General features: G+C 46.0%; 1 protein-coding gene across 1 annotated transcript; it reads left to right on the top strand.

Annotated features, from left to right (window-relative positions):
* The first annotated feature begins 60,001 nt into the window (after positions 1-60,001).
* Positions 60,002-240,205, top strand: FCHSD1 (FCH and double SH3 domains 1). The gene is made up of 20 exons (XM_073649733.1): positions 60,002-60,132; positions 62,943-63,040; positions 136,125-136,170; positions 149,366-149,439; positions 154,302-154,446; positions 158,679-158,815; positions 163,857-163,920; positions 166,186-166,314; positions 192,493-192,615; positions 206,024-206,119; positions 209,176-209,295; positions 216,889-216,993; positions 218,357-218,518; positions 221,414-221,542; positions 223,369-223,452; positions 225,082-225,241; positions 227,211-227,416; positions 232,851-232,935; positions 237,378-237,445; positions 239,168-240,205. Exons 1-20 carry the CDS (start codon positions 60,112-60,114, stop codon positions 239,225-239,227), a joined length of 2,112 nt encoding a protein of 703 aa, XP_073505834.1. The 5' UTR covers positions 60,002-60,111; the 3' UTR covers positions 239,228-240,205.
* The last annotated feature ends 48,153 nt before the right edge of the window (positions 240,206-288,358 follow it).

Genomic DNA, 288,358 nt, shown 5'->3' with positions numbered 1-288,358 from the left:
ATTCCTTGCTTTTTAAGAGTGACCCCAGGGTACGGCCCTGGGAGCCGGCCACCGCGACATCCCCCAAAACTAAACAGCAAGGCCCGGGCGCCGAGTCGGCCCCATCCCCTGGGCGCGTCATGTGCATGGCTAAGGGACCTTTGCCAGGCCTGTTAAGGGCTGAGGGGCCTATTCCTGACCTGTGCAGGGCTGGGGGAAATGTGCCGGGCCTGTGCAGGGCTGGGGGACCTGTGCGGACCTGTGCTGGGCTGGGGGCCTGTGCTGGGCCTCTACAGGGCTGGGGGGCCTGTGCTGGGCCTGTACAGGGCTGAGGGGACATTTTCTGGGCCTGTGCATGGCTAAGAAACCTGTGCCAGGCTGGGGGGCCTATGCCGGGCCTGTGCAGGGCTAGGGGGCCTTGGCCGGGCCTGTGCAGGGCCGGGGCTGTGGCTTGTGCTGGGCTGTGAGCGGCATTGGGCGGTGAAGCAGAGCGGCCTACTTGGGTTTCCGGTGGCCGCGGCCATCTTCCTAAAGCTGTGATCTACAGTAAAATGGCCACAGGAGCTACCGGTCTGTGCATGCTCCTGCTCGGGCGGCCATTTTCCTGTAGATCGCAGCCTCAGTAAGACACCGGCACACCTGAAAGCTGCACAGACAGCTCTGCTTCACCGCCCGACGCAGCTGACAGCCTGACACCGGCCCCAGCCGCTCTGCCTCACCGCCGCCACCTCGTTCCCGAAGGAGGGAGGGCACCCTCGCTCCACCACCACCGCAAGTATCCATAACATTCGAGCCATAAGACGCACCCCCCATTCTCCTCCCAATTTTGGGGGAAAAAAAGTGCGTCTTATGGTCCGAAAAATACGGTATATCACCAGGGTGACCGTGATGCAACACCCACATAATTTTTTTTAAGGGTGTTTGTGATGCGGAAATTTTTTTAGAGGCCTACCTCTAACATTCTGTATGTTACACAGTATTTTCATGTATACCCCCAGGGGTAAATATTTTTCAGCCCATGCACTTAGTGCATGGGCATTACCAGTAAAGGAGAACCACTCCTTAACAATGGTAACAATTTTTTTAATGAGGACCTCCTCTAAGTCTCTTCAAAGGGGTATTAGATTGCGTGCCATTTTTGGGCAGCCCTTCCAGTCACCACATGGGCATTATCAGTATAGGAGACCCTCTCCTTAATAATGGGAACATTTTTTTAAATGAGGCCCTCCTCTATGTGTCTTCAAAGGGGTATTGGGGTTTTTCCAAATATTGGGCAGGCCTTGTAGTCACTGCATACTCAATAACAGTATAGTAGACCCATTCCTTTATAATGGGAACATTTTTTTAACTGAGGCTTTCCTCTATGTCTCTTCAAATGTGTGTTTGTGTTTTTCCAAATTTTGGGCAGGCTTTGCAGTTACTACATATGCAATAGCAGTATAGGAGACACGCTCCTTTATAATGGGAACATTTTTTATACCATGGCCCTCCTCTATGTCTCTTCAAAGGTGTATTGGGGATTTTGCAAATTTTGGGCAGGCCTTGCAGTCACTGCATATGCAATAACAGTATAGGAAACCCACTCCTTAATAATGGGAACAACAAAGCATAGCCAGCTGATGGCCCTCTAACAATAGTGAGGGCCGACTGCTGGCCCTTTAACAATAGTAAGGGTCGCCTGATGGCCCTATAAAAATAGGCTTTGTGACTTTCACAGTCCCTCCTTCATAAATGAAATAGGATGTGTCTGATCATGTCTCACACACCACATGGGCAGATAAGATAGTAAAATGTTAAAATTACATTTACCGGTGAATCTATTTTTCACCGTTGACCGCAATGCAAAAATGCATCAAAATTGCTACGTGTGAACATAGCCCAAGGTGTGGAGGAGCATATTTTTGGGGGATTATTTATGTTGCCTTATATCCAATATAAGTTTCTCAATTGGTGCATATTAAAGATAATATTTATATTGCTCAATGGCTAGCACCTAATGGTGGAAATGTAGGTTAAGTCGCTCAACATAGATAAATACTTGAAGAAAGAAATATGACCATATCAACCCAAAATAATCATAAAAATTAACTTTTATTCATAAATAGCATAAAAAGTTTACTCCATAATCAGTATCAGGCACAGTACAAAAATACAGAAAAGCACATATCATGTAGGATGACCATCTCACTGAAAGGACGATCCGGTCCACATGTTATAGGGTCCGAGGCACCACAGCAAAAAAGTATATATATAGTCCTTCATATGACAGACCAATAAGGAGGATTACCAAATGACCACGGTACAATACCCATAGTAATACCCATATGGTAATGCATATAACCAGTATATATATAATATGAAATACTTGATAATGCCTCATAGGGAACTCATAACCTATACTGTCAAAGTGCCATATATCAGCAGCTAGGATATACATTCATCATATCAAATGCCACGTAAGGGACACTAGTAATAGCCACTATAGCACTAGTATAGTCAAAGTATGACAGCTAGGAGGGTTCAACTAAGAGAGCTATATTGACAGAATGTGTTCCAGGTAAGGTGATGGGGGTGGACCCGTAGTAACGCGCGTAGCGTCCCCGCTACCAAGCAACCGGTGGCGCGGGCGTCATGCAAGGCATCACGTGATGGTCACATGGACCCACGTGATTCAGGTCCTTGCATAAAGACGCCAGGCGACACGGGGCACTCAGAAAGCGGCGACACTCGCGCGTAAGGTCCTTAAACCTCCCATAAGCAGAAACTATAACAAGAGGTGTAAGCTCAATTAGGCGATGTATCTACTCCCACTACCACCACATAGATATATAGATAAATCATATGATAAAGACAATATCCCAACCAAGTGGATTAACAATATGGCAATCCGCATACAATATATTATCACATCAAGTAGTGTATATAAAAAGTATAACAAAGTACCCATACAGATCATGTTCAATCCCATATATATATAAAGGAATGCGGAAAAGCCATATTTCCTTATATGTTAATTTGTTTAAGTGGAAGGTATATCTGGGAAATTCGCTACCCTTACATAAGACATTGTTCTTCTTGATTTAATCAAGATGATATATAGCAGAGGTCCCCAACCTTTTTTGCACCAGGGACCGGCTTTAAGCAAGACCAGTTTTCCATGGCCCGGTGGGGGTGGGGGCGGGGCTTTGGTCATATGGGGGTGGGGTTATGGAGGGGTGGAGCTGTATGGGGAGGATGCTGGCGGGACCTCGGTGTACAGCACTGCTAAGTAGCAGCATTGTACATTGAGCGTCAGTGTATACAGCGCTGCTGCTTAGCAGCGCTACACACTGAACACCGGAACCGGGAGCCGCGTCACTGAAGCCAGTCTGCTGCCCCAGCACGCCTCACATAACATGTTCTGCCGGGGGCGTGTCAGTGAGGAGAGCCTGCCGCCCCACCCCGTCAGGAACACACCATGCTGTGCAGGAGGGCCGCGTCACTAAGACCCGCCCCGTGACGTACAACAGGTACCATGCTGTGCTGTGGAGGGCTGCGTCACTAAGACCCGCCCGACGCCCCACCCCGTCCTGCATAATGTTCTCTGCCGGGAGCTGCGAGCTGTCACGGCTATGGCAGAAAACATTATAAATCCACACAGAGCGAGTTCTGACCAGGCGCAGGGCCGCGGAGCTAGCTGTCAGCGGCAGGGCCGGCTCCAGGTTTTTCTGGGCCCCGGGCGAAAGAGTCTCAGTGGGCCCCTTTAACACATACCACGATTCATGATGCAGAGATACGGCGGAGAAATATATATATATAGTACAATGCAAAGATTTCACTTCATGAGTGATATCTATTGTAAATTCTACAATAGCTCAGAAACCGGTGAATCGCTCCACACAGAATAGTGGCCCCCATATAAGGCTCCATACGGAATACTGGTCCCCATATAACGTCCATACGGAATACTGGCCCCCATATAACGCTTCATACGGAATACTGGCCCCCATATAAGGCCCCATACGGAATACTTTCCCCCATATAAGGCCCCATACGGAATACTTGCCCCCATATAAGGCCCCATACGGAATACTTGCCCCCATATAAGGCCCCATACGGAATACTGGCCCCCATATAAGACCCCATACGGAATACTGGCCCCCATATAAGGCTCCATACAGAATACTGGCCCCCATATAACGCTCCATACAGGATACTGGCCCCCATATAACGCTCCATACAGGATACCGGTCCCCATATAATGCTGCATGCAGGCTGTTACCCCCCACATAATGCCCCATACAGGCTGTCCCCCCCTTATAATGCTCCATGCAGGCTGTTACCCCCCACATAATGCCCCATACAGGCCCCTCCCTTTTAATGCTCCATGCATGCTGTTACCCCCACATAATGCCCCATACAGGCTGCCCCCCCCCCTTATAATGCTCCATGCAGGCTGTTCCCCCCCACATAATGCCCCATACAGGCCCCCCCCTTTTAATGCTCCATGCAGGCTGTTACCCCCCACATAATGCCCCATACAGGCTGCCCCCCCTCTTTATAATGCCCCATGCAGGCTGTCACCCCTCCTCTTTATACTGCCCCATGCAGGCTGTCACCCCTCCTCTTTATACTGCCCCATGCAGGCTGTCACCCCCCCTCTTTATAATGCCCCATGCAGGCTGTCACCCCTCCTCTTTATAATGCTCCATGCAGGCTGTCACCCCTCCTCTTTATAATGCTCCATGCAGGCTGTCACCCCTCCTCTTTATAATGCTCCATGCAGGCTGTCACCCCTCCTCTTTATACTGCCCCATGCAGGCTGTCACCCCTCCTCTTTATACTGCCCCATGCAGGCTGTCACCCCTCCTCTTTATACTGCCCCATGCAGGATGTCCCCCCCTCTCTTTATAATGCCCCGTGCAGGCTGTTCCCCACCTTATAATGCCCCATGCAGGCTGGTCCCCACCTTATAATGCCCCATGCAGGCTGTCACCCATCCTCATTATAATGCCCCAAGCAGGAATCCCCCCCTCTTTATAATGCCCCATGCAGGCTGGTCCCCACCTTATAATGCCCCATGCAGGCTGTCACCCCTCCTCATTATAATGCCCCAAGCAGGAATCCCCCCCTCTTTATAATGCCCCATGCAGGCTGTTCCCCACCTTATAATGCCCCATGCAGGCTGTCACCCCTCCTCTTTATAATGCCCCAAGCAGGATGCCCTTCCTCCCCTCTTTATACTGCCCCATGCCTCCATACATTAAAAAAAAAAAAAAAATCAAATACTCACCTCCCTTCTCCTCACCTGCTACCTGCTGCCCGCCGCTCGCTGCTGGGCTCCGAACTCCAGCGTTGTCGTTTCTTCCCGCTCAGCGCTCCCTGTGACGGCTCAGGGGAGGGCGCGGTGTAAAGACGTCACCGCGCCCTCTGACCTGAGACGTCACAGGGAGCGCAGAGCAGGAAGACAGCTGATCTGCGGAGGCACGGGGAGAGGTAAGTATCGGGCTGCCGGGGCCCTGAGCAAGCGGCGGAGAAGGGCGGGCGCTGACACCGCTCTCCTCCGCCCATAGCCCAGCGGGGTGCGCGACCGCTAGTGGGCCCCTCTGCCTGCTCAGAGCCCCGGCATTTGCCCGGGTGCTGACGCCGGCCCTGGTCAGCGGCGCCGCGGACCGGCTGAAAAACCCCAACGGCCCGGTCCTGGTCCGCGGACCGGCGGTTGGGGACCTCTGATATATAGGATGTTATCTTTTGATATCCCACCTACTATATATTATTGCTAGGACAATATGGCTTTTCCGCATTCCTTTATACAGTGCTGGCCAAAAGTATTGGCACCCCTGCAATTCTGTCAGATAATACTCAGTTTCTTCCTGAAAATGATTGCAATCACAAATTCTTTGGTATTATTATCTTCATTTAATTTGTCTTCAATGAAAAAAATACAAAAAGAATTGTCCTAAAGCCAAATTGGATATAATTCCACACCAAACCTAAAAAAGGGGGTGGACAAAAGTATTGGCACTAGAGATGAGCGTTGTTCTACTCGAACTGTTCGCCAATCTCAAATTCGAGCTGTTTTGGGCGGTGTTCGAGCCGTTCGGCGAACACGAACAATTTGAGAAAAATTCGGCTGTTCGAGGTTATGTTCGATAACTGTTCGTGCACCAAAATCATAACTGGATTTTTTCTCAGTAATGATGAAAATTAATGTTAATACGCAGTTTGAGTGTACAGCGGGGTGGGGGGAGGGGCAGGGGATGGATCTCTGCAGGAACAATGAAGATCTCCATTTTTTTTTCTCTTTCCCGCATTTACAGTGGGGAGGTGCAATCTGTCAGCCTATCAGCAGTGCACACACGGAGCGAAGTGCTTTTTTTCACACAAGCAAGGGCATGTGTCATTGGCAGTGTATGTCACATGTCCTTGCCCTATAAGACCAAGCCATTTTCCCCGTCGCCACCATTTTCTCACTGCTGCAGCTGCGTGTTAGACGGCACCGCTGTTGCTGTGTGCGCTATACCTTGTTAATTTCAAGCCAATTTTCGCACAAATATACAGATAGCTTGGGAGTAGGGAATAGTTGTGATTGCAGTCCTTTTAAGGACTAGGTTACAGCATTTCCTACGACTTTTATCAGGCAGGTCTGTGCTCTTAAATAGATAGGTTGTGGGAGTAAAGACTAATTGTAATTGGAGTCCTTTTCAGGACTAGGTTACATCAGTTCCTATCAGTTTTTGCCAGGCAGGTCTGTGCCAGTGCTGTGCAAGTTTTTTTCACAGCATTTGGCTGAATCTAGCAAAGCTAATCCTTTTTGGCCTATTGCAGAGTGTGTTAGTCAGTGGAGTAGCCTATCTGTGTTGCAAGATATACCACCTGTGTATAGAATACCAATTTTTTTACTGCACCTAGTGAAGTAAAATCTTTTGGGCATAGCATCATTCTATTAGTCCATCTATACTGACCTCCATCAGGTTGCAAACTGAATCTAATTTTTTTCTGCATCTAGCTCTGAAAAAATATTGGGCTTCTAGCTGTGTGTGGGTCTTGTTCTATTAATCCATCTATACTGACCTCCATCAGGTTGCAAACTGAATATAATTTTTTTCTGCATCTAGCTCTGAAAAAATATTGGGCTTCTAGCTGTGTGTGGGTCTTGTTCTATTAATCCATCTATACTGACCTCCATCAGGTTGCAAACTGAATATAATTTTTTTCTGCATCTACCTCTGAAAAAATATTGGGCTTCTAGCTGTGTGTGGGTCTTGTTCTATTAATCCATCTATACTGACCTCCATCAGGTTGCAAACTGAATATAATTTTTTTCTGCATCTAGCTCTGAAAAAATATTTGGCCTTCTAGCAGTGTGTGGGACTTGTTCTATTAGTCCACCTATACTGACCTCCATCAGGTTGCAAACTGAATATATTTTTTTCTGCATCTACCTCTGAAAAAATATTGGGCTTCTAGCTGTGTGTGGGACTTGTTGTATTAGTCCATCTATACTGACCTCCATCAGGTTGCAAACTGAATATATTTTTTTCTGCATCTACCTCTGAAAAAATATTGGGCTTCTAGCTGTGTGTGGGACTTGTTGTATTAGTCCATCTATACTGACCTCCATCAGGTTGCAAACTGAATATATTTTTTTCTGCATCTACCTCTGAAAAAATATTGGGCTTCTAGCTGTGTGTGGGTCTTGTTCTATTAATCCATCTATACTGACCTCCATCAGGTTGCAAACTGAATATAATTTTTTTCTGCATCTAGCTCTGAAAAAATATTTGGCCTTCTAGTAGTGTGTCGGACTTTCTCTATTAGTCCATCTATACTGACCTCCATCAGGTTGCAAATTAAAAATAATTTTTATCTGCATCTACAGTACCTCTGAAAAAATATTTGGGCTTCTAGCTGTGTGTGGGACTTGTTGTATTAGTCCATCTATACTGACCTCCATCAGGTTGCAAACTGAATATATTTTTTTCTGCATCTACCTCTGAAAAAATATTGGGCTTCTAGCTGTGTGTGGGACTTGTTGTATTAGTCCATCTATACTGACCTCCATCAGGTTGCAAACTGAATATATTTTTTTCTGCATCTACCTCTGAAAAAATATTGGGCTTCTAGCTGTGTGTGGGACTTGTTGTATTAGTCCATCTATACTGACCTCCATCAGGTTGCAAACTGAATATATTCTTTTCTGCATCTACCTCTGAAAAAATATTGGGCTTCTAGCTGTGTGTGGGTCTTGTTCTATTAATCCATCTATACTGACCTCCATCAGGTTGCAAACTGAATATAATTTTTTTCTGCATCTACCTCTGAAAAAATATTGGGCTTCTAGCTGTGTGTGGGTCTTGTTCTATTAATCCATCTATACTGACCTCCATCAGGTTGCAAACTGAATATAATTTTTTTCTGCATCTAGCTCTGAAAAAATATTTGGCCTTCTAGCAGTGTGTGGGACTTGTTCTATTAGTCCACCTATACTGACCTCCATCAGGTTGCAAACTGAATATATTTTTTTCTGCATCTACCTCTGAAAAAATATTGGGCTTCTAGCTGTGTGTGGGACTTGTTGTATTAGTCCATCTATACTGACCTCCATCAGGTTGCAAACTGAATATATTTTTTTCTGCATCTACCTCTGAAAAAATATTGGGCTTCTAGCTGTGTGTGGGTCTTGTTCTATTAATCCATCTATACAGACCTCCATCAGGTTGCAAACTGAATATAATTTTTTTCTGCATCTAGCTCTGAAAAAATATTTGGCCTTCTAGTAGTGTGTCGGACTTTCTCTATTAGTCCATCTATACTGACCTCCATCAGGTTGCAAATTAAAAATAATTTTTATCTGCATCTACAGTACCTCTGAAAAAATATTTGGGCTTCTAGCTGTGTGTGGGACTTGTTGTATTAGTCCATCTATACTGACCTCCATCAGGTTGCAAACTGAATATATTTTTTTCTGCATCTACCTCTGAAAAAATATTGGGCTTCTAGCTGTGTGTGGGACTTGTTGTATTAGTCCATCTATACTGACCTCCATCAGGTTGCAAACTGAATATATTTTTTTCTGCATCTACCTCTGAAAAAATATTGGGCTTCTAGCTGTGTGTGGGTCTTGTTCTATTAATCCATCTATACAGACCTCCATCAGGTTGCAAACTGAATATAATTTTTTTCTGCATCTAGCTCTGAAAAAATATTTGGCCTTCTAGTAGTGTGTCGGACTTTCTCTATTAGTCCATCTATACTGACCTCCATCAGGTTGCAAATTAAAAATAATTTTTATCTGCATCTACAGTACCTCTGAAAAAATATTTGGGCTTCTAGCTGTGTGTGGGACTTGTTGTATTAGTCCATCTATACTGACCTCCATCAGGTTGCAAACTGAATATATTTTTTTCTGCATCTACCTCTGAAAAAATATTGGGCTTCTAGCTGTGTGTGGGACTTGTTGTATTAGTCCATCTATACTGACCTCCATCAGGTTGCAAATTGAATATAATTTTTTTCTGCATCTAACCCAGCCAATAGTTTTGGCCTAATACCACAGTTTGGCCACTCAGCTCTGCTCGGTTACCATCCATTGTTTTTTTGTGCAAACAACTCCAGAGTTGTGAATTAGTTAACCACCAAAATGAGTGGAAAAAGGCCTGCTGCTGGTGGAAAGGGGAATAGGCGTGTTGGGAAGGGGAAAAAAGGTTGTGTCCGTGGGGTAGGTGTTAAAGCAACAGTAACATCTGCAGAAGAAAGACCATCTTCCAGCCAAACTAAAATGTCTACTTCTTTTAGCGGACAATGTGATAAGATCCCTTTCTTACGGCCACGCCAATCGCTACAAATTCCAGATGAGGCACAAAAACAGCAGGTGCTTCAACGGATATCAAGTGCTCCTTTAAGTGGGCTCTCCTCCACATCAACTTCAACATCACAAATACTCCAGTCCTCAAAGGTGTCACCCAAATCGCACTTGCTTCCTCACAGCTCCCAAATCTCCAGCTGCCCGTCTGAGTATGAGGTAGAACAGATGGTTGAGTCTGCAGAGCTGTTTACTCATACTATAGCCTGGGAATCAGAGGTCGACTCCAGCGCTTCTGTGAATCCAGACGAGGAAATGATCTGCACTGATGCCCAGAATCTTTATGAGTCGGATCCAGGACCAGACGCAGAAGGTTCTGACCATAATGTAGACCCTCATTCCCAAACTGTAACTCCTGTTGGTGGAGACAATGAGGAAGACGATGATAAGACTCAAATACCTGATTGGAGCGACAACTTTAGTTTTTTGTCAGGGCAGGAACAGGTTGGCTCTGAGGACGACGGGTGTGATAACACACAGGGTGATGATGATGAGGTTGGAGATCCCACTTACTGTCAACCCACAGTCAGCCAAGAGATGAGGTCAGCAGAGGAGGTGGAGGAAGATGCTAGTGACGACGAGGTCAGGTTGCGCCTTCCTGGACAGAGACGTAGTACTGGAAGCACGTCAACAACTGCATCCTCAAACACAACTCTGCCTCTCACCACAAGTCGTGGTGGCTCTTCAGGTCGCATGGGTGCTAAGCCTTGCATAGCCTGGGCATTTTTTCAGATCGATAAAGATGACCCAACTCGTGTTATCTGTAACATTTGTCAGCAAAAGCTAAGTAGAGGCCAAAAAATACATAGTTTGAGTACTTCATGCATGAACCGGCACATGGACATGAAGCATAAGTTGCAGTGGGAAGCTCAGTGTGCTACAATGCGGCCTAGCCGGCCGGGCCAACCACCGTCTGCCATATCTTGTGCATCCGCGGCCTCTTCATCCTCTGTGACTGGGGGGACAGCAGTCACACCTGTTTTGGGGCGCAGGCCTGCCACCTTTTTACCCGCAACAGCCAGCGTGATTGGCAGGTCATCATTTTCTTTGGAGGTGGGAACACCAGCTGGTGTTGAGCGCTGTCCGACATCGATAGCACCACCTTTGGATCAAGGCAACCTAACATGTCCGCCTGCATCTTCCTCACAGACCGGCAGTTTGCCGGGGACACCCTTATCAACCCCGTCTAAGCACAATAGCCAGCCCTCGGTCCCTCAGATGTGGACAAGTAAAAGACCATTTCCTCCTAGCCATGAGAAAGCTAAGAGATTGAATTTCACCATCTGCAAGCTCTTGGCTACAGAAATGCTGCCTTTCCGCCTGGTGGACACAGAGGATTTTCGAGACCTTATGTCCGTCGCAGTGCCCCAGTACCAGATGCCCAGTCGGCACTACTTCTCAAAGAAAGGTGTGCCTGCGCTCCACCAGCATGTCGCACACAACATCACCGCTTCTTTGAGAAACTCTGTGTGTGACAGGGTGCATTTCACCACAGACACTTGGACGAGTAGGCATGGACAGGGGCGTTACATGTCGCTGACTGGGCACTGGGTAACTATGGTGACAGCAGGACAAGGGGCTGCTGTCCAAGTCTTGCCGTCCCCACGAGTTGTGCGTCAATCCTCTTTATGTCAAAGTTCCTCCACTGCTTCTGCCTCCTCAACCTCCTCTCGGTCTTCCACCTGCACCCAAAGCCTGTCTGGTCATGCCACAAGCTTTCTAACTGCGCAGAAGGGATCCTGCACACCTCCTTACTATGCTGGCAGTAGGGCTCAACGTCATCAGGCGGTTTTTACATTGAAATGTCTGGGAAATGTGAGTCACACAGCTGAGGAGTTGTGGTCAGCTCTGGAGAACCAATTTCATGAATGGTTGTCTCCACTGGACTTGAAACCAGGGAAGGCCGTGTGCGACAATGCTGCAAACCTGGGTGCGGCCCTTCGCCGGGGCAATGTCACACACGTGCCTTGTATGGCTCACGTGTTGAACCTGGTTGTCCAGCAATTTTTAGCCCACTATCCCAGACTAGATGGCCTTCTGCAGAGGGCACGGTCGCTGTGTGCTCACTTCCGCCGTTCGCATCCCGCAGCTCATCGACTTACATCTCTACAGAAGTCGTTGGGCCTGCCACTTCACCGGCTAAAATGCGATGTGCCTACCCGGTGGAATTCCACTCTGCACATGTTGCAGTGACTGTGGCAGCACCGACAAGCCCTGGTGCAATACGTTCTGACGTATAGCCTGGGCCAACGAGATTCAGAGGTGGGGCAAATCACGCTGGAGGAGTGGTCTCAGATCAGGGACCTATGCACCCTTCTGCACAGTTTTGAAATGGCGACGAAGATGTTTAGTGCTGACGATGCCATTATCAGCATGACTATTCCGGTGATTTACATGCTGGAGCACATGTTAAACAGAATTCGGAGTCAGGTGGTGGCACAAGAGGAGGTGGAGGAAGTAGAGGAGGAGGAGTTGTATGTGGAAGGGCTAACATCTGCAAGGTCCAGACGGTCGGCAGCACCAAGGCGGCAGGCATGTGAGGGTGGGGGAGATGGTTTTACCAGGGCGCATGGTAGCAGCCAAACTAGTGAGGAAGGTGCAGGAGCCCAGGAAGAAGTGGAGGACGAACTGATGTAAGACTCATCAGATGAGGGAGACCTTGATCACATTTCTGTTGTGCGAGGTTGGGGGGAGAGGCAGAGGAAGGAAGCATGATTGTTACCTCGCCACCAACACAACAGGGACTTGGTGCTCCTGGATGCGCAACACACATGAGTGCCTTCTTGCTGCACTACCTGCAACATGACCCTCGAATTGTGAGAATTAGAAATAATCCTGACTACTGGGTTGCCACACTGTTAGATCCCCGGTACAAAAGTAAATTTGCAGAAATTATTCCTGCCATAGAAAGGGATGCACGCATGCAGGAGTATCAGCAGAGACTGTTGCAGAATCTTACATGTGCTTTTCCACAAAATACCAGTGGTGCACGTAGTGAATCTCACAGTTCCAACTTGCCAACCGTGGGACCGTCAAGTGTTCAGCTCTCAAACCGTAACAGAACCACAGTATCTGCTGGTAACATCAATTTTGCGGAATCATTTCACCACTTTTTTAGCCCATCCTTTGCAAGGCCACAGGAGACAAGAAGTCTGACACATAGTCAACGCCTAGAGACGATGGTACAGGAGTATCTCCAAGTAAACATTGAAGCCACGACTGTGTCACTGGACCCTTGCTCTTTTTGGGCTTCCAATCTGGATAAATGGCCGGAGCTAGCCACTTACGCCTTGGAGATCTTGTCATGCCCCGCAGCCAGCGTTCTGTCTGAACGTGTGTTCAGCGCTGCTGGTGGTGTGCTGACAGATAAGCGCACGCGGCTCTCCACTGATAATGTAGACAGACTCACGTTCATAAAGATGAACAAATCATGGATCCGAAATGACTTTTCTACCCCTGTGTCATCCTGGGGAGAGTAAAAGCTTGATGATTGGTTAAAATCACCCTACCAACCATTTTAAGCTTTCAAATTACTAATCATGTTTATCTGTATCTTGACTGGAAAATAATTTGGGCTTTGTAGCAGTGTGCAGCACTGATCCTATTAGGCCATCTATACTAAAGCTTCACCAGATTTAAAATTAAAAATAATTTTTAGCTGCATCTAGCCCGGAAAATAATTTTGGGGCTCCGAGATGCGCAAGACACATAAGTGCCTTCTTGCTGCACTACCTGCAGCATGACCCTCATATTGTCAGAATTCGAAGTAATCATGACTACTGGGTTGCCACACTCTTAGATCCCCCAAACTTTTCGATCAACCTTTTCATTTTAATAAAGACCAAAAAAATGGTCATTTTTAAAATTATAAGCATTAGCAGGTTGTTAGAAACTGAAATCAAACAGTACAGTTTTCAACTCAAAACTTTATTCTAGGTGATGTTACATTTTCACATAGGACCCCTTTTTCGAAAGGAGCTTCTGAACTCTCTCGTCCATTGAATTTGTCAGGTTTTGGATGGTTTCTGCTTCAATTGTTTTGCATGAGGACAGAATACCCTCCCAGAGCTGTTGCTTAGATGTGAACTGCCTCCCGCCATCATAGACACTCCTTTTAATGATGCTCCAAAGGTTCTGAATGGGGTAGAGGTCAGGGGAGCATGGGGGTCACACCATAAGTTTGTCCCCTTTTATGCCCATATCAGCCAGAGATGCAGATGTTTTATGTGCAGGATGAGATGGTGCATTATCATGCAGAAAAATGATCTTGCTGTGAAATACACGGTTCTTCTTCTTGAACCATGGCAGGAAGTGCTGTTTGAGAAAATCCACATACATTATGGAGTTCATCTTTACGCCTTCAGGGATCCTAAAGGGGCCGACAATCTCTCTCCCCATGATTCCAGCCCAAAACATTACTCCACCTCCTCCTTGTTGGCGCTGTAGCCGTGTTTGCGTGGGGTGTCCATCAACCAGCCATCCTCCACTCCATCCATCTGGACCATCGAGCGCTGCACGGCACTCATCCGTGAACAAAACTGTTTTGAAATCAGTCTTCATGTAATGTTTGGCCCACTGGAGCCGTTTCTGCTTGTGTGAAGTGGATAGAGGAGGTCGACAGGATGGCGTATGCACAGCTGCAAACCTCTGAAGGACCCTGCATCTTATTGTTCGGGGGACGTTGGAGGCACAAGCAGCTTCAAAAACTTGTCTGCTGCTATGACAAGGCTTTTTTGCCGCTGCTCTTTCAACCTGACGTAATTGCCTGTAGGAAAGAGTCCTCAATTTGCCCTTATCAGCACGCACACGTGTGTACTGTGAATCAGCTACATACTTCTTGATTGCCAAGACACTTCATCCTGATCATCGCACAATGTTGATTGTAGTCATGCCTTGACCTAAACACTCCACAATTTGTTGCTTCTCAGCAGCCGACACATCCTTTTTCTTTCCCATTTTGGCAGAAAATGTAGGCTGCTTAATAATGTGAGAGAGCCTTCTTAAGTAGTCTTGCCTTTCATTGGACACACCTGCCAAACTAATTAGCACAGGTGTCTGCAATTGCTTACAGTGATATAAAGAGCCCTGACACACATCACCATCAATGAGTTTAACTGACAAACAAACAAATTCTTCCCTTATCACTCCTAAACACTTTTTGCATAATAATTTGGAACGCAGTGTACATGTGCTTTTCCACAAAACACCAGTGGTTCACGTAGTGAATCTTACAGTTCTAACTTGCCAACCGTGGTCTGTATGGAGTCGTTCAATAAAGGGCCCAAAATTAAGATAACATAGATGGGAGAGGTCTCTATGAATAGGAATTCCTAAGTATTTGATACCCTGTGAGGGACAGGCAAAGGGAAAGTTGGACTGGATGGAATCCTATATGGATTTGGGGAGGGAGACATCGAGGGCCTCAGACTTCGCTGCATTGATTTTAAAATTTGACCATGTAACAAAGTGATCTATTTCAGCCATAACAGCAGGGATGGATATATGTGATTGAGTGATATATACTAGGACATCATCAGCAAATAGAGAGCACTTGTACTCGGTGCCTCCCACCTCAATCCACCTAATATTGGGGTTATGGCGAATTGATGAGAGCAGGTGCTCCGTCACTAGGATGTATAAGAGAGGGGACAGAGGACATCCCTGCCTTGTCCCATTGGTGATTGTGAAAGGTGATGAAAATGTTCTGACGCACCCCCTGGGCCTTGGGACACCCGGAGCCGGACCCTTTTTGGTGGATGCTGGTGGTTGTAGTCTTCGTGGCGGCGACCCGGTTCCGTGGCTCAGGGCGGTCAAACCAGTGGCGGAACTACTTATGTGGTTTTGATGTTTAAATGTCCGACTACGCCACCCGTGGATTGCGGTCAGAGTGAACCGGTGCTACAGGGCAGACCGCTGAGGCTGGTGTTGTGGGTGCAGCAGAGCGTAGCATAACTCCCCACGGGAGGAGTATAGCCTCAGGGCAGTGTATGCGGAGGATGGGGGTGATGGTGCAGGGCAGCAGCAGTAACGACACGGAGTCAGTGATGCAGTCCAGGGCCTTTACTCACAGTTCTTATTATCCAGACCACGTCTGCAGGTAACGGCTGCCCACGTCGTACTGTGCTCACCAGGTGAGGGGCTCAGACAACTCCCAGATAACTTTGGAGCACTTCACAGGACCCCCTTTGTGTGTCCTTTGTCTGGCCTTTCTTACCAACACTTCTGTCCGGCTGCCTCGGGCCTCCTCTTGGTAAACTTGGCGCCAGTTTCCCTGACCCTATGTGGTGCCTTCCTAGCGGGTGTAGCGAGGGGCTGCGCCACATAAAATGTCAGAGCCTCCGGTTTCTAGCTGAGGGTCGTTTCCTGCCTCCACTAGTTCGGGGACCGGTCTCCCCCTTTGGCCTGACCCCCTCCACGCAGGTGGATTCGGGCGTGCGGTGGCGACTCGCCCGTCCGCACCCCTGGGATCCCTTCATTCCTCGTTCCTGGAGCCTTCTCTGCTCCTCTTCCTTCCTTCTCCCTCTTCCAGGCCTGGGCCTCTGTTACTAGGCCCGCCTCCGGAGCAGAGCTCATGCAGAGCCCCTGCTCCCTGCCACTTCTGCTCAGACTTCTCTGCACTGAACTAAGATGGTGCCCACCTTTTATACTCCCTTCTCAATGCACCCAGGAACTGCTTCCTCCCTGCTCCTGCACTACAGGGTTTCCCTTCCTCAGTGTTCCCTCCCCCCACTCCAGCCAGGGACAGGGACTGTCGTGCCCATCTCAGGGGCATATTGGTCGCCCTGCCCCACGGCAATGTGGTGTAATGCATGCAGGTGTCGGGTCCTGATCCACACTCCATCCTTACCTGAGAGTGAGATATCACACCTCTGGGTGAGGTGCAATACGTCTGTAGCAACCGAGCCCTCAGGGTGCTACAGTTCCATTTATCTTCAGCCTAGGTGACGTATTGCGATACAGGGCCGTGATTTTGGCTATAAAAGGGTCCCCTAGACCCCTACCCCAAGCTTTTTAAGAGAATCATATATGGCGTGCCAGGAGACTCTATGGAATGCTTTCTCAGCATCCAACGAGAGTATCTAATTACAAATTTTTAACTGCATCTAGCCCAGGAAATACTTTGTGCCTAGTAGCAGTGTCTGCTAGTCAGCGGATTATCCCGGCTGTTAAGCAAGCTACACCACCTGTAGTTTAGACACTTAATTTTTTCAAAGGAAATGATTCGGGACCATGGGATACTTAGTGAAGAGCATCAGGAGGCACCCCAAGGCATAGGGGCTGGGACTGGCAGTAGGATGCCTTGCGGTGGACAGCCGAGCTCGATCCTTATAAAAGCTTTTTAACTGCAGCAGCTTTAGTGGACGCTACTGGAGCTGGAATTACGCGGCTGCTGGCATGAGACTTGCCCTCCAATAGATCCTTGTAAATGGATTTAAAGTGTATTCATTCAAATTAGAGAGACAATTTAAATTAAAAAGCTTAGAGCTGCCTCCACCACAGGGGGGCTCGCTCGACCCACCAGCGGACAGGCACCAGTATTGGGAGAGGGGGGCTGGCCGTCAGGGTTCACCGCGGCTCTGGCACAAATCCGGCGACACGGAGGTGGCACGGGCAGGAGCGGACTGGCCGTGTCGGCTTCTCACTTTTTGGATTTTAGAAGGGCATGACATGCCTATATCTGTGTCTCCCCCTCCTTTTACTCCTCCACCTCTTTTATTTTCGCATGACTATATGTACTTGTCACTTTTCCATGTGTTAGTTATGTCTTCTGAGCAGTTTGTCAGCTTTTGGACACCTTTGAAGGTGTTTTCTATGTGTTTCTATGTGTTTTTGTTTGCCTGCCATTGGTTTTAACGGTGTTCGAAGGTGTTCGACGAACAGTTTGACGAACAGTTCGGCGAACACACGGGTGTTCGACGAACCGAACCGAACTCGAACACTACGGGGGTGGCTCAACACTTATTGGCACCCTTTGAAAAATCATGTGATGCTTCTCTAATTCGTGTAATTAGCAGCACATGAAACTTACCTGTGGCACCTAACAGGTGTTGGCAATAACTAAATCACACTTGCAGCCAGTTAACATGGATTAAAGTTGACTCAACCTCTGTCCTTTGTCCTTGTGTGTACCACATTGAGCATGGAGAAAAGAAAGAAGACCAAAGAACTGTCTGAGGACTTGAGAAACCAAATTGTGAGGAAGCATGAGCAATCTCAAGGCTACAAGTCCATCTCCAAAGACCTGAATGTTCCTGTGTCTTCCGTGCGCAGTGTCATCAAGAAGTTTAAAGCCCATGGCACTGTGGCTAACCTCCCTAGATGTGGACGGAAAAGAAAAATTGACGAAAGATTTCAACGCAAGATTCTGCGGATGGTGGATAAAGAACCTCGACTAACATCCAAACAAGTTCAAGCTGCCCTGCAGTCCGAGGGTACAACAGTGTCAACCCGTACTATCCGTCGACGTCTGAATGAAAAGGGACTGTATGGTAGGATACCCAGGAAGACCCCACTTCTTACCCCGAGACCTAAAAAAGCCAGGCTGGAGTTTGCCAAAACTTACCTGAGAAAGCCTAAAACGTTTTGGAAGAATGTTCTCTGGTCAGATGAGACAAAAGTAGAGCTTTTTGGGAAAAAGCATCAACATAGAGTGTACAGGAAAAAAAAAGAGGCATTCAAAGTAAAGAACACGGTCCCTACAGTCAAACATGGTGGAGGTTCCCTGATGTTTTGGGGTTGCTTTGCTGCCTCTGGCACTGGACTGCTTGACCGTGTGCATGGCATTATGAAGTCTGAAGACTACCAACAAATTTTGCAGCATAATGTATGGCCCAGTGTGAGAAAGCTGGGTCTCCCTCAGAGGTCATGGGTCTTCCAGCAGGACAATGACCCAAAACACACTTCCAAAAGCACTATAAAATGGTTTGAGAGAAAGCACTGGAGACTTCTAAGGTGGCCAGCAATGAGTCCAGACCTGAATCCCATAGAACACCTGTGGAGAGATCTCAAAATGGCAGTTTGGAGAAGGCACCCTTCAAATATCAGGGACCTGGAGCAGTTTGCCAAAGAAGAATGGTCTACAATTCCAGCAGAGCATTGTAAGAAACTCATTGATGGTTACCGGAAGCGGTTGTTCGCAGTTATTTTGGCTAAAGGTTGTGCAACCAAGTATTAGGCTGAGGGTGCCAATACTTTTGTCCAGCCCTTTTTTGGAGTTTTGTGTGAAATGATCAATGATTTGATTTTTGCTTCATTCTCTTTTGTGTTTTTTCCTTGCAAGCGAATTAAATGAAGAGAATAATACCAAAGAAGTTGCGATTGCAATCATTTTCAAGAAGAAACTGAGTATTATCTGACAGAATTGCAGGGGTGCCAATACTTTTGGCCAGCACTGTATGCGCTGTGTGTGCGCTGTGTATATATATATGTGTGTGATGTGTATGTACTCTGTGTATACATATATATTTATGTATGTTCTCTGCATACATGTATATGTATGTGCTCTGTGTATACATATATGTGGGTATGTGCTCTGTGTATACATGCATGTGTTCTATGTATGGGTATACATATGTGTGTGTAACATACAGTGTTTGTGTTACATACTGTGTGTGTAAGTAGCATCCATTTATAAATCTCGGTTGCACAGACAAGAGTTCATAGGTGTAAACATGTAAATTGCCCAACGAACGAGCAAAATGCTGCAATCATTGGGTGATTGGATTGTTAAAGCATTGGTTTTAGGGTCACCTCACCCGGTGCAAACTACAGATGTGATGCTGATAATAACATGATTATGGGGACAGATTGATCTGCTAGTGATTGTTCTGTGACCATCATTCTTCCTCAGCCGGTTTTCCGGAAAACAAGCGCCGAATGACTTCAATATTGTCAATATTGCTTGTTTAACAGTCTGAACTCATTGCATGTAAATGCAACCTAAATGTTTCTGTACGATGGTGCAATATGTTAGTATTAAGGGTCCGACTTTTGCCGAGGGCCCCAATTTGTCTAAAACTGGCCTTGAACGCTGCAGACACAGCGCCGACAAAGCTGGAACGGCTCCGGTGCAGTAGAAGAGTATAGGGTATTTTAGTTTACAAGGGGGAATACTTATTTTAAAAAGGAGTTGCACAGGTGACTCGCCCAGGGGGGATGTATGGGGGAAACTCGGTACCCGGGCCTTTACCTCCTTGGGATGTCGCGGCAGTCGACTCCCGGGCCCGTTCTCTGGGTCACTCTTTAAAAGGGGTTTTAGTGTTTTTGTTAACAGTTTGTCTCGTGACGCCACCTGTGGTTTCTGGTAATAGTTACCAGCGCTGCTGCAGACCTCCGGGGGGGTGATGGGATCGTAGCTGGGATGTTTCTGCTCCCCACAGGCGGAGCGGGCCCCCAGGGAAGGGTTGATAGATGGGATGCAGGTGAGAGATGGCCCGGTCGGGTCAGGGGGAATGACGGACACGCACACAGGGGATTCGCTTCAGTACCTTTACTGGTGTAACGGCAGGTATGGTCCGGGGTATTTGCTAGGAAGGGTGGACTTCAGCACTCTCCCCAGTGAGCGGGTATAAGGCCGCCTGATCCGTTTCTTCCCCTCTCTAAGCTTCTGGCCCGCCTGGAACTTGGCCTAGCTTCTACGTTGTGTTGCTGTCTCACCTGACCGCTTGGTAGTAGGACTTTTCCTTGGCAACCACTATCCCTGGACGCCGGGGCCTTCATGGTTCCTAGTCCTGTTACTGATGGTAGCTTCAGGATGACCAGGGGTCTGGAAGCCTCCTGGTATGCCGGTTGTCCCTACTGGGTGTAGAGAACCCTGTAGGCGCGGACCCAGTGTCCAGATTGTGTCTTGGGGTGAGCCTGTGATGCTCCTCTGCCCCCTCAACTCCTCTCTCCTCTTGCCTCGGCCACACTCGGGGCCCTCAACACACACAGCAGCTCACGTGCTGCTCTCAGACTGCTCTCTGACTAAAAACTCACTGCCTAACTCCACCCTCCATATATATATCCCTAACTGGGCTCCCTCTGGTGGTCTGAGGTGGAAGGGTGGAGGTGTCTGCATGTAGTGAGGGCCTCTTGTGGAGAAGTCCATCCGTGCACTCTTTTGGGTCCTGTGGTACCTGTAGTAGCAGGGTGCCACACATGTAATGGACAACCCCTTTAAATAATAATAATAATTGTTATTTATATAGCGCCAACATATTCCGCAGCACTTTACAATTAAGCGGGGACATGTACAGACAATAAATTCAATACAAGGTAAGACAGTTTAAACAGTTACATTAGGAGTGAGGTCCCTGCTCGCAAGCTTACAATCTACAAGGAAATGGGGGGGGAGACAATAGGTGAAAAGTGCTTCTTATTTCATGTATAGCAATTATAATAGGGATTTTCATATAAGGCTGCATGATCTGGTCATCAGTCGGTATGTTTAACCCCTAAAAATACAGCCTCACAGGTATGCTTCTCCTTCTCCCATACCTTCTTGTTCCCTACTACCCTTTCCCTTTTACTGTTTTTTTTTTTCTCTCCCTCTTGTTTTTTCTCCCTCCCTTTGTCTCCTTTTATTATCTAAAATATATTTTTTTCTATGTTATAAAATATTATTAGGAGAGCTTCCTCAGAGCCCTATGGCTCCTTGTCCTGTAATATGAGCTCCAGATGGAGCCATCTACTTTGCATTATATCCATGTATGTTTTTTTGCATTTTTTCATGACCACAATGTACTTATGATTTTTTCTGGTTCTATTGTTATAGCGTGTACTGATGAAGGTCCATGGGACTGAAACGTCTGCTGTGTAAACACTCTCTTTATGGCTTTTAAATTTTGAAACTACTGTACATTCTGAGTGCCGAGTTCTTGCATTATGTAAATAACATAGACAATTTTTAATAACAATTTTTTTTTGCAAAGTGCTTGTTTTTACAACTTTACAATTGTAACCATTTATGATTATGAGAATAACCCTTTTAAATGTAGCGTGACTTTTAGAATTTCCTAATATATTTCTGACTCTGGATGAAACCACACAGAAATTGCACTGCAGACTAAACAGAGGTCAAACATAAAGAAAACATTTACAACATGGAGTAATAAAATATTGCATTTTTGTATATGAGAACAACCTACACCCCATCACCGTCATCATCATAGACCACAGTTCATTAACTATACACAACAGTTGTAAAATCTGTAGGAAAAGAGAGGGTCAGATTGCAAATACTTCAATCACATGGTCTGAATGAAATATCAAGAGACCATGATAAAATCCAAAGGACGGTAGGAGATGGTGTCCCAATATGCTTACAGAATTGGGGTATACAGATTTTTAGTGCAAAAAACCCAAAGTATATTTTTATAGTATTTTCTCTGTTCTAAATATTTTAATTTTCTCTGTATAATCATTATTATTTTCCAGTGGAGCATTATATGGCTTATAAGTCTCCTCATGCCGACATGGCGCTAACCACATTGAATAAATTAACCCATTAGATTCTCTATTATAATTTCATCATTAGATAATTCTGCTGTGAAAAAAACACCGCCCTCTGATATAAAAAATAAATGTGATATTATTGTATCTTTTCATGACATTCTTTTTACTTGCTCTTCTGTGGATTGGATCCCAAGGTTAAACAACCCTCATCTTACATCATAAGATGATCTTAAAAGAACATGAGAGGAAAATATAAAGGAGAACCACAATTTACTATAAATGACACAGAGACACCTTGTGGTTATAGTCAGTAATTGCAAGGCACTGCTGTGTTCTTGAAGTACATGCACTGACTGGATGTCTAGTATACAGCGTTCATTTTAGGACATGATCAGATATCAAAATCAAACATCAGAATGATGTCAGTTTGAGGCTAAATACCCTGTCTGACAAGTGATCCTGACAATGGTAAGTGTGCTGACTGCAAAATATATGCTTTTGGGTTCAAGTCCCAGTAGGGACACTCAACTTTTTATTATTACTAATAGTGTATTATTATTATTACTATTATTATTATCCTTTCAAACCAAAACTATGTGACACAGATGCCTTACCATTAAACTGTAGGTTCGTTATTTGATTATTTAGGTAGTGATATATAATACCTAAAATGGACACTGTACTAGTAGTTCATCACTACTGTTGAAGAAGAACTTTCTCACACAAGACATACAGTACAGACCAAAAGTTTGGACACACCTTTTCATTTAAAGATGATTTTTCTGTATTTTCATGTCTATGAAAATTGTACATTCACACTGAAGGCATCAAAACTATGTGTTAACACATGTGGAATTATATACTTAACAAAAAAGTGTGAAACAACTGAAAATATGTCTTATATTCTAGGTTCTACAAAGTAGCCACCTTTTGCTTTGATGACTGCTTTGCACACTCTTGGCATTCTCTTGATGAGCTTCAAGAGGTAGTCACCGGAAATGGTCTTCCAACAATCTTGAAGGAGTTCCCAGAGATGCTTAGCACTTGTTGGCCCTTTTGCCTTCACTCTGCGGTCCAGCTCACCCCAAACCATCTCGATTGGGTTCAGGTCTGGTGACTGTGGAGGCCAGGTCATCTAGCGTAGCACCCCATCACTCTCCTTCTTGGTCAAATAGCCCTTACACAGCCTGGAGGTGTGTTTGGGGTCATTGTCCTGTTGAAAAATAAGTGATGGTCCAACTAAACGCAAACCGGATGGAATAGCTTGTTGCTGCAAGATGCTGTGGTAGCCATGCTGGTTCAGTATGCCTTCAATTTTGAATAAATCCCCAACAGTGTCACCAGCAAAGCACCCCCACACCATCACACCTCCTCCTCCATGCTTCACGGTGGGAACCAGGCATGTAGAGTCCATCCGTTCACCTTTTCTGTGTCGCACAAAGACACGGTGGTTGGAACCAAAGATCTCAAATTTGGACTCCTCAGACCAAAGCACAGATTTCCACTGGTCTAATGTCCATTCCTTGTGTTCTTTAGCCCAAACAAGTCTCTTCTGCTTGTTGCCTGTCCTTAGCAGTGGTTTCCTAGCAGCTATTTTACCATGAAGGCCTGCTGCACAAAGTCTCCTCTTAACAGTTGTTGAAGAGATGTGTCTGCTGCTAGAACTCTGTGTGGCATTGATCTGGTCTCTAATCTGAGCTGCTGTTAACCTGCGATTTCTGAGGCTGGTGACTCGGATAAACTTATCGTCAGAAGCAGAAGTGACTCTTGGTCTTCCTTTCCTGGGGCGGTCCTCATGTGAGCCAGTTTCTTTGTAGCGCTTGATGGTTTTTGCAACTGCACTTGGGGACACATTCAAAGTTTGCTCAATTTTTCAGACTGACTGACCTTCATTTCTTAAAGTAATGATGGCCACTCGTTTTTCTTTACTTAGCTGCTTTTTTCTTGCCATAATACAAATTCTAGCAGTCTATTCAGTAGGACTATCAGCTGCGTATCCACCAGACTTCTGCACAACACAACTGATGGTCCCAACCCCATTTATAAGGCAAGAAATCCCACTTATTAAACCTGACAGGGCACACCTGTGAAGAGAAAACCATTTCTGGTGACTACCTCTTGAAGCTCATCAAGAGAATGCCAAGAGTGTGCAAAGCAGTCATCAAAGCAAAAGGTGGCTACTTTGAAGAACCTAGAATATAAGACATATTTTCAGTTGTTTCACACTTTTTTGTTAATTATAATTCCACATGTGTTAATTCATAGTTTTGATGCCTTCGGTGTGAATGTACAATTTTCAAAGTCATGAAAATACAGAAAAATCTGTGTCCAAACTTTTGGTCTGTACTGTATAGCCATCGGGGTAATCACAAAACATAAAGATATGTTTTGTGCTTATCCCTATGGCTGTATATCTTGTGTGAATAAGTACTTCAACAGTCTGATGTATAGCCATTCCTCACTAAATATGCATACCATGGTGCAGTCATATTGATATTGTACTAGCATATAACAATTTAATTGCTAGGGCACCTTTGTTTGGCTGAAAGTTTGTTTTGCTAGCTCCTCACGACTGTACGGTCCCGTACTACATGTCCTAGACTGCTCTTTACCAGTGCCAGGACGATCTGCCCTTTTGGACACTAGATGAGGGTGGCTTCATTTTATTTTTCTGATGCACTGTGCACACCTCCATACTGTCCCAGATCCAGCGGGACTATCCCGCATTTAGGGAGCTGTTTCGTTGTCCCGGAAGGTCAGGGAGATGCCACAACTTTAGCTGCCTCCTAACAGCACACTGAGAAGACTAGGTGGGGCGCAGGCTGCTTCAGCAGCATCAATAACTATCTGTCCTCTATTTTACAGAAGATAATTATTGTGTCCAGTAATCGGCAGCACAGCTACGCTGCTCTTGCTAGCGTTATAACACATGCTGTGGTCAGTAGTGAGACTATTATTCCGCCCTGTCATGGAGGAGAGAGGAGGAGGGGAAGAATGAAGAGTCCTCCTTCCCTCTTTTCATCCCAGCTGCCATTATAAATGGACTCCTCTGTGAGACTGGGCTGACTCCACAGGTCAGTTGCTTTGTTTCTCTAGTAACTTTACAAGGAGGTCATGGAGCTGTTCAGGTAGATGCTTCAATGGAATGAGGTTTTCAGTGGCCCCAACCGCACTCAAAGGCTCCAGCTGCCCAGTGTGACCCTCTTATCCCTACAAAAAGATCTGCTGCCACCCCATGTTCTCCTCTAATTCCCACAAAGTGCATCTGCCACCTAGTGTCCCCCACTGATCCCCACCTAGAACAGCCGATAGCTAGTAACCCGCTAGACAAACCTCTGCCATCCCTATCTAATATGCACCAAGATCCCTTGCCACCCAGCATCACCCTTTAATCCACACCAATACGCCATGCCACCCAGTATCCCCCACTAATCCCTTCCAAAAGCCCCTAACACTCAGTGTCCCCCTCTAATCCTCACCAAGAGCCCCTGTCACCCCATATCCCCCTCTAATCCCTAAGAAGCCCTGCCACTCAGTGTCCCCCTCTAATTGCCACTAAAAGCCAATGCCACCTGATATCCCCCTCTAATCCTTGCCAAAAGCCCCTGCTACCCAGTGTCCCCCGCTAATCTTCACCAAGAGCCCCTGTCACCCAGTATACCACTCTATTTCCCAAGAGCCTCTGCGACTCGATGTCATCCTCTAATTCCTATCAAGCGCTTCTGCCACCCAGTGAGCTCCTGTAATCTCCACGAAGAGCCCCTGCTACCCACCCATTGTCTCCCTATAATCCCACCAAAAGCCCCTTCCCCTCAGTGTCCCCCTCTAGTCCCCATCAAGAGCCAGTGCCATCCAGTATCCCCCTCTAATCACCACCAAGAGTCTCTGCCACCTTGTGTTCTCCGTTAATCCCGACCCAAAAGCCTCTGCCACAAAGTGTACCCTTCTAACCCTCACCAAGATTCCCTGCTACCCATATCCCACCCTAATCCCCAAAAGCCCCTGCCACCCAATATCCCCATCTAATCCCAATCAAGAGCCTCTGCCACTCAATGAGCCCCTGTATCCCCCACAAAGAGCCCCTGCAACACATTGTCTCCGTCTAATCTTCACCAAAAAACCCATATACAGTGCTGCTCACCATTATTGGAAGCCCCTCATTTTTTTCATAGACTGTACAACATCTTCACAAATAATTGGAAATGTACCAAAGTTATTAGATTTTTTAATACATTTTTTAAATAATTCAAAGTAATACAACAATAAAACATTGTTTTTCAACTTCCATGTTGCACAGAACATTTTCCCCGAAGGATTGTGGTTTGTCAAGGTTCTCTTTGGCAAAGATCAGTCGTTCCTTTTTATGTCTTTTCTTCAGCAATGGTTTCTTCCTTGGCCTTTGCACATAAAGCTCTGCTTGGTTTAGTTTGCGGCATATGGTATTTGTTGAAACCATGACCCCAGACTGTTCCTGGTTGGCCTTCAGGTCTTTGGGTGTTTGATGTGTTTTTTTTTCCACCTTTCGCACCATCCTTTCAAGACATCTCTTGTCAATTTTCCTCTTTCCCCCACATCCAGGGAGGTTCTTGACAGTTCCATGTTTGGCAAACTTCTTAATAACACTGCGCACTGTTGAAATTGGGATACCAAGGTCTTTGGAGATGGCCTTATACCCTTTGGAAGTCTTGTGTTTGCTAATAATAGCAGTTCTGATGTCCTCAGACACCTTCTTTGTTTTCACCATTGCGACAAAGGAACAGGGCCTACCATGTGGCTTTTTAAAACACTGAAGTCATCATTCATAGGCTAATTCACATCACATGGGCACCGACAATTAATCACAGGTGAATCTCTTTTGTGATTTACCACAGGCGAGTAAAAATGTGTTTCCATACTAAATTAATGTAAAGGGTGCCGATACCAGTGACACAGCAAGCTTTAGTTTTTTTATTTTTCCCTCCCATTGTTTTTTTGTTTTAAATTATTGTTTATCATTTGCTCTTTTGTATTTAACACGAGTCTCTATGCAAAAAACTGTTTCACTTGATAAATTTTTTTCAAGAGATATTCCACATTTCATACTTAACCCCTTTACTACCCAAGGTGGTTTGCACGTTAATAACCAGGCCAATTTTTACAATTCTGACCATTGTCACTTTATAAGGTAATTACTCTGGAACGCTTCAACGGATCCCTCTGATTCTGAGACTGTTTTATTCATGACATATTGTACTTCATGATAGTGGTAAAATTTCTTCGATATCACTTGCGTTTATTTGTGAAAAAAATGGAAATTTGGCGAAAATTTTGAAAATGTAGCAATTTTCAAAATGTTAATTTTTATGCCCTTAAATCAGAGAGATATGTCTCACAAAATAGTTAATAAATAACATTTCCCACATGTCTACTTTACATAATCACAATTTTGGAACCAAATTTTTTTTTTATTAGGGAGCTATAAGGGTTAAAAGTCGACCAGTGATTTCTCATTTTTCCAACAAAATTTACAAAACCATTTTTTTTAGGGAACACATCACATTTGAAGTCACTTTGAGGGGTCTTTATGACAAAATATACCCAAAAGTGACACCATTCTAAAAACTGCACCCCTCAAGGTGCTCAAAACCACATTCAAGAAGTTTATTAACCCTTCACGTGCTTCACAGGAATTTTGGGAATGTGGAAGAAAAAAATTAACATTTAACTTTTTTCACAAAAATGTTATTTTAGACCCAATTTTTTTTATTTTTGCAGGGGTAACAGGAAAAAATGGACCACAAAATTTGTTGTGCAATTTCCCCTGAGCATGCAGATACCCCATATCTGGGGGAAAACCACTTTTTGGGCGCACGGCAGGGTTCAGAAGGGAAGGAGCACCATTTGACTTTTTGAATGTAAAATTGCTTGAATAATTAGAGGACACCATGTAGCGTTTGGGGAGCCCCTGATGCACCTAAACAGTGGAAACTCCCCACAAGTGACACCATTTTGGAAACTATACCCCTCAGGGAACTTATCTAGATATGTAGTGAGCACCTTGAACCCCGAAGTGCTTCACAGAAGTTTATAACATTGAGGCGTAAAAATAAAATTTTCACATTTTTCCCACAAAAATGTTTTTCAGCCCCCAATTTTGCATTTTGATAAGGGTAACAGGAGAAATTGCACCATGCAATTTGTTGTGCAATTTCTCCTGAGTAAGCCGATACCCCATATGTGGGGGAAAACCATTGTTTGGGCGCACGGCAGAGTTCGGAAGGGAAGGAGCGCCATTTGACTTTTTGAATGTAAAATTTGCTTGAATAATTAGCGGACGCCATGTTGCGTTTGGGGAGCCCCTGATGTGCCTAAGCAGTGTAAACCCCCCACAAGTGACACCATTTTGGAAACTAGATCCCTCAGGGAACTTATCTAGATGTGTGGTGAGCACCTTGAACCCCCAGGTTGTTCACAGAAGTTTATAACACTGAGCCGTAAAAATAAAATGTTCACATTTTTCCCACAAAAATGTTTTTCAGCCCCCAATATTGCATTTTCATAAGGGTAACAGGAGAAATTGCACCATGCAGTTTGTTGCGCAATTTCTCCTGGGTAAGCCGATACCCCATATGTGGGGGAAAACCACTGTTTGGGTGCACGGCAGGGTTCGGAAGGGAAGGAGTGCCATTTGACATTATGAACGCAAAATTTGCTTGAATAATTAGCGGACACCATGTTGCATTTGGGGAACCCCTGATGCGCCTAAACAGTGGAATCTCCCCAGAAGTTACACCATTTTGGAAACTAGACCCCTCAGGGAACTTATCTAGATGTGTGGTGAGCACCCTGAACCCCCAAGGGCTTTACAAAAGTTTATAACATGGAGCCGTGAAAATAAAAAAATCTAACTTTTCCCACAAAAATGATGTTTTAGCCCCAATTTTTTTATTTTCACAAGGGTAAGAGGAGAAAATGGACCCCAAAAACTGTTGTGCAATTTCTTCTGAGTACGCTAATACCCCATATGTGGGGAAAATACAGTGTTTGGGTGCACGTCAGAGTTCAGAAAGGAAGGAGGATAGGGCACAGCTACAGGAGGATTTAGATAAATTGGGGAGTTGACCCAAAAAATGGCAAATGGGGTTCAATGCCGATAAATGTAAGGTCATGCACATGGGAAAGAAAAACAGCAGTCACCCATACATATTAAATGGGAAACCGTTGGGGAAATCTGACATGGAGAAGGACCTGGGCGTCTTGGTTAACAGCAAATTAAATTGGAGTGCCCAGTGTCAGGCAGCAGCTGCAAAGGCAAATAGAGTCATGGCATGCATCAGAAGAGGAATAGGGGCATATGATGAGAACATTGTTCTTCCTCTGTCACAAAAACACTGAACTTCAGGAGGGCAAAGTTTGATCAGCTAAGAGATGCCCTTCACCTTATAGACTGGGATAGTATCTTCAGTAATAGGAGCACGGATAGAAAATGGGAAATTTTCAAAATAGTCCTACATAGTCACTGTAGAAGGTACATACCTTATGGGAATAAAAGGGCTAGGAATAGGAGGAAGCCAATGTGGCTAAATAAGGAAGTCAAGAGGGCAATGAAAAACAAAAAAAGGGCTTTCGGTAAACTTAAACAAGAAGGCAGCGAGGAAGCGCTAATATCTTATAGGGAAAAAAACAAAATCTGTAAGAAACAAATAAGAATAGCAAAAGAGGAGACAGAGAGACTAATTGCCAAGGAAAGTAAAACGAATCCCAAACTGTTCTTTAACTATATAAACAGTAAAAGGATTAAAACTGATGGAGTTGGCCCATTGAAAAATAACCTAGGTAAAATCATAGAGGGCGATGAGGGTAAAGCAAACCTACTCAATAGCTTCTTCTCCACTGTTTTCACAAAAGAAAACAATTTATCGGAGGAAATGCAGAGTGATAAAGTAAACCCTCCGCTAAATATCACCCACCTAACCCAGGAGGAAGTTCAGAAACGCCTAAATAATATCAAAATAGACAAGTCACCAGGCCCAGATGACATACACCCCCGAGTACTAAAAGAATGAAGTAATGTGATAGACAGGCCGCTGTATCTTATATTCAAGCACTCTTTATGGACAGGGACTGTCCCACTAGACTGGCACCAAGCAAATGTGGTACCAATATTCAAAAAGGGGTCTAAAAGTGACCCTGGGAACTACAGACCAGTAAGCTTAACGTCTGTTGTGGGTAAATTGTTTGAAGGATTTCTTAGAGATTCTATTGTAGAATATCTTAATGATAATAACTGTCTAACTCCATATCAACATGGATTCATGAGGGATCGCTCCTGCCAAACAAACCTGATCGCCTTCTACGAGGAGGTGAGCTCACAGCTGGACTGGGGAGAGTCAGTGGATGTTGTATACCTTGACTTCTCCAAAGCGTTTGATACCGTGCCACACAAAAGGTTGGTATATAAAATGAGAATGCTTGGTCTGGGGGATAATGTGTGCAAGTGGGTAAATAGCTGGCTGAGTGATAGAAAGCAGAGGTTGGTAATCAATGGAGTAAGCTCAGGGGGTGTCAGGGTTACTAGCGGGGGGCCTCAAGGGTCTGTCTTGGGCCCTATATTATTTAATATATTTATTAATGATCTAGTGGAAGGGTTTCATAGTAAAATAGCAATATTTGCAGATGATACTAAACTTTGTAAAGTAGTTAATACAGATGAGGATAGGGCACAGCTACAGGAGGATTTAGATAAATTGGGGAGTTGGCCCAAAAAATGGCAGATGTGGTTCAATGCCGATAAATGTAAGGTCATGCACATGGGAAAGAAAAACAGCAGTCACCCATACATATTAAATGGGAAACCGTTGGGGAAATCTGACATGGAGAAGGACCTGGGCGTCTTGGTTAACAGCAAATTAAATTGGAGTGCCCAGTGTCAGGCAGCAGCTGCGAAGGCAAATAGAGTCATGGCATGCATCAGAAGAGGAATAGGGGCATATGATGAGAACATTGTTCTTCCTCTGTATAAAGCGCTGGTAAGGCCGCACTTAGAATATTGTGCACAGTTCTGGGCTCCGGTGCTCAGGAAAGACTTATTGGAGCTAGAGAGGGTACAAAGGAGGGCGACTAAGGTAATATAGGGAATGGAGGGACTAGAATACCCAGAGAGGTTGTCAAAATTAGGCCTATTTACGTTGGAAAAGAGAAGGCTTAGACGAAACCTCATAAACATGTATAAATACATCAGGGGGCAGTACAGAGATCTCTCCCATGACCTGTTTATACCAAGGATGGTGACAAAGACGAGGGGGCACACTATGCGTCTGGAGGAAAGGAGGTTCCTGCACCAGCATAGAAGGGGATTCTTTACAGTCAGAGCCGTGAGACTCTGGAACTCTCTGGGAGAGGAAGTGGTGATGTCCAACTCACTTAATGAGTATTGTTTCTTGAGAACAATAAAATTACATCTTATGCTTAGTGATAGTTAATTAATCCAGGGATTTAATCTGACTGCCAGATTGGAGTCGGGAAGTGAATTTTTCCTCAATGATGTAAATTGGCCTATACCGCATGGTTTTTTTTTGCCTTCCCCTGGATCAACGCTGCGGAATAGCTGCAGTGCACAAGAAATAGGCTGAACTGGATGGATGCTTGTCTTTTTTCGGCCTTATAAACTATGTAACTATGTAACTATGTAAGGAGTGTAAGGAGCACTGTGTGACTTTTTAAACGCAAAATTGGCTGGAATAGAGAGCGGACGCCATGTCGCGTTTGGATAACCCCTGATGTGCCTAAATAGTGGAAACTCCCTACAAGTGACCCCATTTTGGAAACTAAACCCCTCAAGGATTTTATCAAGGGGTATAATGAGCTTTTTGAACCCATTGGTACGACACAAAAATTGATAACATTAGGACATCATATTGAATAAGTTATCATTAGTCTTGAGCGCAAGTGCTCGCTGCTTGAGTTTGCATCGGGTACTCAGGTATGCACCATGTATCGCGCGTGGTCGTGTGACATGCTTGAGTCCCCGCCCGCATGTTTCATGGTTATTAGACACCCAAAAAAAACATGCGGGGATCGCTCGTGCATGGCAGGCAATCCCAGCGAGTTTTTTTGGGCCGCGAAGCATATGAGGCGGAGACTCGAGCATGTCACTCGAGCACCTGCGATACTCAGTGCATAGTAGCGAGCACTTGCACTCAACACTAGTCGCCATATCTTCATCATTTTTTTTTGTTACTTTTGAAAAAATCCCAACCCTAGCACAACCCCAACCCTAACCCTAGCAAACCCCACCCTAACCCTAGCACAACCCTAACCCTAGAGTTTATTTTTTACGCCATTCCTTGTGCGGTATAAGTGATTAGACAACTTTATTCTTCGGGTCGGTGCGATTACAGTGATACCAGATTTATAGCGGGTTTTTATTATTGACAGCTCTCACACACTAAAAGACGCATTTTTTAACCCTAGCACAACCCTAATCCTAGCACAATTATAACCCTAGCACAACCCTAACCCTAGTACAACTCTAACCCTAGTACAACCCTAACTCTAGTACAACCCTAACCCTAGCACAAACCTAATCCTAGCACAACCCTAACCCTAGAGTTTATTTTTCCTTGTGTGGTATAAGTGATTAGATGACTTTATTCTTCAGGTTGGTGCGATTACAGCGGTGCCAGATTCATATGGGGTTTTTATGATTGACAGCTGTCACACACTAAAAGACGCTTTTTTTGCAAAGATTAGTTTTTGCATCGCCATATTTTGAGAGCTATAATTTTTCCATATTTCGACCGACAGAGTCATGTGATGGCTTGTTTTTTGCCATGACGTTTTTATTGGTACAATTTTCAGGCACGTGACATTTTTTGATCACTTTCTATTCCGATTTTTGGGAGGCAGAATAAACAAAAAACAACAATTCAGGAATTTTATTTTTATTTTATTTTTTTATGCCGTATCGCGTGTGGTAAAATTGATAAGGTAGCTTTATTCTTCGGGTCAGTACGTTTACAGCGGTACCACATTTATATTATTTTTCTATGTTTTGGTGCTTTTACACAATAAAAGCTATTTTATAGAAAAAAAAATTTTTTTGCATCGCTTTATTCTGAGAGCTGTAATTTTTTTATTTTTCGGTTGATAGAGCTATATGGCAGCTTGTTTTTTTGCGGAACAAGATGACATTTTCAGCGGTACCATTTTTATTTATATTTAACTTTTTAATCGCGTCTTATTCCATTTTTTGTTTGGCGGTATGATGATAAAGCATCGTTTTTTGCTTTGTTTTTTATTTATTTTTTTACTGTGTTCACTAAAGGGGTTAACTAGTGGGACTGTTTTATAGGTCAGGTCGTTCTGGACGTGGCAATACTAAATGTGTGTACTTTTATTGTTTTTTTGTTTTTTTTTCATAATAATATTTAATGATGGGTATATTATATTTTTATTTTTGCGGGATTATTTTTACTTTTTTTTAATATATTTTTACAATTTTTTATTTAATTTATTTTTTCATTTTTTAACACTTTTTTTACTTTTATACTTTGTCCCACTATGGGACTTTCACTTTTTTTACTCTGATCGCCTGTATAGCATAGGAATGGAGCACCATCCCTGTACTATACAGGCTGTCAGCGCTGCAGAGGCAGAAGATACTTTGGTCATGCACTGCGCATGACCAAAGTATCTTCCTGCTGTCTGGTGACCTGGATGTTGTCATGACAACATCCGGGTCACCATGACAACCACGGAACTCGGCCACAGACAGCGTGGGACGGCGGGGAAGAGGTGAGTATGCAGTTCTTACCTCCGCAATGCTGCGATCAACTTCGAGCACAGCATTGCGGTGGTTAATGTGCCAGAAGCAGTGCGGGACCACTCCCTGCACATAGCAATGGGTGTCAGCTGTGACAATCAGCTGACACCCGGCGGCGATCGCGTCCGCACAGCGTGTGTGCGGGCAAAATCAACAGGGCGTGCTAATACGTACCTGGCTCTTAAAGCCCAGGGCGCAGGTACGTATTAGTACGCCCTGGGCTATAAAGGGTTTAAACTTCATGGGTGCCAATAACGATGAGCAGGACTGTAAAGGACTGGGTCTGGTTAAGTTACTGACCTAATGTAAAATAAAAATTACTGCTGTGCAAAAGCCCCTACCACCAAAATTCTCTGCCATTCAGTGTCCATCTGTAATCTTCACCAAGATTCCCTGCTACCCAGTGTCTCACTCTAATCCCCAAGAACCCCTGACATCATGTGTCCTCCTCTAATCCCCAAGATCCCCTGTGACAAAGTGTCACATAAAATAATATTTTAAACATTAGAAAATACGTACTACTGCCACTTTAAAAAAACTTACAAATATAGGTGGTACAATCATATTATGAGGGACAAATACTTGAAAAGAAGAACCCTTTTCACAATAGACATTAAATAAAATAAAAAAATGAGTTTTGTTTAAAGTCATATAACATAATATAACACCTCTAGACCTAACTACTATAAATACACTAAATGGATAAAAAAAATCAAAAATAACTTTACAAACAATCAAAATAGCACAAAAAAAATATTGATACAGGATCGCAAATGGTACAGGAAAACTGAGATGCTCCTGGACTGGCAATATGAATAAGCAAAAGATTACTTGCTTGCAAGAGAGCGCAAGTAACGACACTTGCAGGGTGGTACTGGTCTCTGATTGTGGATTCTCTCCTTACCATGCGCACTGACAGTGCGCTCTCTTGCTGGCTCGTCACTTCTCATCAGAGCCGGTGAGGGAGCGCATTGTCACTGTGCACTGAGAAGAATATTGCACAGTGACAAGATCCTACTGAGCATAAGTCTCAATAGACAACCAACGCATGGTCAGTAGACCAGGCCCCTGAAACAGAGATCACTGATTGACGCTTCATTAAAGGGTGGGTGCAGAGACTGCAGCAGTGACCGCAGCCTCTGCCCCCGATGATGACTTGTTTGAATATTCCAGCATTCACTGGAATGCTCAAACTAAGTCTCATCACAGACGAAGACGTTAAAAAAAATGAATTTAGTGTAGAAACGATAGGGGCATTTGAATTAAATTATATTATAAAAGAGATCAGATTATGATGACTTTAAATAGACAGACATTTCGGATTAAAATAAATTCTAGTTTTTGACCACACCTTTAATGATAGGCAAATGATTTAAAAATGGAAACAAAATTTTGAAAACATTTCGATTTATTCCGTATCGAGTATGAGCACTACGTCCAGAAAAACCCAAGCTTTCTCACCTTGTAATAAAGGAGGTTATTATGGTTGTTTTACTAATGTTCTGCCACACTGAATGCACTGGCAGCGTCCTTTTTAATTGCTGACCAATGACGTCCCAGATGTAAATGATGTGAGACAAGTCCACAGTCGCTGCAGGCAGTGGTGTAACCACAGTCTGATGGGCCCCGGTGCAAGATTTGGACCAGGCCCCCCCATCCTGAATAAATGTATATATATACTGTATATACATTTGAAACCAGAAGTTTACATACACTATATAAAAAGACACATATGCATGTTTTTCTCAATATCTGACATGAAATCAGAATAAACCTTTCCCGTTTTAGGTCAATTAGGATTACCATAATTTTTAATATTTGCCAAATGCCAGAATAATGAGAGAGAGAATGTTTTAAGGCATTTTTATTACTTACTGAAAGGTCAAAAGTTTACATACATTTCATTAGTATTTGATGCCCTTAAACTCAATGACTTGGGTCAAACGTTTGGGATATCCTTCCACAAGCTTCTCACAATAGTTGGTTGGAATTTGAGCACATTCTTCCTGACAAAACTGGTGTAACTGATCCAGGTTTGTAGGTCGTCTTGCTCGCACCTGCCTTTTCAGCTTTTCCCATAAATTTTCAATAGGATTGAGATCAGGGCTTTGTGATGGCCACTCCAAAACATTGACTTTGTTAGCCTTAAGCCACTTTGTTACCATTTTAGCAGTATTCTGCCAGTCATTGTCCATTTGGAAGACCCATTTCTGCCCAAGCTTTAACTTCTTTGCTGATGTTTTGAGATGTTGCTTCAGTATTGCCACATAATATTCTTTTCTTATGATGCCATCTATTTTGTGAAGTGCACCAGTCCCTACTGCAGTAAAACAACCCCACATCATGATGCTGCCACCCCCGTGTTTCACAGTTGGGATGGTGTTCTTAGGCTTCCAAGCTTCTCCCTTTTTCCCCCAAGCGTAACGATGGTCATTATGTCCAAAAAGTTCAATTTTAGTTTCATCAGAACACAGGACATGTCTCCAAAAATTAAGGTCTTTTTTCCTGTGTGCATTTGCACACATTAATCTGCCTTTTTTATGTTTCTTTTGGAGTAATGGCTTCTTTCTGCCAGAGTGGCCTTTCAGCCCATGGTGATACAGTACTCATTTCATTGTGCATATTAACACAATCTTACCAGCTTCCGCCGTCATCTTCACAAGGTCTTTTGTTTTTGTCCTTGGGTTTATATGCACTTGTCGGACCAAAGCACGTTGATCTCTGCGACACAGAACCTTCCTGAACAGTATGATGGCTGGACATTCCCATCTTGTTTGTACTTGCGTATAATTGTTTGTACAGATGAATGAGGCACCTTCAGGTATTTTGAAATTGTACCCAAGGATGACCCAGACTTGTGCAAGTCCACAATTCTCTTCCCGATTTCTTGGCTGATTTCTTTAGACTTTCCCATGATGCTACACAAACAGCAGTGTGTTTCAGGTGGGCATTAAAATTCTCTAGTCTCTAATTAACTCTGATGTTGTAAAAAAAACTATCAGAAACTTCCAAACACATGACATCATCATATGGGCAGTCCAGAATTGTTTAAAGGCATAGTAATCTTAGTGTATGTAAACTTTTTACTTTGCAGTAAGTAATAAAAATGTCTTAAAACATTAACTCTCTCTCTCTCTCATTATTCTGGCAAATCTTAAAAATTATGGTAATCCTAATAGACCTAAAACGGTTTCATGTCAAATATTGAGAAAAACATGCATATGTGTCATTTTATATAGTGTTGTCAAGGTAAAATATGTATTATAGAAAATCAATTAGTGTCTTCTAATAGATTACCTAATCAGTGTGAATCAATATAGCGATGATGGAATAATCTATGTGTATGTATGTATGCAAATGTGTATATGCACATGGATTATGTTAATAGTTAATGAATATATAACTAACAGCTTCTGTTCTAATTTGTAGACACAAATAACTAAATGATTTCCTGGGAATGACGTATGCATGTGCACGGCTGATAACAGAAAGATTCATGTCGAGTTGGCAAAGATGGCGCTGAGGGGCGAACTTACCCCCTCCATCGGAATTCCTAAGGCGTCACTCAAACCAAGAGATACATAGATGGACAAATTCCAGCGTGCTGAGTTATCAGAAAAGAGCAATAAATTTTACTAATCCCACCTAGAAGGAGAATGCTATTTAACCCCATGTCTACATAATAAAGTATGCCATTTTGTGTGGTTCAGTTTCTGAGTGAAGTTTTTCAACCAGATTAGCAGATTTGGTTAATTAGCTTCTCTGCATGCACTCAGACATCTTTAATTTGGAGGAGAGCAGTTACCTAGTGTATCTTAAATTGGTGTAACCTTCACAGTGTATGTAAACTCGTGGTTTCAACTGTATTTGACCTCCTTCCTAGTCTTTATGCGCCCCCCCCATCCTGGTATATATGTCGCTCATCCTGGTATATATGTCCCCAGACTGGTATATATGTCCCCCATTCTTGTATTTACAGTATGTCCCTCATCCTGGTATACATGTCCCTCATCCTGTCCCCATCCTGGTATTTATATCGCCCATTCAGGTATATGACCTTTATCTTGGGTCCAATCCTGGTATATATATCCTCCATCCTGGTATATGTCCCCCGTTCTGCCACTGTTCTTTAATGTATAGAAAAAAATAAACCATTATGCTCACTAGGGGCATACAGTGAAGTCATGGGGCTTCATAGCATAAGTATAAAGCACTCCCCATAGTCCTTCATATAGTTTAATGCATCCCATAGTCATCCATATAATATACTGAACAGCCTATACTCATTCATGTAGTATAATGCACAACCCATAGTAGTCCATATTAGTATAATGCACAGCCCATATTCTTCATATATTATAATGTACAGCCCATAGTCACCCATGCAGTATAATGCACCGCTCATAGTCCATCTTAAAGTATATTGCACGGCCCATAGTCATCAATAAAGTATAATGCACCCTCATAGTCATCCATAAAGTATAATGCACCCCCATAGTCATCTATAAAGTATAATGGACCCCATAATCATCCATAAAGTATAATGCACCTCATAGCCATCCATAAAATATGATGCACAGCTCACAGTCATCCATAAAGTATAATGTATTCTCATAGTCATCCATAAAGTGTAATGTACCCCCATAGTCATCCATAAAGTATACTGCACACCCATAGTCATCCATAAAGTATAATGCACAGCTCATAGTCATCCGTAAAGTATAGTGCACCTCCATAGTCATCCATAAAGTATAATGCACTCCCATAGTCATCCATAAAGTATAATGCACCCCTCCATAGTCATCCATAAAGTATAATGCACCCCCAATAGTCATCCATTAGGTATAATGCCCCCCACCCATAGTCATCCATAAAGTATAATGCATCTCTCATAGTCATCCATAAAGTGTAATAAACCTCATAGTCATCCAGAAAGTATAATCCACAGCCCATAGTCATCCAGAAAGTATAATGCACCCTCATAATCATCCATAAAGTATAATGCACGGCTCATAGTCATCCATTAAGTATAATGCACCCCCATAGTAATCCATTAAGTATAATGCACCCCCATAGTCATGCATAAAGTATAATGCACCCCCATAGGCAACCATAAAGTATAATGCACTGCACCCAATAGTAATCCATTAAGTATAATGAACTTTACCCAATAGGCATCCATAAAGTATAATGCACTGCACCCCATAGTCATCCATAAAGTATAATACACTGCACCCCATAGTCATCCATAAAGTATAATGCACTGCACCCCATAGTCATCCATGTACTAGTATGGCCATTGATTAAAAAATAAATAAATAAATACACGTTCCCTTCATTCCCCACGGGGCGGCATCCTTCTGTTAAGCCGTCAGCTGATTTACTTTGTCAGCTGCTGGCCTCTGATTGGCCGGCAGCGTGTATTGTCATGCATGGGCCTGATGTGTCTGTGCATGACAATACACTTCCAAGGACGCACAATGTCATTATAATGACTCTGAATGAAAATATCTGCCTTATACTGAGCCCCTGAATAATTCTGCATCACTGTGCTTCATGCACAAAATATGACCCCCATACCGTCCCCCTTATGGAACATGTCCCCACACAGTCCTCACCTATAAAATACTGCCTTTTCACTGTTCACACTTATGAACTTTAACCACCACTGTACATCCTTATTAGTTATAACCTCCACACTGTCTGCCTTTATTAGTTATAACCATCTCACTGTCCACCCTGATTAGCTATAAACATCACACTGTCCCTATCTTAAGTGTCTCCCATCATGCTGCTCCCTTTCCATATTGGGCAGCCTCTTCACACTGTCCCCCCTTATACTGCCCAGTCTCTATACTGTGCCCCCTCCTAACACTCCTCCCATTGTATACTGTCCCCTCCCACTGTCACCCCACACTGTCCCATCTCTATTCTTCTCTCCCCACACTACCCAGTCTCTATACTGTGTCCCCTCACACGTCCCCCATACTGTCACCTCACACATTTCACCCCCATACTGTCCCCTCACACATTTCTCCCCCATGCTGTCCCCTCACACATTTCTCCCAACATACAGGACCCTCAAATCTTTCTCCCCATACTATACCCTCATACTTTTCTCCCCTCATACTGTCTCCTCACACTTTTCTCAATCATACATTACCATTACACATTTTATACATACTGTTCTCTCACACACTTTCCCCCATATGGTCCCCTCAAACTCAACCTCATACTATCCCTCACACTCACCCCCTACTGTCCCCCCACATGTTTTTATACTCTAACTCGTTCCTTCTCATACTGCCTCTCACAATATTTTCCTCCCATACTATCTCCTCACACTTTTCTCCCCCATATAGTCCCATCACACATTTCTCCCCCATTTTGTTATCTCACATTTGCCCCCATACTGTTCCCTTACACTCAACCTCATACTATCCCCTAACATTATTCTCCTCCATTATGTCACCTCACACTAATCCCCCCATAGTGTTCCCTGACCCTCCTCCCCCCATACAGTGCCTTCAAAACTTCAAACCCCCACACTGTCCCCTACCACATTTTTCCCCCCATAATGTCTCCTCAAACTTCCCAACCCCATAATATTCCCTCACACTCACACCATACTGTCTCTTCACATTATTCACCCCCTAATGTCTCCTCACACTCTTCCCCCATAATGTTTCGTGACATTCCCCTCATACTGTTCCCTCACACTTTTCTCCCGCTATATAGTCCCCTGACACTTCCCACCCCCATATCGTATCCTCACATTATTTCCTCCATATTGTTTCCTCAGAATCCCACCCATACTTACTCCTAACACTATTCTCTCTTATAATGTCACCTCACACCTCCCCCATACTGTTCCTAACAATTTTTTTCTCCCATACTCTCCCCTCACACTTTCACCATACTGACCCTTCACGATCCCCCCAACTGTTCCCTCAAACTTTACTCCCCTGAACTGTACCATCACGCTTTTCTCTTCCCATACAGTTTCCATCACACATTTCTCCTCCATCCAGTCCTCTCACAATCACCCCCATACTGTCCCCTCACACTTTTCTCCCCATATTGTCCCCTCACGCTTCCCACCACCATACTTTCCTTTCACTCCCATCCATATTGTCGCCTCACAATATTCTCCCCATAGTGTCCCCTCACACTCAACCCCATTCTGTTCCCTTACACTTCTCTCCCCCAAACTGTCCCATCACACTTCCCCCATATTGTACTGACATGCTAACCCCATTACTGTCTCCTCACATTTGTCTCCCCCCATACTGTCTCTTCATACTTTTCTCCTCCAAACAGTCCCATCACACATTTCTCCCCCATGCTGTACCCTCACAAATTTTCTCTCATACTGTCACCTCACACTCATCCCCCCTTCTATTCCCTCAAACTTGCCTCCCTTATATTGTCCTAAACTAGAAGCAAAGCCAGAATAAGAAGAATTAAAATTCCCCCCAAATTCAAGAAAAAACACCAAAAAGGGCAGCAGTGTTTACCAGCCCAGGTCTCAGAACTAATGCACTACCAGGATGCAGCAAACCCATATACTAAAGATGGCAGAAACACAGGTGCAAAATACTGATGAGGCAATTACTCACAGCCTACCATTTCATGGAGGGGGTGATTGCTTAGCATTAGAATTGCACACAAAAAGCTTGTATAGGGTGCTGTTCACACCTGGGTAGTGCACAGAATCTGGCTTACAGCCTATTAGTTACGCCAATACTATTAGATTAGACAGGCTGCCCAGTACTATCTGAGTGCACCCCATGAGAAAAGACACCCTTATATTGTCCCCTCACACTACCCACCCCCCCATACTCTCTCCTCTCGTTACTACTCCTCTCATACTACCGCACCCAGGGCCGACGTTAGGGGCAGGCAAACAAGGCATTTTCCCCACTCCCTCAGGAGCACTCAGCCAGTGGTGTGCCGATACAGTTGAAAACAATGATAGAGCAGAAAGTGTCAGGTGATGCTCCCTCTCTGATAATTCCCCCTCTGCGTATTACACAGTGGGCCTGATGACATCACTTCATCGAGCGCTACGCTGCTGAGGCGACACTCTGCAGTGGGGGAATGGGGAGAGGTGAGTATTGTTTTTATTTTTTTTAAATCAGTGAGTACATTGTGATGGCTCTAATACTGGAGGACTATGGGGCTGCATTGTACTATATGTACTCTATGGTGCTGCATTGTACTCTATGGGGCTGCATTGTACTATATGTATTCTATGGGGCTGCATTATACTCTATGGGACTGCATTATACTGTATGTACTCTATGGCACTGCATTATACTCTATGGGGCTGCATTGTACTCTATGGAGCTGCATTGTACTCTATGGGGCTGCATTGTACTCTATGGACTGTATTGTACTCTACGGGGCTGCATTATACTCTATGGGGCCACATTATGCTCTATGGGGCTGAATTATACTCTGTGGGGCCGCATTATACTCTGTGAGGGTTGCATTATACTCTATGGGGCCGCATTATACTCTATGGAGCTGCATTATACTCTATGGGGCTGCATTATACTCTATGGGGCTGCATTATACTCTATGGGTCTGCATTGTACTCTATGAGGCGGTATTATACTCTATGGGGCTGCATTATACTCTATGGGGCTGCATTGTACTATATGTTCTCTATGGGGCTGCATCATACTCTATGGGGCTGCATTGTACTATATGTACTCTATGGGCTGCATGCTACTCTATGGGGCTGCATTATACTCTATGGAGGCCGCATAATACTTTATAGGGCTGTATTATACTCTATGGGGCTGCATTATACTCTATGGAGCTGCATTATTCTCCATGAGGCTGCATTATACTCTATGGGGCCACAATATACTCTGTGGGGTTGCATTGTACTCTATGGGGCCACATTATACTCTATGGGGCTGCATTATGCTCTGTGTGGCTGCATTATACTCTTTGGGGCTGCATTATACTCTTCGCAGCTGCATTATACTCTTTGGGGCCGCATTGTACTCTATGGGGCTGTATTATAATTTATGTAGCCGCATTATACTCTATGGGGTCGCATTATACTCTGTGGGACTGCATGATACTTTATGGAGCTGCATTGTACTCTATGGGGCCTCATTGTACTCTATGACGCTGCATTGTACTCTCTGGGGCCGCATTATACTCTATGGGGCCGCATTATACTCTATGGGGCCGCATTATACTCTATGGGGCCGCAATGTACTCTATGGGGCCACAATGTACTCTATGGGGCCACATTGTACTCTTTTGGGCTGCATTGTACTCTATGGGGCTGTATTGTACTCTATGGGGCCGCATTGTACTCTATGGGGCTGCATTGTACTCTATGGGGCTGCATTGTACTCTCTGGGGCAGCATTGTACTATATGGGGCAGCATTGTACTATATGGGGCAGCATTGTACTATATGGGGCTGCATTATGCTCTATGGGGCAGCACTATACTCTATGGGGCTGCATTATACTCTATGGGGCTGCATTATACTATACAGTGTTGGCCAAAAGTATTGGCACCCCTGCAATTCTGTCAGATAATACTCAGTTTCTCCCTGAAAATGATTGCAATCACAAATTCTTTGGTATTATTCTCTTCATTTAATTTGTCTTCAATGAAAACAACACAAAAAGAATTGTCCTAAAGCCAAATTGGATATAATTCCACACCAAACCTAAAAAAGGGGTGGACAAAAGTATTGGCACCATTTGAAAAATCATGTGATGGTTCTCTAGTTCGTGTAATTAACAGCACCTGTAACTTACCTGTGGCACCTAACAGGTGTTGGCAATAACTAAATCATACTTGCAGCCAGTTAGCATGGATTAAAGTTGACTCAACCTCTGTCCTGTGTCCTTGTGTGTACCACATTGAGCACGGAGAAAAGAAAGAAGACCAAAGAACTGTCTGAGGACTTGAGAAACCAAATTGTGAGGAAGCATGAGCAATCTCAAGGCTACAAGTCCATCTCCAAAGACCTGAATGTTCCTGTGTCTTCCGTGCGCAGTGTCATCAAGAAGTTTAAAGCCCATGGCACTGTGGCTAACCTCCCTAGATGTGGACAGAAAACAAAAATTGATGAGAAATTTCAACGCAAGATTGTGCGGATGGTGGATAAAGAACCTCGACTAACATCCAAACAAGTTCAAGCTGCCCTGCAGTCCGAGGGTACAACAATGTCAAACCGTACTATCCGTCGGCGTCTGAATGAAAAGGGACTGTATGGTAGGATACCCAGGAAGACCCCACTTCTTACCCCTAGACATAAAAAAGCCAGGCTGGAGTTTGCCAAAACTTACCTGAGAAAGCATAAAACGTTTTGAAAGAATGTTCTTGTAACATACCTGGCGGCGTCCTTGCATAGTGGTCATCTCCCACTGTGCAAGAGCGCGCACTTGATCTCCAGTCCAGTCTGCTAGCCTGGCTTCCCTCCATGCTGTCTGCTTGCCTCTGTTTCTTCTGCTTAAGGGCGGCGCCCGATCACTTCCTGCTTCTTGTAGCTGCTGCAGGCACACCCCTTGTGCGTCTTCAGCCTATTGCTGTCTGTCACCTGGTATTTAACCCAGCTCCTCCCTGGAATCCATGCCTGAGCATTGTGGTCTGTCAGTTGGCTTCCTGTCACTGATGTGCCAGGTCCTGTCTATGCTTCCTGCCTTGCGGTATCAGTTCCCATGTCTGAACTGTGTCCTGTCTGAACTATCTTCTAGTCTGTTGTCTTCTGCCTATCCTGGAGGCTGTATTTCCAGGCCAGTGTGAACACACTCCTAGCTTGTTCTTTCCGCCTTGTAGGGGCCGCATACCTAGACCCGTTCCTATATCTTGCCTGTTCCTGTCTGAACACGCTCCTAGACTTTTCGTTCCGCCTTCTAGGGGCCGCATACCTAGACCCGCTCCTGTATCTTGCTGCTGTGTCTGTTCTTGTCTGAATACTCTCCTAGCCTGTTACCTGTTTTTCTCTATGTCCGTACCTTCCCTTTTCCTGCAGAATCTGATCCCGTACCTAACTCCTACTCGTTGTCCCTGTACTCCCGTTTGTGAGTTTAGAGTCCACTCGCTACTTCATTGCAAGTATCCTGTGTGTACCTGGTTCTGCCTTTCCCTTCCAGTCTGTTCCATGTGAACAGAGCCCTGTCCCCTCTGCTCTGCCTTGCTCGCTGCTCCGGCAGTCTCGCTCTGCTCTGACCCTTTGCTCGCTGCTCCGGCAGTCTCGCTCTGCTCTGACCCTTTGCTCGCTGCTCCGGCAGTCTCGCTCTGCTCTGACCCTTTGCTCGCTGCTCCGGCAGTCTCGCTCTGCTCTGACCCTTTGCTCGCTGCTCCGGCAGTCTCGCTCTGCTCTGACCCTTTGCTCGCTGCTCCGGCAGTCTCGCTCTGCTCTGACCCTTTGCTCGCTGCTCCGGCAGTCTCGCTCTGCTCTGACCCTTTGCTCGCTGCTCCAGCAGTCTCGCTCTGCTCTGACCCTTTGCTCGCTGCTTCGGCAGTCTCGCTCTGCTCTGATCCTTTGCTCGCTGCTCCAGCAGTCTCGCTCTGCTCTGACCCTTTGCTCGCTGCTTCGGCAGTCTCGTCCTGCTCCTCTCTCGCTCACCGCTCCAGGCGGCCTTGTCCTGCTCTTCTCTCGCTCACCGCTCCAGGCGGTCTCGTCTTGTTCTGCTCTTGCTCGCCGCTCTGGGCGGCCTCACTCTGCTGTTTGTCCACCGCATCTGCGGTTCTGTTCCTGAGTCCCAGTCTGTACTGGGTCCTATCCACTCGGTGCTCCAACCTGTCGTACCTGCCAGTACCTCCCTGCCTGCATACCAGTCGTGCTTACCAGCATCTACCAGTCTGCATACCAGCCGTGTCTGCCTATACCCAGCAGACTGTATGCCAGCCTAACCTGCCTGTTCCTGTATTCCCCTCTGTGGGTCAACAGCCGTGTCCAGGGTCTGTCCTGGAGTAGCACCTGGTCCCTCTGCTCGGTTCCTCCTTGGTGCACTGGCGTCGTATGCCGTCGTGCGACCCTGGTCGGATCGGGTTGATACTTAGTTACGCCCCTCCAGGTATTCACTCTCCGGCACGGTCCAGTGGAATCACTACATACACATGCACACGCCACTCAGTCCGGGCGTGTGCACTACAGTTCTCTGGTCAGATGAGACAAAAGTAGAGCTTTTTGGGAAAAAGCATCAACATAGAGTGTACAGGAAAAAAAAAGAGGCATTCAAAGAAAAGAACACGGTCCCTACAGTCAAACATGGCGGAGATTCCCTGATGTTTTGGGGCTGCTTTGCTGCCTCTGGCACTGAACTGCTTGACCGTGTGCATGGCATTATGAAGCCTGAAGACTACCAACAAATTTTGCAGCATAATGTAGGGCCCAGTGTGAGAAAGCTGGGTCTCCCTCAGAGGTCATGGGTCTTCCAGCAGGACAATGACCCAAAACACACTTCCAAAAGCACTATAAAATGGTTTGAGAGAAAGCACTGGAGACTTCTAAGGTGGCCAGCAATGAGTCCAGACCTGAATCCCATAGAACACCTGTGGAGAGATCTCAAAATGGCAGTTTGGAGAAGGCACCCTTCAAATATCAGGGACCTGGAGCAGTTTGCCAAAGAAGAATGGTCAACAATTCCAGCAGAGCATTGTAAGAAACTCATGGATGGTTACCGCAAGCGGTTGTTCGCAGTTATTTTGGCTAAAGGTTGTGCAACCAAGTATTAGGCTGAGGGTGCCAATACTTTTGTCCGGCCCTTTTTTGGACTTTTGTTTGAAATGATCAATGATTTGATTTTTGCTTCATTCTCTTTTGTGTTTTTTCCTTGCAAGCAAATTAAATGAAGAGAATAATACCAAAGAATTTGTGATTGCAATCATTTTCAGGAAGAAACTGAGTATTATCTGACAGAATTGCAGGGGTGCCAATACTTTTGGCCAGCACTGTATGTACACTATGGGGCTGCATTATTCTCTATGGGGCCGCATTATACTTTAAGGGAATGCATTAACTCTATGGGACCACATTGTACTCTATCGGGCTACATTATATTCTATAGGGACTACATTATACTCTATGGGGCTGCATTATACTATATGTACTCTATGAGGATGCATTGCACTCTATGGGGCTACATTATTCTCTATGGGACCACATTATACTCTATGGGGGGCTGAATGATACTCTATGGAGCTGCATTATACTCTATGGAGCTGCATTATACTCTATGGATCTGCATTATACTTTATGAAGGACTATTGAGTGCATTATACAATATGGAGGACTATGGGAGCATTATACTATATTGAGGACTATCAGGTGCATTATAATGTATGGAGGACTATTGGGTGAATTATATTATATAGAGGACTATGGGGTGCATTATGCTATGTTGAAGACTATGGGATGCATTATACTAAACAAGCAAAATGCTGCCTATTTATCGGTTGATTGGACTGCTCATGCCGGAACAAAAATCACTGTTCTCAGAATACATCGCCCGGTGTAAACTACAGATATGCTGCTGATAACATGATACTGTATGGGGACAGACTGATGTACTACTGATGTTGTTACACGCACGTCGCTAGGTTCAGATAGGGCCGAGACAGGTTACATGAATTCTTTGAAGTCCTGGGGGAACCGTTACTCAGGGCGACCATAGACCATGTGCTGCAGCTTCTCTCAGGCACACAGGGGTTTTGACCCTCAGGCACAGACACGTAGGTTGTTTCACTTGCTGATCAGACACACTTGACAAGAGTCCTCATAAACGGTAGAACAGTAGCATTTAATATGAAGCCGCACAGCCAGTGCAATTAAGTCTTATCAGCAACAGGATTCAGTGACAAACAGTACAGTTTCCTTAGCAGCACAGCAGTTCACAGTCTTCCTGGTAGTACAGGACAGCACAGTTCTAATGCAAAGGCACATTAATGAACACAGCATTCTTTACAGCACAGTGAGATGGAGGAGGGGGTTTTCTGAGGGAGATGATCCCTGTGACACCATTTCTTCCAGTCCTTATCTTTCTGCCTGACAATACTCTGCACTGCTAGTTCAGGAACTCTACCTGACCTGTGCTTAGCTTCACTCCTGACTTGAATCCTTTTCACTTGCAAGGGAGCTTCTGTGAGATACAGAACACACACCACCTTTCTCTTCGGCTCCAGCCAGACATTAAACGACTTCCCCATAATCCCCCTGGGGCTCTGCTAAAACACTCCCCTTCTCCTGTGACTGTGTTAACGCTGTTATGATCTGCAACAAGAACTAAGGAAAGATAGGGGAAAGCTGTCCCTACAGTAAGACTAAGCTGAATCCCTACGATGTAGCGGGCTGCCTGTTCCTTGTGAACAGACCCGCCTTAGTCCTCGGCTAGTCTGAACGAAGACCTATAGAGTTAAGGGAGGGGTCCCAAAAGAACTAAGGACTGGGACAAAATTGGGACACCTCCTAAACAGAAGTAGATGCAGAGCACAAAAGACAAACAGACAAAACGTACTAGAGGTCCCAGAGGACCAAGAACTGACAGAGATAGGCACCGAAGCACCTGGCTAGAGAGACAGTCAAACAACACTGAAGTCCAGCAAAGCCAGAAGGACGGAGCTGGAATATATAGGCAGCTGGTCACGTAACCGCAAAACACAAGATAGAAAAAACTAACAGGAGGGTTCTATCAAACGCCTCTAGTTGCTGGATGCTTCTGGAGCACAACACTTCCTGTCTCCTGTGCTTGTGTTACTTCTAATAGTTGCTGAATGCTTTTAAAGCAACAGCACTACTTCTGCATGTCGCACTGTCCCCATCATTCTTCCTCAGCCGGTGTAAAGAGGCCGGGAAACTAGTGCTGAATGACTTTAATATTGTTGATCATTTAGCGGCCTAAGCTCAGCGTATGTAAATACAGCCTAAATGTTTCTGTGTGATGGTACAATATGTTAGCATTTGGGGCCCCACATTTGCCCAGAGCCCCACTTTGTCTAAAACCAGGCCTTCCCCCACTCATACTGTCTCTTCACACTATTTCCTCTATAGTATCCTTTCACACTTCCAACCCCCATACTAACTGCTCACACTATCACCCTCCATACTATCTCTTCACACTATCACCCTTTATACTGTCCATATAAGTCTCTTCACACTATTCCCTCCCCCATGCAGTTTCCTCACACTTTTGTCCCTTCACAAGATTCACCTCACCCAATAAAACACCTGTTATTTCATGCGCTTACTTTATTGCTGACCTCAGTATTGTGATCAGGTGTCCTGGTTTTGGTGGTAACGTTGCCGCGGCTGGACAAGCCCTTTAAGCCGGGAGATAGATTTTTGGCTGCTGTTGGCTTGAGCCAAAATGTCTGATCCGTTTTCTAAGATAATTATTGATAATGTACGATAATATTATAAAAGCTCTGCGACGCATTGTCTCCTGTATTTTATGCAAGGTGACTGGTAATAAGATGGTCGTGGATCCCTAACCTCCGTTATACAGAACTCGCTGAGCTAGAGCCTGGTTCTGTAGGGTCGTCTTCACACCATGGGTTCAGAACAGGGATGCACTGGGAGTGGGACTGAAATTCAGCCTTATAAAAGCACACCACCCCATGCTGTCCCAGCCCCGAGCCCCAGATGGAGATATCTATTACTTATATTACCCTCCCTGAAGGAAATTAAGATTTTCAATAGACGAAAAATATATATATAGAATTATATATAAACCTGCGCTAGTCTCAAAGTTTGTAACGTATAAGTGCTTAATTCTAAAGAATAAAAGAGGAGATGTTGGCTGTATAAAATACGAATTTATTTAGAACAATAATAATCGGCTAAAAAATATTTTGATAAGAGCAAAGGATAAATAGAGTTATAGGCAAATCCTGATGATTCTAAGTAAAGTGCGTTGTGCTACTTAGTTTTGTAGTGGTTGGTTCCACATGGAGATAATATCCTATGGGAGGAAAGAAAGATATAATAAATAAAGTTCCTGACCCTCCTAGACTCCCGTACTGGTAACAGACACGTGACGTCACGCAGGTCCTGAACATCCGCCGTGTGTACAGCGCAGGTCCTGAACATCCGCTGTGTGTACAGCGCAGGTCCTGAACATCCGCTGTGTGTACAGCGCAGGTCCTGAACATCCGCCGTGTGTACAGCGCAGGTCCTGAACATCCGCTGTGTGTACAGCGCAGGTCCTGAACATCCGCTGTGTGTACAGCGCAGGTCCTTGCGCACCACAGAACACAGGCACGGAGCAGCGGTTTCCGGCCAGGACCCTGCTCCTCCCCTCTCCCCACCAAGAACTTACCTCTGCCACAGGAGTAATCTCTCCTCTCTCCAGACCATGACAATCTGCAGACCTAGCACAGGTTTATATATAATTCTATATATATATTGTCCTATCTATATGTCATTATTACTAAAGTGATGTACTGTCTTTTAATATTTATACAGTAAAGTTTTTCTATGCCATTCTACTCAGCTGTTCTCCCAATTTCTATAATACTATATACCGTATATTCCGGCGTATAAGACGACCTGGTGTATAAGACGACCCCCCTACTTTCCTGTTAAAATATAGAGTTTAGGATATATTCACCGTATAAGACTACCCCTTTTCCAACGCATACCAAACACCGGTAAAAATTAAAAAAAAAACAGATTTGAATTTAACATGGTCCTTTTTTAATTTAAATTCTTATGACATGCAGGTATATAGCAGGAAAACTGTCACTCATAAACATATTAAAATAGGGGGGACCCCACATCATTTTTTGGGGGGGTCCCCCATTCTAATAGCTAGTAAAGGCTAGGTATTCAGCTGGGGGCTGATATTAGTAGCCTGGGAAGCTCCGTGGGTATTACCCCCTTCCCAGGCTTCAAACATCTGCCCCAGCTGTCTGCTTAACCTCCGCTAGAGCCTAAAATTAAGGGGAACCCCACGCCAATTTTTTTTTAAATAAATCCTTTATTTTAACACTAGATGACAAGTACAGTAACCAACACTATCACTGTACTTCATATATATGTGACTGACATGTTTCTATCTATCTAATCTATGTGTGAAGCTCTATTCTGTCTGTTATAAATTGTCGGGTACCGCTGCTGAATTGCCGGCCGGCTTTTTTAAAGAGACAGTGCATGAAAACACTATTATTTGTTTTAATAAATCCTTTACACTAAATGACAAGTACAGTAAGCAATACTGTCACTGTACTTCATATATATGTGACTGACATGTTTCTATCTATCTAATCTATGTGTGAAGCTCTATTCTTTCTATTCTAAATTGTCGGGTGCCGGCTTATGCCGCTGCTGAATTGCCGGCTTTTCATATATTGTCACAGAAGCGATGCGAACTTCCCAGCTCCGGACACAGCGCACCGCTTCTGTGACAAGTGAAAGCTGTCGGCACAGAAGCCCTGCGCTGTGTCCGGAGCTGGGAATACGCAGCGATGTGTCAGTTTCAGCACAGAAGCGCTGACTGTCTGGACCTACCGCCGCCGTATTTTAACTCCCTCCACCTTATATTAACTCCGACATGGCAGGGATACGGCCACGGCAGCTTATTAACACCCCCAGAGTATCCCCGCATGTCAATTTCTGAAAGTTCAAAAGCATTACCGGCGTATAAGACGACCCCAGACTAGACAGAAGATTTTTCAGTCTTCAAAAGTCGTCTTATACGCCGGAATATACGGTATATATTTTTTGTCTGTTATTTACCCACTAGACAACTGTGGTAGTTGTCTCCCTTGCAGCAGATCAAAGTTCTACCTATTAGCGCCACCACTCCCCTTTTCTCCCAAGATTTTCAATATGTCTAGTAATACCGCTATATAAAATTTAATAATAATAACAATATTGCAATATAACAGACAAATACCAACAAACCAAATATTACCCGTATATACAGTACTGATAATACCACCATACTGATTGTTAAAGGGGTTGTCCAGGCTTGGTGTTAAAGTCTATGTGACTTCAGACTTCTGAATCCTCAAGCACGCACTGTCAGGATTCTCTGGTGCCAGCGTTGGGAGAGGCGGTCATGTGACCACAAGTATGGGATTTCCACACCTCCGGCCACATTCCAACTAAACGTACTCTGCTTTGCTAAATTCACTTGTATTGAGAGAGGCCGTGCACGTCTAGTCAGCACGTGATCGCATGAATTCAAACCATACTTGTGGTCACATGACCGGCCGCTCCCGACACCGGAGAATCCTCACAGCATGCGATGCACACACTATGAGGATTCAGAAATCTGCAGTCATACAGAGTCACTGCAGACTTTAACATTAAACCTGGACAACCCCTTTAATTAAAACCACTGCACTAGGACTGATATCACGACCATACAGTGACCATATAATGGTAATGTCAGGTCTACACCAGTGCTCTGCAGACCATATATGTGTGTACTGTACAGATTCTCACCAGTGCTGTTCTCTCTGGTTGGTGTCATTCGTTTTCCCTCATCTTTTTAATTCGAACCCAGACCGTCATGACCACTTCTTCCGATCATAATTCGTCCTTATAAAATATAACAGAGCCATCCTCTCATTCTACCACCTCTACACAAACCACAACTTGTGCTACCTTATAATAATTCCCCTGTGACCCCTTATAATAGTAACCATGCACCTAGTTATAATAATACAAACAGCTACTTTGCTTTCTTATAATAATAATAACAATAATAATAATGCCTCCTTGCTTCCCCATAATGACAACGACCCCCCCATTGGGCCTCCCAAGGGGAGTACATAGAAATAACAGGTCCCATACAAAAAGTCCTATCACGTCAAAGAATGGCATATCTCCCAACTTTCTAAGAAACGGAGGATATGTATTGAAGCACTTACATTTATTTTCCCTCTACTAAAGCCCCTAAGTGGTCTCACCCACTATGATACTCCTTTCGTGACCCTCATAGAGTATTATGCCCCACATGGTATGATGACCCCACAAACCCTATACAAAGTATGATGCAGCACAGCACCCACATATTATGATGGTCACCACAGCCCCCCATACATTATGGTATTCAGCACAGCCCCTAATATACAGTATGAGGTGCACAATAGACCCCTATATAAAGCATGATGCCCCTCATAACCACCTCATTAAATTTGATGTCCCCCTTAATCACCCCATACAGTATGAAGGTCACCACAGCCCACCACATAGTATAATGTACCCCATAGACCTCCACACAGTATAATGTCCACCACTGTCCCCACACAAGATGAAGATCCCCCACAGACCCCTATATAGTATGATGGTTGCCCCAAACAGCCCGCCACTGACTATGATGATCCCCCACAAACAGCCCCCATATAGTATGATGGTTCCCCACAAACAGCCACCATGTAATATGATGGTCCTCCACAAACAGCCCCCCATATAGCAGGATGATCCCCCACAAAAAGCCCCCATGTAGTATGATGGTCCCCCACAAACAGCCTCCATGTAGTATTATGGTCCCCCACAAACAGCCCCCAAATAGCAGGATGATCCTCCACAAACAGCCCCCATGTAGTATGATGGTCCCCTACAAACAGCCCCCATATAGCAGGATGATCACCCACAAACAGCCCCCATATAGCAGGATGATCCCCTACAAACAGCCCCCATAAATCATGACGGGCCCCCACAAACAGCCCCCATATAGCAAGATGATCCCCACAAACAGCCCCCATATATTATTATGGTCCCCCACAAACATCCCCCATATTGCAGGATGATCCCCCTCAACGAGCCCCCATATAGCAGGATGATCCCCCACAAACAGACTCCATATAGCAGGATGATCCCCCACAAACAGCCCCCATATAGCAGGATGATCCCCCTCAACGAGCCCCCATATAGCAGGATGATCCCCCCACAAACAGCCTCCATATAGCAGGATGATCCCCCACAAACAGCCTCCATATAGCAGGATGATCCCCCACAAACAGCCCCCATATAGCAGGATGATCCCCCTCAACGAGACCCCATATAGCAGGATGATCCCCCCACAAACAGCCTCCATATAGCAGGATGATCCCCCACAAAGAGCCCCCATATAGCAGGATGATCCCCCTCAATGAGCCCCCATATAGCAGGATGATCCCCCCACAAACATCCCCCATATAGCAGGATGATCCCCCTCAACGAGCCCCCATATAGCAGGATGATCCCCCCACAAACAGCCCCCATATAGTATGATGATCTTCCACAAACAGCTCCCATATAGCAGGATGATCCCCCACAAACAGCCCCAATATAGCAGGATGATCCCCCTCAACGAGCCCCCATATAGCAGGATGATCCCCCCACAAACATCCCCTATATAGCAGGATGATCCCCCCACAAACAGCCCCCATATAGTAAGATGATCTTCCACAAATAGCCCCCATATAGTATGATGATCCCCCACAAACAGCCCCCATATATTATTATGGTCCCCCACAAACATCCCCCATATAGCAGGATGATCTCCCTCAACGAGCCCCCATATAGCAGGATGATCCCCCCACAAACAGCCCCCATATATTATTATGGTCCCCCACAAACATCCCCCATATAGCAGGATGATCTCCCTCAACGAGCCCCCATATAGCAGGATAATGTTTATACTCACCTCATCCTGTCTCCTCGTCCTCCTCAGCGTCCATCACCTCTTCTGTCCCGTCTCTCAGTGGACGCTGGCGGTGCGATGCAGTGACGTCATTGACAGCCAACGTCACCTGCATGCGACAGCCTCCAGCAAGCCCCCGGCTGAAGGGATGCCCGCGGTCCGCCTGCGCAAGTGACCTGCGCTGCGTGTGAAGGGATGCCCGCGGTCCGCCTGCGCAAGTGACCTGCGCTGCGTGTGAAGGGATGCCCGTGGTCCGCCTGCGCAAGTGACCTGCGCTGCGTGTTAAGGGATGCCCGCGGTCCGCCTGCGCAAGTGACCTGCGCTGCGTGTGAAGGGATGCCCGCGGCCCGCCTGCTCTAGTGACCTGCGCTGCGAGTGAAGGGATGCCCGCGGCCCGCATGCTCTAGTGACCTGCGCTGCGTGTGAAGGGATGCCCGCGGCCCGCATGCTCTAGTGACCTGCACAACGTGTGAAGGGATGCCCGCGGCCCGCCTGCTCTAGTGACCTGCACTGCGAGTGAAGGGATGCCCGCGGCCCGCATGCTCTAGTGACCTGCGCTGCGTGTGAAGGGATGCCCGCGGTCCGCCTGCGCAAGTGACCTGCGCTGCGTGTGAAGGGATGCCCGCGGCCCGCCTGCTCTAGTGACCTGCGCTGCGAGTGAAGGGATGCCCGCGGCCCGCATGCTCTAGTGACCTGCGCTGCGTGTGAAGGGATGCCCGCGGCCCGCATGCTCTAGTGACCTGCACTGCGTGTGAAGGGATGCCCGCGGCCCGCATGCTCTAGTGACCTGCACTGCGTGTGAAGGGATGCCCGCGGCCCGCCTGCTCTAGTGACCTGCACTGCGTGTGAAGGGATGCCCGCGGCCCGCATGCTCTAGTGACTTGCGCTGCGTGTGAAGGGATGCCCGCGGCCCGCATGCTCTAGTGACCTGCACTGCGTGTCAAGGGATGCCCGCGGCCCGCCTGCTCTAGTGACCTGCACTGCGTGTGAAGGGATGCCCGCGGCCCGCATGCTCTAGTGACCTGCACTGCGTGTGAAGGGATGCCCGCGGCCCGCCTGCTCTAGTGACCTGCGCTGCGAATGAAGGGATGCCCGCGGCCCGCATGCTCTAGTGACCTGCGCTGCGAGTGAAGGGATGCCCGCGGCCCGCATGCTCTAGTGACCTGCGCTGCGTGTGAAGGGATGCCCGCGGCCCGCATGCTCTAGTGACCTGCACTGCGTGTGAAGGGATGCCCGCGGCCCGCATGCTCTAGTGACCTGCACTGCGTGTGAAGGGATGCCCGCCGCCCGCCTGCTCTAGTAACCTGCGCTGCGAGTGAAGGGATGCCCGCGGTCCGCCTGCACAAGTGACCTGCGCTGCGTGTGAAGGGATGCCCGCGGCCCGCATGCTCTAGTGACCTGCACTGCGTGTGAAGGGATGCCCGCGGCCCGCATGCTCTAGTGACCTGCACTGCGTGTGAAGGGATGCCCGCGGCCCGCCTGCTCTAGTGACCTGCGCTGCGAGTGAAGGGATGCCCGCGGTCCGCCTGCGCAAGTGACCTGCGCTGCGTGTGAAGGGATGCCCGCGGCCCGCATGCTCTAGTGACCTGCACTGCGTGTGAAGGGATGCCCGCGGCCCGCATGCTCTAGTGACCTGCACTGCGTGTGAAGGGATGCCCGCGGCCCGCCTGCTCTAGTGACCTGCGCTGCGTGTGAAGGGATGCCCGCGGCCCGCATGCTCTAGTGACCTGCGCTGCGTGTGAAGGGATGCCCACGGTCCGCCTGCGCAAGTGACCTGCGCTGCGTGTGAAGGGATGCCCGCGGCCCGCCTGCTCTAGTGACCTGCGCTGCGTGTGAAGGGATGCCCGCGGCCCGCATGCTCTAGTGACCTGCGCTGCGTGTGAAGGGATGCCCGCGGCCCGCATGCTCTAGTGACCTGCGCTGCGTGTGAAGGGATGCCCGCGGCCCGCCTGCTCTAGTGACCTGCGCTGCGTGTGAAGGGATGCCCGCGGCCCGCATGCTCTAGTGACCTGCGCTGCGTGTGAAGGGATGCCCGCGGCCCGCCTGCTCTAGTGACCTGCACTGCGTGTGAAGGGATGCCCGCGGCCCGCATGCTCTAGTGACCTGCACTGCGTGTGAAGGGATGCCTGCGGCCCGCCTGCTCTAGTGACCTGCGCTGCGAGTGAAGGGATGCCCGCGGCCCGCATGCTCTAGTGACCTGCGCTGCGAGTGAAGGGATGCCCGCGGCCCGCATGCTCTAGTGACCTGCGCTGCGTGTGAAGGGATGCCCGCGGCCCGCATGCTCTAGTGACCTGCGCTGCGTGTGAAGGGATGCCCGCGGCCCGCATGCTCTAGTGACCTGCACTGCGTGTGAAGGGATGCCCGTGGCCCACCTGCTCTAGTGACCTGCGCTGCGAGTGAAGGGATGCCCGCGGTTCGCCTGCGCAAGTGACCTGCGCTGCGTGTGAAGGGATGCCCGCGGCTCGCATGCTCTAGTGACCTGCACTGCATGTGAAGGGATGCCCGCGGCCCGCATGCTCTAGTGACCTGCACTGCGTGTGAAGGGATGCCCGCGGCCCGCCTGCTCTAGTGACCTGCGCTGCGAGTGAAGGGATGCCCGCGGTCCGCCTGCGCAAGTGACCTGCGCTGCGTGTGAAGGGATGCCCGCGGCCCGCATGCTCTAGTGACCTGCACTGCGTGTGAAGGGATGCCCGCGGCCCGCATGCTCTAGTGACCTGCACTGCGTGTGAAGGGATGCCCGTGGCCCGCCTGCTCTAGTGACCTGCGCTGCGAGTGAAGGGATGCCCGCGGCCCGCATGCTCTAGTGACCTGCGCTGCATGTGAAGGGATGCCCGCGGCCCGCATGCTCTAGTGACCTGCACTGCGTGTGAAGGGATGCCCGTGGCCCGCCTGCTCTAGTGACCTGCACTGCGTGTGAAGGGATGCCCGCGGCCCGCATGCTCTAGTGAACTGCACTGCGTGTGAAGGGATGCCCGCGGCCCGCATGCTCTAGTGACCTGCGCTGCGAGTGAAGGGATGCCCGCGGCCCGCATGCTCTAGTGACCTGCGCTGCGTGTGAAGGGATGCCCGCGGCCCGCATGCTCTAGTGACCTGCACTGCGTGTGAAGGGATGCCCGCGGCCCGCATGCTCTAGTGACCTGCACTGCGTGTGAAGGGATGCCCGTGGCCCGCCTGCTCTAGTGACCTGCGCTGCGAGTGAAGGGATGCCCGCGGTCCGCCTGCGCAAGTGACCTGCGCTGCGTGTGAAGGGATGCCCGCGGCCCGCATGCTCTAGTGACCTGCGCTGCGTGTGAAGGGATGCCCGCGGCCCGCATGCTCTAGTGACCTGCACTGCGTGTGAAGGGATGCCCGCGGCCCGCCTGCTCCAGTGACCTGCGCTGCGTGTGAAGGGATGCCCGCGGCCCGCATGCTCTAGTGACCTGCACTGCGTGTGAAGGGATGCCCGCGGCCCGCCTGCTCTAGTGACCTGCGCTGCGTGTGAAGGGATGCCCGCGGCCCGCCTGCTCTAGTGACCTGCGCTGCGTGTGAAGGGATGCCCGCGGCCCGCCTGCTCTAGTGACCTGCGCTGCGTGTGAAGGGATGCCCGCGGCCCGCATGCTCTAGTGACCTGCACTGCGTGTGAAGGGATGCCCGCGGCCCGCCTGCTCTAGTGACCTGCGCTGCGTGTGAAGGGATGCCCGCGGCCCGCATGCTCTAGTGACCTGCACTGCGTGTGAAGGGATGCCCGCGGCCCGCCTGCTCTAGTGACCTGCGCTGCGTGTGAAGGGATGCCCGCGGCCTGCCTGCTCTAGTGACCTGCACTGCGTGTGAAGGGATGCCCGCGGCTCGCCTGCTCTAGTGACCTGCGCTGCGTGTGAAGGGATGCCCGCGGCCCGCCTGCTCTAGTGACCTGCGCTGCGTGTGAAGGGATGCCCGCGGCCCGCATGCTCTAGTGACCTGCACTGCGTGTGAAGGGATGCCCGCGGCCCGCCTGCTCTAGTGACCTGCGCTGCGTGTGAAGGGATGCCCGCGGCCCACCTGCTCTAGTGACCTGCGCTGCGTGTGAAGGGATGCCCGCGGCCCGCCTGCTCTAGTGACCTGCGCTGCGTGTGAAGGGATGCCCGCGGCCCGCCTGCTCTAGTGACCTGCGCTGCGTGTGAAGGGATGCCCGCGGCCCGCATGCTCTAGTGACCTGCACTGCGTGTGAAGGGATGCCCGCGGCCCGCCTGCTCTAGTGACCTGCGCTGCGTGTGAAGGGATGCCCGCGGCCCGCCTGCTCTAGTGACCTGCGCTGCGTGTGAAGGGATGCCCGCGGCCCGCCTGCTCTAGTGACCTGCGCTGCGTGTGAAGGGATGCCCGCGGCCCGCATGCTCTAGTGACCTGCACTGCGTGTGAAGGGATGCCCGCGGCCCGCCTGCTCTAGTGACCTGCGCTGCGTGTGAAGTGATGCCCGCGGCCCGCATGCTCTAGTGACCTGCACTGCGTGTGAAGGGATGCCCGCGGCCCGCCTGCTCTAGTGACCTGCGCTGCGTGTGAAGGGATGCCCGCGGCCTGCCTGCTCTAGTGACCTGCACTGCGTGTGAAGGGATGCCCGCGGCTCGCCTGCTCTAGTGACCTGCGCTGCGTGTGAAGGGATGCCCGCGGCCCGCATGCTCTAGTGACCTGCACTGCGTGTGAAGGGATGCCCGCGGCCCGCCTGCTCTAGTGACCTGCGCTGCGTGTGAAGGGATGCCCGCGGCCCGCCTGCTCTAGTGACCTGCGCTGCGTGTGAAGGGATGCCCGCCGCCTGCCTGAGTAAGTGACGGAGCCTTCGGCTCTGTGCTCTGTCACAATTGCTAATAGCAGGTAATGCGGCCCACGGCCGGACCGGCCCATCTGGCATTTGCCAGAACTGCCAGATGGCCAGTCCGGCCCTGGTTCAGAATATGATGCTTCACTGATTTTACTGCGTTTTCTGAAGATACCACAGGGGTGACTAGTCCGTTCATGACATTTCTTCTCTCCTAAATAGTCCAAGCTGTGAGTAGTCTTCACTTCCATAAAGTGCGCGGTCCCTATGTTGCGTTCTTTGAACATTTTTATAATGTCACTACAGGAATTCTCACTGACTGCAGATCAGCTGTCTACCACCAGGTGGTGCTGTATGTTAGTAAATACAAGGTACTGACTGAGGAGACGGGAGCCACACGCCAAGCCGCTTGATTAAATAAGGGGGCGTAGAAACGTGGCTTGATTATAATAAAGGGGCGTGGTATATTGTAAGGTTTTTACAGATACACGGTGCAGGGCGGGGATTAATAATGTGGGCGGGGCGTGGTTGACTGGTGCGATACATGGTAATGGGCGTGTCTTAGACTCAGTGACAGACAGTATGGGCGGGGCGCTGGCGGAGGTGAGCGGAGTTCCGGGCTACCTTGTCTTGTCAGCACCGGAGAGTCTGGAGCCGCCGTCAGGATGCAGCCTCCTCCGAGGAAAGTGAGTATGAGCGGCCGGGGTCAGCCCTGTGAGCCCTCCCTGTGTGCCCTGCAGGGGGGGCTGTCACCTGTGCTCACATGGGGCGCACAGCGCTACCTGCTCCTTGTGTACATGAGACAAGCCAGGAAATCCTGGACGAAGGCTTAACTGGCGCTTCCAGAACTTGTGATGTCGCATCCTGACACTTGCATTATTCATTTTGATGGACTATGTGGGCAAACACCACTGCTGTGTTACCTGGCGGCTGTGCAGACACTGGCGGTGATAGGAGCTGGATCCCCCATCTGATGACGGCCAAGTGTGAACACAGCTTTAAAGTCCAGCCCCACTCTTCCATCAAAAGTAACAGCACATCACAGTGTATCATATCCTGAGAACAGCGCAGGGATGGCGTCACAGCAGCGCAGGGATGGCGTCACAGCAGCGCAGGGATGGCGTCACAGCAGTGCAGGGATGGCGTCACGGCTGCGCAGGGATGGCGTCACGGCTGAGCAGGGATGGCGTCACAGCTACACAGGGATGGCGTCACGGCTGCACAGGGATGGCGTCACGGCCGCACAGGGATGGCTGCACGACTGCGCAGGGATGGCGTCACAGCTACACAGGGATGGCGTCACGGCTGCACAGGGATGGCTGCACGACAGCGCAGGGATGGCGTCACAGCTACACAGGGATGGCGTCACGGCTGCACAGGGATGGCTGCACGACTGCGCAGGGATGGCCTCACAGCTACACAGGGATGGCGTCACATCAGCGCAGGGATGGCGTCACAGCAGAGCAGGGATGGCGTCACGGCTGCGCAGGGATGGCGTCACGGCTGCGCAGGGATGGCGTCACGGCAGCGCGGGGATGGCTGCACCACTGCGCAGGGATGGCGTCACAGCTACACAGGGATGGCTGCACGACTGCGCAGGGATGGCGTCACAGCTACACAGGGATGGCGTCACGGCTGCACAGGGATGGCTGCACGACTGCGCAGGGATGGCGTCACAGCTACACAGGGATGGCTGCACGACTGCGCAGGGATGGCGTCACAGCTACACAGGGATGGCGTCACAGCAGCGCAGGGATGGCTGCACGACTGCGCAGGGATGGCGTCACAGCTACACAGGGATGGCGTCACAGCAGCGCAGGGATGGCGTCACGGCTGAGCAGGGATGGCGTCACAGCAGCGCAGGGATGGCGTCACAGCAGCGCAGGGATGGCGTCACGGCTGCGCAGGGATGGCGTCACGGCAGCGCAGGGATGGCTGCACGACTGCGCAGGGATGGCGTCACAGCTACACAGGGATGGCGTCACGGCTGAGCAGGGATGGCGTCACGGCGGCGCAGGGATGGCGTCACGGCTGCGCAGGGATGGCGTCACGGCTGCGCAGGGATGGCGTCACGGCTACGCAGGGATGGCGTCACGGCTGCGCAGGAATGGCGTCACGACTGCGCATTGATGGCGTCACGACTGCGCAGAGATGGCTGCATGGCTAACGGGTTTACACAAGAGCTGATTTCCTTTATGACATCAGATCCCTTCAGAAATGTGTCAGGAGTTTAATTTGCTGCAAAGGTATATATATATATATATATATATATATATATATAAAAAAGCCTAAACATGTAGGACTTTTTCTTTGTCAGGTCGGACTAGTGATGTAGCAGCATTTTGTAATTGAGTCAAACTCATGTTTGTCACAAACTGCACCATATTTGTAGCCAGAAGTTCTCCATAATGTCCGAGAAGCCGTTCTAGAACACAGCAATCCCAGGCCGCATATAGCTCATGCTGCTGTAAGCACCCGCACATACTGAACGTGTTACCATGGCCTGCAGAGTCTCCAGACAGCATTGGTCAGCAATTGCAAAGGCAGTTGCCAGCAGAGGAGCTTGATGATTTATGTGCACAAATGCATTGAGTGTGGCAGATTATTCCTCAGACAACTCTTATACATACACGAGTATATCAGTAATAATCATATTGTTCTAGTGGTGATGGAAAGTCTGTTCCCTCCTCTCCCGTGTCCTCCCCGCGGCCTCTCCCGTGTCCTCCCCGCGGCCTCTCCCGTGTCCTCCCCGCGGCCTCTCCCGTGTCCTCCCTGCGGCCTCCGCCTCTCTCACCGTTCTCTGCCTTTCCTGCATTCTCCTCCTCCTCTCCCACGTTCTCGCTGTCCTCCTCCTCTCCCTCGTCCTCCTCCTCTCCTTCGTTCTCTTCTGTCCCTGTCCCTTATACTAGATATCTTCATGCTGCTCAACACCCCTTAGTTAAAAACGTCTCTGAGTAACATTTGTTATTACTAATTACGATGTTGAACCTTTTAAGTATCATAGTACATAGCAGATTGCAGAATGAGCAAACAGTGAATCTATCAGTGAGCTCATCTCACAACGGGATTAATAACTCTTCTCTCTCTCTACTCTTGAACAATCCTCTAAGTTGATTTATATCTTGGGGTTGTTACTTTGGCTCACTGACTCTACAGCTCCATTAGTGAGCGAGGCTGCGGAAACATAATGTTCCCTGCTGGATTTGTTACTGAAGAATTAAAGACTTTAAATCCCCACTATGTACAATGCTGCTAAACTCTTCTGGAGGAATGGGGTGGTAAATTGGATAGTAAAATTATTTTTTGGGCCCTGATTATTAAAAAAAACAACTTTGCACCTAGTTGTCAGACCCTCCTCCTGTCCTACATTAGATATAGCAGAGGATGTATCATTAATGTAAAATTTATTGCAATATTTGTACTTTGTAGCTTTCTGGGTTAGTACATATTCTAAACTGAAGTCAGTGGGTAAATTACTTTTATTGTGGATTTGTAGGTGAAGGTCACACAGGAGGTGAAGGTTCGGTTTGTGGAGCAGTTATCAAGTCTGCAGAACAAGCAGCAGCAAGACACCGAACTCCTGGAAGACATCAGGTAAGGAGAGGGAAAGTCTTCCTATTGGATTCAATGGTTTGAGGGCGTTATGTGTTCTGCAATACTAATGCCTGATGCTTGATATAAATAACCTGGGTTCCTTTTTGCATTTTTTTTATGTAAATTCATGTTTTTTCTGTTTAAAATCATTTTTGTAACAGGTTTAAAATGTTGGCCCATTTGGCTTCTACAGCCTCTATGTATCACAGTACATAGCAGATTGTGGTAAGAGTAAATCCACAAGCGAGTTTATCCGACAACATTGTCTCTAACCCGTATTTCTATTCTCCTGAACTTTTCCAAGCTGATATTTCACAGAATGAAAGTTCAGCTTTCAACTGTTCTGAGGATTGTTCAGGAGGGGAGAGATAAGAGTTATGGAGTCTTGTCTCACAATCTCACTGAAGGATTATCCTGTTATCTCATTCTGTCAAGTGATAAGCCAAGCTCACTAACACATTAAGGCTATGTGCCCACGATGCAGAAATGCTCAGGATTTTTTCCTGAGCTTTTCTGCATCTCCCTGGCAGAAAAAAACGCATGCGGATTGTACATGTGGATTGTGCATGCGGATTGTACATGCGTTTTCCTGCCAGGGACATGCGGATGTGAAGCGTTCTTCACATGCATTTCCGCATGCGGGTTCACAAGCGCTTTCCAAGCGATTTTAGCATCACCTGGAAAGTGCTTGTCAACTTGGTCACACTATATAAATCCATCCAACCGGCATGTATTTATATACTTTGACCCGAGAGAATGTCAAAAAATAAAAAAATAAATATATACTTACCCTCCGATGGCCCGCGCTGGCTTGCTTCACCGTCCCGGCAGCGGTAGACTGAAGGACCTGCCGATGTCAGCGCAGGTCCTTCATTCCATCACGAACTGCAGCCCAGCAAGGAGGAGCGCACCGCGGGCTGCCAGAAGGAGAGTATATATTTATTTTTTATTTTATTCTTTTTTTTTTTAACAGTTTTCAATGGTACCCAGGTCCGGAGGAGAGTCTCCTCTCCTCTAGACCTGGGTACCATCCGCACATTGGAACGTGTGGATTGCGCATCTACATATACAGTGATGCGTAATCCATGCGATCTAATGTAAGTCAATGGCGGCGAAAACGCAGCACTTCCGCAAAATAATTGGTAGTGCTGCGTTTTTTTCCGCAATGATAATACGCAGCGGAAATTTCCACAGCATGTGCACAGCACATGCGGATTATCATTGGGGAACATGGCAGGCCTTCTACCATGCGTTTTTTAAGCGTTTCTGCAGCGTTTTTGCCGCTGCGGAAACGCTTAAAAAACGCATCGTGGGCACACAGCCTAAGAAGAGCTTTCTGGCTGTGTGCCAACGATGTGCCTCCGGACCTGGGTACCATTGAAAACTGTAAAAAAATAAATATATACTTACCTTCTGGCGGCCCGCGGTGCGCTCCTCCTTGCTTGGCTGCAGTTCGCGATGGAATGAAGGACCTGCGCTGACGTCAGAGTCATGTGACGGGTCACGCGACGCTGACGTCGGCAGGTCCTTCAGTCTACCGCTGCCGGCAGCCGGGACGGTGAAGCAAGCCAGCGCGGGCCATCGGAGGGTAAGTATAGATTTATTTTTTTATTTTTAACCACTCTCTCGGGTCACACTATATAAATCCATGCCGGTTGCATGGATTTATATAGTGTGACCAAGTTGACAAGCACTTTCCAAGTGATGCTAAAATCGCTTGGAAAGCGCTTGTCAACCCGCATGCGGAAATGCAAGTGAAGAACTCTTCACATCCGCATGTCCCTGGCAGGAAAACGCATGTACAATCCGCATGCGTTTTTTTCTGCCAGGGAGATGCAGAAACGCTCAGGAAAAAATCCGGAGCATTTCTGCATCGTGGTCACATAGCCTCTGACAGATTAGGCTGTTAACTCATTCTACAGCCATGTATGTACTGTGTTACATAGAGGCTGAAGAAGCTAAAAGGATCAAAATGAATCCTTATCGTAATGGTGTTTTCTTTTTAAAACCATAAATATGTTTAAGTAAAAATATATGTCACAAAGTAAATTTCCTTTAAAGACGCAGACAGACGGCCGTGTTTCTAGTGCGAGGATTGCACCGCAGTGCACAGACTGGCCGGTACCTCTCCTGACCTGAGCGTGACGGCATGATGTGTTTCTATGCAGCTGTCACACTCATATCTGGAGATCCGACGGTCAGTCCGAGGATTGCAATGTTATCCTCGCATGAGAAATATGGCCGTCTGTCTGCGCCCTAAAGGTGTTGCTTGGTGAAATAATATAGATTTATCTATGTCAGATCAGTGGGGGTCAGACAACCAATCAGCTGTTTTTAGCCTTCAAGGCGGCTGTATGTAAATTGCTCTACCGAGCTACATTTAGTGTGTAGTAGTGTTGAGCGAGTATGTTCTGTCCGAGTATGCTCGGGCCGAGCTCCGAGTATTTATAGCTGCTCGGTGATATGGCTGAATCACTCCCGTGCTCATGATTTGTGACTGTTTGACAGTTTTATTACATGGGAGGAATGTCTATTTCTTACACATTCCTCACATGTAATAAAGCTGCCAAACAGTCGCAAATCATGCACACGGGAGCGATTCAACCATATCACCGAGCAGCTATAAATACTCGGAGCTCGGCCCGAGCATACTCGGACAGAACATACTCGCTCAACACTAGTGTGTAGCATCCGCTTCCAAGTGCTGTAGATCAGCTCCAATTCAAGAGAATACGAGCTGATCTGCAGTCCTGAGCTGCGTTTTGCTGTTGTGCTGCTCTTTAGGATACTATAGTTAATCGTCTTTTGAAGAATATGGGAGAAAAATGGGTGAACTGAGAGAAGAGACCAGGAGCTGCTCTGCAGTACCTGGCAGTGGTCACTACACATTAAATGTAGCTGTGCAGTGCATGTTCACATTGGGTTACCGCCGGAGCTAATGGATGCGGTTGTCTGGTGTCGGACCCCCACTGATCCAGTATGGATGACCTATTCTGAGGATAGGTCATCAGTATAATGTTCCCAGAGCTTGAGCTCGTTGGAGAGCAGACTTGTCCCCATATTATGCAGCGTTACATAGGGTAGAATATTCAGGTGGCAGATCTGCTCTAAAAGAAGTGAAATGCTCAATGATTGTATCTAATAGCTGCTGAAATATCAGATATATTTCATTATTAGTCACAAAAATCTGGATCATTGGATTCCGGAATAAAGACATGTTACTGGCATTGTTATCTTCTTTTTAGTGGTATTAGGGAATTTGGTGAAGTCTTCTCCTCCTTAGCACGAGTTTCTTGTGTTCATCAAACAACTTGCGCCTTTTTCAAGTTGTCTTTTCTGTTTCTTTTATGTCCTTGTGGCTTTTCCAAGTGTATTAGATGATTCATGAAATGCCACTTTGAAATGTCACAAAATTTGGCGCATCACTACTCCAGTACTTTTAGTATTTTGGTGTATTTTTTTGTGACATTTTGCAAAATGTGCGACCTTTTCCGCTAGGGAGTTGCAAAACCAGTTGAAGATGGGGGGGGGGGGGAGACAATTTTTGGCGTTAAGAAAAATTCATGACTCACATGCGCAAGTTTGATGAATTTGGTGCAAAAAAAAAAAGTCAGTGAAAACCACAAATCCCCCAAAAGTGACACCAAATGTTGAATTGGGCCCTAGGTGTTTGGCTGTGGTTAAGCTCCGTACTCTCCTCCACCCTCCCTTCACTCTGCAGCAGATGGGTAACCCTTATATTCTTAAATTAGCAGTTTTGAAAAGACATAATATCACTTGAATTGGAGGAAGCGGCAGAGATCCAGCTCTGTAACTCTCCATGGAGCATACTTTAGCCGTGCATTCACTTCCTTTCAGTGGGAAGTTAAGTAAACTTTGTAAAAGTTAGTTGTTTTTTTCTTATGGAGTGGGTGGATAGCAGCACATTACGGCAGTATTCCCACTTTTAAATTGATTTGACACCACATTGAATACTCTGAAAACTGAGAGTTTAGAGCAGGGGTCTCAAACACGCGGCCCGCGGGCCGCATGCGGCCCCTGAGGCTGCTTTATGCGGCCCGCAAGCACAGACCCCTTGATGATCCTGACCAGGTCCAGGAGGAGCCGCCGACAGCAGCGCTGAATTGCCACACAGAGACTGTTTCCCAGCACAGCATTTCCAATGACAGCCGCTGACCAATCAGAGGCCAGCAGCTGATATCTGTGTGTCGGCGCAGTGAGTATGACGTCATTGCCGTACGCTGATGTCAGCTGCTGGCCTCTGATTGGCCGGTGGCTGGCATTGGAAATGCTGTGCTGGGAGACAGTCTCTGTGCGGCAATGCAGCGCTGCTGTCGGCGGCTCCTCCTGGACCAGGTCGGGATCGTCAAGGGGTCTGACTCTGTGGTGCCTGCGGGCCACATCTGCAGGAAGGACGCCGAGGGAACGGAGGACAGGTGAGAATCATCTTTTTTTTTTTTTTTATGTGTGTGAAGAACAGCACAGGGGGCACATAGCCACAAGAGGGGACCTGGATGGGGCACATAGCCAAAAGATGGGGACCTGGATGGGGCACATAGCCACAAGAGGGGACCTGGATGGGGCACATAGCCAAAAGATGGGGACCTGGATGGGGCACATAGCCACAAGATGGGGACCTGGATGGGGCACATAGCCTCAAGATGTGGACCTGGATGGGGCACAGAGCCACTAGATGGGGACCTGGATGTGGCACATAGCCACAATATGGGGACCTGGATGGGGCACATAGCCAAAGATGGGGACCTGGATGGGGCACATAGCCACAAGATGGAGACCTGGATGGGGAACATAGCCACAGGATGGGGACCTGGATGGGGCACATAGCCACAAGATGGAGACCTGGATGGGACACAGAGCCACTAGATGGGGACCTGGATGTGGCACATAGCCACAAGATGGGGACTTGGATGAGGCACATAGCCACTAGATGGGGACCTGGATGGGGCACATAGCCACAAGATGGGGACCTGGATGGGGAACATAGCCACAGGATGGGGACCTGGATGTGGCACATAGCCACAAGATGGAGACCTGGATGGGACACATTGCCACAGGATGGGGACCTGGATGGGGCACATAGCCACAAGATGGAGACCTGGATGGGACACATTGCCACAGGATGGGGACCTAGATGGGGCACATAGCCACAGGATGGGGACCTGGATGGGGCACATAGCCACAGGATGGGGACCTGGTTGGGGCACATTAGTACAAGATGGGGACATTACTACAAGATGTTTGCCATTATTACTATATGATGCTAATTGTAAGACAATTTTACTGTATGTGGCCAATTGGGGGAAACAAAATTGTAAAAATCAAAAAAATAAAAATAAAGCATGAAAAAATATTGGGCGCTAAAAATGCTGTTTTATATGTAAACTAAAGTAAACACAAAAAAGTACACGTTTATTATCGCCACATCCATAAGGACCCAAGCTATAAAAAAATAAACACGGCAAAAATGTTCAAAAGGTGTATACAAAAAAAAATGGTATCACTAAAAATGTCACATTGAACAAAAAATGCGGCCCCCCAAATTCAAATTTTTTTCCATTTGCGGCCCATATACCCAGCCAAGTTTGAGACCCCTGGTTTAGAGGGTAACATTTTTGTTGATCTATTGTAGATGAAAGTGTAAGAAATTGCTTAAGTTGTAATTGCAATGTATAAAAAAAGTGTAGCCTGCAGTTAAAAAAAGAAGAAGCTGAGAATCTGGTAAAGATGGTGTCAGCGATAACACTAGCGAGATCACGCAGACCCCACCACTGTCACCAGCTTGTCGGAGGACGCAACTCTTCTGCCCCCAATCGTCAGGATGATTTTGCAATTGGCTGACGAGTGATGGACAAGGCCGCGGCTGTTTCTATTACTAGGCCAGTTATTGGGCAACTCACAGTGAGTGTAGGGTATACACACCTCCAATTCCAATGTATGGAATATGAACATATATAATATACCCCAGTACGGTCACTGGCAACTTCACAATAAAAAAGGAACTACTAGCTGCCACTACCAATCGTCTATACAGGCCGATTGGATAGCCGTTACAGATAGCATATGGCTTCAGGGGTGCGGTTTACAGAGCAAAAGGAACAGAGCTATTAAAGTTTATATATTCATTCTGGAAAGGTAGGAAGTTACATAGTGTTTAAAAGATATACAAAGATGATGCAAAATGTGAACAAAACAATTCATTATATACAATTACAAGAAATAAAAGGGATAACAAAAGAAAAGTACTAAACGTGATGTCACAGAAATGACTCAGAGCTTAGCAGAGAGAGGTACTCCTTAGCAAAACGGACAGAACTACAACTAGCTGTACCTTCCAGGACTGACAAATGACCAAAACCCAAACTCTGATTTTTTATTAGATCAATGTTACTTCCACATACCTCATCTTGGTGAGCTCATATGGGGGCTGTTTATAGGATCGGCTAGGTCCTTTAGAAGTTTGAGATTCCCAACTTTCAGGAAATCTTCGCCCCTGGAGGTCCCAGGCGGGAGATATCGTTGTCATGTTTCCTAGCACGATTTTACCTTTCTATAGAGATGAAACTTGGCATGGATAGCATCATCCATTTTTTTCAATATTAAGTTGGATGTGTTCGGCCGGCATTACGGTGATGTGAGTGAATGCGTTATGTTCATCCCTTCACTACGACGCCGAAAATATATTTCCTACAAGTATTGGATCGATGCAAGCCTCAATATTCTTCACTGACTACTTACTCTAGAGCTTCTGAGACAAATCCTTTGAACAGAGGAAGCTGATTCATTTGAACAGAGGAAGCCCCTGTACTTTTCTGCCTCTGAGTACACGAATCCTACGCTTGTTGGCTGGTTCTCATCACATCCCCTGTGGTAATTACCTGTTCACGGCAGGAGGTCCAACTTCATTGGAGGTTGAAGTGTCAGCTCTTTCTCAGTTCCCCAGTTATAATTAATCCCATATGTTGAGTGTGAGAGTGATATGTTCCCTCACCGTAGATATCTTTATGCAATTTTTTTCTACGACAGATGGCAAAAGGTCACCACAATCAAGACAGTCCATCTTCCCCAGTGGCAAGATTTGACACACCAAGTTTTAGGAAATGAGAACTGCCATAATTTTATGATCAATTTGATTAATGTGCCATATGATCACTAGGGACAGTATCAGTGGCTGGCACTCATCACTTTTTCTGTGATGTGTGTAAAATTAAAGGGAATCTGTCACCAGGGTTTTGCTCTCCATCTGAAAGCAGCATGATGTATGGTTAGAGAACCTGATTGCAGCAATACATCACTTACTGGGCTGCTTGCTGTGATTTTGATTAAAACTGTTTTTTCTGCTGCAGATCTAGCAGTTCACTGAATGCTGAGCTCTGTATAGCCCCGCCCACACCACTGTTTGGCAGCTTCCTGTGTGCACTGCATAGGCAGAAAGCTGGCAATCTGTGGTGGGGGTGTGGTTGGACTACATGGCAGCAAGTTTACTAATCCTCTAGGGATAATCTCCTGCTGATAAAACTGTGATTCTATCAGAGGTGAAGCAAGCAGCCCAGTAAGTGACACATCTCTGGAATCAGGGTCTCTGTCTCTACGTTATGCTGCTTTCAGATTAGGTGGCGAAAACCTGGTGACAGATTCCCTTTAAGCAGCAGCAGTCTTCCCTCTACACAGTAACTCACCAGTATATATGTGATGTCATAGATTTAAAGCCCCGGATCGTCTTTTTAAAAATCTATTGGGTAAAAAGCAAAAAACCATGCTTCATGTTCCCTTTTTAATTTAAAGACTTATTTCTGGAACCTGGGTCCCCTGCTACTGTTTTACCAGTCACCAGACCACTGTCTTTAAAGTCGATCAGCCTTTATATTATGCTGTCCTATGAATTGCAAGCTAGTGTGCAAACAGATCCGCTCCGATATAGGCCAAAATGTCACTAAAAACATGGTCTCTCTTGGCTAATGGAAGCGATAAGAGAATCCATCGGTGTATTCATGGTGAGAGCACTCGCCCCCTCTTACCACATTCACCTGAACCTCAGGTTTGTGATTGATGTGTAATTGCTGCCTGTCAATCACGGTGAGAGGCAGGAGAGACATGGGGCTCGTGTAGACAACCGTATAACTCGGACAAGTGCTATTTGTGGTTTTGACGGGGAGCATTTGTCCCCTTGTTATTCTATGGGGCCGTGCACATGTCCAATTATTTTTTTTCACAATTTGCCTCCAAGACTCTGATGGTACTCGTTCAAACCCTATGGGTCCATGGGAAAAGTCACTACTAGAGAAAGTGGAGAATTTTTTTTTCTCTCCACCTCCAAGAAAATCAGATCACACTCTGATCAGAGTGATCAGAGTTTAGCATAATTGGTCCAATTTTGTCGGATGTGGAGTGCCGATGATTCGTCTGCTGAGTGCCGAAATCTGCAATAGTCCTGACCGAAACTAACAGCCTTTAAAATGAGACTGTGATTTGGGTTTAGGAGCCCCATGGCTCGTCCAGGCTTTGTGATCTGTACATAGATCCTGCTTTAGCCCAAACCTGCATGTATCACTCCACATTAGGGAATCAAATAATTATCTTTATTGTCTGTTTGTAAATTTTAAGCCTAAATTGAACAGCGCTCAGGATCAGACTCCTTCTCCCATGATCACTTCTGCTTTGTAAGCTCTTCATTATAGTTTATGAGATAACCACAACCGCACGTACATTTAGAGTCGTTCTCTGCTGATTTGCAATGAGAAGCGCAGTTATGGCTTCACCATAAAATATAATTAATTCTGTATACTGGCGGTGATCTCAGAGGTATTATCGCGCTAACAGAACATGATCATGCAGTTAAGGTATAAAAAAATGATGCTGAGAAAACGGGAGATTTCCATAATCTCCTAAGTGCCCGGTGTGACGGGTGCAGCAGACGTCTCTGCTGTAAGGTGGATTAGGTGTCACGTCAGCCAGGAGTCACCGGTCACTGTTAGTTGTACTGACCGTGAAGGTAAAGAGGAAATATCCCGGCTGCATGAATCATTTATATATACAGTAATACTGCCAATTATATTCTATTGTGTCTGGGCTCAGACTGAGATCCAGACACAGACATCCAGTCACCTGGATCTCACTCACAGACGCAATTTTAATTCTAATACGCCGTGAGCAGAGCACACGGACCGTATACTGGTGACACACTGATGGTAAAAATGGACATACGGACCGTACACTGATGACGTGATGCATGTTAGCCTGTATACTACCAGTGTGTATTGGCCTGTGTGCTCTATGCCCCACTATCAATGTGATGCATGTTAGCCTGTATACTGCCAGTGTGTATTGGCCTGTGTGCTCTATGCCCCACTATCAATGTGATGCATGTTAGCCCGTATACTACCAGTGTGTATTGGCCTGTGTGCTCTATGCCCCACTATCAATGTGATACACATTAGCCCGTATACTACCAGTGTGTATTAGCCTGTATGCTCTACGCCCCACTATCAATGTGATGCATGTTAGCCTGTATACTACCAGTGTGTATTAGCCTGTATGCTCCATGCCCCACTATCAATGTGATGCATGTTAGCCTGTATACTGCCAGTGTGTATTAGCCTGTATGCTCTATGCCCCACTATCAATGTGATGCATGTTAGCCTGTATACTACCAGTGTGTATTAGCCTGTATGCTCCATGCCCCACTATCAATGTGATACACATTAGCCTGTATACTGCCAGTGTGTATTAGCCTGTGTGCTCTACGCCCCACTGTCAATGTGATGCATGTTAGCCTGTATACTGCCAGTGTGTATTAGCCTGTGTGCTCTATGCCCCACTATCAATGTGATACACATTAGCCTGTATACTGCCAGTGTGTATTGACCTGTGTGCTCTATGCCCCACTGTCAATGTGATGCATGTTAGCCTGTATACTGCCAGTGTGTATTGGCCTGTATGCTCTATGCCCCACTGTCAATGTGATGCATGTTAGCCTGTATACTGCCAGTGTGTATTGGCCTGTATGCTCTATGCCCCACTATCAATGTGATACACATTAGCCTGTATACTGCCAGTGTGTATTGGCCTGTATGCTCTATGCCCCACTGTCAATGTGATGCATGTTAGCCTGTATACTACCAGTGTGTATTAGCCTGTATGCTCTATGTCCCACTATCAATGTGATACACATTAGCCTGTATACTGCCAGTGTGTATTGGCCTGTATGCTCTATGCCCCACTGTCAATGTGATGCATGTTAGCCTGTATACTGCCAGTGTGTATTGGCCTGTGTGCTCTATGCCCCACTATCAATGTGATACACATTAGCCTGTATACTACCAGTGTGTATTAGCCTGTATGCTCTACGCCCCACTATCAATGTGATGCATGTTAGCCTGTATACTGCCAGTGTGTATTAGCCTGTGTGCTCTATGCCCCACTATCAATGTGATGCATGTTAGCCTGTATACTACCAGTGTGTATTGGCCTGTATGCTCCATGCCCCACTATCAATGTGATGCATGTTAGCCTGTATACTGCCAGTGTGTATTGGCCTGTATGCTCTATGCCCCACTGTCAATGTGATGCATGTTAGCCTGTATACTGCCAGTGTGTATTGGCCTGTATGCTCTACGCCCCACTATCAATGTGATGCATGTTAGCCTGTATACTGCCAGTGTGTATTAGCCTGTGTGCTCTATGCCCCACTATCAATGTGATGCATGTTAGCCTGTATACTGCCAGTGTGTATTGGCCTGTATGCTCTACGCCCCACTATCAATGTGATGCATGTTAGCCTGTATACTGCCAGTGTGTATTGGCCTGTGTGCTCTATGCCCCACTATCAATGTGATACACATTAGCCTGTATACTGCCAGTGTGTATTAGCCTGTGTGCTCTATGCCCCACTATCAATGTGATGCATGTTAGCCTGTATACTACCAGTGTGTAATGGCCTGTATGCTCTATGCCCCACTATCAATGTGATGCATGTTAGCCTGTATACTACCAGTGTGTATTAGCCTGTGTGCTCTATGCCCCACTGTCAATGTGATGCATGTTAGCCTGTATACTACCAGTGTGTATTAGCCTGTGTGCTCTATGCCCCACTATCAATGTGATGCATGTTAGCCTGTATACTGCCAGTGTGTATTGGCCTGTGTGCTCTATGCCCCACTATCAATGTGATGCATGTTAGCCTGTATACTACCAGTGTGTATTAGCCTGTATGCTCTATGCCCCACTATCAATGTGATGCATGTTAGCCTGTATACTACCAGTGTGTATTAGCCTGTGTGCTCTATGCCCCACTGTCAATGTGATGCATGTTAGCCTGTATACTACCAGTGTGTATTAGCCTGTGTGCTCTATGCCCCACTATCAATGTGATGCATGTTAGCCTGTATACTACCAGTGTGTATTAGCCTGTGTGCTCTATGCCCCACTATCAATGTGATGCATGTTAGCCTGTATACTGCCAGTGTGTATTGGCCTGTGTGCTCTATGCCCCACTATCAATGTGATGCATGTTAGCCTGTATACTGCCAGTGTGTATTAGCCTGTGTGCTCTATGCCCCACTATCAATGTGATGCATGTTAGCCTGTATACTACCAGTGTGTATTAGCCTGTGTGCTCTATGCCCCACTATCAATGTGATGCATGTTAGCCTGTATACTACCAGTGTGTATTGGCCTGTATGCTCTATGCCCCACTATCAATGTGATGCATGTTAGCCTGTATACTACCAGTGTGTATTAGCCTGTGTGCTCTATGCCCCACTATCAATGTGATACACATTAGCCTGTATACTGCCAGTGTGTATTAGCCTGTATGCTCTATGCCCCAATATCAATGTGATACACATTAGCCTGTATACTGCCAGTGTGTATTGGCCTGTATGCCCTATACCCCACTATCAATGTGATGCATGTTAGCCTGTATACTGCCAGTGTGTATTAGCCTGTATGCTCTATGCCCCACTATCAATGTGATACACATTAGCCTGTATACTACCAGTGTGTATTGGCCTGTATGCTCTATGCCCCACTATCAATGTGATGCATGTTAGCCTGTATACTACCAGTGTGTATTAGCCTGTGTGCTCTATGCCCCACTGTCAATGTGATGCATGTTAGCCTGTATACTGCCAGTGTGTATTAGCCTGTGTGCTCTATGCCCCACTATCAATGTGATGCATGTTAGCCTGTATACTACCAGTGTGTATTAGCCTGTGTGCTCTATGCCCCACTATCAATGTGATGCATGTTAGCCTGTATACTGCCAGTGTGTATTAGCCTGTGTGCCCTATGCCCCACTATCAATGTGATGCATGTTAGCCTGTATACTGCCAGTGTGTATTAGCCTGTGTGCTCTATGCCCCACTATCAATGTGATGCATGTTAGCCTGTATACTACCAGTGTGTATTAGCCTGTATGCTCTATGCCCCACTATCAATGTGATGCATGTTAGCCTGTATACTACCAGTGTGTATTAGCCTGTATGCTCTACGCCCCACTATCAATGTGATGCATGTTAGCCTGTATACTACCAGTGTGTATTAGCCTGTGTGCTCTATGCCCCACTATCAATGTGATGCATGTTATCCTGTATACTACCAGTGTGTATTGGCCTGTATGCTCTATGCCCCACTATCAATGTGATGCATGTTAGCCTGTATACTACCAGTGTGTATTAGCCTGTGTGCTCTATGCCCCACTATCAATGTGATGCATGTTATCCTGTATACTACCAGTGTGTATTAGCCTGTATGCTCTATGCCCCACTATCAATGTGATGCATGTTAGCCTGTATACTACCAGTGTGTATTAGCCTGTATGCTCTATGCCCCACTATCAATGTGATGCATGTTAGCCTGTATACTACCAGTGTGTATTAGCCTGTGTGCTCTATGCCCCACTATCAATGTGATGCATGTTAGCCTGTATACTACCAGTGTGTATTAGCCTGTGTGCTCTATGCCCCACTATCAATGTGATGCATGTTAGCCTGTATACTACCAGTGTGTATTAGCCTGTATGCTCTATGCCCCACTATCAATGTGATGCATGTTAGCCTGTATACTACCAGTGTGTATTAGCCTGTGTGCTCTATGCCCCACTATCAATGTGATGCATGTTAGCCTGTATACTACCAGTGTGTATTAGCCTGTGTGCTCTATGCCCCACTATCAATGTGATGCATGTTAGCCTGTATACTGCAGTGTGTATTGGCCTGTGTGCTCTATGCCCCACTATCAATGTGATGCATGTTAGCCTGTATACTACCAGTGTGTATTAGCCTGTGTGCTCTATGCCCCACTATCAATGTGATGCATGTTAGCCTGTATACTACCAGTGTGTATTGGCCTGTATGCTCTATGCCCCACTATCAATGTGATACATGTTAGCCTGTATACTGCCAGTGTGTATTAGCCTGTGTGCTCTATGCCCCACTATCAATGTGATGCATGTTAGCCTGTATACTACCAGTGTGTATTAGCCTGTGTGCTCTATGCCCCACTGTCAATGTGATGCATGTTAGCCTGTATACTGCCAGTGTGTATTAGCCTGTGTGCTCTATGCCCCACTGTCAATGTGATGCATGTTAGCCTGTATACTGCCAGTGTGTATTAGCCTGTGTGCTCTATGCCCCACTATCAATGTGATACACTTTAGCCTGTATACTGCCAGTGTGTATTAGCCTGTGTGCTCTATGCCCCACTATCAATGTGATGCATGTTAGCCTGTATACTACCAGTGTGTATTAGCCTGTATGCTCTATGCCCCACTATCAATGTGATGCATGTTAGCCTGTATACTACCAGTGTGTATTAGCCTGTATGCTCTACGCCCCACTATCAATGTGATGCATGTTAGCCTGTATACTACCAGTGTGTATTAGCCTGTGTGCTCTACGCCCCACTATCAATGTGATGCATGTTATCCTGTATACTACCAGTGTGTATTGGCCTGTGTGCTCTATGCCCCACTATCAATGTGATGCATGTTAGCCTGTATACTACCAGTGTGTATTAGCCTGTGTGCTCTATGCCCCACTATCAATGTGATGCATGTTAGCCTGTATACTACCAGTGTGTATTAGCCTGTATGCTCTATGCCCCACTATCAATGTGATGCATGTTAGCCTGTATACTACCAGTGTGTATTAGCCTGTATGCTCTACGCCCCACTATCAATGTGATGCATGTTAGCCTGTATACTACCAGTGTGTATTAGCCTGTGTGCTCTACGCCCCACTATCAATGTGATGCATGTTAGCCTGTATACTACCAGTGTGTATTAGCCTGTGTGCTCTATGCCCCACTATCAATGTGATGCATGTTATCCTGTATACTACCAGTGTGTATTGGCCTGTATGCTCTATGCCCCACTATCAATGTGATGCATGTTAGCCTGTATACTACCAGTGTGTATTAGCCTGTGTGCTCTATGCCCCACTATCAATGTGATGCATGTTATCCTGTATACTACCAGTGTGTATTAGCCTGTATGCTCTATGCCCCACTATCAATGTGATGCATGTTAGCCTGTATACTACCAGTGTGTATTAGCCTGTATGCTCTATGCCCCACTATCAATGTGATGCATGTTAGCCTGTATACTACCAGTGTGTATTAGCCTGTGTGCTCTATGCCCCACTATCAATGTGATGCATGTTAGCCTGTATACTACCAGTGTGTATTAGCCTGTGTGCTCTATGCCCCACTATCAATGTGATGCATGTTAGCCTGTATACTACCAGTGTGTATTAGCCTGTGTGCTCTATGCCCCACTATCAATGTGATGCATGTTAGCCTGTATACTACCAGTGTGTATTAGCCTGTGTGCTCTATGCCCCACTATCAATGTGATGCATGTTAGCCTGTATACTGCAGTGTGTATTGGCCTGTGTGCTCTATGCCCCACTATCAATGTGATGCATGTTAGCCTGTATACTACCAGTGTGTATTAGCCTGTGTGCTCTATGCCCCACTATCAATGTGATACATGTTAGCCTGTATACTGCCAGTGTGTATTAGCCTGTGTGCTCTATGCCCCACTATCAATGTGATGCATGTTAGCCCGTATACTACCAGTGTGTATTAGCCTGTGTGCTCTATGCCCCACTGTCAATGTGATGCATGTTAGCCTGTATACTGCCAGTGTGTATTAGCCTGTGTGCTCTATGCCCCACTGTCAATGTGATGCATGTTAGCCTGTATACTGCCAGTGTGTATTAGCCTGTGTGCTCTATGCCCCACTGTCAATGTGATGCATGTTAGCCTGTATACTGCCAGTGTGTATTAGCCTGTGTGCTCTATGCCCCACTATCAATGTGATACACTTTAGCCTGTATACTGCCAGTGTGTATTAGCCTGTGTGCTCTATGCCCCACTATCAATGTGATGCATGTTAGCCTGTATACTACCAGTGTGTATTAGCCTGTGTGTTCTATGCCCCACTGTCAATGTGATGCATGTTAGCCTGTATACTGCCAGTGTGTATTAGCCTGTGTGCTCTATGCCCCACTATCAATGTGATGCATGTTAGCCTGTATACTGCCAGTGTGTATTAGCCTGTGTGCTCTATGCCCCACTGTCAATGTGATGCATGTTAGCCTGTATACTGCCAGTGTGTATTAGCCTGTGTGCTCTATGCCCCACTGTCAATGTGATGCATGTTAGCCTGTATACTACCAGTGTGTATTAGCCTGTATGCTCTATGCCCCACTATCAATGTGATGCATGTTAGCCTGTATACTGCCAGTGTGTATTAGCCTGTGTGCTCTATGCCCCACTGTCAATGTGATGCATGTTAGCCTGTATACTACCAGTGTGTATTAGCCTGTGTGCTCTATGCCCCACTATCAATGTGATGCATGTTAGCCTGTATACTACCAGTGTGTATTAGCCTGTGTGCTCTATGCCCCACTATCAATGTGATGCATGTTAGCCTGTATACTACCAGTGTGTATTAGCCTGTGTGCTCTATGCCCCACTATCAATGTGATGCATGTTAGCCTGTATACTACCAGTGTGTATTAGCCTGTATGCTCTATGCCCCACTATCAATGTGATGCATGTTAGCCTGTATACTGCCAGTGTGTATTCTCCTGTGTGCTCTATGCCCCACTATCAATGTGCTGCATGTTAGCCTGTATACTGCCAGTGTGTATTAGCCTGTGTGCTCTATGCCCCACTATCAATGTGATGCATGTTAGCCTGTATACTACCAGTGTGTATTAGCCTGTGTGCTCTATACCCTACTATCAATGTGATGCATGTTAGCCTGTATACTGCCAGTGTGTATTGGCCTGTGTGCTCTATGCCCCACTATCAATGTGATGCATGTTAGCCTGTATACTGCCAGTGTGTATTGGCCTGTGTGCTCTATGCCCCACTATCAATGTGATGCATGTTAGCCTGTATACTACCAGTGTGTATTAGCCTGTATGCTCTATGCCCCACTATCAATGTGATGCATGTTAGCCTGTATACTACCAGTGTGTATTGGCCTGTGTGCTCTATGCCCCACTGTCAATGTGATGCATGTTAGCCTGTATACTACCAGTGTGTATTAGCCTGTATGCTCTATGCCCCACTATCAATGTGATGCATGTTAGCCCGTATACTACCAGTGTGTAATGGCCTGTGTGCTCTATGCCCCACTGTCAATGTGATGCGTATTAGCCTGTGTGCTCTATGCCCCACTATCAATGTGATGCATGTTAGCCTGTATACTGCCAGTGTGTATTGGCCTGTGTGCTCTATGCCCCACTATCAATGTGATGCATGTTAGCCTGTATACTGCCAGTGTGTATTAGCCTGTGTGCTCTATGCCCCACTGTCAATGTGATGCATGTTAGCCTGTATACTGCCAGTGTGTATTGGCCTGTATGCTCTATGCCCCACTGTCAATGTGATGCATGTTAGCCTGTATACTGCCAGTATGTATTGGCCTGTGTGCTCTATGCCCCACTATCAATGTTATGCATGTTAGCCTGTATACTGCCAGTGTGTATTAGCCTGTGTGCTCTATGCCCCACTATCAATGTGATGCATGTTAGCCTGTATACTGCCAGTGTGTATTGGCCTGTGTGCTCTATGCCCCACTGTCAATGTGATGCATGTTAGCCTGTATACTGCCAGTGTGTATTGGCCTGTGTGCTCTATGCCCTACTATCAATGTGATGCATGTTAGCCTGTATACTGCCAGTGTGTATTAGCCTGTATGCTCTATGCCCCACTATCAATGTGATGCATGTTAGCCTGTATACTGCCAGTGTGTATTGGCCTGTGTGCTCTATGCCCCACTATCAATGTGATGCATGTTAGCCTGTATACTGCCAGTGTGTATTGGCCTGTGTGCTCTATGCCCTACTATCAATGTGATGCATGTTAGCCTGTATACTGCCAGTGTGTATTAGCCTCTATGCCCCACTATCAATGTGATGCATGTTAGCCTGTATACTGCCAGTGTGTATTAGCCTGTGTGCTCTATGCCCCACTATCAATGTGATGCATGTTAGCCTGTATACTGCCAGTGTGTATTGGCCTGTGTGCTCTATGCCCCACTATCAATGTACTGCATGTTAGCCTGTATACTGCCAGTGTGTATTGGCCTGTATGCTCTATGCCCCACTATCAATGTGATGCATGTTAGCCTGTATACTGCCAGTGTGTATTGGCCTGTGTGCTCTATGCCCCACTATCAATGTGATGCATGTTAGCCTGTATACTGCCAGTGTGTATTGGCCTGTATGCTCTATGCCCCACTGTCAATGTGATGCATGTTAGCCTGTATACTGCCAGTGTGTATTGGCCTGTGTGCTCTATGCCCCAATGTCAATGTTATGCATGTTAGCCTGTATACTGCCAGTGTGTATTGGCCTGTATGCTCTATGCCCCACTATCAATGTGATGCATGTTAGCCTGTATACTGCCAGTGTGTATTAGCCTCTGTGCTCTATGCCCCACTGTCGATGTGATGCATGTTAGCCTGTATACTGCCAGTGTGTATTGGCCTGTGTGCTCTATGTCCCACTATCAATGTGATGCATGTTAGCCTGTATACTGCCAGTGTGTATTGGCCTGTGTGCTCTATGCCCCACTATCAATGTGATGCATGTTAGCCTGTATACTACCAGTGTGTATTGGCCTGTGTGCTCTATGCCCCACTATCAATGTGATGCATGTTAGCCTGTATACTACCAGTGTGTATTGGCCTGTGTGCTCTATGCCCCACTATCAATGTGATGCATGTTAGCCTGTATACTGCCAGTGTGTATTGGCCTGTGTGCTCTATGCCCCAATGTCAGTGTTATGCATGTTAGCCTGTATACTGCCAGTGTGTATTAGCCTGTGTGCTCTATGCCCCACTGTCAATGTGATGCATGTTAGCCTGTATACTGCCAGTGTGTATTAGCCTGTGTGCTCTATGCCCCACTTTCAATGTGATGCATGTTAGCCTGTATACTGCCAGTGTGTATTGGCCTGTGTGCTCTATGCCCCACTGTCAATGTGATGCATGTTAGCCTGTATACTGCCAGTGTGTATTAGCCTGTATGCTCTATGCCCCACTGTCAATGTGATGCATGTTAGCCTGTATACTGCCAGTGTGTATTGGCCTGTATGCTCTATGCCCCACTGTCAATGTGATGCATGTTAGCCTGTATACTGCCAGTGTGTATTGGCCTGTGTGCTCTATGCCCCACTGTCAATGTGATGCATGTTAGCCTGTATACTGCCAGTGTGTATTGGCCTGTGTGCTCTATGCCCCACTGTCAATGTGATGCATGTTAGCCTGTATACTGCCAGTGTGTATTGGCCTGTGTGCTCTATGCCCTACTATCAATGTGATGCATGTTAGCCTGTATACTACCAGTGTGTATTAGCCTCTATGCCCCACTATCAATGTGATGCATGTTGGCCTGTATACTGCCAGTGTGTATTAGCCTGTATGCTCTATGCCCCACTATCAATGTGATGCATGTTAGCCTGTATACTGCCAGTGTGTATTAGCCTGTGTGCTCTATGCCCCACTATCAATGTGATGCATGTTAGCCTGTATACTGCCAGTGTGTATTGGCCTGTGTGCTCTATGCCCCACTATCAATGTGATGCATGTTAGCCTGTATACTGCCAGTGTGTATTGGCCTGTGTGCTCTATGCCCCACTGTCAATGTGATGCATGTTAGTCTGTATACTACCAGTGTGTATTAGCCTCTATGCCCCACTATCAATGTGATGCATGTTAGCCTGTATACTGCCAGTGTGTATTAGCCTGTATGCTCTATGCCCCACTATCAATGTGATGCATGTTAGCCTGTATACTACCAGTGTGTATTGGCCTGTGTGCTCTATGCCCCACTATCAATGTGATGCATGTTAGCCTGTATACTGCCAGTGTGTATTGGCCTGTGTGCTCTATGCCCCACTATCAATGTGATGCATGTTAGCCTGTATACTGCCAGTGTGTATTGGCCTGTGTGCTCTATGCCCCACTATCAATGTGATGCATGTTAGCCTGTATACTGCCAGTGTGTATTAGCCTGTGTGCTCTATGCCCCACTATCAATGTGATGCATGTTAGCCTGTATACTACCAGTGTGTATTAGCCTGTATGCTCTATGCCCCACTATCAATGTGATGCATGTTAGCCTGTATACTACCAGTGTGTATTGGCCTGTGTGCTCTATGCCCCACTGTCAATGTGATGCATGTTAGCCTGTATACTACCAGTGTGTATTAGCCTGTATGCTCTATGCCCCACTATCAATGTGATGCATGTTAGCCCGTATACTACCAGTGTGTAATGGCCTGTGTGCTCTATGCCCCACTGTCAATGTGATGCGTATTAGCCTGTGTGCTCTATGCCCCACTATCAATGTGATGCATGTTAGCCTGTATACTGCCAGTGTGTATTGGCCTGTGTGCTCTATGCCCCACTATCAATGTGATGCATGTTAGCCTGTATACTGCCAGTGTGTATTAGCCTGTGTGCTCTATGCCCCACTTTCAATGTGATGCATGTTAGCCTGTATACTGCCAGTGTGTATTAGCCTGTGTGCTCTATGCCCCACTATCAATGTGATGCATGTTAGCCTGTATACTGCCAGTGTGTATTGGCCTGTGTGCTCTATGCCCCACTGTCAATGTGATGCATGTTAGCCTGTATACTGCCAGTGTGTATTGGCCTGTGTGCTCTATGCCCTACTATCAATGTGATGCATGTTAGCCTGTATACTGCCAGTGTGTATTAGCCTGTATGCTCTATGCCCCACTATCAATGTGATGCATGTTAGCCTGTATACTGCCAGTGTGTATTGGCCTGTGTGCTCTATGCCCTACTATCAATGTGATGCATGTTAGCCTGTATACTGCCAGTGTGTATTAGCCTCTTTGCCCCACTATCAATGTGATGCATGTTAGCCTGTATACTGCCAGTGTGTATTAGCCTGTATGCTCTATGCCCCACTATCAATGTGATACATGTTAGCCTGTGTACTGCTAGTGTGTATTAGCCTGTGTGCTCTATGCCCCACTATCAATGTGATGCATGTTAGCCTGTATACTGCCAGTGTGTATTAGCCTGTGTGCTCTATGCCCCACTATCAATGTGATACATGTTAGCCTGTATACTGCCAGTGTGTATTAGCCTGTGTGCTCTATGCCCCACTATCAATGTGATGCATGTTAGCCTGTATACTGCCAGTGTGTATTAGCCTGTGTGCTCTATGCCCCACTATCAATGTGATGCATGTTAGCCTGTATACTGCCAGTGTGTATTAGCCTGTATGCTCCATGCCCCACTATCAATGTGATGCATGTTAGCCTGTATACTGCCAGTGTGTATTAGTGGGGCATAGAGCATACAGGCTAATACACACTGGTAGTATACAGGCTAACATGCATCACATTGATAGTGGGGCATAGAGCACACAGGCCAATACACACTGGTAGTATACGGGCTAACATGCATCACATTGATAGTGGGGCATAGAGCACACAGGCTAATACACACTGGTAGTATACAGGCTAACATACATCACATTGATAGTGGGGCATAGAGCATACAGGCTAATACACACTGGCAGTACACAGGCTAACATGCATCACATTGACAGTGGGGCATAGAGCACACAGGCTAATACACACTGGCAGTATACAGGCTAAAATGCATCAAATTGATAGTGGGGCATAGAGCACACAGGCCAATACACACTGGTAGTATACAGGCTAACATGCATCACATTGATAGTTGGGCATAGAGCACACAGGCTAATACACACTGGTAGTATACAGGCTAACATGCATCACATTGATAGTGGGGCATAGAGCACACAGGCCAATACACACTGGCAGTATACAGGCTAACATGCATCACATTGACAGTGGGGCAAAGAGCACACAGGCTAATACACACTGGCAGTATACAGGCTAACATGCATCACATTGATAGTAGGGCATAGAGCACACAGGCCAATACACACTGGTAGTATACGGGCTAACATGCATCACATTGATAGTAGGGCATAGAGCACACAGGCTAATACACACTGGTAGTATACAGGCTAACATGCATCACATTGATAGTGGGGCATAGAGCACACAGGCCAATACACACTGGTAGTATACGGGCTAACATGCATCACATTGATAGTGGGGCATAGAGCACACAGGCTAATACACACTGGCAGTATACAGGCTAACATGCATCACATTGATAGTGGGGCATGGAGAATACAGGCCAATACACACTGGCAGTATACAGGCTAACATGCATCACATTGATAGTGGGGCATGGAGCATACAGGCTAATACACACTGGCAGTATACAGGCTAACATGCATCACATTGATAGTGGGGCATGGAGCATACAGGCCAATACACACTGGCAGTATACAGGCTAACATGCATCACATTGATAGTGGGGCATGGAGCATACAGGCTAATACACACTAGCAGTACACAGGCTAACATGTATCACATTGATAGTGGGGCATAGAGCATACAGGCTATCAATGTGATACATGTTAGCCTGTGTACTGCTAGTGTGTATTAGCCTGTATGCTCCATGCCCCACTATCAATGTGATGCATGTTAGCCTGTATACTGCCAGTGTGTATTGGCCTGTATGCTCCATGCCCCACTATCAATGTGATGCATGTTAGCCTGTATACTGCCAGTGTGTATTAGCCTGTATGCTCCATGCCCCACTATCAATGTGATGCATGTTAGCCTGTATACTGCCAGTGTGTATTGGCCTGTATTCTCCATGCCCCACTATCAATGTGATGCATGTTAGCCTGTATACTGCCAGTGTGTATTAGCCTGTGTGCTCTATGCCCCACTATCAATGTGATGCATGTTAGCCCGTATACTACCAGTGTGTATTGGCCTGTGTGCTCTATGCCCCACTATCAATGTGATGCATGTTAGCCTGTATACTACCAGTGTGTATTAGCCTGTGTGCTCTATGCCCTACTATCAATGTGATGCATGTTAGCCCGTATACTACCAGTGTGTATTGGCCTGTGTGCTCTATGCCCTACTATCAATGTGATGCATGTTAGCCTGTATACTGCCAGTGTGTATTAGCCTGTGTGCTCTTTGCCCCACTGTCAATGTGATGCATGTTAGCCTGTATACTGCCAGTGTGTATTGGCCTGTGTGCTCTATGCCCCACTATCAATGTGATGCATGTTAGCCTGTATACTGCCAGTGTGTATTGGCCTGTGTGCTCTATGCCCCACTATCAATGTGATGTATGTTAGCCTGTATACTGCCAGTGTGTATTGGCCTGTGTGCTCTATGCCCCACTATCAATGTGATGCATGTTAGCCTGTATACTGCCAGTGTGTATTAGCCTGTATGCTCTATGCCCCACTATCAATGTGATGCATGTTAGCCTGTGTACTGCCAGTGTGTATTAGCCTGTGTGCTCTATGCCCCACTGTCAATGTGATGCATGTTAGCCTGTTTACTACCAGTGTGTATTAGCCTGTGTGCTCTATGCCCAACTATCAATGTGATGCATGTTAGCCTGTATACTACCAGTGTGTATTGGCCTGTGTGCTCTATGCCCCACTATCAATTTGATGCATTTTAGCCTGTATACTGCCAGTGTGTATTAGCCTGTGTGCTCTATGCCCCACTGTCAATGTGATGCATGTTAGCCTGTGTACTGCCAGTGTGTATTAGCCTGTATGCTCTATGCCCCACTATCAATGTGATGTATGTTAGCCTGTATACTACCAGTGTGTATTAGCCTGTATGCTCTATGCCCCACTATCAATGTGATGCATGTTAGCCCGTATACTACCAGTGTGTATTGGCCTGTGTGCTCTATGCCCCACTGTCAATGTGATGCATGTTAGCCTGTATACTGCCAGTGTGTATTGGCCTGTGTGCTCTATGCCCCACTATCAATGTGATGCATGTTAGCCTGTATACTGCCAGTGTGTATTGGCCTGTGTGCTCTATGCCCCACTATCAATGTGATGCGTGTTAGCCTGTATACTGCCAGTGTGTATTGTCCTGTGTGCTCTATGCCCCACTATCAATGTGATGCATGTTAGCCTGTATACTGCCAGTGTGTATTGGCCTGTGTGCTCTATGCCCCACTATCAATGTGATGCATGTTAGCCTGTATACTACCAGTGTGTATTAGCCTCTATGCCCCACTATCAATGTGATGCATGTTAGCCTGTTTACTGCCAGTGTGTATTAGCCTGTGTGCTCTATGCCCCACTGTCAATGTGATGCATGTTAGCCTGTATACTGCCAGTGTATATTGGCCTGTATGCTCTATGCCCCACTGTCAATGTGATGCATGTTAGCCTGTATACTGCCAGTATGTATTGGCCTGTGTGCTCTATGCCCCACTATCAATGTGATGCATGTTAGCCTGTATACTACCAGTGTGTATTAGCCTCTATGCCCCACTATCAATGTGATGCATGTTAGCCTGTATACTGCCAGTGTGTATTAGCCTGTGTGCTCTATGCCCCACTATCAATGTTTGCATGTTAGCCTGTATACTGCCAGTGTGTATTAGCCTGTATGCTCTATGCCCCACTATCAATGTTATGCATGTTAGCCTGTATACTGCCAGTGTGTATTAGCCTGTGTGCTCTATGCCCCACTATCAATGTTATGCATGTTAGCCTGTATACTGCCAGTGTGTATTAGCCTGTATGCTCTATGCCCCACTATCAATGTTATGCATGTTAGCCTGTATACTATCAGTGTGTATTAGCCTGTGTGCTCTATGCCCCACTATCAATGTGATGCATGTTAGCCTGTATACTACCAGTGTGTATTAGCCTCTATGCCCCACTATCAATGTGATGCATGTTAGCCTGTTTACTGCCAGTGTGTATTAGCCTGTGTGCTCTATGCCCCACTGTCAATGTGATGCATGTTAGCCTGTATACTGCCAGTGTATATTGGCCTGTATGCTCTATGCCCCACTGTCAATGTGATGCATGTTAGCCTGTATACTGCCAGTGTGTATTGGCCTGTGTGCTCTATGCCCCACTATCAATGTGATGCATGTTAGCCTGTATACTGCCAGTGTGTATTGGCCTGTGTGCTCTATGCCCCACTATCAATGTGATGCATGTTAGCCTGTATACTACCAGTGTGTATTAGCCTCTATGCCCCACTATCAATGTGATGCATGTTAGCCTGTTTACTGCCAGTGTGTATTAGCCTGTGTGCTCTATGCCCCACTGTCAATGTGATGCATGTTAGCCTGTATACTGCCAGTGTATATTGGCCTGTATGCTCTATGCCCCACTGTCAATGTGATGCATGTTAGCCTGTATACTGCCAGTATGTATTGGCCTGTGTGCTCTATGCCCCACTATCAATGTGATGCATGTTAGCCTGTATACTACCAGTGTGTATTAGCCTCTATGCCCCACTATCAATGTGATGCATGTTAGCCTGTATACTGCCAGTGTGTATTAGCCTGTGTGCTCTATGCCCCACTATCAATGTTTGCATGTTAGCCTGTATACTGCCAGTGTGTATTAGCCTGTATGCTCTATGCCCCACTATCAATGTTATGCATGTTAGCCTGTATACTGCCAGTGTGTATTAGCCTGTGTGCTCTATGCCCCACTATCAATGTTATGCATGTTAGCCTGTTTACTGCCAGTGTGTATTAGCCTGTATGCTCTATGCCCCACTATCAATGTTATGCATGTTAGCCTGTATACTATCAGTGTGTATTAGCCTGTGTGCTCTATGCCCCACTATCAATGTGATACATGTTAGCCTGTATACTGCCAGTGTGTATTGGCCTGTGTGCTCTATGCCCCACTATCAATGTGATGCATGTTAGCCTGTATACTGCCAGTGTGTATTGGCCTGTGTGCTCTATGCCCCACTATCAATGTGATGCATGTTAGCCTGTATACTGCCAGTGTGTATTGGCCTGTGTGCTCTATGCCCCACTATCAATGTGATGCATGTTAGCCTGTATACTGCCAGTGTGTATTGGCCTGTGTGCTCTATGCCCCACTGTCAATGTGATGCATGTTAGCCTGTATACTGCCAGTGTGTATTAGCCTGTATGTTCTATGCCCCACTATCAATGTGATGCATGTTAGCCCGTATACTACCAGTGTGTATTAGCCTGTGTGCTCTATGCCCCACTATCAATGTGATGCATGTTAGCCTGTATACTACCAGTGTGTATTAGCCTGTGTGCTCTATGCCCCACTATCAATGTGATGCATGTTAGCCTGTATACTGCCAGTGTGTATTAGCTTGTGTGCTCTATGCCCCACTGTCAATGTGATGCATGTTAGCCTGTATACTGCCAGTGTGTATTAGCCTGTGTGCTCTATGCCCCACTGTCAATGTGATGCATGTTAGCCTGTATACTGCCAGTATGTATTGGCCTGTGTGCTCTATGCCCCACTATCAATGTGATGCATGTTAGCCTGTATACTGCCAGTGTGTATTAGCCTGTATGCTCTATGCCCCACTATCAATGTGATGCATGTTAGCCTGTATACTGCCAGTGTGTATTAGCTTGTGTGCTCTATGCCCCACTGTCAATGTGATGCATGTTAGCCTGTATACTGCCAGTGTGTATTGGCCTGTATGCTCTATGCCCCACTGTCAATGTGATGCATGTTAGCCTGTATACTGCCAGTGTGTATTAGCCTGTGTGTTCTATGCCCCACTGTCGATGTGATGCATGTTAGCCTGTATACTGCCAGTGTGTATTAGCCTGTGTGCTCTATGCCCCACTATCAATGTGATGCATGTTAGCCTGTATACTACCAGTGTGTATTGGCCTGTGTGCTCTATGCCCCACTATCAATGTGATGCATGTTAGCCTGTATACTAACAGTGTGTATTGGCCTGTGTGCTCTATTCCCCACTGTCAATGTGATACACATTAGCCTGTATACTGCCAGTGTGTATTAGCCTGTGTGCTCTATGCCCCACTGTCAATGTGATGCATGTTAGCCTGTATACTGCTAGTGTGTATTAGCCTGTATGCTCCATGCCCCACTATCAATGTGATGCACGTTAGCCTGTATACTGCCAGTGTGTATTGGCCTGTATGCCCTATGCCCCACTGTCAATGTGATGCATGTTAGCCTGTATACTGCCAGTGTGTATTAGCCTGTGTGCTCTATGCCCCACTGTCAATGTGATGCATGTTAGCCTGTATACTGCTAGTGTGTATTAGCCTGTATGCTCCATGCCCCACTATCAATGTGATGCACGTTAGCCTGTATACTGCCAGTGTGTATTGGCCTGTATGCCCTATGCCCCACTGTCAATGTGATGCATGTTAGCCTGTATACTGCCAGTGTGTATTGGCCTGTGTGCTCTATGCCCCACTATCAATGTGATGCATGTTAGCCTGTATACTGCCAGTGTGTATTAGCCTGTGTGCTCTATGCCCCACTATCAATGTGATGCATGTTAGCCTGTATACTACCAGTGTGTATTAGCCTGTGTGCTCTATGCCCCACTATCAATGTGATGCATGTTAGCCTGTATACTACCAGTGTGTATTGGCCTGTATGCTCTATGCCCCACTATCAATGTGATGCATGTTAGCCTGTATACTACCAGTGTGTATTAGCCTGTGTGCTCTATGCCCCACTATCAATGTGATACACATTAGCCTGTATACTGCCAGTGTGTATTAGCCTGTATGCTCTATGCCCCAATATCAATGTGATACACATTAGCCTGTATACTGCCAGTGTGTATTGGCCTGTATGCCCTATACCCCACTATCAATGTGATGCATGTTAGCCTGTATACTGCCAGTGTGTATTAGCCTGTATGCTCTATGCCCCACTATCAATGTGATACACATTAGCCTGTATACTACCAGTGTGTATTGGCCTGTATGCTCTATGCCCCACTATCAATGTGATGCATGTTAGCCTGTATACTACCAGTGTGTATTAGCCTGTGTGCTCTATGCCCCACTGTCAATGTGATGCATGTTAGCCTGTATACTGCCAGTGTGTATTAGCCTGTGTGCTCTATGCCCCACTATCAATGTGATGCATGTTAGCCTGTATACTACCAGTGTGTATTAGCCTGTGTGCTCTATGCCCCACTATCAATGTGATGCATGTTAGCCTGTATACTGCCAGTGTGTATTAGCCTGTGTGCCCTATGCCCCACTATCAATGTGATGCATGTTAGCCTGTATACTGCCAGTGTGTATTAGCCTGTGTGCTCTATGCCCCACTATCAATGTGATGCATGTTAGCCTGTATACTACCAGTGTGTATTAGCCTGTATGCTCTATGCCCCACTATCAATGTGATGCATGTTAGCCTGTATACTACCAGTGTGTATTAGCCTGTATGCTCTACGCCCCACTATCAATGTGATGCATGTTAGCCTGTATACTACCAGTGTGTATTAGCCTGTGTGCTCTATGCCCCACTATCAATGTGATGCATGTTATCCTGTATACTACCAGTGTGTATTGGCCTGTATGCTCTATGCCCCACTATCAATGTGATGCATGTTAGCCTGTATACTACCAGTGTGTATTAGCCTGTGTGCTCTATGCCCCACTATCAATGTGATGCATGTTATCCTGTATACTACCAGTGTGTATTAGCCTGTATGCTCTATGCCCCACTATCAATGTGATGCATGTTAGCCTGTATACTACCAGTGTGTATTAGCCTGTATGCTCTATGCCCCACTATCAATGTGATGCATGTTAGCCTGTATACTACCAGTGTGTATTAGCCTGTGTGCTCTATGCCCCACTATCAATGTGATGCATGTTAGCCTGTATACTACCAGTGTGTATTAGCCTGTGTGCTCTATGCCCCACTATCAATGTGATGCATGTTAGCCTGTATACTACCAGTGTGTATTAGCCTGTATGCTCTATGCCCCACTATCAATGTGATGCATGTTAGCCTGTATACTACCAGTGTGTATTAGCCTGTGTGCTCTATGCCCCACTATCAATGTGATGCATGTTAGCCTGTATACTACCAGTGTGTATTAGCCTGTGTGCTCTATGCCCCACTATCAATGTGATGCATGTTAGCCTGTATACTGCAGTGTGTATTGGCCTGTGTGCTCTATGCCCCACTATCAATGTGATGCATGTTAGCCTGTATACTACCAGTGTGTATTAGCCTGTGTGCTCTATGCCCCACTATCAATGTGATGCATGTTAGCCTGTATACTACCAGTGTGTATTGGCCTGTATGCTCTATGCCCCACTATCAATGTGATACATGTTAGCCTGTATACTGCCAGTGTGTATTAGCCTGTGTGCTCTATGCCCCACTATCAATGTGATGCATGTTAGCCTGTATACTACCAGTGTGTATTAGCCTGTGTGCTCTATGCCCCACTGTCAATGTGATGCATGTTAGCCTGTATACTGCCAGTGTGTATTAGCCTGTGTGCTCTATGCCCCACTGTCAATGTGATGCATGTTAGCCTGTATACTGCCAGTGTGTATTAGCCTGTGTGCTCTATGCCCCACTATCAATGTGATACACTTTAGCCTGTATACTGCCAGTGTGTATTAGCCTGTGTGCTCTATGCCCCACTATCAATGTGATGCATGTTAGCCTGTATACTACCAGTGTGTATTAGCCTGTATGCTCTATGCCCCACTATCAATGTGATGCATGTTAGCCTCTATACTACCAGTGTGTATTAGCCTGTATGCTCTACGCCCCACTATCAATGTGATGCATGTTAGCCTGTATACTACCAGTGTGTATTAGCCTGTGTGCTCTACGCCCCACTATCAATGTGATGCATGTTATCCTGTATACTACCAGTGTGTATTGGCCTGTGTGCTCTATGCCCCACTATCAATGTGATGCATGTTAGCCTGTATACTACCAGTGTGTATTAGCCTGTGTGCTCTATGCCCCACTATCAATGTGATGCATGTTAGCCTGTATACTACCAGTGTGTATTAGCCTGTATGCTCTATGCCCCACTATCAATGTGATGCATGTTAGCCTGTATACTACCAGTGTGTATTAGCCTGTATGCTCTACGCCCCACTATCAATGTGATGCATGTTAGCCTGTATACTACCAGTGTGTATTAGCCTGTGTGCTCTACGCCCCACTATCAATGTGATGCATGTTAGCCTGTATACTACCAGTGTGTATTACCCTGTGTGCTCTATGCCCCACTATCAATGTGATGCATGTTATCCTGTATACTACCAGTGTGTATTGGCCTGTATGCTCTATGCCCCACTATCAATGTGATGCATGTTAGCCTGTATACTACCAGTGTGTATTAGCCTGTGTGCTCTATGCCCCACTATCAATGTGATGCATGTTATCCTGTATACTACCAGTGTGTATTAGCCTGTATGCTCTATGCCCCACTATCAATGTGATGCATGTTAGCCTGTATACTACCAGTGTGTATTAGCCTGTATGCTCTATGCCCCACTATCAATGTGATGCATGTTAGCCTGTATACTACCAGTGTGTATTAGCCTGTGTGCTCTATGCCCCACTATCAATGTGATGCATGTTAGCCTGTATACTACCAGTGTGTATTAGCCTGTGTGCTCTATGCCCCACTATCAATGTGATGCATGTTAGCCTGTATACTACCAGTGTGTATTAGCCTGTGTGCTCTATGCCCCACTATCAATGTGATGCATGTTAGCCTGTATACTACCAGTGTGTATTAGCCTGTGTGCTCTATGCCCCACTATCAATGTGATGCATGTTAGCCTGTATACTGCAGTGTGTATTGGCCTGTGTGCTCTATGCCCCACTATCAATGTGATGCATGTTAGCCTGTATACTACCAGTGTGTATTAGCCTGTGTGCTCTATGCCCCACTATCAATGTGATACATGTTAGCCTGTATACTGCCAGTGTGTATTAGCCTGTGTGCTCTATGCCCCACTATCAATGTGATGCATGTTAGCCTGTATACTACCAGTGTGTATTAGCCTGTGTGCTCTATGCCCCACTGTCAATGTGATGCATGTTAGCCTGTATACTGCCAGTGTGTATTAGCCTGTGTGCTCTATGCCCCACTGTCAATGTGATGCATGTTAGCCTGTATACTGCCAGTGTGTATTAGCCTGTGTGCTCTATGCCCCACTATCAATGTGATACACTTTAGCCTGTATACTGCCAGTGTGTATTAGCCTGTGTGCTCTATGCCCCACTATCAATGTGATGCATGTTAGCCTGTATACTACCAGTGTGTATTAGCCTGTGTGTTCTATGCCCCACTGTCAATGTGATGCATGTTAGCCTGTATACTGCCAGTGTGTATTAGCCTGTGTGCTCTATGCCCCACTATCAATGTGATGCATGTTAGCCTGTATACTGCCAGTGTGTATTAGCCTGTGTGCTCTATGCCCCACTGTCAATGTGATGCATGTTAGCCTGTATACTGCCAGTGTGTATTAGCCTGTGTGCTCTATGCCCCACTGTCAATGTGATGCATGTTAGCCTGTATACTACCAGTGTGTATTAGCCTGTATGCTCTATGCCCCACTATCAATGTGATGCATGTTAGCCTGTATACTGCCAGTGTGTATTAGCCTGTGTGCTCTATGCCCCACTGTCAATGTGATGCATGTTAGCCTGTATACTACCAGTGTGTATTAGCCTGTGTGCTCTATGCCCCACTATCAATGTGATGCATGTTAGCCTGTATACTACCAGTGTGTATTAGCCTGTATGCTCTATGCCCCACTATCAATGTGATGCATGTTAGCCTGTATACTGCCAGTGTGTATTCTCCTGTGTGCTCTATGCCCCACTATCAATGTGCTGCATGTTAGCCTGTATACTGCCAGTGTGTATTAGCCTGTGTGCTCTATGCCCCACTATCAATGTGATGCATGTTAGCCTGTATACTACCAGTGTGTATTAGCCTGTGTGCTCTATACCCTACTATCAATGTGATGCATGTTAGCCTGTATACTGCCAGTGTGTATTGGCCTGTGTGCTCTATGCCCCACTATCAATGTGATGCATGTTAGCCTGTATACTGCCAGTGTGTATTGGCCTGTGTGCTCTATGCCCCACTATCAATGTGATGCATGTTAGCCTGTATACTACCAGTGTGTATTAGCCTGTATGCTCTATGCCCCACTATCAATGTGATGCATGTTAGCCTGTATACTACCAGTGTGTATTGGCCTGTGTGCTCTATGCCCCACTGTCAATGTGATGCATGTTAGCCTGTATACTACCAGTGTGTATTAGCCTGTATGCTCTATGCCCCACTATCAATGTGATGCATGTTAGCCCGTATACTACCAGTGTGTAATGGCCTGTGTGCTCTATGCCCCACTGTCAATGTGATGCGTATTAGCCTGTGTGCTCTATGCCCCACTATCAATGTGATGCATGTTAGCCTGTATACTGCCAGTGTGTATTGGCCTGTGTGCTCTATGCCCCACTATCAATGTGATGCATGTTAGCCTGTATACTGCCAGTGTGTATTAGCCTGTGTGCTCTATGCCCCACTGTCAATGTGATGCATGTTAGCCTGTATACTGCCAGTGTGTATTGGCCTGTATGCTCTATGCCCCACTGTCAATGTGATGCATGTTAGCCTGTATACTGCCAGTATGTATTGGCCTGTGTGCTCTATGCCCCACTATCAATGTTATGCATGTTAGCCTGTATACTGCCAGTGTGTATTAGCCTGTGTGCTCTATGCCCCACTATCAATGTGATGCATGTTAGCCTGTATACTGCCAGTGTGTATTGGCCTGTGTGCTCTATGCCCCACTGTCAATGTGATGCATGTTAGCCTGTATACTGCCAGTGTGTATTGGCCTGTGTGCTCTATGCCCTACTATCAATGTGATGCATGTTAGCCTGTATACTGCCAGTGTGTATTAGCCTGTATGCTCTATGCCCCACTATCAATGTGATGCATGTTAGCCTGTATACTGCCAGTGTGTATTGGCCTGTGTGCTCTATGCCCCACTATCAATGTGATGCATGTTAGCCTGTATACTGCCAGTGTGTATTGGCCTGTGTGCTCTATGCCCTACTATCAATGTGATGCATGTTAGCCTGTATACTGCCAGTGTGTATTAGCCTCTATGCCCCACTATCAATGTGATGCATGTTAGCCTGTATACTGCCAGTGTGTATTAGCCTGTGTGCTCTATGCCCCACTATCAATGTGATGCATGTTAGCCTGTATACTGCCAGTGTGTATTGGCCTGTGTGCTCTATGCCCCACTATCAATGTACTGCATGTTAGCCTGTATACTGCCAGTGTGTATTGGCCTGTATGCTCTATGCCCCACTATCAATGTGATGCATGTTAGCCTGTATACTGCCAGTGTGTATTGGCCTGTGTGCTCTATGCCCCACTATCAATGTGATGCATGTTAGCCTGTATACTGCCAGTGTGTATTGGCCTGTATGCTCTATGCCCCACTGTCAATGTGATGCATGTTAGCCTGTATACTGCCAGTGTGTATTGGCCTGTGTGCTCTATGCCCCAATGTCAATGTTATGCATGTTAGCCTGTATACTGCCAGTGTGTATTGGCCTGTATGCTCTATGCCCCACTATCAATGTGATGCATGTTAGCCTGTATACTGCCAGTGTGTATTAGCCTCTGTGCTCTATGCCCCACTGTCGATGTGATGCATGTTAGCCTGTATACTGCCAGTGTGTATTGGCCTGTGTGCTCTATGTCCCACTATCAATGTGATGCATGTTAGCCTGTATACTGCCAGTGTGTATTGGCCTGTGTGCTCTATGCCCCACTATCAATGTGATGCATGTTAGCCTGTATACTACCAGTGTGTATTGGCCTGTGTGCTCTATGCCCCACTATCAATGTGATGCATGTTAGCCTGTATACTACCAGTGTGTATTGGCCTGTGTGCTCTATGCCCCACTATCAATGTGATGCATGTTAGCCTGTATACTGCCAGTGTGTATTGGCCTGTGTGCTCTATGCCCCAATGTCAGTGTTATGCATGTTAGCCTGTATACTGCCAGTGTGTATTAGCCTGTGTGCTCTATGCCCCACTGTCAATGTGATGCATGTTAGCCTGTATACTGCCAGTGTGTATTAGCCTGTGTGCTCTATGCCCCACTTTCAATGTGATGCATGTTAGCCTGTATACTGCCAGTGTGTATTGGCCTGTGTGCTCTATGCCCCACTGTCAATGTGATGCATGTTAGCCTGTATACTGCCAGTGTGTATTAGCCTGTATGCTCTATGCCCCACTGTCAATGTGATGCATGTTAGCCTGTATACTGCCAGTGTGTATTGGCCTGTATGCTCTATGCCCCACTGTCAATGTGATGCATGTTAGCCTGTATACTGCCAGTGTGTATTGGCCTGTGTGCTCTATGCCCCACTGTCAATGTGATGCATGTTAGCCTGTATACTGCCAGTGTGTATTGGCCTGTGTGCTCTATGCCCCACTGTCAATGTGATGCATGTTAGCCTGTATACTGCCAGTGTGTATTGGCCTGTGTGCTCTATGCCCTACTATCAATGTGATGCATGTTAGCCTGTATACTACCAGTGTGTATTAGCCTCTATGCCCCACTATCAATGTGATGCATGTTGGCCTGTATACTGCCAGTGTGTATTAGCCTGTATGCTCTATGCCCCACTATCAATGTGATGCATGTTAGCCTGTATACTGCCAGTGTGTATTAGCCTGTGTGCTCTATGCCCCACTATCAATGTGATGCATGTTAGCCTGTATACTGCCAGTGTGTATTGGCCTGTGTGCTCTATGCCCCACTATCAATGTGATGCATGTTAGCCTGTATACTGCCAGTGTGTATTGGCCTGTGTGCTCTATGCCCCACTGTCAATGTGATGCATGTTAGCCTGTATACTACCAGTGTGTATTAGCCTCTATGCCCCACTATCAATGTGATGCATGTTAGCCTGTATACTGCCAGTGTGTATTAGCCTGTATGCTCTATGCCCCACTATCAATGTGATGCATGTTAGCCTGTATACTACCAGTGTGTATTGGCCTGTGTGCTCTATGCCCCACTATCAATGTGATGCATGTTAGCCTGTATACTGCCAGTGTGTATTGGCCTGTGTGCTCTATGCCCCACTATCAATGTGATGCATGTTAGCCTGTATACTGCCAGTGTGTATTGGCCTGTGTGCTCTATGCCCCACTATCAATGTGATGCATGTTAGCCTGTATACTGCCAGTGTGTATTAGCCTGTGTGCTCTATGCCCCACTATCAATGTGATGCATGTTAGCCTGTATACTACCAGTGTGTATTAGCCTGTATGCTCTATGCCCCACTATCAATGTGATGCATGTTAGCCTGTATACTACCAGTGTGTATTGGCCTGTGTGCTCTATGCCCCACTGTCAATGTGATGCATGTTAGCCTGTATACTACCAGTGTGTATTAGCCTGTATGCTCTATGCCCCACTATCAATGTGATGCATGTTAGCCCGTATACTACCAGTGTGTAATGGCCTGTGTGCTCTATGCCCCACTGTCAATGTGATGCGTATTAGCCTGTGTGCTCTATGCCCCACTATCAATGTGATGCATGTTAGCCTGTATACTGCCAGTGTGTATTGGCCTGTGTGCTCTATGCCCCACTATCAATGTGATGCATGTTAGCCTGTATACTGCCAGTGTGTATTAGCCTGTGTGCTCTATGCCCCACTTTCAATGTGATGCATGTTAGCCTGTATACTGCCAGTGTGTATTAGCCTGTGTGCTCTATGCCCCACTATCAATGTGATGCATGTTAGCCTGTATACTGCCAGTGTGTATTGGCCTGTGTGCTCTATGCCCCACTGTCAATGTGATGCATGTTAGCCTGTATACTGCCAGTGTGTATTGGCCTGTGTGCTCTATGCCCTACTATCAATGTGATGCATGTTAGCCTGTATACTGCCAGTGTGTATTAGCCTGTATGCTCTATGCCCCACTATCAATGTGATGCATGTTAGCCTGTATACTGCCAGTGTGTATTGGCCTGTGTGCTCTATGCCCTACTATCAATGTGATGCATGTTAGCCTGTATACTGCCAGTGTGTATTAGCCTCTTTGCCCCACTATCAATGTGATGCATGTTAGCCTGTATACTGCCAGTGTGTATTAGCCTGTATGCTCTATGCCCCACTATCAATGTGATACATGTTAGCCTGTGTACTGCTAGTGTGTATTAGCCTGTGTGCTCTATGCCCCACTATCAATGTGATGCATGTTAGCCTGTATACTGCCAGTGTGTATTAGCCTGTGTGCTCTATGCCCCACTATCAATGTGATACATGTTAGCCTGTATACTGCCAGTGTGTATTAGCCTGTGTGCTCTATGCCCCACTATCAATGTGATGCATGTTAGCCTGTATACTGCCAGTGTGTATTAGCCTGTGTGCTCTATGCCCCACTATCAATGTGATGCATGTTAGCCTGTATACTGCCAGTGTGTATTAGCCTGTATGCTCCATGCCCCACTATCAATGTGATGCATGTTAGCCTGTATACTGCCAGTGTGTATTAGTGGGGCATAGAGCATACAGGCTAATACACACTGGTAGTATACAGGCTAACATGCATCACATTGATAGTGGGGCATAGAGCACACAGGCCAATACACACTGGTAGTATACGGGCTAACATGCATCACATTGATAGTGGGGCATAGAGCACACAGGCTAATACACACTGGTAGTATACAGGCTAACATACATCACATTGATAGTGGGGCATAGAGCATACAGGCTAATACACACTGGCAGTACACAGGCTAACATGCATCACATTGACAGTGGGGCATAGAGCACACAGGCTAATACACACTGGCAGTATACAGGCTAAAATGCATCAAATTGATAGTGGGGCATAGAGCACACAGGCCAATACACACTGGTAGTATACAGGCTAACATGCATCACATTGATAGTTGGGCATAGAGCACACAGGCTAATACACACTGGTAGTATACAGGCTAACATGCATCACATTGATAGTGGGGCATAGAGCACACAGGCCAATACACACTGGCAGTATACAGGCTAACATGCATCACATTGACAGTGGGGCAAAGAGCACACAGGCTAATACACACTGGCAGTATACAGGCTAACATGCATCACATTGATAGTAGGGCATAGAGCACACAGGCCAATACACACTGGTAGTATACGGGCTAACATGCATCACATTGATAGTAGGGCATAGAGCACACAGGCTAATACACACTGGTAGTATACAGGCTAACATGCATCACATTGATAGTGGGGCATAGAGCACACAGGCCAATACACACTGGTAGTATACGGGCTAACATGCATCACATTGATAGTGGGGCATAGAGCACACAGGCTAATACACACTGGCAGTATACAGGCTAACATGCATCACATTGATAGTGGGGCATGGAGAATACAGGCCAATACACACTGGCAGTATACAGGCTAACATGCATCACATTGATAGTGGGGCATGGAGCATACAGGCTAATACACACTGGCAGTATACAGGCTAACATGCATCACATTGATAGTGGGGCATGGAGCATACAGGCCAATACACACTGGCAGTATACAGGCTAACATGCATCACATTGATAGTGGGGCATGGAGCATACAGGCTAATACACACTAGCAGTACACAGGCTAACATGTATCACATTGATAGTGGGGCATAGAGCATACAGGCTATCAATGTGATACATGTTAGCCTGTGTACTGCTAGTGTGTATTAGCCTGTATGCTCCATGCCCCACTATCAATGTGATGCATGTTAGCCTGTATACTGCCAGTGTGTATTGGCCTGTATGCTCCATGCCCCACTATCAATGTGATGCATGTTAGCCTGTATACTGCCAGTGTGTATTAGCCTGTATGCTCCATGCCCCACTATCAATGTGATGCATGTTAGCCTGTATACTGCCAGTGTGTATTGGCCTGTATTCTCCATGCCCCACTATCAATGTGATGCATGTTAGCCTGTATACTGCCAGTGTGTATTAGCCTGTGTGCTCTATGCCCCACTATCAATGTGATGCATGTTAGCCCGTATACTACCAGTGTGTATTGGCCTGTGTGCTCTATGCCCCACTATCAATGTGATGCATGTTAGCCTGTATACTACCAGTGTGTATTAGCCTGTGTGCTCTATGCCCTACTATCAATGTGATGCATGTTAGCCCGTATACTACCAGTGTGTATTGGCCTGTGTGCTCTATGCCCTACTATCAATGTGATGCATGTTAGCCTGTATACTGCCAGTGTGTATTAGCCTGTGTGCTCTTTGCCCCACTGTCAATGTGATGCATGTTAGCCTGTATACTGCCAGTGTGTATTGGCCTGTGTGCTCTATGCCCCACTATCAATGTGATGCATGTTAGCCTGTATACTGCCAGTGTGTATTGGCCTGTGTGCTCTATGCCCCACTATCAATGTGATGTATGTTAGCCTGTATACTGCCAGTGTGTATTGGCCTGTGTGCTCTATGCCCCACTATCAATGTGATGCATGTTAGCCTGTATACTGCCAGTGTGTATTAGCCTGTATGCTCTATGCCCCACTATCAATGTGATGCATGTTAGCCTGTGTACTGCCAGTGTGTATTAGCCTGTGTGCTCTATGCCCCACTGTCAATGTGATGCATGTTAGCCTGTTTACTACCAGTGTGTATTAGCCTGTGTGCTCTATGCCCAACTATCAATGTGATGCATGTTAGCCTGTATACTACCAGTGTGTATTGGCCTGTGTGCTCTATGCCCCACTATCAATTTGATGCATTTTAGCCTGTATACTGCCAGTGTGTATTAGCCTGTGTGCTCTATGCCCCACTGTCAATGTGATGCATGTTAGCCTGTGTACTGCCAGTGTGTATTAGCCTGTATGCTCTATGCCCCACTATCAATGTGATGTATGTTAGCCTGTATACTACCAGTGTGTATTAGCCTGTATGCTCTATGCCCCACTATCAATGTGATGCATGTTAGCCCGTATACTACCAGTGTGTATTGGCCTGTGTGCTCTATGCCCCACTGTCAATGTGATGCATGTTAGCCTGTATACTGCCAGTGTGTATTGGCCTGTGTGCTCTATGCCCCACTATCAATGTGATGCATGTTAGCCTGTATACTGCCAGTGTGTATTGGCCTGTGTGCTCTATGCCCCACTATCAATGTGATGCGTGTTAGCCTGTATACTGCCAGTGTGTATTGGCCTGTGTGCTCTATGCCCCACTATCAATGTGATGCATGTTAGCCTGTATACTGCCAGTGTGTATTGGCCTGTGTGCTCTATGCCCCACTATCAATGTGATGCATGTTAGCCTGTATACTACCAGTGTGTATTAGCCTCTATGCCCCACTATCAATGTGATGCATGTTAGCCTGTTTACTGCCAGTGTGTATTAGCCTGTGTGCTCTATGCCCCACTGTCAATGTGATGCATGTTAGCCTGTATACTGCCAGTGTATATTGGCCTGTATGCTCTATGCCCCACTGTCAATGTGATGCATGTTAGCCTGTATACTGCCAGTATGTATTGGCCTGTGTGCTCTATGCCCCACTATCAATGTGATGCATGTTAGCCTGTATACTACCAGTGTGTATTAGCCTCTATGCCCCACTATCAATGTGATGCATGTTAGCCTGTATACTGCCAGTGTGTATTAGCCTGTGTGCTCTATGCCCCACTATCAATGTTTGCATGTTAGCCTGTATACTGCCAGTGTGTATTAGCCTGTATGCTCTATGCCCCACTATCAATGTTATGCATGTTAGCCTGTATACTGCCAGTGTGTATTAGCCTGTGTGCTCTATGCCCCACTATCAATGTTATGCATGTTAGCCTGTATACTGCCAGTGTGTATTAGCCTGTATGCTCTATGCCCCACTATCAATGTTATGCATGTTAGCCTGTATACTATCAGTGTGTATTAGCCTGTGTGCTCTATGCCCCACTATCAATGTGATGCATGTTAGCCTGTATACTACCAGTGTGTATTAGCCTCTATGCCCCACTATCAATGTGATGCATGTTAGCCTGTTTACTGCCAGTGTGTATTAGCCTGTGTGCTCTATGCCCCACTGTCAATGTGATGCATGTTAGCCTGTATACTGCCAGTGTATATTGGCCTGTATGCTCTATGCCCCACTGTCAATGTGATGCATGTTAGCCTGTATACTGCCAGTGTGTATTGGCCTGTGTGCTCTATGCCCCACTATCAATGTGATGCATGTTAGCCTGTATACTGCCAGTGTGTATTGGCCTGTGTGCTCTATGCCCCACTATCAATGTGATGCATGTTAGCCTGTATACTACCAGTGTGTATTAGCCTCTATGCCCCACTATCAATGTGATGCATGTTAGCCTGTTTACTGCCAGTGTGTATTAGCCTGTGTGCTCTATGCCCCACTGTCAATGTGATGCATGTTAGCCTGTATACTGCCAGTGTATATTGGCCTGTATGCTCTATGCCCCACTGTCAATGTGATGCATGTTAGCCTGTATACTGCCAGTATGTATTGGCCTGTGTGCTCTATGCCCCACTATCAATGTGATGCATGTTAGCCTGTATACTACCAGTGTGTATTAGCCTCTATGCCCCACTATCAATGTGATGCATGTTAGCCTGTATACTGCCAGTGTGTATTAGCCTGTGTGCTCTATGCCCCACTATCAATGTTTGCATGTTAGCCTGTATACTGCCAGTGTGTATTAGCCTGTGTGCTCTATGCCCCACTATCAATGTTATGCATGTTAGCCTGTTTACTGCCAGTGTGTATTAGCCTGTATGCTCTATGCCCCACTATCAATGTTATGCATGTTAGCCTGTATACTATCAGTGTGTATTAGCCTGTGTGCTCTATGCCCCACTATCAATGTGATACATGTTAGCCTGTATACTGCCAGTGTGTATTGGCCTGTGTGCTCTATGCCCCACTATCAATGTGATGCATGTTAGCCTGTATACTGCCAGTGTGTATTGGCCTGTGTGCTCTATGCCCCACTGTCAATGTGATGCATGTTAGCCTGTATACTGCCAGTGTGTATTGGCCTGTGTGCTCTATGCCCCACTATCAATGTGATGCATGTTAGCCTGTATACTACCAGTGTGTATTGGCCTGTGTGCTCTATGCCCCACTATCAATGTGATGCATGTTAGCCTGTATACTGCCAGTGTGTATTAGCCTGTATGTTCTATGCCCCACTATCAATGTGATGCATGTTAGCCCGTATACTACCAGTGTGTATTAGCCTGTGTGCTCTATGCCCCACTATCAATGTGATGCATGTTAGCCTGTATACTACCAGTGTGTATTAGCCTGTGTGCTCTATGCCCCACTATCAATGTGATGCATGTTAGCCTGTATACTGCCAGTGTGTATTAGCTTGTGTGCTCTATGCCCCACTGTCAATGTGATGCATGTTAGCCTGTATACTGCCAGTGTGTATTAGCCTGTGTGCTCTATGCCCCACTGTCAATGTGATGCATGTTAGCCTGTATACTGCCAGTATGTATTGGCCTGTGTGCTCTATGCCCCACTATCAATGTGATGCATGTTAGCCTGTATACTGCCAGTGTGTATTAGCCTGTATGCTCTATGCCCCACTATCAATGTGATGCATGTTAGCCTGTATACTGCCAGTGTGTATTAGCTTGTGTGCTCTATGCCCCACTGTCAATGTGATGCATGTTAGCCTGTATACTGCCAGTGTGTATTGGCCTGTATGCTCTATGCCCCACTGTCAATGTGATGCATGTTAGCCTGTATACTGCCAGTGTGTATTAGCCTGTGTGTTCTATGCCCCACTGTCGATGTGATGCATGTTAGCCTGTATACTGCCAGTGTGTATTAGCCTGTGTGCTCTATGCCCCACTATCAATGTGATGCATGTTAGCCTGTATACTACCAGTGTGTATTGGCCTGTGTGCTCTATGCCCCACTATCAATGTGATGCATGTTAGCCTGTATACTAACAGTGTGTATTGGCCTGTGTGCTCTATTCCCCACTGTCAATGTGATACACATTAGCCTGTATACTGCCAGTGTGTATTAGCCTGTGTGCTCTATGCCCCACTGTCAATGTGATGCATGTTAGCCTGTATACTGCTAGTGTGTATTAGCCTGTATGCTCCATGCCCCACTATCAATGTGATGCACGTTAGCCTGTATACTGCCAGTGTGTATTGGCCTGTATGCCCTATGCCCCACTGTCAATGTGATGCATGTTAGCCTGTATACTGCCAGTGTGTATTGGCCTGTATGCTCTATGCCCCACTATCAATATGATGCATGTTAGCCTGTATACTACCAGTGTGTATTGGCCTGTATGCTCTACGTCCCACTGTGAATGTGATGCACGTTAGCCTGTGTACTGTCAGCGTGAATTAGCCTGTATGCTCCATGCATTCATTTAGTCCTTCCGGGGCTAACGTAGTGTAATGCAGCAGCTTGCTGCATTACTAAAATGTCCAGGGGGTGTGTTCTGGCTGACCACTTACCTCCCCTTCAGGTGACTGATCACATGACTGTGACATCATCACAGGTCCTGTGCACACAGAAGGATATATAAATTTACTGGTGGTTTGAAACAGGTGGGAGGGCAAGAGGCCTGGTCCCTGTGTCTGGGACACCATTAGCCTGGAGAGGGAAGAGGCCTGGTCCCTGTGTCTGGGACACCATTAGCCTGGAGAGGGAAGAGGCCTGGTCCCTGTGTCTGGCACACCATTAGCCCTGGAAGGCACGTGGCCTGGAGACCACTTCTGGTAAGCCTTAAACCACAGCTTTGGCAGAACAGAGCTGATAGAAGCAACTAAGACTCGGCAAAGGTAAAGAAGGTGATTGATATGGACGTTAGTGTTGTTGCCTTGCTGAAGACTGTATCTGAAGCCAAGCGGGCACAGCTGCCACTGAATGGCTCTAGGATATTACATGTGTAACATTCCTGCGAGCTACTGAGATGGACTATGTTATAAGCAGTTTATGATATGTAATAAACTTCTGGACTTCTTATTACCGAAAAACGTTGCATGTGTACTTTAATTGACCCGGTGAAGTGAGTGCCCCTCAACATGATCATTAGCGCTACCTTACAATTGGTTGGAGAATGCGGGCAACTGCAGCCTGGTTGCAAGGGGTAACGGCACAGGACGACGAGTGTGGATGCAAGCATCTTGCTGTGGCTAGGCGGGACCACGCAGATTAAAGCATCTGGCTGTAACTTGGCGGGGTTACAAAAATTGTCCTCGCACTAAAACCTGGTTTGCTGTGGCTTGGTGGGGCCACGAAAATTTTTCCGGAGAGAGTGGTGTGAAGTGTCTAGTGTGAACAGCGTACCGCAATGGCTATGAATGGAGTAGTATCCCCAGATTGAATGGAGAAGTGGTTGGATGACCGGCTGCAGGCGTTCTGCAGCAAAATGGAGTGTCCTGAAGAGGTGCAGGAGCTGATAAAGATGGCTGTGAAGGGAGCAGCAAATGAGACTGAAGCTATTGAGCGTTTAAAGTGCCGGTTAAAATTGCAGCAGCAGGCTTTTGAGAAATGACTACAGGATTCGCAGCAGGTATTTGAGAAACGACAACAGGTCGTGGTACAGGAAGGGCAGGAATTGTTGGCCCTTTACAGAAGGGCGGCAGCGGACTATTCCTTGAGTTCTCCTGTGGCGCCGGTACTATCGCAGAGTGCCCAGGGAGGTCGTAAGATATGTTGTGAACTAGGTCCTAAGACTAATGCAGGTTTTTTTGTTAAAGTACCCCTTATAGGTGTGGTTGTCCAAAAGGGGGCGGAGTCTCAAAAGAGGGTGGAGCATAGAAAACCAAAATTGGTTACTGGTCGTGGGTTCGTACTGCCTAAAAATGACAATTCGACCATTGATAACTGGATAGTTCCAGTAGAAGGGGTTGACATCAAAGTGGGAGGTGACTTGTTGGTCCACAACACCATGGGAAGTGACACAGACCCCACAGCTGACGGTGACACTACGAAAGTAGAAAGAGAGTTCGGTCAGGAGGAGCTAAACGAGGTGAGAAAGTCCCCCTCTCGTCGTCGAAGGCACAAGGGCCACAAAAAAGTTGCTCCTGTAGCCTTTACTGAAAGGGTAAATAAAGAAAATGCAATGCTGTGTGCCTTTATTCCGAGTGTGGATCCTCCTTTGGAAGCAGAGGAGATCAGGGTGGAAGAGGAGGTGACGTTGCCAGTAGCAACCTCTGGTACAGTATCAGACAACAATGAAGATCAGGTGGGGGAGTTGGATGCAGTTCTGCAGATTAGTTACAAGCAGGATGATCTACCGAGACAAAAGGATCAGGAACCGACAGCGCTGAAAGAGGAGGTGGCCAATCATGACCAAGAGCTGGAGCCTATCAGGCAGCAGCATCAGAGTGACGTGCAGCAACTAAGGGAAAACATGGAGAACGTGTCCAGGAGCAGCTGAACCTGGAGTCTGAATGGCAGAAAATAAACCAGGTTGTGAGGAACTTGCAGCGAGAACTGGAGGAAAGCAGCGAGGAAGTCAACAAATGGAAGGAAATGTTCCAGGAAAATAAAGAGGACCTCCGCAAAACCAAAGAGGAGGTTTTTCAGTTTAAGCTTGAGAAAGTGGAGTATGAAGATGAGCTGTACGAGTTGAAAGATCGTTTCTCCCTGGTACAGTCAGAGCTGAACCAAGTGAAGAAAGGCTCTGTGGAAGTGCAGAGATTTCAGGAGCAGGTGAAGGAGCTCCTAGAGGACTCTCTGAACCATCCGCCCTGAAAGGGGCATTAAAAGATGAAGTTTCTGGTCACGACCGTGAGGCAGAAAAGATGCATTAAAAATTCAATAGGGAACTGCAACAAACCAAGAGAGATTATGAGGATCTCCTCAAGGTTAAGAAAAAACTAGAGGATGATAAGGCGGATGCAGAGTACATGCCCCAAGGGATTGAGACCACTCTACAGGACACCCGAGATGAGAATGATGATCTCCGCAGAAAGATCCTAGAACTGGAAGCTCAGGTGAAGGAGCTGCAGTCGTTCTGTGATCATCTCCAGAGGGCAGAGACGTGCCTTAAGGATAGGATCGGCAGGATGGAGGCTGAACGGAAAAAGTTGGAGGAGTCTATCGGAGAAGCCACAGACCAGGGTCAGGAGTTTGCCACTGGAGAAGGGAGGTATGAAGTAAATACCACCTCGAATAATGCGAGCTTGGATGATTCGGTGGATGTAAGAGCCGAGATCAAGTAGCTCAAGGAGACGCTACAAACCCATTTGAAGCAAGAGAAGCTTGAGAGACTGGCTGTCGAGAGCCGAGTGGGCGCATTGGAGACAGAGAGGTCTGAGAGAACTCTACTGATAAAGGAGCAGTTGAAGCTGGAAGAGCTTCAGAGATGGGCTGCTGAGAGGCGAGTAGCTGAGCTAGAGGAAGAAGTTCTCGAGCTCAAAGGTCGCCTGGCAAAGTACCAATCAGTGAACGAGGCCGCCTTGGAGAAGGAAAAGGGCAAACAAGGTGCACTTAATCCTTTATACCATGAGAAGGTGGACCTGAGGAGAATTCTTAAGTTTATAGCTGTGAGTCAGGTCAGGGGAAGCATACAGGGTGAAGAAGCTGAAAGTCAGTTGTCCCTGAATCCTGAGCCAGATGATCGTTTGGAGACCACTGGTGAGACAGAAACTTCTCGGTACAAGTGCCTCATAGATGTACCCGAAGATTTGAGAGAAGAATGCACCAGTGAGTCCGTGCAGGAAGAGTTTAAGAAGGCCGTGGGAGCCTGTAAGGTGTACTCGACCTCAGAAGCTAAACAGCTAGTGGTCCTGTCCACAACCAAAGTCACCGTGAAGAGGGTGGCTATCCTAAGTGACATGCGCTGACGATGTGTTTGCACAAAGCGGTTTGTCCGGTTGAAGACGGAACAAGCCATTAGACAACTGGAGCTTATGAGAAAAGCTCAAAGTCTACGGGAAGAAGTCATCCGGGTGCCTCATGCTCTGGTAAGAAAGCTCATTGGGAGAAATGGCCGAACCATGCAAATGATGGTAAAGAAGTCTGGTGTGATAAAAATAAGCACTCCACGTGATCATCAGGACTGGATACCGGATGAAGACGGCATGGTGTCATTCTCTGCTATAGGCACGGAAGAAAATCTTGCATATATACGAATGCTGATGGAGTACCGAGTGACCTACCTGCAAGAGGTAGAACAGTTGAATCTCGCCAGACTGCGAATAGAAATACAGCGTCGCCTGAGCAGCAGAAGATGGCAGCCGTCTATAAATTGTGAGACCAGACAGAGAAAGGGCCCCCTAAATAATAGAACAGCTACAGCAGAAGTTAGAGACCTTTCAGTATGTCCTGAGGGTAGTGGGTATGGGTTTAGAGGTAGTGAGACCTCCAGTAACTCAGGTCTGAGAGGCCCATGCAAACGTCCCAATAGAGTACGAGACAGTACGGAGTCGGACCGGACCTTAGATACAAGCGCAAGTGAGTCGCACTGCTGTATTGACTGCTGGGAGCGGGGGAGGTCTGACAAGGTTACGACTAGGAAATGTGACTTGACGAAGTTGGAGACCATGACGGATGGTAGGTCCCTAAGGAGTGGGCTAATGTTGATGACTAATGTTCCAGGGGCTGAGCAGCGCAAATGTCAAGTACATGGTCTCTGTGTGAACTGTGGGTTATAATGTGATTGTGTATATTATGTGTTCAACCCCACAAGTTTGAACAGGGGGGGGGGGGTGTATGTAATGCTGCGGCTTGCTGGATTACTAAAATGTCCAGGGGGTGTGTTCTGGCTGACCACGTACCTCCCCTTCAGGTGACTGATCACATGACTGTGACATCATCACAGGTCCTGTGCGCACAGAAGGATATATAAATCCTGGTGGTTTGAAACAGGTGGGAGGGCAAGAGGCCTGGTCGCTGTGTCTGGGACACCATTAGCCCTGGGAGGCAAGAGGCCTGATCCCTGTGTCTGGGACACCATTAGCCCTGGGAGGGCAAGAGGCCTGGTCCCTGTGTCTGGGACACCATTAGCCCTGGGAGGCAAGAGGCCTGATCCCTGTGTCTGGGACACCATTAGCCCTGGGAGGGCAAGAGGCCTGGTCCCTGTGTCTGGGACACCATTAGCCCTGGGAGGCAAGAGGCCTGATCCCTGTGTCTGGGACACCATTAGCCCTGGGAGGCAAGAGGCCTGATCCCTGTGTCTGGGACACCATTAGCCCTGGAAGGCACATGGCCTGGAGACCACGTCTGGTGAGGACTTTTTATGCTGTACAAGTTGTAGTTTTGAATACTATTCACTTTACCATACTATGTACTGGAAAAAATTGAGGTGAGTGAGGCGAGGTGAAGCTGTGAAGAAGACTGCACTTCCTTTATTGTTTTTTGGGTTTTGTTTTTGTAGTGCTTTATTGTGCCGTAAAAAATATTTATTATTTTAGAGGCTTAAAAAAATTCTGAACTTTGCCAAAAATTGTTTGTTTGTGTCGCCATTTTCCAAGACCGTAATTCTTTTTTTTTTTCCACTGATGAAACTGGTTTCTGCATTCCCAGCATTAGTTCTTATTGGCACTATCTTGATTTGCTTTTTATAGCCTTTTGAGAGTGGAGGTGCAGTGACCTTATGGGTTAGATAATTAGATTGTTTATACTATTATATTAAATTAATGTTTGGATAGAGAAAGTGATGTGCTTATGATAATAAAAATATATATATATATACTGTATATATTAGTGTTGATCGAGCATGCTCGACACTGCTCGGTACTCGCCCGAGCATCTCACTACTCGGGATGTTCGGCGAGCACCGAGCATTTTCGGGTTACTTGGGCGGGAGCTCGGGTCTCCGCCCTGCACGTTTGGCGCTCTTTACAGAGCCAATGAACATGCAGGGATTGCCAGCCAGTCACTGTAATGCCGCAGCCATGTTGGTTGTGGGCATTACAGTGATTGGCTGGCCGCACAGCGTCACCTCAAGTATTTAAAACCGGGCGCCGCCATCTTGGACCAGACGGTGTAGGGAGATTGCTGCTGAGCTAGGGAGAGATTTATACTGCAAAATAGGTAGTGTAGGGTCTCTAAAGCCTGCAAAATAAAACAAACAGTCCTTCTCAGTACTAATATCCATCCCAGATATCAGGCAGGCAGGCTGTATAGAAGACGCAGTGGTTATACCAACAAACACTGCATTATAGTCCTGTGTGCTGCTTTTCAAATTGCTAGACTTAGCCCCAGGTCTCAGGGGCCAGGAAAAATCCTTTTCTTTCATCTAAATCCTCTTTTTTTTCTTTCCCCCCTCAGTCAGACTGTACAAATACCCGTCTTATTAACCTTTTGGTATCCCACCCCCAAAAAAAAAAAAAAGAAAAAAAAATTGAGTATGTCTGTGAGCGTTCAGACACCAATATATCTGTTTAAAAGAGTCTGGTGTAGGCCAAATAACTAGAACTGTGGTTTTGCAGTTCCACGGTTCAAATCTCTGTATTATCCACTTTTTTGCCTTTTTTCCATAAAAAAATAGTTTGAGTGTCTCGCTGACTGTTCAGACACAAATATATCTGTTTCAAAGATTCTGGTGTAGGCCAGAGAAATAGAACTGTGGTTTTCCTCTTCCACGGTTCAAATCTCCTTTTTATTACCCTTTTGCCATTGATAGTGCAAGTGTAAGCTATTTTACTTCATTTAAAATGGGCAAGGCGTGTTGCAAGGGACGTGGAACTGGACGTTCTGGTGATGGTGTGTGCAGAGGACGGGGCCTTGGCCAAGGTGAAAATGTGCCACAGCCAACAGCCACATCTTCTCGCTCCAAGTTCTTGACCGAATTACTAGGGAAGCGCACAACAGCACCACTATTGCGAACTGATCAGTGTGAACAGGTTATTAATTGGATAGCAGATAATACTTCCAGTCACCTGGGCACCACCACCTCCGGTCTGACTTCCACACGGTCAAGTGTTAGTAGCCGTGAGTCTCGACCGCATACTCCTCCTCACCCTGATGCTCCTTCCTCCCACCATGCCGAGTGTCATCAGACAGCATCTGATCCCACAGTTGGACACTCTGAAGAGCTGTTCACTGGTCCATTTCCATATTTGGGCCCCTCGCCTGCTCCGCTTGAAGTGGTGGAAGAGGAGATCCCATGTAGTGATGGCCAAATATTTGAACAGCCACTGCCACAGGAAGGCGATGTGGGCAATTTGTCACAAGAGTTGGACGATGACGAGACACAATTGCCACGACGTGAGGCGGAGGACCGTGGTGCGGAAGTGGAAGAGGAGGAGGTGGTGGATGATCTGCTAACTGACCCAATGTGGCAGGAGGACACGGAGAGCGAGGCCAGCAGCACACAGGGGGAGGGAGGCAGAGTACCCAAACAGGCAGGAAGAAGCAGTGTGGCGGCCGCACACAGAAGGCGGGCAACCGTTCCCCGTAACACCAACACGAGGGACGTTGCCAGTACAACCGGTAGGCCTTCCAGAGTCTGGAATTTTTTTAAAGACTCTGCTGATAACCCCAAAAAGGCCATTTGTACCACCTTCCAGGCCAGCATCAGCAGGGGTGACAAAACTACCAGCCTGACCACCACCAGCATGATCCCGACCCCGACTGTCAGCAAAGCACCCGACTTTGTGGGGCGAACCCTAGGGTCCACGACCAGTGTCAGCGGGTGTCACCACTGCTTCTTCCGCTGTTGTGCATGCAAGGCAATCCCCTGTCCATACTGGATGCAAAGATACCCACTCATCTCAGTCTTCACTTGTAATTGCAGTTTCTCAAGAAACAGCATCAACGTCCACGTCCCACCGCAGCGTTCAATTGTCCATATCCCAGACCATTGAACAAAAGCGCAAATTTGCAGCCAACGCCCCACAGGCCACAGTCCTAAATTAGCACATTTCACGACTGCTTGCGTTGGAAATGCTGCCTTTTAGGCTGGTGGAGACGGAATCCTTCCGCAACCTTATGGCAGTGGCCGTCCCTCGGTACTCGGTCCCCAGCCGACACTATTTTGCCAGGTGTGCCATCCCCGCACTACACATGCACGTGTCCCAAAACATCTGCCGTGCCATCCCCGCACTACACAAGCTTGTGTCCCAAAACGCCTGCCGTGCCCTCAACAGCATAGTTACAGGGAGAGTCCACCTAACAACGGACACGTGGACGAGTGCTTGTGGCCAGGGACGGTACATCTTCCTGACGGCACACTGGGTAAACATAGTGGAAGCCGGGACCCAGTCGGACCTTGGGACGGAACACATCCTCCCCACACCGAGGATTGCAGGCCCTATGTCAGTCAGAGTTGCCCCCACAGTGTACAGCTCCTGCGCATCATCCTCCTCCTCCTCCTCATGTTCAGCCTCCATCTCAGATATAACCACATCAGTTACAAGCTGGAAGCAATGCAGTACTGCCTCAGCCAAGCGACAACAGGCTGTGCTGAAACTCATAAGCTTAGGTGATTAACCTCACACTACTTGTGAGTTGTGGACAGCTGTAAAAGAGCAGGCGGATCTGTGCCTGAGACGGCTGAACCTACATCCAGGCATGGTTGTGTGTGACAATGGCCGTAACCTGGTGGCGGCTCTGAGGCGAGGCGAGATCACACACGTACCATGCCTGGCTCATGTGCTTAACCTCGTGGTTCAGCGGTTTCTTAAATCTTACCCCGAGTTGCCAGATCTGCTCATCAAAGTACGCCGCCTGTCAGCTCATTTTCGGAAGTCAGCTACGGCTTCCGCCGCCCTTGCTGTGTTGTAGCAGCGTTTGAAGCTTCCGGCACACCGACTGGTGTGTGATGTCCCCACACGTTGGAACTCTACCCTCCACATGTTACAAAGGATTTGTGAGGAGAAGAAAGCAGTTGTGGAGTACCAGCTGCAACAAGGCCGTCGATATTCAGGTCAGACTCCACACATAAGACCTCAGGAGTGGACCTGGATGTCTGACATATGTACCATCTTGACAAACTTTGAGGAGTCCACCAAAATGGTGAGTGGCAATGACGCCATCATTAGCGTCAGCATCCCACTTGTCTGTCTTTTGCAACGCTCTCTGCCGAGACATTAAAGAGGAGGCATTGCAGCCAGAGTATGATGAGATGGATCAAGAAGCCGTAGCGGACGATTACACACAGCCCAGTCTCATCTCATCCCAACGTGCATTGGGGGACAATGAGGGAGAGGAGGAGGAAGAACAGGAGCTGGTATCATGCGCTGTAGACGGTAGTATCTGTACAACTGTCATACCGTCGGTTCATCGTGGGTGGCCTGAGGACAGGGGGGAGGAGGAGAGCATGGTTAGTCGTCATCTTGGTGAGGACACGGAAGTCTTGCCCTTTACCAGTCTGGCACGCATGGCTGACTTTATGTTACGCTGCCTTTGCCGTGACCCTCGCGTTGTCAAAATGTTGGGTGACAGTCATTACTGGTTGGTGACACTTTTAGACCCCCGCTACAAGGAGAACTTTCACTCTTATTACTGAGGTGGAGAGGTCTACAAAAATGGGGCAGTACCAGAAGGCCCTTGCTGCAGAACTGTTAAAAAAATTCCCATCTGAACACGCTAGCGGCAGAGGTCACATTTCGTTGACCAACCAAGGCGTACAGAGGAGAGAGAGTTAACTCCAATCCAGCTGAGGCAAGGGAACAATGTCAACATTCTGGGACAGTTTTCTGAGACCCGCCCAGCTTACAGGCCCTGAGGCGCAGGGTACTCTCACAAGGAGTGGAAAGTTTCAAAAGATGGTGAGGGAGTACCTTGCCGACCATACCAGCGTCCTCCGTGATTCCTCTGTGCCTTTTAATTATTGGGTATCCTAGCTGGACACTTGGAATGAACTCGCTCTGTACGCCTTGGAGGTGCTGGCCTGCCCTGGCGCTAGCGTGTTATCGGAGTGTGTTTTTAGTGCCGCTGGGGGAATTATAACTGATAAGCGCACTTGCCTGTCAACTGACAATGCTGACAAGCTGACACTTCTCAAAATGAACAAGGGCTGGATTGGGCCAGACTTCTCATCACCACCAAATGACAGCAGAGTAACATAAAGTCAAATCCACTGTGTTATTTCGGGAGGTGTATTCACATGCACCGCTTCACACCCACACATGGGTATACGCTTCCTCATTTCAGCTGTTTTTTGCTCTTCTCCTTATCCTCAGCCTCCACCACCACTATACCACCAGGGTGACCGTGTTCCGTGTTGCCATTGTAGCACCCCTAGGGCTCGGCTGCTACAGGGGTATTGCACCTCAAACCAGAGGTGTGATATTCCACTCCCGGGTAAGGATTGAGTGTGGACCAGGACTCAGTAAGCTGCATGCACCACACACACCCTATTTCCGAGGGACAGCTCAACGGTGCTCCCACGAGACAGAAGTGCAGGCACGACAGCATCTGTCCCTGGCTGGAGTGGGGAGGGGAAGGAAAACCCAGTGGTGTAGGAGCAGATAGGGGTGGGTCTCTGGGCATAGGTAGGAGCCCATTGGTTGCTAGTCACCTGGGCTCACACAGAGAGGGAGGTATATAAGGTGGGCACCATCTTAGTTCTGAGAGTAGAAGAAGACAGGACAGTCAGAGGAGAGGAGTGAGAGAAGGAGTTCAGCCAGAGAGGGCTGACAGGGAGCTGTGGCTCAGTCTGGGCCCAGCTCCACGAGACAGGCCTGGAGTGGAGGCCAGAAACAGCAGAGAGAACAGGAACAGAAGAGAAAGGAAACAAGGAACAGAACATTAAGAGAGGCCCAGAGACACAAGAGAAGAAGGAACCCCATAGGCCCAGGAGATTGCGGGTGACGGGTTGGCAGAACAGGGTACCGGATCCCAAATTGGTGGAGGCGACTAATCCTCAGCCAAAGACCGGCGGTCGTGACTATATCTCGGTGCGACCCCTCACTACACCTACCAGGAAGGCACACCACATAGGGTCAGGGACGCAGAAATCAGCATACCAAGAGAAGGCCCGAGGCAGCCAGACAAACGTAGAGTCACTGGTGGGGCACGGCCAGAGAAGGGAAGAGAAGGGAGCCCTGTGCCACGCTCTGGAATTGCCTGGGAGTTGATCGAGCCCCTTGCCTGGTGGACGCAGCACGGCTTGGGCAGTCGCCGCCGGTGCCGAGGTGACTAGGACCAGTAAAGAACTGTGAGTAAAGCATTGGAAACTGCAACCACACGTCTCTGTGCTTCTTCGCCGCACCAGCACCACCAGTGCTGGGACGCTCGTGCACCATCACTCCCATCATCCGCACTAACTGCCATGAGGCTATACTTCTCCTGTGGGGAGTCATCCCATACTTGGCTGCGCATACAACATCAGCCTCAGTGGGCTGCATCGCAGCGGCGGTCCCCACTGACCGCAATCCACGGGTGGCGTAGTCGGACAATTATAATACTACTAAGTCTGCCTCTGGTTTGACCACCCTGGGCACGGCCGGGTCATCGCCACGGAGACTACAACCCCCAGCGATCCGGCTCCGGGCATTCCCCGCATGCACGTGCACGCACAACACAGGCCCAGGGGGCGAGTCACCAGCATTGCAAGTTCCTCCGTCCTAATTTTTGGCAGCTTTTGCTTGGAAGGCATAGTCAAAGACTATGGGAGACCCACTCCCCAATAATGGGAATAATGTTTTTAATATGCTGTACTGCATGGCTCTTGTAAGGGGCATTAAAATCGTCTTGTTAAGCTACTGTAACCTCCACGTCTCTTCCAAGGGTCATTGATATTGTCTTTTTATTCCACTGTAACCTCCACCACTCTTCCAAGGGGCATTGATATTGTCTTTTTATTCCACTGGGACCTCCACCACTCCTCCAAGGAGCATTGATATTGTATTTTTATTCCACTGTGACCTCCACGTCTCTTCCAAGGGGCATTAAAACCTTCTTGTTAAGCTACTGCGACCTCCACCACTTTTCCAAGGGGCATTAAAACCGTCTTGTTAAACCACTCTGAACTCCACAGCTCTTCCAAGGAGCATTGAAATGTTGTTTTTAATTACCTCTAACCTCCTCGACTCTTCCAACGGGCATTGCATTTCCTCCTAATTTTACTCAGCTTTTGCTTTTCAATGCATAGGCGAACACTAAGGGAGACCCACTCCCCAATAATGGGTAGAAGGTTTTTAGTATGCTGTAATCCACGTCTGTTTCAAGGGGCATTGCAGTTCCTCATAATTTTTGGAAAGCCTTCCATTCACTGCTTAGACCAACAGTGTACAGGAGACCCAGTTGCTATAAATGGAAAAAACTGTTTAGTTAAGGCCCTCTGACCTCCATGTCACTTCCAAGGGGCATTGAAGTGCCTCGAAATTTTTGGTAGGCATTGCACTCACTGTATGCCCTATAACTGTGTAGCCGAACCGCTCCTTTTGGTACAGAAATATATCCTACAAGACATGTGTGGTTGACTGGCCTGATATTGATGTGAATGGTGCCTGTTCCTCCTGCTCTTTCTCCTTTGCCACCACCTCATCCATCATTCATCACCTGAAGCTTTGTTTTAACGGGAGTCATAGAACTGGGATAGTAGCAGGAAAACTTCCAGCAATCCTCGGAGGAGGTAGGATATGCGCCAAAACGCTGACCACCTCAGGCCTAGCCGCTACTACATACATGCGCTTGCATTCCAAGGAACAGAAAGCGAAGGAGATGGATGGCCTCATGATCATGAATAATTTACTCGTTGTGTAGGAGGCCGACCACTGCTGCTGTCTACCTTCTGAACTTTGTGTTGAAGCCTGATTGACCCAGACCCGCAATCTTCTATGTCTGGAGGACGTGTTGCATCCCAGTGTCCAACTGTGTCCCAGCTTCCACAATATTAACCCAGTGTGAAGGCATCAGTCAGATGGACCATCATTGGCCACATTCACTTGTCCAAGTGTTTGTTTTTAGGCTGTCCTTCCCACTAAATGCACTGGGGAGAGCACAGGTAATGTTTTTGTATGCGCGCTTGTGTAAGGCGTACCGGGATAAATAGGGCGGCTGGGGACTGTTTATGGACACCCGACCGCCCCCTGGCGGCTGAGGATCGTGTGCGGGCACCCGGCCGCGGGGCGGCTGGGGACCGAGTATGGACACCCGGCCGCGCCCTGGTGGCTGGGGACCAAGCGTGGACACCCGGCCGCCGGGCGGCTGGGGACTGAGTATGGATACCAGGCCGCCGACGCAGCCATGACGTGGTGACCAGATTCCCCCTCCACATGCCTAAAAGGCCCAATTTCAAGTGCAAGCAAGCAAGCAGTATGGTATTGCATATATATCAAAAAGGTCAACAAATTGCAACTCCCAATTAATATGGTATTTAACAAACTAACTCGCGCTACATAAGCCCGGTTTAAAGGAAGATTAAATGCAGATTTATTAAAATAAATTCATTTTTATTTCAATAATTTAAAAAGACTTTTTTTAAAAATTAAAAAACAGGTGCCTTCAGATTTCACCAATTCAAATCTCTATACTGGCTAATATTTAATACAATGAATTATCTCTTATATAACATGCAAAAAGTCTGTGGCACCTCTATTACACTCTCTCCCTAACAATAAAGTGCTGAAAACAATTTGATCTAATCCCCTCTAATCCAAAAATAAAGTGCAAGTGCGTAAAAAGGAGATTTCTCACTCAATATTTATAGAAACAAGCACAAATGACTATACTTGTAGGTATAAGTGCATAAGTGTTTAATATAATTACCAAAAGTATACCTTTTTTCTCAAGAGTTAGGAGAATGTGAGAAACAGCACACAACACTTGGTAATGTCATTGATGGGGAGCTATGCATACAGTGGTGGCCAAAAGTATTGGCACCCCTGCAATTCTTTCAGATAATACTCAGTTTCTTCCTGAAAATGATTGCTATCACAAATTCTTTGGTATTATTATCTTCATGTAATTTGTCTTCAATGAAAAAACACAAAAAGAATTGTCCTAAAGCCAAATTGGATATAATTCCACACCAAACCTAAAAAAGGGGGTGGACAAAAGTATTGGCACTGTTTGAAAAGTCATATGATGCTTCTCTAATTCTTGTAATTAACAGCACCTGTAACTTACCTGTGGCACCTAACAGGTGTTGGCAATAACTAAATCATACTTGCAGCCAGTTAACATGGATTAAAGTTGACTCAACCTCTGTCCTGTGTCCTTGTGTGTACCACATTGAGCATGGAGAAAAGAAAGAAGACCAAAGAACTGTCTGAGGACTTGAGAAACCAAATTGTGAGGAAGCATGAGCAATCTCAAGGCTACAAGTCCATCTCCAAAGACCTGAATGTTCCTGTGTCTTCCGTGCGTAGTGTCATCAAGAAGTTTAAAGCCCATGGCACTGTGGCTAACCTCCCTAGATGTGGACGGAAAAGAAAAATTGACGAGAGATTTCAACGCAAGATTGTGCAGATGGTGGATAAAGAACCTCGACTAACATCCAAACAAGTTCAAGCTGCCCTGCAGTCCGAGGGTACAACATTGTCAACCCGTACTATCCGTCGGTGTCTGAATGAAAAGGGACTGTATGGTAGGATACCCAGGAAGACCCCACTTCTTACCCAGAGACATAAAAAAGCCAGGCTGGAATTTTCCAAAACTTACCTGAGAAAGCCTAAAACGTTTTGGAAGAATGTTCTCTGGTCAGATGAGACAAAAGTAGAGCTTTTTGGGAAAAAGCATCAACATAGAATGTACGGAAAAAAAAAGAGGCATTCAAAGAAAAGAACACGGTCCCTACAGTCAAACATGGCGGAGGTTCCCTGATGTTTTGGGGTTGCTTTGCTGCCTCTGGCAATGGACTGCTTGACCGTGTGCATGACATTATGAAGTCTGAAGACTACCAACAAATTTTGCAGCATAATGTAGGGCACAGTGTGAGAAAGCTGGGTCTCCCTCAGAGGTCATGGGTCTTCCAGCAGGACAATGACCCAAAACACACTTCCAAAAGCACTATAAAATGGTTTGAGAGAAAGCACTGGAGACTTCTAAGGTGGCCAGCAATGAGTCCAGACCTGAATCCCATAGAACACCTGTGGAGAGATCGCAAAATGGCAGTTTGGAGAAGGCACCCTTCAAATATCAGGGACCTGGAGCAGTTTGCCAAAGAAGAATGGTCTACAATTCCAGCAGAGCATTGTGAGAAACTCATTGATGGTTACCGAAAGCGGTTGTTCGCAGTTATTTTGGCTAAAGGTTGTGCAACCAAGTATTAGGCTGAGGGTGCCAATACTTTTGTCTGCCACATTTTTGGAGTTTTGTGTGAAATGATCAATGATTTGATTTTTGCTTCATTCTCTTTTGTGTTTTTTCCTTGCAAGCAAATTAAATGAAGAGAATAAGACCAAAGAATTTGTGATTGCAATCATTTTCAGGAAGAAACTGAGTATTATCTGACAGAATTGCAGGGGTGCCAATATTTTTGGCCACCACTGTATAGAGACAGTATAAATACTACTATCATTAGGCATGAATTGTAAAGAGAGTACTTACATGTTAAGTATTGGTATCGGTATACAGCCTGTAGGGATGTGAAGGAAATCTACCCGGCCGCTGGGTGGCTGGGGACTGAGTATGGACACCCGGCCGCCCCCAGGCGGCTGGGGATCAAGTGTGGACACCCGGCCGCCGGGCAGCTGGGGACTGAGTATGGATACCAGGCCGCCGATGCAGCCATGACATGGTGGCCAGATTCCGCCTCCACATGCCTAAAAGGCCCAATTTCAAGTGCAAGCAAGCGAGCAGTATAATATTGCAGCCTGGGGGTGGGTGGGTGGCAGGTTGCATACTTGCACTTGCATTGCAAGGAATGGGGGAGGTACAATTGAACACTGCCCTGAGACAAGGACTTGCACGGGGATAGTTGCAAGTCTCCATATTCTGATGCGGCAAGGATCACTTCTGATGGGCACACTTTTAGGCAGTGACCTGGGTGTCAGAGATGCTTCCAGGGGTCTTCCCCATGCTGTTCCCATGTCTTTTCAGCACAGTATGCTTGTGTCACACAGCACATGGCCAGATAAGATTGTAAAATGTTAAAATGACATTTCCCGGTGAATGCATTTGTCATGGTTGAAAGCAATGCAAAAGTGCAAAAACGCATAAAAAATGCTACTTGTGAACATAGCCGAAGGTGTGGAGGAGTATTTTTGTTTTTGGTTATTTATTTTACCTTATACACAAGTCTTTACCCTGGAAAGGATGTTCCTTAACATATTTCACAGGAAAACAGTTTCAGTTTTGTTTTTGAACATTTTATTGTGAGCCCGTAAAAGTGGCTTAATACCTCTGACCACGTTGTTGACAGCAGTGACCTGGGGGTCAGAAATGCTTCCTGGGGCAATCACCATGCTGTCCCCATGTCATTTGAGCACTGTCACTATCGTTTTGGGCTCTTTTTAGGCTTTCTACAGACTGCCGGGGGTGCTGCCGCAAAAATGCTCGGGTCTCCCATAGACTAACATTGGGCTCGTTGCTCGGGTCAAGCACCCGAGTATCACGGGGAGCTCGGCCTGAGCTTCGAGCACCCGAGCATTTTAGTGCTCGATCAACACTAATATATATTATTTTTTTTTTTTTTTTTACTTTCCACTTTATTTTTTAGATCTAGGGGATTAGAACCTACAATCATTTGATCGCTTGTACTGTATACTGCAATACTTTGTTTCAAAAGAGCTCCAGAGCCCTGACCTAAATCCAATTGGGCATCTCTGGAGAGACCTAAAAATGGCTGTCCACCAACGTTCACCATCCAACCTGACGTAACTGGAGAGGATCTGCAAGGAAGAATGGCAGAGGATCCCCAAATCCAGGTGTGAAAAACTTGTTGCATCATTCCCAAGAAGACTCATGGCTGTACTAGCTCAAAAGAGTGCTTCTACTCAATACTGAGAAAAGGGTCTGAATACTTATGAACATGTGATATTTCAGTTTTTCTTTTTTAATAAATTTGCAAAAATTTCTACATTTCTGTTTTTTTTCAGTCAAGATGGAGCGCAGAGTGTACTTTAATGAGAAAAAAAATAACTTTTTAGAATTTACCAAATGGCTGCAATGAAACAAAGAGTGAAAAATTTAAAGGGGTCTGAATACTTTCCGTACCCACTGTAATTCCCATACCACTGATGGTGTGAAAAGTAAATTGCCTCTTGTCCATTTTCGGCACCTGAGCAAAAGATGTGAGTGATGAAAATGTATCTTCTATGCTGCGGAATATGTCGGACGTATGTATTTTTTTAGCAGAATGAAGTACACTGAAACATTCCTTATTTTGTGTGTTAGACTGAGGTTAGCTGTGTTCCTGTTTGCATGATTTCCTTCCTTAAAATTGCACTTTAGAGCGACATAAACTATCTATATATATAATCGTCTTATCCTGTCTGTCTGTCTGTCTTTCTGTCTGTTTTTCTGTCTTTCTGTCTGTCTGTCTTTCTGTCTGTCTGTCTTTCTGTCTGTCTTTCTGTCTGTCTGTCTTTCTGTCTGTCTGTCTTTCTGTCTGTCTGTCTGTCTGTCTGTCCAGGAAATCCTGCGTTGCTCATTGGTCCGGCAGCGGCCAATCAGTGCCACGGGATTTCTGAAAAAAGATGTCCGCCGTTAGCGGCTCACCTGCGGGACGGAGCTCTGCGGCGATGCAGCCGGGAGATGACCGGTGCGAGGCGCTCATCTCCCGACCGACGCTGGCCTCCATGCGGCTAGGGTGTCAAGGGAGGACCGGGGAGCGGCGCTGCGGGTCGGGATACTTCTGCTGCGAACGCCCGCTCATATCCCGGGTTCTCGCAGCGGAAGTAGCCGCACAGGCAGCGGCGCTCCCCGGTCCTCACCAATACGATTCCGCTCCCCGGTCCTCACCAATATGATTCGATGATTGGTCGCGATCTCTCGCCGCGACCAATCACTGATCTTGGCCCAAAAGTTAAACACCGCTGTGCTGATTGGTCGCGGCCTCTGCCCGCGATCAATCATCGATTTGGGCGCCACATTTAAACACTGCTGTGATGATTGGTCGCGGACGCTGCCCACGACCAATCACCGATTTGGGCGCCACATTTAAATGGCGCCCGCGACCAATCACCGATCTTGCAGACACATTTAAACACCGCTGTGCTGATTGGTCGCGGACGCTATTTAAATGTGGCGCCCAAATCGGTGATTGGTCGCCGACGCTGCCCGCGACCAATCACCGATCTTGCAGAGACATTTAAACACCGCTGTGCTGATTGGTCGCGGACGCTGCCCGCGACCAATCACCGATTTGGGCGCCACATTTAAGCACTGCTGTGCTGATTGGTTGTGGACGCTATTTAAATGTGGTGCCCAAATCGGTGATTGGTCGCTGGCAGCGTCCGCGACCAATCAGCACAGCGGTGTTTAAATGTGGCGCCAAGATCGGTGATTGGTCTCGGCCGATATTTAAATGTGGCGCCCAAATCGGTGATAATCAGCGATTTTGAACACAAATGTCCGGCCCTTAGTAACACCATGCGGCTACTGTCGGGAGATCAGCGGCTAGGGTGTCAAGGGAGTACCGGGGAGCGGCGCTGCGGGTCGGGATACTTCTGCTGCGAGCAGTCGCTCATGTCCTGGCTTCTCGCAGCAGAAGTAGCCGCACAGGCAGCGGCGCTCCCCGGTCCTCACCAATACGATTCCGCTCCCCGGTCCTCACCAATACTATTCGCTGATTGGTTGCGGTCTCCGCTCCCGACCAATCAGTGATCTTGGCGCAAAATTTAAACACCGCTGTGCTGATTGGTCGCGTCCGCTGTCCGCGACCAATCACCGATTTAGGCGCCACATTTAAATAACGGCCGCGACCAATCACCGATCTTGGCGCCATATTTAAACACTGCTGTGCTGATTGGTCGCGGACGCCAGACGCGACCAATCAGTGAGATTGGCGCCAAATTTAAACAGCGCTCTGCTGATTTGTCACAACCACCGGCCGTGACCATTCAGCGATATTGGCGACAAATTTAAACACCGCTTCGCTGATTGGTCGCGGCCGGCTACCGAGACCAATCAGCGATATTGCCGCCAAATTTAAACACCTCTACTGATTGGTCACGGCCGTGACCAATCACCATTATTGGCGCCAAATTTAAACACCGCTCTGCTGATTGCGCCTGGTCGGCCGCATACATATTCTAGAATACCTGATGCGTTAGAATCGGGCCACCATCTAGTATAAAATGAACAGTAGCTCGGCTCTAACAGAACAGGTAATATTGTCCTTGTGGTTTTCCACTTTTTGGCTGGTTAACTAATCCCTTTACTGAGAATTCTGCCGAGTATCAAACAGAATGTGAGCTTTACTTTCTCTAATGATATTAAATAAAGCTTAGCGTCACTCATAATGTGAAAACTCAGGCAGCAGCCGCCATTCTGTCTGAAGATAAGATTAAGGAACTTGTTTGCCTAAAAGGAGAAAGCTAAAAGATCAGTCCTGTTCTCTCCTACCCTATATCACTCGTACTGTTTCAGAATGCCGAGATTTGGGGAGGCCAACTTATGCGTTCGAATTTCGTTTCTTGGCCTATTTAAATTGGCTATGAGGTTAAAATATGTATTTATTATCCCGGTGCAACCAAATTAAAAAAAAAAATGAAACAACTTTTCAACTTTTGGGTAGCGGTTAGTTAAAAATGTTCCGTTTGTTTCTATAGCTCCTATGTGTTTCCATGACAACAGACCATAACGTAAACCTGATGTAGTCTGAATGTCACGGGGATACCGCAACAGAGAGTGGCCAGAAGATTGCAGCATCAGGTTTCACAAACTCCTGCACTGGTTAGAAGTACTTCACCATCTTATTAAACAGTGCAGTTTTTTTTCCTTGCTAGCAGTGCAAGGGTTAATCTTTTCAGTTGAAGCTCCTGGAGCTTTCCTACATGGATAGTCTCAGCTGTTCAGTGTTGGCCTCTCCACTCTGCTATACACTTTATGCTCGCCTCTGGCACATATGGGATTGGCAGGATAGGCAGTTCTTACTGCCTGATTTTGGAGTTGGAGGTGTATCTCGTGGTTGGAGTTGGTGTTTGGAGTTTTGTTCAGAAGATTGTTGTTGGGAGTTTTGTTTGTGTGCACATCCTCATCCTCTCCCATTTTGGTTTCTCCTTCCTTTTACTCCCCTGTGTTCCACTCTGTTGTTTGGTGAGTGTATTTTATATGATTGTTGTTTTGATTTATCCCTGTCAGTCTTCCCTTGTTTGTTTGGTTAATGTATACCTATACACTTCGGCTTCCCACCTCCTGGTTGGGGGAGGGGACAGATAAGGGTTGATATAGGAGCTTAGCAAGGCATGTGAACCCGGGGTCTCCACCTTCAGGAATAATCCGGGGGACAGGAATAGACTAGGCTGCTCCTAGTTCTAGGGACCCGGTTAGCACCCACAGTCCCAAGGCACTGCGTGACACTGACCCTGATGTCATGAGCCCCTTTTTTTTCTACTCTAATTGTTGCTTATTTGAATTAGCTTAGCAATACGTTGGGGAATAAATGGAAGGGAACATGAGTGCGGGATCAGACTACATGAGATTTGTTTGTTGTCTGTTACCATGGAAACACATAGATCTGCATAAAAGCTATAAAGCAAAATCATTTTGGAAAAGTGTTATCAATTTTTTAATTTTATAAAAAGAAATATTTCTGAAGCAGAACATCTGTGTTTATTTTATACAAAGTGTAAGGTTATTTCGAAAGGGGTTTTCTGGGATTACAATATTCGTGGCCCTTATGTAGAAAATAAGAATACATGCAGACACATGTCGACTAGACGTGCACGGCCTCGTTCAACAGAAATGTATTGAGCGATGCTGATCAAGTCTAGTCGGAATGTGGCTAAAGGTATGCAAATCACATACTTGCAACTCTCCCAGTGCTGGCATTGGATAATCCAGACGCACCACTGTGAGCATTCATAAATCTGCAGTCACATAGAATGACTGCAGTCTTGGACCCCAATCCTTTACAAACACTTTAAGCCTAAAGGGATTTTCCAAAGCTGCAATATTGATAGCCTATCCTAATGGGTGCTGTCATAAAAATGACAGGCAAGGGTGTACCTAAAGGACAATAGCAAAGTATGGCCCCAGTTTCTGCGTTTCTTTATGGCATCTCATCATCTATCAATAGAAAGGACCAAAGTGTGTTAACCCTTCATTCCCATCCCTTGCATATTGGAAATATGGTCTGTTTTCCTCCTAAAGTAGTGTGTCCTATGGAGTCAGAAAGCCATTATAAGCACCGTATGCAGCAGAGGAGAGCACAGAAGCATCCAGAACTGCTTTGCTTTATAGAGGCAGACAATCTGTGGCATACGCTTCCTTTGTAGTTTGTACATAATGGACACAATTACTGCAGCTAAAAGCAAGATAAAAATAGTCCAGTGCCAGGTAAGGTGGATTTCTGTGATGCCCGTTCTATTTTTATGGATGCGCAGCGGTTGTGGGACAGCAGAGTCGTAGAGTCAGCAGGTCATTAATCTGAGGACTGGAGGATTCATCTCAGACAATATGTGACGAGTCTAGCGGAGCAGTAAGTCTGATCTAGTTGTACAGTGAGGCTGTATTTGTTTTGATTTTAAAAGTCTCAAAATTTTTGCGGAAACTAACTCCAGACCCATACCTCCTGGAGTGATTTTATGTACGGCTGATATTTTTTTTTAAACAAATTATTCGACATTTTGGTAAAATATGTAACTGTTTGCTCTAAAAAGGCGCAAACAGGTAAAAGACAAAAACAAAGAGCCTTTTTAGATTTTGCGCAAAATTCTTGAACTGCGTATGCCATTTTGAATAATCTGGCGCAAACAAAAAGTCAACAAATACCACAAAAAAAGCAACTTTGAAAAAAAATTGCAAATGAATAGCCCCTGAATTCCCATGCCTCGCTGCCTCCTTGCATTTTGTAGCGATCCACGCACTCAGGTAGGCATTACAGTGGGTACGGAAAGTATTCAGACCCCTTTAAATTTTTCACTCTTTGTTGCATTGCAGCCATTTGGTAAATTCTAAAAAGTTAATTTTTTTTCTCATTAAAGTACACTCTGCGCCCCATCTTGACTGAAAAAAAACAGAAATGTAGAAATTTTTGCAAATTTATTAAAAAAGAAAAACTGAAATATTACATGATCATAGGTATTCAGACCCTTTGCTCAGTATTGAGTAGAATAACCCTTTTCAGCTATACAGCCATGAGTCTTCTTGGGAATGATGCAACAAGTTTTTCACACTTAGATTTGGGGATCCTCTGCCATTCTTCCTTGCAGATCCTCTCCAGTTGCATCAGGTTGGATGGTGAACGTTGGTGGACAGCCATTTTCTGGTCTGTCCAGAGATGCTCAATTGGGTTTAGGTCAGGGCTCTGACTGGGCCAGTCAAGAATGGTCACAGAGTTGTTCTGAAGCCACTCCTTTGTTATTTTAGCTGTGTGGTTAGGGTCATTGTCTTGTTGGAAGGTGAACCTTCGGCCAAGTCTGAGGTCCAGAGCACTCTGGAAGAGGTTTTCATACAGGATATCTCTGTACTTGGCCGCATTCATGTTTCCTTCAAATGCAACCAGTCGTCCTGTCTCTGCGGCTGAAAAACACCCCCATTGCATGATGCTGCCACCACCATGTTTCACTGTTGGGATTGTATTGGGCAGGTGATGAGCAGTGCCTGGTTTTCTCCACACATACCGCTTAGAATTATCATCAAAAAGTTCTATCTTCGTCTCATCAGACCAGAGAATCTTATTTCTCATAGTCTGGGAGTCCTTCATGTGTTTTTGAGCAAACTCTATGCAGGTTTTCATATGTCTTGTACTGATGAGAGGCTTCCGTCGGGCCACTCTGCCATAAAGGCCCGACTGGGGGAGGGCTGCAGTGATAGTTGACTTTGTGGAACTTTCTCCCATCTCCCTACTGCATCTCTGGAGCTCAGCCACAGTGATCTTGGGGTTCTTTGTTACCTCTCACCAAGGCTCTGCTCCCATTATTGCTCAGTTTGGCTGGACGGCCAGGTCTAGGAAGACTTCTGGTGGCCCCAAACTTCTTCCATTTAAGAATTATGGAGGCCACTGTGCTCTTAGGAACCTTGAGTAATGCAGAAATTCTTTTGTAACCTTGGCCAGATCTGTGCCTTGCCACAATTCTGACTCTGATCTCTTGGGCAGTTCCTTTGAGCTCATGATTCTCATGTGGTCTGACATGCACTGTGAGCTGTGAGGTCTTATATAGACAGGTGTGTGCCTTTCCAAATCTAGTCCTATCAGTTTAATTAAACACAGCTTGACTCCAATGAAGGAGTAGAACCATCTCAAGGAGGATCACAAGTAAATGGACAGCATGTGACTTAAATATGAGTGTCTGAGCAAAGGGTCTGAATACTTATGACCATGTGATATTTCAGTTTTTCTTTTTTTACAAATTTGCAAAAATTTCTACATTTGTTTTTTTTCAATCAAGATGGGGTGCAGAGTGTACTTTAATGAGAAAAAAAATGAACTTTTTAGAATTTACCAAATGGCTGCAATGAAACAAAGAATGAAAAATTTAAAGGGGTCTGAATACTTTCCGTACCCACTTGTAGCTAGCGTTCACACAGGCAATGCAATTTGGTCCAAACTTGTGAAGTTTTATTGCTTTCATAAAACTTCAAGGCATTCAAAACCAAAAACTGCCTCTTTTCGGCACAAAGTTATCACTGCAAATAAACAGTTCATTCAGCAGGAACATGTATGTCACTGTGCGCTCACCCAAACAGATTATCGCCCTTTCTCCTGGAGCAAACTTTATAAACAGAAGAGGCACGATCCCACCAGTCTCTGTATCCCCTCCAGCCCGAGCTCCAACACCAGGCAGAAGTGTTCAACTCAGTGCACAATTCACATCAAACAGTCTGCAGCTTCCACACGTTACTCTGCAGCTCCAACACACAGACTGCTCAGCTTTCCTAGCTGACCCATGCAGTCTCCATTCAGAGAGAAACTCTGGCATGTCTTTCTTCCAGCTACAGCTCACATTTTGGCTGGATACTCACCAGATTCAGCACACTCTATTCTGCTTCATTCAGCAGATTGACACTCGTAGTGAACAATGGCCCTGGTTCTTAGTGAAAGCTAGCCAGGTGTATTTAATTAAGACCTGCAGTGCTAGGATTTAACCCAGTCCTACCTGGCTTTGCTACATAATTTGACAATACTCGCTTGGCAAGAGTGAGCTTGACCTAAACTGAAGGCTGTGGTGTGTGCGTATGCGTGTGTGTGTATGCGCGTGTGTGTTTGTGTGCACACGCATTGACACTGTAGATCTTGAGCATGTGTGCACAAACCTCTCTGTTCCCTGTTGCTTGCTGAACTGACACGTTTAGAAGCGTAGCAGAGAGGTCCGTGTGCACTCGCGCTCAGCTCCTGCATTGTCAGTGTGTGCGCACACACCGGAGGTTTCTATTCAGGCAGCGCTCGCGTTGGGCTGTTAACATTCAGGTAGGTGGCAAGGCTAGTTAATTCAGGGGGTGGAACGGTACATGGAGCGCTCGGCAATAACACTCAAAGAGGACAGAGAGTAAAGGCAAATATTACTACACTATGCTTTTTATAGGCGCCAAATCACCGATATGACTGAGCGCTTAGTTTAATTTGTGTTTTGGAGGGTGACCGACTCCATTTATAAAGGCAGGGTAAACCTGATGGGGAAGAGCAGCGCTGGCGTCGGTTTTGTTTGCACACAATGTTATTTTTGCTGACAACAAGGCATACTTCATTAGAAGTCATCGAGGTTCACCACTCCGTTGTTATCAGTCTGCTATAACCAGAAGCCACAGAGCAGATATGAACATGGCCTGTAGTTCATGCGCCCTTGACATTTCTCTCCTGCAGCCCAATTCCAGTGAAATACAAAATTTAGTTATCCTCACCCACCAAATTGTTGTCCAGCAGGCTGAGTTATGGGTAGGTCTCCATACTGGAGAGTTGCATCTTCTGTCCCTTGTGCCTGTCCATTACCTGGGGGGAAGATTTTGGTCTCCACACATTTTCACTCCCCTACTGGCCCCATTTACACATTCGGATTTCACGTAGCAGTTCTTTCCATTTTTTCTTCACAGTTAGAACATAAAGGTCTGTTCACATGCCCATTTTTCTTGCAGACCAAACGTCTGCAGAAAAGAAAAAAAATTAAGACCTGTCCAATTTGCGGATCAAAATCGCCCATTCAAGTCAGTTGGTAAAAAAAAAAAAATTGAAAAGCACAAAGATGTCATCCTAGTGATGTCAATTTTGCCATTCTAATGAAATTTGGGATTTTTTTCTTCATTTTGCAGATAATATAAAAGGATGGCAAACTAATGGTAAAAATAGACACGTTTACTAAAAAAGGCTGAAAATAAAAAATAAAAAAAACACCTATCAAAATCAATCAATTTCTCTTGTACGCAAAAAAATAACAAAACACAACTCACATGTGAGTGAAGTGCTCGACTGCATCCGTCTGTCATGGTCCATGATTCATGGACTCGCCATGGTTCTCCCAACAGCCTCCCAAGCATAACTGAGACTATTTTATTTTGGTATTTTTTTAGGGTCAGGTTTTTTTTTCATTATTACAAAATAATGCAAATCTAGGAGGAATTGTATAATTTGTACTGTTTTAAAAAAAAATCCACAAAAACATATTGCCTAAAACAACATATTTTTAAACATCACAAAAAGCACAACCACGTGCTGGTGTTTTAAAATGTTATTTATTTTTTTGCTCATGCTTTGAATACCATAAACTATCACTGTGTAAAGGAGACCTAAGCAAGTTTGTTTTTTTTCAGTATATACATGAGGCATCAAGTGTTGCTGAGTACAGGCCAAGTGCAAAACGTTTAATAACATTTTATCAGTAAATTGTAATATTTTTCTGCTTGGAATAAATAAACTATCCATAACAAAAAGTGTCTTTAAGGCGTGTGTTCAATTTGTCTTTTCGAATAGGTAATCTTTGCTATTGAAGAAAAATTCCAAGTGTCGGCAAATAGATAAACTCTGCAAACTTTATTTTAAGGCATATAGTTAAAATTCCTGATGGCAGATGGGATAGCACTATCCTAAATTTTATCTATATGCCTTGAAATGAAGTGTGAAGATTTTATCTACTTGCCGACACTTGGAGTTTTTCTTCATGTTTTACCGTGGGTCATCGGTTTTCCTAGGAGCAGCTACACTTTTGTGAATGTGTTTTTTTATATCAACGAACACGGTGAGGCTTTAAACTCTTTTTTTTTTTTTCAATGTAAGAACTAATCTTTGCTATTGATTGATATTATCTGTACATAGTGATTCAAGTGTATTGTGCCAAGTACTGCTCATATACCTTATAGGTGGGGCACAGGGGCCCACCGGAGAATTCCCCTGTCCTCCCGTAAGCCGATCCGTGCCTGGATATGAGATTGGTGAGAGCAGACTCTATTCTTCCAAATATCACACAGTTGTCCTTGGTACTGTAGACCGTTCTGTATGTCTCCTATAATTACACCCTCTGCTTTTGACCACAATCCGTAGCTCTTCCGACCTTCTTTGCAGTAAGCTATGTCTGTTGCAACACTAGATTACTATTGATTTCCAAGCTCAGTAAATAGTAAATTCTGCTGCCATTTAATAGCTGCATGCAGACAAGTTCTGACAAATGTACACTGTAATTAGAGGCATTGTCACCTCATATGGTGGATTAGGAAGGACTCCGAAAAAAAGGACCCAAGCCGGATGGCATCCATGTTCTGTCTAACTTTCATAGCCCAGTTTTTTAGGAGACGATTGGGGAAACCTTCTGTTTTTTCCTTTTTGTGCATGTGCCTCTGCCTATATGGAAGTGATATCTGATGACGTGTCTCTGGCAGACTGGATGCAACAATGTGTTCTGTAGAGAAGGCGGCATGTAATACAATATTTATCTTCCAGCAGCACCGTGTGACCATCTGCAGTTTTTCCCGTGGATTATAGCTGATCGTCAGGGATTGTAGCAGCCAAACTTGCAAAGATCAGAGCAGATGTTTGGGTATTAGGAATTTTTCCTTCATAAACTTAGAGGACCTGTCACTTGCATATACAGTACAGACCAAAAGTTTGGACACACCTTCTCATTTAAAGATTTTTCTGCATTTTCATGACTATGAAAATTGTACATTCACACTGAAGGCATCAAAACTATGAATTAACACATGTGGAATTATATACTTAACAAAAAAGTGTGAAACAACTGAAAATATGTCTTATATTCTATGTTCTTCAAAGTAGCCACCTTTTGCTTTGATGACTGCTTTGCACACTCTTGGCATTCTCTTGATGAGCTTCAAGAAGTAGTCACCGGAAATGGTTTTCACTTCACAGGTGTGCCCTGTCAGGTTTAATAAGTGGGATTTCTTGCCCTATAAATGGGGTTGGGACCATCAGTTGTGTTGTGCAGAAGTCAGGTGGATACACAGCTGATAGTCCTACTGAATAGACTGTTAGCGGCTTTTTTCTTGCGATTATACAAATTCTAAGTAAGGAAAAACGAGTGGCCATCATTACTTTAAGAAATGAAGGTCAGTCAGTGCAAAAAATTGGGCAAACTTTGAAAGTGTCCCCAAGTGCAGTTGCAAAAACCATCAAGCACTACAAAGAAACTGGCTCACATGAGGACCGCCCCAGGAAAGGAGGACCGCCCCAGGAAAGGAAGACCAAGAGTCACCTCTGCTTCTGAGGATAAGTTTATCTGAGTCACCAGCCTCAGAAATCACAGGTTAACAGCAGCTCAGATTAGAGACCAGGACAATGCCACACAGAGTTCTAGCAGCAGACTCATCTTTACAACAACTGTTAAGAGGAGACTTTGTGCAGCAGGCCTTCATGCATGGTAAAATAGCTGCTAGAAAACCACTGCTAAGGACAGGCAACAAGCAGAAGAGACTTGTTTGGGCTAAAGAACACAAGGAATGGACATTAGACCAGTGGAAATCTGTGCTTTGGACCAAGAGGGAGAGTGATGGGGTGCTACGCCAGATGACCTAGCCTCCACAGTCACCAGACCTGAACCCAATCGAGATGGTTTGGGGTGAGCTGGACCGCAGAGTGAAGGCAAAAGGGCCAACAAGTGCTAAGCATCTCTGGGAACTCCTTCAAGATTGTTGGAAGACCATTTCCGGTGACTACCTCTTGAAGCTCATCAAGAGAATGCCAAAAGTGTGCAAAGCAGTCATCAAAGCAAAAGGTGGCTACTTTGAAGAACCTAGAATATAAGACATACAATTAGGTCCATATATACTTGGACAGAGACAACATTTTTCTAATTTTGGTTCTAGACATTACCACAATGAATTTTAAACAAAACAATTCAGATGCAGTTGAAGTTCAGACTTTCAGCTTTCATTTGAGGGTATCCACATTAAAATTGGATGAAGGGTTTAGGAGTTTCAGCTCCTTAACATGTGCCACCCTGTTTTTAAAGGGACCAAAAGTAATTGGACAGATTAAATAATTGTAAATAAAATGTTCATTTCTAGTACTTAGTTGAAAACCCTTTGTTGGCAATGACTGCCTGAAGTCTTGAACTCATGGACATCACCAGACGCTGTGTTTCCTCCTTTTTGATGCTCTGCCAGGCCTTCACTGCGGTGGTTTTCAGTTGCTGTTTGTTTGTGGGCCTTTCTGTCTGAAGTTTAGTCTTTAACAAGTGAAATGCATGCTCAATTGGGTTGAGATCAGGTGACTGACTTGGCCATTCAAGAATATTCCACTTCTTTTCTTTAATAAACTCCTGGGTTGCTTTGGCTTTATGTTTTGGGTCATTGTCCATCTGTAGTATGAAACGACGACCAATCAGTTTGGCTGCATTTGGCTGGATCTGAGCACACAGTATGGCTCTGAATACATCAGAATTCATTCGGCTGCTTCTGTCCTGTGTCACAGCATTAATAAACACTAGTGACCCAGTGTCACTGGCAGCCATGCATGCCCAAGCCATCACACTGCCTCTGCCGTGTTTTACAGATGATGTGGTATGCTTTGGATCATGAGCTGTACCACGCCTTTGCCGTACTTTTCTCTTTCCATCATTCTGGTAGAGGTAGATCTTGGTTACATCTGTCCAAAGAATGTTCTTCCAGAACTGTGCTGGCTTTTTTAGATGCTTTTTAGCAAAGTCCTGTCTAGCCTTTTTATTCTTGATGCTTATGAGTGGCTTGCACCGTTCAGTGAACCCTCTGTAGTTACTTTCATGCAATCTTCTCTTTATGGTAGATTTGGATATTGATTCGCCTACCCCCTGGAGAGTGTTGTTCACTTGGTTGGCTGTTGTGAAGGGGTTTCTCTTCACCATGGAGATTATTCTGCGATCATCCACCACTGTTGTCTTCCGTGGGCGCCCAGGTCTTTTTGCATTGATGAGTTCACCAGTGCTTTCTTTCTTTCTCAGGATGTACCAAACTGTAGATTTTGCCACTCCTAATATTGTAGCAATTTCTCGGATGGGTTTTTTCTGTTTTTGCAGCTTAAGGATGGCTTGTTTCACCTGCATGGAGAGCTCCTTTGACCGCATGTTTACTTCACAGCAAAACCTTCCAAATGCAAGCACCACACCTCAAATCAACTCCAGGCCTTTTATCTGCTTAATTGAGAATGACATAACGAAGGGTCCATGAAATAGCCTTGGAGTCAATTCTCCTATTACTTTTGGTCCCTTTAAAAACAGGGTGGCGCATGTTAAGGAGCTGAAACTCCTAAACCCTTCATCCAATTTTAATGTGGATACCCTCAAATGAAAGCTGAAAGTCTGAACTTCAACTGCATCTGAATTGTTTTGTTTAAAATTCATTGTGGTAATGTCTAGAACCAAAATTAGAAAAATGTTGTCTCTGTCCAAATATATATGGACCTAACTGTATTTTCAGTTGTTTCACACTTTTTTGTTAAGTATATAATTCCATATGTGTTAATTCATAGTTTTTATGCCTTCAGTGTGAATGTACAATTCATACATACTGTACACAGTCATGGCCAAAAGTGTTGGCTCCCTTAAAATTGTTTAAGAAAATGAAGTATTTCTCCCAGAAAATTATGGCAGTTACACATGTTTTGTTATACACATGATTATTTCCTTTGTACTTATTGAACAACACACAAAAAAGCAGAAAAGGGCAAATTTGGATGCAATTTCAGACAACCCCCCCCCCCCCCCAATGGGCTGGACAAAACTGTTGGCATCCTCAACTTAATATTTGGAATAAATAACTGAAATCAATCACTTCCTATAACCATCAGCAAGCTTCTTACACCTCTCAACTGGAATTGTGGACCACTCTTCTTTTGGGAATTGCTCCAAGTCTCTCATATGTGAAGGCGTCTTCTCCCAACAGCAATTTTAAGATCTCTCCACAGGTGTTCAATGGGATTTAGATCTGGACTTATTGCTGGCCACTTCAGAACTCTCCAGTACTTTGTTTCCATCCATTTCTGGGTGCTTCCTGAAGAATATTTGGGGTCATTGTCCTGCTGGAAGACCCATGACCTTGGCCGCAAACCCAGCTGTCTGCCACGGGGCACTACATCGCAAACCAAAATCCTTTGGTAATCTTCAGATTTCATGATGGCTTGCACACAGTCAAGGCACCCAGTGCTAGAGGCCGCAAAACAACCCCAAAACATCTTTGAACCTCCACCATATTTGACTGTAGATACTGTATTCTTTGTAGGCCTCATTCCGTTTTTGGTAAACATAATGATGTGCAGTTTAGCTTTTTCTATGTGTCTTTTGCAGCATTGGGGTCCTCCTGGGTCTCCTGCCATAGCATTTCATTCAAATATCGATGAATAGTTTGCATTGACAATGATGCTCCCGGCAGGACAGTTTGAACTTCTCTGGCACTTGATTGGGGCTGCTTATCCACCATACAGATTATCCTGTGTTGCAATCTTTCATCAATTTTTCTCTGCCATCCACCTTCACGAAGATTGCCTAGAGTTCGATGGCTTGTAAACTTCTTGAGTTATGTTGCGCACCGTGGACAAAGAAACCTCAAGATCTCTGGAGATGGACTTGTAGCCTTGACATTGTTGATATTTTTCAACAATTTTGGTTCTCAAGTCCTCTGACAGTTCTCTTCTCCTCTTTCTGTTCTCCATGTTAGTGTGGCACACAAAATGCAAAGCTTGAGTAAACTTCCCCCCCTTTTTATCTGGTTTCAGGTGTGATTTTCATATTGCCCACACTTGTTACTTGCCACAGGTGAGTTTGAACCAGCATCACATGCTTGAAAAAAAGTTGTTTACCCACAGTTTTGGAAAGGTGCCAACAATTTTGTCTGGCCCATTTTTTTTTTTGTTGTTGTGTGAAATTATATCCAATTTGCCTTTTTTTCTCTTTTTTTCTGTTGTTCAAAAATTCGGGGAAAAAAATTGTAGCATTTACTACTTTGGTCTCATTTATGGACCAGACTAGTGCGCATTAACAGGGAGCGGCTCCTGCATCTGTCCGCTACGTGTATAAGCGGATGGATCTGCGCATGGAAACAGTCACAGCCACAATTTGTGGACATGTCTGACCCAAGTTCCAGTATGGCCAACACAGATTTACGATGTAGGTACGCATTGATAATTTCCGGAATGCCCCTTCATGTCAGCATTGTATAACGCAAATCACTTTGTTTGTTTGCCAGGTCTTTCTGCAAGCAGCGTGCAGCCATTGAAAAGGAATATGGTCAGGTAAGATGGGGTGACTTTTGTGATCATTTTGGGGGTATAAGAACTTAATCATTTTTCACAGCGCACAGACCCATATAAGTCAAGGAGGATTTATTGTACATCTTTTTATTTATTATTTTGTTAGGGTGGTGTAGGGATTCACACTCTTTGGTAGCCGCTGAAGTCCACACAGGTACGAGTTTCTGTGTCAAACCGGATAAAGTTTATTTTCTTGCATAAACTTTCAACATAAAGTTAGACAGCTTTTCTTCCGCAAAATGTTCAATAACGAAAACACAGCCCTTTCTCAGGGCAGACACAATAATGTAGCATGGTCTCACCCTCAAAACAGTACTGACAACTTTTATCCTGATGCACAGTCTGTCCACCATTAAGGCTGTGTGACCACTATGCGTTTTTTAAGCGTTTCCGTAGCGGCAATTCCGCTTAAAAAACGCTTGGTAGAAGGTCTGCCATGTTCCCCAATTATAATTCGCATGTGCTGTGCCCATGCTGCGGAAATTTCCGCTGCGGATTATCATTGCTGAAAAATCTGCAGCACTACCAGTTATTTTGCGGAAGCGCTGCGTTTTCGTTCTCCTCCGGACCCGGGTACCATAGTACCTGTAAAAAAAAAAAAAAAAAAGAATAAAATAAAAAATAAATATTATACTTAACTTCTGATGGCCCCCGGTGTCCTTGTCTCAGGCTTGCCGGCAGCTCGCGGTAGACTAAAAGGACCTGCTGTGACGTCATTTAGTCATGTGACGGGTAACTCGACCGCTGACGTCGACAGGTCCTTTAATCTACCGCGAGCTGCCGGCAAGCCTGAGACAAGGACACCGGGGGCCATCAGAAGGTAAGTATAATATTTATTTTTTATTTTATTATTTTTTTTACAGGTACTATGGTACCCAGGTCCGGAGGAGAACGAAAACGTTTATTTTTTACCATTCTTTCGGTCACACTATATAAATCCATGCCGGTTGCATGGATTTATATAGTGTGACCAAGTTGTCAAGCGCTTTCCAAGTGATGCTAAAACCATGCGGAAATGCATGTGAAAAACGCTTCACTTCCGCTTGTCCCTGACAGGAAAAATCATGTTTAATCCACATGCTTTTTTTCTGCCAGGGAGATGCAGAAACGCGCAGGAAAAATCCAGAGCATTTCTGCATCGTGGGCACATAGCCTAAGGATCTTTTTCTCTCTGCAATACTACAGACACTGGCATCTCAGACAAAGCTGAGGTAATCCCAGTTCGGTCACACAAAACAGCCATCATTCATAGCAACCAGTGATACTTGCAGTTTGGTGCACACGGCCTGTGCAGTCTCTTCTCAAAGAAATTCTGACTTGGCTCTCTGCAGCTCCAACACAAATCCACTCTGCTCAGCTCCCCCAACTGACTGACTAGTGAGCACAGGGCCTGGCTCTAGACATGGCTGTCCAGGTACACATAATCAGGACCTTCCATGCTACGTTTTAACTTGTACTACCTAATTTTCCTATAGTGGGTATGGTATAATGGCTTCTGGAAGTTTTAACTTTGCTCAAAATGTTAAAGTTCCCATTGTAGAGATCTATCAGACATAGGCCATAGCTGTAGCTGAAGGCAGCCAGCATGTTATCTTTTACATCAGTTTTAATGCAGGAATTGTAGAGCTCTGTATCAAAAAGAAGGGGGATTTATACTGCTAGAACATTATAATTTGAAATAGTTATGTAAAGAATTAAAACTTATAAACCTCAAGTTAATAAACACACATCTTCAATTTAAAGGAGTTGTCTACTGCTTGGACAACTCATTCTTAAAGGCCAGAATTTGGTGAGTAAAATAAGAAAAGCTTATACTTCCCTCCTGCAGTGGCGCCATGCCAGCAATGTCTGTGCCGGGTCTACCAGCGCTTTTGTGACAATCAGCGGATGCTGATCGGCTGCAGCCTTTACTATTTTGTCCGAATGACGTCCGCTTTGATGCAATATTTATGAGCAGCCAACAATCATGATTGGCTGCAGCTGTCAAATTACACAATAATGTCACGTCTCTCATCGGGAACGGCATAGCTGAAACAGTGCTGCAGGAAGTAAGTATACATTATTTTTATTCTTTATGGTGCACTAAATTGAAGGCTATCCAGTAATGGATAATTCTTTTCAATGGGGTTGTCCAGACTTGGGATTCTCAGCGTGCTGTGTGTGCACTGTCAGGATTCTCCAGTGCTCATGCGTGGAGCGGCGGGTGCATAACCACAAGTATGTGATATGCATACATGCCAACTAGACGTGCATGACCTCGCTCAGTGCAAGTGAATTGATTGAGGCCGGACACGTCTAGTCGGAATGTTGGCGTAAGTATGCAAATTGCATACTTGTCATATGACCGCCTGCTCCTGGCCCCGGAAAATCCTGACAGTGCATTTTGAGGACTCACAAGTCTGCAGTCACATAGACTTAGCACCCAAGCCTGGACAACCCCTTTAAATCTACAGCTTTCACGGGTTAAAATAGCTGACTATTTGATTTTAGAGCTGAAATTCTAAAGTAAATGGGGTTTCATTACGATATGTCCCTCCGGCCAGTGTCGCCTCCATGAGACTGTAGATAAACATAGGGAACAGAGCGAGGGACGCATGGCGTGAATATGACACAAGAGTGGTGTTTACTGATCAGCCGGCATACAGAGGAGCAGCCACAAGCCATGGGATGAATACAAAGCTCCTGCGACATTAGCAAACTGCTTACCACGCACATTAAAATTCCCTTTAATGTCGGACAGATCCGTCTAAAAGACACAATAAAACTACTTTGAAGTTCAATAAAAGTGACTAATAACTGTGTGTTGGCACAGAGCTCAGGAATGGATCACGTCCAAAGGAAATATAAAGTAGGCTCTTCATTACTTGCCAATAAATCATCTTTCTTGAAACTAATTCTTTATTACATAGCTGTGGTCTGTTTATCACGTCCTGACATTATAGCTAAGTGCGTGCAATTATATGCGTAAAAAATGTTTCCTTTGTGCTGATAAAAGGTTATATTCAATGTTTCTGTCATCCGATATTATATACTGTAACTCCTGTTCAGACTTTAAAGAAAACCTGTCACCAAGTCAAGTGTCCATTTTTTGCTCTTATCTTATTCCCGCTGCCCCCTTGAGTATTTAGTTTTTGGTTTTATTGAAATCCACCATACGGTTGAAGAGTTATTGGCTTTTTAATTTATTACTTATTTTTGTGTTCTATACTAAGGGGGCGTGGCTCATCTGAATCCCTGGGGGCGTGTCATTATGAGGCCCTGCATAATGACCCTGTGAGCCACGCCCCCTTATTAAAGCTCTCAGCAGTTAGCACAAAATAAAAAGGCTCATATCTCTGGAACCTTATGGCGGATTTAAGAAAAAAAAAAAAAAGGGATGCTCAGGGGAGCAGCAAGAATAAAATAAGGGCTAAAATGGCCACTTTTAATCTGGTGACAGGTCCCCTTTTAAAGGGCTATTTCCAACATTAAAACTTAGCATCCTTAGAAAGGGGCTGTGGAATGCCCCGGCTGAATAGCACAGTGGCTGGGCATGCATGCCACCGTTCCGTCCCTTGTGAATAATACTTTAAAGGGGACCTGTCATCAGATCAAAAGTAGCAATTTTTTCCTCTTATTTTTTTCCCACTGCCCCCCTGAGTATTCCTTATTTTTGTCTATGAGACTGTTGGAAAACGCAAAGAGCCATATTTTTTTTGACACAGAACGGATGGAAATGGTGCTTAGATGGGTAATGTTCCTGTTCCATTTCACTAAGCCCCTTTTTTGGGATCATTGGTGACATTTCCAGTTGCCAAAGAAAAAGTAATAATTTTTAATATTGTGGCCCTTTAAGAGAACCTTGGTATAAAGCTGGGCCATAAAGTGTCCACTGTCAAATTATTCAGTTATAACATTTTTATTTTTTAATAAAACGCAGTTTATATACCATGCGCTGCGTGTACGTTAAGAATCATGTGTCAGTTCTAGTCCCACATTGTCGGTCCATCTTTGCCTTTACCCTCTTCAGTCCTGTGATCGGCACTAAATCAGTGGACGTCCCGGTTCCTGAAGCCCCATAAATGTCAGTTTCTGTCATGTCACCACATGGGAGAAAATCAGATGCCTAAAGAATAAGCTTTATGGATACACCTAAATTAAATGGGAATGGTTGGTGATATCAACTTCCTGCTTGTGTCACATTAGTATATGGGAGGGGGAAAACTTTTCCAGATGGGTGGTGACTATGGCAGCCATTTTGAAGTCGGCCATTTTGGATCCAACTTTTTTCAATGGGAAGAGGGTCATGTGACACATCAAACTTATTGAGAATTTCATAAGAAAAACAGTGGTGTGCTTGGTTTTAACGTAGCTTTATTCATTCAGTTTTTTGCAAGTTTATGACCACTTATAAAATGTGTTCAAAGTGCTGCCCATTGTGTTGGATTGTCAATGCAACCCTCTACTCCCACTCTTGACACACTGATAGCAACACCGCAGAAGAAATGCTAGCACAGGCTTCCAGTATCCGTTGTTTCAGATGCTGCACATCTCGTATCTCCACAGCATAGACAATTTCCTTGAGATGACCCCAAAGATAAAAGTCTAAGGGGGTCAGATCGGGAGACTTTGGTGGCCATTCAACTGACCCACGACGACCAATCCACTTTCCAGGAAACTGTTCATGTAGGAATGCTCGGACCTGACACCCATAATGTGGTGGTGCACCATCTTGTTGGAAAAACTCAGGGAACGTGCCATCTTCAGTACATAAAGAGGGCAACACATCATCATGTAGCCCATATACCGCACCATACCATAAAGATACGAGATGTGCAGCATCTGAAACAACGGATACTGGAAGCCTGTGCTAGCATTTCTTCTGCGGTGTTGCTATCAGTGTGTCAAGAGTGGGAGAAGAGGGTTGCATTGACAATCCAACACAATGGGTAGCACTTTGAACACATTTTATAAGTGGTCATAAGCTTGTAAAAAACTCATGAAAGAATAAAGTTACGTTAAAACCAAGCACACCATTGTTTTAGTTTTAATTTAGGTGTATACATATAAACGGCCCACCCTGTATAGAAAACCCTGTAGGTCATGCCACCCACTTATTTACCACTCGTAGTGCTAGGTGGCTCTCAAGGACCTCATCACCCCTGGTGAAATAAAGGTAGAAAGTAATACACTCAGGTTATGGGTAGAATAGAAAAAATATGAAATATTGTATTGAGCATGGCCCCAATAATAAATCAAACCAACAAGAAGATAGACCCCTAAAATATAACTTTTATTATCTATAAAACTCTCAAACACTCTAAAGGTAACAAATTATAGAGTTGTGTCTGTATATATAAATATACAGAGTCTATTAGGCCCGAGAAATAATAATCGGGATAGGGTATAAGGGGACTATGAACTCCCTATTAGTCCCTAAAGTGTACCGACTTATTCGCGGAGGTTGGCACCCTAATAATTACGATATGGCCCTCCCTAAGGACCCTGGTGTACACCTAAACTATAATTAAAGTGCAACACAGGTAGTGAAAATAAAACACTGGATGTGTATCAAACTTAAGACATATATACCGTATATACTCGAGTGTAAGCCGACCCGAATATAAGGTTGCGTGCCCATTATGCGTTTTTTGAAGCATTTTTGCCACGGAATTTCCGCAGCGAAAACGCTTAAAAACCGCTTGGTAATACGTGCCCATGGTCCCCAATGATAATCCGCATGTGCTGTGCACATGCTGAGGAAATTTCCACTGCGGATTATCATTGCGGAAAAATACGCAGCATGTCCATTAATTTTGCAGACACGCAGCGTAATTGCCGCCATTGACTTGCATTGAACCGCATATTATCCGTGTCAGCACATTTGCACACACGGATATTAAGCGATTCAATGTGTGGATGGTACCCGGGTTTGGAGAAGAGGAGACTCTCCTCCAGACCCAGGTACCATAGTACCTGTAAAAAAAGGAATAAAATAAAAAATAAAGATTATACTTACCTTCCGATGTCCCCTGGTATTTTCTCCGCTCCGTCTGGTCTGTTGTATGGGTCGCGGTGGTGTGAAGGACCTGCGATGACGTTATTTAGTCATGTGACAGGTCACGCAGCGCTGTATAATCTTTATTTTTTATTTTTTACCATTCTTATTCTTTTCTTTTAACTATTACTTGGTCACACTATATAAATCCATGCCAGTTGCATGGATTCATATAGTGTGACCAAGTTGTCAAGCACTTTTCCAAGTGATGCTAAAATCGCTTGGAAAAACGCTTGATAACCCGCATACAGAAATGCATGCAAAAACACTTGACAAACGCTTCTAACTGTCAGGAAAAACGCATGTAAAATCCGCATGCGTTTTTCCTGCCAGGGAGAAGCGGAAAAAATATGCAGCATTTCTGCATCGTGGGCACATAGCCTAAGTCGAGACACCTAATTTTACCACAAAAAACTGGGAAAACTTATTGACTCGACTATAAGCCTAGGGTGGGAAATGCAGCAGCTGCTGGTAAATTTCCCCATCCTGGTACGCATTGCCCACTCATCTCCAATCCTGGTATGCATGGCCCCCACATCCCCAATCCTGTTATGCATGGCCCTCTCATTCCCAATCCTGGTATGCATGGCACCCCTCATCTCCAATCCTGGTATGCATGGCCCCCACATCCCCAATCCTGGTATGCATGGCTCCCCTCATCTCCAATCCTGGTATGCATGGCCCCCACATCCCCAATCCTGGTATGCATGGCCCTCTCATTCCCAATCCTGGTATGCCTGGCACCCCTCATCTCCAATCCCGGTATGCATGGCCCCCGCATCTCCAATCCCGGTATGCATGGCCCCCGCATCTCCAATCCTGGTATGCATGGCCCCCGCATCTCCAATCCTGGTATGCATGGCCCCCTCATTCCCAATCCTGGTATGCATGGCCCCCCTCATTCCCAATCCTGGTATGCATGGCCCCCCTCATTCCCAATCCTGGTATGCATGGCCCCTCCTATCCTGGTATACATGGCCTCCCATCACTGCACACATGAAAAAAATAAACACTTTTACTCACCTTCCTCCCGTCTGCTCCAGCGCTGCGTCCTGTTCTGCTGCCAGCAGCTGATCTCAGCATCTAAGCAGCGCATGACATCACTGCCATGCACCCTCAGACACTGAGGTGAGCTGCGGGGATATTCACTCCTCTCGACGACGGGACTATGGGTGTGGAGAGGAGTGAATATCCATTTTCTTTAGAGGGGAAAACTAATGAAAATTCAGGATGCAAATCATATAATGCCAGATTTAGTATTTGATCAATGAACTCTGTATAGACAAATTTTGACGTTTTGGTCTCGCCGACCTTCTTCAGACATGCACCTTATGGTGCAGATGAGCAGAGATCAGTATGATATATGGCAATATGGAGCTTATTTGTTCGTCGCCAGGAGAAATATGCCTATGAATTGATCAAATAATTGGCATTATTTTGAGTTCCAGATTCCTGTTTGCATATATGAATTAGCGTCTAGCTGCACAATTGCAACCGGGTATATCTTTCGGCATTTCAGAGAAACTATACCGTACTTTAAACATCTGGCCGGGAGACCAGACTAGTCCAACTCCACCCCTGGCCCTCTTCTTCCAGTGCGTCGCGTAGTGAGAGACCTGTCAATCACCTATAGTGGCACTGGGAGAAGACTTCCAGGTGCGGCATCGGATAAGGCTAGTCTCTGGCTGGATCTTTAACTACTTGTGAGCCGCCCATAGAGAATAAATGTCTGGGCAGTCCATGTTCTACCCTTCAGTGACAATCTAAGCCATGATTGTGCATTGGAGGAGCTGAGATCCAGCTGACAGACACAGGTAGACTCCCCATGGAGAAGGCAGAGACAGTTTGTTATTGTCTTTGTCTTCTTGATCACTGTATACACAGCACTGAAAAACATTGTGTATACCGTAATAAGACGCGTGAACGGCGCTTCCGCATTCGGTTCCTGCAGTCATGTGGAACCGTCACTGGGTCTAGGAAGGTGGAAGTAGCTACTGGATCCTAGGAGACCCAGAAACCTCTGCTATGCAGGTAGGAGGCAGAATTCCCACTGTAATTAGGGTTATTACATCAAGCCTAGCTACAGGGGAAATCAGGGGAAAAAAAATGTTGAAAAAGGTTTAAAAAAAAAAAAAAAAAAATGTAGATAAACACATAAATAAAAAGGAAAGTAAGAAAAATAAATAGTAAAATAAAAAAAGGCTGATGCCAATCCATTTCACTGTTACTAGTCCCACCACTGTCCTGTCAAAAATTGTGTCCAATATATAAAAATAATTGTTAAGGAAAGCGGAACAAATGTAAAATGTATTTCAGTAGTTGATTGTGGTCATTTAAAAAAAAAAATGTGAAAACCAACACATATTTTCTTTATTTTCCTACCAATATCATCCAAAGAAAAATAAAGTAAGTATGAAAAATTAGACCCAATATATCACGAAAAAAAATGTAAAAATTACTCGAATATCTGAAAGATCAAATTTTACAGCCCTTTTAAAGCACATACACAGAAAAAAATCCGAAAATATTCCTTGTGAAGAACGTGGATAAATGGCCTGATTGTTAACTGATTAAAATATATTTCCTCTGAGACACCAGAGCTTCTCCGAAATAATTATACCTGGCTGCAATCATGTAGCCAGACTCTGATGCATCCTGTCTGCAGTTTGAGCACCATGAATCTGATGATTTTTGCATATTTTAAGTTCCCTCTATATCTAGTTTACACATTAAAATAATCTACTGTAAATGCTTACAGCCCTTACTGTAACCCAGAACTGCACATACAACTATGATGGCTTCAGCTCCCTTTCCTGACTTCTCCATAGACATGCACACTCATTTTGCGTGAGCATGCATGTGTTTTCCATGTCGAGAAGGGAGTAAGCTACTGCCAGTGATTTTTGACAGCAGTTTATCAGTTAGGCCACGGCCCCACTACCAATATTTGGTCAGTATTCAGTCAGTATTTTTTCTCACGAGTGGGAGCCAAAACCAGGAGTGGGTGATAAATGCAGAATTAGTGCACTACTTTTTCTCTTATTGTTCCTCACTTGGTTTTGGCTCCCACTCCTGAGAAAAAGTACTGACCGAATACTGATCAAATACTGATAATGGGGCCGTGGCCTTAGGAAAACAAAAGCATCTGGCATTTTGAAAGTCAGGATGCCCAATCCATCTTTAAAAAAAAGCAAAAAAAACAGCTGTTTATTATCAAAACCCCAAAATTGATATATAAGACATAGCAAAAATTGGTGATTAAAACTTAACATATAATGTTATATATCAGGATCCAAAGGGTAACATTTCTCCTTGCGGAGAGTGACATGTTAACCACATCAAGGTGAGGAGACTTTTTAAGCCACAATGCTCCTCTGGGAAATATGCAAATTGTCTCTTCAGAGAGGAAGAGAACTAGAACTCTAGTGCCACCTACAGGAAGTAACAATCTAAAAGTCAATATTGACTCTCTAACTCACCTTGACATGCTTAACATGTCACTCTCCACAAGGAGAAACGTTACCCCTTGAATCACACTTTGCACTGACGAGGGGCAGTACCCCGAATCACAGTGTCTGCAAATTGAGATCTCTTTTCTGGATTTTATCCTAAGTCATGTGACAAGGCTTGTTAGAGAGTAGATATTGACGTTTAGGATTGCTACTTCCTATAGGTGGCACTAGAGTTCCAGTTCTGTATCGCGCGGTTCATGTATGGCATCCTGCCTGAACCTATCTTGTTTCAGTCTTTTTAAATGTGGAACGCAAGCTTGTCGGTAACTATCCCCGTCTGTGTGGATAATTCAGGGGTGAATATAAATAAATTATAACACCAGAAGATTGTGTATCAGACTCCTGGAAGACAATATTAATCACCATTTCATCACTTTGATTAAAATTTGCCACCAGTGATATGCGTGAATAGCGCAGTATGCACCCATTGAACTCAATTGATCAGTCAAATTGAGAAATTAATTTTTATGATTTTGAGTTAAGGCAAGTATACTCTTAAACGCAGGAATATTTTAAAGCATTTGTGTACTGAGAAGTGTGTAAATGTGGCTGTTTGTTATTTGCTCCTGGACTGGTGGGAGGAAACCATTGTCTTCAGTGATGAACCGATATCTGAGTGTGAGAACATCCTACTATGGCTGAGATACAGTGACGACGTGTTTGTCCTTTGGAAGGGAAAGAATGAGGTCTTCGCTAGGTTCGTACAAACGCTAAACATCAATAACATAGGGCTCTCCTTCACCTATGGAACTGATATCATGAGATTACCATTTCTTGATTAACTCATCACTAGAACTTTGGAAGATCATCTCAACACAAGAACGTATAGAAAACCCACCGAGACCAACTCATTACTCCGATGGGAGAATAGCCACCCCATCGCGCAAAAAAGAGGAATCCCTAATGTGCCCACGATGCAGAAATGCTCAGGATTTTTTCCTGAGCGTTTCTGCATCTCCCTGGCAGAAAAAAACGCATGCGGATTGTACATGCGGATTGTACATGCGGATTGTACATGCATTTTCCTGACAGGGACATGCGGATGTGAAGCGTTCTTCACATGCATTTCCGCATGCGGGTTGACAAGCGCTTTCCAAGCGATTTTAGCATCACTTGGAAAGTGCTTGTCAACTTGGTCACACTATATAAATCCATGCAACCAGCATGGATTTATATAGTGTGACCCGAGAGAATGTCAAAAAATAAATCTATACTTACCCTCCGATGGCCCGCGCTGGCTTGCTTCACCGTCCCAGCTGCCGGCAGCTGTAGACTGAAGGACCTGCCGACGTCAGCGTCGCGTGACCCATCACATGACTCTGACGTCAGCGCAGGTCCTTCATTCCATCGCTAACTGCAGCCAAGCAAGGAGGAGCGGGCCGCCAGAAGGTAAGTATATATTTATTTTTTATTTTATTCTTTTTTTACAGTTTTCAATGGTACCCAGGTCCGGAGGAGAGTCTCCTCTCATCTACACCCGGGTACCATCCGCACATTAGAATGTATGGAATGCGCATCTACATATACAGTGATGCGTTCCAATGCAAGTCAATGGTGGTGAAAACGCAGCGCTTCCGCAAAATAATTGGTAGTGCTGCGTTTTTTTCCGCAGTGATAATCCGCAGCGGAAATTTCCCAGCATGTGCACAGCACATACAGATTATCATTGGGGAACATGGCAGGCCTTCTACCATGCGTTTTATAAGCGTTTCTGCAGCGTTTTTGCCGCTGCGGAAACGCTTAAAAAAACGCATCGTGGGCACACAGCCTAAAGGTCAGTTTTTAAGCGTTCGGAGAAATTGCTCTGACACATATAACTACAAACAGCAAGCTAGTGACCTAAGGAGAAGGTTCCTCGAAAGAGGTTACCCAGACATAATTCTTAGGGAAGCGTACAGTGAGGCCATTAAAAAAGACTGGACTCACCCCGACTCCAAAGAAAACGGATGACAATGCTGTATTATGCTTTAATATATTCCTGCATTTAAGAGTATACTTGCCTAAAATCAAAATCAAAAAAGTGATTTCTCAGTTTGATTGATCAATTGAGATCAAGATCAATGAGCGCACATTATGCTATTCGCTCATATCACTGGCGGCAGATTTTAATCAAAGTAATGAAATGGTGATTAATCTTGCCTTCCAGGAGTCTGAGACACAATCTTCTGGTGTTATTATGTATTTATACTCACTGCTGAATAATGTGCACTGATGGGGATAGTTACTGACAAGCTTGCTTTCGACGGTGATGTCAGCGGAATTTATGGGACGACCCGGAAGTGAGGTTTGCGGTTCACCGGAATACACCGGAGCCTTCCAATCGCCGGATGTGACGCGCTCAGGCAGCCGGAGATGACGGAGCTTCCTCTCTCGCGTGTTCATTAACATAGACTGTGAACCCTCACGGGCAGGGTCCTCGCTCCTCCTGTACCAGTCACCATCACGTTTTATTCAAGATTATTGTAATTGTTTGTGCTGTGTATATCCCTTTCACATGTAAAGCGCCATGAAATAAATGGCGCTATAATAAAAAATAATATTAATAGGCAAATGAGATAGATTTAAGCTGGAGACCACACATGAACCGCGTGACACAGCGAGGATCCCAATTATATTCATGAGGATGATGACTTCACTATGATTCTCCTGATGAATCCAAAATAAGGAGGAAACGTGTCGGGAGAAGTATCTGGGTCTCTCATCTCGTCCTACGGAGAATCATTGGGTTCTGGATTTTACCCTATTCCCTGCGTCAAGATCTTTCGGCATTATCTTCAGACATCTGTAGGAATTGGGCGAGACCATTCCTTTTATACATATGACTGCACTTACTGCTACACACAGTGATTTGGTCGGTAGGAATTGACAATCCTGAAAATCATATTTAATGTGAGATAGCTGGAGCCTAGCTGAGGTATAGGAAACTGAATCTATATGGGTTATGAAAGCCAAAAGAATCCAAGATTTATGGGTGGAACTAATTGTTTTGAATACACTGTGTCTTTTATATTGTATAGTCTTAGTAACAGTTTTATATATAATATTAGATGTTAAGTTCCAATCGATCTTTCCCCCAACATCTTGTGTCAGTGGAGAGTCGGGGGGCTCCCACTCCATGTATATTATAGATGGTCGGCCTTTCCCACCAAAATTGCAAGATTTCTCTGACTTTTTTTCTAATGTACATGTAATGTTCACTAGTATCTTACAGATTATTGTTAGCAAAAAGCAATAAAGATGTGGACTCCGGTTCTGAGCTGCTGCGCTTTTCCTAGATGTAGATCAGGTTTGCAGCTCCCGTCCGTTATCATGTTTCTGGCGGGCAGAGCTGATTTTCATCTTGCTGAAATGCGTCCACATAATTTTTGTGGTCATGGGTCAGTCGTGTTCCTGTGTGAACCATGTTACTGGCAGCTAGTGCACACATCCCTTTTGGCTAGAAGCAATATTTGTTAGAGCATTTCTGACCCTTGTGTCTGTTGGCACAGATGGGACTGGTACTGGAATGTGTGCGCTCTATGTGTAAGTGCTAAATGTAGCAGGGCAATGCTAAAAAAGCAAGATGTTCCTGTAAACACCACGGCCAGACAGAGGACATCTATCAACTTACTGTTTTTGTGACCTTCAGGCTTTACAGAGGCTGGCGAGTCAATTCCTGAAGAGAGACTGGCATCGCGGAAAGAACGAAACCAGTGAGTGCAGGTAGGTGGGTGATCATGAGCAATGTGTAAAACCGCAGGAACCCAAATAATGTCCCTTTTGGTACCGACGTGATATATTGCCCGTGAAAGTCGTGTTTTGTATCAGACCGTAACTAAAAGCTCATCTCGGAGTTGATTTTTGACCTTTCAAATTTACTCTTGTTTTTCTTAAAGGACTTATCCAGGACTTAGTTTTTAGGCAAGTAGTTGCTACCTACCTACCTGCCTGTTGTGACCGACACCGATCTCTGCCGGCACAGAGCGACCACCGACCGATCCTTCTGGTGACTCAGCAGCTTCCACTGATGACTCGTCAACAGAGCAGCGGATTCTCTTCTGCTCTGCTCTACTCTATTGTTGGGGCATGACTGCCGACTTCACGCTGATTGACAGTCGACTTAACAATTCATGATTTATTCTCAGGATCAGTCATCAATATGAGATAAATGGGAGTCCGACATCTGACATCCCAACCCCTTGAAATATGCCCCAATCCATCACATATATCCAGCTGATTGGTGGGATTGCAGGGTGTTAGACCCCATTGATTTCCCACGTAGAGGTCATCAATTGTTGAGTTCTGGACAACACCTATAAGTAGTATTAGCATTTTCCTTTTCAACATTTTAATGTCCCAAACCAAGACATTTAAGCACCACCCTTGTAAACAGCTTCAAACAGCCTGAAACGCCCACTTTGGGTTGGCGCATATACCCCTTTTGCAGTTTAGTTGCTGGAAATGTCATCAAAATTGGGACTGTTAGCAAATATATTACCTTGGATCGTCAGAGCTACTTAGACCACCTTTGGAAACACCCCTAAACAGCCTGAAATGCCCACTTTAGGGTGGCACATGTACCCCTATTGCAGTTTGGTTGCTGGGAATGTCAACAAAATTGGGACTGTTGGCAAATCTATTCCTTTGGATCGTCAGAGCTACTTAGATGTTGGGCTAAATCTTCTTCTACAGTTTTACCCCATGCAGTCATGACTCAATTTACCCTTTACAGGCATAGTGCAACATAAAACAGCTGTATACATTGAGTACTAAATGGTATTATGGCTGAAAAATATGATACCTCTGTCTTATGGATGTCAAACGTTTTATCCTCTAGTAGGCCATTGGTGGAGTGGTTTGTCTGCCTCATCATGTGAAAACTGGCTACTTACAAAATAACACCTATAAGAAGAAACTATCCCTATGATCCGCCCCGTTGGTTCCTATCACTGGCGAAGCCCTTCAACCCCATTGTCGCTGATTTTACCAGATGATGCTTCGGTGAATCAATCTGACCCAATGTCAGAAGTTTTTGCAAAAACATCTATTTCCTTGCAGTTAAAAATAAGTTATGTTTAGTTTACTGGGTGAAACCTCGCTCCTCAATAATAGAGAGAATTATTTTTACAATATGCATTTTAATATGATAACAATGGGACCAGTTTTGGATGTAGAAAACCTTGACGCTTTCCTGTTGCCTATGGATCACCTGCTGAACCTCCGCCCCGCTGGTCAGGTCTCCTGCCGGACTCTTCTCCTTCTCTTTCAGCGTTATCAATCTGTGACTGCTACAGTGAATCGGTGGTCACCGCAGCGAACGGTGTGTCAGTGCTGCACTGATAGATTGGCTTTAGCGGTCACGCATCTATGTCACTGATGGAGGAGACGAGACTGGTGGAGGACCTCTACACCAAATCATGTCTTTATGGTGCTCTCTTTCTGAAAGGGGGACTTTGCTGGAACCGAACACTCGCTTCCCAAAACTTTTAGGCTGGCCATACACATGAGATGGCTATCGGCCGAACGATGCTTCTCAATCTCAGCCGACACTCCCATACGCAGTCGCGTTCCCTCAGTCGAGGGCTCCTGTGTTCTCTATGAGAAAGCCGCTGACTGACTCTCAGGGAAGACAATACAATCGGCAGTCCAAAAACAGCCCACAATAGGTAACATACTCCAAAAAACCGACTTCAGTTACTTGACTCCCTTACACCACTCTGGTCGACACTTGGTATTGTGCTTAGTGATCATGAGATCCATTTACATTTCTTCCCATTCGGAGGAAGTCAGAGAGGAGCAGCAGATCTCACTTCTTCCAGATATCAGTTCCATCCTAAGGAAGTGCGAGTGAAGTGGCCCATTCTCAGGCAAGCTCCGTGAGAACGGCGCCAACATCTCTGGAACTGCACCGGCACTGGAGATTAGTACAGGCTGTTTTTATTTTCCTCAGGTGGGGGGGATATAGCAATTGAAAAGATTTGTTTGAGTAGTGGACAACCCCTTTAAATTTATTAGAATAATTTTTTAAAGGGAAATTAATTTACTCGGGAGGAAGTGGGTAAATGTAACATCTGAGTTTTCTGCCCTGATATTGTACTGTCAGAATTCACTTCCTTTTTTATATATTTTTTTATAAGGTCCAAATAAGACTTGGCAGAAGGCCGTAATCCTGCGGTAAATGGATGCTTCGTACTTTGGCTGAGAGGTTATTCTGGCAAACAGAGTAGATGACAATCAGCCGTGATAACAGGGAAATTTTATATGATGTATAATGAGAAAGTGAAGGAGGACAGAGTTACTAAGCTACTAATTTCAATTAATAATTTGTATGCGGCATTATTTATGATTGCTTCCAGCTTCTGTGCTTATCATAGTTTACAATGGAAACATTATTCTTCAAATTATGAAGTAACCTTCTTAAACAGAACAGAATTTATCCTGAACTCCATATTTATTAGATGGATGATCTGTGCGATTATAGGGAAGACCCACAGAGCAAAAGGGCCGCAGTAATGACCAGGCAGACCCAGCTCGCACTTCCATTCATTATTAGACTGCCATTCGTTTACAATAACGTTTTATCCCAGATTGCTCTATGTATAAAAGGCTCAACAGGAGTTATTAGGCCGGTGAAGGGACCTTGCATAGTCCATGTCCCAGCACTGATCATGCCACTGGGCTCTTTATAACTTCACTACCCATGCCCAAAGGGGGAAAATGAGCGAACTAATAGCCAGAACATTGTAACTCCACATCTCCATCTCTGCCCTGATCAATCCTAGCAGTACTTCTAGCATGCTCTTGGATAAACTTCTTTTCCTAATGAAAAACTGGTTTCAGGTTCCCTTTAAAGGACAAAAAATGAAGCTATCCCATATCAGTGGACCCCCAGCAATCCCGAGAACAAAGTTCTGCAGTCCCATCCAGAATGGAGCGGAGGTGTTCTTGCTCGGCCTCTGCCCCATTCAATGTCTGACTAACGGCTGAGTGCTGGGCTTGGCAGTCCTATAGACACTATATACTCCAAAAAGAAAAGCTTTACACAAGGGCCAAAGTTAAAATGTTTAGAATTTTATTAAATACATGAATATAAAAACAATATAGAGATATGTATAAAAAAAAAGTGAGAAAACCACTGGTAAGACAATAAGTGGGTATACCTGGATAAACATGTGCAGTGATTAACGGGTTTGTGCGTCAAAAATATATATATGGTAATAATGAGTTATGCAATCCTAAATGCTTAAATACAAAAAAAACTGTTGTTTTCATGTGTATATCTCACAAGTAAAGCATTAATTGATTCATTGATTGTCTATAATAACCTAAAGGTATATGATAGCATGTTGTAGGTAATAGAAACATGAAAGGCTATTGAACGCTAATGAGCAAGAAAATTAAATAGCAATAGTGCTAAAGGCATAATGCAGTCAAATACCTACTAGGTATGGTATAACTTAACATAAAGTGACATAGATAGTAAATCGATATAAAGTAAGCATGGCACACAACATTACCTTGATACAGTCCAGTGACCCACCACACCCGACGCGCGTTTCACACTGAAACGCTTCATCCAGCGCTGATTGGGCGCCAGGCCCATGTGTCATAACAAGCGCACGAGAGCCCCAGGAACGCATGTGATGACACCACTGGAACGGCGCCGGCACGGGAGGGGAGTATAAGCTTTTTTGAGTAAAGGGTGCCCAAGTAGTGGATAACTTCTTTAATTTAACTTTACTCTCATAGTCTTTTTCAAAAATGATTCTAGATTTGATTCTTCATCATGCTTCTCCACTCCTGTTTAAGAATGGGGCTCAGGGTGGGTCCAGGCAGTTGCATTGGGGCAGCCACATTCACATATCGGGATACTATTGGACCAGTGTGCTGTACGTGCGCAAACTGAGCACACACTGATCGAAAACAACCTTGTATGAACGAGCCCCTAGGCCGGGTTCAGATGACTGTTTAAAAATCGTCCATTTTTTGATCCAGAAGAAAAACTAATTTCGCCATATGTAAGTTTTTTTCGTCTGTATTTCATCCTCATGTCCGTTTTTGATTTCCCAATAAAATCAATGTTTAAAATTGACAATATAGTGTAATGGGTTAGTTAAAAATTGATATACATATAGTGCATGTAGGGTATACTTATGTCCTATGTGTTTTTTATGCACTTGCACAATAAATTTAAAGGGTGAATCTCCTCTATAAAGGAATAGAAGAGATGCTGCAAGTTGTGAAAAAAAAAAGTTTTTGCGCATTGACCAAAAATACGCGTGTCTGAACAAGTCCTTGAAGGCATAATAGTTATATTGGGCCCGCTGACACTAAATGTGCCTCTCCCACATGAACGCACATTACTTTTATTAGTTAATTCTGCTGCATGTTGATCGAAAACATATTTTATGATAGTTTTTTTTCACTTTACAATACTTAAATTGACCACACTTGAGAAAAATATAGACACCCCTTGTTTTTTTTCTTGTACTCGTAAAAAAAAAAAAAATTCTGGCGTATTCTGTTTATCTGTATTTATTACATGTTTTTGGATGTTAGCTGAATGGTCTCTTTCATCCCCGTAGGAGCGTGATTTCTGTCTGGAAGTCTATGATGGAAGGAACGGCCTTTATAGGACAAACCCGAGTCACAGCTGCAGAGAATTATAGAAACTTGACAACCGAAACTGCGAAAACAGCTAGAATCGCAAAGGAACAACTCTTGAAAAAGGTGAAAAAACAAATGTATAATTAATATCAGAAGCTGGATACTAAAGGTTATATACACTTTATCACAGTTTTTTATGTCTTTTGCTTTCTAAATACAAAGTTCAGTAACTTTTTAAGTATTCTTAATTAAAAATTGCCAACCATCTTGCTGCTTCAGTGTCTGGAAGTCTTTTATCTAGCTGGGCACTATCCAAAAATGTTACAAATCCATCAGAGCTCTTGCACAGTTCTGACTGCTCTCCCTGCTCCTCACTGCCTTCAGAGATAACTTCACATTAAAGGGGTTGTCTGGGACTTTAACATTGATGGCCTATACTTGAGGTAGGTTATCAATGTCTGATGAGTGGGGGTGCGACACCCTGCACCCCCCCGACGATCAGCTGTTCTTGGTGCTCCGTTACAGAGCTGCACAGGTCCGTCGACTGTGTAGTGGCTGCGGCTGAGAGTTGCATATTTGTCCCCTATTCCAGTCAATAGAGGGTGGATGTGCAGTACTTAGTCACGGCTACGATTATGTTGACAGAGCTGTGCTGCGCATCTCCGTAACTGAGCAATTGTGGCTGATACCGGGAACAGGTGATCGGCAAGTGTGCCAGGTGTTACACCCTTACTGATCAGACTTTGATGGCCTATCCTAAAGTCTCAGACAACCCCTTTAAAGAAGTATTAACTCTGGCTGAATAGGAGTGTTCATAAAGCACTAAAAGTCAAGCAGCCACCCAAAAGAGAGAGTCCGCAGGGCTAATGCAAAATAGTAAGCTGTGTTCATTTATGTTATCTATAAAACATGATTAAAAACCCAACACGTACACAGACAAGATCTGTGGTTGAGCCACATAGGACTAAGCCATAAAGTTACTAAAAGGTGTCTTATTGAACTATGCATAAGATGAATTAATGAGCTTCAGTACCTGAATGATGGTACTAAATACCACGGTGCTCACTTAAATATGCTATTAAGATTTAGATTTTATTGATAAGTCAGCATGTGGAGATAGAATGAACCAGAGGACAGAGGCCGTGATTAAAGGGAATCTTTCAATAGGATTGCACCCCCTAAGCTATTTATATGAGTATGTAGCTCTTTCATAGAGAAGTCCAGCAATACATTTACATTTCCAGTCCATTCCTCCATTCCTGAGAAATCAGCTTTTGAATTGATGCACAAATAGCTATGGTACACCTGAAGTCTCTGTCACTCCAGCTCTATTCTCTAGCAGACGTAGTCGGTGCTCTGTGTGTATTAGAGCTGGAGTGGCAAAGACTTTAGAGCTACCATATCAATTTACATATCATTCAAACACTGATTTCTCAGTAATGGAGGCACAGACTGGCCATGTAAAGGCAATGCTGGACATGTCTTTTAAAGAGCTACATGCGCATATAAATAGTTTGGGGTTTGAAATGATTACATTACAAAGACAAGTTTCGCCTTTTATATGATGTGTAGTAGAGGGGTTACAAGGACACTAAACTTCAGGAAGGCAAATTTCCAACAATTGAGAGAGGATCTTAGTGCAATAAACTGGGACGATATCCTGAGACATAAAACTACTCAAAGCAAATGGGAGACATTTATTAGCATCCTGAATAGGACCTGTGCACAATATATACCCTATGGGAATAAACATGCTAGAAATAGGAGGAAACCACTATGGCTAAATAGAGCTGAAAGGGGCGCAATAAGTGACAAAAAGAAAGCATTTAGAGAACCAAAGCAAGTAGGTAGTTATGAGGCATTAAATAAATACAGAAAATTAAATTAATTCTGTAAAAACCAAATCAAGGCAGCAAAGATGGAGACAGAGAGACTCAATGCCAGAGAAACTAAAAATAATCCCAAAATATTATTTAACTGCATAAATAGTAAGAAATTAAAAAATTATATTGTTGGCCCCCTTAAAAATAGTCTGGGTGAAATGGTGGATGAGGATGAGGAAAAAGCCAATATGCTAAATGATTTTTTTTCAACCGTATTTACACAAGAAAATCGCATGACAGAAAACATGATTAGCGATAACAAAAATTCTCCATTAAATGTCACTTGCTTAACCCAGCAGGAAGTACGGCGGCGTCTAAAAATCACTAAAGTTGACAAATCCCCGGGCCCGGATGGGATACACCCGCGAGTACTGCAGGAATTAAGTAACGTCATAGATAGACCATTATTTTTAATCTTTACAGATTCCATAATAACAGGGTCTATACCACACGACTGGCGTATAGCAAATGTGGTGCCAATATTCAAAAAGGGGACAAAAACCGAACTTGGAAATTATAGGCCAGTAAGCTTAACCTCTACTGTGGGTAAAATCCTGGAGGGTTTCCTAAGAGATGCTATACTAGAGTATCTGAAGAAGAATAACCTCATGACCCAATATCAACATGGGTTTACGAGGGACCGTTCCTGTCAAACTAATCTGATCAGTTTTTATGAGGAGGCAAGTTCCGGACTGGAAATGCAGTGGATGTTGTGTATATGGACTTTTCAAAAGCTTTTGATACGGTTCCACACAAAAGGTTGATACATAAAATAAGAACAATGGGGATAGGGGAAAATATATGTATGTGGGTTAAGAACTGGCTCAGTGATAGGAAGCAAAGGGTGGTTATTAATGGAGCACACTCAGACTGGGTCACAGTTAACAGTGGGGTACCACAGGGGTCAGTATTGGGCCCCCTTCTTTTTAACATATTTATTAATGACCTTGTAGGGGGCATACAGAGTAATATTTCAATATTTGCAGATGACACTAAACTCTGCAGGGTAATCAATACAGAGGACAATTTTATATTACAGGAGGATCTATGTAAACTAGAAGCTTGGGCTGATAAATGGCAAATGAGCTTTAATGGGGATAAATGTAAGGTAATGCACTTGGGCAGAGGAAATAAAATGTATAATTATATGCTTAATTGTAAAACACTGGGCAAAACTGTAACTGAAAAAGACCTGGGTGTATTGGTGGACGACAAGCTCACGTTTGGTGGCCAGGGTCAGGCAGCTGCTGCAAAGGCAAATAAAATAATGGGATGCATTAAAAGAGGCATAGATGCTCATGAGGAGAACATAATTTTACCGCTATACAAGTCATTAGTGCGACCACACTTAGAATACTGTGTACAGTTCTGGTCTCCGGTGTATAAGAAAGACATAGCTGAACTAGAGCGGGTGCAGAGAAGAGCGACCAAGGTTATTAGAGGACTGGGAGGTCTGCAATACCAAGACAGGTTATTACACTTGGGGTTATTTACTGTGGAAAAACGAAGGCTTAGGGGTGATCTTATTACTATGTACACGTATATGAGGGGACAGTACAAAGACCTTTCTACTGATCTTTTTACTCTGAGGCCTGAGACGGGGACAAGGGGGCATCTTCTACATCTGGAGGAAAGAAGGTTTAATCATAATCACAGACGCGGATTCTTTACTGTAAGAGCAGTGAGACTATGGAACTCTCTGCCGCATGATGCTGTAATGAGTGATTCACTACTAAAATTTAAGAAGGGCATGGATGCCTTTCTTGAAAAGTATAATATTACAGGTTATATATACTGGATTCCTTGATAGGGCGTTGATCCAGGGAACCAGTCTGATTGTCGTATGTGGAGTCAGGAAGGAATTTTTTTCCCCAATGTGGAGCTTAGTGTTTGCCACATGGTTTTTTTTTGCCTTCCTCTGGATCAACATGTTAGTCTATGGGTTGAACTAGATGGACTTAGTCTTCCTTCAACCTTAAAAACTATGTTACTATGTTACCTACCAGATCAGATATGTTTCATGCACAGTTTCTCCAGGGATGGTCAGTATTAGAGATGGCATGTAATTGGTTGTACACAGATCTCCACAGCATAGAGAGTGGAGAAAGTATCTACAGTCTCAGGGAGGGCAGATAAATCAGCCTATAGAAAAGGAGGAATGCACATGAAGATGAAAAAAGTACAGGATAGAAGCAGTGCTGAAATATGAGCTAATAAAGACAGCTGCAAACGGGATACACCCAGAGCTCACATCCAGCCTATGTTACTGGGAGAGGCACTCCCAAAAGAGACAAATCTGAAACTTGTATCAGGCTTCAGATTGCATATTGGGGAGTCTGAAGATTAATGAAGGGCTGAAAATTGACTCATTGTATTAACTGAAGGTTTCTCCAAATGGCACGCTGAGTTTTAAAGAAGACTAAATGCGCCATATCGTTTTTTAAAAGAAACCATTCCCTTTTGTCTTGCCAGAGCATAGAGCAACTCTTGAAAGTTCAGAATGAATTACTAGACACTGTGAAAGAAGTCAGCAAAACCAAAAAGCGTTACGTCCAGATGGAACGTGTTAGCGAAGTGGCGAAAGAGAAGGCCGCTGATGCTGAAGCGAGGTGAGAAACTTTCCACTGGAGCCAACAGACAAGGCAAACCTGCCTGCAACCTTTCAAGTGTAGCCGTCGTTTACTTTAAGAAGTTAATAGTACACGTGAAAATAGGAAACTTGGTAATATATATCTTATTCAGAAATCTGCTTCTTTTTCTTCCTGGATTGAGTATTCATTCTCAATTCTTTTCGTTGAATACAGACTTTCCCCCTGTGAGATAGGATATGACAGTTGGTGATCATAATGTTCTATGGAGAACTGTAACTGTCATTTCTGGAGAACTTGCTTTACAGTGTCTGTTTCTAGCTCCTCCCCCTCCATAGAATATTAAAAGCACCAACGTTGGTCTCCTATCTCAGTTATAGGAATATTTGTCTTCACTAAATGCAGATTTTACCCCTAAACTGAGAGTGAAAGAACCAGGTTTCTATGATGAGCTGTATTATAAAGTTGCTTCTTTTCACATATACTACTAATTAATGAAATAAAAGTAAAATGACGGTTACGCTTTAAAGTTTTTGTATTTTTGTTTGTTTTATCTTTTTATTCCGCAAACACTGTAAACGTTTCATTGCTGGCCCTGAAGATGCCAGTGTGAGGCTCATAAAGCCATAGATTATTGTAATGACATCGCAGTCTAGAGCTGAACATGAGATCTATTCCCTTTGGAGAATAATAATGAATTAACTATGCTGTTTTATGTATTTTTGTACATCCTGATCTACATCCGAGTGAAGGTGTCCTGTGACATCGAGCCTGGAAAACTTGCATTCTCCTCTGTAAACATGACATGGCTTTAAGGAAGGGGTCTTTAATTACCTTCCTTCCATTAGTAGGTTCACAATAAGCAAGCCTATGGTTGTCGCTGGCACTGCTAGCATAGGAATCAAGCAGGGCTCCTACAACACTAATCCTGGGTGTGACACCACGTGCCCGTACAGGGTCGGACTGGGGTGGCTAGGGACCACCTGTGACAACGGCTCCTGGGCCCTACATTCAGCTGTAAGCTAGTATTCCATTACCCTCATTCACACATTTACCCCTGCTTCTACATAATAACACACTGGGTAGTTTGTTACATGAATGATGACATACTGCCTCTGTCTGTACATAGTGAATGAATTCTATTGTGCCAACTATTACTCATATAGGAGGGTGGGGGCCTCTCCTGCACAGGGGCCCACCAGGGGATTCACCTGTGGGCTAGTCCAAGCCTGTGCCGGTAGGAGATGTAACCCCGGGGACTTGTGTACTGTAAGTGTGACCTGAAAGTAAGGACATTGCTGGTGTCAGAAAAGATCATGTTCATAAGCCCCAAGGCATTACTTACCACATTCCACCTCCCCCCAAAAAAGATGTGACACAGTGATAACTCTGAGTTCCTAAGGGGTAACATTTTCTCCTTGCAGAGAGTGACATGTTAAGCATGTCACGGTGAGGAGACTTTTAAAGCCGCAATGCTCCTCTGGGAAATATGCAAATTGTCTCTTCAGAGAGGAAGAGGACCAGAACTCTAGTGCCACCTACAGGAAGTAGCAATCCTAAAAGTCAATAGTGACCCTTTAACGAGCCTTATCACATGACTTAGGATATAAGCCAGAAACTCAATTTGCAGACACTGTGTTTCGGGGTACTGCCCCTCATCAGTGCAAAGTGTGAGTTCTGGTATCCTAAGTCATGTGACAAGGCTCACTTTGCATTGATGAGGGGCAGTACCCCGAAACACAATGTCTGCAAATTGAGTTTCTGGTTCTGGCTTATATCCTAAGTCATGTGACAAGGCTCGTTAAAGGGTCACTGTAGACTTTTAGGATTGCTACTTCCTGTAGGTGGCACTAGAGTTCTGGTCCTCTTCCTCTCTGAAGAGACAATTTGCAACTCTGAGTACAGATGATGAAGTAGATGTCCCCTGCAGTCCTATGTAACACCACAAAAAATACAGGGATAACTCTCTGAATAAAGATAATGTAGTAGGTGATACTGCAGTCCTATGTAACACCACAAATAATACAGGGATAACTCTCTGAATAAAGATAATGTAGTAGGTGATACTGCAGTCCTATGTAACACCACAAATAATACAGGGATAACTCTGATTACAGATTATGTAGTAGATGTTTCATACAGCCCTATGTAACACCACAGATAACAATGATAACTCTGAGTACAGATAATGTAGTATATATTACCTGCAGTCCTATGTAACACCACAAATAACAGCGATAACTCTCCTAGTATAGGTAATGTAGTAGATGTTAACTGCAGCCCTATGTAACATCACACCTCCCTATGTAGTGGGATCAGGCCCTGCATACCTGCCTAGAAGACTGATCAGAATGGCCTCCTGTGCGGGCGCTCTGCGCACCGAGCAGTATCCTCATACAATGCTCGTACAGCTGTAGGGCGGCTGACCGCGCTGTCACATGTCAGACAGAAGATTGCTATGAAGTGAATGCTGAGCTGGCAGCGCTAAGCTTCCTGCACTGTTGAGGAGCATGAGGACATCACCCGGAAAGCGTGGACTACAGATAAGGGACAATACATGTATGATCGGAGCTTATTACCTTTTATTCGCAGTATATACTACAGACTTTCCCAACTTTTGTATAAAGCTCATTCTTTACATTTTAACAGCTATACACGACTACAGTACAAACGGGCAGCAGCATCGGAAAACATTTGCACTCTCACGATTAGCTCAGTGGCGGGGTCTCCAGCAGCATCTGAAGAAAGTTGTGGGGCTCCTGAGCTTTCTCAAAAATGTTCATAAAATTCTTAATGTATTTCATCTTTTATTTTTAGCTTGGTTCTTGTCCAGTTGCTGCTTACACAATGAGTATACGCGGATATCTGATCGCTGGAAGCAGATGTTTCCTCTGTACGTTATCGGAGGGGCACAGATTGCTTAGTGTCGACTTAGCTGGATCAAATACCAAGTTTTGGGTCATATCCTGATACTTGGTATTTTTGGTACTCGTATGATTGGTACTCGTAGTGGTCCCTAGTCATAAGAGGCGCACCCCAATGTTTGGTGCGGAGGCCATTATTATTACTTATTGTAAATAAATGAAATAGAGGATGGGATCCTTAGCGGTTTCTGTTATGTCAGGCTGTCTATAATCCTTGAGTACACCCAGGTCCCCAGTAGTGACTATGTCAGTCTGACTTTTTTAAAGGGAATCTGTCAGCAAGTTTTTGCTACCTCATCTGAGAGCAGCATAGTGTAGAAAATAAAAGCTGAATCCCAGCGATGTATCACTTGGATTACTGGGTGTAACAGTTGTGATACAATCAGAGTTCTTAGATGTAGAATGCAGCAGAGCTGAGAAAGCTAACCCCGCCCACACCAGTCTCTGTATGTACATTGTCTATAGACAGTGAGCTGCTTATCAGAGGATGGGGTGGAGTCGAACAACTTGGCAGGAGGCCGCTAGTCTCAGCAATGATAATGTCCTAGTGATAAAACCTTCCTTGTAAGTAACAGCACACAGCCTAACTGTGACGCATCGCTGAAATCTGTGTCTCAGCCCCCAACTTCTACTGTTTTCAGATTGCATAGCAAAAACATGCTGATCGATTTCCCTTTAAGGCAGGATGCTGCGAGACAAATAAATTTGAGGGGACATATTCCTTGTTGAATGTTGATCCAGTCTAAAATAGGATAAGCAATGAATTATCCAATTTTAGGGTAAAATTTCTCAGGCCTTGCAGCGTTCTCTTTCTTCTCTGGTTACTTGCCCTCTCTCCCTGCTCGCTTACACTACAGGCAATAAATGCTTGGCTACTGTGACCCAACTATTCCCCCCACGGATTACTATTACCCGGCCCGATTTCTTTTTACCTGCACACATGGGTAAGGAAGAGTTTGGATTGGATGGAGGTCGAGCATGCTGTTGTCTATGGCTGCTGTACTGCAGCCTGTGACTCTCCAGCTGGGGGGACACTGCAAATCCCAGCATGCCATGGAAGTTTGTTAATATTTTTGGACATTTTAATAAAAACTGGGTTTTGTCATTACACTTAAGGCTGACACATTATTAAATAGATCTCATAGACCTGATGAGGCTGGTCCACTTACTTGACAATTCATGTCAGAATGATCATATAATGCTTAATTAAAGTTTCTCTGCCTACTTCTAAAGGATTAAGATGCAGACCACCACTGATCTACAGGCAACTAAAGTGCTTGCAAAACATGGGGAAAGTTTAGTTACACTTTAAAGAGAAGCTGCCACCAGGTTTTGTTTTGTAATCTGAAAGCAGCATGATATAGAGGCTGAGACCCTGATTCCAATGATGTATCCCTCTCTTGGCTGCATGCTGTCATTTTGATGCAATCACAGTTTCCTCTGGTGCAGATCTAGCAGTGCTCTGAATGCTGAGCTGTGTATAACTCGGCCCACACCCCTGATAGGCAGCTTTCTGTGTACACTGTGCATAGGCAGAAAGCTGCTAATCAGTGGTGGGAGTGGGGTTACACACAGCAGTTTACCAGGAGGCATGAGACACCTAGTCCTGTAGTGATACAGGACTAGGGATGGGAGTCGGGTGTTTTCTCAGTGATTGCCTGCTAGCGAGGGTTGCCAGAGGAAGGAGGAAAAGTTAGGAGTCGGTGACTGGTAGTCAGAAAGATATGATGGAGGAGAAAATGAGCATAAGCAGCTGTAGTCACTGAATATATATATATAGAGGTGTATGGACTTTGTGGAGGGGGTTTCCTGAAGAGTTTTCGGCTATGAGCAGTTCTCGCTCTAGTGGACATTCGAGATGGTTTTCATTGCCTGGGTGACAAAATCCAAACCTGTAGGCATCAGACCAGCTTCATCCCAATAGTGACTTGATCATTGTGTAGACTCTTTAAGCAACTCGGCTTGGTACTCAGCTCAAAATTACATATTTATCACAAATATCAGGTCCTCTTTAATTTTAGCAGCCAGAACATTGGGAAATGAGCCACACGTGATGATAATGGAGTTTCATGTTTTTTAGTATTGGGACTATTGTTGATCAGAGGGTAATCCGGGCTCATGTGTGTTCTTCTCCCCAGGTTAAAGAAGAGTCACCAAGGTATCTTCCACTCCAAAGCCAGTCTGCAGAAGCTCAGCGCCAAGGTACGAAGAATAGTAAGATCTTGGAATAGTTTCCTGGCAGGAGAGAAGGGTTTAATACATCGGGTTTACTTGTCAGAACACTCAGCCGACAATTATTCTAAAGAGCTGAGAGAAGTACAGAGAAATTAAAGCCAGGATTAGTGCCAGCAGCCTGGGAAGCAGCAGATAGCAGCCAGGCACTGCCTTCTTCAGGTGTATAGTAAGCACATTCCTATGCAGATTTCCCTTGTAATCTGCAGTTTATTTTATATTTTTTTATTTTTTTTACCGTTTGCCAGATATTTGTTTAGCACCAGTATCAGACCTTGTCTTAGAATGATTGACGGAACAAGGGTCAATGATTAGTATTGCTGCAATTGGATTTTAGCAGGGCCAGGAGCAACATTTGCACACTTTGTATGTTCTCCCCATGCTGGGTGAATTTTCTCTTGGGATATTCCGGTTTCCTTCCATGCTCCAAAAATATATGGATAGGATGTTTAACGCTTGTCTGAGTTTATGCTGGGGAAAAATAAATATGTACAATACCATTTATAGTCCTGACATAATGAAAATTATACTTTTGCATTGCAGCCTATTATTTTACTAGTTTACATATCACCATTAATTCCAAAAGTGCTTTACAGACATTATCATCATCACTGTCCCCATTTGGGCTCACAAACTTAATTCCCTTTCAGTATGTCTCTGGAGTGTGGGAGGAAACAGGAGAACCTGGAGGAAACCCATGTAAAGAGGGGGAGAACAAACTCCTTGCATGTTGTCCTTGGTGGGATTTGAACCCAGGACTCAAGCGCTGCAATGCTACAGTGCAAACCATTGAGCGAGCATGCTGCCTCTATTAACCTTTCTTTTGTCCAAGTCCAATTTCATGTACAGTGAATTATGTGCAAAGGTGTATTAGACATTATGCCTCTTCAGAGAGGAAGAGGATTTGAATTCTAGCGCCACCTATTGGAAATAGTGATCCTAAAAGTTAATATTGACCCTTTAACAAGCCTTGTCACATGACTTAGTTTAAAAGCCAAACCAGAATCTCAATTTGCAGACACGTGTTTCGGGATGTTGCCCCTCCTCAGTGCAAAGCATGAGATCTGATTTGGCTGTCTCTAGTAAATGGAATATGGTAGGAGGAATCCAGCTCAAATGTATGAAATCTTCAGCTTTATTTGTATGTGATTAACGCATCTTCACATGGTCCGTATATGAAAACATCAATGCGTTTCTGGTGCACTTAGCATCCTTACTCATGATGATGCTTTGGAGGGACTAGGCAACTGCGCTGGGCTGGCTTTTTCTCCTTTTTCCACTTATCTAGTAAATGCTAAACCTTACTGCCTATGAATGAAAATTTTGGCTTGCTGACATCTGAATTGGGAATAATTCTGAGGAAGACTCGCCTCTTGGGTGAGCCACGCTGACAGTAAGCTGGCCATACACATTAGATGGCTGACAATTGCTTAGGATAAATGTTTTTCCCATACACATGAGCGCTCCTATGTTCTTTATGAGAAAGACGCCAATTGACCTGTTGTCCGGCGGCTTATCGCCAGGAGAGTAATGTGATCGACATCTCTCCTGACCATCAGTAGGCTGGTGTGCACCCTTACACATCAGCCGTACCCTTCAACATCGGCAGGATTCGGCCGACATTAGTCTAAAGTGTATGAGGTCCTTGACCTGGGTCTTCATGCAAGTCGTGTGAACGGGTGGTGTTTCCAGAGTTGACCTGAACCAGCTACAAATAGTGGACTCTCTCACTCAAAGATCTGGTGGATCTGTACATTACTTGAAAAGTCAACTGATTTCAATGAGAACTGTGTAATGATTCCCTTGTCCATTGGTGGCGCTGCAGGGAAATGAAATACTTGCTGTCAGGTTCTTGCATCACTGGCGGCAGCCGATTGTCAGGGTCTCTTCTGAGGTCATCTTTACGGACTAATCTAAGACTGATTTGTCCATCACATGCCACATCTCTGCCTTTTTATACTATAACATGTAGGTGGAGACATACCCAGGACAGATAGATTGATATTAGCAAAGATCAATGAATACAGCAGATATTGGGTGCAGGAGACATACCTGTGGATGAAACAAACATATTGTCAGATGAAGAGTGGTGGTGAGGGGTTATATTTCTGATTAGACCCTTAAGAGCGACCCTTCAGAGTGAGACACACGGTCTTAGCCAGACCCGAGTCTCTCTATTTATTTATTTATTCTAAGTTTATGTCATGTCTTTATACATTGATTTTTTTTCCTTAGTTTTCATCACAGTTGTCAGACTGCACACAGCAGCTGGCGGAGGCACGGAACGAATACCTTTTAGCCCTGACCGCTGCAAATGCTCATCTTGACCTTTACTACCTGTCCCACCTGCCTGACATCATGAAGGTCGGTTGTGTTTCTTTATTATTTTCATATTTTGTGATCCTGTCATTTACAAACGGTCCTGTGCAAACGTTGTAGGCAGGTGTGGAAAAAATGCTGCAAAGTTAGAATGATTTCAAGAATGGAAGTGTTTGCATTTTGTTAATAGATAAAAAATAAACTGTAAAGTGAATGAACAAAACAGAAATCTAAAACAAATCAATATTTGGTGTCACCAGCTTGTGCCTTCAAAACAGCATCAATTCTTCTAGGTGCACTGCACACAAACATCTCGGAGAACTCACCACAGATCTTCTTGTGATGTAGACTTATTCAAATCCTCCTGCTTCTTCATGTAATACCTGACACACTGGATTTTGTTAAGATCATGACTCTGTGGGGGCCAGATCATCACTTCCAGCACTCCTTGTGTTTCTTTACCCTACAGGCGAGCCTACTGTCACTGCCCATGGCAGTGTGAGTAGCAGCTGTGTGTACACCCTGGCACGTTGACTGACAGCCTGCTCTGCAGTGCATCTGTGCAGAACCGGCTGTCATTCAAAGTGTTGGGCGTGCTTTCAGTTGCTGCTCAGTGCTGTGAGCTTTGACTCTAGCTGCGCCGGGCAAATCTGTATCATTGAAAGCTGGAAACTCCCAGGAGGAATAAAGTAAATTTTATTCTGGGAGCCCGCTTTCAATACAGCGGCCTGACATGATTCTATCACAATTACAGGGAATTTGGCACCAGGTTTTTTTCTATTTAATCTGAGAGCAGCATAGAGCCTGATTCCATTCTGAGAGCAGCATAGAGCCTGATTCCAGTGATTTATCAATTACTGAGCTGCTTGTCGTAGTTTTTTATCGCTGTTTTATCAGCTGGAGAGTATCACTAAAGGACCTGTTTTGTGCCATGTAGTTCTACTGCTCTGTCTAACTGCCACCACAGATTGGTATCTTTCTGCCTATGCACAGTGTACACTGAAAGTTGCCAATCAGTGGTGTGGGCAGGGTGGTACAGCGCTCAGCATTCAGAAAAGTGCTAGATCTGCAGCAGAGAAAACAGGGATTTTATTAAAACTGCACCAATCAGACCAGTCCTACATCTATGGAATCAGGTTCTCTGCCCCTACATCATGCTGCTCTAAGCTTACATAGGAAAAATCTTGTGACAGATTCCCTTTAAACTGCAATTTAACCGTATATCTGCAGCCAATGTCATTACATGACATCAGATATCGCTATTAACCTGCAGATAAACGGTTAAATTGCAGTTTAATAGCGATATCTGATGTCATGTAATGACATTGGCTGTATTTCTGTTGTCGTTGTCCTGCTGCGGAATAAATTTGGAACCAAACTGACGCCTCCCTGACGGTATTGCTTCATGAATAAGTATCTCCGCATCGAGAACTTCATATAAATAACTGGTGTACTCGTAGAATTGTGTTCACGTGCTTCTTAATAAAATATTCAATAACGTCCATTATAGCATGACATCTTACAGTATAGCCAAATAATCACCCACATCTATTTCCAAGGAATTTTCCTTTTTCCACAAGAGTTTACAGAGTTTGCAGTGTCAGCTAACTCAGCTGTGACTACGTTTCAGGACATACCCTTTTCTCAAGCTTTAGAACATCATTGATCCTGACCAAATTCTCAACTTCATTAGCAGAAATGCAGCCTCAATCTTGCAAAGATCCTCCACCATGTTTCACTGTTGTCTGCAGACACTCATTATTATGCTCTCCAATCCTTCGACAAACAAATTGCCTTCTGTTACAGCCAAATATATCAAATTTTAACTCCTCAGGCCCGAACACCTGATGCTATTTTTCTAAACCCAAGTTTCAATGTTTTCGTGCATAATTGAGTCACTTTGCCCTGTTTCCATGTTTTTTGGCCATATTTTTTCAATGAAGACCACTTCTGGCCAGACTTTCCCGAAGAGAAGATGGGTATAGCTGATATGACTGTTATCAATCCATATCGTTTGTGTTAGACACAAATACTCACAGAAATGAAAGAATAAGTACACAACCTACTGATTGCTGACAGTTCTGAGTTAATGGCACTGCTGGACATCTTCTGATTTTGAAGGGAAGTAATCACGTGTCTTTCATCCACTGCACTAAGTTTCTTTGACCGACCACTGCTTCTACTGTCCTCAACGTTGGCCATTTCTGGGTGCTTCTTGAAATCCGTCTGCTTTGAAATCTTTGCTTGGGAGAGACCTTGATGATGTAGTATAACTACCTGGTGTCTTGTTACTGTTCTCTATATTGCCATGGTGTACGACCTTTGACGTGAAACTGTCTTCCATAATGTCACCTTTCTAACAGAGTTTGGCCGTTCCTCACCCATTATTAAATCTCCTGTTTACTGTCTTTCAACCTACATATTAAAATAATGATCATTGTAATCAGTTTGATATAACTGGTAACTCCTACAAAATCCCTGACTTTGTGCAAGTGTGCCTAGAAGATTTGATGCTGTTTTGGTCACACCAATAATTGATTTGATTAGTTTTCTCTTTTGTTTATTCACATTGCATTTTGTTAACTGATAAAAATAAATTATTAACACTTCTATTTTTAAAAACAGTTGTACTTTGCAGCATTTTTTCTACACCTGCCTACAACTTTTGCACAGTACTGTATATTACATGTAATTATAAGCATTTTCTGTGTAATTCAAGGTGACCTGTCTGGTGGAAACATGGCTAATTACACAGCACAACACAACAGCACAGCACACAGCAGTACGACACAGGCGACAATATACAGCACACAGCAGTAGGACATAGGCGGTAATACACAGTGCAACACAGCAGCAGGACACAGGCGGTAATACACAGCAGCAGGACAAAGGTGGCAATACACATCACAACACACAGCAGCAGGTCACTGGCGGCAATGCACAGAACACAGAAGTAGGACATAGACGGAAATACACAGCAGTAGGACACAGGCGACAATACACAGCACAACACACAGCGCTAAGACAAAGGCGGCAATACACAGCACAGCAGTAGGACACAGGCGGCAATACACAGCACACAGCAGTAAGACACAGGCGGCAATACACAGCACAGCAGTAGGACACAGGCGGCAATACACAGCACACAGCAGTAAGACACAGGCGGCAATACACAGCACAGCAGTAGGACTCAGGCGGCAATACACAGCACACAGCAGTAAGACACTGGTGGCAATACACAGCACAGCAGTAGGACATAGGCAGCAATACACAGCACAGCAGTAGGACACAGGCAGCAATACACAGCACAGCACGCAGCAATACACAGCACAGCACACAGCAGTAGGACACAGGTGGCAATACACAGCACAGTACAAAGCAGTAGGACACAGGCGGCAATACACAACACAGCAGTAGGACACAGGCGGCAATACACAACACAGCAGTAGGACACAGGTGGCAATACACAACACAGCAGTAGGACACAGGTGGCAATACACAACACAGCAGTAGGACACAGGCGGCAATACACAACACAGCAGTAGGACACAGGCGGCAATACACAGCACAGTACAGAGCAGTAGGACACAGGCGGCAATACACAACACAGCAGTAGGACACAGGTGGCAATACACAACACAGCAGTAGGACACAGGCGGCAATACACAACACAGCAGTAGGACACAGGTGGCAATACACAGCACAGTACACAGCAGTAGGACACAGGTGGCAATACACAGCACAGCACACAGCAGTAGGACACGGGCAGCAATACACAGCACAGCAGTAGGACACAGGTGGCAATACACAGCACAGTACACAGCAGTAGGACACAGGCGGCAATACACAACACAGCAGTAGGACACAGGCGGCAATACACAGCACAGCAGTAGGACACAGGCGGCAATACACAGCACAGCAGTAGGACATAGGCAGCAATACACAGCACAGCAGTAGGACACAGGCAGCAATACACAGCACAGCACACAGCAGTAGGACACAGGCAGCAATACACAGCACAGCACACAGCAGTAGGACACAGGTGGCAATACACAGCACAGTACAAAGCAGTAGGACACAGGCGGCAATACACAACACAGCAGTAGGACACAGGCGGCAATACACAACACAGCAGTAGGACACAGGTGGCAATACACAACACAGCAGTAGGACACAGGTGGCAATACACAACACAGCAGTAGGACACAGGTGGCAATACACAACACAGCAGTAGGACACAGGCGGCAATACACAACACAGCAGTAGGACACAGGCGGCAATACACAGCACAGTACACAGCAGTAGGACACAGGCGGCAATACACAACACAGCAGTAGGACACAGGTGGCAATACACAACACAGCAGTAGGACACAGGCGGCAATACACAACACAGCAGTAGGACACAGGCGGCAATACACAGCACAGTACACAGCAGTAGGACACAGGTGGCAATACACAGCACAGCACACAGCAGTAGGACATGGGCAGCAATACACAGCACAGCAGTAGGACACAGGTGGCAATACACAGCACAGTACACAGCAGTAGGACACAGGCAGCAATACACAACACAGCAGTAGGACACAGGCGGCAATACACAGCACAGCAGTAGGACACAGGCGGCAATACACAGCACAGCAGTAGGACATAGGCAGCAATACACAGCACAGCAGTAGGACACAGGCGACAATACACAGCAGTAGGACACAGGCAGCAATACACAGCACAGCACACAGCAGTAGGACACAGGCAGCAATACACAGCACAGCACACAGCAGTAGGACACAGGTGGCAATACACAGCACAGTACAAAGCAGTAGGACACAGGCGGCAATACACAACACAGCAGTAGGACACAGGCGGCAATACACAACACAGCAGTAGGACACAGGTGGCAATACACAACACAGCAGTAGGACACAGGCGGCAATACACAACACAGCAGTAGGACACAGGTGGCAATACACAACACAGCAGTAGGACACAGGCGGCAATACACAACACAGCAGTAGGACACAGGCGGCAATACACAGCACAGTACACAGCAGTAGGACACAGGTGGCAATACACAACACAGCAGTAGGACACAGGTGGCAATACACAACACAGCAGTAGGACACAGGCGGCAATACACAACACAGCAGTAGGACACAGGTGGCAATACACAGCACAGTACACAGCAGTAGGACACAGGTGGCAATACACAGCAGTAGGACACGGGCAGCAATACACAGCACAGCAGTAGGACACAGGTGGCAATACACAGCACAGTACACAGCAGTAGGACACAGGCGGCAATACACAACACAGCAGTAGGACACAGGCGGCAATACACAGCACAGTACGCAGCAGTAGGACGCAGGTGGCAATACACAGCACAGTACACAGCAGTAGGACACAGGTGGCAATACACAGCACAGCAGTAGGATACAGGTGGCAATACACAGCACAGTACACAGCAGTAGGACACAGGTGGCAATACACAGCACAGTACACAGCAGTAGGACACAGGCGGCAATACACAACACAGCAGTAGGACACAGGTGGCAATACACAACACAGCAGTAGGACACAGGCGGCAATACACAACACAGCAGTAGGACACAGGTGGCAATACACAGCACAGTACACAGCAGTAGGACACAGGTGGCAATACACAGCACAGCACACAGCAGTAGAACACGGGCAGCAATACACAGCACAGCAGTAGGACACAGGTGGCAATACACAGCACAGTACACAGCAGTAGGACACAGGCGGCAATACACAACACAGCAGTAGGACACAGGCGGCAATACACAGCACAGCAGTAGGACACAGGCGGCAATACACAGCACAGCAGTAGGACATAGGCAGCAATACACAGCACAGCAGTAGGACACAGGCGACAATACACAGCAGTAGGACACAGGCAGCAATACACAGCACAGCACACAGCAGTAGGACACAGGCAGCAATACACAGCACAGCACACAGCAGTAGGACACAGGTGGCAATACACAGCACAGTACAAAGCAGTAGGACACAGGCGGCAATACACAACACAGCAGTAGGACACAGGCGGCAATACACAACACAGCAGTAGGACACAGGCGGCAATACACAACACAGCAGTAGGACACAGGTGGCAATACACAACACAGCAGTAGGACACAGGCGGCAATACACAACACAGCAGTAGGACACAGGCGGCAATACACAGCACAGTACACAGCAGTAGGACACAGGTGGCAATACACAACACAGCAGTAGGACACAGGTGGCAATACACAACACAGCAGTAGGACACAGGCGGCAATACACAACACAGCAGTAGGACACAGGTGGCAATACACAGCACAGTACACAGCAGTAGGACACAGGTGGCAATACACAGCAGTAGGACACGGGCAGCAATACACAGCACAGCAGTAGGACACAGGTGGCAATACACAGCACAGTACACAGCAGTAGGACACAGGCGGCAATACACAACACAGCAGTAGGACACAGGCGGCAATACACAACACAGCAGTAGGACACAGGTGGCAATACACAGCACAGTACACAGCAGTAGGACACAGGTGGCAATACACAGCACATCAGTAGGATACAGGTGGCAATACACAGCACAGTACACAGCAGTAGGACACAGGTGTCAATACACAGCACAGTACACAGCAGTAGGACACAGGCGGCAATACACAGCACAGCACACAGCAGTAGGACACAGGCAGCAATACACAGCACAGCACACAGCAGTAGGACACAGGTGGCAATACACAACACAGCAGTAGGACATAGGCAGCAATACACAGCACAGCAGTAGGACACAGGCGACAATACACAGCAGTATGACACAGGCAGCAATACACAGCACAGCACACAGCAGTAGGACACAGGTGGCAATACACAGCACAGTACAAAGCAGTAGGACACAGGCGGCAATACACAACACAGCAGTAGGACACAGGCGGCAATACACAACACAGCAGTAGGACACAGGTGGCAATACAGAACACAGCAGTAGGACACAGGCGGCAATACACAACACAGCAGTAGGACACAGGTGGCAATACACAACACAGCAGTAGGACACAGGTGGCAATACACAACACAGCAGTAGGACACAGGCGGCAATACACAGCTCAGTACACAGCAGTAGTACACAGGTGGCAATACACAACACAGCAGTAGGACACAGGTGGCAATACACAGCACAGTACACAGCAGTAGGACACAGGTGGCAATACACAGCACAGTACACAGCAGTAGGACACAGGTGGCAATACACAGCAGTAGGACACGGGCAGCAATACACAGCACAGCAGTAGGACACAGGTGGCAATACACAGCACAGTACACAGCAGTAGGACACAGGCGGCAATACACAACACAGCAGTAGGACACAGGCGGCAATACACAACACAGTACGCAGCAGTAGGGCACAGGTGGCAATACACAGCACAGTACACAGCAGTAGGACACAGGTGGCAATACACAGCACATCAGTAGGATACAGGTGGCAATACACAGCACAGTACACAGCAGTAGGACACAGGTGGCAATACACAGCACAGTACACAGCAGTAGGACACAGGCGGCAATACACAGCACAGCACACAGCAGTAGGACACAGGCAGCAATACACAGCACAGCACACAGCAGTAGGACACAGGTGGCAATACACAGCACAGTACACAGCAGTAGGACACAGGCGGCAATACACAACACAGCAGTAGGACATAGGCAGCAATACACAGCACAGCAGTAGGACACAGGCGACAATACACAGCAGTAGGACACAGGCAGCAATACACAGCACAGCACACAGCAGTAGGACACAGGTGGCAATACACAGCACAGTACAAAGCAGTAGGACACAGGCGGCAATACACAACACAGCAGTAGGACACAGGCGGCAATACACAACACAGCAGTAGGACACAGGTGGCAATACACAACACAGCAGTAGGACACAGGCGGCAATACACAACACAGCAGTAGGACACAGGTGGCAATACACAACACAGCAGTAGGACACAGGTGGCAATACACAACACAGCAGTAGGACACAGGTGGCAATACACAACACAGCAGTAGGACACAGGCGGCAATACACAACACAGCAGTAGGACACAGGCGGCAATACACAGCTCAGTACACAGCAGTAGTACACAGGTGGCAATACACAACACAGCAGTAGGACACAGGCGGCAATACACAACACAGCAGTAGGACACAGGTGGCAATACACAGCACAGTACACAGCAGTAGGACACAGGTGGCAATACACAGCACAGCACACAGCAGTAGGACACGGGCAGCAATACACAGCACAGCAGTAGGACACAGGTGGCAATACACAGCACAGCAGTAGGACACAGGTGGCAATACACAGCACAGTACACAGCAGTAGGACACGGGCAGCAATACACAGCACAGCAGTAGGACACAGGCAGCAATACACAACACAGCAGTAGGACACAGGCGGCAATACACAGCACAGCAGTAAGACACAGGCGGAAATACACAGCACAGTACGCAGCAGTAGGACACAGGTGGCAATACACAGCACAGTACACAGCAGTAGGACACAGGTGGCAATACACAGCAGTAGGACACAGGTGGCAATACACAACACAGCAGTAGGACACAGGTGGCAATACACAACACAGCAGTAGGACACAGGCGGCAATACACAGCACAGTACACAGCAGTAGGACACAGGCGGCAATACACAACACAGCAGTAGGACACAGGCGGCAATACACAGCACAGTACACAGCAGTAGGACACAGGTGGCTATACACAACACAGCAGTAGGACACAGGTGGCAATACACAGCACAGTACACAGCAGTAGGACACAGGCGGCAATACACAACACAGCAGTAGGACACAGGCGGCAATACACAACACAGCAGTAGGACACAGGCGGCAATACACAGCACAGTACGCAGCAGTAGGACACATGTGGCAATACACAGCACAGTACACAGCAGTAGGACACAGGCGGCAATACACAACACAGCAGTAGGACACAGGCGGCAATACACAACACAGCAGTAGGACATAGCCAGCAATACACAGCACAGCAGTAGGACACAGGCGACAATACACAGCAGTAGGACACAGGCAGCAATACACAGCACAGCACACAGCAGTAGGACACAGGCAGCAATACACAGCACACAGCAGTAGGACACAGGTGGCAATACACAGCACAGTACAAAGCAGTAGGACACAGGCGGCAATACACAACACAGCAGTAGGACACAGGCGGCAATACACAACACAGCAGTAGGACACAGGTGGCAATACACAACACAGCAGTAGGACACAGGCGGCAATACACAACACAGCAGTAGGACACAGGTGGCAATACACAACACAGCAGTAGGACACAGGCGGCAATACACAACACAGCAGTAGGACACAGGCGGCAATACACAGCTCAGTACACAGCAGTAGGACACAGGTGGCAATACACAACACAGCAGTAGGACACAGGCGGCAATACACAGCACAGTACACAGCAGTAGGACACAGGTGGCTATACACAACACAGCAGTAGGACACAGGTGGCAATACACAGCACAGTACACAGCAGTAGGACACAGGCGGCAATACACAACACAGCAGTAGGACACAGGCGGCAATACACAGCACAGTACACAGCAGTAGGACACAGGTAGCTATACACAGCACAGTACACAGCAGTAGGACACAGGCGGCAATACACAGCACAGCAGTAGGACACAGGTGGCAATACACAGCACAGTACGCAGCAGTAGGACACGTGGCAATACACAGCACAGCACACAGCAGTAGGACACAGGCGGCAATACACAACACAGCAGTAGGACACAGGCGGCAATACACAGCACAGTACACAGCAGTAGGACACAGGTAGCTATACACAGCACAGTACACAGCAGTAGGACACAGGTGGCTATACACAACACAGCAGTAGGACACAGGTGGCAATACACAGCACAGTACACAGCAGTAGGACACAGGCGGCAATACACAACACAGCAGTAGGACACAGGCGGCAATACACAGCACAGTACACAGCAGTAGGACACAGGCGGCAATACACAGCACAGTACACAGCAGTAGGACACAGGTAGCTATACACAGCACAGTACACAGCAGTAGGACACAGGCGGCAATACACAGCACAGTACACAGCAGTATGACACAGGTGGCAATACACAACACAGCAGTAGGACACAGGCGGCAATACACAGCACAGTACACAGCAGTAGGACACAGGTGGCTATACACAACACAGCAGTAGGACACAGGTGGCAATACACAGCACAGTACACAGCAGTAGGACACAGGTAGCTATACACAGCACAGTACACAGCAGTAGGACACAGGCGGCAATACACAGCACAGCAGTAGGACACAGGTGGCAATACACAGCACAGTACGCAGCAGTAGGACACGTGGCAATACACAGCACAGCACACAGCAGTAGGACACAGGCGGCAATACACAACACAGCAGTAGGACACAGGCGGCAATACACAGCACAGTACACAGCAGTAGGACACAGGTAGCTATACACAGCACAGTACACAGCAGTAGGACACAGGTGGCTATACACAACACAGCAGTAGGACACAGGTGGCAATACACAGCACAGTACACAGCAGTAGGACACAGGCGGCAATACACAACACAGCAGTAGGACACAGGCGGCAATGCACAGCACAGTACACAGCAGTAGGACACAGGTAGCTATACACAGCACAGTACACAGCAGTAGGACACAGGCGGCAATACACAGCACAGCAGTAGGACACAGGTGGCAATACACAGCACAGTACACAGCAGTAGGACACAGGTAGCTATACACAGCAGTAGGACACAGGTGGCTATACACAACACAGCAGTAGGACACAGGTGGCAATGCACAGCACAGTACACAGCAGTAGGACACAGGCGGCAATACACAACACAGCAGTAGGACACAGGTGGCAATACACAACACAGCAGTAGGACACAGGCGGCAATACACAGCTCAGTACACAGCAGTAGGACACAGGTGGCAATACACAACACAGCAGTAGGACACAGGCGGCAATACACAACACAGCAGTAGGACACAGGTGGCAATACACAGCACAGTACACAGCAGTAGGACACAGGTGGCAATACACAGCACAGCACACAGCAGTAGGACACGGGCAGCAATACACAGCACAGCAGTAGGACACAGGTGGCAATACACAGCACAGCAGTAGGACACAGGTGGCAATACACAGCACAGTACACAGCAGTAGGACACAGGCAGCAATACACAGCACAGCAGTAGGACACAGGCGGCAATACACAACACAGCAGTAGGACACAGGCGGCAATACACAGCACAGCAGTAAGACACAGGCGGAAATACACAGCACAGTACGCAGCAGTAGGACACAGGTGGCAATACACAGCACAGTACACAGCAGTAGGACACAGGTGGCAATACACAGCACAGCAGTAGGACACAGGTGGCAATACACAACACAGCAGTAGGACACAGGTGGCAATACACAACACAGCAGTAGGACACAGGCGGCAATACACAGCACAGTACACAGCAGTAGGACACAGGCGGCAATACACAACACAGCAGTAGGACACAGGCGGCAATACACAGCACAGTACACAGCAGTAGGACACAGGTGGCTATACACAACACAGCAGTAGGACACAGGTGGCAATACACAGCACAGTACACAGCAGTAGGACACAGGCGGCAATACACAACACAGCAGTAGGACACAGGCGGCAATACACAACACAGCAGTAGGACACAGGCGGCAATACACAGCACAGTACACAGCAGTAGGACACAGGTGGCTATACACAACACAGCAGTAGGACACAGGCGGCAATACACAACACAGCAGTAGGACACAGGTGGCAATACACAGCACAGTACACAGCAGTAGGACACAGGCGGCAATACACAACACAGCAGTAGGACACAGGCGGCAATACACAACACAGCAGTAGGACACAGGCGGCAATACACAGCACAGTACGCAGCAGTAGGACACATGTGGCAATACACAGCACAGTACACAGCAGTAGGACACAGGCGGCAATACACAACACAGCAGTAGGACACAGGTGGCAATACACAGCACAGTACACAGCAGTAGGACACAGGCGGCAATACACAGCACAGTACACAGCAGTAGGACACAGGTAGCTATACACAGCACAGTACACAGCAGTAGGACACAGGCGGCAATACACAGCACAGCAGTAGGACACAGGTGGCAATACACAGCACAGTACGCAGCAGTAGGACACGTGGCAATACACAGCACAGCACACAGCAGTAGGACACAGGCGGCAATACACAACACAGCAGTAGGACACAGGCGGCAATACACAGCACAGTACACAGCAGTAGGACACAGGTAGCTATACACAGCACAGTACACAGCAGTAGGACACAGGTGGCTATACACAACACAGCAGTAGGACACAGGTGGCAATACACAGCACAGTACACAGCAGTAGGACACAGGCGGCAATACACAACACAGCAGTAGGACACAGGCGGCAATACACAGCACAGTACACAGCAGTAGGACACAGGCGGCAATACACAGCACAGTACACAGCAGTAGGACACAGGTAGCTATACACAGCACAGTACACAGCAGTAGGACACAGGCGGCAATACACAGCACAGTACACAGCAGTATGACACAGGTGGCAATACACAACACAGCAGTAGGACACAGGCGGCAATACACAGCACAGTACACAGCAGTAGGACACAGGTGGCTATACACAACACAGCAGTAGGACACAGGTGGCAATACACAGCACAGTACACAGCAGTAGGACACAGGTAGCTATACACAGCACAGTACACAGCAGTAGGACACAGGCGGCAATACACAGCACAGCAGTAGGACACAGGTGGCAATACACAGCACAGTACGCAGCAGTAGGACACGTGGCAATACACAGCACAGCACACAGCAGTAGGACACAGGCGGCAATACACAACACAGCAGTAGGACACAGGCGGCAATACACAGCACAGTACACAGCAGTAGGACACAGGTAGCTATACACAGCACAGTACACAGCAGTAGGACACAGGTGGCTATACACAACACAGCAGTAGGACACAGGTGGCAATACACAGCACAGTACACAGCAGTAGGACACAGGCGGCAATACACAACACAGCAGTAGGACACAGGCGGCAATGCACAGCACAGTACACAGCAGTAGGACACAGGTAGCTATACACAGCACAGTACACAGCAGTAGGACACAGGCGGCAATACACAGCACAGCAGTAGGACACAGGTGGCAATACACAGCACAGTACACAGCAGTAGGACACAGGTAGCTATACACAGCAGTAGGACACAGGTGGCTATACACAACACAGCAGTAGGACACAGGTGGCAATACACAGCACAGTACACAGCAGTAGGACACAGGCGGCAATACACAACACAGCAGTAGGACACAGGTGGCAATACACAACACAGCAGTAGGACACAGGCGGCAATACACAGCTCAGTACACAGCAGTAGGACACAGGTGGCAATACACAACACAGCAGTAGGACACAGGCGGCAATACACAACACAGCAGTAGGACACAGGTGGCAATACACAGCACAGTACACAGCAGTAGGACACAGGTGGCAATACACAGCACAGCACACAGCAGTAGGACACGGGCAGCAATACACAGCACAGCAGTAGGACACAGGTGGCAATACACAGCACAGCAGTAGGACACAGGTGGCAATACACAGCACAGTACACAGCAGTAGGACACAGGCAGCAATACACAGCACAGCAGTAGGACACAGGCGGCAATACACAACACAGCAGTAGGACACAGGCGGCAATACACAGCACAGCAGTAAGACACAGGCGGAAATACACAGCACAGTACGCAGCAGTAGGACACAGGTGGCAATACACAGCACAGTACACAGCAGTAGGACACAGGTGGCAATACACAGCACAGCAGTAGGACACAGGTGGCAATACACAACACAGCAGTAGGACACAGGTGGCAATACACAACACAGCAGTAGGACACAGGCGGCAATACACAGCACAGTACACAGCAGTAGGACACAGGCGGCAATACACAACACAGCAGTAGGACACAGGCGGCAATACACAGCACAGTACACAGCAGTAGGACACAGGTGGCTATACACAACACAGCAGTAGGACACAGGTGGCAATACACAGCACAGTACACAGCAGTAGGACACAGGCGGCAATACACAACACAGCAGTAGGACACAGGCGGCAATACACAACACAGCAGTAGGACACAGGCGGCAATACACAGCACAGTACACAGCAGTAGGACACAGGTGGCTATACACAACACAGCAGTAGGACACAGGCGGCAATACACAACACAGCAGTAGGACACAGGTGGCAATACACAGCACAGTACACAGCAGTAGGACACAGGCGGCAATACACAACACAGCAGTAGGACACAGGCGGCAATACACAACACAGCAGTAGGACACAGGCGGCAATACACAGCACAGTACGCAGCAGTAGGACACATGTGGCAATACACAGCACAGTACACAGCAGTAGGACACAGGCGGCAATACACAACACAGCAGTAGGACACAGGCGGCAATACACAACACAGCAGTAGGACATAGGCAGCAATACACAGCACAGCAGTAGGACACAGGCGACAATACACAGCAGTAGGACACAGGCAGCAATACACAGCACAGCACACAGCAGTAGGACACAGGCGGCAATACACAGCACAGTACACAGCAGTAGGACACAGGTAGCTATACACAGCACAGTACACAGCAGTAGGACACAGGTGGCTATACACAACACAGCAGTAGGACACAGGTGGCAATACACAGCACAGTACACAGCAGTAGGACACAGGCGGCAATACACAGCACAGTACACAGCAGTAGGACACAGGTAGCTATACACAGCACAGTACACAGCAGTAGGACACAGGCGGCAATACACAGCACAGCAGTAGGACACAGGTGGCAATACACAGCACAGCAGTAGGACACAGGCGGCAATACACAGCACAGTACACAGCAGTAGGACACAGGTAGCTATACACAGCACAGTACACAGCAGTAGGACACAGGTGGCTATACACAACACAGCAGTAGGACACAGGTGGCAATACACAGCACAGTACACAGCAGTAGGACACAGGCGGCAATACACAGCACAGTACACAGCAGTAGGACACAGGTAGCTATACACAGCACAGTACACAGCAGTAGGACACAGGCGGCAATACACAGCACAGCAGTAGGACACAGGTGGCAATACACAGCACAGTACGCAGCAGTAGGACACGTGGCAATACACAGCACAGCAGTAGGACACAGGTGGCAATACACAGCACAGTACACAGCAGTAGGACACAGGCGGCAATACACAGCACAGTACACAGCAGTATGACACAGGTGGCAATACACAACACAGCAGTAGGACACAGGCGGCAATACACAGCACAGTACACAGCAGTAGGACACAGGTGGCTATACACAACACAGCAGTAGGACACAGGTGGCAATACACAGCACAGTACACAGCAGTAGGACACAGGTAGCTATACACAGCACAGTACACAGCAGTAGGACACAGGCGGCAATACACAGCACAGCAGTAGGACACAGGTGGCAATACACAGCACAGTACGCAGCAGTAGGACACGTGGCAATACACAGCACAGCACACAGCAGTAGGACACAGGCGGCAATACACAACACAGCAGTAGGACACAGGCGGCAATACACAGCACAGTACACAGCAGTAGGACACAGGTAGCTATACACAGCACAGTACACAGCAGTAGGACACAGGTGGCTATACACAACACAGCAGTAGGACACAGGTGGCAATACACAGCACAGTACACAGCAGTAGGACACAGGCGGCAATACACAACACAGCAGTAGGACACAGGCGGCAATGCACAGCACAGTACACAGCAGTAGGACACAGGTAGCTATACACAGCACAGTACACAGCAGTAGGACACAGGCGGCAATACACAGCACAGCAGTAGGACACAGGTGGCAATACACAGCACAGTACACAGCAGTAGGACACAGGTAGCTATACACAGCAGTAGGACACAGGTGGCTATACACAACACAGCAGTAGGACACAGGTGGCAATACACAACACAGCAGTAGGACACAGGCGGCAATACACAGCTCAGTACACAGCAGTAGGACACAGGTGGCAATACACAACACAGCAGTAGGACACAGGCGGCAATACACAACACAGCAGTAGGACACAGGTGGCAATACACAGCACAGTACACAGCAGTAGGACACAGGTGGCAATACACAGCACAGCACACAGCAGTAGGACACGGGCAGCAATACACAGCACAGCAGTAGGACACAGGTGGCAATACACAGCACAGCAGTAGGACACAGGTGGCAATACACAGCACAGTACACAGCAGTAGGACACAGGCAGCAATACACAGCACAGCAGTAGGACACAGGCGGCAATACACAACACAGCAGTAGGACACAGGCGGCAATACACAGCACAGCAGTAAGACACAGGCGGAAATACACAGCACAGTACGCAGCAGTAGGACACAGGTGGCAATACACAGCACAGTACACAGCAGTAGGACACAGGTGGCAATACACAGCACAGCAGTAGGACACAGGTGGCAATACACAACACAGCAGTAGGACACAGGTGGCAATACACAACACAGCAGTAGGACACAGGCGGCAATACACAGCACAGTACACAGCAGTAGGACACAGGCGGCAATACACAACACAGCAGTAGGACACAGGCGGCAATACACAGCACAGTACACAGCAGTAGGACACAGGTGGCTATACACAACACAGCAGTAGGACACAGGTGGCAATACACAGCACAGTACACAGCAGTAGGACACAGGCGGCAATACACAACACAGCAGTAGGACACAGGCGGCAATACACAACACAGCAGTAGGACACAGGCGGCAATACACAGCACAGTACACAGCAGTAGGACACAGGTGGCTATACACAACACAGCAGTAGGACACAGGCGGCAATACACAACACAGCAGTAGGACACAGGTGGCAATACACAGCACAGTACACAGCAGTAGGACACAGGCGGCAATACACAACACAGCAGTAGGACACAGGCGGCAATACACAACACAGCAGTAGGACACAGGCGGCAATACACAGCACAGTACGCAGCAGTAGGACACATGTGGCAATACACAGCACAGTACACAGCAGTAGGACACAGGCGGCAATACACAACACAGCAGTAGGACACAGGCGGCAATACACAACACAGCAGTAGGACACAGGTGGCAATACACAGCACAGTACACAGCAGTAGGACACAGGCAGCAATACACAGCACAGCAGTAGGACACAGGCGGCAATACACAACACAGCAGTAGGACACAGGCGGCAATACACAGCACAGCAGTAAGACACAGGCGGAAATACACAGCACAGTACGCAGCAGTAGGACACAGGTGGCAATACACAGCACAGTACACAGCAGTAGGACACAGGTGGCAATACACAGCACAGCAGTAGGACACAGGTGGCAATACACAACACAGCAGTAGGACACAGGTGGCAATACACAACACAGCAGTAGGACACAGGCGGCAATACACAGCACAGTACACAGCAGTAGGACACAGGCGGCAATACACAACACAGCAGTAGGACACAGGCGGCAATACACAGCACAGTACACAGCAGTAGGACACAGGTGGCTATACACAACACAGCAGTAGGACACAGGTGGCAATACACAGCACAGTACACAGCAGTAGGACACAGGCGGCAATACACAACACAGCAGTAGGACACAGGCGGCAATACACAACACAGCAGTAGGACACAGGCGGCAATACACAGCACAGTACACAGCAGTAGGACACAGGTGGCTATACACAACACAGCAGTAGGACACAGGCGGCAATACACAACACAGCAGTAGGACACAGGTGGCAATACACAGCACAGTACACAGCAGTAGGACACAGGCGGCAATACACAACACAGCAGTAGGACACAGGCGGCAATACACAACACAGCAGTAGGACACAGGCGGCAATACACAGCACAGTACGCAGCAGTAGGACACATGTGGCAATACACAGCACAGTACACAGCAGTAGGACACAGGCGGCAATACACAACACAGCAGTAGGACACAGGCGGCAATACACAACACAGCAGTAGGACATAGGCAGCAATACACAGCACAGCAGTAGGACACAGGCGACAATACACAGCAGTAGGACACAGGCAGCAATACACAGCACAGCACACAGCAGTAGGACACAGGCGGCAGTACACAGCACAGTACACAGCAGTAGGACACAGGTAGCTATACACAGCACAGTACACAGCAGTAGGACACAGGTGGCTATACACAACACAGCAGTAGGACACAGGTGGCAATACACAGCACAGTACACAGCAGTAGGACACAGGCGGCAATACACAGCACAGTACACAGCAGTAGGACACAGGTAGCTATACACAGCACAGTACACAGCAGTAGGACACAGGCGGCAATACACAGCACAGCAGTAGGACACAGGTGGCAATACACAGCACAGCAGTAGGACACAGGCGGCAATACACAGCACAGTACACAGCAGTAGGACACAGGTAGCTATACACAGCACAGTACACAGCAGTAGGACACAGGTGGCTATACACAACACAGCAGTAGGACACAGGTGGCAATACACAGCACAGTACACAGCAGTAGGACACAGGCGGCAATACACAGCACAGTACACAGCAGTAGGACACAGGTAGCTATACACAGCACAGTACACAGCAGTAGGACACAGGCGGCAATACACAGCACAGCAGTAGGACACAGGTGGCAATACACAGCACAGTACGCAGCAGTAGGACACGTGGCAATACACAGCACAGCAGTAGGACACAGGTGGCAATACACAGCACAGTACACAGCAGTAGGACACAGGCGGTCACACACAGCTCTGACAGTCTGCATTGTAGCTATTTTGATGATACAAGCTATGCTGTGGCTTTGCACTTGTTAGGTGTGGTTCATCTTTTTTGGTTTTCTGCTCTAGTCACTTACTGCAGCGTCCAGATATTCTGTTGTAGAAAATGAGATTTCACAGCCTCCTGTTAACAAAATGTCAGTAAAACCAAGTTCTTTCCATTCATACTTTATAATAAAGCTAATAATAATGAAATACCACACAAGCAATTAATCACATTAATTTTAAAGAATCACGTTTCAGAATAATCTGTCATGTATATACATAGTGACACTATTTCTGGTGATCATATGACTTGTGTCCCGCATCTTTCACTATTTTCCCATCTGCAGGCTCCATCTCTAATTTACAGTTGTCTCTGAGCTATTGGGTAGAGACTAGCTGCCATGATGTGTCCTAGTGTAGCTGGGAGTCCAGCTCTGGGGTCCGATCAGACACTAGAAAGTTTAACATTGATTTGGTCTTAAATCAGCTTAGAAGACCATCCAGGAGAAGAGAGAAGTGTTGCCAACCTGAGCTGTAAGGGGAGCTGACAGTCGGACTCGCTGTTATCTCATTCTGCAGTCTGCTATGTACAGTGATACATTGGGGCTGTAGAAGCCAAAGGGTCCAAAATTTACATTGAAGTCCTATTGTAATAATGCTTTTAACCATGTGTTTAGGTAAAAAAAAGATTTCCATAAGTCAGATAAGTGATGGGTAATATAGCCATTTTATTGTACACGATGAGGCCAGGACAATTTTGTTTCCGACAATGAGTCGGTTTTGCTATATTTAGAAATTATTGAATTATTCGACTTTTGCTGAGAATTTATCAGGTGACACTCCGGTGTCTGAGCAGTCGTCTTACTTTTCCATTTATGTCCATATTACATTGTGAAGCAATAGCATGACTGTGCTCAGGAAAACACCTATGAGTCATTATATTCATTATATCATCACATAAAGGAGATCTAAGCTGAACGGCGCTGCTGCTGTTAGTGGGACCGGAATAGGGGGGGAGTTTATATTTTAAAGGGAGGCTGTCTGAAACGTCTACCATTTATGTCTATGTAGCCATTTAAAAAATAAGCAGGTTGATCCTTTTATCCCCCCAAAAGCGATTTTCCAACAGCCAGAAATCACATTTTGAAGTTCTTTATACATGTGTCTGAAAGTACAAGTGCTTCTAACTAAATTAGAATATCATCAAAAAGTTCATTTATTTCAGTTCTTCAATACAAAAAGTGAAACTCTATATAATATATGAGACATTGCAAACAGAGTGATCTATTTCAAGTGTTTATTTATGAAAACACAAAAGTCATTATCTCAGAAATTAGAATAATTAACAAAAAACACCTGCAAAGGCTTCCTAAGCATTTAAAAGGTCCCTTAATCTGTTTCGGTAGGCTCCACAATCAAGGGGAAGACTGCTGACTTGACAGATGTCCAGAAGGCAGTCATTGACACACTCGCAAGGAGGGTAAGCCACAAAAGGTCATTGCTAAAGAAGCTGGCTGTTCACAGAGTGCTGTATCCAAGGATATTAATGGACAGTTGAGTGGAAGGAACAAGTGTGGTAGAAAAAGGTGCACAAGCAAGCGGGATAAACGCAGCCTTGAAAGGATTGTTAAGAAAAGGCCATTCAAAAATTTGAGGGAGATTCACAAGGAGTGGACTGCTGCTGGAGTCAATGCTTCAAGAGCTACCACATATTTGATAATATATGAGTTTCACTTTTTGAATTAAAGAACTGAAATAAATTAACTTTTTGATGATCTTCTAATTTTGTGAGAAGCACCTGTCCGTTGGGGTGTGGGGATGCACTTACAGCTTCTCAGCCTCACACTGTATTTCCAGCCTAGCGCCACTCTCTGGAGCACAGAGTGGGGCTGAGGAGCTGTAAGTGCATCCTCACACCCCAATGTACTTGCAGACACATGTATAAAGAACTTCAAAATGTGATTTCTTGCTGGGAGGATTGCTCTGGGAGCATAAAGGGATCAAATTGTTTCTCTTTTATAGGGTTACACAGTCATATAAAATGGTTTGGGGGTCGTAGAAGTTTGATTGTTTCTGAAGGTTAAAAGAACCTTAGAGAAGTACTAAATGCAGCTCGATTTCATAGAATTTTGTAAGCTTTGTCCATCTAGCTTGTCTTTACTGGCAGTGTCTGTGCATTATAATGCAGGTCTGGACTCCTAAGCTCCGGTAGACATTACAGCCGGACTCCTAAATTTCTCATGAGCATGCGCAGCCTGGTATTTAGGCTTACTGCTCAAGGGAGTTCAGAAGTAAGAATCCTTCTTGCCACATTCTAGTTTATAGGGTCCTGATTTGGCTGTTACATTTTGATACCTTCAAATATTTATTTTTCTACATATTGGAGACATTTTTCAAATGTGATAGAAATGAAAAGTGGTGAAGTAGCAGCCATTCAGATGTGCACAATTGATATAAAGTCCGGCTTACAGGAATTGGACCTGGACTCGATCTTTCTGCTCTCAATCTTCTGGATTTGCTGAATAAGAAGAAACTAGATCAAAGAGAATATATTTTTTTCAGTGTTTGCAATGCACTTGGCTTTTTATCCCGTGAGTTCCTCTGAAGTCTGCAGACGGTGTCATGGGTTAAACTGGAAGGCACCAGCGATCCTTCTCCTTGGTGATCTCAATGCTTCCCCCATGATGGATATGTGCTGGTAGACTTGTTCTGAGCATTCATACTCGCCTGGTACATCAATAACCCAATCTATATGACAAAAATGGAAACCGTCTTGTCTTGTAGTGGAGCGGCCAGTAATGGCGTGCGCTGTGTAACTAGCATTATATTGATCACAGGAGTGGAGAAATGTCCGATGACATTGACGTTTTTCTAACTCTTCCAGTAACGCCACTTACCTTTTATTGCTTCCTGTACATTCATTTTTTTTATTGCTTCTTGTTCAAGTTTATGTCTTATTTTTGTCTTTATCCTCTGGAAATTACATATGTTCGTGTGTCGTGTGGTTATGTTTATCGACAGGCGAGGGGGGTCTCATAGCAAAGGGCTGAATGAGCCTCCAAATCCCCAATAACAGGACTGATGGCAAATAGGCTGGTCTCGTCTCGTCTCTTTTTTTTTTTTTTTTTTTTAATACCAACACGTTTGTTTTTTTTTGGGTGTCCTGTGCAGGTTGCCACTTCCAGTGGGTAAGGAATGGGGCTAGCATGAGCTGTACCACCCTTACAATCAGGTCATACTCCCTTTAATCAGGACCGGTGGCCCTTCTCCCACCATAGCAGTGGCCCCTGCTGTGACATCACATACATCCACCGACCGTTGCCGCTCGTGCCGTACATGTTAGCATTACCGCTAACTGTGCACATGCATTGCAGTACCACAAATTTCTGGGAGAATATGAAAAAGTGAGGTCCACTAGCAGGGCCGGCTCCAGGTTTTTCTGAGTCCCGGGCAAAAGAGTCTCAGTGGGCCCCTATAACACATACCACGATTCATGATGCAGAGATACGGCGGAGAAATATAGGTATAGTACAATGCAAAGATTTCACTTCTTACATTACATGAGGGATATCGATTGTAAATTCTACAATAGCTCAGAAACCAGCGAATCGCTCCACATAGTATACTGGCCCCCATAAAATGCTGCATACAGGAGACTGGCCCCCATACAATGCTCCATACAGGATACTGGCCCCCATATAACGCTCCATACGGAATACTGGCCCCCATATAACGCTCTATACAGAATACTGGCCCCCATATAACGCTCCATACAGAATACTGGCCCCCATAAAACGCTCTGTACAGAATACTGGCCCCCATAAAACGCTCTGTACAGGATACTGGCCCCCATATAATGCTCCATACAGGATACTGGTCCCCTTATAACGCTCCATACAGGATACTGGCCCCCATATAATGCTCCATACAGGATACTGGCCCCCATATAATGCTCCATACAGGATACTGGCCCCCATATAACGCTCAATACGGAATACTGGCCCCCATATAACGCTCTATACAGAATACTGGCCCCCATATAACGCTCCATACAGAATACTGGCCCCCATAAAACGCTCTGTACAGGATACTGGCCCCCATATAATGCTCCATACAGGATACTGGCCCCCATATAATGCTCCATACAGGATACTGGCCCCCATATAATGCTCCATACGGAATACTGGCCCCCATATAACGCTCTATACAGAATACTGGCCCCCATATAACGCTCCATACAGAATACCGGCCCCCATAAAACGCTCTGTACAGGATACTGGCCCCCATATAATGCTCCATACAGGATACTGGCCCCCATATAATGCTCCATACAGGATACTGGCCCCCATATAATGCTCCATACGGAATACTGGCCCCCATATAACGCTCTATACAGAATACTGGCCCCCATATAACGCTCCATACAGAATACCGGCCCCCATAAAACGCTCTGTACAGGATACTGGCCCCCATATAATGCTCCATACAGGATACTGGTCCCCTTATAACGCTCCATACAGGATACTGGCCCCCATATAATGCTCCTTGCAGGCTGTTCCCCCCACATAATGCCATGTGCAGGATGTCCCTTTCCCTCCATATAATGCCCCATGCAGGATGTCCCCCCCCCATATAATGCCCCATGCAGGATGTCCCTTTCCCCCTCAAATAATGCCCCATGCAGGATGTCACCCCCTCTCTTTAAAATGCCCCATGCAGGATGTCACCCCCCCATATTATACCCCATGCAGGATGTCACCCCCCCATATTATGCCCCATGCAGGATGTCACCCCCTCTCTTTAAAATGCCCCATGCAGGACGTCACCCCCCCATATTATACCCCATGCAGGATGTCACCCCCCCCATATTATGCCCCATGCAGGATGTCACCCCCTCTCTTTAAAATGCCCCATGCAGGATGTCACCCCCCCCCCCCCATATTATGCCCCATGCCTCAAAACATAAAAAAAAAATAAAATACTCACCTCACTCCTCCTCACCTGCAGCCGCTGCTCAGGTCCGGACTCCAGCGTTGCCGGCGTCTTCCCGCTCTGCTCTGCCTGTGATGGCTCAGGGGAGGGCGCGGTGGAAAGACGTCTCCGCACCCTCTGACCTGAGACGTCACAGGGAGCGCACAGCAGGAAGACAGCAGATCTGCGGAGGCACGGGGAGAGGTAAGTATCCGGCTGCCGGGGCCCTGAGCAAGCAGGGGAGAAGGGCAGGCCCTGGCACCTCTATCCTCCGCCCATAGCCCGGCGGGGTGCCCGACTGCAAGTGGGCCCCCCGCCTGCTCAGGGCCCCGGCACTTGCCCGGGTGCAGACGCCGGCCCTGCCCACTAGAGCATTGGCCTGCAGCTGCTGGGAATGTAACAGGCGAGTAATGTTTATTTTATTTTTCATTTCCAGGAGCTAATTTAAAGGGATTCTCCCCTTTGAAAGATTACTCCCCATAGATTAAAACGCCCATCTGTACCTTTCCCAGGGTCCAGCGCTGCCTCTCGCCACCACTTTGGTCTGTTATTTGGCTGCAGTGGTGACATCAGTAATCGCTCAGCGGCTCAGCTGCTCTTGTCATCTACATTGGCTGAGCTCAGTGATTATTGATGTTGCCGCTGCAGCCAAGAAAAGACCAGATCAGCGGTGAGAGGTAGCGCCGGCTACTGGGAGGGTGATTAAGAGCTCACTTTGGGTTTTTCCGTCCCTGAGCCAATGGGGGAGTAATCTTAGACATGGACATCCCCTTTAATTTGTTAAATGGGCTATTGTAGGGTTTAAGTTATTGCCATTTGCACACGCTAATTGGTCCTACTGAAAAGCGAATTTGTCAAGTTATGCAGCAATGTTGGAGGAGGACATGTGCAGCCATAGCTAGGACTTTAACCAGAACAAAGGTTCAGTTTGCTTCCTTAGACCTGTTTCTTGGTACACTCACCAAGACTCAGTGGCATGGCGTGCCCACCCTCTTATCTAGCACTTAGGCTGATCTCCATTGCAGACAGAACAATAGATGACCCCTGAGCATCACTTTTTTGTTTCCCTTCATTATTTGGATGGCACTATAGGGCTGTACATGTAGAAAAAGGTGACACACTGGTAGGATTTCCCTCTTTTGTAGCGTTCAGTTATATTCACATCTAATCTATTCTGTGTAAGAAGATGGAAATTTTGCCCAAGTTCCCCCTTGAAGACACGTGTTTTGATGTGATCTGTAGTTTGTTTAGTGATGTGTGTTATTAATTGTAGAGTAGTGTGCTGCCCAGCACTAGGTAGTTAACAGTGAGAGACAGCGTTAATGTTTGGGACTAGCCCAGAGTGGGAGGGGATAACGTGAAAGGACAGAGGGAGTTTCCTGTCAGGAGCTAGATAGGGCTCAGCCTGCAGTATAAGCAGACCTACGGTCTAACCATCGAGAAGAGCCGCATGAAGTGGGTGTTCCTAAAGTGAGAGGAGACCAAGGCAACAGATAGCGTGACCCAGAGTAGAGACGAGGAAAACTGATAGTTGGAATGAGTGATTCTCCAGAGATGGGAACTGGGGCAGGAGGCCTAGCGGGGCGGTCCTGAGTTCGAAAGCCAAAAAGGTAACGGGATGAATCAGAACAGGGGACGTGAGACATAGTGTCCCTTGTGTTAGTTCATCATGCGGTCTGCACGGGCATAGCGCCCCCATGACTAACGAGTGTCGGGGCGTAGAACACAAGTACCTCGCCCACAGCTATTGCCCCGCACCATGCTATACCTGTATAAGCTTTGCTTATAACCACTGATGAGGCCAGTAAGGTTTATACATGCTTTTAATCAGACTTCCATCTCCCTTCTTATGTTTACTCGCTCAGTTACTAATGATCGAAAAGTTCTGATACTAAACTATTTTCCTTGGCTCAGGCCTTGTTTGTTCATGTGGTTGGTTGGGTAATGGTGAGATGTGACGTTCCTGCTCACTGGCTGACAGTGTGTTCAGGCTGCACGAGGGAAAAGAAGAGTTCTGGTGCCACCTGGTGTTCAATTTGTAGTACTGCAGCTTAAATGTCATTTTGGTTTCTATACCCCATAATTTATACACAGCAATTTTATCACATGCTACATAGTTCAGTGTAAATCATATAAAGAGCACAGTATATGTTCATATGATTGCAATGAACAGATGTAGCTATTTTTAATAACATTGTACATGTCTGCAGGTTTTGGACGGGGATCTCTACGAGCGTTTACGAGATTATCTTTCACTGATCAATAAGACTGAACTCAGTACCTGCCGATCCACTCAAGAAAGACTCCGCGATACCCTGGAGGCGTCTCTTCAGGTAACAGTTTTCTCTCTATTGTTCCCATGGACTAAAAAATAAAGTAAAAAATATGTATATAAAAGTTTAAAAGTTTGAATCACTCCTCTTTTCTGCCTTTAGAAATCGATAAATAGTTTTTTTATTTTTTAATATCTGGTATCGCGGCATCCATAAAGATCTGATCTATCAAAGAATAAATTAAATAACTCACACAGTAAGCGCCATAAAAAGAAAAAAAGTCAAAACCCCAGAAATGTATTTTCTTGATTACTACAATCAAACGATCAAAAATACATAAATGACTCAAATAACAGCTGCATCCATTGAAAAATAAAACTTGGGTCTCGGGAAATAGCGATACAAACCAAACTAAAAAAAAATATTTTTATATATATATATATATACACAGTACAGACCAAAAGTTTGGACACACCTTCTCATTTAAAGATTTTTCTGTATTTTCATGACTTTGAAAATTGTACATTCACACTGAAGGCATCAAAACTATGAATTAACACAAGTGGAATTGTATACTTAACAAAAAAGTGTGAAACAACTGAAAATATGTCTTATATTTTAGGTTCTTCAAAGTAGCCACCTTTTGCTTTGATGACTGCTTTGCTCACTCTTGGGATTCTCTTGATGAGCTTCAAGAGGTAGTCCCCGGAAATGGTCTTCCAACAATCTTGAAGGAGTTCCCAGAGATGCTTAGCACTTGTTGGCCCTTTTGCCTTCACTCTGCGGTCCAGCTCACCCCAAACCATCTCGATTGGGTTCAGGTCTGGTGACTGTGGAGGCCAGGTCATCTGGCGTAGCCCCTCATCACTCTCCTTCTTGGTCAAATAGCCCTTACACAGCCTGGAGGTGTGTTTGAGGTCATTGTCCTGCTGAAAAATAAATGATGGTCCAACTAAACGCAAACCGGATGGAATAGCATGCCGCTGCAAGATGCTGTGGTAGCCATGCTGGTTCAGTATGCCTTCAATTTTGAATAAATCCCCAACAGTGTCACCAGCAAAGCACCCCCACACCATCACACCTCCTCCTCCATGCTTCATGGTGGGAACCAGGCATGTAGAGTCCATCCGTTCATCTTTTCTGCGTCGCACAAATACACGGTCTTTGGAACTAAAGATCTCAAATTTGGACTCATCAGACCAAAGCACAGATTTCCACTGGTCTAATGTCCATTCCTTGTGTTCTTTAGCCCAAACAAGTCTCTTCTGCTTGTTGCCTGTCCTTAGCAGTGGTTTCCTAGCAGCTATTTTACCACGAAGGCCGGCTGCACAAAGTCTCCTCTTAACAGTTGTTGAAGAGATGTGTCTGCTGCTAGAACTCTGTGTGGCATTGACCTGGTCTCTAATCTGAGCTGCTGTTAACCTGCGATTTCTGAGGCTGGTGACTCGGATAAACTTATCCTCAGAAGCAGAGGTGACTCTTGGTCTTCCTTTCCTGAGGCGGTCCTCATGTGAGCCAGTTTCTTTGTAGCGCTTGATGGTTTTTGCAACTGCACTTGGGGACACTTTTAAAGTTTTCCCAATTTTTTGCACTGACTGACCTTCATTTCTTAAAGTAATGATGGCCACTTGTTTTTCTTTACTTAGCTGCTTTTTTCTTGCCATAATACAAATTCTAACAGTCTGTTCAGTAGGACTATCAGCTGTGTATCCACCAGACTTCTGCACAACACAACTGATGGTCCCAACCCCATTTATAAGGCAAGAAATCCCACTTATTGAACCTGACAGGGCACACCTGTGAAGTGAAAACCATTTCCGGTGACTACCTCTTGAAGCTCATCAAGAGAATGCCAAGAGTGTGCAAAGCAGTCATCAAAGCGAAAGGTGGCTACTTTGAAGAACCTAGAATATAAGACATATTTTCAGTTGTTTCACACTTTTTTGTTAAGTATATAATTCCACATGTGTTAATTCATAGTTTTGATGCCTTCAGTGTGAATGTACAATTTTCATAGTCATGAAAATACAGAAAAATCTTTAAATGAGAAGGTGTGTCCAAACTTTTGGTCTGTACTGTGTGTGTGTGTATGTATGTGTATATATATAATTAGTTCAATTTTAAGCGGTATTTTTGCGTTTTTATAATATGCAAGTTTGGTATCTCTGTGGTCAGAAAGTGATTTTTTTTCACGAACAGTTTCTTCCGTGTGCCATAAGAGACGTGCACATTTAAGTTTGAGGTCGCAAAAACAGCAATCCGATTTTTACGGATACATTGCAGTTATTTAACATAGGAAACTGTAAATGGTCCTGTAAAAGATTAATAGCTGTTGAGTGAAAAAATGGATTGTATACGGATGACAAGTGAGAAAAAAAAATGTCCCAAGTTTTCTGGAATAAACTGACTTTTTTATACAGTCATGTGAACTTAGCCTATGAGTCAGTGTTATTGGTTTTATGAATGGACGTCACACTGATGAGAAAACAGATGTGTGAACATCACTTTATATAATTTTTTTGGATCATTTATCCAGATACCTTGCAAACCACACTGGTAAAGAAAAAATTTAGGAGACATTTTTCACAATATATTTTTAAGGGAATCTGTCAGCAGGTTTTTACTAAGTAATCTGCATGAAGTAGGAGCAGAGACCCTGATTCCAGCTATGTGCCACTTACTAGGCTGTGTGTTGATTTTTCAATAAAATCAGTGTTTTATCAGCAGAAGATTATCACTAGAGGACTAGGTGTCTTGTGCCATGTAGTCCTCTTGCTCTTTTGTAAACCTGTCACTTATTAATATAGCTTTCTGTCAATGTACAGTGTACAGAGAAAGCTGCCAATCAGTGGTGGGGGCGAGGTATACAGAGCTCAGCATTCAGAGAACTGCTAGATATTCAGCAGAGAAAGCTGCCAATCAGTGGTGTGGGTGTGGTTATACAGAGCTCAGCATTCAGAGAACTGCTAGATATTCAGCAGAGAAAGCTGCCAATCAGTGGTGTGGGTGGGGTTATACAGAGCTCAGCATTCAGAGAACTGCTAGATATTCAGCAGAGAAAGCTGCCAATCAGTGGTGGGGGCGAGGTATACAAAGCTCAGCATTCAGAGAACTGCTAGATATTCAGCAGAGAAAGCTGCCAATCAGTGGTGTGGGTGTGGTTATACAGAGCTCAGCATTCAGAGAACTGCTAGATATTCAGCAGAGAAAGCTGCCAATCAGTGGTGGGGGTATGGTTATACAGAGCTCAGCATTCTTGAACACTGCTAGATCTGTGTCTAACAATAGGCTTGTCTCATCCAGTTAAAAAGTCAAAATTTTTAGTACCTTACTTAAAAGGAAACCAGTAGTGTTCCCGATCACAAACTACAAAATATTATAGAGTAGTAGCCTCTACTAGAACAACAAATATTCATATACAGTGGGGAAAATAAGTATTTGATTCACTGCCGATTTTGCAAGTTTTCCCACCTACAAAGAATGGAGGGGTCTGTAATTATTGGAGGTACACTTCACCTATGAGAGAGAGATTCTTTAAAAAAAATCCAGAAAATCACGTTGTATGATTTTTACATAATTAAATTGCATTTTATTGCATGAAATAAGTACAGTGGGTACTTAAAGTATTCAGACCCCTTTAAATTTTTCACTCTTTGTTGCATTGTAAATTCTAAAAAGTTTTTTTTTTCCTCATTAAGGTACACTCTGCACCCCATCTTGACTGGAAAAAACAGAAATGTAGACATTTTTGCAAATTTATTAAAAAAGAAAGACTGAAATATCACATGGTCATAAGTACTCAGACCCTTTGCTCAGACACTCAAATTTAAGTCACATGCTGTCCATTTCCTTGTGATCCTCCTTGAGATGTTTCTACTCCTTCATTGGAGTCCAGCTGTGTTTAATTAAACTGATAGGACTTGATTTGGAAAGGCACACACCTGTCTATATAAGACCTCACAGCTCACAGTGCATGTCAGACCACATGAGAATCATGAGCTCAAAGGAACTGCCCAAGGAGCCCAGAGACAGAATTGTGGCAAGGCACAGATCTGGCCAAGGTTACAAAAGAATGTCTGTATTACTCGAGGTTCCTAAGAGCACAGTGGCCTCCATAATCCTTAAATGGAAGAAGTTTAGGACCACCAGAAGTCTTCCTAGACCTGGCCTTCCAGCCAAACTGAGCAATCGTGGGAGAAGAGCCTTGGTGAGAGAGGTAAAGAAGAACCCCAAGATCACTGTGGCTGAGCTCCAGAGATGCAGTAGGGAGATGGGAGAAAGTTACACAAAGTCAACTATCACTGCTGCCCTCCACCAGTCGGGCCTTTGTGGCAGAGTGGCCCGACGGAAGCCTCTCCTCAGTGCAAGACATATGAAAGCCCAAATAGAGTTTGCTCAAAAACACATGAAGGACTCCCAGACTAGGAGGAATAAGCTTCTCTGGTCTGATGAGACGAAGATAGAACTTTTTGGTGATAATTCTAAGCGGTATGTGTGGAGAAAACCAGGCACTGCTCATCACCTGCCCAATACAATCCCAACAGTGAAACATGGTGGTGGCAGCATCATGCTATGGGGGTGTTTTTCAGCTGCGGGGACAGGACGACTGGTTGCAATTGAAGGAAACATGAATGCAGCAAAGTACAGACTTGGCCGAAGGTTCACCTTCCAACAAGACCATGACCCTAAGCACACAGCTAAAATAACAAAGGAGTGGCTTCAGAACAACTCTGTGACCATTCTTGACTGGCCCAGCCAGAGCCCTGATCTAAACCAAATTGAGCATCTCTGGAGAGACCTAAAAATGACTGTCCACCAACGTTCACCATCCAACCTGACGGAACTAGAGAAGATCTGCGAGGAAGAATGGCAGAGGATCCCCAAATCCAAGTGTGAAAAACTTGTTGCATCATTTCCAAGAAGACTTTTATGGCTGCACTAGCTCAAAAGTATTGCTCAATACTGAGCAAAGGGTCTGGATACTTATGACCATGTGATATTTCAGTTTTTCTTTTTTAATAAATTTGCAAAAATTTCTACATATCTGAGTTTTTTCAGTCAAGATGGGGTGCAGAGTGTACATTAATGAGAAAAAAATGAACTTATTAGAATTTACCAAATGGCTGCAATGAAACAAAGAGTGAAAAATTTAAAGGGGTCTGAATACTTTTCGTACCCACTGTATTTGATCACCTACTAACCGGCAAGATCTCTGGCTCTCACAGACCCATTAGTTTTTTTTTTTTAAGAATAACTCCTACTCTGCACTCTTTACTTGTATTAATTGCACCTGTTTGAAATAATTAGTTGTATAAAAGACACCTGTCCACACACTCAATCACACCACAACCTCTCCACCATGGCCAATACCAAAGAGCTGTCTAAGGATGCCAGGGACAAAACTGTAGACATGCACAAGGCTGGGATGGTCTACAGGATAATAGGCAAGCAACTTGGTGAGAAGGCAACAACTGTTGGTGCAATTATTAGAAAATGGAGGAAACACAAGATGACTGTCAGTCTTCATTGGTCTGGGGCTCCATGCAGGATCTCACCTCATGGGGTAAGGATGATTCTAAGAAAGGTCAGGAATCAGCCCAGAACTACACTGGACGACCTGGTCAATGACCTGAAGAGAGCTGGGAACACAGTCTCAAACATTACCGTTAGTAATACATTACGCCGTGATGGATTAAAATCCTGAAGGGCACGCAAGGTCTCCCTGCTCACACCAGCATATGTCCAAGCCCATTTGAAGTTCGCCAGTGGCCATCTGGATGATCAAGAGGAGGCATGGGAGAAGGTCATGTGGTCAGATGAGACCAAAATAGAACTTTTTGGAGGAAGAATGATGAGTACAACCCCAGGAACACTGTCCCAACCGTGAAGCATGGTGGGGGAAACCTCATACTTTAGAGGGTGCTTTTCTACAAAGAGGACAGAATGACTGCATCGTATTAAAGGGAGGATGGATGGGGTCATGTATCGTGAGATTTTGTCCAACAACCTCCTTCCCTCAGTTAGAGCATTGAAGATGGGTCGTGGCTGGGTCTTCCAGCATGGCAATGACCCGAAACACACAGCCAGGGCAACTAAGGAGTGGCTCCGTAAGAAACATTTCAAGGTCCTGGAGTGCCCTAGCCAGTCTCCAGATCTGAACCCAATAAAAAATCTTTGGAGGGAGCTGAAACTCAATGTTTCCCAGTGACAGCCATGAAACCTGAAAGATCTAGAGGAGATCTGTATGGAGGAGTGGGCCAAAACCCCTGCTGCAGTGTGTGAAACTTGGTCAAGAACTACAGGAAACGTCTGACCTCTAATTACAAACAAAGGTTTCTGTACCAAATATTAAGTTCTGTTTTTCTACTGTATCAAATACTTATTTCATGCAAATTAATTATGTTAAAACCATACAATGTGATTTTTTGATTCTGTCTCTCACAGGTGAATTGTACCTACAATAAAAATTACAGACCTCTCCATTCTTTGTAGGTGGGAAAACTTGCAAAATCGGCAGTGTATCAAATACTTATTATCCCCCCTGTATATACATAAACAAATTGCCACATTAATACCTAGGGTTTTTTGGAGTAAGTGGAGAGGGAATCACTAATATAATACCGCTACCTTGCCATGGAGGTTGGCACCTTAATAATGCACACAAGTTTGTGGCGCCCCACTCAACGTCGCCTTGCCCTGGTTCGCCCTAGGTACTAGGCACCCCTCACAAGAAGGGATACTCCAACGAGCAAAAAAAACAATCCCTATTGGAAGCCTATAGATACAACGGTAAGAAAATGTATGTATATATTAATAGTACCACAATCTATGCCACTATAGATATGAGAGGGATCCCTACAATACAGGGACTACAGGCACATGCAGTCAATGTCTATTAATACTGAGTGTTATAATAGATCAATGGTGGATTTAAAAAGGATGAACAAAACCCCTTACCATGGCAAATGCAAAAGGCCTCAATCTGTCACTTACGATAACTTAGTCTACATGGCTGGCAATGTGCCACAGCCTCAATAGTAGTGGAGTGAAAGGGGACGTGACATTGACAATACCACGACATGTACTAGCTGACATATCAACAAGAACACAACATCTCCACTTTATCTACACTGTTAGTTCACTGCTAGATCTGCATCAGAGAAAACAGTGATTGCATCAAAATGACAGCAAGCAGACAAGTAAGTGACACATCACTGGAATCAGGCTCTCCGCCCCTACATCATGCGGCTCTCAGATTACTGAGCAAAAAACCTGCTGACATATTCACTTTAAAAACTTGTCTAACGAACTTCTATATGTGTAGAAAACAGTTTGTGGGGCCCAATAATGTGTGATACTGTCTTATAAGGTTTTTGCATGTCACAAGTTGCTATACAGGTATAGCAGAGATATGATAATGAGCAATTATATTTTAATGAAAATGATATAGTGCTGTAATTGTTGGCTTCCTACTATAAAAATATTATTTTCCTTACTGTCCATAGATCACATGTTTATTGGGTTGGTAATAAATCAACTACCATAATATGTTAGTGTAATAACATACATGGAACTGCATACACAGCAATCCCCTAATATACACTGCTCAAAAAAATAAAGGGAACACTTAACAGAATAAAACTCCCAAGTAAATCAAACTTCTGTGAACTCAAACTGTCCACTTAGGAAGCAACACTGATTGACAATCAATTTCACATGCTGTTGTGCAAATAGAATAGACAATAGATGGAAATTATGGGCAATTATCAAGACACACTCAATAAAGGAGTGGTTCTGCAGGTGGGGACAACAGACCACATCTCAGTACCAATGCTTTCTGGCTGATGTTTTGGTCACTTGAATGTTGATTGTGCTTTCACACTCGTGGTAGCATGAGACGGACTCTCCAACCCACAGAAGTTGCTCAGGTAGTGCAGCTCATCCAGGATGGAAAATCAATGCGAGCTGTGGCAAGAAGGTTTGCTGTGTCTGTCAGCGTACTGTCCAGAGGCTGGAGGCGCTACCAGGAGACAGGCCAGTACATCGATTAGACGTGGAGGGGGCCGTAGGAGGGCAACAACCCAGCAGCAGGACTGCTACCTCCATCTTTGTGCAAGGAGGAACAGGAGGAGCACTGCCAGAGCCCTGCAAAATGACCTCCAGCAGGCCACAAATGTGTATGTGTCTGCACAAACGGTTAGAGACCGACTCCATGAGGGTGGTATGAGTGCCCGACGTCCACAGATGGGGGTTGTGCTCACAGCCCAACACCGTGCAGGACGCTTGGCATTTGCCACAGAACACCAGGATTGGCAAAGTCACCACTGGCGCCCTGTGCTCTTCACAGATGAAAGGTTCACATAGAGCACATGTGACAGACATGACAGAGTCTGGAGACGCTGTGGAGAGCGATCTGCTGCCTGCAACATCCTTCAGCATGACCAGTTTGTCAGTGGGTCAGTAATGGTGTGGGGTGGCATTTCTTTGGAGGGCCGCACAGCCCTGCCGTGTGCTCGCCAGAGGTAGTCTGACTGCCATTAGGTAGCGAGATGAGAACCTCAGACCCCTTGTGAGACCATATGCTGGTGCGGTTGGCCCTGGGTTCCACCTAATGCAGGACAATGCCAGACCTCATGTGGCTGGAGTGTGTCAGTAGTTCCTGCAAGATGAAGGCATTGAAGCTATGGACTGGCCCGCCCGTTCCCCAGACCTGAATCTGATTGAGCACATCTGGGACATCATGTCTCGCTCCATGCACCAACGTCACGTTGCACCACAGACTGTCCAGGAGTTGGCGGATGCTTTAGTCCAGGTCTGGGAGGAGATCCCACAGGAGACCATCTGCAACCTCATCCGGAGCATGCCCCGGCGTTGTAGGGGGAGGTCATACAGGCACGTGGAGGCCACACACAATACTGAGCCTCATTTTGACTTGTTTTAAGGACATTACATCAAAGTTGGATCAGCCTGTAGTGTGTTTTTCCACTTTAATTTTGGGGGTGACTCCAAATCCAGGCCTCCATTAGTTAATAAATTTGATTTCCATTGATGATTTTTGTGTGATTTTGTTGTCAGCACATTCAACTTTGTACAGAACAAAGTATTCAATGAGAATATTTCATTCATTCAGATCTAGGCTGTATCATTTGAGTGTTCCCTTTATTTTTTTGAGCAGTGTAGTATACCTACAAGCATTTCAGTGATAGGAGTAAAGTAGCTGTTTATGATGGCCTGGCAGCTCCTAATAGGCTTCCATGAACAGCAGGTCCCAGAGGAACATTGGGCTTCACCCTTTAACCTCCGTGCAGGGATCTGTGCTTACTCAGGATAACCTGGGTTAGGTGCACTGACTGGCTGCTGGCCAGTATATCGGGTTGGCAGAGAAGGGTCATAAGTCAGAATTATCAGGCAAAAGCAAGGGTCAAAACAATTCAAAGTCACACACTATATCATAGCAGCAGAAGTATAAGGAGAGAACCAGGGTCAGGTATAAAATATAACTGGCAACTAGAGGCCGTTAGTTAGCAAGTTATATACTGTATGCCCTGGCCAAAGCTCACGTAAGTGAGATAATGAGATGCTTGTGTCCATTTATTAAAGCGAATCTGTCAGTAGGATCAACCCTCCAAGCCATCTATATTGACATGTAGGTCATAGGAAGAGGTATAAAATGATACCTTCATATCTGCGATCGGATGTTTTATTCCAGAGAGATCCACATTTTTCTTAATATGTAAATTAGCTCTTAAGATCTATGGACCGGGCATAGATCTCCACCTCCAGAACTTATTTTAAATTAAAGGGGACGTTACCAGTGTGAGACATGGAATGACTGACAATCTGTTCTCTTGATCTATATTGGTTTATCCCTCTTTCATTTAAAATAATCTCTGGAGGCAGATTCTCATGGAGATCTGTGTCCGGCCCATAGATCTTAACCCCTTTAAAGCCCATGACGTACTAATACGCGTCTGTGCCCTGGGCTTTAAGAGCCTGACCCGTATTAGCACGTCATGGCGATCGCGCGCGCACACAGGCGCGATCGCCGCCGGGTGTCAGCTGATTGTCACAGCTGACTCCCGGTACTATGTGCAGGGAGCGGTCCCGCACCGCACCCTGCACATTAACCACTGAAATGCTGCGATCTAAGTCGATCGCAGCATTGCGGTGGCAAGGGGAGGTGATCGGTATACTCGCCTCCTCTTCCGGCCTCCAGCGCTGTCTGCCGCGGCTTCCCGGGTGTTGCCATGGCCACTCGATGTCGTCATGACAACATCCGGGTCACTAGACAGCAGGAAGATTTTTTGGTCATGCACAGTGCATCTCCAAACTATCTTCTCCCTGTCCAGCGCTGACTGCTTGCATGACACACGGATGGTGCTGCATTCCTGTGCCATGCAGGCGATCAGAATAAAAAAAGTGAAAGTCCCATAGTGGGACAAAGTAATAAAGTAAAAAAAACTCCCAGAAAGTGAAAAAAAAAATAAAAAATTGTAAAAATATAAAAAAAAAAATAAAAAAAATAATCCACTAAAAAATAAATATTATTATGAAAAAAAAACAAACAAACAATAAAAGTACACATATTTGTTATCGCCGCGTCCGGAACGACCTGGCCTATAAAACTGTTCCACTAGTTAACCCCTTCAGTGAACACGGTAAAAAATAAAAATAAAAAACAAAGCTATAACAATGCTTTATCATCATACCGCCAAACAAAAAATGGAATAACATGCGATCAAAAAGACAAATATAAATAAAATTGGTATCGCTGAAAACGTCATCTCGTCCCGCAAAAAACAAGCCGCCATACAGCTCCATCAGCCGAAAAATCAAAAAGTTACAGCTCTCAGAATAAAGCGATGCCAAAAAAATTTTTTTTTCTATAAAATAGCTTTTATTGTGTAAAAGCGCCAAAACATAGAAAAACTATATAAATGTGGTACCGCTGTAAACGTACTGACCCGAAGAATAAAGCTGTCTTATCAATTTTACCACACCCGGAGCAGAATAAAAAAATGTAAAAAAACACAATTCCTGAATTGTTGGTTTTAGTTTATTCTGCCTCCCAAAAGCTGGAATAGAAAGCAATCAAAAAATGTCACATGTCTGAAAATGGCACCAATAAAAACGTCAACTCATCCCGCAAAAACAAGCTGTCACATGACTCTGTCGGCCAAAATATGGCGATGCAAAAACTAGATTTTACAAAATATGTGTCTTTTAGTGTGTGACAGCTGTCCATCATAAAAACCCGATATGATTCTGGTATCGCTGTAATCGCACCGACCTGAAGAATAAAGTAATCTCATCACTTATACTGCACGAGGAACGGCGTAAAAAATAAACGCTGGGGTTGGGGTTGTGCTAATGTTAGGGTTGGGGTTGTTTTTTTTTTTTTCAAAAGTAAAAAAAAAAAAAAAAAAGATGACGATATGGCAACTAGTGTTGAACGCAAGTGCTCGCTACTTGAGGTTGTATCGGGTGCTCGGGTATGCACTGAGTATCGCGGGTGCTCGAGTCTCCGCCCCATATGCTTCGCGGCCAAAAAAACCTCGCGGGGATTGCCTGCCATGCACGAGCGATCCCTGCATGTTTTTTTGGGGGTGTCTAATAACCGTGAAACATGCAGGCGGGGACTTGAGCATTTCACTTGAGCACCCGTGATACATGGTGCATACCTGAGTACCCGATGCAAACTCAAGTAGCGAGCCCTTGCGCTCAAGACTAATGACAACTTATTCAATATGATGACCTAATGTTAACAAATTCTGTGTCGTACTTCTGGGTTCAAAATGTTCACTATACCCCTTAATAAAATCCTTGAGAGGTATAGTTTCCAAAATGGGGTCACTTGTGGGGGAGCTCCACTGTTTAGGCACATCAGGGGCTCTCCAAACGCGACATGGTGTCCGCTAACAATTTGAATGGAAAATCGGCTCAAATTGTTAGCGGACACCATGTTGCGTTTGGAGAGCCCCTGTGTGCCTAAACATTAGAGCTCCCCCACAAGTGACCCCATTTTGGAAACTAGACCCCCCAAGGCACCCATCTAGATGCATAGTGAGCACTTGGAACCCTCGGGTGCTTCACAAATTGATTCGTAAAAATGAAAAAGTGGAAAAAAAAAATACTTTTTAATTTTTACGAATCAATTTGTGAAGCACCTAGGGGTTCCAAGTTCTCACTATGCATCTAGATAGGTGCCTTGGGGGGTCTAGTTTCCAAAATGGGGTCACTTGTGGGGGTTTCCACTGTTTAGGCACATCAGGGGCTCTCCAAATGCAACATGGCGTCCGCTAATTATTCAAGCAAATTTTACAATCAAAAAGTCAAATGGCGCTCCTTCCCTTCCGAGCCCTGCCGTGCACCCAAACAGTGTTTTTTTCCCCACATATGGGCTATCCGCGTGCCCTATCTGCGTGCCCAGGGGAAATTGCACAACAAATTTTGGGGTCCATTTTTTCTTGTTACCCCTGCGAAAATAAAAAAAAATTGGGTCTAAAGTGACATTTTTGTGAAAAAAGTTAAATGTTCATTTTTTTCTTCCACATTCCTAAAATTCCTGTGAAGCACCTGAAGGGTTAATAGACTTCTTGAATGCGTTTTTGAGCACCTTGAGGGGTGCAGTTTTTAGAATGGTGTCACTTTTGGGTATTTTCTGTCATAAAGACCTCTCAAACTGACTTCAAATGTGATGTGGTCCCTAAAAAAATGGTTTTGTAAATTTTGTTGGAAAAATGAGAAATCGCTGGTCAACTTTTAACCCTTATAGCTCCCTAACCAAAAAAAATTTTGGTTCCAAAATTGTGCTGATGTAAAGTAGACATGTGGGAAATGTTATTTATGAACTATTTTGTGTGACATATCTCTCTGATTTAAGGGCATGTAAATTCAAAGTTTGAAAATTGCGAAATTTTAAAATTTTTTGCCAAATTTCCGATTTTTTCACAAATAAACACAAGTGAAATTTTACCACTATCATGAAGTACAATATGTGACGAAAAAACATTCTCAGAATAAGGGGGATCCGTTGAAGCGTTCCAGAGTAATTACCTTATAAAGTGACAGTGGTCAGAATTGTAAAAATTGGCCTGGTCATTAACGTGCAAACCACCCTCTGGAGTAAAGGAGTTAACAGCTCATTTACATATTAAGAAAAAAAAACATGGATTTCTCTAGAACACGACATCAGTATCGCAGATAGAAAGCTGATTTGAATGATACTTTGCTGTGGCCTACATGCCCATATAGACGGCTGAAATCATATGTAGAATATTTCATGACCTATCACTGGAATATTCCTTTATAGTGAGCTATCCTGGTAATCGTATATTATAGAATTACTATCTATGACATTCCCTTTCACTTGCATATTTATTATATAATGGCAGTTGTTTTACAGATTTTCCCGGTCTTCTGCAGACAAGCCTGTGTATGTTTCAGTCTTCTCTCTGTCCTTCTTCAGGTTTCCCGGCAGCAGAACCTACAGCTATTTTTGAAAGACACCAATGTTTTTTCCCCGACGCCAATTCAACAATTCCAGCCGGCAGGAGCGGACAAGGTGCGAGATCGTATTGATTCCTGTTCAGATTGTGACAGGTTAAACTTGTTTTAAAAAGAAGCTGTCCTCTGGATTGTATACCCCAAACTAGTGGCATGTATGTAAAGGTGCATTAATGCTGAGTAAATCCTTACCTTTCTTGTAGAAATCGGTTTTGCTGTTTTAGAGAAATCCATAGTTGAAATTGTATGCGGAGTCACAAGTGCAGTGGGCTGTCAGTCAAAGACAGGAAGCAGGCAGTGGGCGGGGCCTGTGGGGAGAAGTAGGAAGTGCAGAGTACTCCCACTGCACTTGTGACTCATTAGCATAAAATTTCAACTATGGATTTCTCTAAAACCGCAAAACCGATTTCTACAAGAAAGGTAAGGATTTACTCAGCATTAATGCACCTTTACATACATGTCATTAGTTTGGGGTGTAAAATCCTGGTGACAGGTTCTCTTTAAGTGATTTTTCCTCATTACTATTCCTCAGATTTTCATTCAATCTCTTTAATTGTTGAGCAGGGTTCACCATTTCTGTTTCTTGTGTGCTTAGAATCTTAGATGTTTTGCTCACGTACAGTTTTATTCCCTAGAACAAAATATTGCAGGACAATTTAATGTTTTGTACATGACGTAAAACAGCAAATAGGCAAAGTCTAATATATGTAGCCAAGCAATGCACAAGTCCGTGCTTGAGATTTCTTCTCTCCTAAATATTCCATAATTAGTTGTGAGTGCTATTATTGAAAATTAGAAGAGTTTAGGAGCCTCAACGACTTGGCCACAAAGTAGAGACTATGTAAAATTGCAGGGCAGGGCCACAAACTACAGATGAGCAGAGTAAATAGGTCTCCATTGCTCTGCTAATTCCATAACTGCAGAGTCCACAGGTCCACTCGCTAACATAAACACAAAAACTGTGCATCGGGTGCTTCATGGCATGGGTTTCCACAGCCAAGCAGCTGCATGCAAGCCTTACATCGCCAAGCACAATGCCAGGCATCAGATGGAGTGGTGTAAAGCATCCACCACTGGACTCCTGAGCAGAGGAACTTTGTTCTCTGGAGTGATGAATCATGCTTCACTGTCTGACAGTCTGGGTTTGGTGAATGCCAAGAGAATTTTACTAGTCTTACTGCATTGTGCCTACATTTGGTGGAAGAAGGATAATACTATTGGGTTGTTTTTCAGGGTTTGGCCTAAACCCCTTCCATAGATGGGTTATCTTAATACTTCAGCATATTAAGACATTTTGGACAATTTTATGTTTCCAGCTTTGGGTGCTTTTCAATTCTCACATGACTGTGTCCCAAAGCACAAAGCAAGATCCATAAAGTCATGGTTGGGGGAGTTTGGCTTGGAAGAACATGACCGGCTGCACAGAGTCCTGACCTCCACCCCATCTAAAACATTTGAAATTAATGACAATAGAGATTGCAAGACCAGCCATCTCATCCAACATTAGTGTCTGACCTCACAAATGGTTTTCTGGATGAATGGGTGAAAATTCCCACAGACACCACCAAAATCTTGAAGAAATTCTTCCCAGAAGAATCCTAGAATCACAGAATGTTAGAGTTGGAGGGGACATCCAGGGTCATCGTGTCCAACCCCCTGCTCAATGCAGGATTCACTAAACCATCTCAGACAGATGTCTGTCCAGCCTCTGTGTGAAGACGTCCATTGAAGGAGAACTCACCGCTTCTCATGGCCGCCTGTTCCACTCATTGATCACCCTCACTGTCAAAAAGTTTTTTTCTAATATCTAATCTGTATCTTCTCCCTTTCAGATGATCCCTCTTCACTGTGACAGCCCTTGAGATATTTGTAGACAACTATTAAGTCTTCTCTTGGCCTTTTTTTTTTTGCAAGCTAAACATTCCCAGATCTTTTAACTGTTCCTCATAGGACATGGTTTGCAGACCAGTCACCATTCTGGTCGCTCTTCTCTGAACTTGCTCCAGTTTTCCGATGTGGTGCCTGGACACAGTATTCCAGATGCGGTCTGATCAAAGGAGTTGAGGGGGATAATTACTTCACATGTTCTAGACTCTATGCTTCTCTTTATACATCCCAGCACAGTATTTGCCTTTTTTGCTGCTGCATCACACTGTTGACTCATGTGCAGTCTGTGATGTATTAGTATACCCACGTCTTTTTTACACATGTTGTTGCTTAGTTCTATTCCTCCCATTCTGTAGGTATCATTTTCATTTTTCTTGCCCAGATGTACAATCTTGCATTTCTCCCTGTTAAATACCATTCTACCTTACTTAATCCATAGCAGATAAGTCCCACATGGACTAACCCTCAGATGATGTGCTGCCCCTATGTATCACAGACATTGAGAAAAGAGTTTACACAATTTAATCGGGCATTTTGTGTTGTTATCCCCTCCTCCAATTAGCTTTACAAGGAAAAAACATGAGGGCCAAGAGAAACTAACACAAGTGACTTCTTTTTTTTCAATTCATAGTTTTCCAGGAGCTATTTTAAAACTTTTCATAGATGGGAATATCCACCCAAATGTTTCCAAAATTAGAAAAATTCTCTATTCTCCATGAGTCATCATACGTGACACATCATCATGCAGGAGAATAATCAATAATACTGAGATTTCATTTCTCATTGCGGTCCACAGCCTGTGCAATACACTTGCAACTTGCCTTTACATGGGTAGGTATGGCTTGTGACTGGCGGGTGCTGACACATGGTGTAGTGGAATATTGAGTCACTTAGTGGTTAACTTGTAAACCCAATTCATTAAGACTTTGAGTTCCGTAGAAAGTTTGCTACATTTTGAAGATGTTTTAAGCCAGAATTTTGCTGAAAAGACCTTTATGTATCGAACCCATAGAGAGCAACTCTTCTATTAGCCAAATTGTCATAAACCAAAGACCTAAGGAAATTGTAAACTGATCCTAAATGTGCAAAGTCGATTTATTCAATATATAAAGCGATGGAAATCTTTCTATGAAAATAATCTCTGATCACCAAGGAAATAAAAATTATTTATGAAATATTCTGGGAACTTTTCTTTATAGTTTGAATGTTTTTTATTTCTTTTCACAGATACTAAAGTTAGTGACCCTTGTAAAAGCGCCCGACGAAATGAACGTCTTGGATAAGGAGGCACGTAGGTGGACGAGCAGATCTGCCAGAGATTATAAACTGAAGACTCACGGAGAAAGGGTTAGTAGAAATGTGCTGGAAAGAATATGGCACATGCGAAGCACCTTACTTATAAAATAAATGTTTTTAAATAGTTTTCATTACCATTTGCTTTAACTTTTTTGTACACTTTAACCCCTTTCCGACCTTGTCTGTAATAGTACGTAGCTGGGCCTATAGGGCCAGCTACGTACTATTACGCGTGCGGCGATCGCGCCCGCACACAAGCGGTGTGGGGCGATCGCCGCCGGGTGTCAGCTGATTGTCACAGCTGACACCCGGTGCTATGTGCAGGGAGCGGTCCCGCACCACTCCCGACACATTAACTCCCGCAATGCTGCGATCGAAGTTGATCGCAGCATTGCGGTGGCAAGGGGGGTGGTGATCGTTATACTCACCTCTATTGCCGGTGTCCAGCGATGTCTGTGGCGGCTTCCCGATGTTGTCATGACGACCCGATGTTGTCATGACGGCCCGATGTTGTCATGACGGCCCGATGTTGTCATGACGGCCCGATGTTGTCATGACGGCCCGATGTTGTCATGACAACATCCGGGTCACCAGGAGGCAGGACGTTACTTTGGTCATGCTCAGTGCATGACCAAAGTAATGTATCCCCTGTGTGCAGCCCTGACAGGCTGCATGACAAAGGGAGCTGCTGCTCTCTATGCCATGCAGCCGATCAGGCTGAAAAAAGTGAAAGTCCCATAATGGGACTATGTGTAAGAGTTAAAAAAAAAAAAAAAAAAGTAGGAGAGTGAAAAAAAAAATGTAAAAATATAAATAAAAAAAAAAATGAAAAAAAGAATCCTCAAAAAATAAAAATATATTGAACCCATAATATTTATTTATTATGAAAAAAAATAAAAATAAACCAATAAAAGTACACATATTTGGTATCGCTGCGTCCAGAACGACCTGACCTATAAAACTGTCCCACTAGTTATCCCCTTTAGTGAACAAGGTAAAAAAAATAAATAAAAAGCTAAGCAAAAAAACAATGCTTTATCATCATACCGCCAAACAAAAAATGGAATAACACGCGATCAAAAAGACGAATGTAAATAAAAATGGTACTGCTGAAAGCGTCATCTCGTCCCGCAAAAAACAAGCAGCCACACAGCTCCATCATCCAAAAAATAAAACGTTATAGCTCTCGAATAAAGCGATACAAAAAAATTATTTTTTATAGAAAATAGTTTTTATTGTGTAAAAGCGCCAAAACATAGAAAAACTATATAAATGCGGTACCGCTGTAAACGTACTGACCCGAAGAATAACGCTGCATTATCAATTTTACCACATGCGGAACGGCATAAAAAAAAAAAAAAACAATTCCTGAATTGTTGGTTTTTGTTTATTCTGCCTCTCAAAAATCGGAATAGAAAGCGATCAAAAAATGTCACATGACCGAGAATGGTACCAATAAAAACGTCAACTTGTCCCGCAAAAAACAAGCCGTCACATGACTCTGTTGGCAAAAATATGGAAAAATTATAGCTCTCAAAATATGGTGATGCAAAAAACTAGTCTTTGCAAAAAAAGCTTCTTTTAGTGTGTGACAGTTGTCAATCATAAAAACCCGATATGAATCTGGTATCACTGTAATCGCACCGACCTGAAGAATAAAGTTGTCTAATCACTTATACCACACGAGGAGCGGTGTAAAAAAATAAACTCTGGGGTTAGGGTTGTGCTGGGGTTAGAGTTGTGCTGGGGTTAGGGCTGTGCTGGGGTTAGGGCTGTGCTGGGGTTAGGGCTGTGCTGGGGTTAGGGCTGTGCTGGGGTTAGGGCTGGGCTGGGGTTAGGGCTGGGCTGGGGTTAGGGCTGGGGTTAGGGTTGGGGCTAGTGTTGGGGTTGGGCTAGGGTTGGGGTTGTATTAGAGTTCGCAGCCAAAAAAAACGTGTCTGGGATCGCTTGCAATGCACGAGGGATCCCCGCATGTTTTTTTTTTGGGTGTCTAACAACCGTGAAACATGCGGGGCAGGGACTCGAGCATGTCACTCGAGCACCCGTGATACATGGTACATACCAGAGTACCCAATACAAACTCAAGAAGCAAGCACTTGCGCTCAAGACTAATGACAACTTATTCAATATGATGACCTAATGTTATCAAATTCTGTCGTACCTCTGGAGTCAAAATGTACACTATACCCCTTGATAAAATCCTTGAGGGGTCTAGTTTCCAAATTGGAGTCAATTGTGGGGGGTTTCCACTATTTAGGCACATCAGGGGCTTCCAAAATGCGACATGGCGTCCGCTCTTGATTCCAGCCAATTTTGCATTCAAAAAGTCACACAGTGCTCCTTCCCTTCTGAACCCTGACGTGCGCCCAAACAGTGTATTTTCCCCACATATGGTGTATTGGCGTACTCAGGAGAAATTGCACAACATTTTTTAGGTTCCATTTTCTCCTCTTACCCTTGTGAAACTAAAAAATTTGGGGCTAAAAGATAATTTTTGTGGAAAAATTGTTATTTTTTTTATTTTCACGGCTTCATGTTCCAAACTTCTGTGAAGCACCTGGGGGTTAAGGGTGCTCACCACACATCTAGATATGTTCCCTCAGGGTCTAGTTTTCAAAATGGTGTCACTTGTGGGGGTTTTCCATTGTTTAGGCACATCAGGGGCACATCCGCTAATTATTCAAGCAAATTTTACATTCAAAAACTCAAATGGCGCTCCTTCCCTTCCGAACCCTGCCGTATGCCCAAGCAGTGGTTTTCCCCCACATATGGGGTATCTGCTTACTCAGGAGAGATTGCACAACAAGTTGCATGGTGCAATTTCTCATGTGACCCTTATGAAAATGCAAAACTGGGGGCTGAAAAACATTTTTGTGGGAAAAATGTGAAAATTTTATTTTCACGGCTCCATCTTATAAACTTCTGTGAAGCACCTGAGGGTTCAAGGTGCTCACCCTACATCTAGATAAGTTCCCTAACGGGTCTAGTTTCCAAAATGGTGTCACTTGTGGGGGGTTTCCACTGTTTAGGCACATCAGGGGCTCTCCAAACGCAACATGGCGTCCGCTAATTATTCAAGCAAATTTTACATTCAAAAAGTTAAATGGCGCTCCTTCTCTTCTGAGCCCTGCTGTGCACACAAACAGTGTTTTTTCCCCACGTATGGGGTATCTGCATGCTCAGGGGAAATTGCACAACAAATTTTGGGGTCCATTTTTTCCTGTTACCCCTGCAAAAATAAAAAAATTGGAGTCTAAAGTGACATTTTTGTGAAAAAAGTTAAATGTTCATTTTTTTTCTTCCCCATTCCAAAAATTCCTTTGAAGCACGTGAAGAGTTAATAAACTTTTTTAATGTGGTTTTGAGCACCTTGAGGGGTGCAGTTTTTAGAATCGTGTCACTTTTGGGTATTTTCTGTCATAAAGGCCCCTCAAACTCACTTCAAATGTGATGTGGTCCCTAAAAAAAATGTTTTTCTTAATCTTGTTGGAAAAATGAGAAATCGCTGATCAACTTTTAACCCTTATAGCGCACTAATAAAAAAAAATTTGGTTCCAAAATTGTGCTGATGTAAAGTAGACATGTGGGAAATGTTATTTATTAACTATTTTGTGTAACATATCTCTCTGATTTAATGGAATAAAAATAAAAATTTTGAAAATTGTGAAATTTTCAAAATTTTTCCAAATTTCCAATTTTTTCACAAATAAATGCAAGTGATATTGAAGAAATTGTACCACTATCATGAAGTACAATATGTCCCGAAAAAAGATTCTCAGCATCAGTGGGATCCAGTGAAGTGTTTCAGAGTAATTACCTCATAAAGTGACAGTGGTCAGAATTGTAAAAATTGGCCTGGTCATTAACGTGCAAACCACCCTGGGGGGTAAAGGGGTTAAACAGTATCTGTCAGCAGTATATCATCTCCCCCTAAAACTATTTATATACTATTTAGAAAAGTCCATCAATACTTTTACATGGCCAGTCTGTTCTTCTGTTACTGAGAAATTAGCGTTTGAATTGATAGGCAAATGAGGCTGAAGAGTCCTCTGTCACTCCAGCTCTATTCCCTGCCTAGCGCCGCCTCCCCCTGCTTGACTGACATCCTCTATGCTGTGCGACTTCAGGCAAAGGAGCCGTCAGTCAAGCGAGAGGAGGAGGCGGCGGCACTGGGCAGAATAGAGCTTGAGTGGACAAAGGAACATCAACATCTTTGGAGATGGACTAGTAACCTTGAGATTGTTGATATTTTTCAACAATTTTGGTTCTCAAGTCCTCAGACAGTTCTCTCCTCTTTCTGTCCTCCATGCTTAGTGTGGCACACTCAGACACATAATTCAAAGATTAAGTCAACTTCTCCCCTTTTTATCTGGCTTCAGATGTGATTTTCATATTGCCCACATCTGTTACTTGCCACAGGTAATTTTGAACGAGCATAACATGCTTGAAACAAAAGTTGTTTACCCACAATTTTGGAAAGGCATCAACAATTTTATCTAGCCCATTTTTTGGGGTTTTGTTTTCTCTGTTTTTTTTTTCTGGTGTTCCAATGCACACAAAGGAAATAAGCATGTGTATAACAAAACCTGTGTAATTTCAATAATTGTTTCTCAAAAAATACTTCATTTTCTGGCACAATTTCACGGCTGCCAACACTTTTGGCCATGACTATAACTGGATGGTGGTAATTAATCGGATTGTCCTTGGGTAGCGCATTGCAGTGAACTGGTGCAGCATGAGAGAAGTCTTGATGGTGGAAGTGGGAGCTTCCCATTATGGAAAAATGTAGGGTGGTAGACAGAGAAGAATGTAGGGGGATGCAGCATTGTGGATAAAAATGTACAGTTTAAATTTACTCAACCAGTAAAGGAAATGCTCAGAAGTTTCACTGAATACTTGCCAAAACACCTTCGTTATATTGTGAGAATAGAACAGTATGTGGGAATTGCTATTTATGCAATTATCTGATATAAATAGTGCATGACATTTAAAGGGGAACATTGCCTTTTCTCTTGTTAATTCCTTCCCTTGTTGGATTAGGCTCTTGATGCTGTTTCAGGACAGGCATTGATTTCATGCGGTTTCTCTTGACCGCCCATTACCGTGTCTGAGGTTTTTTGACCTTGCATAGAAAGTTTCTCCAGATCAGATATCCAAGGGCGCAGGAAAGCAGCCCCAGTTGGACTGAACAGATGCCAAATTTGCTGTTACGTCTTCTAAATATATGTATATATTGCAGAGCGCATAAATATTTTAGTTGAGGCACAAAAACCGATCCCAGCGTGTGAGCACAGTGGGGGATTTCGGTATCCAGGAGAAACTTAAAACAAAACCCCCCAGTAAGAATACAAGTGATTGTGGATAAAGGAGATCTGCTTATACCACTGCGACTTTCATTCTTATGAAGGGCAAATGTCTGCCGTGCCCGCTGTGGAGCCCACATTCCTTATATCCCGACCAACTGTGGCCATTTAGTTTTGTTCTTGACCAAAGCAACAATGACTGAATATTTCTGTATAATTTCTGAATTGCTCTCGTTCTAGCCATAGATAAATGACAGGATTGTAAAGCTGCTGCCATTATCTGCACTCATTGACATTATCCATTATAGATTCTAGTTCCAGTATTCCAATAATTCATGGACTATTTCATAAATAATATATATCCAGCACCTATAATGCTGACAGAGTGATGATACTCGGTTGGCACCAGAGCGTGCTCAGATAACCCCTTATCTGAGCATGCTCGCTCATCACGAATTGTAGCAATTCCTGCTCTCAGGTAGGCATTAGGTAGCATTCACACAAGCAGTGCAGTTTGGTCCAAACGTGCTGTTTTATTGCTTTCATAAAAGTCCAAGAAATTCAAAACCAAAAACAGCTGAGCACAAAGTTATAACAGCTAATAAACAGTTAATTAATCACACACATATACGTCCGTGCGCCCTCACCCGAACTGATTAGTCCTTTCTCCCGGAGCAAACTTTATACACAGAAGAGTCTTGATCCCACCAGTCTCTGTATCCCCTTCAGCCAGAACTCCAGCGCCAAACAGAAGTGTTCAACTTACACTGAACAGGCTGCAACGTTCACATGTTACTCCCAGTTCAAATACAAGACTGCTCAGCTGTCACACAAGGTGTAGGAAATACTAAGTGTGACACAAAGGAAAGGGGAGAAAGGGGGTAGTGGAAACCTCCTAGGCTGATCTGATATCACCCTGTCTCCCCTAACATCCCTATATTGGTTCCGCACCAATCGCCGCATGCAAACCTCGCCCTCTCTTTCCCTGGCATTTGGCCCTGGCTAGGGAAGGGAGGGGATGAGCACTAGTCGATCCCCACTGACAGCTAAAGACAATAAGGGGGAACAAACAAGGGAAGACAGCTTAGCTTTAGTCGACTCCAAAGAGATGAACACACGTCCTCTTAGCGCCAGAGAGGAAGAAGAAATGCACTTGCTCCGAGCTTTCACAAGGGGTAATGTGAGTATCGCTGGCACCTCGCCCTAGCATACAGCAGGTATTTATACACCCAGGCCAGGGTGTTAAGTAGCAAGAGGAAGGTAGCCACTGGGTCCTAGAGAGACAGCCTCTAAGAAGGTGTCTGTAATGCCAAACGAAGAGATCTCCTGCAACCAACTGCAGCGCGACTGTCTGTCACTTCTGACACACCCGTGACATCAGCTTTCCAAGCTGACCCATGCATATATAAAAAATCTCACACACACCTACACACACACTGGAGGAAATAAGTATTTGATATTCTGCCGATTTTGCAAGTTTTCCCACCTACAAAGAATGGAGAGGTCTGTAATTTTTATCTTGGATACAGTTCACCTGTGGGAGAGAGAGTCTTAAAAAAAATCCTTTAAGTATAATCTGTAGTAGTGAAGACGTCAAAACATATTACAGGAAATAGGATCTACAGGTGGGATTACAGAAAGTATTTATACTGTCTGTTACACTGCATTCAGGCTTAACTGAGAGATTGGGTATCCGTTTAGGGCAGTGAAGCCATTAGACAGGTTCAATGCATGCTGGAAAGTAAGAGGAAGTTCCAGCACCTATAATGCTGGCAGAGTGATGATGTAAAGGATCTCTGGCAAGTTAAAGAACATGAAAATCAAAACAGTTAATGTATGTATTGAACATGTATGGGCATCAGTAGCAGTTTTAACCTGTAATGGGAGGGAATGGCAGCAAGACTATGCTTTTCTACAGATTTTCTGTGAAAGGACAAGAGGTTGTATAAAATTAGAAAAAAAATCTACTTGTTTTAGTCTAGATTGTTATTTTACACCATTTCTATATCTATTATTGCAGTTAAGCCTTAGTAAATATCAGCCCATTAATTGGGAGGGCAAAGCGGAGAGAGCGTCTGTCTTGTCCTGCATTACATTCACAACTCACTGAATTAAATGAGCTCTGTGTAATGTCTAATTTGCCCTGTGGTGGCGCTGCCACTGCTGACAGGTTTTCCCACAAATTACAGCGGATCTCCAGGAATCCCAGGAGGACCAGGAACACGTTTTTGTTCTAAATTATGGGAATAAATATCATTATACAACTACTTGTAAACCTAGAGAACCTTTAACCAACATGGTCCAAAAGAAAATGTTATGACAATATCTGCTAATATTCCAGGTCCTTCAACGATTGGAAGACAGACGGAAGAACGTCTCTGAAGAGGAGGTCTTCAGTATAGTCCAAAAAATGGAGGAAGTAAAAGAAAGCATACGAAAAGCTGAGGTATGGGAAGATTACAAGAGGTTCGTGTCCATTGGCTTTAAGGTGACTCCACTCCATTAGTCTATGGGGTTCAGCCTATTATTCTGCAATGGCAGCCTAGAAGAAGGCAAACCCCTTCATCCATTTTCAATCATTTTAGGGAAAAATAATTGAAATTAATTCACCATCGTCTCACTGCTCTTACAGTAAAGATTCCCGTTGATGTGGGTGTGGAAACGTTCTTTGCTCTGCACTTATAGGATGTCCCCATGTTATAGTCATAGAGATAAGAGATAACTGTAAGAGATACATGCAAATAGGCTCTTCAGAGAGGAAGAGGACTGGACCTCTAGTGCCACCTATTGGAGGTAGCAATCCTCAACAGTCAGTATCGACCCTTTAAGGTGACTCGGGATAAGAAGCCAAACCAGAAAATCCATTTGCTGTTGAAGTCTAGTTTGGCTGGGTGAAAGGCCTCTGAAAAGGATTGTAAAGGGGAGCGTTTCTCATTGTGGGGAGTAGTTCCAAGTCATCGTAAGGAGACTTATAGGCCATGCAATGCTCTTCTGGCAATTTAAATAGTGTCAACTATTGAAGAAGCAGTTTTCATAGAGTTCCAGTCCTCTTGCTTTCTGAAGTGGCAGTTTGCATATTTAATATTTAAGTTCAGAGGAGCATTGCATGGCCTATAAGTCTCCTTACGCCAAATTGGCATCCTGCACAAGGAGAAATGTTACCACTTAGATCTTTTATATATTTATACATCTTTAAGTTAGATGGTCAATTTACAGTCCAAATACTTTAGATGACCTAAAGGACTAGACATGATGCTAACTAAAGGAGCAGCACAGAACTAGGAGTCCTTACTGATCCCAAGGATGGCAGTAAACTAGCAGAAAGTGCTTATAGAGCCTTAAAGGGCATCTGTCAATGCAATTTCACCACCCCTAAACTATTTACATACACATGTAGTTCTTTCAAAGACTAGTCCAGCAATACCTTTACATGGCCAGCCCTTTACTGAGAAATCAGTGTTTGAATTGATATGCAAATGAGGCTGAAGAACTATGGTAGATATGAAGCCTCTGTCACTCCAGCTCTACCCCCCACCCCCCAGTGCCATCTCCTCCTGCTTGACTGAAACCTCTATACTGTTTGACGGCAAAAGAGCCGTCAGTCAATCAGGAGGCAACGCTGGATGGGGAATAGAGCTGGAGTGACAGAGGCTTCAGATCTACAGATCAACTTCTAGAGCATGAACCTTGGAATTTTATTTTTTTAGTAAAGTACAGAATTTTACTATTTTCATTTGCTAAAGATTTATTAATTCCATTGTGTCTGCACGTTGTATTCAGTTTTTTTGTGTTTTTTTTACGTGTTTTAGGTCAGCAAGGTAAAAGCTGATGCTCGAGTGGAGCTGCTACGCCAGGTTGGGGTGGACGTAGACACATGGCTATCTGGTGCCATGACACAAGCTAATGAAGAACTAGAACAAGAGAGACGTCTGAGTGAGGCCCGGATGTCTAATGGAGAAGTGTCTCCTTCTGTAAGTTTTACAAAATCATATATTAAGTTCATCCAACATTTCTGAAAAACATGATCTAACAGCACAAATAAGAGCTTTGTGTTTTACTATGTTACTTATGTAACTTTTCCGTATTGGACGTCCGTATGGAGACCAGCTGTGTTCTTTTATTATACTACCTTTCAGAATTTCATACATGGTATACTTCTTCTCCTTGAGACTTTTATTCCCAAAGTTTTGACTGTACTGTCCTGGATCCAGTGGGACAGTGCCGATTTGGGGAAGGGGTCCTGCTGTCCCGGGAGGTGAGGGCTACGTCCTGGGAGGTGAGGGCTACGTCCTGGGAGGTGAGGGCTACGTCCCGGGAGGTGAGGGCTACGTCCCGGGAGGTGAGGGCTACGTCCCGGGAGGTGAGGGCTACGTCCCGGGAGGTGAGGGCTACGTCCCGGGAGGTGAGGGCTACGTCCCGATATCGCCACTCCTTGCCATGCAGGCCCACTGCATGTGCTACAGATGGGTTCATTGCTCAGTAATTCCCCCTCTTCTTCTGAACCTGTGGGAGAGGCTGGCAGCTGTGTGCTCTGTGCATTCTTTTAAAGGGGTTGTCCAGGACTTTAGCATTGGCCGGGTGTCGCACCCCTACCGATCAGACACTGATCACCTATCTTAAGGATAGGCTATCAATGTTAAAGTCCTAGACAACCCCTATAATTAACTCATCCTTCACTTTTCTTATAGTGTTCTCTGTCTAGCCCAAGATTCGAACACCCATCCTCTTGCTTGCCAGTCACAGGCTGCAAGGCCTAATGCAGGAGAATCTTCTCTACTTGAAAGTCACTGGTATTTTGCATTACAGGCACAGTGTACTGGTACATGGAGCTACATCTCTATATACCAGTGCATTTCTATCTACTTATATTATAGGGGTAAAATAAAAGTTGGAGATTTTTTTTTCATTCTGTAAAATTACTAAAAGATAATAAAAACAATGACATTTATAATGCACTTTTTAAAAATAATAACAGACATATTTGGTATCTCTGTAATCATAAAAAACCCCTACAATACTCTGAGCAGCTCATTTATGGTGATCGGTAAATGGGGTAAAAAAAAATGGTGGTGTTTTTTTTTTCTTATTCCTCCATTAAATCCATACAAAATGTTCTGTAAATGTAACGCTAAGGCCATGTTGAAATGTAAAAGCCTAGAATGTCATAAGAACGGTCTGAGGTGGAGGCCAATGTGGTGACACATTCTATTATTTCTTGGGTATGTCGGATTATAATGCATTTTATCTTTTTACTGTTGATTTTATTTTTGTGCATTACATTGCACCAAATCTCTATATATCGAACGTGCAGAATTGTAATTAACTTTGTGAAAATCTACATGTGCCTAAACATACCTGTTCTCATCACTCCTTGGTGTTATCCTGCCATCTTGTGGCTGCCCTTTATATTGCATGATCTTTATCATTTTGTTTTTGTCATCTGCCTGCCTCTTGCTTTCATTGTCTTTACTATTAACTTTTAAATTGTATTTTTCTTTGTAGTTACGTCAAGAAATTATCAGAAATTAGACATATATTTTAACTGCGCTTTTTCCATGCATTTTTTTTCTTGCATAGAAGAATAGAGAAAAAAACACCCCCAAAACATGATCTGTTCAAAAGAGTCCACTTTGCTTGGACAAAATGCAGCAGATTTTCTGCTTGTAAAAATATAGCATTTACACTGCACGTGAACACAGTTTTACAGTAGTCATTTTACTCCGCTTTCTCTTCTATGAAAGTTATGAGATCTGTGAATTGTGTAAAATTGTGTAAAATTGTGTAAAATTGTGTAAAATAGTGTAAATATAGTGTAAAATGTCCAAAAATAGACCACCCCCCACCCCCCCGTATATTTGTATTTTAATTGCAATACCTTAAATGACCACACGGTGTCTCCATGAGCTGCTGACTTCACATGGGAGATCTCCAGTCTCTGCTCTGTTATCTAGTTCGGAGTTAAATATATGGATGAGACTCTTCCTTGATGCCCTTTTACTAATTAGAAAATGTAATCCCATAAACTGTTTGTCTCTATGGTGATCAGTTAGTGAGAAGCACAATGTCCTGCGCAATTTAGCAATAAAGCAGATCTTTATTAATATCCTTATTAGCTTTCCTTCCAAGAGAACTTCATAGCAACAAAACAGCAACAATTACTTGGACTCCATAAATCTGTCTAAAAAAATAGCCGTAATGAAATAGATAATAAGAATTCTGACGTTTGTTTATTTTTTTTCTTTCTGCCGTTTCAGAAAGTTTAGTTTTTATTTTCTTTATATAATAAGTCCTAAAATTTTCCAAAATACTGTTAGTATCAGTTCCTCGCTCTGCTGTTTTAATAGAAACCTTCAAAGTTTACTTGTATAATAACCATCATTTTAATTTTCTTAACATAAATCAATAGTACACGTGAAAATAAGAATCTTTGTAAGATATCTTATCAGAGAAATCTGCTTCTTTCTCTCCAGGACTGATCTTTCACTCTGAAAATTATCAATTCACGGGCAAAATCTGTCTGCAGCGACAAGCGATTTTCCCTTTACTTAGATAGGAGATGGCAGTTGTTGCTCGTAATGTTCTATGGAGAACTGTAACTGTCATTTAGGAGAACTTGCAGCAGAATCTGTTTGTCTGCCCATAGTTCCTCCCCTCTACATGGCAGTTGGTGCTTATGAGATTTTATGTAGAGGGGAGGAGCTATGGGCAGATAAAGAGATTCTGCTGCAAGTTCTCCTAAATGACAGTTACAGTTCTCCATAGAACATTACGAGCACCAGCTGCCATCTCCTATCTTCATTGAATACAGATTTGAAAGATTTTTTCCATGAATGAGAGTGAAACATCACGCTCTTTATATTTTCCAGATGGAAGACTTTGATTTCTCTGAGTTCGAGGATATGGATGATGGCGGAGAAATCTTTGAAGAATCCCCTCTTAGCCTGAGTGGTAACCGCTCATATCCCACGCCATGCCACGTGCTGTATAACTACAAGGTAGGCTGCATGTGCTGCACTAGCCATCCGGTAACATTGCAACCCTCAATGGACACTGGATTCATTTGTCTCTTTTTTTTTTTAGCTTTTACTTTGATTATAGTGTAAGTAGCTTTCTAGATCTTGTCTATGTAAACCAGATTCTACAATATATCAAAACCCTTCACGTTGTAACAGTATTTCCCACTGAAGATTTGGGGACATGCTGTGGATAGCTGTAAATCTGCGTGTCTTACGTCCCTTTTCAGGCACAGATTCAGCATATGCGTATAATTCCATACATGCATACATATAGTATTCATTCTCATTGGAAAAAAAAATGTTTACTGTACAGTGTAATTTTTTTTTCTCATTAGATCCATCTCTATTCAAAAGCAAAGTTGACATCACTTTTGAATATAGTTAAAAAATATATATTTACACATTTGCCAAGATTTAGGCATACTTTGGGATAATGGAACAGTTTCCAAATTCTAGGTTGGCAGGTAAGAACCTAAAGGTGGGGCTACACAGCCTGAACCCAGGTTGCACTGACAGAGATTGCTAGATGTCGCTGCTATATCGCAATGGAATACAAGTGAATGGGGTTGCATCGCTACCCCCAAGAAGATTGCGCCAAGCAAGTCGCAAAAAAATCTGACCCAGTTGGATTGTTTGCGAATTGCTTACTGCAGTTGCGGTGCCCTCAGGGTCGCCAGGTGTAGTGGCACCCAGCAATCCTTGGTGTGCGAAGTGTCGCAGCCAAACTTATCATGTAGCCCGAGCCTAAAGGAAAGGGATTGCTACATGGCTTTGGCAGTGCCTATGGTTACCACAGTCAGGCTTAGCATGAACTACTCCATTTACCAGATCCAGGGGTTGCCCTGCCCTTCACCCTTTAACCCCTGTATAGGGATCTGGAGCGACACAGGGCCCCAGAGTCAGCTGCTGGCCAGTAGTGCAGGCTGGCAGGGGTAGTCAGGTCAGAACCAGGAGGACAGTACTGTACGGAATCAGAAAGCAAAAGAGTGGTCAAGAAACAGGTCGTAGTCAAACAGGGCTACAACAAAACAAGAGGCGGGAGCTGAGACCACAGGACTGAACCAGAGTAGACAAAACTGTATCCTGCAGCAAACTGGGAGCTTAAGTAGGGTGTGGTGCTCTCCAGTAGGCCGAAGCAGGGAGCGGATTACTCCAGCTGGAGGGCAGTACAGGTCCCAGCCCACCAAATCTTAGTGGTTGGACCACCCAGAGCTTCTGGTCCCAATGTCTCCTCCGCCACCATCTGCCTACAGAATGAACACAGCGGCACCTGGTGACAGAAGAAGATTCCACAAGAGCAGGTCCTGGAGAAGATGTGACGGGGATGGTCCTGCCCTCTAGAATCGCAGAGAATGACATATCTGGAGAAGTGATGGTTACGTTTAGTTTTTGGTAACCTCAGAGGAGCAGCATAAGGCGACACAGGAGAAGTGGTGCAGCACGACTGCAAATTAAGTATTCAGCCCTTCCAACTCTGATCTCTCAATCCACAGCACAACCACACAGACACATACTGTATAGCAGAAACATCTCTCCACAGAGTGTCACAAAATCTTATATATTTGTCAAAGCTGTAAACTCATGCCACGTGATCTAAGAGGAAAGATGGAAAAGGACACATCTCCAGCTCCTATGGGCACAAGTCTGGCAGGGATGATCTACTAATCTGCTGCCTTCTTTTTTATTACAAGGCTGATCCTGTCTTGAGTTTTGGGACTTATAAAGGAAGGCAGTAATGTAGAAAAGATGGAAAGTGTCCTAATGAATGATTGCAGTGAGTCACCTTTTGATGTTCCTATCCTTAGGCTTCTCAGGCGGATGAGCTGACCATCACTCAAGGTGAAAGACTGGAGGTGATTGAGGATGGAGACGTGGAGGAGTGGGTGAAGGTCAGTCTGGATCTTTTTGTCACTTTCCGAGATCCCTAATCTGTAGTGTTACTACCAGTCATAGACCTCATTCATGCCAAGCGGCCAGTGCCTGCTGGTAGATCTGTGTTCGTAGAACTGTACTTTGCTCATAGATTTGCAGGGAAACTTCTGAATTTTACGCAGAGCTGAAAGCTATATTGTTTGCAAAGGGAGCAATCCGATTGGGAACCTCAAGGAATTGTTAATGCTATGTCTTAATACATGTGGGCATAGTTGGCATCAACCTCTTGGCACATCTAGGCTTTTATCAAGCCCGTGATCACTTTCCACTCTACTGCAGAAGACACAAGGTTTTCTTGGATATTACCACTATGTCTGTGTAGTGATTTTGTTGGTCCCAGCTGCAGAAAAGGATTAATTAGGACATGAATCAGTCATTCGATAGTCAGTCACTCCAGTCTGTGCAGCGATGGCAATCAGGGGACACAGGTAGGTCAATACTGTGCTGTCTGGCATTGCGAGGCAGAACACTATGGCTAGCATTATAAAGCAGGGCAGAAGCTTAGTTCTCCAGTATACCTGTTCCTTAGAGCAGCCCTGCTTCTGTGCTTATAAAAAAGCTTAAAGGGGTTGTCCAGGACTTTTAACATTGATGGCCTATCCTTAGGATAAGTCATCAATATCTGATCACCCTGGGTCCGACACTCAGCACCCTCGCCGATCAGCTGTTCCCAGACTTGTTCAGTCACGGAATAGTGGCTGCGAGTACTGCATATCCACCCCCTATTGATTTAAATAGGGGGCAGATATGCAATATCCAGCCGAGGCCACTATTCAGTCAACGGAGCTGTGCCGTGCAGCGCCGTAACTGAGCAGTTCCGGACGCTGCCGACAAAGGGGACCGCTGTCGGACCCCAACCGATCAGACATTGTTAACCTATCCTAAGGATAGGCCATCAATGTTAAAGTCCTGAACAACCCATCTAATCTGTACTCCCAATCATCCACTTCATCAGTTGCATACCTCAGCATGTAAAATCACGTTTCTGTTCTAAAAAGTAGAAAATCTATTCAGAGTGTTTTATACTGTTTGGGGAGAGTGACATGTCAAGGTGAGGAGACTTTTAAGCCTTGCAATGCTGCTCTGGGAAATATGCAAATTGTGTCTTCAGAGAGGAAGAGGACTAGAACTGTAGCGCCACCTATTTGAAATGGCAATCCTAAAAGTCAATATCGACTCTCTTTCGAGCCTTGTCACATGACTTAGGATAAAAGCCAATATCTCAATTTGCAGACACTGTGTTTTGGGGTACTGCCCCTCATCGGTGCTAAGTTTGAGATCTTGTTTAACTGGGTGAGAGGCTAAGACAAGGGTACTTTTAAAAGTAAGATCCATGACTAATTAGGTCATTTCTTCTTGGTAAATCTATAGATTTACTTGTTTAATAAGGACATTAAACTCTTCTGTAATGGTCTTTGTAGGAGTTACTGAATTGGCACATATCATTTTCAAAGCATAAAAGTTATTATCAGAACGAAGTGAAGAGAACACAGAGTCCAGTACTCAAATAAATGGAAATCAAATTCATTTATCTCCTAATAGGCTCTTAGGGTAACAGTCTGTTCTTTTCTACATTTTCACTTAAGGCGCGGAATAAAACCGGACAAGTGGGCTATGTCCCAGAAAAGTACATTACTTACATTAACTCGAGGGTTGCAGAATGTCTGAGTGCTGGTTGCATGGAAGGACTTTCGGGAGCGCAGTCCCTCACTGGGATTCTGGAGCTGGAACGTTCTGATGATGCAGGTAGATAGAAATACTTTATTTGGGAGGAGGGATATCTTAATATTTGATAACACAAGCAGATCCGTGTGGAAAAACCTTTTTAAATTAATTGAAAATAAAGGCAGAGCTCTGGTTTTGCAGGTGGATTAGTTTTTAGAGCATTTCTAATAATGGCCATGTCCATTTTTACATAGTTAGGGTAGGTTCACACAAGCATATAAGAAATCATTTAGTTTCATCCAGAAAAGTGGGACAATTTTTTTTCTCACTTGTCATCCATGTGTAAGGAGATGGCATACTGCCCACGTTCCCTTTTGAAGACACAAGTACTGTTATGGTGTATTGTGATGTGTGTTATTAGTGTTGATGCTGTGTTCTGCACAACAGCAGATTGGGACTAGCCCAGAGTGGGAGGGGATTAGGTGAAGGGACAGAGACTGTTTCCTGTCAGAAAGTCAGATCGGGCCCAGCGTGCAGTAAAAGCTGACCTATGGTCTAGTGAGCAGGGCCGCGTGATGTGGGTGTCCCTGACGTGGAGACCTAGACAGTGGATAGCATGATCCTGAGTAAAGAGGAAGGAAAAGTGACCAAAGGACAAGAGTAGTCAACTGGAGACCGGTCATGCGATAGGACACCTAGCAGTACAGCCTCAATTTTATAACTTGGAGAGGTAACGGACCAGGACGGAAAAGAAAATGTGAGATGAAGAGAGTGCCCCGGACGGGAGTTCCAAGGTGTCAGAAGCAGAGAAGCTAAGTACCGGCCATAGTGGCAAACTAGTTTGGTGAAGAGGAAGAGACGACTTAGGACCGTGGGTTGAGAATAGGACTTTCACTAACTGGCCCATAGTATCGTGTTGGGGTGTGATGAAGGAGACGGGACTAGTAAAGTAAAGAGGTTGTGTGTGGAAATGCTCCGTGTTGTAAAGGAAATGTCTGTGAAGTGCTGCTATCTATTGTACCTAATTCTCACCAAGTGGCTGTATAGGGAAAAGTTTATTTTTAACTGATGGTCTCCCTCGTTGAAGTCCTCAACATCTGGTCCTGGCCAACCAAAGTCATCGGTAACATACGGCCTGCTAGGGTGTAGTCTCATAGACTAAGTCCACACATCCAGCCAGCACCCCCACTTCATGTAACGTGCCTGGGCGTAAGAGGCGAGCATCTCACCCATGGCTACCGCCTCTCTCCACGTTACACATGTACAATCCGTTTTTTACAGCAGCCGCTATTAATTACTTACAGATCCATTACAATTCTGTAAATGGTTCTGTAAAAATCGGTTGCCATACTGTGTCTCTTTATGTCATCTATTTTTTTTTAGCCTACCCATAGACTTGGCGAGTCTCATCTGATTAAGGGCGTTTTCACATGGCTATTATCTTTACGTTCGTGGGTCCCGTTGGGGTTGCGTCCGAACCCTCTGCAAAACAGGATTTGGACATAAGTGCCAACGGTGCCATAGACTATAATGGTGCCGGCAGAGTAAATGTGCGCTCTGTCATCCATCATTTTCGGACATGTATCCCTATGGACACTCGGACGCAGTCTGCGCAAGCCCCAACTGGACCCATGAACGTGAAGATAAGCACAGTGTGAAAGCACCCTTACCAAAGGAACTAGCGCATACTGCTTTTTTTTTCTTCACACACAAATTTGGTAAGTGGGAAATAATCGCACTGCTCCATTGAATAACATTGGTCCGAGTGTAATCCGTTTTTATCATGGACAGCACTCCGACCACACATGTGGTCGCGTGAACGAGCTGGTAATGTGCCTGATGGATATAATGGGTCCATCAAAATGTTTGTTCTTTCTGGCTCATAGGAGAGTCCTGAACGAGGGACATTGGGAATATGGATGGGGTCGTCTTCATCAGACCTCGTTTAATTCATCATATACTTACTGTACTGTAGAAGATGGCCGAATCACTAGTTACCGTCTTTCCCTGGAGCTCATTTGTAGCTGACATTTAGTATTACACTCTCCAGTGTCTCTCGCCAGAGCTCTTTACGACTACGAAGGTCAAAGTGAAGAAGAGCTGACGTTTCCTGAAGGAGCCATCATCCAAATTATCCGCAGGGAAGAAGGTGGAATTGACGATGGCTTTTGGAAAGGGGAATTCAATGGTCGAGTCGGAGTTTTTCCATCACTTGTCGTTGAAGAATTAACAGGAGATGACACAGACTCTCAGCAGGTCGGTACCTAAAATGCTAAGTGGTACGCACAATGTACTGACCTCTATGGTGACTGAAGGTCTGTACGTTCTGCTGATTGTCAGGGTATTATGCCATCTATATATATTACTTATTGTACACTTATTTATAGTTTACCGTAAAGGATTATTCCCACCATAGCATGACATGACGATCATCTACCCCCTGTGCAGGGGCTGTGTCACAGTTTCCTGCACAATCACCTGCTGGAGTATCCCTTACATTTACAGAAAGGCCACCTCATAAAATCATAATATGTATTAGATATGCCTTATAATAGGCAACCACACAAAAAGGAGTAAAAGACCAGGATAAGTAGGACTATCGAAGTATCAAAGATTTCCCCTGACCCACTTCCTGTGGACTGAAGCAATGAAACTTGGCACAGTTATTAGTCCTTCTCTACATAGGTGCCATCTAGGGACACACACTTCTCCCATCTCTTTAAGCAACGCAAACACCTCGCTTGTGGAAGTCGACACGCTGTGACTTCGGAAATCAGAGCCTCATCATCTGGAAAATGCTTGCCCTTCAAAAATAACTTCATTTTTGCAAAGAGGTGTAAGTCCGATGATGCGAGGTTTGGTGAATAAGGGGGATGAGGTAGAATTTCAAAGCCCCAGGAGCGTGCTTCCATTTGGGCAACATGTGAGTTGTGAACTGGTGCATTGTCTTGCAGAAGGCGGACACCTTTGGTGAGCATGCCACGTCTCTTGGTTTTGATGGCCTCCCACAATTTCCGCAGCAGTGAAGCATAGTATGCCCCAGTGATCATGATACCCTTTACTAGGAACGCCATCAATACTACTCCATGCTGGTCCCAAAATACTGTGAGCATGACCTTGCCTGCCGAGGGTTGGACACGTGCCTTCTTTGGAGCCGGTGAGTCATGATGCTTCTATTGCATCGACCGGACTTTAGTCTCAGGATCATAGTGATGGACCCAGCTTTCATCCTGTGTGATCAGTCTGTTGAAAAAGTCCTCCTGGCACATCATCAATAGAGCCTGAGAGCATTCCACTCGTTCTTGCTTCTGGAAAGGTATGAGCAGCTGGGGAACCCAGAGAGCGTATACCTTATGCATGTGAAGATGGTCTTGGATGATTTTTTTCCACGGACCCCACACTAATCTTGACATTTTGGGCTAGGTGGCGAATGGCTAAACAGCGATTTTCCAAAATGGCAACCTCCACTTGCTGGATGGTGTGTTCATCAATAGCAGAGTGGGGCTGATTGCACCGAAGTACGACCACATTTCAATTGACGATGCCAGGTCTTGACTACATCATATGATGGGGAATCATCACCATAAACCTCTTTCATCTCATCGAACGTCTCCTTTGGTGTGCGGCCTTTCAAGTAAAGGAACTTGATGACCACTCTGTATTCCACTGGGTCCATTATCAAACCTCACACCACTTCAGCACCTGTAAAATCAAGACCGTTATCAGTTCTGAGTTTCACATTGGCACGTAACCTATAGAGACTTATATCATTACACGTGTGAAGTTTCAGCTTCCTGTGATAAATAGAAGTGGGTCAAGGGAAATCTTTAATAAACGCCCCTCGTACATATAATAAGCTCCTTACAATGGAGGATAAGAAGGTTAGCAAAATAAGAGGGGGCCTTGTTACACCATCAGGGCTAATTAACAATATATTTACGATTAGCAACATTCCCCCACTCTCAATATGTCACTAACAGAAATGTCACATGGGGCTTTAACCACTCCCTGCCCTTCATGTGGGCTCGCACGCCAATTCCACATCTTTCCCCCCACATGACGGCTGATATGATCAGCCGTCATCTGCCTCTAACAACCTCAGGTGGAGCAAAGCTCTGCCTGTGGCTGTGAACCTGTTAAATCCCACTGTCAGTCTCTGACAGCTTCATTCCACTCGCCTATCGTCGCCCCCGTGATGTGAGCGCGGGGTGCCGATAGGTGTCATGTCAGCTTTTGACCCCCGTGCCTGTTATTACGATTCTCCTATGAAAGCCAGCGTTTAGTGATATGTCCAAACTATAAAAGGCCTCAAAAACCCTATTGTAACATGACCTAAGTCCCTGCCTTGCCACGGAGGCCGACACACTAAAATGAACACCAAATGGTGCCCCCACTCAGTCAGCTGGCCCTATACTGGCTCTTCATAGAAAGTCATGGTGGACATCAGTGAGAGCAGCCACTTCTTAACACTGCATCCCTGGTATTGCCAGTATTCGATCAGATGGACATGGTGGACAGCAGTGTGAGCAGCCTCTTCTTACTTTAACACTGCTCGTATCTCCAGTATTAGATCAGATAGACAGGGTGGTCAGTAGTGTGAGCAGACTCTTCTTACCTCAGTAAACTTGGTATCGCAAGTATTAGATCAGTTAGACCTGGTGTGCAGCAATGTGAGTGGACTCTTTGTGCCTCAAAACCTTTGGTTTGTTAGCAGCCTCTTCATACCTCACCCCCCTGATATCTCCAGTATTATATCGGGAAGACTGGTTGAACAGAAAGACCTTTGGGATCTCCAGTATTAGATGAGATAGACAGAGTGGACACCAGTGTGAACAGCCTCTTCCTACCTCAACATCCCTGGTATGTCCATTATTAAATCACATACACAGGGTGAACAGCAGTGTGATCAGGCTTTTCTTACCTCAGCACCCCTGGTATCTCCAGCATTAGATCAGATAGACATGGTGAACAGCAGTGTGATCAGGCTTTTCTTACCTCAGCACCCCTGGTATCTCCAGCATTAGATCAGATAGATATGGTGAACAGCAGTGTGATCAGGCTTTTCTTACCTCAGCACCCCTGGTATCTCCAGCATTAGATCAGATAGACATGGTGAACAGCAGTGTGATCAGGCTTTTCTTACCTCAGCACCCCTGGTATCTCCAGCATTAGATCAGATAGATATGGTGAACAACAGTGTGAGCAGCCTCTTCTTACCTCAGCACCCCTGGTATCTCCAGCATTAGATCAGATAGACATGGTGAACAGCAGTGTGATCAGGCTTTTCTTACCTCAGCACCCCTGGTATCTCCAGCATTAGATCAGATAGACATGGTGAACAGCAGTGTGATCAGGCTTTTCTTACCTCAGCACCCCTGGTATCTCCAGCATTAGATCAGATAGACATGGTGAACAGCAGTGTGATCAGGCTTTTCTTACCTCAGCACCCCTGGTATCTCCAGCATTAGATCAGATAGACATGGTGAACAACAGTGTGAGCAGCCTCTTCTTACCTCAGCACCCCTGGTATCTCCAGCATTAGATCAGATAGACATGGTGAACAACAGTGTGAGCAGCCTCTTCTTACCTCAGCACCCCTGGTATCTCCAGCATTAGATCAGATAGACATGGTGAACAGCAGTGTGATCAGGCTTTTCTTACCTCAGCACCCCTGGTATCTCCAGCATTAGATCAGATAGACATGGTGAACAACAGTGTGAGCAGCCTCTTCTTACCTCAGCACCCCTGGTATCTCCAGCATTAGATCAGATAGACATGGTGAACAACAGTGTGAGCAGCCTCTTCTTACCTCAGCACCCCTGGTATCTCCAGCATTAGATCAGATAGACATGGTGAACAACAGTGTGAGCAGCCTCTTCTTACCTCAGCACCCCTGGTATCTCCAGCATTAGATCAGATAGACATGGTGAACAGCAGTGTGATCAGGCTTTTCTTACCTCAGCACCCCTGGTATCTCCAGCATTAGATCAGATAGACATGGTGAACAGCAGTGTGATCAGGCTTTTCTTACCTCAGCACCCCTGGTATCTCCAGCATTAGATCAGATAGACATGGTGAACAGCAGTGTGATCAGGCTTTTCTTACCTCAGCACCCCTGGTATCTCCAGCATTAGATCAGATAGATATGGTGAACAGCAGTGTGATCAGGCTTTTCTTACCTCAGCACCCCTGGTATCTCCAGCATTAGATCAGATAGACATGGTGGGCAGCAGTGTGATCAGGCTTTTCTTACCTCAGCACCCCTGGTATCTCCAGCATTAGATCAGATAGACATGGTGAACAGCAGTGTGATCAGGCTTTTCTTACCTCAGCACCCCTGGTATCTCCAGCATTAGATCAGATAGACATGGTGAACAGCAGTGTGATCAGGCTTTTCTTACCTCAGCACCCCTGGTATCTCCAGCATTAGATCAGATAGACATGGTGAACAGCAGTGTGATCAGGCTTTTCTTACCTCAGCACCCCTGGTATCTCCAGCATTAGATCAGATAGACATGGTGAACAGCAGTGTGAGCAGCCTCTTCTAATACTGGAAATATCAGGGTGCTGAGGTAAAAAGCACCTGCTCACACTGCTGTCCACCCTGTCTATCTGATCTAATACTGGAGGAGATATCAGGGTGCTGAGGTAAGATCAGACAGGGTGGACAGCAGTGTGAGCAGCCTCTTCGTACCTCAGCACCCGCTATCTCCAGTATTAGATGACCATATTGACTTGGAGCACATTTTTCTACATATAAAGGGGAGAGCAGAGCTCCCTACGGCACATGCTGAAAGGCACCGTCCATTTAACATTCTAATACAGGTTACAGCTACATTTTTAATTCCACAGTGATTACTTTCCTAGAGCAAACAATTGTGATTTACTAATTAAAGAGGTTTTCCACTACTCGGATAACCATTTCTCAACCACCAAATTCCCCCTAGTAAAATAATAACAGCCTGTCCTGTCCTCACCTCCGGTGTTGGTGCCTTTCCAGCAATATCGGCGCAGGGCCTCCTGGGGCTTGCATGATTTTCTTCTGTCCCAAGAGCCCTGCAGACAATCATCTAACTCATTCTCACATTCTTCGATGTCAGTTTTGCCTAAAAAAAAAAGTGAGCATGAAGTGGCTCCCGAGCGGCTTCTGACAGTTTTCTAGGTATTTATTTAAAATGATATTTCCTTTTTTCTTATTTTTTTTTTTTTTTATATATGTTTTTTTAGATTGTAGAGATCGCTTTTAACAATACCATTAACAGTGTATGTTGTTTTCACCCAGTATTAAAAATAAAAAAGCCAACCGTAGCTGCGTACTTATTATCCAAGGGCCCTATTGGCTGCCTCTATCGTATGTACGCCCTTAGTTTTGGAATACCTAGGAAATATATACAGAGCAGAAAATGTTCGTATACCTACATTTACCACAAGGTGGCTTTAGAGTATTGACTGAATTGTGTATCTATCACTTCTGCAGCACAAGAGCTGCAAGTTAGTACATCATACCAATAGATACAGTGACAAGCTCCATGTAAGAACAGGAAACTTTGCTCATTGTACAGAGTGGATTGAATTCGGCTAATGATGAAAGTGCATTACAGTAGAGCACAGTTCTGCTTCCAGCCCACATTATTGTGTTTTTCTTCCAGTCCAGTGTGGTCACATTCTTCTCCTTCTTCTTTTTTGGCAGGACTTACCGTCTCCAGCCCCGCCACTCTTCTTACCTCCCATGCTTTCGCCACTCTCTGGCCAAAGACTATCTACAAACGACACAGGTATTTTATTATTTTCGAGCAGCACCCCTCTTCTTCATCTCACACTGGAAATGTAACTCTCAAAAGTTGCTGCATCAGGCTGCTGATTTGGGATTTGTGTATTGGGGGCGTCATCGTGGAAACTTAAAGGGGTTTTCCCACAAACAAAAGTTGATTTTAATCAATAGTTCTTGGAATAATAATAATTTCCACATTTGGATGTGTTTAAATAAAATGTCCCTGTGCTGAGATAATCTTATAAATGTGCCCCTGCTGTGTACTGTGTAATGGCTGTGTCTGACCGTACAGGAACATGGTCTGATCATACCACATCTCCTGGGCTGGGGAAGACGCAAAAGAGTATTTTTAAGTGTAGGTCTGGTTTTTTCATTTCCATTAGTTTCAATTTTAGGATACAAAATAAATGGGTATCTCATGTGTCATACGGGGAGTCTATCTATCCCAAATTAGTACCATAATTTATGGTCATTCTAGTTCTAATAGGGTCATTATTTTACACATTGCAATTAGCTGTAAATATTAAAGCTCATGTGTGGATGAATTGATAGTAGACTATACTGTCTGATCATGTTAGTATAACTCCCATATCATGGCTTATAAATATACTGCATAATGTGTAACTGAGAACCATAGTAATTGGATCATGTTGATAACATACAAGTCTAATCCGCTAATGTGGCAATTATTGTTATAGCATGCACGCAGCATTCAGATGTGTGCGGCTAGCATAAGCAGCGATCAGCTTGAATGTGATCAGATCACAGCTGTGTTTCCACTGCGCGTGCTGTTTAATTTCAAGGTAGCCGCGTGTGGACACAGATGCTGACTGCTGCAGCTGCGGTCTCGCCATTTAAGTGAAATGCCAGGATAGACCATTGCCGAAGCGGTATACTCAGCGGGCAATAATCTGCTCCCAGCCGGATCACACTGCACGCAAAGCCTTAGAAAAAGCCGGTATACCCGCGAAACGCGCGTCAGGGACTTAAGTTCTGTAGCATGTGCATTAGTGATGAACTAGTGTAGGGTACAAACCATTAGACTATCTATGCGAACAGATAATTGTGTGGCATAACATAGTTACAGTTAAATTGGCGATCTGCCCAGTATAATAACTTATCTTGGTGCAGCCACGTGCATTGGTGGGACTGCGTGTGCAGCAGACAGTATAGTTTACGATCAATTCATCCACACATGAGTTTTAATATTTACAGCTAATTGCGATGTGTAAAATAATGACCCTATTAGAACTAGAATAACCATAAATTATGGTACTAATTTGGGATTGAGAGACTCCCCATGTGACACATGAGAGACCCATTTATTTTGTATCCTACAATTAAAACTAATGGAAGTTAAATAGCCTGACCTACTCTTAAAGGGACCATGGTAGGGTTTTCCAATTGATAGTACAATAATTTCTCACACCAATCATATCTTCGGGATCTAGTGGGTCACAGCTGTGACTGTACAACCTATAGCTCTGACCTTTTATACATCTAATCGATGTATGAAAAATCCCTTTTTTAAAAAAAAAACATCGCCGAGCCGGAAGCGCATCACTAGCCCCGCCCATCGGCGCCCATGTCACATGATTGCAGGTCACCGATAGGTTGGCATGACAACCCTGGATCTGCAGGAGACCCCTGTGGTTGTCATTGCTGGGATGCTATGAGCGCCACCCAGTGCTCATAGTTAGTGACCATTTCTGCAACACATAGCAGGGCTGAAGTGATCAGAACATCGCAGCTTCTAGTCTTCCATGGAGACTATTGAAGCCTGTAAAAAATAAAAGAAAAATATTTTTGAAAATATTGAAAAAAAAATAATAAAAAAATATAAAAGTTTCAATCACCCCCTTTCGCCCTATTCAAGATAAAACAATAAAAAAATTCAAATATACACATATTTGGTATCGCCGCATTCAGAACTGTCAGATCTATCAATATAAAAAAGAATTAATCTGATCAGTAAACGGGGTAATGAGAAAAAAAATCATAACGCCAGAATTATGTTTTTTTTGGTCGCCACAAAATTGCAATAACGGGCAATCAAAACATCGGATCTACCCCCAAAATGGTATCAATAAAAATGTCAGCTCAGGACAAAAAATAAGCCCCCACCCGGCCCCAGATCCCGAAAAATGGAGACTCCACGGGTCTTGGAAAATGGCGCCTTTTTTTTTTTTTTTTTTTTTTTTTGCAAACCTTGGATTTTTTTGTCACCACATAAATAAAAAAAGAACCTATACATGTTTGGTGTCTGCGAACTCGTAAAGACCTGGGGAATTATAATGACAGGTCAGTTTTAGCATTTAGTGAACATGGTAAAAAAAAAAAACAATTGTGGAATTGCACTTTTTTTGCAATTTCACCGCACTCGTTCAAAGTACAACTTGTCCCACAAAAAACAAGCCCTCACACGGCCATATTGACAAAAAAATAAAAACGTTATGGCTCTGGGAAGACGGGGAGCAAAAAACGAAAACTCAAAACTGGAAAAACCCAAGGTCGCGAAGGGGTTAAAAATGGTAACAACATTTCAGGAGATGACATAAGCGCCACATGAAGCTCTTGATTGGAGGGATGTTGTACAGTGGGCACCTATCATGAGGGATGGGATGTCTTTGCCTGGCGGGAGGCCGATCCCTTCCTGGCTCCCTGGGAAGTTTCACAGCTTGTAGGCAGCCTGTATATACAGCGTATTCCTGGCAGAGTCATGTCCCCGTATATACAGCGTATTCCTGGCAGAGTCATGTCCCCGTATATACAGCGTATTCCTGGCAGAGTCATGTCCCCGTATATACAGCGTATTCCTGGCAGAGTCATGTCCCCGTATATACAGCGTATTCCTGGCAGAGTCATGTCCCCGTATATACAGCGTATTCCTGGCAGAGTCATGTCCCCGTATATACAGCGTATTCCTGGCAGTCATGTCCCCGTATATACAGCGTATTCCTGGCAGAGTCATGTCCCCGTATATACAGCGTATTCCTGGCAGAGTCATGTCCCCGTATATACAGCGTATTCCTGGCAGAGTCATGTCCCCGTATATACAGCGTATTCCTGGCAGAGTCATGTCCCCGTATATACAGCGTATTCCTGGCAGAGTCATGTCCCCGTATATACAGCGTATTCCTGGCAGAGTCATGTCCCCGTATATACAGCGTATTCCTGGCAGAGTCATGTCCCCGTATATACAGCGTATTCCTGGCAGAGTCATGTCCCCGTATATACAGCGTATTCCTGGCAGAGTCATGTCCCCGTATATACAGCGTATTCCTGGCAGAGTCATGTCCCCGTATATACAGCGTATTCCTGGCAGAGTCATGTCCCCGTATATACAGCGTATTCCTGGCAGAGTCATGTCCCCGTATATACAGCGTATTCCTGGCAGAGTCATGTCCCCGTATATACAGCGTATTCCTGGCAGAGTCATGTCCCCGTATATACAGCGTATTCCTGGCAGAGTCATGTCCCCGTATATACAGCGTATTCCTGGCAGAGTCATGTCCCCGTATATACAGCGTATTCCTGGCAGAGTCATGTCCCCGTATATACAGCGTATTCCTGGCAGAGTCATGTCCCCGTATATACAGCATATTCCTGGCAGAGTCATGTCCCCGTATATACAGCGTATTCCTGGCAGAGTCATGTCCCCGTATATACAGCGTATTCCTGGCAGAGTCATGTCCCCGTATATACAGCGTATTCCTGGCTGAGTCATGTCCCCGTATATACAGCGTATTCCTGGCTGAGTCATGTCCCCGTATATACAGCGTATTCCTGGCTGAGTCATGTCCCCGTATATACAGCGTATTACTGGCAGAGTCATGTCCCCGTATATACAGCGTATTCCTGGCAGAGTCATGTCCCCGTATATACAGCGTATTCCTGGCAGAGTCATGTCCCCGTATATACAGCGTATTCCTGGCTGAGTCATGTCCCCGTATATACAGCGTATTCCTGGCTGAGTCATGTCCCCGTATATACAGCGTATTCCTGGCTGAGTCATGTCCCCGTATATACAGCGTATTCCTGGCTGAGTCATGTCCCCGTATATACAGCGTATTCCTGGCAGAGTCATGTCCCCGTATATACAGCGTATTCCTGGCAGAGTCATGTCCCCGTATATACAGCGTATTCCTGGCTGAGTCATGTCCCCGTATATACAGCGTATTCCTGGCTGAGTCATGTCCCCGTATATACAGCGTATTCCTGGCTGAGTCATGTCCCCGTATATACAGCGTATTCCTGGCTGAGTCATGTCCCCGTATATACAGCGTATTCCTGGCAGAGTCATGTCCCCGTATATACAGCGTATTCCTGGCTGAGTCATGTCCCCGTATATACAGCGTATTCCTGGCTGAGTCATGTCCCCGTATATACAGCGTATTCCTGGCTGAGTGATGTCCGAGTAATCTGTGGAATTTTATCTGTTTACAGATTCCAGACTGAACGGATCGGGGAGCGCTCATAACTCTCCAGACTTTGCAGCCACACGTCTGAGACCAGTAAGTGTCTTCATAAATGGAGGAAGAGAATTTCCACATCATCTCCTCTATCTATCCATCCATCCATCTATCTGTCTGTCTATCTCTCCCATATCTATCTTTTTCTCACATATCTATCCAGCTGTGCCGCCTGCATCCTCTATTAGTGTATTTGGGGGACTTGACTCTCAAACAACGCTGGCTTTTTTCATTAGCTATATTTATGTCCCAGGCTTAGGGAGTGTTCATATATGGCAAATTTTTGAATGCTGAAAGAAAAGAAGTGTGCACAAGGGTCAGGATCACAAGTGTAAAAAATAAACAAATCTTTATTAGTATAACATGAACAAACAGCATGAAAATTAAAAACAAGTAAAAAGTCAAAAGGCTATAATACACCACCAGAGGTGTCCATATAAGGACCAGGTACATAATATTATTTTCTTTTCTGGTCGTGAACGCCGGCCGGCTCAGGCACATGCGCAGTTGTCATTTCTGGGTGTTGTTACTTATGTATCTCTTGCACCTTCAGCCATATGAGAACAATTGTTAAATTATGTATCTCATTAACTTGTATACTTATAGAACAAACAGTTGACGTTTCTCCATCATTACCCTTGAGGAAGCCACGTTCAGTGGCGAAACACATAGGGTTCCTGCTCCACACATCATGTCAGCCGCATACAGGTCCCACCGATGTTTTATCTCTATACAGAGGTTGCCATTCATTTGACTATTTACCCTGGTAATACACATTATTCTGCACACTTGTTGTTGTGGTCATTTTAGGCTGCATTTACACAAAGAACTGACATTTGGTAGCTTATTTTTTTATTTATTTGGATCTTTCTGCTACTTTGTCTGTTGTTAATCTGTGTTTTCGGTCTTTACACAGCTGGGTAATTTTAGTTTTGCCATATTATAAACTATGCAGAGTTCTTCTGTGCGGTACAGAAAACACTGATCATATCCGCAGTAGTGTTTCAGCTTTATTGGATCTTACCAATATGGGACCCTGGTAACATCATCACAGGTCCTTCTGCACATCTATGTTGTTGCCTGCTTATGATTGGTCAGCGCCCTACAGGAGGCAGAAGTACACGCCCCCAGTGAAAACTGTCTGATAACTTTAGTTAAGACCAAGGGATGTTAACTCATTAGGTGCCACATTTTTGATTGCTAATATCTCCACAACAGAAAGGCGAAATTAAGGAAAAAAATAACAGTTTTTATTCGTCTCTGCAGCCACCATTATATCGTGTGTCCAGTTCAATGTGAAAAATTTGGTGAAAGGTCCACTTTAAGTGAATTGGACTGAGCTGTGGTACCAGACAAGAGTAGTAGCTTCATTAAAAAATGAATGTGGGTGAGAGGGTCTACAACCTCTCTGGTGCTTTCTCATCCTATGCCCCAATACAGTCTAATGCTGTCACCAAATTTTCAGCTTTAATATAAAATGTCTGTAATAATAATAGAATTAAGATTGCCATAGTGCACCCCACATTGTGCTTAGTGGCATTTGCTCAGCTCAGATATTTATAGTGTATCAGCATGATAGTGGTTGCACCCCTGAGATTCCGGGAATCTCTTGGGACCACCAGGCGGTAATCAATGACTTAAGCAGCCATCTTGGTTGTCATCCAGCTTTCCTAGAAATAGATAAAATCAACAGATTATTATTTTTTGTTCTGAAGTGGAAATGCTCTTAGATTTGCCTCATTCTCCATTTTCTTTCACTTATAGATGCGGGCAGCGCCTCCACCGCCAACAAAAGGAAGTGAGAGTGCGCCATCAGATCAGTAATGTGCGGAGATCAGCGGCGCCTGCATGTCTTATTAACCTCTGCTGGACACATTGCTCTCGCTCACAAGACGCTGGTGGGATGCAGTTACATGTACAGTACATGGACACTTATTCACTGAGCCGGGAAGAATCTTCTCTAGATTACCAAAGAGACGGACACTTAGTGCGCAGTATTCCACGAGACGTGATATTTAATGCATTGCTGGAATGAACTCTTTTATTACGCCATCTTTGCACTTTTCGTATAATGTAAGGGATTGCATCATGTGCATTAGTGTAATATATATTGTACTTTAAGGGCTTTGTTTAAAGACTGAACAATCGCAAAATAAAGCTGCTTCAAGGGACAGCAATAATCCTCCATGCTTCTTTTCTATTGATTGTGACATGGAAAGACTAGTCATTTTTGTAAAGGTGTTACAGCTAGTGTTATAATACAAAGGTGAATTCACACATTACAGGCTTCAGAGCTTAAATCGCCCACAATTCCCTGCTGACTCAACATTTGTATAGAGCCCATACTGGTGATTTGCATTCTGGTATGTCATCCAGGCCCTGTATGGTAATCACATGTAGGACAAACTAAAGGTAGTCATACATATCCCATAACGGTCAGCCAAATGCTTGTTAGTCTGTCAGCCATTCCTCCTGACCCCCCATACACATGTACGCTATGTTCAGTCAAGTGTGCATTGAGGCATAGCCGCTGCTAGACATCTCTCTTGAGATCTTGTGAACAAGGGATCAAGCATGTTGAAATTTAGCATGCCTGATCCTTTTATTTCTTTGTTTTAGGTCAAATGAACTCAGCCAAATGACGGAATTGGGGAGAGGGGAGGGAGGGGGAGGTTAGAGCTGTCCACGCTGGTAACATGGATGAATCCTTTGCTGTGATTAGAAACCAGTGGCTGCCGTACCTGCTGGTGATTGCAGCTGACAGAGAGAAAAACGAGGGTAGTTTCCGGCACAACCGACTGGATAAAAAATATATAAGTTGATTGAATCAAGTTAAAAATCCATTAAAAGTTAAAAACCTCAACACCTGACGCGTTTCTGGCGTACTTGGACGCCCGTAGTCAAAGGACTAAGGGCGTCCTATAAACCTATATATTTTTTTATCCAGTCGGTTGTGCCATAAACTACCCTCGTTTTTCTCTCTATCAGAAAATGACCTTTTGTTTAAATTATGTATTTTTTGTTGCATGTATTTAAATAAATTGAACTTTTCTTTCTGGCCACTGGGGCTACTTTTTTTTAGACTCGCACTCCATGTCCTTTCAGCAACAGTTTTCAGCAGGCTCCTTATCATCAGAGGCAGGATTACAGTGACATGTAACACTTCTATACACAGCTGATATCACAGCAGACCCTGTTCCCTCTCTCTTCATAAAGACCTTTGCACACGCTCATCCGATACGTCAATAAAAAATAAACTGTTGAAATCTGTTCATTTCAGCTATATACATGCGTTGTTTCCTAAAACAATAAGACGTTAGACTCTAAAAATACCCCGGTGGCCACTGCAAAAATTGCAAGATTTCTATTTTTAATATAAATTGCAACATGTAAAAAAAAAATATGCCCAAAAAATAAAAATACATTTAATACAAAAACCTAATTTAAATAAGTCCATGGGTGAATTTTTGATGATGGTTTCCCTTTGAATGGTCTGCCACTGAAATTGGTGCGTTTTGCAAATGTGAGTCTAATGTGTTTGTTCACCTTAACTCTCTATTATAGGAGTTCAGCTAAACTGTTAAAGGAGTTGTAGTAGAATTAGAATGTGCTACTTATCAATCGCTGGGACCCCCACGATCACCGGAAAGGGAATGAAAAGACTGAGACTGAAGGAAATAGTTAAGTACTTTACTGGGCTATCTCCTTCAGTCTCCTATGATTGGAATGAAGCTGCAGCGTGTATATGCGACGTACAATCCATTTGAACGAGGGTCTCTCGGCCCCATTCTTATGATAAGTGGGGTTCCTAGCGCTCCAACACATCAATCAGTAAAATATCAGCTATCCACGTTATTTAAAGGAGTACGCTCACGAAACTTGTTATTGCCTAAACCTGTGTAAATGTGTAAGTGCGGTAATATTCCTGCTGATCGCCGTCTTCCCCAGTTCCCAGCGCCTCTCCAGTCGTCTTCTGGGTCACATGACTTCTATTCCGACTTGCAAGATCACATTGGGGTTTATGTGTGACCTGGAATTGGCTTTTACAATGTAAGCCTTTGGGGAATCAGTACTGGGCTCCATTGACTTACAGTGTAAGGCCACGTTCACACATTCAGTATTTTAAATCAGTATTTGTAAGCCAAAACCAGTAGTTGGTGAAAAATGTAGAAGTGGTGACGTGTTTCTATTATACTTTTCCTCTTACTGTTCCATTCTTGATACAAAGACTGATGTAAAATACTAACCAAATATTCAACGTGTGAACAGGGCTTTAAAGTGACTTCTGGCTCCAACATAGAGGACAGAGTGATCTGATGAGCCAGAATAGAAGTCATGTGAGTGAGAAGAGGAGCGGAGCGGCGCTGGAAACCAGGAATGACGGCAGTCGGTGAGCATATTATGTTATTCACAGTACAATAGATACATTTACTCAGGTTTAGGCTATAAAAAGTTTTGTGGGAGTGATAGTTTAACTTGTGAGCTTTGTATAATGGCTTTTATGTGTCTGACCACAATCCTATAATGCTGGAATATTAATTACTCTGGATTATTAAGTGGCTGTGACTAAACATAAAACTCCACATTTTGCTGTTTTTATAAAATGACTGCTCTGTCCATGCAGGTTACATATACAGCGGCATGTAAAAGTTTGGGCACCCCTGGTCAAAATTACTGTTATTGCGAACGTTTAAGCAAATTGAAGATGAAATGATCTCTAAAAGGGCTAAAGTTAAAGATGACACATTTCCTTTGTATCTTAGGGGGAAAAAATATAGTAATTTTTTTATATTTTAAAAATTACAAAAAAGAAAATGGGCCGATGCAAAAGTTTGGGCAGTCTTTGAGATTTGTGTGCTCAGATAACTTTGACCAAGGTTTCAGACCTTAGTCATGGCTTGTTCACTTAGGAAAGGTTAGGTGATGCCCAGCCTCCTCTAACCTTGTGCCAAAAAACAGCAGCTATGGGTTCTTCTAAGTAGCTGCCTAGCACTCTGAAAATGAAAATGGTGGAGGCCCACAAAGTAGGAGAAGGCTGTAAGAAGATGTCAAAGCGTTTTCAAGTTGCCCTTTCCTCAGTTTGAAATGTAATTAAAAAATGGCAGTTAACAGGAATAGTAGGAGGTCAAGATAAGGTCTGGAAGACCAAGCAAAATATAAGTGAGAGCTGCTCTTAGGTTTGCTAGAGAGGCAAATCAGAACCCCCGCTTGACTGCAAAAGACCTTCATAAAAATTTTGCAGACTCTGAAGTTGTGGTACTTTGTTCTACTGTTCAGAGACACCTGCACAAATATGGTCTTCATGGAACAGTCATCAGAAGAAAACCTCTCCTGTGTACTCACCATAAAATTCTGCATCAGAAGTATGCTAAAGAACATCTAAACAATCCTGATGCATTTTGGAAACAAGTCCTGTGGATTGATGAGGTTAAAATAGAACTCTTTGGCCACAATGATCAAAGGTATGTGTGGATAAAAAATGGCACAGAATTTCAGGAAAAGAACATCTCACCAACCATTAAGCATAGGGGTGGATTAATCATACTTTGGGGCTGTGTTTCAGCCAATGGCAGAAAGAACATTTCACAGGTAGAAAGAAGAATGGATTCAATGAAATTTCAACAAATTCTTGTGGCAAACATAACACCATCTGTAAAAAAGCTGAAGTTGAAAAGAGGATGGGTTGTACAAATGGATAATGATCCTAAACACACGTCAAAATCCACAACAGACTACCTCAAAAAGCGCAAACTGAAGGTTTTACAATGGCCCTCACAGTCCCCTAATCTGAACATCATTGAAAATCTGTGGCTAGACCTCAAAATAGCAGTGTATGCAAGACGAGCCAGGAATCTCACAGAACTGGAAGAATTTGCCAAGGAAGAAAGGATGAAAATCCCTCAAACAAGAATTGAAAGATTCTTGGCTGGCTACAAAACGCATTTACAAACTGTGATACTTGCAAAAGTGGGTGCTACTAGGTACTAACCATGCAGGGTGCACAAACTTTTTCATCGGCTTATTTTCCTTTTTGTCATTTTTGCTTACAATACAAAAGAAATGTGTCATCTTTAACTTGAGGCCTTTTAGAGATCATTTCATCTTCAACTTGCTAAACTGTTCACAATAATTGTCATTTTGACCAGGGGTGGCCAAACTTTTACATGTTACTGTATATATACGTTGTTAATTGTGTTATTTTACATTTTGATATGAATACAATGCTTATTCTAGGGTTCAGGAGGTTCATACCTCAGTTTTTCTGTTACTATTGAGCTAAATCTTGGTTTTGGACTTATTTTATGCTTCACAATAGCAGAACTGTATGCCTCAGAACACCGCGCTCAGAATCTGTACTTACTCATGTAAGTCCATGTTTGGTCAGGTTTTTAACATTCCCATTGCAACAAGTAAATCCCCTAATGTGAACCGTATATTAAAAACATTAGTCTACAAAGCTAGCATTGCCCTAATGGTGGTTTCACACGTCCTCATATTTCCGGAGATATCCGTGTCCGTGTGGCATCTGTGTGCTGCATCAGGAGCACATGTACAGACGCCTGGGAATCAGTGGTACAGTTAGCGCTATTCCCAAGCGCCGGGTGCTGAACGCTGCCCTCATCATTGCCCCTGCCGGTGCTGCGATCAGCACCAGCATTGGACCATGATGAGGGTAGTTCTGTCTGCTCCCAGTGTCTCCACCTGTAAAAATAAGAATAAAATAAAAAAAAATCCATACACTCCGCTGTCTTAAGTGTTCCACGCTGTAATCCATGCGACCGCTCATGCAGAGGAGCCAGGGAAAATGACTCCTGCAGCGAGCGGCCTTGGAGCTGCGCTGAGCTCAGTGAATGACAGGACACCACTCTCTGAGTGCAGCTCCGGGGCCCGCTCGCTAAAGGAGTCATTCTCCCCGGCTCCTCTGCTGAGCGGTCGCATTGGATTACAGCGTAGAACACTTAGGACAGGTGAGTATAAGGATTTTTTTTATTATTATTATATTTACAGGTGGAGACATGGGGAGTAGACTACGACTCTCATCATTATCCCTTGCTGGTGCTGTGATCAGCACCAGCAGGGGACCATGATGAGGGCAGCGTCCAGCACCCAGCACTTGGGAACAGCACTAACTGTACCGCTGATTCCCAAACGCTGGTACGTGTCACACGGATGGCATCCATGTGCGGTATGTGTTTACACGGATCCATTGACTTACTTGAGTGGGTCTGTGTGATCGTGCTGCCGGCCAAAAACGGACATGTCTACGTGTGGAAACACACTGACATGTGCGCTGACCCATTCATTTAAATGGGTCTGCGTGTGTCAGTGTCTCCAGTACGTGTGGAAACTGTCACCACACATACCGGAAATACTGACGTTTGAAGGCTGCGTGCCCACGATGCGTTTTTGCTGCGGAATTTCTGCTGCGGAAACGCTTGAAAAACGCTTGGTAACACGTGCCCATGGTCCCCAATGACAATCCGCGTGTTGTCTGCCCGCAGCGGATTTTATGTGCGGAAAATTCCACAGCATGTCCATTATTTGTGCGTTTACGCTTGCGGAATTGCCTACTCAATGCATTAGAAAAACGCATGGCAAATCCGCATGTCAAAAATGCTTCAAAAACACGTGTTAAAATCTGCACGCGTTTTTACTGGCAAGGATATGCAGAAATGAAGCGGAAATTTTCCGCTTCATTTCTGCATCGTGGGCACATAGTCTTACTCTGCATTTCCAGAGTTTCTACCTGAATTGTGGCCATATATAAATGTTTCAGGGAATGCCAATTGGGTAATTAGTGCTCGTTACTGGAGTTTGCACATGGATCTCGGGTGCTCCAGTGACATGCTCGAGTCCCCGCGGCCGCATGTTTCACAGCTGTTAGCCACAAACCATGCGAGAATTGCCCGTGTCTGTCATTCGAGCACCCGCGATACCTGGTGCATACCTGAGCACCCTAGGCAAACTCCAGTAACGAGCACTTGCGCTCATCAGTAGTAATGATCGCTTTTTCACATGTAGTGTTTTCGATTCGTTATTTTTCCATGTTTTTTCCATGCAACAAAAAAATGCAGTGTTTTATAGTACTGGCAAATGAAAATATTTCTAAAATCTCATTCACACAGTGCGTTTTTATTTTATTTCAGGTTTTTGACTTGTGATGCATTTTTTTTAACCCATGTCAATTTTTTCACCATTTGTAATGCAGTTTTTCCTATTCGGATCAAAAATGGCTTGGCATCAAAAACATAAAAAAAAACCACATGTAATTTATTCTGTTGTTTTCTGGCCATAGCCTACAGAGAAAAAAATGCATCAAAAACTCTACTTGTGATATACACTTAGGCCACGTTCACACGTTCAGTATTTGGTCAGTATTTCACATAAGGAGTTCTAAGCCAAAATCCGCATCGGATGAGACTCGTCTATACAAGTTTATGGGTGCCATATAGCTCATCCATATAGCATATGATTTTTAAAGACACAATGCAATTATTGACATTGGAAACTGTAATCGTGTACATTAAATTATTGATGTATAAATACGGAGGTAAAAAGCAAATGGAAATACGGATGAAAGTCGCCAGATTTTTCATTCTCTTATTTGAACTCTGCTTAAAAATGTATTTTTTTTTTTTTTTCAATTTGTGAAACAGACTGAGAAAACTTTACGTAATAAGTTTCCAATCCTTTGAGCCTTATTTCTGTGACCCATGAATAAATCAAAGAAGTAAAAGAAAAATATGGCTCTTACACCTTTAGTATTACATTAATGCACAGGTGCGAAAATACACTGTGGCCAATATACGAACATATACATAGACGATGCGTCATGAATACATGATCTATAATATTGCTGTAAACGTTAAAAAGATAAGGTACTTGTTTAGAGTTATTTGATCAGAGCACAAAGCAATCCAACCATGTCAAGGTGACCTTTTAATCCCTTCACCCCAGGGCCATTTTACGTTTTTTGCTTTTCATTTTTCACTCCCCTTCTTCCTAGAGCCATAACTTTTTACATGTATAGGTTCTTTTTTATTTAAGTGGTGAAAAAAAAATCCAAAATTTGTAGGAAAAAAAAAAAACAACGCAATTTTCTGAGACCCATAACATCTCCAGTTTTCGGATCTGGGCTGGGTGAGGGTCTATTTTTTGCACGCTGAGCTGACGTTTTTATTGATACCATTTTGGGGTAGATCCGATGTTTTGATCGCCCGTTACTGCATTTTATTGTTACGGCGACCAAAAAAAACCATAATTCTGGTGTTTTGAATTTTTTTCTCGTTACGCCGTTTACTAATTGGATTAATTCTTTTTATATTTTGATAGATCGGGCGATTCTGAACGCGGTGATATGTGTATTTTTGATTATTTTTTTTTAATTGCTTTATTTTGAATGGGGCAACAATGGGGGTGATTTGAATTTTTATATTTTTAAAAACATTTTTTTTTTTACTTGCTTCTATAGTCTCCATTGAAGCTGCGATCACTTGGTCGCCTGTGTTACAAATAGCAGGGATTCAGCCCTGCTGTGTGTAACAGAATTGCCTATCTGCTATGAACGCTGGCCACTGGATGGCGCTCATAGTAGGTCGGCTATGACAATCACAGGGGTCTCCTGCAGATCCCCGGTTGTTATGTCAACCCATCGGTGCCCTGTGATCATGTGACACGGGCGGAGTTAGTAGCACTCTTCTGGCGCGATCATGTTAAATGCCGCTGGCAGAGATTGACAGCGGCATTTAACATTTTAACAGACACTGGTGGATCAGATCAGCTGTCATGTGCCGGAAAAGATGCGAGCTCCGCGCTGGAGCCCGCATCCAAGGGGAAGACCTGACCTGTGGTGTATATAGGGGTTAATATACGTGGTCCCTAAACACTATATGTCCTACCTCTAAATGTGCCAAAACAGCCTCATGTGAATGGGGAGTGAAAAGGAAACCAGGCATAGCTCGCAATTAAAACCTTGTATGGGAAAGATGGGTGGATAAGGGTGCTGAGCCCTGGTGGGGGCCCATACCTCTCAATTATTAGCAGTGTGCTGACTCATCATGTATGTGTATGTTCGCATATTAGCCACATAGCGTATTTGTGCACCTGTACATTAATTTAATACTAAAGGTGTGCTGCCCTATTTTTTCTATAGTACATATCGAGGGATGTGGCCCCCTCTAAGGCTCAGCACCCTTATCCACCCATCTTTCCCATACAAGGTTTTAATTGTGAGCTAGGCCTGGTTTCCTTTTCACTTCCTATTCACATAAGGCTGTTTTGGCACATAGAGAGGTAAGACATTAAGTGGCTAGGGACCATCCATATAAAAAGGTCACCTTGATGTGGTTGGATGACTTTTGTAGCAGAAGTAGAACGTTTTTAGTTTTCCCTGTTGCATATCTGTAAGTGCCTAATAGACGTCCCTGATGCTGCAGCGCCTACAGCTCTCTGCTGAGCCTTTCTTTAGATACTACAAAAGCGCAGGGCAGGGGTTAGCGCTTATTATTGAGAGCCAAGTGCACTTGAGATTTAGGGACCACCTAGAAATAATAATAATGAATACATTTGGTATTGCAGCTTCCGTAAAAGTCTGGTCTATCAAAATAGAAAAAAATAAATCAAAACTACAGATTTGTGTCTTTTAGTCACCGCAGTCCCACCCCCCAAAAAATTCAATATAATGTGATTAATATGTCATATGTACACCAAATTGGTATCAATCAAAAAGTCAGCTCGGTACGCAAAAAACAAGCCTTCACACACTCCATCAAAAAAAGTTATTGGCCTCAGAATATGGCGGCACTATTTTTTTTCTTTTTCACAAATTTCATAGTTTTTTTTACATTTTAGTAGTGAAAAAAACAATGTTTGGTGTCTCTGTAATTGTACTGACATGAAGAATCGTGTTGCATTTTTACTGCACAATTAATGCCGTAAAAACAAAAGTTTTTCACAGTTTCACCCTACTTTTTTTTTTTTTTTTTTTTCTGTTTTTCAGTATAAAATGAATGGTGTCATCCAAAACCAGAATTAATTTAGCAAAAAAAAAAAAAAAAGCCAGAATACGGCCATATTGATAGAAGCCATATCAATGGCTATATGACTCTTGGAAGAAAGGGAAGATAAAACGAAAGGGGTCATTCACTTTCTCATTCATGCTACTGCTAAAAATCAACACATAGTTATGTATAAACCCCTCTACAGTTCTCTGATGTAGCACTGCCAGCTGAGGGATTCTGTTTAGAGTTGTACCTGTAGCCACCACTAGGGGGAGTTTATTGCACACTATCATCCAGTCATCTGAATGATCACACTGTATGCGGTCAGCTCTCGTGCTCCCTCTAGTGGCGGTTGGAGGCAGCTAAAATGTTATGTCTTAAATCTTTGCGGAAATTTAGGAATTTTTTTTACTTTGTAAAATATATATAAATTGATCCAGTTTTGTAGACTTAAATAAAGCATCTGTCTTTAAACAGTGGGTAGAGGTATTTTTCGGGTGAAAAGGTGTTTCCAAGAATCGGCATCTACTTGATAGTTATCATTCCCTAAGTTTACAGAAATACCTATGAAGAGGTCAGACTGCATTCCTCTGCATGTTCTTCTAGTCTGCATAGAGACTACATTCGCTATAATATGGCCTTATCTACTACCTGACAGATTATCTCCTGCTAACCCTAAAATGATCTCTGTAAGAAGTCATCTTAACACCGGTTGTTACTGCACATTACGATGGTGCGCTTTAAGAAATGAAAAGGGTAAAACTGGAAACCAGCATCATAAGTGTATCAATAGTTTTTCCCCCTATAAATGGGTACGAAGGTGGGACCACCGTTGATCAGACATTTAAAGCATATCCAAATGTCTGAGATGTGAATACCCCTTCAAAGTGAAACTGTCATCAGGTTTTTGCTACCCAATCTGAGAGCAGCATTTTGTAGGGGCAGAGATCCTGATTCCAGTGATATGTCACTTACTGATCTGCTCGCTGCAGTTATGATAAAAATCACAGTTTTTCTCTGCTGCAGATCAAGCAGTTCTCTGAATGCTGAGCTCTTAATAACCCCGCCCACACCACTGATTGGCAGATTTTTACTTAGGCACAGAAAGCTGCCCAATCAGAGGTGGGGGCGTGGTTAGACTACATGGCAACAGGTTTACTAGTCCTCTAGTATATCTCTTGCTGATAAAACAGTGATTTTATCAAAACTACAGCAAGTAGCCCAGTAAACAGACAATGCCATGCTGGAATCAGGTCTCTGGCTCTACATTATGCTGGTGACAGATTCCCTTTAAGTCCTGAACAATCTCTAGACCAAAGCAATCATTCGATAGATGTCATGTGATTTATCGACCCTTTAACTACTAGCTAGTTCTATGATTGCTATGTACATATTAGTGTTTATTGCTTTGTTGCACTAAAAATGATTTTGCATAAAGATATTTATTTCTAATAAAGTTTCCAAATGATGGCGGCTTGTTCTATTATTTTATTACGACTGACATAATGCTGCTGTTCAGACGTACCTGAGCGCCCAGTTACAAGTAGCACTGAAATGTGCCAGTGTATGAATGAGATGGAGAGGCTCCGTTATCACACAGGTAAAGGAATCACAAGTGTTAGAAGATTGGTTTGGAGGCCTGGAGCATTTACATACTTCTGCTAAGCCAGTCTCTGCATCAATCAATGGCACACGTTAGTTAATACCAGCACAGCTGAACCATATGGCGGTATGTAATTCTAGTGTAGTCTGCCATGTCTCCAAAGACCATGCACATTGGAGCACAGAGCAGGGGCTGAACTATGTGCAGGAAAGTGGGGGTGGAATCAGAGGCTTGGCTTCAGGGAAAAACATTTCTGAAGTATACTACACGCACAACATGGCATCACAATTTCGGAGAGGTATGTCTCAAACACGATGAGTACAATTTTCATAGGAAGCCGATTAAAGGTGGGAGGGCAGTGGAGTGGCAATGCAGGTTCATCACTTAAAGGGAATCTGTCAGTAGGACTAACCCTCCTAAGCTAGATGGACATGTAGGTCATAGGAAGCTGAATAAAATAATACCTTGATATCTGCGATCTGATGTCTTATTCCAGAGAAATCCACTTTTTCTTCTATGTAAATGAGCTGTTCCAGGCTAGGGGCGGGGCACAGACTTGCATGGGAATCTATCCCTTTTAATACAAATAAGTTCTGGAGACAGTTACCAGTGTGAGACAAGTAACTAACTTTACAGTAGAACTTTGTCTCCTTACAAACACATTTGCTGCAGCTCTCACAGCTCTGCTGCATTGTAAAAATATTGTAACCCTGTCTGCATGTGAGGTTGAAGCTGAGAGGACAGTGCAGATGTGTGAGGTATAATCACACACAGCTCTGCAGTGAGATCAGAGAGCGGCCATTACATGTCTCACACTGGTAACCATTACATGTCTCACACTGGTAACCATTACATGTCTCACACTGGTAACCATTACATGTCTCACCCTGGTAACCATTACATGTCTCACACTGGTAACCATTACATGTCTCACCCTGGTAACCATTACATGTCTCACACTGGTAACCATTACATGTCTCACCCTGGTAACCATTACATGTCTCACACTGGTAACCATTACATGTCTCACCCTGGTAACCATTACATGTCTCACCCTTTCATTTATAATAAATAATCTCTGGATTCAGATTCGCATGCAGGTCAGCACTTCCTTTTCCACAACACGGATGTGTAAATGGCGCTTAAGATTAAAAAAATAACACAAAAAACAACAAACAACAAAAAATCCCAACAGAAAACCTTTCCGTCCGGTTCTAGCTGCAGAGCATCTCTATTCCCTTGTGTATACTGGATTGTAGTTTATTTTTTACTTTTTTCCACAGTCACATTTCATGAGGACAGTGGTGGAGCAGTAAGTCAATGGCACGTCTGCCTGACATGGAGGCTGAATATCGTGAAGGAATCCATTCCCTGGAAGAATGTGCCCCTGGTCTGAACTCGACCTCCTGATGCTTAGGCCCCATTGTGGTTTACATCTGTTTCTTATTAAATTACACATTCATAAGCAACCCCCCACCAACGCAAAATTAGGCCAGGCTAAAGCAAATAGACTCCGAATGACATGCACCCCGTTGTCACTGTGATATCAGCAGATTTGAGTCAAGAACTGGACGTTTTCTTAAGGCGGCCATGAGGAGCAGTCAGTGCATCTCCGCTTGTTCTTAGCACTGGTGACTTACACGGAGTGACTGGGGCACATGTACTAATGTACTTACCTTGTAATGGCTTCACATCCTGTTCCGTCAAGATGTGTCCGGATCCCAGAATTCCAAGTGTTGGAAGTTCACCGACCGCCATATTGGGACACCAAGTGATGAGTGTCTCAATATGGAAACCGCTGGGGGTACCAGCCTCTTACACACCACACACACATTGTATACGCCATATGCACCACACACACACTATATACGCCGTACACACCACACACACTGTATACACCGTACACACCACACACACACACTGTATACACCGTACACACCACACACACACTGTATACACCGTACGCACCACACACACACTGTATACACCGTACACACCACACACACACTGTATACACCATATGCACCACACACACTGTATACACGATACGCACCACACACACACACTGTATACGCCATATGCACCACACACACACTGTATACACCATATGCACCACACACACACTGTATACACCGTACACACCACACACACACACTGTATACGCCGTACACACCACACACACACACTGTATACACCGTACGCACCACACACACACACTGTATACACCATACGCACAACACACACACACTGTATACGCCGTACGCACCACACACACACACTGTATACACCGTACGCACCACACACACACACTGTATACACCGTACGCACCACACACACATACTGTATACACCGTACGCACCACACACACACTGTATACACCGTACGCACCACACACACACACTGTATACACCGTACGCACCACACACACATACTGTATACACCGTACACACCACACACACACACTGTATACACCGTACGCACCACACACACACACTGTATACACCGTACACACCACACACACACACTGTATACACCGTACGCACCACACACACACACTGTATAAGCCGTACGCACCACACACACACACTGTATACACCGTACGCACCACACACACACACTGTATACACCGTACGCACCACACACACATACTGTATACACCGTACGCACCACACACACACTGTATACACCGTACGCACCACACACATACTGTATACACCGTACACACCACACACACACACACACTGTATACGCGATACGCACCACACACACACACTGTATACACCGTACGCACCACACACACACACTGTATACGCGATACGCACCACACACACACACTGTATACGCCATATGCACCACACACACTGTATACGCCGTACACACCACACACACACACACTGTATACACCGTACGCACCACACACACACACTGTATACACCGTACGCACCACACACACACACTGTATACACCGTACGCACCACACACACACACTGTATACACCGTACGCACCACACACACTGTATACGCTGTACGCACCACACACACACACACACACACTGTATACACCGTACGCACCACACACACACACTGTATACGCGATACGCACCACACACACACTGTATACGCCATATGCACCACACACACACTGTATACGCCGTACACACCACACACACACACTGTATACACCGTACGCACCACACACACACACTGTATACACCGTACGCACCACACACACACACTGTATACACCGTACGCACCACACACACACACTGTATACACCGTACGCACCACACACACACACTGTATACACCGTACGCACCACACATACTGTATACACCGTACGCACCACACACACTGTATACACCGTACGCACCACACACACACACTGTATACACCGTACGCACCACACACACACACTGTATACACCGTACGCACCACACACACACACTGTATACACCGTACGCACCACACACACACACTGTATACAACGTACGCACCACACACACACTGTATACGCCGTACGCACCACACACACTGTATACACCGTACGCACCACACACACACTGTATGCACCGTACGCACCACACACACACACACACTGTATACGCCGTACGGACACCACACACACACTGTATACGCCATACGCACCACACACACTGTATACGCCATACGCACCACACACAAAGACACAGTCTGTATACGCTGTACGCACCACACACACTGTATACGCCATACGCACCACACACACTGTATACGCCATACGCACCACACACAAAGACACACTGTATACACCGTACACACCACACAAACACACTGTATACACCGTACACACCACACAAACACACTGTATACACCGTACACACCACACACACACTGTATACACCGTACGGACACCACACACACACTGTATACGCCATACGCACCACACACACTGTATACGCCATACGCACCACACACAAAGACACACTGTATACGGCGTACGCACCACACACAAAGACACACTGTATACACCGTACACACCACACACACACACTGTATACACCGTACGCACCACACACACACTGTATACACCGTACGCACCACACACAAAGACACACTATATACACCGTATACACCACACACAAAGACACACTGTATACACCGTACGGACACCACACACACACTGTATACGCCACACGCACCACACACAAAGACACACTGTATACACTGTACACACCACACACAAAGACACACTGTATACGGCGTACGCACCACACACAAAGACACACTGTATACACCGTACGCACCACACACACAAAGACACACTGTATACACCGTACACACCACACACACACACACTGTATACACTGTACGGACACCACACACATACTGTATACGCCGTACGCACCACACACACACACACTATATACACCGTACACACCACACACACACACTGTATACACTGTACGGACACCACACACATACTGTATACACCGTACACACCACACACACATACTGTATACACCGTACACACCACACACACACTGTATACACCGTACGCACCACACACACACACACTGTATACACCATACGCACCACAAACACACATTGTGTACACCGTACGCACCACACACACACTGTATACACCGTACGCACCACACACACACTGTATACGCCATATGCACCACACACACACACACTGTATACACCATACGCACCACACACACACAAACACACACTGTATACACCGTACGCACCACACTCACACTGTATACACCGTACGCACCACACACACACACTGTATACGCCGTACGCACCACACACACACAAACACACGCTGTATACACCGTACGCACCACACACACACTGAATACACCGTATGCACCACACACACACACTGTATACGCCGTACGCACCACACACACACACACACACACTGTATACACCGTACACACCACACACACACTGTATACACCGTACGCACCACACACACACACACACTGTATACACCATACGCACCACAAACACACACTGTATACACCGTACGCACCACACACACACTGTATACACCGTACGCACCACACACACACACACACACACACACACACACACACACTGTATACACCGTACACACCACACACACACACTGTATACACCGTACACACCACACACACACACTGTATACGCCGTACGGACACCACACACACGCACACACTGTATACACCGTACACACCACATACACACACACTGTATACGCCGTACGCACCACACACACACTGTATACAACGTACACACCACACACACACACACTTTATACACCGTACGCACCACACACACTGTATACACCGTACGGACACCACACACACACACACACTGTATACACCGTACGCACCACACACACACACTGTATACACCGTACGCACCACACACACACACTGTATACAACGTGCGCACCACACACAAAGACACACTGTATACACCGCACACACCACACACACACTGTATAGACCGTACGCAACACACACACACTGTATACACCGTACGCACCACACACACACTTTATACACCGTATACACCACACACACTGTATAAACCGTACGCACCACACACACACTGTATACGCCATATGCAGCACACACAAAGACACACTGTATACGGCGTATGCACCACACACACACACACACACACTGTATACACCGTACGGACACCACACACACACTGTATACGCCATATGCACCACACACACTGTATACGCCATATGCACCACACACAAAGACACACTGTATACGGCGTACGCACCACACACAAAGACACACTGTATACACCGTTCACACCACACACACACACTGTATACACCGTACGCACCACACACACACTGTATACACGGTACGCACCACACACAAAGACACACTGTATACACCGTACACACCACACACAAAGACACACTGTATACACCGTACACACCACACACAAAGACACACTGTATACGGCGTATGCACCACACACACACACACACTGTATACACCGTATGGACACCACACACACACTGTATACGCCATACGCACCACACACACTGTATACGCCATACGCACCACACACAAAGACACACTGTATTCACCGTACACACCACACACAAAGACACACTGTATACGGCGTATGCACCACACACAAAGACACACTGTATACGGCGTACGCACCACACACAAAGACACACTGTATACACCGTACGCACCACACACACACTGTATACGCCATACGCACCACACACACAAAGACACACTGTATACACCGTACACATCACACACACACATTGTATACACTGTACGGACACCACACACATACTGTATACGCCGTACGCACCAAACACACACACACACACTGTATACACCGTACACACCACACACACACACTGTATACACTGTACGGACACCACACACATACTGTATACACCGTACACACCACACACACACTGTATACACCGTACGCACCACACACACACACTGTATACGCCGTACGCACCACACACACACTGTATACACCGTACGCACCACACACACACTGTATACACCGTACGCACCACACACACAATGTATACACCGTACGCACCACACACACACACACTGTATACGCTGTACGCACCACACACACACACACACACACACTGTATACACCATACACACCACACACACACTGTATACACCGTACGCACCACACACACACACACACACTGTATACACCGTACGCACCACACACACAATGTATACACCGTACGCACCACACACACACACTGTATACGCCGTACGCACCACACACACACAAACACACGCTGTATACACCGTACGCACCACACACACAATGTATACACCGTACGCACCACACACACACACTGTATACGCCGTACGCACCACACACACACACACACACACTGTATACACCGTACACACCACACACACACTGTATACACCGTACGCACCACACACACACACACACACACACACACACTGTATACACCATACGCACCACAAACACACACTGTATACGCCGTACGGACACCACACACACACTGTATACACCGTACACACCACATACACACACACTGTATATGCCGTACGCACCACACACACACTGTATACACCGTACGGACACCACACACACACACACTGTATACACCGTACGCACCACACACACACTGTATACACAGTACGCACCACACACACACTTTATACACCGTACACACCACACACACACTGTATACAACGTACGCACCACACACAAAGACACACTGTATACACAGCACACACCACACACACACACTGTATACACCGTACGCACCACACACACTGTATAAACCGTACGCACCACACACACACTTTATACACCGTATACACCACACACACACACACTGTATACACCGTACGCACCACACACACACTGTATACACCGTACGCACCACACACACACTGTATACACCGTACACACCACACACACACTGTATACACCGTACGCACCACACACACACACTGTATACAACATACGCACCACACACAAAGACACACTGTATACACCGTACACACCACACACACACTGTATACACCGTACGCACCACACACACACTTTATACACCGTACACAACACACACTGTATACACCGTACGCACCACACACACACACTGTATACACCGTACGCACCACACACAAAGACACACTGTATACACCGTACACACCACACACACACTGTATACACCGTACGCACCACACACACACTTCATACACCGTACGGGCACCACACACACACACACTGTATACACCGTACGGACACCACACACACACACTGTATACATAGTACGGACACCACACACACTGTATACGCCGTACACACCACACACACTGTATACACCGTACACACACACACACACACTGTATACGCCGTACGCACCACACACACTGTATACACCGTACACACCACACACACACACTGTATACACCGTACGCAACACACACACACTTTATACACCGTACGCACCACACACACACACACACTTTATACACCGTACGGACACCACAGACACACACACTGTATACACCGTACGCACCACACACACACACTGTATACACCGTACGCACCACACACAAAGACACACTGTATACACCGTACACACCACACACACACTGTATACACAGTACGCACCACACACACACTTTATACACCGTACACACCACACACACACTGTATACGCCATACGCACAACACACACACTCTGTATACGCCGTACACACCACACACACACACACTGTATACACCGTACGCACCACACACAAAGACACACTGTATACACCGTACACACCACACACACACTGTATACACCGTACGCACCACACACACACTTCATACACCGTACGGGCACCACACACACACACACTGTATACACCGTACGGACACCACACACACACACTGTATACATAGTACGGACACCACACACACTGTATACGCCGTACACACCACACACACTGTATACACCGTACACACACACACACACACTGTATACGCCGTACGCACCACACACACTGTATACACCGTACACACCACACACACACACTGTATACACCGTACGCAACACACACACACTTTATACACCGTACGCACCACACACACACACACACACACTTTATACACCGTACGGACACCACAGACACACACACTGTATACACTGTACGCACCACACACACACACTGTATACACCGTACGCACCACACACAAAGACACACTGTATACACCGTACACACCACACACACACTGTATACACAGTACGCACCACACACACACTTTATACACCGTACGCACCACACACACACTTTATACACCGTACACACCACACACACACTGTATACGCCATACGCACAATACACACACTCTGTATACGCCGTACACACCACACACACACACATTTTATACACCGTACGCACCACACACACACTTTATACACCGTACGGACACCACACATACTGTATACGCCGTACACACCACACACACTGTATACACCGTACACACACACACACACACACACACTGTATACGCCATACACACCACACACTGTATACGCCATACGCACCACACACACTGTATACACCGTACACACACACAAAGACACACTGTATACACCGTACACACCACACACACACACTGTATACACCGTACGCACCACACACACACAAACACACACTGTATACGCCATATGCACCACACACAAAGAAACACTCTGTATACGCCGTACGCACCACACACACTGTATACGCCATACGCACCACACACACTGTATACGCCATACGCACCACACACAAAGACACACTGTTTACGGCGTACGCACCACACACAAAGACACACTGTATACACCGTACACACCACACAAACACACTGTATACACCGTACGCTCCACACATACACTGTATACACCGTACGCACCACACACAAAGACACACTGTATACACCGTACACACCACACACACATACTGTATACACCGTACGGACACCACACACACACTGTATACGCCATACGCACCACACACACTGTATACGCCATACGCACTACACACAAAGACACACTGCATACGGCGTACGCACCACACACAAAGACACACTGTATACACCGTACACACCACACACACACACTGTATACACCGTACGCACCACACACACACTGTATACACCGTACGCACCACACACAAAGACACACTCTGTATACGCTGTACGCACCACACACACTGTATACGCCATACGCACCACACACACTGTATACGCCAAACGCACCACACACAAAGACACACTGCATACGGCGTACGCACCACACACAAAGACACACTGTATACACCGTACACACCACACACACACACTGTATACACCGTACGCACCACACACACACTGTATACACCGTACGCACCACACACAAAGACACACTGTATACACCGTACACACCACACACAAAGACACACTGTATACACCGTACACACCACACACACACTGTATACACCGTACGCACCACACACACACTGTATACACCGTACGCACCACACACACACACTGTATACACCGTACGCACCACACACACACACTGTATACAACGTACGCACCACACACACACTGTATACGCCGTACGCACCACACACACTGTATACACCGTACGCACCACACACACACACTGTATGCACCGTACGCACCACACACACACACACTGTATACGCCGTACGGACACCACACACACACTGTATACGCCATACGCACCACACACACTGTATACGCCTTACTCACCACACACACTGTATACGCCATACGCACCACACACAAAGACACACTGTATTCACCGTACACACCACACACAAAGACACACTGTATACGGCGTATGCACCACACACAAAGACACACTGTATACGGCGTACGCACCACACACAAAGACACACTGTATACACCGTACGCACCACACACACACTGTATACGCCATACGCACCACACACACAAAGACACACTGTATACACCGTACACATCACACACACACACTGTATACACTGTACGGACACCACACACATACTGTATACGCCGTACGCACCAAACACACATACTATATACACCGTACGCACCACACACACACTGTATACACCGTACGCACCACACACACACACTGTATACGCCGTACGCACAACACACACACTGTATACACCATACGCACCACACACACACTGTATACACCGTACGCACCACACACACAATGTATACACCGTACGCACCACACACACACACTGTATACGCCGTACGCACCACACACACACACACACACACACTGTATACACCGTACACACCACACACACACTGTATACACCGTACGCACCACACACACACACACACACACACACTGTATACACCGTACGCACCACACACACAATGTATACACCGTACGCACCACACACACACACTGTATACGCCGTACGCACCACACACACACAAACACACGCTGTATACACCGTACGCACCACACACACAATGTATACACCGTACGCACCACACACACACACTGTATACGCCGTACGCACCACACACACACACACACACACACTGTATACACCGTACACACCACACACACACTGTATACACCGTACGCACCACACACACACACACACACACACACACACACACACTGTATACACCATACGCACCACAAACACACACTGTATACGCCGTACGCACCACACACACACTGTATACACCGTACGCAACACACACACACACACACACACACTGTATACACCGTACACACCACACACACACACTGTATACGCCGTACGGACACCACACACACACTGTATACACCGTACACACCACATACACACACACTGTATACGCCGTACGCACCACACACACACTGTATACACCGTACGGACACCACACACACACACACACTGTATACACCGTACGCACCACACACACACTGTATACACAGTACGCACCACACACACACTTTATACACCGTACACACCACACACACACTGTATACAACGTACGCACCACACACAAAGACACACTGTATACACAGCACACACCACACACACACACTGTATACACCGTACGCACCACACACACTGTATAAACCGTACGCACCACACACACACTTTATACACCGTATACACCACACACACACACACTGTATACACCGTACGCACCACACACACACTGTATACACCGTACGCACCACACACACACTGTATACACCGTACACACCACACACACACTGTATACACCGTACGCACCACACACACACACTGTATACAACATACGCACCACACACAAAGACACACTGTATACACCGTACACACCACACACACACTGTATACACCGTACGCACCACACACACACTTTATACACCGTACACAACACACACTGTATACACCGTACGCACCACACACACACACTGTATACACCGTACGCACCACACACAAAGACACACTGTATACACCGTACACACCACACACACACACTGTATACACCGTACGCACCACACACACACACTGTATACACCGTACGGACACCACACACACACACTGTATACATAGTACGGACACCACACACACTGTATACGCCGTACACACCACACACACTGTATACACCGTACACACACACACACACTGTATACGCCGTACGCACCACACACACTGTATACGCCATACGCACCACACACACTGTATACACCGTACACACCACACACACACACTGTATACACCGTACGCAACACACACACACTTTATACACCGTACGCACCACACACACACACACACTTTATACACCGTACGGACACCACAGACACACACACTGTATACACCGTACGCACCACACACACACACTGTATACACCGTACGCACCACACACAAAGACACACTGTATACACCGTACACACCACACACACACTGTATACACAGTACGCACCACACACACACTTTATACAACGTACACACCACACACACACTGTATACGCCATACGCACAACACACACACTCTGTATACGCCGTACACACCACACACACACACACTGTATACACCGTACGCACCACACACAAAGACACACTGTATACACCGTACACACCACACACACACTGTATACACCGTACGCACCACACACACACTTCATACACCGTACGGGCACCACACACACACACACACTGTATACACCGTACGGACACCACACACACACACTGTATACATAGTACGGACACCACACACACTGTATACGCCGTACACACCACACACACTGTATACACCGTACACACACACACACACACTGTATACGCCGTACGCACCACACACACTGTATACACCGTACACACCACACACACACACACTGTATACACCGTACGCAACACACACACACTTTATACACCGTACGCACCACACACACACACACACACACTTTATACACCGTACGGACACCACAGACACACACACTGTATACACCGTACGCACCACACACACACACTGTATACACCGTACGCACCACACACAAAGACACACTGTATACACCGTACACACCACACACACACTGTATACACGGTACGCACCACACACACACTTTATACACCGTACGCACCACACACACACTTTATACACCGTACACACCACACACACAGTGTATACGCCATACGCACAACACACACACTCTGTATACGCCGTACACACCACACACACACACATTTTATACACCGTACGCACCACACACACACTTTATACACCGTACGGACACCACACATACTGTATACGCCGTACACACCACACACACTGTATACACCGTACACACACACACACTGTATACGCCATACACACCACACACTGTATACGCCATACGCACCACACACACTGTATACACCGTACACACACACAAAGACACACTGTATACACCGTACACACCACACACACACACTGTATACACCGTACGCACCACACACACACAAACACACACTGTATACGCCATATGCACCACACACAAAGAAACACTCTGTATACGCCGTACGCACCACACACACTGTATACGCCATACGCACCACACACACTGTATACGCCATACGCACCACACACAAAGACACACTGTATACACCGTACACACCACACAAACACACTGTATACACCGTACGCACCACACATACACTGTATACACCGTACGCACCACACACAAAGACACACTGTATACACCGTACACACCACACACACATACTGTATACACCGTACGGACACCACACACACACTGTATACGCCATACGCACCACACACACTGTATACGCCATATGCACCACACACAAAGACACACTCTGTATACGCTGTACGCACCACACACACTGTATACGCCATACGCACCACACACAAAGACACACTGCATACGGCGTACGCACCACACACAAAGACACACTGTATACACCGTACACACCACACACACACACTGTATACACCGTACGCACCACACACACACTGTATACACCGTACGCACCACACACAGACACACTGTATACACCGTACACACCACACACAAAGACACACTGTATACACCGTACACACCACACACACACTGTATACACCGTACGCACCACACACACACTGTATACACCGTACGCACCACACACACACACTGTATACACCGTACGCACCACACACACACACTGTATACAACGTACGCACCACACACACACTGTATACGCCGTACGCACCACACACACTGTATACACCGTACGCACCACACACACACACTGTATGTGACGCGCCCCCTGGGACATATTCCGTTTTGAGGGGAATACCCGGCACCGGATCAGATGGGGGGGGGTTGTAGTCTCCGAGCGGCTGTGACCCGGTCCCGTGCCCAGGGCGTCAAGCTCAGGGTTATGTGGCAGTCTTTACTGATGTTATTAAAGTTCGTTGTGTCGACTACGCCACCCGTTGTGATGCGGTCACTGTGGCCGCCGCTGCAGCAGGGTCCGCTGAGGCTGATGGTGGATGCGCAGCTTGGTGGGATAACCCCCAACGGGAGGGGTATAGCCTCAGAGGGGACAGGCGCAGAGGATGGGGGTTGTGGTGGTGCGGTGCAGCCGGTAATGATGACAGACTCGGGTAGTGCAGTTAAGGGTCTTTACTTACTGCAGATGTTCCTGGTCACTCTAGCTCCAAGTGACCTCCCGAGCCGTGCTGCGTCCACCAGGTCCTGGATCCGGCCAACCCCCAAACAAGTCCGGAGCGTGGCCCTGAGCTCTCCCTCTGTCCTTCCTTCAGCCGTCCCCACCAGTGATTCACCTAAATCCAGCTCCCTCGGGCCTTCTGTTGGGCAACCTTTGGCCTCAGGTTCCCTGACCCTCCATGTGGTGTGCCTTCAGGGTGAATGTAGTGGGTGACCGTGACAGACTCTGCCCACGGTCTCCGGTCTCTGGCTGGGGAATGTCTTTACCCCCACCAGCTTGGGTTCCGGTACCCTTCTGCTGACTCCTCACCCGGTGTTCTTATTTGGGTTCTTGGGTCCCTTCTTTGTCCCCCTCTGGGTCTCCTTCTTTACTCCACTCTCTCTCCAGGGCTGTTGTTTCTTTCTGCAGGCTTGTCCTCTGCATCTGACTTACTCTCTGCGTCTGACCCTGATCCTAGTTGGTGCCCTCCTTATATATCCCTCTATGTGTGAGCTCAGGTGACCAGCACCCAATGAGCTCCTACCACTACCCAGACTGCTCCCCCTATCTGCCCCTACACTACATGGGATGTTCCTCCCCCCTCCCACTCCAGCCAGGAACAGGCTCGGTCGCACCTGCACATTTCTAAGTGGGAGTGCCGTCGGCCTGCTCCTCTGGAATGGGATGTATGTAGTGCATGCAGTCTATCTGAGCTCAGTTCCACACTCCTTCCTTACCCGGGAGTGGAATATCACACCTCTGGGTTGAGGTGCAATACCCCTGTAGCAGCCGAATCCTCAGGGTGCTACATTCCCCCCTGGTAAATCACAGCACGTCCTCGGGCTGTAAAGACATAAATAACACCAAAACATACAAATTTTTATAAACATATAAAACATATAAAATATTATATATATATAAACTTTTTCATATAAACATCATCATAACATTCTCGTCGTCTCTTTCTTTCTTCCTCCTCTGTCAGGCGATGCACGTGGAGGGCGTAAGGTCCCTTGGCACACTTGTGCCGGGTGAACGTTACCTCGTCACCGACGTAGAGGTCACGGCCTTTGTGACCCTCTGGCAGGTGGGACTCGACATCCCGTCGGGTAACGAAGACGTCACCCATGGTGTTCTGGTCCTTTATGAAGCCCCACCCATGCTGCGCATTAAACTTTATTACCGTCCCGATGGTACGGGGACGATCTGCTGCACGGGGGTCCCTTCTGGTCCGGCTCTTTTGCTCCGCGCTGCGGGTCCGGGCCCATTGCTCTCTGGCCCGCCTCTCCTCCCGCTCTCTCTTGAACTCTGCCAGCTGTTGACGGCAACACTCGGTACGCTCTGCTGCAGCTGCCCGAGTCTCTCCGGTGAACCCCATCAAATCTTCTCCCATGGGGTCCCACACGAACTGGGCTTCCTCGAGTGGAGGCGAGACCCGAGTCACGGGCTTTGGAGCCGGGATCAGGGGCTCACACAAGGGCCCTAGTCTTTGCTGCCGCTCTAGCTCAGGGTACCCTTCGGGCCAGATGAAGGGCCGCCCGTCCGGCCATGTGAGCTGGCCGAAGAGGTCCTCCCCCAGGTGTGGCACCCTTGGAATTACGGGCGCGGGCGCGGTGGTGATGGCGCCCGGGTTGCCCAGGCCTTGCGGCCAGGCCTGGGGCACCTGGAAGGTGAAGGGCACCGTTAGGACGGCGGCGCCCTGGGTTACCTGGCCTTGCGACCAGGCCGGAGGCTCCGCGGAGGTAGATGGCTCTGCTTTGGATGCGGCGCCCGGAAACGCTAGGCCCTGTGACCAGGCCGGAGGCTCTTCTTCCTGCGCCACGCTCCGGGTCACGACGCGTGACGTCACTGGGGTCGCGACGGCGGCTTCCGGTCGGGGCCTAGTCGGTGGCGGTGTCATGGCGGTCTCGGGTACGGCAGGGGGACTTTCGGGCTCTGCGACGGGGAGCTGGGGCAGGTGGGTGGTCTTCCGGTATGGGGTATAGGCATCCCCCTTACCTGCTGCCATACGTCTCGCTCCCTCTTCTGCGCCGTCTCCGGCCTTGGGTCCTCCCGCGTCATCCGCAGAGGTAGTCGGTGTCTTCTTCCAAGGGAGCGGGTTCCGTGGGCGGATTCCAGCTTGCTGGGCCATCTCCCGGCCCCACTCCGCCAGGATCTCCCTCTGCACTCGGGCCATCCTTCCCGCGAGGCCCTCCAGGGCACTCCGCGCGCACTCCCGATCTCGGGGAAGCTGCGCCAGGATCTCCGCTAAGCCTAGCGGGGTTGTTGACTCTAGCAGGCTCCTGACCATCGGGTCGGTGCTGCTCTGCTCTTCTTCCGGCAGGCTCCTGGCCAGCGGGCCGGTGCTGCTCTGCTCTCCTCCTTCTTCCTTCTGCAGGCTCCTGGCCAGCGGGCCGGTGCTGCTCTGCTGCCGCTCCATTCCCGGGTCTACTCTTTCTCTCCTCGACTCCGGGTGCTCTCTTTCTAGACTCCTTGCCTCCGGGTGCGCTCGTTCTAGACTGCTCCAAGCGACACCCATCTTTGCTCTTTTCTTTCGTCTCCTCCCACTTCGAGGGCGGTCCCGGGGCAACTCGGTGACTGTCAGCTCCAGGGGTAGTTCTTTCACGCTGACAGACACCTCCAGCATCACAGTCTCTGTTGGTGGGGGCGGTTTCCACTTTTGGCGCCATTTTCTGTCCCGGCCCACGATGGGAGGTGGCCTCTCGCCCTCCTTTGGCACGCCCATAATGGCGTCCGCTGCTCTTCCAAGGCGGGAAATCTGCGGTTTTGGCGGGAATCGCTTCCCAGTGGCGGGAAACTCTGCAGATGGCGGGAACAAGCTGGAAATGGCGGACAATCGGCGGGAAACGACTGGTGATGGAGTCCGATGGCGTGGACCCTCCGGAACCGGCAGGAGTCTTCTTTCTGAGGTAAACTTGCACTTTTCTTCAGGCACGCAGTACCCGGGTGTTGCGGGCACGTAATCCTGCCGACTACGCCAAAGTTGACGCGCCCCCTGGGACATATTCCGTTTTGAGGGGAATACCCGGCACCGGATCAGATGGGGGGGGGTTGTAGTCTCCGAGCGGCTGTGACCCGGTCCCGTGCCCAGGGCGTCAAGCTCAGGGTTATGTGGCAGTCTTTACTGATGTTATTAAAGTTCGTTGTGTCGACTACGCCACCCGTTGTGATGCGGTCACTGTGGCCGCCGCTGCAGCAGGGTCCGCTGAGGCTGATGGTGGATGCGCAGCTTGGTGGGATAACCCCCAACGGGAGGGGTATAGCCTCAGAGGGGACAGGCGCAGAGGATGGGGGTTGTGGTGGTGCGGTGCAGCCGGTAATGATGACAGACTCGGGTAGTGCAGTTAAGGGTCTTTACTTACTGCAGATGTTCCTGGTCACTCTAGCTCCAAGTGACCTCCCGAGCCGTGCTGCGTCCACCAGGTCCTGGATCCGGCCAACCCCCAAACAAGTCCGGAGCGTGGCCCTGAGCTCTCCCTCTGTCCTTCCTTCAGCCGTCCCCACCAGTGATTCACCTAAATCCAGCTCCCTCGGGCCTTCTGTTGGGCAACCTTTGGCCTCAGGTTCCCTGACCCTCCATGTGGTGTGCCTTCAGGGTGAATGTAGTGGGTGACCGTGACAGACTCTGCCCACGGTCTCCGGTCTCTGGCTGGGGAATGTCTTTACCCCCACCAGCTTGGGTTCCGGTACCCTTCTGCTGACTCCTCACCCGGTGTTCTTATTTGGGTTCTTGGGTCCCTTCTTTGTCCCCCTCTGGGTCTCCTTCTTTACTCCACTCTCTCTCCAGGGCTGTTGTTTCTTTCTGCAGGCTTGTCCTCTGCATCTGACTTACTCTCTGCGTCTGACCCTGATCCTAGTTGGTGCCCTCCTTATATATCCCTCTATGTGTGAGCTCAGGTGACCAGCACCCAATGAGCTCCTACCACTACCCAGACTGCTCCCCCTATCTGCCCCTACACTACATGGGATGTTCCTCCCCCCTCCCACTCCAGCCAGGAACAGGCTCGGTCGCACCTGCACATTTCTAAGTGGGAGTGCCGTCGGCCTGCTCCTCTGGAATGGGATGTATGTAGTGCATGCAGTCTATCTGAGCTCAGTTCCACACTCCTTCCTTACCCGGGAGTGGAATATCACACCTCTGGGTTGAGGTGCAATACCCCTGTAGCAGCCGAATCCTCAGGGTGCTACATATGCACCGTACGCACCACACACACACACACTGTATACGCCGTACGGACACCACACACACACTGTATACGCCATACGCACCACACACACTGTATATGTGACACCCCAGGGGTCTGGTTGCCACAGTAATAGAGATATTATGTCTGAGAGCAGGTGGGAGGTCTCTTGGTCAGGAATCCTATGCATGCCACACCTCCTGCCCGGTCCTGGGAGGGGAAGGACTTCCCCTATATAAAGCTGGGGCTGAGGCAGGGTTAGTGAGTAGAGTAGAGAGAAGAAGAGGAGCAGCATAGGAAAGAAAGATCAGGAGCTCAGTGGGAGCAGTGCTAAAAGGAATCAGGGGCTGGCAGCTGAAGAGCTCGCCCTGATTGAAGAGTTACCACCGGACCCGGAGTCCGAGGCTGTGGGGATTAACCCAGACCCAGCAGCAGAAACCGCCCGGCAGGGGATTTCAGGTCCTCTGGCCAAGAAACCCGAAGGCACGGTCACACGCGTGGGACCAGCACCGCCGTCGTGGAGCGGAAGCCACTAGAAGGCCCCGAGTCACCGGCCATACGGGTGAGCACCACACGGTACACTCAGGGACGTGGGCTACCTTTACCCGCCTCTAGCAAGGAAGCCAGAAGAGTACAATTAGTTGGGGAGGCCTACAACTCCGCCTGGCCAAGGGGGATCCCATCTGCTCAAGGACTGACCAGGCCCCGACCGCTAGCCAGTACTCCGGGAGGGTCTATCTTTGTCACCAGTAAAGACCCTGAACTACACCGCATCGTCTCTGAGTGGTTCCTACTACCCCCATCATCCACGTCGGCTGCCCTGAGGCCATACCCCTCCCGTTGGGGGTTATACCATCCATGCTGCACCATCCTTCCACCGGCCTCAGCGGTCTGCCCTGCAGCGGCAGCTCCATAGCTGCATTCAACGGGTGGCGTAGTCGTCCTACATCTACTGCTAATATACTGCCACTCAGCTTGACTCCCTGGGCACGGACCGGGTCACCGCCACGAGACTACTACCCCTATCAGATCCGGCTCCGGGTAGGCTCCCGCGTGCGCAACGCTACTCAGCACAGGCCCAGGGGCGCGTCAGCTTTTGGCGTAGTCGGCAGGATTTCGTGCCCGCAACCACCGGGTACTGCGTGCCTGAAAAAGACTGTTCAAACTTACCAGTGGTGAAGATTCCCGCCATCCGTGGAGGTTTCCCGCCATCCGGCGCCATCTTCAGCCTTCTTCCCGCCATCCGTGAAGTTTTCCCGCCATCCGGCGCCATTTTCAGCCTTCTTCCCGCCTTCCGTGGAGTTTTCCCGCCGTTGGACGCCATCTTGAAGACGCCGCGTGGGAAGAAGAGGGGCGTGGACTCCAAAAGCGCGCGAGAACTGAAGCCCCGCCTCACGTCCAGACGTCGCGTAAGGTCCTGGAAGGAGCCCAGCAGACGCTGACGTCACAGGAGCACGACGGAAGGTCCTCAACCCTGACGATCCACTGCGGAGCCGCGGCCTACGGAAGAGGATCATCGCAAGGTAGGCCACGGTCCACTAGGGGGGAGGAAGATGTCGGATACGGAGGAGAGCTTCACTGCCTCAACCCCCGCCAGCGCCAGCGCTGCTGCAGTCATGCCTTTTACCATGCCCTATATCCCGGGAGCAGCCTGGCTACCCCAATACTCAGGGGAGTCACATACCCTGAATGACTTTAGAGAAAAGCTGGATAGCCTCTTCCAGGTGTACCCCCTCACAGAAGAGCAAAAAGTGAGCATCCTGGTGGCCCAACTAACCGGGGCAGCCCAAAGGGAGGTAAAGTCCTGGCCACCTGGGAGGAGGACTGTCGCGGGGATACTAACCCGGCTGAGGGACACCTTTGATACCCGCACCTCAGCCGAGATTAAGCTTAAATTCTATGGGTGCAAGCAGCGATCACATGAGAGTATAAGGGAATATGCACTAAACCTACAAGAGGCCCTGAGAGCCATTAAGCAGACCGACCCCGACAGCGTGGGAAACGAGGACAGGCTGTTGACCGAACAATTTATAGAGGGGCTATATTGCAATGTCCACCGAACCCAGTTGCGGGCAATGGCCTTACAGGATCCTCATCTGGACTTTGCACAGTTCAAGGACAGAGCCATCCGGGTGCTCCGAGAACCGGCACCGGGTGGCGTTGTGACCCACAGGCGCCCTACTACCGCTTACCACCAGGAGGCGGCGCCCTTGTCGGCAGGGCCTGTGGGGGCTGATGCGCAGGCTTTGAACAATGACCCGGCTCCAGACCTGCACCATCAGGTCCAAGAGCTAGCTAAAAGCGTTGCTGCGCTAACCCGAACTGTGCAGTCTTTACAGGTTTCCACTCCAGGGAAGATCCAGCTGGCATCCGGACCGGAGGACATCCCGTGGCGTCGACCAAGGAGGACCCCACCGGCCAGAGGAAGACCCAGCGACCGATACAACGAGGACGGACAACCCATCTGCCGCCGCTGCAATCAACCCGGACATATGGCAAGGTACTGTCCTTTAAACTGGCACAACCTGGGGTAGAGGGCCAACCCCCAGGAAAAAGATCACCAGGCCCATCGAGCTGGCGCGACAAATATGTGGGAGGACGTCCAGTCTTGCCTGTGGTACTGGATGGCATTCCTATGAGTGCCCTACTGGACACCGGGTCACAGGTCACCACCATCCCGTACGTGCTCTTCAAGCAGTACTGGAATGACTCGGATATAACCCGCTACCCTGACGACGACTTGAGTATTATTGCCAGCAATGGTCAACCCGTGCCGCAGATCGGATTTAAAGAGATGACCATTAAAATCGGTAGAGTCGAACTGGCAGCACAGGGACTGATCATTGTGGACATTGACAAGCGTGAGAGTGACCCAAAGATAACTCTAGGAACTAATGTGATTGAAAATTGTCTTGCAGAGGTGATTTTCATTTTACAGCAGGTTGCCAAGAACGCCAGCTCCGGCCAGCAGCGAGTGCTCCAGAAAGAGATCCGGGCACTGATGCGACGGCAACAAGTGGAACTCTCCGGCGGTGAGATTGGTAGCGTAAGAATGTGTGACCCTTTCCCTATTGCCATACCCCCGAAAAGTGAAATGATGATTTGGTGCCGGGCAGCTATTGGTCTGAGAGGTAGAGATTACCAGGCCATGGTAGAGCCAGTCTACTCAGACAGTAGGCCCACCATTTTGACAGCCCGGGGGGTAGTTGATGTACGCCATGGGAGGGTGCCCGTTCGTATAATAAATATCGGGAAAAGGGAAGTATACCTGCCCCGGTATGCTACGCTAGCCAAATTATATACTATCAACCAAAATTCTATACAGTCTGTGGAACCCTTGCCTCCATCTCACCCGGAGGAAGGTAACGGCTCTACGAAAATAATGGAGGATTGGTGTCAGCAACTACATTTGGGTACTGACTCCACTCCCTCCCACCAGAAACAGGGAGTCTACCGGGTGGTTCGAGAGTACGAGAGAGTGTTTAGTAAACACCCGTTAGACTTCGGGCGAGTCAAGGGGGTAGAACACCACATCCCCACGGGAGACCATCCTCCCATAAAAGAGAGGTATCGGCCCGTACCCCCTGCACACTACCAACACGCCAAGGGGATGCTTAGAGACATGAAGGAGGCTGGGGTAATCAGGGATAGCTGTAGCCCCTGGGCAGCTCCACTAGTCTTGGTCAAAAAGAAAGACAACACCATGAGAATGTGTGTAGATTACCGGAAAATTAACCGTATCACACACAAAGATGCGTACCCCTTACCAAGAATAGAGGAGTCTTTGGCTGCTTTAAAATCTGCTAACTTCTTCTCCACCTTGGATCTCACTAGCGGGTACTGGCAGGTTCCTGTAGCAGAGGCGGATCGGGAGAAGACCGCATTCACCACCCCGATGGGACTTAGCGAGTTTACCTGCATGCCGTTTGGACTCTGCAACGCACCAGGAACCTTCCAACGACTGATGGAGTGCTGTCTGGGACACCGGAACTTTGAGACGGTCCTGTTATACCTGGACGATAACATCGTCTACTCCAAGACCTACGAGGACCACCTGAAACACCTGGCGGAAGTGTTCGAAGCTCTGGCAAGTTACGGCCTAAAGGTGAAACCCTCCAAGTGTCACCTCCTGAAGCCAAAGGTGCAGTACCTGGGACACGTGGTGAGTGCTGACGGAGTGGCTCCCGACCCTGATAAGATCACCGCAATTAAGGAATGGCCAAGCCCCTCCAGCGTAAAGGAAGTGAGGCAGTTCCTCGGGTTGGTAGGCTACTACCGAAGGTTCATTCCCGGTTTCACCAAAAAGGCAGCTCCAATGCAGGACCTCCTGATAGGCCAGTCCAGGAAGGCCAAGAACCAGAAGCCACTCTTCAGATGGGAGAAGCTGGAAGAAGAGTCCTTCCGCCAGCTGAAGATGGCCCTCACGGGGGATGAAATCCTGGTGTACCCTGATTATAGCCAGCCCTTTATCCTCTACACCGACGCCAGTAACATCGGGCTAGGAGCCGTACTGTCCCAGATCCAGCAGGGGAAGGAACGGGTAATTGCTTACGCCAGCCGAAAACTGCGACCCACCGAAAGAAACCCTGAGAATTACAGCTCATTTAAGCTAGAGTTCCTGGCAGTGGTGTGGGCAGTCACCGAACGCTTTAAGCACTACCTCGCTTCTTCCCGGTTCACCGTGTACACGGATAACAACCCGTTGACACACCTGGACACTGCAAGACTCGGTGCCCTAGAGCAGAGATGGATGGCCCGCTTGTCCAACTATGAGTTTACAATCAAATACCGGGCAGGACGCTCCAATACCAACGCAGACGCCCTGTCCAGAATGCCAAACCTACCGGACGTAGGGGAAGATTCAGAGGAACTGGAAGAAGTTGAGCTCCCCGCGTTCCACCGTCATGGGACTATCCAGTATTCCCACCGTGTAAGAAGTAAGCAAACCGCTACGTTCAACCCCTTACCTCATTTCAACTGGGTGGAGACGCAAGACAGTGACCCTGCCGTCCGCCTGGTAAAGGAGATGCTGACTCGGCCAGATGCACGCCTTGACTCAGACGCTCCGGAGGAAGCCAAGCAACTGTGGGCTGAGAAGAGTCGACTGTTCCTTTACAAGGGAAAGTTGTGCCGCAGAATGGTTAACTCCCGGACGCATGAACTAATCTGGCAAGTAGTGGTGCCAAGAAGAAACGCAGCTATGGTGATGGAGGCATACCACGACGGAGCTGGGCATTTCGGATGGAAGAAGCTGGAGTTCCTGCTGCGCGGGCGGTTCCATTGGGTAGGCATGAGAGGAACCATCGAGAGGTGGTGCAGAGACTGTGGCCCATGCAACCTAAGAAGGAGGGACCGTGCCAGCCAGAAGACTCCCCTGCGGTCCATCATCACCAGACAGCCGTTGGAACTGGTAGCCTTGGATCATGTAAAACTGACCCCAAGCAGAAGTGGCTACGTCTACGCGTTAACCATCGTGGATCACTACTCCCGGTTCTTGGTTGTCGTCCCCGTCAAGGACTTAACGGCTCACACAGCAGCTAGAGCCTTCCAGCAGCACTTCTGCCGTCCGCATGGATACCCGGAGCAGGTGCTGACGGACCAGGGGCCTGCCTTTGAAGCGGAGGTCTTCCAGGAGTTCTGCACCCTGTATGGATGCCGGAAGATTAGAACAACACCCTATCACCCGCAAACTAATGGACTTTGTGAGAAAATGAACCAGGTGGTGATAGATCTTCTGAAAACATTGCCCCTGGAAGAACGTAGTCTGTGGCCTGAAAAGCTGCCCGACCTGGTGGACCTATACAACCACATCCCTGTAGGTTCCACCAACTGTACCCCGGCTTACCTAATGAGGGCAAGACCTGGTAAGCTTCCTGTTGATCTGGAGATGGGAGTCCTGACACCCGAGGACACTTCACCAGAAGCAGACTGGGACACAGAGAGGCAGCAGCAGTACCGGAAAGTACAGGAGAGCGTGGAGCGTAGCCTCTGTCAAGCTAGGGAAAGACAAGAGAAAACTTACAACCAGTATGCTCCCGCTGTTCCCCTGGTGCCCGGAGAGCAGGTCTTGAAGAGGAAGAGACGCCTCCACAAGTTGGACGACCAGTGGGAGAAGGACCCGTACACCGTACTGCCCTCAAGCCACGACAACCCAAAGATCTGTACAATCAGTAAAGACGGAGGGGAAACCACAGCCATTGTATCCCGGGATCACCTGAAGAAGTGTCCTGAACAGCTACGGAACCCTGAAGAGGAACAAGAAGACCCTCGACCCGTAGAGGAAAGGGAAGATATGGTTAGTACTGTGCTCGGAGACTTCCCTCGGTCTTGGACTCAAGTCAATGGTGCTGTTGTGGTACCCGTCCTCACGTTCCTCCAACCAGCATCCCAAGTGCCTACGGAGACACAGGTAGAACTGGAAGAACAGCCGGTCCAGGAGGCAGAAGGCCCCACACAAGCAGACCAGGAGAATCAACCCTCTGCTTATAGTGAGCCTGCCATACCCCTAGTGAGCCAAAGAGTCCATAGACGGCTGCCCAGTTTACCCTTGACAGCCCCTATACCCTGTAGCTCAGGACCAATCAACCAGCTCCGTAGGTCCACTAGGGTCACTAGAGGCCAGTTGCCCATACGGTGGAGGATTTAAATGTTCAAGCTATTTTATTAATGTTTACCTGTTTATTGCTGCTTGTGTATAATTATGTGTTTCTAGTTATTTGTAGGAGTCTTTGGTGGATTTACCGGGAATCCTTTGTGTATATAGTTGGAGCGTAACCCAGGACGGACTGAAAGACTGTTAAGGACTCGGGGCAGGACAGACCCCTACCTGGTTACGTCTCCCTGTGTTGGTGAAATGGACACCCTTGTTTTCCTCAAAAGTTACACCCGGTTGCGGACACGCCGTGACCACCTTATGTGTTGTCTCTATTGGAATGTTATTGTTTGCACCTTGTTATGTTTACAAAAGTATGTTTAGTCCCGGAGTACTAACTTTCACTAGGGGGGAATGTGACACCCCAGGGGTCTGGTTGCCACAGTAATAGAGATATTATGTCTGAGAGCAGGTGGGAGGTCTCTTGGTCAGGAATCCTATGCATGCCACACCTCCTGCCCAGTCCTGGGAGGGGAAGAACTTCCCCTATATAAAGCTGGGGCTGAGGCAGGGTTAGTGAGTAGAGTAGAGAGAAGAAGAGGAGCAGCATAGGAAAGAAAGATCAGGAGCTCAGTGGGAGCAGTGCTAAAAGGAATCAGGGGCTGGCAGCTGAAGAGCTCGCCCTGATTGAAGAGTTACCACCGGACCCGGAGTCCGAGGCTGTGGGGATTAACCCAGACCCAGCAGCAGAAACCGCCCGGCAGGGGATTTCAGGTCCTCTGGCCAAGAAACCCGAAGGCACGGTCACACGCGTGGGACCAGCACCGCCGTCGTGGAGCGGAAGCCACTAGAAGGCCCCGAGTCACCGGCCATACGGGTGAGCACCACACGGTACACTCAGGGACGTGGGCTACCTTTACCCGCCTCTAGCAAGGAAGCCAGAAGAGTACAATTAGTTGGGGAGGCCTACAACTCCACCTGGCCAAGGGGGATCCCATCTGCTCAAGGACTGACCAGGCCCCGACCGCTAGCCAGTACTCCGGGAGGGTCTATCTTTGTCACCAGTAAAGACCCTGAACTACACCGCATCGTCTCTGAGTGGTTCCTACTACCCCCATCATCCACGTCGGCTGCCCTGAGGCCATACCCCTCCCGTTGGGGGTTATACCATCCACGCTGCACCATCCTTCCACCGGCCTCAGCGGTCTGCCCTGCAGCGGCAGCTCCATAGCTGCATTCAACGGGTGGCGTAGTCGTCCTACATCTACTGCTAATATACTGCCACTCAGCTTGACTCCCTGGGCACGGACCGGGTCACCGCCACGAGACTACTACCCCTATCAGATCCGGCTCCGGGTAGGCTCCCGCGTGCGCAACGCTACTCAGCACAGGCCCAGGGGCGCGTCATATACGCTATACGCACCACACACAAAGACACACTCTGTATACGCTGTACGCACCACACACACTGTATACGCCATACGCACCACACAAACACACTGTATACACCGTACACACCACACAAACACACTGTATACACCGTACACACCACACACACACACTGTATACACCGTACGGACACCACACACACACTGTATACGCCATACGCACCACACACACTGTATACGCCATACGCACCACACACAAAGACACACTCTGTATACGCCGTACGCACCACACACACTGTATACGCCATATGCACAACACACAAAGACACACTGTATACGGCGTACGCACCACACACAAAGACACACTGTATACACCGTACGGACACCACACACACACTGTATACGCCATACGCACCACACACACTGTATACGCCATACGCACCACACACAAAGACACACTGTATACACCGTACACACCACACACAAAGACACACTGTATACGGCGTACGCACCACACACAAAGACACACTGTATACGGCGTACGCACCACACACAAAGACACACTGTATACACCGTACGCACCACACACACAAAGACACACTGTATACACCGTACACACCACACACACACACTGTATACACTGTACGGAGACCACACACATACTGTATACGCCGTACGCACCACACACACACACACTATATACACCGTACACACCACACACACACACTGTATACACTGTACGGACACCACACACATACTGTATACACCGTACACACCACACACACATACTGTATACACCGTAAGCACCACACACACACTGTATACACCGTACGCACCACACACACACTGTATACGCCATATGCACCACACACACACATACACTGTATACACCATACGCACCACACACACACAAACACACACTGTATACACCGTACGCACCACACTCACACTGTATACACCGTACGCACCACACACACACACTGTATACGCCGTACGCACCACACACACACAAACACACGCTGTATACACCGTACGCACCACACACACACTGAATACACCGTACTCACCACACACACACACTGTATACGCCGTACGCACCACACACACACACACACACTGTATACACCGTACACACCACACACACACTGTATACACCGTACGCACCACACACACACACACACACACACACTGTATACACCATACGCACCACAAACACACACTGTATACACCGTACGCACCACACACACACTGTATACACCGTACGCACCACACACACACACACACACACACTGTATACACCGTACACACCACACACACACACTGTATACGCCGTACGGACACCACACACACGCACACACTGTATACACCGTACACACCACATACACACACACTGTATACGCCGTACGGACACCACACACACGCACACACTGTATACACCGTACACACCACATACACACACACTGTATACGCCGTACACACCACACACACACACACTTTATACACCGTACGCACCACACACACTGTATACACCGTACGGACACCACACACACACACACTGTATACACCGTACGCACCACACACACACACACTGTATACACCGTACGCACCACACACACACACTGTATACAACGTACGCACCACACACAAAGACACACTGTATACACCGCACACACCACACACACACACTGTATACACCGTACACACCACACACACTGTATACACCGTACGCACCACACACACACTTTATACATCGCACACACACCACACACACACACACTGTATACACCGTATGCACCACACACACACTGTATACACCGTACGCACCACACACACACTGTATACACCGTACACACCACACACACACTGTATACACCGTACGCACCACACACAAAGACACACTGTGTACACCGTAAACACCACACACACACTGTATACACCGTACGCACCACACACACACTTTATACACCGTACACAACACACACTGTATACACCGTACGCACCACACACACACACTGTATACACCGTACGCACCACACACAAAGACACACTGTATACACCGTACACACACTGTATACACCGTACACACCACACACACACTTTATACACCGTACGGGCACCACACACACACACACTGTATACACCGTACGGACACCACACACACACACTGTATACATAGTACGGACACCACACACACTGTATACGCCGTACACACCACACACACTGTATACACCGTACACACACACACACTGTATACGCCGTACGCACCACACACACTGTATACGCCATACGCACCACACACACTGTATACACCGTACACACACAAAGACAAACTGTATACACCGTACACACCACACACACACACTGTATACACCGTACGCACCACACACACTGTATACACCGTACGCACCACACACAGACACACTGTATACACCGTACACACCACACACACACACTGTATACACCGTACGCACCACACACACACTGTATACACCGTACACACCACACACACACACTGTATACACCGTACACACCACACACACACACTGTATACACCGTACGCAACACACACACACTTTATACACCGTACGCACCACACACACACACACTTTATACACCGTACGGACACCACAGACACACACACTGTATACACCATACGCACCACACACACACACTGTATACACCGTATGCACCACACACAAAGACACACTGTATACACCGTACACACCACACACACACTGTATACACAGTACGCACCACACACACACTTTATACACCGTACACACCACACACACACTGTATACGCCATACGCACAACACACACACTCTGTATACGACGTACACTCCACACACACACACATTTTATACACCGTACGCACCACACACACACTTTATACACCGTACGGACACCACACATACTGTATACGCCGTACACACCACACACACTGTATACACCGTACACACACACACACTATATACGCCATACACACCACACACTGTATACGCCATACGCACCACACACACTGTATACACCGTACACACAAACAAAGACACACTGTATACACCGTACACACCACACACACTGTATACACCGTACGCACCACACACACAAACACACACTGTATACACCGTACGGACACCACACACACACTGTATACGCCATATGCACCACACACAAAGAAACACTCTGTATACGCCGTACGCACCACACACACTGTATACGCCATACGCACCACACACACTGTATACGCCATACGCACCACACACAAAGACACACTGTTTACGGCGTACGCACCACGCACAAAGACACACTGTATACACCGTACACACCACACAAACACACTGTATACACCGTACGCACCACACACACACTGTATACACCGTACGCACCACACACAAAGACACACTGTATACACCGTACACACCACACACACATACTGTATACACCGTACGGACACCACACACACACTGTATACGCCATACGCACCACACACACTGTATACGCCATACGCACCACACACAAAGACACACTGTATACGGCGTACGCACCACACACAAAGACACACTGTATACACCGTACACACCACACACACACACTGTATACACCGTACGCACCACACACACACTGTATACACCGTACGCACCACACACAAAGACACACTGTATACACCGTACACACCACACACAAAGACACACTGTATACACCGTACACACCACACACACACTGTATACACCGTACGCACCACACACACACTGTATACACCGTACGCACCACACACAAAGACACACTGTATACACCGTACACACCACACACAAAGACACACTGTATACACCGTACACACCACACACACACTGTATACACAGTACGCACCACACACACACTTTATACACCGTACACACCACACACACTGTATACGCCGTACGCACAACACACACACTCTGTATACGCCGTACACACCACACACACACACACTTTATACACCGTACACACCACACACACACTGTATACACAGTACGCACCACACACACACTTTATACACCGTACACACCACACACACTGTATACGCCGTACGCACAACACACACACTCTGTATACGCCGTACACACCACACACACACACACTGTATACGCCGTACGCACCACACACACACTGTATACGCCGGACGCACAACACACACACTCTGTATACGCCGTACACACCACACACACACACACTTTATACACCGTACGCACCACACACACACTTTATACACCGTACGGACACCACACATACACACTGTATACACAGTACGGACACCACACACACTGTATACGCCGTACACACCACACACACTGTATACGCCATACGCACCACACACACTGTATACGCCATACGCACCACACACACTGTATACACCGTACACACACACAAAGACACACTGTATACACCGTACACACCACACACACACACACACTGTATACACCGTACGCACCACACACACACAAACACACACTGTATACACCGTACACACCACACACACACACTGTATACACCGTACGGACACCACACACACACTGTATACGCCATATGCACCACACACAAAGACACACTCTGTATACGCCGTACGCACCACACACACTGTATACGCCATACGCACCACACACAAAGACACACTGTATACGGCGTACTCACCACACACAAAGACACACTGTATACACCGTACACACCACACACCACACACACACACTGTATACACCGTACGCACCACACACACACTGTATACACCGTACGCACCACACACAAAGACACACTGTATACACCGTACACACCACACACAAAGACACACTGTATACACCGTACGGACACCACACACACACTGTATACACCGTACACGCCACACACAAAGACACACTGTATACACCGTACACACCACACACAAAGACACACTGTATACGGCGTACACACCACACACAAAGACACACTGTATACGGCGTACGCACCACACACAAAGACACACTGTATACGGCGTACGCACCACACACACACACACACACTGTATACACCATACGCACCACACACACACAAACACACACTGTATACACCGTACGCACCACACACAAAGACACACTGTATACGCCATACGCACCACACACACACACACACTGTATACACCATACGCACCACACACACACAAACACACACTGTATACACCGTACGCACCACACACACACTGTATACACCGTACGCACCACACACACACACTGTATACGCCGTACGCACCACACACACACAAACTGTATACACCGTACTTACCACACACACACTGTATACACCGTACGCACCACACACACACACTGTATACACCGTACGCACCACACACACACACACAAACTGTATACAGCGTACACACCACACACACTGTATACACCGTACACACCACACACAAACTGTATATGCCGTACGGACACCACACACACGCACACACTGAATATACCGTACACACCACATACACACACACTGTATACGCCGTACGACCACACACACACTGTATACACCGTACACACCACACACACACACACACTTTATACACCGTACGCACCACACACACTGTATACACCGTACGGACAACACACACACACTGTATACACCGTACGCACCACACACACACACTGTATACACCGTACGCACCACACACTGTATACAACGTACGCACCACACACAAAGACACACTGTATACACCGTACACACCACACACACACTGTATACACCGTACGCACCACACACACACTGTATACACCGTACGCACCACACACACACTTTATACACTGTACGCACCACACACACACTGTATACACCGTACGCACCACACACACACTGTATACACCGTACGCACCACACACACACACTGTATACACCGTACGCACCACACACACACACACTGTATACAACGTACGCACCACACACACACTGTATACACCGTACGCACCACACACACTGTATACGCTATACACACCACACACACACACACACACTGTATACACCGAACGCACCACACACACACACTGTATACACTGTACGCACCACACACAAAGACACACTGTATACACCGTACACACCACACACACACACACTTTATACACCGTACACACCACACACACACACACACACTTTATAAACCGTATGGGCACCACACACACACACACACTGTATACACCGTACGGACACCACACGCACTGTATACGCCGTACACACACACACACACACACACACACACACACTGTATACGCCATACGCACCACACACACTGTATACGCCATTCGCACCACACACACTGTATACACCGTACACACACACAAAAACACACTGTATACACCTTACACAGCACACACACACACTGTATACACGGTACGCACCACACACACACTTTATACACCGTATACACCACACACACACACACTTTATACACTGTACACACCACACACACACACACACACTGTATACACCGTACGCACCACACACACACTGTATACGCCATACACACCACACACACGCACTGTATACACCGTACGCACCACACACACACACTGTATACACCGTACACACCACACACAAAGACACACTGTATACACCGTACGCACCACACACACACTGTATACACCGTACGCACCACACACACACTTTATACACCGTACACACCACACACACACACACTGTATACACCGTACGCACCACACACACACTGTATACACCGTACGCACCACACACACACACTGTATACAACGTACGCAGCACACACAAAGACACACTGTATACACCGTACAAACCACACACACACACTGTATACACCGTACGCACCACACACAAAGACACACTGTATACACCGTACACACCACACACACACTGTATACACCGTACACACCACACACACACACACTGTATACACCGTACGCACCACACACACACTGTATACACCGTACGCACCACACACACACACTGTATACACCGTACGCACCACACACACACTGTATACACCGTACGCACCACACACAAAGACACACTGTATACACCGTACACACCACACACACACACTGTATACACCGTACGCACCACACACACACTGTATACGCCGTACGCACCACACACACACTGTATACGCCATACACACCACACACACACACTGTATACACCGTACGCACCACACACTCACACTGTATACACTGTACGCACCACACACAAAGACACACTGTATACACCGTACACACCACACACACACTTTATGCACCGTATACACCACACACACACACACACTTTATACACCGTACACACCACACACACACACACACTGTATACACCGTACGGGCACCACACACACACACTTTATACACCGTACGGGCACCACACACACACACACACTGTATACACCGTACGGACACCACACGCACTGTATACGCCGTACACACACACACACTGTATACGCCATACGCACCACACACACTGTATACGCCATTCGCACCACACACACTGTATACACCGTACACACACTCAAAGACACACTGTATGCACCTTACACACCACACACACACACTGTATACACCGTACGCACCACACACACACACTGTATACACCGTACGCACAACACACAAAGACACACTGTATACACCGTACACACCACACACACACACTGTATACACCGTACGCATCACACACACACTGTATACACCGTACACACCACACACACACACACTTTATACACCGTACGCACCACACACACACTTTATACACCGTACGGACACCACACACACACACTGTATACACCGTGCGCACCACAGACACACACTGTATACACCGTACGCACCACACACAAAGACACACTGTATACACCGTACACACCACACACACACTGTATACACAGTACGCACCACACACACACTGTATACGCCGTACACACCACACACACACTGTATACGCCGTACACACCACACACACACACACACTTTATACACCGTACGCACCACACACACACTTTATACACCGTACGGACACCACACATACACACTGTATACACAGTACGGACACCACACACACTGTATACGCCATACACACCGCACACACTGTATACACCATACACACACACACTGTATACGCCATACGCACCACACACACTGTATACGCCATACGCACCACACACACTGTATACACCGTACACACCACACACACACACTGTATACACCGTACGCACCACACACACACAAACACACACTGTATACACCGTACACACCACACACACACACTGTATACACCGTACGGACACCACACACACACTGTATACGCCATATGCACCACACACAAAGACACACTCTCTATACTCCGTACGCACCACACACACTGTATACGCCATACGCACCACACACACTCTATACGCCATTCGCACCACACACACTGTATACACCGTACACACCACACACACACTGTATACACCGTACGCACCACACACACACTTTATACACCGTACACACCACACACACACACACTTTATACACCGTACACACCACACACACACTGTATACACCATACGCACCACACACACACTGTATACGCCATACACACCACACACACGCACTGTATACACCGTACGCACCACACACACACACTGTATACACCGTACACACCACACACAAAGACACACTGTATACACCGTACACACCACACACACACTGTATACACCGTACGCACCACACACACACTTTATACACCGTACGCACCACACACACACACTGTATACACCGTACGCACCACACACACACACTGTATACAACGTACGCACCACACACAAAGACACACTGTATACACCGTACACACCACACACAAACACTGTATACACCGTACGCACCACACACACACTGTATACGCCATACACACCACACACACACACTGTATACACCGTACGCACCACACACTCACACTGTATACACTGTACGCACCACACACAAAGACACACTGTATACACCGTACACACCACAGACACACTTTATGCACCGTATACACCACACACACACACACTTTATACACCGTACACACGCACACACTGTATACACCGTACGGGCACCACACACACACACACACTTTATACACAGTACGGGCACCACACACACACACACACACTGTAGACACCGTACGGACACCACACGCACTGTATACGCCGTACACACACACACACTGTATACGCCATACGCACCACACACACTGTATACGCCATACGCACCACACACACTGTATACACCGTACACACACACAAAGACACACTGTATACACCTTACACACCACACACACACACACTGTATACACCGTACGCACCACACACACACACTGTATACACCGTACGCACCACACACAAAGACACACTGTATACACCGTACACACCACACACACACACTGTATACACCGTACGCACCACACACACACACACTTTATACACCGTACGGACACCACACACACTGTATACACCGTACGCACCACACACACACACTGTATACACCATACACACCACACACACAAACACACGCTGTATACACCGTACGCACCACACACACACACTGTATACACCGTACGCACCACACACAAAGACACACTGTATACACCGTACACACCACACACACACTGTATACACAGTACGCACCACACACACACTGTATACGCCGTACACACCACACACACACTGTATACGCCGTACACACCACACACACACACACTTTATACACCGTACGCACCACACACACACTTTATACACCGTACGGACACCACACACACACACAGACACACACACACACACACTGTATACACCGTACGGACACCACACATACACACTGTATGCACAGTACGGACACCGCACACACTGTATACGCCGTACACACCACACACACTGTATACACCGTACACACACACACACACACACACACACACACACACTGTATACACCATACGCACCACACACACTGTATACGCCATACGCACCACACACACTGTATACACCGTACACACACACAAAGACACACTGTATACACCGTACACACCACACACACACACTGTATACACCGTACGCACCACACACACACAAACACACACTGTATACACCGTACACACCACACACACACACTGTATATGTGTCACCCTACCTGGATGCCACAAGTGTAATAAAGCTGTGTCTGAGAGCAAGGGGGAGGTTCTCTAGTCAGGGGAACATTAGCATGCAATGCCTCCTGTCTCAGGCCAGTAGGGGGAGCAGGCTGCCCCTATAAAAGCTGGTACTGGGGACAGGGTTAGGGAGAACTGGATTGCCTGTCTCAGCTCTGAGACGTGTCCCAGAGTGGAGCAGAGAGGGACAGTTGATTGCACCTAAGAGGAAGTGTGGCAGTAGGAGAGAGCCACCAGCCAGAGACAAGAGGCGAAGAGAGCCTGTCTTGGCAGATAAAGACTTAACTTTACCAGACTTTGGTGTCTGAGGCTGGAAGGATTCCACATCCCCCAGCAGAGAACCAGTCTGCAAGGGACTGTACATTCCTTGGCCTAAGAAGCCTGGAGGCCCTGCCACAACCGAAGGGACCAGTGAAGCCGTACAAGACTGGGAGCAGAAAGGAACCCACGTCGCAGGCCATACAGGCGAGAAAGCACGGAAGCTCGGAAACGTGGGCTGTTACTCTATAAGGAGGGGATAGCCAGAAGGAGCGCAGAAAGCACGGTAGGCCTACACCCTCACCCTGACCAGGGCCAATTTCCCCGTTGCTCTCAGACATCCAGGTCCCCTCCCAGCTGGGACTGTTTGTGGGTCAGTTTACCTGTTCAGTAAAGACCCTGGACTGCAACCTGTTGTCTGTGTGCTCCTTGCTCCTCCAGCACTACCATCACTCCCACCATCCACTATACTGCCCTGGGGCCGCACTCTTCCCGTGGGGAGTCACACTACCATAGCTGCACACCTCATCAGCCCCAGCGGTCTGCATGCAGCGGCGGTTCCTAATAACCGCAATCCACGGGTGGCGTAGTCGGACATAATCAATATAACGGACTACCATTGGCCTGACCACCCTGAGCCACGGAACCGGGTTGCCACTACTACTCCCATCGCTCCCTATTGCCCGGATCCGAGTGCCCCACGGCCCAGGGGGCGAGTCAGCTTTGGCGTAGTCGGCAGGATTTCGTGCCCGCAACCACCGGGTACTGCGTGCCTGAAAAACACTGTTGTAAACTTACCTGTGGAGAAGTTTCCCGCCGTCCGGAGTCGTTTCCCGCCATCCGGAGCCGATTCCCGCCATCAGACGCCATCTTGGACCGTTTCCCACCGTCTTCTGCCGTCTTCCCGCCATCGGACGCCATCTTCAGGACGCCGCGCGGGAAGAAGAGGGGCGTGGACGTCAAAACCGCGCGAGATCCGAAGCTCCGCCCCACGCACCGACGCTGCGCAAGGTCCTGGAAGGGAGAGAGAGCGACGCTGACGTCATCGGAGTGCGACGCCAGGTCCTCGTCCATAGCAGCAGCAGCGGAGCCGCGGCCTACAGAAGAGGATCGT

Source organism: Phyllobates terribilis, unplaced genomic scaffold (assembly GCF_046119375.1).
Source record: "Phyllobates terribilis strain yellow unplaced genomic scaffold, ASM4611937v1 Scaffold_10__3_contigs__length_209671492, whole genome shotgun sequence".
Taxonomy (NCBI): domain Eukaryota; kingdom Metazoa; phylum Chordata; class Amphibia; order Anura; family Dendrobatidae; genus Phyllobates; species Phyllobates terribilis.
Note: the sequence above shows the minus strand (reverse complement) of the source record. Positions and strands in the feature narration are given on the sequence as shown.

Coding starts and splice junctions, on each gene's coding strand:
- FCHSD1 (XM_073649733.1), top strand. CDS start 60,112: ATGCAGCCTCCTCCGAGGAAA. Junction 149,440..154,301: donor AACGAAACCAGTGAGTGCAG/GTAGGTGGGTGA, acceptor TCATCCCCGTAG/GAGCGTGATTTCTGTCTGGA. Junction 227,417..232,850: donor ATGACACAGACTCTCAGCAG/GTCGGTACCTAA, acceptor CTTTTTTGGCAG/GACTTACCGTCTCCAGCCCC.